The sequence below is a fragment of the Alligator mississippiensis genome, chromosome 5 (genome assembly GCF_030867095.1).
Source record: "Alligator mississippiensis isolate rAllMis1 chromosome 5, rAllMis1, whole genome shotgun sequence".
Taxonomy (NCBI): Eukaryota; Metazoa; Chordata; order Crocodylia; family Alligatoridae; genus Alligator; species Alligator mississippiensis.
Window position 1 is genome coordinate 125,915,141 of NC_081828.1, and position 234,423 is coordinate 126,149,563.

At 42.8% G+C, this 234,423-nt stretch overlaps 2 protein-coding genes, 3 long non-coding RNA genes and 2 gene segments (V, D, J or C); 5 read left to right on the plus strand and 2 right to left on the minus strand.

Moving 5' to 3' along the window:
- The first annotated feature begins 4,227 nt into the window (after positions 1-4,227).
- Positions 4,228-14,704, plus strand: LOC132250872 (uncharacterized). 2 transcript variants are annotated; one of them, XR_009462538.1, is made up of 5 exons: positions 4,228-5,444; positions 7,550-7,635; positions 9,293-9,462; positions 9,582-10,260; positions 14,617-14,704. It is a non-coding gene; the product is annotated as an uncharacterized LOC132250872 (long non-coding RNA). The 2 variants fall into 2 exon arrangements; XR_009462537.1 differs by lacking the exon at positions 9,293-9,462 and having other exon boundaries at positions 4,336-5,444.
- Positions 14,705-14,951: 247 nt separating this feature from the next.
- LOC132250873 (uncharacterized) lies at positions 14,952-23,315 on the plus strand. Its single transcript, XR_009462539.1, has 3 exons — positions 14,952-17,049; positions 17,135-19,973; positions 20,075-23,315. It is a non-coding gene; the product is annotated as an uncharacterized LOC132250873 (long non-coding RNA).
- Positions 23,316-26,633: 3,318 nt separating this feature from the next.
- LOC109282235 (Ig kappa chain V region 3368-like) lies at positions 26,634-28,242 on the plus strand. The segment is given in 3 exon segments: positions 26,634-26,855; positions 27,453-27,722; positions 27,839-28,242. Coding segments are annotated over 2 exon segments (387 nt in total).
- Positions 28,243-36,461: 8,219 nt separating this feature from the next.
- Positions 36,462-74,352, plus strand: LOC102564433 (uncharacterized). The gene is made up of 11 exons (XM_059729351.1): positions 36,462-36,543; positions 39,330-39,454; positions 40,804-40,906; positions 41,563-41,625; positions 41,744-42,061; positions 46,859-47,061; positions 48,663-48,756; positions 54,060-54,227; positions 71,278-71,583; positions 72,469-72,531; positions 72,900-74,352. The coding sequence occupies exons 4-11, from the start codon at positions 41,583-41,585 to the stop codon at positions 73,034-73,036; spliced, it is 1,332 nt and encodes a 443-aa protein (XP_059585334.1). The 5' UTR covers positions 36,462-36,543; positions 39,330-39,454; positions 40,804-40,906; positions 41,563-41,582; the 3' UTR covers positions 73,037-74,352.
- Positions 43,010-46,318, minus strand: LOC132250874 (uncharacterized). Its single transcript, XR_009462540.1, has 2 exons — positions 45,348-46,318; positions 43,010-45,178 (listed from the first exon to the last, which is right to left on the minus strand). It is a non-coding gene; the product is annotated as an uncharacterized LOC132250874 (long non-coding RNA).
- Positions 46,476-47,274, plus strand: LOC109282234 (probable non-functional T cell receptor gamma variable 10). The segment is given in 2 exon segments: positions 46,476-46,750; positions 46,859-47,274. Coding segments are annotated over 2 exon segments (357 nt in total).
- A 7,913-nt stretch (positions 74,353-82,265) lies between the features above and the next one.
- Positions 82,266-132,631, minus strand: STARD3NL (STARD3 N-terminal like). 6 transcript variants are annotated; one of them, XM_014602590.3, is made up of 11 exons: positions 132,303-132,631; positions 129,411-129,504; positions 126,599-126,651; positions 101,837-102,131; positions 98,268-98,345; positions 96,145-96,222; positions 94,087-94,140; positions 93,886-94,003; positions 90,665-90,763; positions 85,061-85,130; positions 82,266-84,016 (listed from the first exon to the last, which is right to left on the minus strand). In XM_014602590.3, the coding sequence occupies exons 4-10, from the start codon at positions 102,059-102,061 to the stop codon at positions 85,078-85,080; spliced, it is 705 nt and encodes a 234-aa protein (XP_014458076.1). In that variant the 5' UTR covers positions 102,062-102,131; positions 126,599-126,651; positions 129,411-129,504; positions 132,303-132,631; the 3' UTR covers positions 82,266-84,016; positions 85,061-85,077. The 6 variants fall into 6 exon arrangements, with proteins under 6 accessions (XP_014458076.1, XP_019338942.1, XP_019338943.1 ...); XM_019483397.2 differs by having other exon boundaries at positions 82,266-85,130; positions 132,303-132,630; XM_019483398.2 differs by lacking the exon at positions 129,411-129,504 and having other exon boundaries at positions 82,266-85,130; positions 132,303-132,630.
- Positions 132,632-234,423: the final 101,792 nt, after the last annotated feature.

Here is a 234,423-nt window from a genome sequence, read left to right on the forward strand (position 1 = left end):
CCTTCGATCAATTCTTTCTGCGAGGGCCTGAGTTTTGGTATGGGTGCACATTCACTGGTTTGCTAAGGGGAGAAGAGTGCCTAGAACTAACATTAAGATCTTCTTATTTTGGGATTATTTGCTTTTAGGAAAGAAAGAAAATAATTTGGACTGTATCAAAAAAGAAAAATCTCTCTCTTGCACTATAGACTCCTACAATTTTCAGGCAGTTAGTTTTCTAGCACTGAAACTAGACTTGGAATTTCACAGCACATATTAATGTCTGAGAGAGTAGAAAGTGTCCATTGGTACAATTAGCCTTTGAACAAGAAACTGGTAGGTATATTTGCATGTCAGACTTTCCATACCTAATAGCAGCTCCCTCAGACACACCATGCAGCTCAACATGTGATGACTCTCAAACCCACCACAGTGCTACATTCATGCTGACTAAATACACTTTTTTATACTGCTTTGGGTTTGGAAGGTAGCCTGAATAGAGCTGCAACACATTTGAGTGTGGCATGGCTAGGCATGGTAGTTTTGCCATTTACATGTGTCTTTAGTCTAAGGGATGCCAGCTCAGAAAATACTGCAGTTCTGTCCTAAAGAATTATGTCATATTTATCCCATGATACCAGTTTGGTAAATACTATGCAATATAAAAGTAGGTCACACTTTCTTTGATTACTATTCCGGAGAATCCTATAAAGGATCTATAAATTAACAAATGATCAAGTCTGTGGTCCAAGCTTAGACTTAAGACGAGTTGTTGGAGTAATCTGTACAAATTCTGGATGGATAGGGAAGAAAGGAAATCAAGGGTTGCAATGATGTGACAATATATTTCCAAGCTGGTTTCTTTTTTTAATTAAATTCTATCCTCCTTTCTTTCCTGTTTTTCACCAAACTGTGAGGCATCTCTATAAAAATATGAATTGAGAATTATTTTTGAAGGCTTTGTGAAAAAAATGTGTTTTGATAGAGATTTCAAACATGGCAACTGTATATAGATGTGTTCTTTGTAGTGGATTAGTTTTCACCGGAAGGCAATCAAATCTAATAATGAAATATGAAGCTTACAAATGAATTCTTCAAATGACCTTCATGTTGGTCTTTTTCTCCAAAATATTCAGTGTTTGAGGCTATTGTTAGTACTGAAATCTCCTTTAGTCAGACCAAACAGCTGTAACACGATGCCACCTTGAAATACTGTATTTTACTTGTGTCTAAGCTGCTCTCCCAATAATTAGATTATATATATGGAAAATATATAAATTTGTTCTAGTTATCTAGGTGTAGAATCTAATTATCAGAAGTTTGTCTTGAATTTGTTCCCCTCCTACTGCTACAGCAGGGAAAATAGTGGCTGAGGCAGGGTTAGGTGGCTTTGTCCCCTCCTTGAGCACATGGAAGTGATGAGAAAAATTGCAAGGACCAAAACCCACAGATTTGAAATAAACACACTTGTAGCAACTTGCATATAAGCAAATGACTATGGGTGTCTATAGACTTAGTTCATCCATAATTGATGCATTTTACCTTTTTGCAAAGTGCTGCAAGTTTCAGCACAGGTATTTCATAAGCACATTTTTGTCCCTACTTATACATAGTAGAAACTTGGCACTTTTACACAATGCTCTACATTGCCATCTGGCACGCTATGGAGACAGTGATCACATGGGTCTACACATGATTGCCAGCTATGTTGCTGTAGTGGCATACTCCCCTCTTATAGCGTGCAGCTATAAGCTATGTAGCAGGGAAATGTAAGTGCGCACTGCCCGTATGACAAAGTATGGGCAGTTACTGCACTGTGTTTGGATACTTCCAAAAGGAAGTACTAAAACACAGCGCAGTAACAACATCACTGTACGGCAATGTGCTGACATGCCTACTATGCATGATGTTAGTCGAAAGCCAAAAGGCTAATGATTAATCATATAGTTCATTGGGGTGGGCCTCACCAGAGTCAACAGAATCTCAAGTCATAGTGCAGTGACCCCACAGCCCAGCACTGCACAGTATGTGCAGGTACTCCAGCTACCCCTCACAAAGGATACACATGCTAATTAGCTCACCATTCATGCCTGGAACCAGGTGCTCTTGTCACATGGTATTCTTGTGATACTCCAAAATTGTATATGCAGATGAGGGACAGGGTCACCTAATCCATCTCCGTCTCATGGAGGGCAGGGCCACACCAATCAGGGTGAGAGAGGGCGTGACAGTGCTTTTAATCTACACCAAACATTGATGTTTGGTGATATTTGCCAGACATTTAAGGCTGGTAAAAGAACACAAATTGTTAGACATGGGAAAGAAAGGTGCTGCTCAGCTGTAGAAGTGAAGTGAAAGTCAAAATGTATTAATGTAGTGGTTCACTATGACTGGAAAAAGAGTCAGCACTGAGAGGGACGGAGTGTAAGGGGCACTATATCTTATTCAGATAGGCTGCAATAACCCAGCTTTGTGGCAGGTACCTACTCTTGGATGCTTTTCAGCCCAGTGGGCTAAGATTGAGTGGGGAGATCCCTGGAGTGGTGATGATGGAGGAGGAGGAAAATTCAAAGCTGGAATGAACAGACACCATGGCAACTGACCCATACAACTAGGGACAAACATCAGTGGCAGAAGATGGACAGGCAGCAGACAATGGATGGACAACCGTGGAGAGGCAGCAGAGGAAGATAACAAGGGCAGCAGCAGATAGAGGATACAATCACAGGCGGAAGCCAGGGGAGAAAGGAGAGCAAAGTGCAGCAGGGATTAGGAGAGGAGCAGGACAGTGGGCAATGCTGCAGAAGGAAAGAGCAGGCAACAAGAAGTTTTAGAGACAATCACAGACTATTGATAAAGGCAATCTTGGTGGGTAAAGGGACAGAGGCAGTGCTGGAAATCAGCAGGTATAAATTCCTGGAAGAAGTGCTATTTGGGGTAATGGAGGTGAATACAGAGGCTTTAAATAGCTTAAGATCATTCCCCAACAAAGTATGGGAGTCTAAATTTCAGAATAGGATGGGATTTCTGGAAGAAATATGCAGAGAAAAGGGGCAGGGTGGGATTAAAAGAGCTGAGATGCATAGCAGCTAAAACAGCAAGAGAAAAAGTAATTATTGTACAGATGTCCTCAGACTTAATAATGGGGGAGGACATTAAAATCTTGATGGAGATGCACTGCAAGAAGGTGATGTGGGTGGAAAAATTGAAAGATAGATATGGCATTTGGATGGGGGCCTGGTGAGCATAGGTGGTTTTAAACACAGATGCAAGGAGCCTGGGTGGCATACAGCACCTGCCACCCATAACAACTTTGAGAGCCCACAGAGGCTTTATTATATCCCATGGCCAGCTGATGAAAGGCAGTAAATGTGGGGATGAGGGGCAGCTACCTATGAACTGCCTACACACAGCGTGCTTCACATTCCAATGCAAAGGGGCCCAGAAATGCAACTTATGTAGAGAGGAGGGACATGTATTTAGAGTGTGCCTTAAGTCTTTCGTGAAAAAGGTCCAGACTCCCCAGCAAGAAAAGGAAGAGGAGAGGGAGAAGGAATGGGGATGGTGGAAGAGACCCCACAAGAGGGACAGATGAAGATGTGTTGGTGACCGACACAGTGCAGGGGAAAGGAGTTACAAATGAGAATAGGATGGAGGGAATCTCTAAGAGTTCTGAGATGGAGCAGGATGAAAGGAACAAGGAAGAAACCATAGTGGGGCAGGAGAGGGAGAGATGGAGGAGGAGCGGAGTCCAGAAAAGCAATTAGGGAAAAGGAAAAAGTCTTAGAAGAAAAAGGCAAAAAAACCCCCAAACACACCAAGGAAAGTGATAGAGGAGAAAAGGGGACAGCTTTTCACCCATCTCATCATTAGAATCAAGTCTGGAGTGGCTGGTGAGAGAGTGACAGCAGCAAGACAGCTGCAGGGTGGGAAGGCTTCCTAAATGCAAAAGAGATAAAGCAGCTGGCAGAAACAACAGGAATGCTGGCATGTGGAAGGATTTTGACATGGTACCAGTGAAGATGTATAGATGGAGAACTTCCCCTTTAAGCAAGTTTCTAGTGGTGCTTGTAGTTGGCTTAGTCAATGTAAGAAGTGTTTTAACAAGAAGCAGGTGGAAAAGGGTGAAGCCAGTATTGAAGCAGGTGCAAGAAGATATAATCTGTCTGCAAGAGTGCAGATTACCAGGGGAAACAGATTATAGGAGGTTTGAGAGGAGATGGAGATGGGGGCCATCCTGGTGGTTGAGAGCAAATGATAACAAGACAACAGGCATTGCAATACTGTCAAAAAACCCTGAACTGAAAGTAAAACAAGTGGAGAAAATATGTGGAAGAATGCAAAGGGGTGGGGGGCAGAGACAGAAGATGGAAATCCTTAATGTATATGCATCCTTAATGTATAAGCAGTGTGTATAGCAGGGGGGAGATCCTGCATTATAGTAGGAGACTTTAATCGCATAATTGAAGTAGGGGACAGGACGGGTGAGGGAGGAACTGGTGAATTAGACAGCTCTTCTAAGCTGTTGAGAAAGCTTAGGAGGGTTTAACAGACACATGGACAGGACAGAAAGCTTTTACAAGAACAGACCAGAGTGGAAGGAAACAGTCAAAAATTGGTTTTGTCTTTGTAGCAGCCTCTAAAAATGGACCCACCTGAGCAGAAGGGGAAGAACTGCCTGGCAGCGAGACAGTTTGTCCCAGAGGGGATACTGTAGGCTCTGAGGGCAAGTGAAGCTCTTTGGGAGCAGCCCTGTTGGAAGTGGGAGGGGTGATGTAACCCCAGACAGTTTTGAAAGAGAGACCTTAGCAAAAGCCCGGGAAGGGCCCTGAGCTGGGATTGGCTGAGAGGCTCAGATAAAAAGGGGAGCAAGTTTTCCTGCGGGGGGGACAAGAGAGAGGGGCTGAGGGACAGGCTGGAGACCGGATTGAGTGTCTCAGTGCAGTGGTCCCTCGGAGAGCCCCTGAGAGAGGCCTGCTGGAGCAGAGGGAGAAGCTGCGGGGGCAGGAGCCGGCGGGGACTGCTGGTGTGGAGAACCCAAGTCGGAGAGAGACCTGACTGCAGCCGGTGAGGCTGGGTGAGCACAGCAGAGCCGGGGTGGGGATTGCTGGAGTCTGCCCTAGTTTCCCTGAGGGGTGAGGGGCCCCAGGGGCAGGCAAAGCCCAGGGAGGGGCTGCAGTTGCTGGGGCTGTGAGGCTGTGTGAGGCAGTAGGAGGGTTGCTATAGCCTGCAGCCCAGACACTGCTCACAGCAGAACCAGGGAAGGGGGGCAAAGGCAGGGGAAGGCTGTTTTGCAGGGACTGCAGAGGAGCTGCCGCTTGCTGCCCAGAGACCCCAGGAGCACGGAGACGGACACCAGTGCCTGAGAGCTCCCAAAGACCACGTGGAGGGACACAGACAGTCCCGCTCCCTGGGATATCCCGCCAGGGGTCGTGCACACGGGATCCGCAGTACACTGCATGCAAGTGAGAGACTGTAAATAAGTTCTTGTTTATTATACAGATACCCATGTGTTTATTTCATGATTATTTATTATGCTGTAAATAATTAAATCTTGTAAATGGCTTGAGAACTGTCTGCAAGGGTGCTTGATTGTACGGGAGGCTCTTCGCTCGGGGCACTGCAGCAGCTCCCCAGAGGGGCTGGGCAGGGCTACTGGCTACCAGGTACCCCAGGATCCCATCATTCAGGTAAGGGTGCATGTAGTGTCACGCCCAGGGTTACATCTTTATATCAAGAGAATGGGATAGAGCGAACAAAAAAAGTTTTAAGTGTGATTTTTGGTAACCCCAAAATGCTGAAGGTGGGGATGAGGATAGGCAAAGGGCTAGCAAAGGAAAAGGGATATGGAAGTTAAATATGAGGCTGTTAGATGAGGAAGAGAGATGCCAGGCATACAAGAGCATCTGAGGTATTGAGGACACTGAAGAAGCATTTTAAGAGCAAGCAGGAAGTGGTGGAAAATAATCAAGAGAAGGATGGGGGAGTTTTTTAGACACAAAGGCCAACAGAGAGACAGGAGAAGAACAGGAGAGTTTAAAAAACTGCAAGGAAGACTACAGAAACTTTTAAAGGAAGCAATAGGCAGACAGCAACTATGGGAAGAGATAGAACAAGCAAAACAAGCACCAGAAGAATGGCTTACAAGACAACACAGGAAAAGAAGTTTCCAGCATGGATGCTATGGACAGAAGAAAGTGAAAGCTGGTCCTGGTATTTTTCAGCAGGAGTAAAATCAGCAAAGGGAGAGCTGAAGGCAGTGCAAGAAGAAGGAGGGTGGCCTGGGGGAGGCACACAAAGAAGTCCTTGAAGCAGAGAGAAAGTTTTATGAAAAGCTATATCAAAAGAAGATGGTGAATAAAAGGAAAATGGAAGAGTTCCTGAGAGAGGTGGTGAAGAAAGTGGAAGAAAAGAAAGGAAAGAGGATGGAGGCAGAGATATCTGTAAAGGAGGCAGAGGACTACCTTAAAATGTTAAAGAAAGGGAAATCATCCTAAGTAGATGGACTGCCAATAGAATTGTATGCAAAGTTCTGGGACTGAGTCAGCCAGATGTAGTGAGGGTTTCAAAAGAAATTTTAGAGGGAGGAATAGTGGGAAGAGAGTTTACAAAAGGAATAGTGGTCTGAAGGTTTAAGAAAGGTGAGAAGGAACTACTGAAAACCTGGAGACTGATTATACTGTTAAACACAGATTACAAAATGTTGGCAAAGATGTTGGCACAGATAATATGGAACTCCCTGCGAAAGATAATAAATAAAGACCAAACGTGCAGTGCTGAGGAGAAGAACTGTAGAAATTGAGGCTGATCAGGGACACGTTAATATACTGCAATGACGGGAAACTAGCAGTGGCAGTAACAGACCTCAATGTGGAAAAAGCATACAACAGAGTAGCACATGAGTTTTTATTTGGTGTTTTAAGTAGAATGGGGATGCTAGAGCCTTTTATAGGGTGGGTAAAGCTTTATATAATAACACAGCATGTCAACTCTTAATTCATAGACATCTGAGTATAGCTTTTAGGTTCTCAGCAGGAATGACACTGGGATGTCCACTGGCACCAGCACTGTTCATTTGTGCCATGGAGTCACTAGCACAAAAAAGGTGGGACAGAGGAATAAGTGGAATACAGATACTTGGAGGAGATAGAAAAGAAGTGATGATATAAATGTAATGATGAGAGAGAAATCATCAACAGAAAGGGTGGTGAAACAGAGCAGAATATGGGGAAGCAACAGGGGCCAAGCTAAATAGAGCAAAAAGTATGGTAATGGTAGTGGGAAATTGGGGGACATGAGTTAGCTCAGTACAAATAACAGAAACAGAAATTAAGGTTTTGGGGATCCCAATGGATGTGGCAACAAAAGGAGCCAGGGCATGGGAAAAGGTGACAGCTCAGGTGAGACAGATGCTAGGGCTGTTGGCTGGAAGAATGCTGTCCTGCACAGGTCAAGTCAAGGCAGTCAGTGTAGTGCTGCTGCCAGTCATTCGATACACAGGGATAGTGTTTCCCTTGTCATGGAGACAGGTAACGAAAATCCTGAGAGAGATTTGTGTATTTTCTTGGAGGTCAAAAAGAAGAAGACTGGCACAGATGGAACTGTTCAGAAAGAGGGAGGCAGGAAGATGGGGTGTGCCAGATGTATGCCAACTATGTGAGTACCATGTGCAGGGGGTATGAGAGGGGGAAGGAAAAGCAGGATGCTTTAGTCAGTTCCTAGCAAGTGCAATCTGAGGGAGGTGGGGATTGTATAGAGATATTCTGATGAAGCCACAGGCATGGCAACCATCAGTCCACTAGGCAGGAATGGAGGGCTTTTCAAAGTTTTACAACGTGGGGGAGGTGGGACTAGAGGTGCTGAAAGACCATAAACGATCGTAGAGATAATACGGAATTTAAGACATGATAATACTGGTATGAAATTTCACAGAAACACAAATGTGAGAGGGGTAGAAGAGGGTACTAGATAAGCACCTGAAAGGAGAACACGCAGACATGGCCAGGTTGGCAAACAAGGGGTATCCTGCCAGTAAGGGGTGCACAACAGAGATGGCAACTGGCAAGAGCACCACGGTGTCTGAGGGAGCAGTGTGGGGAGGAGGAGGCAGTTGGACACCTGTTCTGGGACCTCAGTTTTTTATGGATTACAAATACCACCCAAAAAACTGATGTGGAAGACGGTGCTGTACAAGGCTTGCCCCCAAGAGACTGGAGGAAGCAGTGCAAAGCAAATTGTAGAGAGTTTCAAATGGAGTATTTTGAAAGTGCAGAATTTACTGCTGTTTAAAGGGTTAGCTTGCACAGTAAGAGACTGCCTGAAATTGGGACTGTATGAACTGAGATTTTATACCCACTGGCCATATCTACACGTGCATTTAGGTGTGCCTAATTTTAATGCATATTAGCTTAATGCGCATTATGGTGATTTAGGTTCACGTCTATATGTGCACATGTTAAAGCATATTAATGCCATGTGTGTGGACTGATGTGGAACTAAAGTTAGTCCCAAGGCAATCCATACACAGTGTTAATGTGCCTTAATGTATCTAAACATGCATTGATGTGCTTTAGCTATTCGTGCTAAATTTGATACCTGCTTTTGCCTAAGATTGGACATCAGGGAAGAAAAAGATGAGACACAGAAGTGTAGGAAGGAGGAATGGAGTCATATATTTGTAACCAAGGTTAGGCACTGAGTTGTTTTAACTCTTTTAAAATCACTGCAATATGGGGATGTACAAATGATTTCTAAAATGTTTAAAGGCAGGATAAAACTTTTTTTTACATTTAAGATGCTTTAGCCAAAGCTTTAAGATGCAAGTGATGGAAATGAGGTTTTAACACATAAGGTTTCAGGTAGTAATTATGTACAGGTAGTAAGTGTTAAACATGAAGAAAAGAAAGTTGGTAATGAAAAGAGTGGCTTACTTGGAGTAGAAACAGTGTTAAAAGGGGTAAACTGGGAATTCAGATAGAAAGAAAAGAGGTTGAATAGGGGAAAGAAGCATAATTGCTATACATAATTTAATAAAAATATTTCCATTGGTATGTTTGGCCAATATGAACCATGAGTTTTACAGGCATGCTTAGTGTTGGCTGCATTCAATCCACTTCATAACTGGTTTCCATTACTGAGCACGCGTGCCATTTTTGGCAGCTGTTTAATGATAGACGATGTATTTAGTGAGGTTTTATTGTATGCAAATATAAGGTGAGGAGCTTTATCCCCCATGCTGATCGGAGGAAAAACCTGGTCTTATATTAGAGTAAATACAGTACTAGTAGTACTGTATTTACTTGCCTTTATACAGTACCGCTTTATTGGACGTTACCCAAATAAGTCGCATCCTCTTTCTACATACACATCTCCCTCCACGAAACAAGAAAAAATACCATCTCTCATGTTTTCTTGAAAAAGTCAGGACAGGAGTAAGAAGAATGTTGCTGCTCAAAGCTTTTACTTTGGCTATGGTGTGTTCATGTGAGTATATTGTTCATCTTGCTATCCATAAGGATATATGGATTACTTAATATCAAAGGAAGAACTTCTGCCTTAGTTCTGTTTCACCTTTCTATTTTTCCATTCTTCTTTCTTTACAGATGGCTCTGGTCAAGTCCTAAAACAAACTGAACCATCCATCACCAAGGCAGAAAGTAGAACTATACGAATTAATTGCTACGTGGATTCATCAGTCTTTGGCAGAGCTTTTATACACTGGTATCGACAGAGGCCTGGTGCAGCTGCAGAATAGATACTGTACTTCTCATCACAACTCTACCTTGACCAGGACTCTGATAAGAGAAAGTTCAGTGCAGAAAAGGACTTTGATCTGTCCCGCTGCGTCCTGACAATAAACAGCATAACCTCCAGTGACACTGCTACCTATTACTGTGCCACTTGGACAGGCACAGCATAAGAAAACCATTGACAACATCTACAATAAATCCTCTCTACTTTCTGAAATACCACAGTCTTTTGAATGTGTGAGAGAGACCTGCCCAAGTTCTGCCACTCAGCCTGGAACCAGCTGCAGAAACTCTGCTGGTTTCTGGAGTAGATGACAAAAGACAACCGCTAATGAAATATATATTTTTCTGAAAATTACTTAAACTATCTTAAGAGGTGACCACCCTGAAAGTGAGTTCAGTGGTCTTATGATTATTCACCTCACTTCTCCCTCTCCCTTTGAAGATCTCACATCCACCACTCTAAAACTTAAGTGAAGTAAAACATCAGCAGTTGTCCAAAGAGGCTGCCATGGGCCGCTGTGGTATATAGGTAAGATATAAATATCTGCTACTATCGGGTGAAAATTAGTCATTGCATTAGGCCCCCATTAGAAACACAGAGGCCTCTTTCTCTAGCTCCAAATCCAGTCTACACTGTCACTTGCAGTAACAATACAGATCCAGGTCACAGTAAAATTATGTCTACTCTTTAATCCTGATTCTGCTCAGATATTCTGACCTATCCACTTCCACAGGCAGGCATTTGAAGCAATATAAGATGCAAGTGGCTAGTGAATAAATAGCCTTTTTTTGAAAGGTTGGATAATATGCAGATGCAATGCAGCATTTCAGTAGATGGCAGTACTAACACAGGATGTCCTGGCCACTTGGCAGCAGAATATTTCTGCAACTGAGACAAGAAGTAGATCTCTAGCTGGAGAAGGGGATTTCTTCCATGCTGACAGTTGCCCAATATGACAATGCATATATGGATCTGAGCTCAGATTCAGGCCCCAGGATGAAAGTTTAAGAGTGCTTGTGATGAAATGATGTATTCTTCTAATGTTTCCATGCTTACAGGCAAAAACAAGAGAACCCCTATTAGATAGGTATTAGCTTCATAAATCATATGCAACAGCTGCTGTTGGATTTGCAGAAGGGCTAAGGATCCCTGCAAAGGCAGAGTGGGAAAGTTGCAGAAAGTTGTTTTGCAAGAGCATATGCATGTTTTTGATTGGCTCCTGAGGCAGGAGGGGGGCGGGATCTCAGCCCTGGGGACTCAGTCAGGCTCAAAGAAGGGAAGGAGCCTGGGAACCCCAGAGCTCAGGGAAGAGCCATCCGGCAGCCTGCCTGTGAAGTGAACCTGCCCTTAGTGATGGGGAGAAGATAACTTGGTATTGTTTTCCCCTCTGTGAGTCAAAGGGACTGGTGGAGAGAAAAAGGGTGGTAAGGTAGACTTGCCTAGGAGGGCGGGGTGTTGATCTGGGAAGGCTCTGGGGAGAGTTAACTGAGAACCAGCCTGGGGCCGGGTGGGTGATACACCCAGCGTTGTTTCAGTTATCAGCACAAGGGGCTGTGTCTGGGAATTGGAGAAAGGGGACAGTCTGTGTTTCTTTGCAGATACCAGACAGCTGGATCATGGGGGTTTTTTCCGTAAAGAGTGACATTGAGGTGAACATGTGCTTTGTGGTTGTTGAGATGAAATGCTCAAATGATGGACTTAGTTGCAGCCCCCACTTGCAGAGAAGAGCTTCTCTTCCCCATGCAGGCTGTAGTAGAGAGCAGGACTTTCTGAAGCAGCGGCACCAGCCATGGTTATTGTGTTGAAAGTGTGAAGGAGAGCTGATGTCTTGTTAACCCTGTATGCTCCTGCTGAAATTCACTGGAGTCTCAAGGTTTAAATTGGGGAGTTGTACTGAGGGTGTCTTTGATTCAATGTGTATAGAGTGTTTTAGTTCATTGATACCTGGCCTTGACAATTAGGTTATTGATATCTTGTTCTGCTGTTAACCTCATTCATATGTTGACTGTTCTGTAAATAATAAACTGTGCAAATAGTTAGACTGTATGTACTCCAGAGTGTGGGGAAAGCACTTCACGGAGAGGTGGCCCCAACCTTAGGGGCTGGGAGGTTGACTAAGGCTATTTGACACTCCAGGACCCTAAATTTGGACATGGCCATGGGTAGCACCATGGCTAGGGTTATACATAGAACCATAGAAGAGTAGGACTGGAAGGGACCTCCACAGGTCATCCTATCCAACCTCTGCCTAAACAGAATCATTCTTATCCAAATCTCCTTTACAATCCAAACCATCTATTTTTTCATTCTACCAATATGACTTTTCACAAGTTGTTTCACAAGTGTTAACTGAGAGGCAGAAACAGACACATACAGTAGTATTATGTCCATTATTATGAAAATGTGTTGTCCACCTTTAAAATATTCTGTTCAGTCCCATATTATCCTGAGTCTATGAAAAATGAAAGAGTCCTGATCTAAGTCTGAAACAAGGACATCCACAAAGTCTTCATCTGAAAGGGCCCTTTAAAGCATAACTTGACCATGAGCATGGGCTTTTTAAAACATACCTTGACCTTGACCATGAGCACTGTGTACCAGCATCTCTCTGCAATAATGGTCACCCATTGCACTGTCAAATGGGTCCTGAGCAAAACACTGTTTCCACACCATAGAGGTAACAGCCCTTGTCATTAAGTAAGAGTAGTATTTAGCATATTTTACAACATGACTGAATCTCAAAAGTCAACCAGTATTGTCTATGTAAGACAATCCATAAAATTTCTCCTGGGTTTCTTTTAAATTTTCTGTGGTTGATCTCTTTAGATGGTGTTTCCTGCAATAGATCTGATCCAAAGAAGCATAAAAGACCTGAAGTTGCATATGAACTGCTGCACAAACTTTTTTTGATTCACAGAGTTGTGACACCATACTTTTTGGCAGTGGCTGGCCAGTCTTATAATGTATTGCAAATTGGTTAACTACACACTAGTCATTTGCAAAATACTGCATCAGAATAGAGGGGACTTCTGAAAAATCAGTAGGACATCTGGTCCCAGCAAGATGTTTGTTTTGAGTTCATCCCAACATGGCAAGCATGTCATGTCCTATTTCATGGAAAAGGTTCTCCATCCTGCCTCGAGTTAATGATGTTGGTATTCCTGGTCAAATGGGGCAGACTTGGCAGGAACACCATGACAGAGAGCTGGTACTCTCTAATCCCCATGCAGCCAGCACCTACACAAATTTCCCTGCACTTGCTTCCCACTGGCCTAAGTGACTATGGCTGCAATTTCTTGAGGACACCATTTTAATTTACATATATTTTCCTAATCTACAACACTTAACTGCTTTCCAGTTTACAGATTTTCTCAATTCTCATTGCATGGGACTTCAGAGGACACACATATTGCAGCTTCTAGATACCTGAGTTTATATAGTTTGGCTTTTTGCAAATTTTACTCCATATTTCCACAGCTAGAAGGCCTGCCAGAATTTAAGTGGACATCCACACATTTGGTATGAGTTCTAGCAGCCCAGGCAGGTGCACAATACTCAGCTGTTGAGAAGACCAATGCCATAGCAGACATGACGAATACTCCCACGGTGGCACCCCAGCTCTTTCCAGCAAGTTTTCACACTACATTCACCTGACTCTTCATCTTCACAGCTATTTTTTGAAGATGATTATGAAAGGTTAAAATGTAATCAAGTATCACACCTCAGGAGGATGGATTTGGATCATGTACTTTTTCTCCGTAATGGGTGACATTGAGATGAACATGTGCTTCATGGTTGTTAAGATGAAACGCTGAGAGGATGGACTTAGCTGGAGTTGGTTACAGCCTCTACTTGCAGAAATATAGGTCTAACATCAGCACGTTTTCAATCTCTTTGAAGGTCCTTGCCTCTGTGGGTAGTGCCAGGTCATCGGCATATGACATTTCCTCAAAGAGTTAATTAGCAAGCATATCACTTACATACCATCAACTAATATAAAATTACTTAAAGAAGGTAGGCCATATGTAAAGAGCAAAAGACTGTGAAAGCAGGAATTACTTTTAAAAGGACTGGGGAAAGGGCGCAAAGCTTTTACTTCAACAATGTGGCCAAAAGAGCTAATACAAAATCTGGGCATATAAACAAAGAAATAGGAAGGGATATCCCACTAGTCTGATCTAATTGCTGTTTGTGCACTGCATATGAATATTGATACTAAGAGGGTTCAGACTAGTGCTTCTTGAGAAATGTAAGGATTAGAAAATAGGAAACTGCCCACACTCTGGGAACTGAGCCACTAAAGGAAGTGAAGGATGACTCGATTCCAGCTGAGTAGAAGTTACAAATGAAACAAAACACCGAGGACAAGTTGGAAAAAAACCACAATGTTCAGTGTCTGGAAGCTAGGCAATTTCAAACCTGAAATACAGTACATATTTTTCACTGTGAAAATAATTAGTGATTGGAGCAACTTGCAATGGGATCTCCATTAATGAACATTTTGAAATAAAGTTTGGGTTCTTTAAAAAAAAAAAAAGTATATGCAAGAGTAGAGCAAGGCTAAATCTATGTTGGCTCACAATAGCTCATGGGCAGATCAGAGCTGTATCACTGGATATTTAACATACGAGTCACTTGTTCCCTCCCCCCAAGTGCATCATTCCCCTCCATTTTAGATCAAAATGCTTCTTCTTTTGGTTCTGAGGCAGGGGCACCATAACATAGTCAGCATGCTTCCACTTCAGGTTCTTCTTGTCACTTTAGTAACGTGTACTTGTAAGCTACTGAATTACCCTGGGCTCCTTCAAACAGGCACAATATGAGAGCTGCCAATCCCGTTTATCTGATTCTTCATGGTATCTTTGTCTCTTCTTTTATTTGTAGGTGGAGATAGCCAAGGACTGAGACAGTCTCAAACATCTGTCACAAGAGGAGTAAGGAAAACTGCACGAATTCAGTGCCACGTTTCCACTGAGAGCTTTAGCAGTGTTTATATACACTGGTATCGACAGATGCCTGAGGAGACTCCAGAGAGGATTCTCTACTTTTCATCAGAAAAACCTGTCTTTGACAAGGACGCCGACAAAAGAAAGTTTGAGGCAGAGAAGGAGCTCACGGAGTCCACCTGTACTTTGACCATAAAGACAGTAAACCAGAATGATTCAGCTACATATTATTGTGCCTACTGGGATGACACTATGTTAGCAAAGCATTAAGCAGGTGCGCAAAAACCTTCTCTGTATTCTGAACTACAGCCTTTCTAGTATTTCAGACGATAGTCACCTCCCTAGGCCTGCTTCTCAGCTGTAGAAACTCTTTCTTGGTATGTCTAAAATACTTTCTTGGTATGACCAGAAAAGCAACATATAACAAATTCTTTGGCATATTTTTCACAGAAAGCCAGGGAGATCCTTCTAGACTGTAATGTAAAAAGAAACCAAAGGGTTACATAAGTTTTCAGCAAGGTTTGGTACTTTTACTAGCTTACCTAAGGGAAGAGAACCTCCAGAATTGGTATTCATTTTTCCTATATTCTTTACCCTTTGAAAGGAAGGGAGAATGAATCTAGAGTGTTGAAGCCAATGTGAAAAGCAACCAGAAATCTCCCTGGTACTTAAGAGTTCAGCTCTTCCTCATCCTCCATTTCTCCTCATCCTGCCCTAAGTCTGATTTCTTTAGTGTGGTCACTGATTTGTAACTGCCCTGTAGCTGCCCATAATTTGTGGGAAGTTAGTAACCTAATGGCACCAGAAGCTAAGCTGTCACTTTTACAGAACACATCAATGTTTGACAAAGCAGAGAGAGGATTAAGTTTAATGACATTCTAGTTGTTGAGTTAAAACACAAAAAAATACATTATTATTCTGTAATCTGTAAAGCAATTATATTTTGCTCAGTAGAAACCCCACAAAACATGGTGGAGCTCCACAACAATTACATCTTAAAACAGAAGCAGTACAATTGTCCTCACTCAGTATTTGGGGTTGGACAAACAGGCGCACTAAGGGACACTAGAAACTAGCCCATCCACTAATTAGTATTTCATGCCAACATGTTTCAGGACACACCTCTTATGTCTACTACATTTGCCATGTAGACATAGCAGACATCTGCTCAGAAAACCAGAGTTCTGTTCTATAAAACCATTTCATATTTATTCCAGCCTGCAAAATTGGTTATATTTCATTGTAGATAAAAGTCAATCTGTTACTTCTGGGAAGTTTAAATAAGTATGATCCCCACAGCCAAGCTGCTAATTAAGCCCCTGTTCCTATCAGCTAATAGCCCAAACTAAGGTGCCCAAGCAATTTGTATAGATGTTAGGATGGATAATGAATGAAGGAAGGTATGGTCCGTAGAGCTGTGACAATACATTCAATGAATTCCAATTTAGCTTTCTATGTAATTTATTTCATATCTGCCATCCAATTGTCAAGCACCAGTACATACCCTGATGGAGCATAAGAGGAGAGGAATTAAGCTGGAAACCCTGAGGGAAAAAGTATGTTTTGTTTGTATTTGAAGGAAATGTTCAAAATACTTGATGTTCGACACTGAGTATTTCCCCTACCTGGGTAAGGACTGTGCTAAACTTCACTGTTTCGTTTCAACTTCCGTTTCAACGGGACAATGTTTCATTTTGACATTTAGTTTCAAAGCACTGTTCTGTTTCGTTTTGTCAAAACTGTTTCACTGTTTTGATGCTGTTTCAATGTTTCATCCATAGGTAATAATGGGGAATCATGAAAATGTCTGTAACTTTGTCATTTCCCACCTGATTCAAATGAAAAGAGCAGGGTGGTAGCCCCTGTTGAGGCCACAAAGCCTGTCAAGTTTCAAGGAGATAGGTGCAGGGGTTTCTGGAGAAACTACACCTCAAAGTCTTGAAAGCAAAACTCATGTCACTTGTAAGTGTGAAGGCAAAGGGGGGTGAAAACTGCAGGCATGGTAGCCCCTGCTAAAGCCATGAATCCTGCCAGGTTTCAAGGAGATAGGTGCAGGAGTTTCTGGGAAACTGCAACTGAAGCTGTTGACAAGCAAAACTTGTGTTACACGTGTGTGTTAAGGCACAGCGGAGTGAAAACAGCAGGCATGGTAGCCCCTTATGAGGCCATGAAGCCTGCCAGCTTTCAAGGAGATAGGTGCAGGGGTTTCTGGGAAACTTCACCTCAAGCAAAATTCATGACGTGACTTTGTGTGTGTGTTAAGGTGCACCCTCACTGGCACTGGGGCCTCTACACAACATGGTAGCGTACCCCAGTGAGGCTCCTCCTCCCCTACAACCTCATCCTGGTCCACCACTTTAAATAACAACAGGTAATAACTTAGTAAGCAGCACAGTAGCACCAGCAGCATCTCAGGCAGCCAAACAGTGACAGAGCCTTTCTTTCCTTTTCTGTAGGAGCTTCTTTTCCAGCAGCTGCCAGAGAACTCTCCCCGCCAGCCCCAGCCCTGGGGCTTAGATGTGCCCAGGGACCTGCCTCCTTCCGGTCAGCTGACCAGGGACAGGTGCTAGAGATGTTGGTGTAAGGACATGGCACTTGTAGACAAGGGTTTTGGGGTCAATCTGGTATCTTTTAGTAGACCAACTGAATAATTCAAGAAATATATCTTAGCAAGCTTTCAGGTTGAAAACCCTTTGTCAGGCTGAGGAAGCACCTATAGTTGGCGTGTGTGTGTGCTGTTCCTGGGTGGAAGGAATAGTAAAGAAGTCAGAGGCTGGCATGCAGTGCAGGCAAGAAAGCCAGTCAGTGAAAATGGAAATGGAGGCATCAGGGGATTAGGGACAGGCTGGGGTGGGGGGGGGAGGGAAAGGGGGGTATAGCAGTACAGGTAAAAATGGAGCGGTACCTGGGGAGTCAGATGTCTGGCAGGTTGTAGTGTGCCAGAATTCCACTGTCTATATTGAGTCCATGAGTTTCTGTACCTAGGAGGCTGATGAAGTGCAGTTCATAGGCTTGTCTGTGAAAAGTGGTTTGTAAATTCAAACAAGCACTGAACCTCGCTAACCTCATCATCAGAAGCCAACTTCCTACAGCCCAAAAGGCATACAACAGATCCAGATCATGCCATGACAAGACATGCAAAACCTGCAAACAACATGGAGATATCTTCACAATACAATACATATCTTCCTCAGTGCCGTGATGGAAATTACGTAGAAGACACCGAGCAACAACTGCACACCAGGATGAGTACACACGGAAAGTCTATCAAAGACAAGAACGGAACACCACCTGTCTCCCATCTCAAGCCTGATCCTCAAAGAGAATTTACAAACCATTTTTTATGTGGATTAACTGGAGAGAGTCCAGCAGAGGGAAGTGAAAATGGTTAGGAGCTGGGGCACATGAGGAGAGGCCGAGGGAACTGGGCTTATTTAATCTGAAAAGGATAAAATGGAGGAGGGATTTAATAACAGGCTTCAGCCACCTGAATGGTGGTTCTAAAGAGGATGAAGCTAGACTGTTCTCAGTGGTAACAGATGACAGAATGAGGAGCAATAGTCCAAAGTTGCAGCAACGGAAGTTTAGGTTAGATATTAAGACAAACTTTCTCAGTAGGAGGGTAGTAAAGCACTGCTTCTAGGAATAGGCTAGCCAGAGAGGTTGTAGAATCTTCATCCTTAGAGATTTTTAAAACCTGGATAGACAAAGTCTTGACTGGGATGATAAATTTGGGGGTGGTCCTGCTTTGGGTGGGGGTTGGACTAGATGACCTCCTGAGGTCCCTTCCAACCCTCATTTTCTATGATTCATTTGGTGGCAGCCTATAAGTATATAAGGGGTGTGCATCAGGAACTGGGAGAACGTCTGCTCACCAGGGCACCCCAAGGGAAAACAAGGTCTAACGGTCACAAACTGCTGGAAGACCATTTTAGACAGGGCATCAGGAAAAACTTCTTTACTGTCCGAGTCTCTAGTCTGGAATAGACTCCCCCCTGAAGTGGTGCAAGCACCTACTCTGGATACCTTTAAGAAATGCTTGGATGCTTATCTTGCTGGGGTTATCTGACCTCAGCTGACTTCCTGCCCTTGGGCAGGGGGCTGGACCCAATGATTTCTTGAGGTCCCTGCCAGTCCTAATGTCTATGAAATCTATGAAAAGAAGAGATTCAAGGACACTGTGATGTGAAATCTGAAGAAATGAGATATCAGCCTCAATACACGGGCATTCAAGCACTGAATCGTCCCCAGTGGCATCATGATGTCTGACAAGGTTTCAATCATTTAGAGCAAACTCAACTCATTACAGAGGCAGTTAGATAAGAGAGATAAAGGGAAAGAGTTTGATCCAACATCACCAGGATCGACTCCTTCCAGGATGTACCCTGGAACTACCTGCCACATCTGTAGTCAAACGTGCATCTTGGATCAACTGCCTAAGCTATCTATGGACTCACTGAGGACTTCCCTATTTATTGGAAGAATGTCATTTTTGTATCGAGGATCTGCCAACTATGATCTGATGGAGAAAAATAATGGCAGCACAAACAATTGGGCCGTAGAATAATATCAGCCATATAAACTAATGATATTACAATAAAGACTCCAAAAAGCAAAGGAACATTTTCAATGAAGAGAGGAGAGAAAGTGTTTGCACATGCAGACTCCCCTCTGGTGGTTGGCTCCAGGTTTGCACATCTTTATAAATCTTACCACCAAAGTAAGGTCTTTATAAGGACTCAGCAGCTCTAGGGTGGAAGATTATTGAGTTTTCACCTGGGAAATGCTCCATCTGTTCACATCAAAAAAGTCTTGAAAATCAGCCGATCATTTGTCCTGTGGAGGTTTCACACACCGAATAAAATCTGAACACAGCTTATCTTCTCTACTGTAGTAGAAAGTATCTTTTGGAGTGGGTTGGTTCTCATTAGAAAGCAGCAAAGTTTTAATATTAAAAGTACACACAATTATAAATCAGTTTTACAAAACATGTTTGTATCTTGACCCTTTTAGTTAGCTTCAATAAAAGTCAGTGAAAATACCCAGTGTTTCAGACCATAGCACGCAGCCCAGGTCTTTTGTTCAGACTAAGCAGCAGTAACAGTGCATTGCCTTGATATATCCTCTAAGCAGCCACTGCTACTTCAGTGGATGTTACCTAAATGACTCACTTCCTCTCCACAGCGCTACATTTTTGTCCGTTTTGAGACCATCCCTCACATTCCTTTGATGGAAGCTAACGAGCAGGAAGAATGTCCCTGCTGAAGGCTTTTACTCTGGTTCTGGCATGTTCCTGTAAGCCGTTTGCTCACCCTGTTTTCCACATGCAGATGCAGCAAACGGAGAAATTCTGCATTCATTCTAATTCCTATTTTTTTATTCTGCTTCCTCTACAGATGGCTCCACTGAAGTCCTAAAACAAACTCAGCTGTCCATCAGTCGGGCAGCAAGTAGAACTGCACGAATTGAATGCCATGTGGCTGTATCCGATTTTGGCAGAGCTTATCTACACTGGTATCGACAGAGACCTGGTGCAGCCCCAGAGCGGATTCTGTACTTTTCTTTGCAGGTCCATGTTGACCGTGAGTCTGATAAGGGAAAGTTCAATGTACAAAAGAACCTCAACAAGTCCATCTGTGTCCTGACAATAAACAGAATAAGCTCCAGTGACATTGCTACCTATTATTGTGCCACTTGGGCAGGCACAGCATCAGAAAGCCATTAACAGTCTGTAAGAAAAGCTCACTCTGCATTCTGAACCACAGTCTTTCAAATGTGTGGAAGACACCTCCCCAGTTCTGCCTCTCGTCCTGGGACTAGCTGTAGAAACTCCTTGTTGACTTCTACAAGAGATAACAAAGGAAAGTGCTGATGTCAAGTATATTGTGCAGACAATCTCTAAAACCAGCTGCACAGTAGCTGGTGCAAATGAAGAACAGTAAAATATGAAATCCCTACCTGTAAATAGCTTGGTTCTTTCTTCTACCACATAGGTGACAAACACCTGCTGTATGCTGATCCCTCCTCCTGCAAATCCCTTCTCATGACCATATCTGCTGCAATTCCTACAAAAAATCTGCCTGCAAGTGATGCTATGTAACACAGACCACAGGAGCAAAGTGTTATTTTTTAATATAAGTGACCAAATGCTCTGTAACCTCTAGTAAATGAATGGAGCTGTGCAAGTAGACACCAACAAGGAATTTGGCTTTAAATGCTGTATATACAATATACATGATTCTGTGCTTTTGTCTGCTCAACACTTTGAATATTGCTTCAAATTTAAAACTAAAGCACTTTGGGACAGCTGCTGCGTCCGTTTCCTTGTATGTCAACAAGCACAACAGGGTTCAATCCTGTCTGAAGGGTGCAGTAAACCTTTAACCAAAGACATACCTGGAAATCATAAATCAAGACCATTCCCTCATTTAGCCAATGTCATGGTTGAATAGACTGGTTTCAGAAAGGCACAGAATATACCTTCTGCCACTTGGACATAGTACTCACCCAAAGCACCTTTCAGCTGCGAGCAATAATCCTGCTATAGCTTAAAAAAGGCATCATCAGGAGGTAAAACCTCATTGGATGTGGCTGAAATGAGATATTTCCGCTCTCTAAATGCAAACATTTCTCCTCCCCAGAGCAGCACTCCTATTCTGTTGAGATAGCAGTCCTGGCAAAATCTTCAAGAATGTTTCTGCTCCAGGTTCTTATTCTAGCTTTATTTTGGCCTTGTAAGTTTTTGTTTCACCCTCTTCTACACATATGCATATTACGGAGCAACACATGGATGAGCTATAAACTCCAGCTGATGTTGTATAATTCATTATTTCCTCCTCTTTTTCTTCTCCTAGATGGGCACGCACAGTTGCTTCTCCAACAAATCCAGACATCTGTTACCAAAGAACAATATAAAACAGCACGTATGGACTGTAAGATTTCTGGTCTGCAAAACTTCAAGAGTGCTGTTATACATTGGTATCAACAAATATCCAGTAGAGCTCCAGAGTGGATTCTGTTCATCTCAGAATCGGAACCCAGCATTGATCAGCACTTTGATAAGAACAAGTTTCACTGTGAAAAGGATCCTAACAAGCAAATCTCTACCCTAACTGTAAATGATGTGACCCATAATGACACAGCTACCTACTACTGTGCTGCCTGGGATCATACAGCATTAACAAACAATAGAGAGTTTGTACAAATACCCATTCTGAAAACTGAGCCACAGCCATTTTGACACAAAGAATCAGACATATCCTCCGACTTCTTTGTCAGCCTCAGGCAGAACTAGATAAGCAGCCAACTGGACATCAACCACAACTACATATATTTGGTACTCAGAATTATATTAGAAGAGAGATTTATGTGCAAAATTTGCAGATATAAAGGCATGTGATTAATTATGACATGCAGATACTTTCATTGTCCCTGATATATATAATTCCTCCCACTGGTAAGAAGCACTGGTAATCGTTACAGATGTGGTATCTCTAATGAAATGTGCCATAAGTGATGATGCTACATTAGTAAATGGCCTTTTCTCCTACTGTCAGTACTGAACCAACAACCTGGTCTAAAGTTAAGAGCTGTTATAATGTTACAGCGCTACCTTTTATCCAAGACATCAATTCAGCCTTCACATAAATTGTCAACAAAAGCATGTTGCCACTCTTCCCAGGAATAAGGGCATTGATTCAGAAACCTGGACAGAATCCAGTTGACAGTGGTTTCTGCTACTTACTTCTTTTGCTTTTTGAGTTTGTCAGTGAATTCTCTATCTCCGGCCACTGTTTGAAATTCTGAAGCTAGATCTTCAGAGTACTACAGTCTCTCTAAAAAAGGTCCCATAGCTGGATATTCAGGTCTGTGGAGCATGTGTGGGAGAGAGTATGGCGAGGTGCAATCAAAGATTTGAGGAGCGCTGGTAACTAGTACAGAGCTATCTGGACCACTTGGTACACTAACCACGAGCAAATGTAACATTTTGCAAAGAATGCAGGGTACACATGTAAGACGGAGATTCTAGCTAAGGCAAAAACTACCCTTGAAGGATTGGCAAGTCATAGTGGATGAACAGGTGAGCAGCTGAATGTGAGCTCTCACTTAAACGCTGTAGCAAAAAGAACTAATACATATCTTAGACGTATAAACAAAGGAATCTAGAGCAGGTGGGAGGAGATATCCCATGTGCATGGATTGACTGCTTGGTCAGCAATAGTTTAAGAAGGTTGATAAGCTGGAGAGAGTTCAGAGCAGTGCCACATGAGAGATTAAAGGGTTGGAAAACATGTGTTAGACTGAAACACTCTGGGAGCTCAGGAAGTAACAGATGAACCCGTGCCAGTCTAGAGGATCAGTCAAATGAAACAAAGCTTGGAGGACAAACCCTTATATTGAACAGAAAAAAGTATAACAATTTCCAATGCCGGGAAGGTGAAGTTATGATAACTTCAAACCTCTACTACCTGACAATATTTTCACTGTGAAAATAATTAATGATCTGAACAACTTGCTCTGAGTTCTCCATTGCTGGCCATTTTGAAATCAAGACTGGGTGATTTTTCCTTAAGAATATGTAAGATGACAGCAAGGTTAAATCTACATTTCCTCACAATAAATCATGGGTAAACTGGAGAGTAACCATTGGTTATTTCATCTGAGTCACTCACTTCCTCTCCAAGTGCACCACTCCCTCCATTTTAGATCAAGACACCTCTTCCTATGGTTTTCAGAGGCAAGGGTACTGTAATTTAGCGAACATGTTTCCACTTCAGGTTCTTCTTGTTGCTTTTATTTCGTCTTGTAAGTTTGTGTTTCTCCATTGGATTCTGTGAGCAGGATAAAGCATATTTTGAGATCCTTCAACTTTATTCTGTTGAATAATATGAATTCATGGTATCTTTCTCTCTTAATCTGTTTGTAGGTAGAGATGCCCAAGTGCTGAAACAATCTCAACCCTCCATAGTGAGAGGAGTACATAAAACAGCACTAATTGAATGCCATGTTTCTGGCATAAGCTTTAGCAATGCTTATATACACTGGTATCGACAGAAGCCTAGGGAAGCACCAGAGCAGATTCTCTACTTGTCATCAGGAAGACCAAGCTTTGACAAAGAGTCTGATAAAGGAAAGTTTGAGGCAAAAAAGAACATCGATGACAACACCTGCACACTGACACTAAATCAAATAAGAACAGAGGATGCAGCTACATATTATTGTGCCTACTGGCATGGCACATTGTTAGCAAAGCACTGAGCAGCTGCACAGAAACCTTCTAAAATGTATTTTAAACTGCAGCCTATCAAACATTTAACACCACACCTATCTCCCTAACTCTGCGCCTTAGCCTGCAACCAGAAGCAGAAACTCCTTCCTGATTTGTTCAACCAGACATGAAAAACCAGCAAACAACTATTGGCTTGGCAGATACTTGCCACATAGTTGAATCCCACATAGCTATACTATAAAAGGAGACTATCAGTTAAATATGACAACAAATTTTAAGGGAAATAGCATTTAGTTATTCTCTGTAAGGGACTGAGGTTAGCTATGAGTGGACAATTACCAGCATGCCTAAAGGAGAAGAACCCTGAAGAGCTGATGCTAGCTGACAGTAGCAGATGCCAGGAATTTGCTTATAAATTAATTATACAACACAAATCCATATGTGAGTCCCTTTTCAAGCTGGGATAAAACTTGCTGTAAATATTCAACTTTAAATATATTTTTGACACACATGATCACCTTCATCAGACCCTCACCCAAGATCACCTTCATCAGACCAAACTGAACTCAGTGCCTCCACTCAACTGCATATCTCAAACTCTCCTTTTTTGGAGGCTGAGAAGTGTAGTAGGCAAACTGAGTTATGCTAAGGATCTTAGCCAGAGTCTAGGCCTTCATGGAACTAAGCAATAAAATTGTACAAAGTGCCTGAAAAGGCAGTGGGAAAAGTGAGTGCTGTGATTGGTATGGTGGTGTCAGGAGTGGTGAATGGGGAAGATTGGATGAATCTGCAGCATTATCTATAGCAGAAAGCTGATAACTTAGGGCCTCGAAGCTGCACTCAGCAAGGAACAAAGGCCTCTGGGAGTACAGTCCCCTCTCTGCAAGGCAGAAGTGTAACCAGCTCAGAGACACAGTTAACCATGGATACGTTACAAGCCTTGTCATGCCTTTCATTGTCAGGCAATATAGCTGAGAATTGGAGAAAATGTAGACAAAGGTCTGAGTTGTATTTAGCTGCTATAGGAGCAGAAGAGAAAACTGATGAAGTTAAATCTTCCATTTTCCTGCATGTGTTAGGGGAAGAAGCGCATGAGGTGTACAACAACTCTACATTTGCTCCAGGCCAAAACATGAAGTTAAATGAGATATTGAATGAATTTGAAGACTATTGTGTGCCAAAACACGAGACCTTTGAGAGAGATAATTTTTTTACGTGCATGCAAAAACCAGATGAAAGCATAGAGCACTATATCACAGAGTTAAAAAGGCTCAGCAAGACCTGTGTTTTTGGGGACGTAACAGATTCTCTGATCAGGGGTAGAATAATTTATGGCATTACAGACAATGGATTAAGAGAGAAGCTGCTATGGGAAGGAGACCTATTCCTAGAAAAAAACTATACAGATTTGTAAGCAGCTGAAACTGTGAAGGCTCAGGCCAAAGAGCTAAATGCAGCTGAGGGCGTTGTCCATGCAATACATAGTAAAGACACGCAAAAAGGCCACATCAAATGGAGGTTGCCCCAGCTACCACAACTACTACTAAGGGGCAGATGGAGTACAGGCAACCATGCAGCTGGTGTGGACTGCAGCATGGCTCCAAATGATATGCTGCATTAGGAAAGCTCTATTTTAATTGTGGTAAAAATAATACTTTTGTCAAATGTTGCTAAGTGCAAGCCCATAAGGTCCAGGTGCATACAGCTGAAGATACTCCAGAGGGAGAATATTATACAGATACAAAAGAATCAAGCGGGGCTACTGAGAAGGACTGGATCCTGCCACTGGAAGTGCATGGGATCCAAACTGGATTCAGGGGCTCAGGTGAACATTTTACCAGAGCAAGATTATAAAAAGCTGAAAAGTAAACCAAAACAGGCCTACAAAAGTAACCATAACTGCTTATTCAAGAGCAAAGATACCAGTCAAGAGACAGTGCCTAGCCTGCATCAGACATAAAAATATGATGTACAATCTTGCATTCATTGTAGTACCTAAGGAGGTGACACTTATTTTGGGCCTAGCAGCTTGTGAAAAGCTCAATTTGGTTAAATGGGTGTTTGCATTAAACACTCTGGCTCGGGTTATGAGGACCTTATTTTGGAATATCAAGATTTGTTTTAAGGCCTTGGTTGCTTACCAGGGGAACATACAATTCAGATAAATAAACAGGTTCCCCCAGTTATACACCCACGCAGAAAAGTGCCTTTTGCCCTCCGTGATAAACTAAAGGCAGAACTAAAAAGGATGGAGGAAGTCCAGGTAATACAGACAATTGAGGGGCCAACAGAGTGAGTGAAGTGCTGGTAACCTCTCCTCTGTAGGTTATGGATTGTTTGGTGTGGTGGTGGTTTTGTCTTGCATTGTTGTTGTGTTGTTGTTGTGGAATTTTTGTTGTTATATTGTGATGGTTATTTTTTTTTTTTAAAGGGAAGATGTAGTGATAAGGGTTAGACTTTACAAGGGAATGTCTTATCAGGTGAGGAATTTGAACATGATCCCTGGGGGAGCAAGGGGAAATCAAGATGGAGGCAGCTACATGATCTGCGCTGGAGGAACCGTGTGCTGTGCTATCATTAAAAGTCTGTTCTCTTCCTCATTCATAGTTGTTATTCACTGCAGGACCTAAATCATTATATTGGGTACAACAGTTTCCCTAAAAGGAGATTAATCCAAAAACTGAGTAGGATTGGAGTACTTTATCTAAAAAGGTGAGGTATGGAACTTGAGGATTGAACAATTTGGGATGAGAAAGTTACAAAAGTAATGAACAAACAAAGAAAATGGGTGTGTTCATGTTGTATCTCCAGGGAGGCAGGGGCAACCGTGGACTTTTTGCTTGAATAGCTGGAAAGCCAGAAACAAACATCCCACACATTCATCGGAGGACCTGAGGCCAGTACCACTGAAGATTGCTGTTGTAATATCTAAAGGATCCACTTACCAGGTCATATTATGGGGAGGAAACCTGTAATAGAGTTTAGGGGTCACTTGATACCAAATCAGACGAGGGGCTGTGTCAAACCTTGGGGGTCTCTGGCAAAACGAATCCTGTTGGTAACAACAAGAGCTGAGGCTCTGGCTTTGGTTTGTTCATGTTACTGGCTTTTCATTGTGTTGGGTTTCAAATACAAAATGGTTGTGGGATACAGGGAATTTGTAGATGAGTTCTGCCTCAGGGGTTGAGATAATTGTTACAGATTCTCAGCTTGTGGCTCCTCCTACACTGCCAGTTGCTTAGCTTGACAGTATGTTTGGGCATCTGAGCCCAGTTTCAGGCACCAGTAAGAAAGCTTAAGATGAAAGAACAAATTCTCCTCATTTCCTTATACCTACCAGCAAAGCAAAGAGAAACCCTACTAGATGGATATTACTTTGTATGTTACCCATGTAGCAGGCACCCGTACAAGTTTCACTGCACTTTCTTTCCCCCTGGGCTAAGTGATTGTGGCTGCAATTGTGGGAGGACACAGCTTTCATTTACAAATATTTTTCCAAATCTATAACACTATTTAAAATGCTTCTAATTTATACTTTTTCTCAGTTCTCTCACCAGATTGGACTTCAGAGCACCCACAGATCTTGACTTCTTGCCACCTCAATACAAACAGTTTTATTTTACGAGAAATGTAGCTCCACGTGCCTGCAATAAGAAGAACTGCTATTAAATGATGCATAAATGAGTCACTTCCTGAAACAACTACATCACTCTCTCTCCATCTGAGGGTCTAGTTCACATTCCTCTTGCTCCACTCATCCCAACAGCTCATGATGTTACTGCCACAGGTTGTTTTAGTGACTTCACTTTGGTCTTGTAAGTCATTTTTCCTTTCTGTCCTTTTCAGTATGTGATCATTACTGAGCAAAAAGATTTGTTTCCAAGTCATTCCATTTCATTTTTATGCTGTCATTCTCCCCTCTCTTTTCCAGATGCACATGGAGAAATAACTATCACCCAAACTCCGGAGTTCACCTTGAAAAGGGAAAATGCTACTGTACGTATGTATTGCATTCTTCAGGGCATCTCTGGAAATATTGCCAATGCCATCATTCACTGGTATCATCAGAGCCCTGGTGAAGCTCCAAAGAGAATTCTGTACTTCACATCAGGAAAATCCACTGTTGATGACAGCTCTCAGGAAAAGAGTTTTCAAGTTGCCCTAGATTCTCAAAAATCCCGCTATACTTTCTATGTCAATGGTATAAAGAAAATGGATGCTGGTATTTACTACTGTGCTTACTGGGACACCCACAGTGTTAGAAAACCATGAATAACCTGTACAAAAACTCACTCCTCATTTTCAACCATATTGTTATAACCGTATGAAACCACAGTCACTTCTCTAACTCTTCATTTCAGCGGTGAAACTGCTAAATACCTTCCTGCAACCTGAGAAGTAGGACAATAACACAACTGCTGTTTTGATGCGCATGTTGCTAGAAAAAGAACAGCTGCCAGTTCAAATGGAACAGTTCTATTGGACAGACAAGTACCTTAAATAAATGATTGTCAGAGAAATAAGTATACATTCAGGTTAGAGTAATTGACAACAGAAATAGCTGAGAGTATTTTAAGTCATTCATAGAAGAACCTAATGGGAACAGAAAGAGGAGTCACATATTTGACCTACTAATTCAAAGTGTACATGTGACAAGCTGGATCATAATTTGTTAAGCTTTATGCCCACCTATTGCAAAATATTTAACAGTAGGGCTAGGGACAGACATTCAAAAAGCTGGAGCCTGAATTGAATCAATCTTTGCAGGTTAGTTTAACCTGCCTAGGTTGAATCAATTTGCAAGTGTACAGGCATTCCCTCTGGACTGAGGAAATGCAGGCATATGCCTGCAGTTGCTCAGGCCAGCAGCTGGGGGACACTAGAGCACACCCTTGGCTGCAGGGAAGCTGTGCTACGAGTGAGTGTAGCCAGCCCAGGCAACAGCCTGGAGTAAACTGGCCAGGGAGGGATTTAATTCACTCCTCCCTATCTCACTGGCATAGACCTGAGCCAGGATCCCCCCCCCCCCCCCCCCCCACTGCTGCAGTGGCAAAGCCAAGAGCAGTCAAATGCCAGCCGGCATGGACGGAAGATGGGGTAGGGAGCAGAGTTATTTGGCAGTTGCTAGTTGCAAAGCACTGGAAATCAAAATGGCAATTTTGCAGCATGTTTGTTATACCCGCTGTGGACATAAGAATACAGTAAGTTTGTTTGGCTTACTCTTCAGCTATATCATGATCTCCAGAACAATGAGTGGGCTGTCTTCTGCTTTTAACAACAGGATTCTGATCTGAAAAACCTCTCTCTATCTTTAACCTCTGATACCAGTTCACTGGGAGAAACCTGGTGTGAAAGCAGGTAACACATGCATCAATGAACATTAGGTTACCTCAGAAGAATAACTTAAAAATTCCTGATGCTATTCTGTTAGACTATTATATCTCACCCCACTGCTTGGAGAGTCTTGCCTATGAGATGTTTAATTCTGAAAGCCTAATTTAATTTACCCACATGGCTCTAAAGAACTAGCAGAAAAAGTTGTATGGCTACAAATAATTGAAAGAAGGCAGGAGACAGAGGCATGGCTAATAGAGTAAAGGCAGAAAAATAGGTAAGGAAACATACAATACAAAGGAAAATAATGGGACAGAAGTGGAAGAGTTCTCATCACAAAGAAATAAAAAATAACACTAAAGAAAAAGGAAAAAAAGTAATTTTACAAAGCATCTCATTGAATAATTGGTCCTTTTCAGGACAAAATAGCTTAGGTCTATGCTGTTTCAGCAGAGGGCAACAGGACATAGATTTAGTCCACTGAGGGCCTTGTCATGTTACTTTTAGATTGCACAGAGAGCTCTTAATAATTGCTTATCCACACATTAAAACATGAAAACTAGCTTTAAGCACCCTTTAGTTATCTTAAAGTTATTCAACTCCGGTGTAGGTGTATCTGTGATCTGTGTAACCAGCTCACATTATAGTAACGTGGCCACTCTGCAGAGATAAGGTAAACACATTTCAGTCGTCCAGTAGCTCAGTGTTCCCTCCTCCTGCCTTCCTGTGGACAAATTTTCTCCCCCCTGAACACTACTGCCTAGGGGGTGATACTGGCACCACTCCCACTCCCAGTGATGTGACCTTCCCACCTCCAGGGATGCAACACTATGCAACCAATGCAAGCAGCCTGCAGAGTACACGGTGCTAGTAGGTTGCCAGCTAGCAACAACTTTCCTACCTCCAACCTAAATACCTTTGCCAAAGAAAAGATGTTCCAAAGGATGTCACCCCTGAGCCCCATCTAGTTTCAACTCACAATTGTGGCTCCTAGTCACACTCCTGTTCACCATCCTTCTACTGCCAAATCACACTTGAGCAGGTCAGGGATAGTCAGAGATCAGTTTTAGCCTTAATGCATGTATGACTGCTCTAAACTTGATCTCATACCAATCAATATTGCACACCACTTAGTATAGCCTAAGGTTAATATGTAACAAGGTACTGAGATCCTTCCATTCCTGTGTCAGAACTAAGCCACTGAAGTATACTTGCCAGCTGAGAAACTTGCTAGGTGCTGGTTCTGGTGAAGAGTCAATCTCTTCAGAAGGGTTCTGAATGCCTCTCTGGCATCACGGACTCTCAAGGTAGCACCTTCTACCATAGCTTAAAAGAGCCAGTAACCTGAACCACTTGATTCCACTTGAAAGAGTGTATTCTGCTACTTTTTTTTTTTGCATTTTTCATTTGCTAGAGAGATTTCCTAACTGCCTGCCACTGTTCTAAACCAGAGAGGGCCAAACTTTCCGACAGCATGCAATTGTTAACCCAGTAGAACAGAAATGGAGTAGAAGTGGTGAGAATTAATAGGGCAGCAGTGTAGACTACATCAATAAAGCTAATCTGGCATCACCATGCTACTTGCTCTTGTCATATAAGTCTATGGCAAGAGGAGGGATGTAGATCAGGTACTCTTGTTCCTAATGCTACTTCCACTTGAGACAAGGGATTTCTTTTTTTTATCTCTACCAGGATTTAATGCTCTCTTAGAATCATAGAAAAGCAAGGATTTAATGCTCTCTTAGAATCATAGAAAAGCAAGACTAGAAAGGACCCCAGGAAGTCTAGCCTCTCCCCACCAGCTTAAGGTGGTGGATCATCAAGCTTAAGGCAGGATCATCCCTATCCAAACCATCCTAGACCAGGGCTTCTCTAACCATACTCTCTCAAATGCTTCCAAGGATGGAGATTACACAACCACTCTAGGTACCCTGATCCAGTGCTTTCTCCATCATAGTGAGAAAGTTCTTACTAATCTCCAGCTCACATTTCCCTTGCTGCAATTTGAGACCACTGCCCCTACTTCTTTCTTCTGTGTCCACAGAGATTAGTCTATCACCATTTTCTTAATGGAACTGATGTGCTACATCACTGAACACTTCCATTTTCATCCAGGTTCTATACACAAAGACAGTTTAGCAAAATATTTGTAAATGGCTCTTGGGATCCTTGGGGTGAATACAAGGAAGTAGAAGCCTGTCTCTCCTAATACATGCAAGGTGTGTGATGGCTAACTAGGATGAGTCTGAGAAACAAATATGATTCATTATTTTAAGTCATCTTGTCTCCCTTCACCAGCTTCCAGTCTAGCCTCTCAGCAATCCTTCAGAAGTTCAAAGTCACTAAATGGAATGTTTCCAAAGTGGCTTCACTGATGGGTAGCCAAGCTGAGCATGTTTGAGATGAAGAGGATGGTAGAGTGTAATGGAGTGGATATGAAGGCAGTGAATAGTGGTAGAGGGTAATGCAGTAGATATGAAGGCAGGCTTATATGAATAAGCCTCCAGTACAGAGCAATCTGGATCATTTGGTATGCAGGACACAAGTAAAACAGAACTGTAAGAACTGTAGTGTCATGGATGAACTGTTGAAAGCGATCTCCCAGTTTAATGTTGTGGCCCAAAGGACAAATACAGAAAACTTGGTTGTATAAAAAAGGGAATTTGAAGCAGAAGTAGGGATGTTCCCTCTGTCTTTAGCACTGGAATGACTACCATGGGTGTCAGTTCTCACATCTACAGCACAGGGAGAATGTTGATAACCTAGAGGAAGTTCAGAGATGAAGGAGCATTGGAAAGCATACCATCCACTGACAGATAGAAAGAACTCAATCAAAGACAGACTGAGCAGGGACTTGAGCACAGTCTGAAAGAACATACAAATGACAAAAACTTTGGAAGACCCTTTAGAGAGACTCTAAAGAGACCCTTTAATGTGGTGCAAAAGTATAACAACTTCCAATTGCTAGAAGTTGAAATTAAATAACTTTAGACCTGATATAAGGCATAAGATTTTCACAGTAAGGATAACGAACCACTGGAAAAATGTGCCATATATGGCAGTGCATTCTCCAGAGCTGGCCATTTCCCAATGAATCCAAAGGGTTTCCTTCATTTCCCTCAAGAATTAATTTAGGAAAACCCTATGGTCTGTGTCATGCAGAAGGTCAGACTACTTGTATGTAATGGTACCTTCTGGCATTACAATAATGGAATTGGTTAAGTGCCTCCTCCCCCCAACCCCTTCTGAACTCTTACTGAAAGGAAGAGTTGCCTTGCAATAGCTTGTGTGAGGCCAGGAAAGTTACCATTGGGTATATGTAGCATGAGTCACTTGTTTCCTTTCCTTGAATGCATTGCTTCCTCCATCTTAGATCAAGAGTCCTCTTCCTCTGGTTCTCAGAAGCAGGTGTGCCATACCATAGCCATCATGTTTCCACTGTTCTTTCTTCTTCTTTCAGTTACTTTTTCTTGTAAGTTGGCCTCTGACAAGGGGGAACACTACTGAACAATAATTTGAGATTCTCCAACTTCATTCAGTTTTGCCGGGGCCGAGGGGCTGTGGCCAGCAGCCCGGGCACGTGGGCCGGGGAAGTCGGCACGGCGAACTAGAATTAGGCACTGACGCATGGAGGTTGATTAAAGATTTTTTTACTACACCGTAGATGGTCGCAGTGCAGGCAGGAAAACTTGCTTGAGTTGCAGTTACAGACAAACACAAGTGGAGTTTGCTAGGCTCCACCGAAGACACACGAGCGGAGTTTGCTAGGCTCCGCAAAACAAACACGATGAGAGCTCTCTGAACCGATACGAGAGTCCGAGCTGTGACTCTCAACAAGCGCGCAGGGCAGGGGTACGTCAAGGATCATCCGGTGACGGGGAGAGACTCTTGATGGGTGATCAAACCACCGGTCGGCTCCAAGACACGCGCAGAGTTTGCTAGGCTCTACCACATGGCCCAGAGTTCTCCACGAGATGGATGCAGAGTCCTCCTAAATGAGGTCCTCCCCGGAGATCTCCGACTTGGGCGGAAACTGCTCAAGCCTCTTATATGGCTAGCAAGCCAATCGCTAGCCGCCACGTGGGAATAATTTAGAAACAGCCAATAACGGGGAACAAATTTACATGTGAGCGGCAGAAACTCCTTTGCACCCGGGTTTTCTCTCTGCAGCTGAGAATTGCACCGTGCAAAGAAAGCTCCATGTGGCGGGAAATAATTCTGCAGTGCCGAAGCGCACACACAATCATTGGGTAATAACATCCCCCCTTGCTGAAGGCACAGCTGAATTATACCACATGCTCGTCACGCGGGTCGTCGAAAGCTCTCACAACTGGTTGTTCAACTAAACGGGTAAACACAAAATTAGCTAACATAAAAAGTTCGCTCTTCAGGGATCGAATTAAATAATAGCCGGCACATACACATACACACATAACCAGATTCATAACAAAAAACTGCACGATCAGGGCTTCAGTGGGCGTCATGGCGAAGGCGCGCGCCAAGCCCTCGCTTTTGCCGATGATGTTGTCCCTCTGTTTCTCAGGGCTTCTCTCCACCACGCACTCTGAGTCCTGAACCTGTAAACAAAACTCTCAGAAAATAAGTTAACGTATATCAAAATATTTACAAAAACCCGCACACAATAGGGTGGTTAGTTAAATGCACTACCACTTCCCCAAAACATATAATACAGGTGTTTAAACATGGCTAGAGTGGAGCCAACTCTCTTTTGCATGATCAACTAGATGAAATCATCGAGAAGCCATCGTCTAGCTCTTCCAAATAATGAAAACCCAACTCATAGGCCAGTCGCCATTGGCCTGCGTCTCCCAAAATCCGAAGTTGCTGTTTACTGAGTCCAGAACGCTGTAGGAGGAATCCAAAAATGAATCGCTCCTCTGGCGTTCTGTGTGGCAACGGTGGAAGATCGGATTCGCGATGTTTTGTGCCTTGAGCCTCAGTTGGGTGCCAATGTTCCCGATCGCTGGATATTCTTGGCTCCATCAGGATACGCAATCATGACAACTGACGAAGAAGATTACTCACGGGTTGGTTCACCATTGGGTTAAGCAGAATCTGGAGGACAACGATGTTCTTTCGTCCATAAACCTCAAGACAACTATCTATGCTGTGGATGGTCACTGGAACGGTTCCAGGGTTTCGTAAATGACGGTGAGGCCATGGTCTTATTTGCTGGAGTGGTGTCAGTCCCAATGTACATGTTCTGGGGTTCCAGGCACAGTATGATACTCCGATGATCGCTAACATAAGATGTTCTGTGCCGGTATGTTCTGGCCGTCCGTCATGCCATGCGTGGGCTTTCTGGCTTATCTGTCCTGCAACAAGCGCTGGAAGTGGAATAGGCCAGTGAGCGTTAAACGTCACCATGTCGATGTCAGTGACATGTCCTCTACTCCACGATGCTTGTCTGACCAAGAAGCTTGCTTCTTCCCGGTTCAGCAGGTCGGACCCAAGTTCCACAACCAGACGTCCCAACCATACAGCTAGAGTTTCCTGGGGTTGGATTCTTGATTCTCTGCACAACTCCTGTAGTTCAGTTCTGGTGCGAGCATAATAGGTAGTAGCGACTCGGCTGGTTGTTGCTACAGGTTGAACTGCTGCTGCAGGAGTCATTATTGCTGTTATTGCTTCAGGCAGGAGGGGCGGATTCACTCCTCCGCTCGATTCTCCCTTCCGTCGACAAGAAGGCGTGGTTGCCAGAAGCGACGCTGTGTTGATGGGCGGGGTCGCCGGCCGAACTCTCGCGAGTTCCTCCGAAGCTCCACCCTTCTCTTCCAGTTCTCCCACGCGGTCTCTCTCATGCTCGGCGCCATCTTGGTGTGGCGTCTCAAGATTTTCCTTCGCAGCCGCTTCTTTGACCGCTTGAACAGCCATACGCAGCGGGGCTCTTAAACTTGCATTGTTTTGCATCAAATCAGTTATGGTACAAAATGTTGCAGTTAACATTCTCTCCTTGTCGTACTTCGGGGCCACCCTCTCATCTGCGGTGCGTCCCTCCGTCTCCAGATCTTCGCGGAGCTCGGATGGAAGCTCGCGACCCCTCAATCTAGACACCACCATAAAGGGGGCGAACCGGTCGATCGGCACCGGTTCTTCACTCTCCTGAGCACATCTTAGGCAACGGGCACACTCCTGGGTGAGGGTCGGGTTTACTGCGCCTGCCGGGTTGACTCTGGCGAGGGACACAGTGTCGAGGGGCCTAAACAGGACCTGTTCATTATTCATTATACACCCAAATGCCGCGGGGTGAAGATACACTTCCCTCTCTCTTGGGGCTCCGTCTTTGGAACCTCTCTCTTCTCCCTTCAGCGAAAGACGTCCGCTGATAAACCTTTCACCCGTTCCGCCCGCCTGGTGGTAAGTGATATGCGCCTCCAGTTCCACGATGCTTGCTACGTCACGTTTCCCACTTCGCCAAGGGCAATTCTCAACTAATTCTAGTTCTATCGTGCTTTCCCCGTATCCCATCCTCGTCGCCATGTCGGGGCCGAGGGGCTGTGGCCAGCAGCCCGGGCACGTGGGCCGGGGAAGTCGGCACGGCGAACTAGAATTAGGTACTGACGCGTGGAGGTTGATTAAAGATTATTTTACTTACACCGTAGATGGTCGTGGTGCAGGCAGGAAAACTCGCTTGAGTTGCAGTTACAGACAAACACAAGTGGAGTTTGCTAGGCTCCACCGAAGACACACGAGCAGAGTTTGCTAGGCTCCGCAAAACAAACACGATGAGAGCTCTCTGAACCAATACGAGAGTCCGAGCTGTGACTCTCAACGAGCGCTCAGGGCAGGGGTACTTCAAGGATCGTCCGGTGACGGGGAGAGACTCTTGATGGGTGATCAAACCACCGGTCGGCTCCGAGACACGCGCAGAGTTTGCTAGGCTCTACCACGTGGCCCAGAGTTCTCCACGAGATGGATGCGGAGTCCTCCTAAATGAGGTCCTCCCCGGAGATCTCTGACTTGGGCGGAAACTGCTCAAGCCTCTTATACGGCTAGCAAGCCAATCGCTAGCCGCCACGTGGGAATAATTTAGAAACAGCCAATAATGGGGAACAAATTTACATGCGAACGGCGGGAACTCCTTTGCACCGGTGTTTTCTCTCTGCAGCTGAGAATTGCAGCATGCAAAGAAAGCTCCATGTGGCGGGAAATAATTCTGCAGTGCCGAAGCGCACACACAATCATTGGGTAATGACAAGTTTCATACTCGTATCTTTTTCTCTTCTTCTGTTTCTAGATGGAGATGCTCAAGTACAATCTCAACCATCCATCATGAAGGGAGTAAGTAGAACAGTACAAATTGAATGCCACACTCTTGTTACAGACTCTAGCAATGTTTATATACACTGGTATAGACAGAAGCCTGATATAACACTTCAGAGAGAATTTTCTACTTTTTGTCATCAAGACACCTGTTTTTGACAAAGTGTCTGATAAAGAAACATGGGGGCAAGAAAGGATCTCACTGAATCTAGTTCTTTTCTGACAGCCTGTAAAATAACCAGAGATGACACAGCTATGTATTATTATACCCATTGGCACGGCATAGTGTTAACAAAGCACTGAGCAGCTGCCTTCTGTGTATTCTGAACCACAGCCTGTCAAATATTCAACACTATACTAATGTCTCAAAATGAGCCCTCAGCTTGGAACTAGGTGCACAAGCTCCTTCCCAACTTGTCCAATGTGACACAGAAAAAAAGCAAACAGTTGCTTTGGCAGGTAATTACCACATGCTCGGTGGAATCACACCTGCCTAGACAATAAAAAGAGAGCAGTAATTAAAAAGGACACCAAACTTTAGGGGCAACAATGTTCAGTTACTCTCTGTGAAGACTTAGGCTTGCTATGGGGGCACATTTGCCAGCATGCCTAGAGGAGAAGAACCCTGGAGAGATGACACTACCAGATGCATGCTCAGAAAACTACACAATTCTGTTCTAACAAACTATTCCATGTTCAAGTTGCAGTACTGGTAGAAAAGGCACCTCATCAAAATATGTTATGCTTTCCTTGAGCAGATTATTCTACATCTGTTTCAGGAGAACATTAAATAAAAAAAAGTGCCTTACAGACAGACATACAGACAATTAAGTCTCTGCCCCCAGGCTTCTGATAACCAGGGATCTGTGTTTTCCGTTTCACACAGAAAATGGAGAAAAACACAGATTTTCCCCTTTGCCGGTGGAAATATGGATTTCTCATTTTAATAGAGGAACCCAGAGATTTTGCAGTTTTGCAAAGAGCTCTCTACAGGCTGGCAGAGTTCCAGCCTGAAGGGGGCTGGGAGGGAGAGGAAGTAAGCAGCTCCCATAGGTAAGTGGGGGTGGGGGAAAGGGGGTATTGAGGGAAGGAGTTGGGCAGGGCTGGGGCTGCTGCCCAGCCAGGTGGTGTGTGGGGCTTGGGGCTGGGACTGCAATGCGTGGCCACAGGGCCCCGGTGGGGGGCGGGACAGGGCCATGGGCAGCTTGTCTAGGGGGTGGGGCCAGATAAAAGCAACAGAAATGCTCTACAGTAAAGGAAATCGTGTACGAAGTTGTTATGTACATCCTTGCACAGTTCTCTCTAACGGATAGATCCAGCTTTACTCATGTTTTGGGAATGCACCCTTTTTGCTGCTAAGAACCAAAGTACAGGCAGTCCTCAACTTACGACATTTCAAGTTACAATGTGTCACACTTACAGCTTTTTTAAATTGACACCCTGTTTCAAGTTTCTGACATCAGTTTCAACTTTAAAACGCTTGATCTGATGTGACATCATGCCAGCGAACAAGTTCGCTGTGTCACCCATTTCCCTGGAGAACATCTGTCCAACTTCATTGGACACTTTCTTTAAGAAAACAGACGAGACTCCAGAAAAACCTGCAGCCAAGACTCCTGAGAAGACTCTAGCCAGGAACCCTTCAAAAAGTCCAACCAAGAGCCCTTCAAAAAGTCCAGCAAAGTCACCTCAAATAAGTTCTTCCAAATCAATATGGTTGCTATTTACAATATAAATACATTAATGTAGCTATATTACTCATCTATAATTGATTAAGTACAAAATTCTGGGGTATTTTTGTTGAAAATAGGGTATCGGGCCTTGGTTCAGGAACCAATCCCCCATTTATAACATTGTTTCTTATGAGAAAATTGGTTCTGAATTACAATGTTTCGACTTAAGATGCATTTTTCAGGAACCAATTGTGTCGTAAGTCCAAGGACTGCTTGTAAGGTCTTTGTGTGGCACCAAGCAGTTTTATATTGCAATGTTACTGTGTTTGCAGCAGAAAAATGCATCATTTGCTTACTACCAGAGTATCTTGGAAAATACAGCACATCTCCTGGTTGGAAATGAAAACTTAAAAGAGAATATTCCAGGAGCATCTACATGTGCTATTATGGTACATGACTAAACTGCAGAGCTTATTGCTCCAGAGTTTATTGCTCTCAAGCACACCATTTGAATGTGCTCCCAGGAGCAATTAACTCTGAAGCAATAAGCTCCAGTTTATTCATGCGCAGCAGGTGAAGCTGGGTTGGAGCACCCCAGCTGGCAGAGGGTCCCAGGGGTCAGCCTGCCAGCCAAGGGCTGCTTCCCCTGACTCAATATGCTGCAGACAAGCTGGGCAGGGCATGAGGGTGCTTCAGTGTGGGTCTAACCAGCAGGCAGCCCCTGAACTGAAGTACCCTCGTGCCCCAGTCAGCCCCTTCAGCATCTACACTTGCACAGCTGCAGAGTTTTTCACTCCACAGCAGGATAATACTTGTAAATCAGTAAGTAAGTAAATTAGTTTGCACCAGCCTAAAAGGGGCACATGTGTTGATGCAAGACATTTACTGCACAGCTAATTAGTAACTGTGCAGTAAATGTCTCGTATAGATGTGCCCCCCTGTTGCTCAAGTGAAAGTGTTATCTGCAATGGGATGTTTCTTGTGAAAAGGCAATGAAGTCTAATATTGAAAAACCCACCAAGAAGTTACTTAAAAATATGTTCTACAAAACCCTCCTAGTGTACTCCATATGTACCCTTTTCAGAGCTGGAATATAATTTAATATAATTTTTCAATTTGTTTTTGCATCAGACCTCACCCAAGATCATCTCATAAGACCAAGGTGCACACATTGCCTCTCCCAAACTTCAAATCTCCTTCTATGCAAGACCATTCCTCACATTCTTTCCCTGGAAGCCAACAAGAGAAGAAAGAAGGTCTCTGTTGGGGCTTTTACTTGGTCACTGGTTTGTTCATGTTACTGGTTGGCTATCTAGTTCTGCATTAGTTGGCTTTCTGGTTCCTTAGTCAATTGAAAGTGAAGAATGTCCACTTTTGTTCTGCTTTATATCTCCCATTGTTTTCTCTACAAATGTCATCATACAAATCCTGAAACAAATTTAACTGTCCATCATCAAGGCAGTAAGACTTTTGAGGTTTGATGTGTAAGCAGGGTTGATGTTTTCAAAGGAGGTTCTGGGAGTACAAAAGATGTGGGGTAGACACATCTCCAGTCTGCAAATCCCAGCGGCAAAACGTCTTTCTATTATTCCAAAGAACATTAAAAAGCATTTCAGATGCAGAAGGGTTATGGGACACTGGAAATCTGTACATGAATTCTGGCCACTGCATTAAAATAATTGTGCTTACATCAAAATCCTACACAAATGATAATATACTATAATGATAATACAATATTCCCAACCTCGGGGCATGACCCAAATCAGGGTTGTGGGGGGTCCTCAGTACGGTTGCAAAGGGTCCACACACACACACTCATGCCTGCAGCTTGGGAGCAGCGGGCAGGTGGACAAGGCAGGGCCACCATGCACAAAGGGGGCAATGGTGACTTCCCTGCCCCCAGGCCACTGCCGCTACCGCACTCCACTCCACTCCCAGTAGCCCCCATGGCGCCGGGTGGGGAGGTCCTGTTGGTGGCCAATTTAGGGTTGCAACAAAAAAAGGTTGGGAACCATTGTAATATATGGTACTTTGTGATTTGTCCACAGATGGATATTGTGATCTAGTGACAAGATTCTTCCTGATCCATCAGAGACAATATGGCATTCAAGTAGCTAGTGAATGCACAGCCTGATTTTTGAAAGGCAGAATAAGATTAGTGTGTGCATTGCCCTCAGTACTGCCCTCTTCTGAAATCAGCATTTCAGAAGAGGGCAGTAGTAGTACAGAATGCATCTGTCAACAGGAAGTTGAGTACTTCTACACCTGAGAGAAGACAGCAGACTCATATCTCTAGTCAGAAACTGAGATCCTGCCTACACTGCCAGTTGCTCAATGACAGTGCTTTTGGGGTAGGAAAGTCTAAGAGGGCTTACAATCAAAAGACATATTCTCCTCATTTCTCTACACCTACAACCAAAACCAAGAGATTCCCTACTAGAAAAAATATTAGTTTGCATTCTATCCCCCCAGTAGCAGTCACCTATATAAATTTCACTGCATTTTCTTTCCCCCTAGCTTAAATGTCTGTGGGCAAAATTTGAGAGGTAACAAGTTGGATTTAGAAAAATATTTTTGTAATCTGTTACATTTCCCCTCTATTCAGCACTGGTGAGGCCACATCTGGAGTACTGTGTTCAGTTTTGGGCCCCCCACTACAGAAAGATGTGGACAAATTGGAGAGAGTTCAGCAGAAGGCAACAAAAATGGTGAGGGTGCTGGGGTACATGACTTATGAGGAAAGACTAAGGGAGCTGGACTTATTTAGTTTAGAGAAGAGAAGGCTGAGAGGGGATATAAAAGCACCCTTCAACTACCTGAAGGGGGGTTCGAAAGAGGATGGAGCTAAACTGTTCTCAGTGGTGGCAGATGACAGAACAAGGAGCAATGATCTCAAGTTGCAGCAAGGGATGTTTAGATTACATATTAGGAAGATTTTTTTCACTGGAAGAGGTTACCCAGAGATGTGGTGGAAGCTCCATCCTTGGAGGTATTCAAAACATAGATAAAGCTATGGCTGGGATGATCTAGTTTGGGATGGTCCTGCTTTGAGCAGGGGGGTGGACTAGATGACCTCCTGAGGACCCTTCCAACCCTAACTTTCTATGATTGTATGTTTTCTCAAAAACATTCTAATTCACAATTTTTTCCCAGTTCACTCAGGGGATTAGATTTCAGCACATTCACAGCCTTCAATTTCTAACTACCTAACTCTACAATCTAACGCTTCCAAAAACGTAGCTCCACACATCTACCGTCAGAAGAACTGCCATTGGACGCTGTTTAAATGAGTCACTTCCTCGCTACAACCTCACCACTCTTTCCATTTGACGCTCAGTTTTACATTCATGTTTCTCCCTTACAGATTCAGCTCTATTACTCAGGATGTTACTGCTACAAGTTCTTTTAGTGACTTCAATTTGGTCTTGTAAGTCATTTTTCCTTTCTGTACTTTTTAACAGGAGCTCATTACTGAGCAAAGAAGGCAAGTTTCCAAGTCACTCAGCTTTAGTTTTATGGTGCCGTTTCTTCTCTTTCTTTTCTAGATGGATCTATAGGACTAATTCTCACCCAAAGTCCATTGTCTACCACCAAAAGTGAAGGCAGTACTGCACGTATAAAGTGTGTTTTTACTGACTTTACGGGAGCTTTTGATTCAGCTGCAATTCACTGGTATCAACAGAGCCCTGGTGAAGCTCCAAAGAGAGTTTTGTACTTCATATCAGCAGAAGCTGCTGTTGATGACCAGTCTCAGAAAAGCAGGTTTACAGTCGTGAAAGATTCTTTAAAGCTCAGCTGTACTTTCCAAATAAATCGTGCAAAGAAAACTGATACCGGTGTCTACTACTGTGCTTACTGGGATAGTCACAGTGTTAGAAAACCATGAATAACCTGTACAAAAACTCACTCTGCATTTTCAACCACAGCCCTTTAACTGCATGATACCAGACACTTTTGTAATACTTCCTCTCAGCCAGGAACCTGCTACAGACACTCCTTTCTGACACCTGACAGAAAAGATAACATAACTTCTGCTTTGCTGCATATGTTACTAATAAGACCCCAAAACAGTAAATGCAGCACATCTTGCATAATTATTTGAATCCATGAATACTGCCCAGTAGGAGTTTATATTTAATTACTCCAACTAGCATTATAAAAACCCAAGTGTGATAGACTGAAATATTATAGTTTTGGCAAATATTCAGTCCTGACAGCTTTGCAAGTCAGAACAGGGTACGGAAGATAATGTCATGTTTGTATAACTTTCACACTTACCATTTCTTAGTCACATCAGGGAAACATGTCTGTGTCCTCTAAAGTAATCCAATCTCCATATTTTCTTTCAAATGAGCTATATTCTATGGTATTCCTGTAATCTTCTAACAGCAGTGGTAGCTATGCCAACAGCATTAAAGCAAAGTTGGGGACCCAGATTTTGGCACACATGGGAACATGGATGTTACAACACCTATTTTGCCAGTGCAGATGGGAGAAGGTAATTCTGTAAGACAGACAAGTAATATTGAGGGGATTCAGAGGAAAAAGTATACATTCAAATTAGAAAAACTCACATGAAAAAATAGCCAGAAGCATTGTAATTCAAAGAGGCCTTTAACAAGAACAATTTTTATGAATGAATTTGTACAGGAAAGGAATGAAGAAGCACATAGTTGGCCTATTGAGTATATATGTGTGTGACAACCTAGATGACTATATTTAAAGTATTAAGTATATCTATTGTAAAATATAAATAAGGACAAGGTAACACAGAAGGACAAAATCCTAATAAAAGTGACGCACAAGCTTAATGCTATCCCCATTGATCTTTATTGAGGTAACTGAAAATCCAACATTGTTACTCAAGGATGTAAAAGTGAACAACCATATAATTCTTTGCAAGGTTTAGGGCATTAATATCATTGTCACAATACAGCACACAACATTTTACATAATAATTACGTACAAAAATTACTCCAAAAGGACGTTCAGGTTGTAGCACTAAGTTGTAATTGCCCTGCTGTACGTGCATACAATCTGATGTTGTTCTTAATTATCTGATCACAGACTACTTTCCATAGAACCTCTACCTCATTCAGTGAATGGCTGTTTATTGACTATTTCTTTATACATCCCAAATTCAGCACCTTGCTTGAGCCTTTACTGAACTCTCATCATCCAAACCCAACATTGAATACAATAGGGCATTTTTGTTGTTCTCCTTCTATAGCATCTGAATGCTTCACAAGCAGTAGTAAATTTATCTTAAAGCACCCCTGTGAAATCAGCCACAAATATTATCCTCATTGTGCACGTCCACATGTCACTGTGCTTTAGTACTTCTTTTTGGAAGTACTAAAGCATGGCACTATGTCGCCATAGGGTGCCATGTCGCCATAGGGTGATGTGTAGATGCACCCATTATTAGCATAAACAAACTGAGGCCAAGGAGCAAAATGAAGGACCACATTGTCAAGAATGTCCACAAGTTGCAGCACTTCCAGGACACATATCAACCTTTCTTGTGAACACTCAGCTCTTCCGTAATCTGAACCAGGAGACAACCCCAGGAAAGAGGAATCTCCAATCTGTGGCTGGCTATAAATATTTTAAGTGACTTGCCCAGCTAACAGAGAAACTCTGTGGCAGAGGGAAGGATCTGCTCATACTCCTCATGACATGACTTCCCCAGCTCCTGCCTTCCTGCCGTTCAGCTTCTATTTCCTGGTCCTTTGTCTCCCTCTCCATATCCTCTTGTTCTTTCAGTTCCTCTTGTTTGTACCTTTTGGATCACCCCAACCTACCATTTCCTGCCACACCATTTCCTGTCTACAACTGCTTCCCCTAAATTCCAGAGATTGTCCCCCTTCCCATTCTCCCACCTCTTTCCCTCTGCCTCCCGTAGTACCCCCAGATGAATGACTCACCATTTTGCATTCTAAGTCTGTCTCTTTTCTCTTGCTTCCTGGACCCCAGTGCCTGGAATGAGGCCACTGAGAGCACAGAAGACAGAATGGTTCCCTTCTGTTAAATCTGGTGCCTGGTGCTTCTACACTCCAGCATTTACAAAGTCCTGCTCTACTATCACAACTGTGGATATTGGATACTAGAGCACTATAGACCAGAATACCAACCTGACAACACACTTTTATATGACTGTTAGAGGAAAGATGGGGAACCTAACCATCCCAGCAACCACTGCAGCAGGAGAAATGGGTAGTCGTGGCTGGGTAGGACTCTTGTGTTAACCCTTTACAGACTGCATGTGGCGCATGGGCTGCCAGTTGGACAGCCCTGAACTAGAATATTGAGGATCCTCAGAGAGTCTTACCTATGAGAAGTCTTCAGCACTTAATTGCATTTATCCACATGGCTATAAAGAACTGGCAGAAGATTTGTGTGGCTACACAAGATTTGTAAGAAGGCAGAGTATAGAGACCTGGCTGATGGACTAAAGGCAGAAAAACACATAAAAAAACTAATGACACTGCACTACAGGAAAAAACATGGTAGAGAAAAGGTATTCTCATCACAAAGATATAAAAAATACCAATGAAGAGGAAGGAAAAGAGTAATTTTGCAAAATATCTTGTTGCATAATTGGCCCTTCTCAGCAATAGGACGAAACAGGATATTTATGAGTTGAGTCTACACTCTTTCAGCAGAGGGCACCACAACACAGAATAGTTAGCCCACTGACATCACTCAATTCATAGAATCATAAAGAAGTAGAGTTGGAAGGGACCTTAGGAGGTCATCTAACCCAGCCCCTTTCTCAAGGCAGCACTGTCCCTATCCAAACCCTCCTAGGAAAGGGTTCTCTAATATATTCTCAAAAGCTTCCAAGGGTGGAGATTCCACAACCTCTGGAGGCAACCTATTCTGATGCTTTACCATTCTTGTAGTGAAGAATTTCTTCCCAATATCCAATCTAAAACTTCTTTGCTGTAAGTTGAGGTCATTGCTCTTCATCCTTTCCCCTGTGAACACAGAGAATAAATAGTCTATCACTGTCCTCTTAAAAAGATTAGTATTAAGCCAAACACATTCCTGCTTTCATGCAAGTTCTACACACCAAGCCAGTTTAGCAAAGTATTTGTCAATGGCTCTTGGGATCCTTGGGGTGAATACAAGGAAGAAGAAGCCTACCTCTCCTACCACATGCAGGATGTACAATGGCTAACTAGGATGTTCCTGAAAAACAAAAAAAATATTCATTATTTTAAGCCATCCAGTATTCCTTTACCAGCTTCTAGCCTCTCAACTCCCCTGCAGAAACAACTCTGATATGTCCTCCTCCCTGAATATATTTCAAGCACACCAGAGACACTTCAGAGTCATTGACTGGGATGATCTAAAGTGGCTTCACTGATGAATTGCCAGCTTTGGCATGCATGAGAGGGAATAGAAGGGGCCATGGCCCTCTTCCTTCTATCTCTTGAGCAAATCTTAACAATTCTTGGAGTAGCAGGACATTGGCCACTGTTGTCCCCTTATTTTACCTGTGGCAGATTAGGGCACTATGCTTTATGGTTGTGTGGCATGGCTGATTGTGTAATTTTGATAATAGGTTAGATGACGGATTTGTATAGCATGATTTGGACAGGGGTGATCCTGCCTCAGGCAAGGGGTTGGACTAAATGATCTCTAGAGGTCCCTTCCAGCCCTACTTTTCTATGATTCTGCTGCAAGTGTGTAGAGCGGAGGGGGGATTTCCTCAGCTTCTAACTATTACTCTTTGCAGAACACTTCAGGCATAGCTACTTCTAGATCATCTATGACCAATGCTTATCCAATCTCTTCTTGACAACCTCTAGTGATGGAGAATCTACAAATTCTCTAGGTCTAGGCAATCTAAAACTTACCAGGTATGGCGTGGCGTTCTTTAGTGCTGGCCATTTTCCAATCAAGAATGAATGCTTCTTTCCCCAAAAGTTTTGCTTTTTTTCCATCAAACATTAATTCATGGAAATCTTATGAATCTATGAATCTATGAATTATGGTCATGTAGGAAGTGAGATTAGATGACAAACAACTGTCCCTTGTGGCATTCTAATCATATTTCTTCTTATAAAAAAGAAAGTAAATCTATATATATAGTTATTTGGTTGTACAGTTTGACAGTGACCAAACAGTTCCCAAACATTTCACACATTTCACTGAGTTACATTTACATTCATATTACCACTTGCCACATCCTTTTTTTCCTTTTTCCCCCACACAGTCCCCAAATCCACAGCTGCACCCTAACCTACAGTCAAACCGTCCCCTTTCCCTTCAAAACATAATCATTGAATCAATGAAAAGTCCCACCTTCTAAATTCTTACACAGAGCAAGAATACATCTAAATTGCCTTTCAATAGCTCATACAAGGCCAGGAGAGCTACCATTGGCTACTTAGCACATGAGTCACTCACTTCCTCTCTCCAAGTGCACCACTCTGTTTCAGATTAGAAATCCTCTTCCTCTGGGTCTCAGAACCAGGAGCACCATAATTTAGCTATCATGTTTCCACTGCAGGTTATTTTTCTTGCTTCGCTAATTTGCTCTTGTAAGTTGGCCCTTTACAAGGAGGAACACCAATGGACGATAATTTGAGATCCTTCAACTTCATTCAGTTTCATACTCATGACATCTTTGTCTCTTCCTCTTTTTGTAGATGGAGATGCTCTGGTGCTGACACAATCAGAACCCTCCAAAACCAGGGAAGAAACTAAATCTGCATCTATTAAATGCCATGTTACTGGGACTACCACTGTTATACACTGGTATCGACACAAGCCTGGGGAAGGTCCAGAGCGGATTCTGTACTTGTCAGCAGGAAAAGCTGTCTATGACAAGGAGTCTGAGAAAAAGTTTTCAGCAAGACAGGAGTCTACTAAGGGCATGTATGCTCTGACAATACATGACATAAGTACAGATGATGCAGCTATGTATTATTGTGCCTCTTGGGATGAAGCACATTGTTAGCAAAGCATTGAGCAGCTGTACAAAAACCTTCTTTGTATTCTAAACCACAGGCTGTCAGATATTTGAAACCATGCCTGCATCCCTCACTAAGCTCTTCAGCTTGGAATCAGCTCCATATATTCCTCCCTAGCTTGCCCCATCAGCCAAGAAAAGACAACATACCATATAGCTCCTTTGGCAGACAATTGACAAATAAACAATGGGATCCCACCTGCCTAGACCGTAAAAGGAGACTAATAGTTCAGTTGGGCAGCAATTTTCAGTTACTCTGTCTGGGGAACTGAGGCTTGCTTTGGGTGCACACTTACTAGTGTGTCAACAGACAAGAACCTCTAGGGCTGATAATAGTGGATGTGCGCTCAAAAAACCACAGTCACAGGCAGAAAACTAAAGAAAGTTCTTCCATTTTGCTCAAGTAGAAAAATTCTCTGCAGTGAGTAGTTCTGACTAGAACTCAGTAAAAGATAACCTTGACGTTTCTAATACAAAAGTGTTGTGGGATCCTGTCAATCTACAGATGAATTCTGGACATGGTATTATAATCATTCTTACAAAGACCAATATGTACTTATACCAAACCTTACCTAAGTGATAACAATATATTATATGATGTGTTTGATGGATGGAAACTGCAATCTGGTGACAACATTTTACCTGACCCCATTGAAGCAATATGTTGTGCAATGAGTTAGCAAATAGATGGCCTTTATAGAAAGGCAGAATAAGATCAGTGCATGGCATATCATTAGGGGGCTATACTAGCACAGGGTGCACTAGACACTTGGCAGCAGACCTGTTCTAGATCTGAGACAGGGCAGTGGAATCAGATCTGTCATCTACACACAGTTTAACCTTGCCAGAAATGTAGCCCTACATGCCTGCAGCCAGAACCACCATTGGATGCTACTTAAAGGAGTCACTTCCTCCCTCTTTCTGTCTAAGGCTTTGTTTCATATTCCTGTTTCTCCCTTATATATTCTACCCAATTACTCAAGATGTTACTGCTGCAGGCTTTTTTAGTGACTACAGTTTGGTCTTGTAAGTCATTTTTTCCATTCTGCCCTTTTCAACTAGTGCTCATTACTGAGCAAAGAAGGCCTAGTTGCAGTCCTGAATGAAATCAGTGCTAGACTCCTGCAGCCGGGACTGCAGTGGTAATTGTGATTGAGGGAATATTAGCTTGATGGCCCAGTTTGGCCTGATGGAGCACTGGCCTGGGACTCAGAAACCTGTACTCTGTTCCCTGTTTTGCCCCCGTGGAAGTGGGGGTCACTTGCTTCTCTTTGCACAATGCTTTCCTTTTTGCAGTGCCAGCAATTATTTTCCCTGCTGTAAAAGGGGGAGAAGGATCCTTTTCCTTTATTAAGGGCTTTGGAAACCTCTGCTTGGAAAGCACTGGCTAAGTGCCCCCGTTGTTACACAGGCCATGTATCACAGTGCCTCAGTCGTTCCCTTTCACTTTTGTGGTGTAATCTCTGTTCCCTTTTTTCTAGATGAACATGCAAAAGTTAATCACCCAAACTGCAGAGTTCAGAGGAGAAGGCAGGAGTGCATGTATGAACTGTGATATTACCGGCAACTCTCAAGGTATTGACAATACCATTATACATTGGTATCATTAGAGCCCTAACGGAACTCCAAAAATGTTCTGTACTTCACATTGGGAGAATCTTCTGAGGAGGACCTCTCTCTGCAAAACAGGTTTGCCCTTAGGGAAAGATTCTCAAAAGTCCTGATGTATTTTCCAAACAAACAGTGCAAAGAAAATGGATGCCAGCATTACTGCTGTGCATACTGGGACATTCATACTAACAGAGTGAGAAAATTATAGGCAATCTGCACAAAAAAAAAAAAATCATCACACTGCAGTAAGTGCTTGAAACCACAATCACCTCTCTAATCCTTCCTCAGATGGGAAACTGCCACAGAAACTCTGTGGGTTTTTTTGACACCTGAGAAGAACAATATTTTAAAACTGATGTTCTGACATACACTTTGCTAATAATATCTAAAGTCATGATACCATAAACACTGACTTCAGTATGTGAATGGTCAATCCCCTGAGATCAGTCATGCACCCCTGGAAGTGCCAGCTGTGAAACTGGAAGTGCCACCGGAAGTGCACTCCTGGTTTTGCCAGTTTTGCTGCTGGCTCAGCGATCAGCCACTGAGGGGGATCCCAGGGATGACCACCCCCCCCATCAGCAATCTGGTGCCCCCCCAGACTCGGGAGGCACCAGGCACCCATGGCAACCAGGGTGATCAAGGGAATAGAAAGGCTTCCATACAAGGAGAGATTAAATAGGAGAGAGACATTTTTTAGAGAAAATACAACTGAGAGGGAAGTAGATATAACAGAAGTTTACAAACTAATGAATGGTGAGAAGAATCATAGAATTGAAGGACTGGAAGGGACCTGTGAGATCATCAAGTCCGGCCCATCAATTACCACTCACTGGGATCGGCCGCTGAGCCAGTTGCCAACCTACCACACTGTAGCCTGATCTAGGCCTGTACTCTCCAACTTAACTGAGAGGATTTCATGGGAAACAGTATCAAAGGCCTTGCTGAAATCTAGGTAGAAGACATCCACCTCCTGTCTCATGTCCAGCTGGTTAGATACTTGGTCATAAAAGGACACCAGGTTTGTTAGGCACGACCTCCCCTTGACAAAGTCATGCTGGTTGTTTCTCAGCACTCCACCAGTTGTGAGCTTGTGGTTGATGGCCTCCCTGACAATTTTTTCAAAGATTTTTCCTAGGACCAAAATCAGACTGACTTGGTCTGTAGTTAGCAGGCTTATCCCTCTTTCCTTTCTTAAAGATGGGCACCATGTTAGCCTTCTTCCAGGCATTTGGGACTACTCCTGAATTCCATGACTCTTCGAACAGCCACTCCAGAGGCACTGCTATGAGCTTGGCCATTTCTTTCAGCACTCTTGGATGCAGGTTTTCTGGCCCAGCCGACTTGAAAACACCCAAATGATCTAAGAGTATCATCACCTGTTTGGGCCTGATTGGAATGCTGTCATAGATTCATAGATTCATAGATGTTAGGGTCGGAAGGGACCTCAATAGATCATCAAGTCTGACCCCCTGCATAAGCAGGAAAGAGTGCTGGGTCTAGATGACCCCAGCTAGATACTCGTCTAACCTCCTCTTGAAGACCCCCAGGGTAGGGGAGAGCACCACCTCCCTTGGGAGCCCGTTCCAGACCTTGGCCACTCGAACTGTGAAGAAGTTCTTCCTTATGTCCAGTCTAAATCTGCTCTCTACTAGCTTGTGGCCATTGTTTCTTGTAACCCCCGGGGGCGCCTTGGTGAATAAATCCTCACCAATTCCCTTCTGTGCCCCCATGATGAACTTATAGGCAGCTACAAGGTCGCCTCTCAACCTTCTCTTGCGGAGGCTGAAAAGGTCCAGGTTCTCTAGTCTCTCCTTGTAGGGCTTGGTCTGCAGGCCCTTGACCATACGAGTTGCCCTTCGCTGCACCCTCTCCAGGTTATCCGCATCCTTCTTGAAGTGTGGCGCCCAGAATTGCACGCAGTACTCCAACTGTGGTCTGACCAACGCCCTATAGAGGGGAAGTATCACCTCCCTGGACCTATTTGTCATGCATCTGCTGATGCACGATAAAGTGCCATTGGCTTTTCTCATGGCTTCGTCACACTGCCGGCTCATGTTCATCTTGGAGTCCACTAGGACTCCAAGATCCCTTTCCACCTCTGTGCCACCCAGCAGGTCATTCCCTAGGCTGTAGGTGTGCTGGACATTTTTCCTCCCTAGGTGCAGCACTTTGCATTTCTCCTTGTTGAACTGCATCCTGTTGTTTTCTGCCCACTTGTCCAACCTATCCAGGTCTGCCTGCAGCTGTTCCCTCCCCTCTGGTGTGTCCACTTCTCCCCATAGCTTTGTGTCATCTGCAAACTTGGACAGAGTACATTTCACTCCCACGTCCAAGTCACTGATGAAGACATTAAAGAGTATCGGTCCAAGGACCGAACCCTACGGGACCCCACTGCCCACACCCTTCCAGGTCGAGACCGACCCATCTACCACGACTCTTTGGGTGCAACCCTCTAGCCAATTCGCCACCCACCGGACTGTGCAGTCATCCAAGTCACAGTCTCTTAACTTGTTCACCAGTATGGGGTGGGATACCGTATCGAAGGCCTTCCTGAAGTCTAAGTATACGACATCCACCCCTCCTCCTGTGTCCAGGCGTTTCGTAACCTGGTCATAGAAAGAGACTAGGTTGGTCAGGCACGATCTGCCCGCCACAAACCCATGCTGGTTTCCCCTCAGCATAATTTGCCCTGCTAGGCTCTCACAAATGTGAGCCTTGATAATTTTTTCAAATACTTTACCAAGGATGGAGGTGAGACTGACTTTCAAATACTTTACCAAGGATGGAGGTAAGACTGACTGTCATCACCGTATTCTCTGCACCACTGGATAGGTGACAAGTTCTTGCTTGGTTTCAGGAATACTGATGCAAAGTAAGAATTAAGGGGCTCTGCCTTTTCACGGGGGTCAACTGTGGGCTTCCCCTCCACATTCAGTTGGGGGGGGGGGCCACAGTGGAGCTTGATTTTTTCTTGCTCCCTATGTACCTATAGAAGGATCTCTTGTCTTTAATTTCAGGTGCCAGCTTGACTTCCATGCATGCCTCAGCTTTCTTTGTCTCATGTCTGCAGGGATTTACTATTTACTTTCTCTCACGATACCAGATCTAGGACACATGAGGAAATTATTAAGAAGTGGGTTTCAAACTAAAAGGAAGGGTTTGTTTGTTTTTTGGGGGGGGGAGAGGGAGGATGGAGGGAATTGTTGTTCCCCCCCCCGTGTAAAAAACCTGTGGGACTACTTTCCATAAGACATTGTAGAGGCTGACAGTATAACTGGGTTCAAAAGAGGATTAGATAAATTCATGCAGGATAGGTCCTTCAGCGAGTATTAAACATTATAGTAATAAATGCAAGCTCCAAATTAGGACTTCCTGGGCCTCTAAATGCTGAAAGCTGTAAGGAAAAAGGAGCAGAGGACAGATCAGTTTAGATAAGCCCGACCTAAATATTTTCTCCTGAGCATTCACTTTGTGACATTGTAAGATACAGAATACAGGTCAGATGAACCTGTGATCTGACCCAGGTAGCACCTCTTATGTTCTTATGGTTTATAATCTACGGAGATAAATTGGGTAAATTATGATCTTACAGCTTTTTCACTTCATTTAATCATTTCATTCAACAACTTCTTCTGTAAAAGATCTTCACATAAGTGAGGAGGCCTAATGCATAAAAGAACACTAAGTTTCTGGATGGGAGTGTTAAACACTGATGATTACTATAATAGTAGTATTATAATGAATATATAAACTATATATATGTAGTGGTGAATATATACAGCATGCTTGCTGTTTATTACAGGACAGCATGCAAAGGAAGCAATGTTGTTTCCTTCCCAGCTACCATATGAAAGGATGCCAGTAAATTAGTATTACTTAACCTGGAAAAATCCCAAGACAGCTACTTAGCAAAATATTATTTAAGAGGAGAAAAAAAAAGTTATTTGCTATGCAGCAGCTCTGCAGAAAAGAATCTGGGGCTTACAGTGGACAATAAGGTCAGTATGAGCCAACACTGTGCCCTGGTTGCCATGAAGGCTAACAGCATCCTGGGTTGCATTAGTAGGACTGTTGACAGCAGATCAAGGGAAGTGATTATTCCCATCTATTCAGCCCTTGTGAGGCCACATCTGGAGTCCTGTATCCAGTTTGGGGCTCCCCACTACAGAAAAGATGTAGACAAATTGGAGAGAGACCAGCAGAAGGCAACAAAAATGGTTCAGGGACTGGGGCACATGACTTGCGAGGAGAGGCTGAGGGAACTGGGCTTATTTAGTCTAGAGAAGAGAAGATTGAGGGATGATTTAATAACAGCTTTCAGCTACATGAAGGGTGGTTCCAAAGAGGATGGAGCTAGACTGTTCTCAGTGGTGGCAGATGACAAAACAAGGAGCAATGGTCTGAAGTTGCAGGAAGGAAAGTTTAAGTTTAGATAGTAGGACAAACTTTCTCATTAGGGGGATAGTAAAACACTGGAACAGGTTAGCCAGAGAGGTTGTGAAATCTCCATCCTTGGAAGTTTTTAAGACCCAGCTAGACAAAGTCTTGGCTGGGATGATCTAGTTGGGGATGGTCCTGCTTTGAGCAGGAGGTTGGACTAGATGACCTCTTGAGGTCACTTTCAACCTGGATATCTTCAAGAGGAGACTAGACAGTCACCTTGCTGGGGTCACCTGACCCCCAGTTATCTTTCCTGCTTGGTGCAGGGGCCAGGACTCAGTGATCTTCTGAGGTCCCTTCCAGCCTTACAATCTATGAATCTATGAACCCTAATGTTCTATGATTTTATTATCCTAAGAGACAGCCAAAATATGTTGCCTATAGGACTCTTTGTAGTGGTCTGTACAGAACTGGCTTTTTTCCAGAATGCTGCTTCATTTCCTTCTGCTTAACTGTAGTAAGACAACTAAAACCAAATCATTCTTTTACCATTATTTTCCCATGTAAGCAGTTGCTACAGCTGCAACAGAGAATTTATCTGATTGCTGACTGCAGGAAAGGTGGCCATGCTATTGTGCCTGAAAAGGCTTGTGATCCCCAAGTCAAATTCTCATTTAATAGGTGATCACACGTTGAAAACATGTTAAATCCACCTGACCTACCAGTCTCATAAAAATCCAAAACAGCAGTCCCCGCCTGGTTCCCATTTGAGGAAAATAGGTTGATGGGTTATTTAATGGAAAAGTCACAAAGATCTCAAAATAGACCTGAATGAAGGCATGAAAAATCAGAAGTTAATTTTTAAACACTCAAGGAACCAACAGTATTTCTTGTGAAGTATTCTCCCAGTGATTGGCTGGAGGGCTCAGTTTTTTCAACCATGAACCACCAGCTTCAGTTAAGTATGGTAACTTTTTGTACAAAGAAAAAACACTGTGCTACTACAACATGGATCAAATACTTTGGCACAGGAACCAAACTCGTGGTTTCTAGTAAGTATTTTGATTCTTATTTGGTTTAGTTGGGGGCTTTTTTGGGGGTAAACTGTTGCAAGGGCAATTATTGGAAAGATAGACATAAATCAATTGAAGAAAATGAATTTGCAAGATAAACCCAATATTATCAATGATTAGTGCATGGAGTTCCCATTGCCATTAGAGGATGGACTTAGGGAAATACATTATCCTAATCCTAATAATATAAATCCTAATCTTAAATATATTATCCTAATCTTAATAATATAATTTCTGGGATGTTTATTGAAAACTTAATAAGGACTGAGGAGGTGGGCAATGAAGACATTGAAAATATAGGCTGAGGGGGGACCTTGTGACCATCTATAAACTCACTAGGGGGGACCAGAAGGGTTTGGGGGAGACCTTGTTTCCCCTAGCGCCCCCCGGGATAACAAGGATTAGTGGCTACAAGTTTTTGTAGAGTAGGTTTAGATTAGACTTCCGTAGGAACTACTTCACAGTCAGGGTGGCTAGGATCTGGAACCAACTTCTAAGGGAAGTGGTGCTGGCTCCTACCCTGGGGGTCTTTAAGAAGCAGCTCGATGCCTACCTGGCTGGGGTCACTTGACCCCAGTTTCCCTCCTGCCCAGGCAGGGGGTCGGACTTGAAGATCTGCAAGGTCCCTTCCGACCCTACATCTATGATTCTATGAAAATAGTGGTCCCAATTCATCCCTGGTGCAATGATGTTGATAAGATGAAAACACCTGAATATTTACAGAATAAGTTACAAGTGAAAAAGCAGATGGAAAACAGAAAAGTTTATTATAGGCAGGACGGTACCAGGTCTGCATCCCATAATGTCTCAGATTGAAATTAGCTAGGAGGTGAAATATCCCATGGTTTGTGTTATACTGAAAGGACCATTTCCCTCTTGCATATATAAGTATGTTTACAATATATAAAAATGTTAGAAACAATAATATAGGTTGTAATTTCAAGGTTGATTACTTATAATGATGTTCATATTATATTATCTAGGAAATGTGCACTATTATCAAAATCATATATCATAAGCATATAAAATAAAGTGACACTATGAATTTTTAAGTTGTCACAAGTTGAAGTTAATGAAAGGACTTGATTGAACTTTGGGTGAATTCCTGGTCATTCTTTTGAAACATTCTACACAACTGTATTGCCAAGAAGTCATGTAAGTCAAGGAGCTGAAAGCATTTTAGCAGAAAGAACTAAATTCAAATGTAAAAAGTGCTTGAATTCAGTTGAATATACAATGGCGTTTCTGGTAACTCTTTTCTAGATTGTGTCTTTTTAAAATACTGATCTCAGATTTTCCTTGGTTGAAATTCATACCTTGAAGATTCATTAGTTTTTGTAGACATTACAAAAATGTGCATCAGAAGTAAAGCACTTTGGCAAAAGCACCAAGTTGATGGTTTCAAATAAGTCTCAAAAGATGTTTCTCCTTAAAGCCTGCTCTTGCTGTCTGATAAAAATGTCAGATTCAAGCACTGGGGGCCCTTATTTCATTCACAAGCCAGTTTAGCCCTGTGAGAAGTATTCAAAAAATTTTAAGATACTTTTAAAGATCTATTTCTAAATATTAGTTTGAGATTCTGTAATGAGCTGCTCATTCATTTTACCTTTTAAGAAAGGTAGAGGCAATGTTAGTAAACAAAGGTATTCTGAACCAATAATACTGGATATTAGTAAAAAAAATTCCAAAGGCTAAAAGCTTTAGACCATGTTTATAAAACAAATGTAACACAGTCTTTTTTTTCTCAAACCCCACTGTAGTTAACCACCCATATCTGTTTTCCACAGCAAAATTCAAACTGTACTTAGGCAGCAAAATCCTGATGTCAGTGACAAAATTCCCAGTGATTCTTCTAAAACTCTAGGATTATACTTATAGTAGGATACTATATTAATAAAAGCCTTAGTTCAGGAAGGCCTTTAAGTATGTGTTTAAAAGCTACTTCTATTAAGCAAAATACTTAAGCATGTGCTTAAATGTAAGGTCAGATCAGAACTAAACTTAATAAGATCTTACAGATTCCATACAGCAACGGGGGAAAGTAAGATGGTTATTTAGCTGATAACTTACTCCTGTTAGGGTAACTAATGCCTGAAGGTATTTCTAAGGAAAACATATTTTCTACCTGGAACTTATCTGTTTATATAAAATGAAAGAAATTACCTAAAATTATTTCCAAAATCAATCCCATTGTAGCAGCTATATTTTACTCTTAATCTTTATAACAATCTTCTTTAATTTGTGAGTGGTTATTCGTTATGGAATTAAAGCAGTACACAGACTAATTTTTTAACCATAGCCTAGGGACCCCAATTTAAAAAGCAGCTTATTCCTTTCTATGAATATTTAAAATCAAATATTTATAATATTAACCGTGCTGGGTCCAGATTAGGGAGAGATTTAAAAAGGCGTTGTGACATCTAAACTATGATTGAAATTCAATCATTAGGTACCATTTATATTCTTGAAAATCTCCCCCCACTGGTTTTTCATCTTACAAGTATTCTCTTTACTTAATATTTTTGAAGGTGGGAAAGAAATGTAAATAGTAATTTTTTTTTCTTTTAAAAGTGATCCCTACTATTTATCACCATAAAAAAGATTAGGTCTGTATAGATATTTGTAAAGGATTTACCCACTGTGATACAGCTAGTACTGGCTATTCTTTCAAGGTATTTGGCTCTGGTACAAGGCTTGTTGTATCAGGTAAGTTGCCTGCTAATTACTGTCTTCCACAGATAAAAAAGATTTTTGTGATCATAGAAAAATGTTTTGATCCACAGTCTTTTTAAAAATTTAAATCACAATCTTTTCTGTGGGGATGGGCAAAATCATTTCTTGTTGACTTTAATGGGTACTGAGGGCTAGATCCAATTTTGGATCTGAAACCAGATGTATCAACTTTTTGGTCTGGGGGCAAACCTGAAATATTCTCTGATCGATTTAAAATGTATTTGGTTTCAAGATGATGACTGTCTAAAGATCAACTGTTGGGCAATATTTTTTCATGGCTTTATCTATAGGAAGATACAGGTTTTTGAGAACAGTGTCATATAACTCTGTACTTGCTCTTCAATTAAAACTTATAAATGAGCATACCATTAAGCAGATGTGAAATAAGCGGTGGTAGCAAATATCCTGCTTCTCCATAAAAATAATGGAGTTGAATGTGTCGTGGTGAGTATATTCACAGTTGAATTCTTTCTTTGGTTATGCTAGTATAAAGGAAAAAATCTAGCTCCAAGTATTGCTGGTTGGCACAGGAGTGTGACTGTGGCTCAAGCATTCTTATTATTCTTTACACAATATGCACTCAATTGCCTTAAACCTCCAATTATGTGTCCATTTATACTAATGCAAAGTTGAAGGAAAATGCTTTCACTCCACCACATGCTGGTGTAAAAGAGTGCACAAATACAGGGCACATCAGGTTGTTCCTCTTTAAGAATCACTCTAGGCACATTTATAAAATAAAAAAAGACTAGAACTGTCACAGTCAAGTACTCTAAAACTTATTAATTTCATAGGCAAGATTATCTTAATTCATTACTGACTTCAAGACAAGGTAACATTTTGTAATGCTGCCTGTTAAAAAGAATAAACTATCAATATAATTCATTCTCAATATATCAGATCAGCATGTTGCTTTAAGTCAGTTATCTCTGAGATAAAGTGTAGTATTGTACTGCTAATCTATGTAATTTACAAAAAAAAAAAAAAAATTCTTACATCTTTTTTTATTTTGGAGAAAAACTCCTATAAATTTACCAAGAGCTTTGACTGAGTAAAGAACACAAAATTGGACCCACATTGTCAGTCGACATGACACTGTTTATAAGATTTCCTTGGATATTGAAAATATAGGATACAATAAAACAATTAAGATAAATATCAAATACAGGCTAAAATTGCTCCCCCAGAGAAAAATAGAGAGAACAGTGCAAGCGGGCATAACATGAATTCATTAGGAATTATGTTTGGGCTGAATTTGACTGCAGATCCTATAGATCTTATATAGGAGCTTTCATCTTTTCAGTGTGCATGAAATGAAATCCAGGCTCTGTTGAGGTCAATGCAGAACTCCCATTGAAATCAAGGGGGCCAGGATTGCACCCATGTTGTATAACTTTATATTTCAGTTAGGACAATGTTATCCACATGTGTGCAGAACAAGCAAAAACTGCTTTTGAGGTCAAATGTAGTTAATGAACCTGCTTTTATTCTCAGTTGAGTAATCCTTTTTTTTTAAATTGGCTTTATTCAATTGATTAGCATGAAATGTTTTGAGAAGAAATAGATTACAGGTGTTGCATATATTCATGATAACTAAGGTTGAAAAATAAATTGATATTTTCTTCATGCATTTGGTTGGGTGCACTGGCTCTCCCTTGTTCCTGTTCATACTTTGTGGGTTAAGATCCAAGCCTTTTTAGTAGAAATATCCCATGTGGGTTTTGTAGTAATATGCAACACCGTGGACACTGAAAAAGTCTTCGGTACAGGCACGAAACTTGTTATATCCAGTAAGTTTTTAGAACAATTATTTCAGCATTTTGATAGTGGCTAAATCTACTATATGAAGCTTGATAATTCATTTTATAAGTCAAGAACAGACTGGGAGCAATATTTATCCCCTCATAACCTCATGTGGATGAGATAGGGGTCTGGGACAGACATTGCATAAACCAGTTTCACCCAAATCAGGTAAGTCTGATATTAGATTCAACCAGGTTCATCTCAAACCAATTTCAGCCATTTTGAAACTGGTTTATGTGCACTGAATTTATGTTCTGTTACAGGTTTAAACCAGTTTCTGATCACTTCGACCAGTTTGTATATAATGTCTGTCCCTAGCCTTAAAGATTACTTTTCTAACTCTCTTCTTAAAGGTGCTAACCAGTTTGGTGCTAACCAATAAAGAGTATATACAATTACAATCGACCAGGAGGTAAATTTGCCCAAACTATACTAGAGAATTTTAGAGAGAAAGCTCTTAAAAGAAATAATTTGAAGCTTTATTCTTCTTCCCCTCCTCCTCCCTTCCACCCCCCGCTCCATCCCTTTCCTTTCTATTTAAAACCCTAGCTTTATGCCAGTCCCTTCATAGCATTTGAACCAAGGAGGCTGTTGCCTACAAAAACGTATGCCTCTCTGAACTAGTTAGTTTATAAAGTAACACCTTGCCATACCTTCTGCCTGGCTTCAGGCTGATGTGGCTAACGATCTCTCTAACATGCACATTTTTATGCATGAAAATACAGCCCTACCTGTTTGTGACTAAATACTTTCAATATATGCCTAAAAGGTTCCAAACAGTGAATTTCTCTTTTAAATCAATGCCACCTATTCCTCAAAGAGCAGTAGAATTTACTGACATTAGACCTTAGACTCTTTTCCATCTCTAAGCTCTGCAAGTCTTTCTTGTGACTAATAGTTCTGATTTTCTGGGGAACAGTGATCTGTTGGAAAAAAACAAACCCAGCTCTAGTGTGGGGCAACTTGTGCACAAGTACAAGTGAGCTAAGCCCAGAGCACTTGCAGTAACTTAAAAAAAAATCTACCGAATATTAGCGGTGTACTAGACACAAGCATACAATTGGCAATTATATTTCTTAGTTTGAGAGACTGAGCTCTTAGTATTTCCATACCCTGTGTGAAGACTGATAAGCTAACAGGACAAGATCCACATCTTTGTAGTGTCTTTAAGACATCAAAAACCTGTAAAAGCTATCAAGGTTCTGTTATTTTGCACATTACCCAGAGGATATATTTTCCTGTTAATTAGGTTACAAAACCAGTTTATTAAAAGCATTTCTTGCTGCGCAGGTAAACTGAAGTAAACAAACAAACAAACATTGCCAGTAGTATATGACTAGTTTTAAAGGTTTTACATATTGAGGGACAGCTACAGGCTATGTTCTAACGTTCCCTCTGCTATGCAAGAGTAATTTTCACCAAGAACAAACTAAATATAACCACATCCAGAGTAGGTTTCATCCACTCAAGGCAAGTTAGGGTCTAAAGTCTAAGCATTATTCACAAGGCAACATCTTAGCTACCTTCTTTTCAAAGTAGCTTCCCTATCAGCTATTGAGTAATAAAAAAAAAAAAACTCTTATCATCATTTTACATATAAGCAGTCACTAGAGCTGCCTCAGAGAATTTCTCTGAGTGAAGACTATAGGAAAGGTGGCCCATGCTATTGTGACTGAGAGGGCCTGTGGTCCATAAGACAAATTCTCTTTTAATCAGTGGATCACACAAAGAAAACATTTGAAAGTGTCTGACCAATCAATTTCCTTACTCCATTAAAATAAAAAAGGAGCTCCAACTGGTTCTCATTTTTGGAAAAATAAGTTGATGGGTATTTAATGGAAAAGTTGCAAGGATCTGAAAACAGAATAACATTAAATAGAGGTTCACTAGAATGAAGGCACAAAACTGACATTCATTCAGTTTTTCAAACCCTCAAAGAACCAAGAGTATGTCTTCTGAAGTATTTTTCCAGTGATTGGTTGGAAAGCTCAGGTTTTTTTTAAGCCATGAATGACCAGCTGCTGTAGAGTAAGTTCTTGTACAAAGAGAAAAACTGTGCTACTGCAACACAGACAAAATACTTTGGCACAGGAACTAAACTGGTGATTTCTCGTAAGTATTCTGATTCCCAATTCGTTTTTCTTTTGGTAAATGGTAGCAAGGGCAATTACTAAAAAAAGTACATAAATCAATAGAACAAAAGCATATTATCAATGATCAGTGTATGCCATTCCCATTAATATCAGGGGATAGACTGAGGGAAATATATGAATCCAAAGGACATGGTGGGCACAAAATAATATCTCTGGAATGTTGACTGAACTGAGGAGATGGGTAATGAAGACATTGAAAATACTGGCCCCAATTCATCCTTAGTGAAATGATATTGAAAGAATGAAAACATCTGAAAGTTTAGAGAATAAGCTTCAGGTGCGAAAGCAGATGCAAAACTGAAAAGCTTGTACGGACAGGGCTGCATCAGGTTTGTATCATGTTAAAAATTGGGAAGGAGGTTTGCCAGGAAGTGAAACATCCCTAGCGTCCTTTCCCACCTTGTGTATAATTGTATTTATAATATATAAATGATAAACGCAGTACTATATAGGTTCTAATTTCAAGGTTATGTACATATAATAGTGTTTATATAGTGCTCTCTAAGAAACGCACACTATTACCTAGATATTATAAGCATATTAAAATATCAAATGAAGCAGTGAGACTGTGAATTCCCAAGATGTCACGAGTTATAGTTGACAGAATTTATGGTGAATTCCTGCTCAGCCTAGCAAAACATTCTATGGCAACCACTATGCCATGAAGACGTGAAAGTCAAAGTGCAGAAAGCACTGGCAGAGAAAAAAAATTACAGAAACATTTTTAAAAATGCATAAATTCAGTTTAATGCACAATGTAGTTTCTAGTATGTCTTGTTTAGATTGCACCTTTTTTAAAATGTGGACTTCAGATTTTTAGCTGGTTGACATTCATGCCTTGAAGAATCATTAATTTCTGTAGAGGATTAAAACAGTGTGCATCAGGGGTAAAGCAGTTTGGTACAGGCACCCAGCTGGTGGTTTCAAGTAAGTCTCTCAATCTTTTCTTAAAGCATTTTTGCTGTCTGATACAAATCCAGAAATGTCAGAATCAAGTACTGGCAACCATTACTTTATTTCCCAACCTGTTTAGCCTTGCTAATTATTGGTAGGTAAAAAGTATTTGTTAAAAAACTGTTTTAAAGCCACTCTTAAAGCTCCCTTTGTAAAGAATATAAATCCATACCCTGAGTTTGATTTTGTCAAGAAATAAGCATTCAATTACTTTTTAAGAATAGTAAAGCAGTAGCATGGTGGTGTTTTTAATAATAGCTCATCTGAAATATTAGTATTGGACACTGGTAATAGAAAATCTATTTAAAAGCCTTGGACCATCTATATAAAGTGGCACTACAAAGGATTTCTTTTCTCAGAGCACAATGTATTCAACAAGTGATGTCTGCTATCTATGGCAAAAATTAAATTGTATTTAGACCTCAAAATCCTGATGCCAGTGAAGTAAATAAAAAAAGCCTCAGTGATTACTCTAGACCTTGGATTTCACCTGCGGCAGTCTCCAATTCAAAAATAAGTAGTTACCTCTAACCAGTAAGAATGAGGTAAAGTACCTGGAGATATTGTTAAGCCTTACCACACTGTGGATGATACAAAAATATTTGGAAGTGGCACCAAGCTTGTTGTTACCAGTAAGTATGAACTATTCAATTTATGAAGTGTTATATACCATCCATTTAGTTCCCAGGCATAGGATGAGGTGAGGTTCTACTTCCAGTAACCTCAATGAAAACCGAGGGTGCTGAACCTCTTGTGGCTACTTAGCTGTACAGGATACATTTATAATAATAAAAGCATAACAAAATTGTCTTTTCCTTCCTAATGAATGTCCCAATCCAAGAAGGCTTTTAAGTATGTGTTTAAAAGCCATCTCAACTCGGCAAAATATTTATTGTTATTTTTGCTGGTTTGGGATATTAGGGGATTGAATGAGACTTCTCTGCCTTAAATGAAGCATATACTACTATCTGGATACTGCTAAATTGTCCTTGGTAGGACAACTGTTTCTTAAAAAATAATTAACTGCCTACATCGAGTGGAAGAAATGACCCAAAATTATTCCTAAAATTATTCTCACTGTAAGGGGTATATTTTTCTCTGATCTAAATGAAAGTATATTTTGATTAGCAAGTGGTTTTTCATTATGGAATTAAAGCAGTATACAAACTAATATTTGTTAACCACAGCCTGTGGGCCCTAATTTGAAAAATACATTGTTCCTCTTTTATGGATATTCAAGACCAAATATATAAAATCAAACTCATGTTGTTTAGAGAGAGATTTTAAAAGGCATTTAAATATGACTGAATGTTCAGTCCTTAGTTACCATTTGTATCAGCGAAAATCTCCCCCCACAAGTTTCTTTATTTTACGAGCACATTCTTTATTTGATAATTTATTTGAAGGTAGGAAAGAAAGGTAAATAGTAAACCCGTTTTTCTTTAAAAAGCTGTCTCTACTATTCATCCACCTAAATAGAATAGATTTGTATAAATATTTGTAAAGGACTTATTCACAGTGATACATATAGTGGCTCCTTTATCAAAGTATTTGGCTCTGGTACAAGGCTCATTGTATCGGGTAAGTTGCCTGTTAACTACTGTCACCCGAAGATAAAAATGCTTATTGTTATCTTAGGAAAATTGTGTTATCAAAGGTAAGGCTAAAAATGTATAGCATTATTTTATGAGAAACTAAGCGCTCTCTTTGTGATGACATTTGCTCCCCCAAACAAAAACAAAGTTAATAGTGCAAACTGATAATGTTCTAATGATTTTAAATCATTATGCATTATTTCAGGCTTGAATTTCATGACAGATTTAGTTTTCTCTTAATAGTTGGAACAAAGGGAAATTAAGGTTCTATTGAGATCAGTAGCAGAACTCACATTGTCATCAATGCAGCCAGGATTTCTATATAACTATATTTTTGTGGGGACAGGGTCATGCACAGGTATATAGAACAAACATACACTGCTTTTAAGGTCATATGTAGTAAATTAAACTGATTATATTCTCAAGCAATCACACCTTTTTTAAAAAACTGGCTTTACTCCACTGATTATAAAATAATTGCTTCAGACTTGCAGCAAAGTGAGTGAGAGCTGAGTCAGGGCTTCTTTAGAGTTTTTGATTTGTGAAATAGCTAAGTAAAAAAATAGGAAGTAGAATCAAACTTATTGGTGTCAGCAATTTGACAAAAAAAAAATGTCTTTTCTTGTAACTTTATCCTTTGTGGTACTAGTCATCATCATTAAGTCAACCCAAATTAAAGGGGGTTGATTAAATCAACCCAACTTAAAACTAAAGGCTTCTGAAGGCAACTTTCTAGAAAAACTTCTCAGGGGAGAAGTCAAGGACTAAATTGGAGACTGAATTATCTTTCAGTATCTAGGGAGTTTTTAATTCAGGACAGAAATGTAGTGGTTTAGTGGGATAGCATAAGGAAGCTTTGCCACTACTGTGTCTGTTCTGGGGAAAAGAAAAAAAGACTATAATCTATAATGCAGTCTATCTCATAATGCTGAAGAGCACTTTGCCACTGTTTTCAAACAATAAAAAAACCCCACAAACTATTCACCAAAACCTAATGTCAGTTTTTTCATAGCAGAAATAAAGGTAAATATATTTGGCCTGCTTTTTAAAGCTACACCTCACATTATACTGCAGAGGCAAAGTCACCTGAATTCCATAAAATAAATAGCATTAAGAACACATTGATCAGTACAGATCACTAATTACAAGTATAATGTCCTCACAATTGATAGTTTAAGTCTTCTGTTGTCTAATGTTGATGAAAACTGTTTTTCTGCATTTTCAGATTTGACTCTAGATACTGATTTTCTACATTACTGCAGAAAAACAAAATACATTGTTTCTTGAGAAACATTTAAAGGCCAAATCCACTGCTTATTGGCCACAAAAGAAAAGAAATGCAAGTTAATGGCAGAATGTAACAGGAAATTGCTAGCGAAGTATGTTAGCAAGCAGGACAGGTAGACCCATTAAAAAAAAGAAAATAAAATTCATTACAATTGTTACTACCTCGAATCCTGGCTGACAGCTTTAACAGCAATACCAAGGATTTAACAAACAATTATTTTACCATTTCACCCTTTTGATATCATCTTTGGAAACTGGTTCCAAACTTTATAAAAGTTTTTGCAAAGCATTCAGACACAGTGAGAGTGGTTATACTAAAATCTTTGGCTCCGGCACAAAGCTTGTTGTAACAAGTAAGTATCTGATTTGTGATTATATAAAATCTGCAGATGAGAGCTTGCAGAATGGAAAAGTAGCATAATGAATCTGTTTAGTATGTATATATGACACTTACATAGGGAATTCATGGTAAAACAGGTGATATATCAGACTTCTGTTCTCATAAAGTTTCTTTTATTCATCCTGGGTCAAACCCAATGGTTCTCACCTCAGAACGGGAGACCATTCAGAGGTCTGTCCTCTTTATGGGGGTAGAAGGCTGAGAAAAAGCCACAGACACTGTGCTAATTAATCCCAGGGCACCAAAGGGTAGTGGGGATTTGGAGGCAAGGGACTAGAGTGAGGAAAGGTCATGGTCAGTCAGTTTGTAGAAAGAACATTGAATATTTCCAGTGATTATGCAGATGTCCTGTGCACAACCTGTTTATTCAGGTTTAGTATAACTAGATCAGTATTTGGTCTCATGTGTCACAAGATGATTACAAGGATGTAATGAATACTTGGGGGACATAAGAAATTATGGCCAAAATTCTAGCCCACTGAACTCAAGCAGAGTTTTGCCATTGATTTCAGTGGAGACAGGATTTTACGTTTCCTTTCCATCTTTCTCTTGTGGCAGTGGGCAGCTGGAAGGAGTGGTGGAGCATGTACAAATAAATGAGTAAATGCTACGCAGTTCATGAGCATTTGCGCATTCACTCCAAAATCACCACTACCAGCACTAGAGTACAGGTGGATGGGAATTCCAAGTGTTATCCAACATCCAAGCAAGTTAATATCAAGACTCCCAATGACTGCAATAAAGGTATAATTAAGCTCATAATGTAGCTGTGATCCCAATCCTGAAGCTGCAGATTTAAAATTGACTTCCAATGGGAGTGTAGGCTGCCTAGTGCCATCAGTAGAGATCTCTCACAAGCTCTTCATTCTGTTCAATAGCATGGCAGAGGCAGCATAAAATATTTTTGTCAAAGAAAATTCTAAATTGCAAAGCAGTTAAATGGACACGATAGTTCTCAATGAAATTCCTTATGTTGGTACCACTGAGAACTATCACATTCATAGATATGCATGGCTACTGCATTTAGAAAAAACACTTAAACCCATCCGTACAGAAATTTTAAGGGGTTGGGAAGAAGTAATGTGAACATGAAATAGATCACTTGATGTTATATAATATACTTAGCATTGTAGAAATTATATTTTTGGTTTATCCTGACATTTTAAACATGCAGTCAGTATACAGACAATCATACTAGACAACACATACGAGCTGAATTTAAATGAAATATCCTTCTTTCTCAATGCAATCAGGCCCAAACCAGAAAATACAGGCATCTAACATTATGCCCTAAGCAAAAAATTCTTCCTTGGTTGGATAAATGAAAGATTTGTCTAAAAGAGAATTTAAAAGCTCCAAAATGAATAGTAATAGCATCAAATAAAGGGGTTAAATATATTTGCATTAACTAAGACTAAAAAATACATTGGCAATTTCTACATGTAGTTTGGTTGGATGAACTGACTCTCCTTTCTGCCTATTCACCCCAAGTTGGTTAAGATCTGATCCTTCTTTAGTAGAAAAATCTTCTCCATTTTTTTGTAATGATGTGCAGCGCTGTGGGAGCTGGGAAACTCTTCGGTGCAGGCACAAAATTAGTCGTATCCAGTAAGTTCTTACAATAAATCATTTAAAAGTTTCATAGTGGTACAATCTATTACACAATGGTTGATCATTTACCTTGTAAGTTAAGAGACAGAGAGAGATAAAGCCATATTAGAACTGTACTAGCTTATTAACAATGCTACTATCTTAAGTTGTTGGCCAATGGCACAAGTAGCAATAATACTTTCTTTTAGGGGATTCAGTAATGTAAGATGCTAGGTAACTTGAATTCCTATTGCCTGCAGTATGGATGTAGCAGGAGTACTTTACTTTTTGCCATTTGCATTATGTGCTCAATCCAATTTTCACTTTGAAAAATTAGCGTTTACTTTGTTTTTGAATTCTAAATGCAGAGTGGATTTTGTTCTCAAATGGTAAATCAGTATGATAGCTTACTACAAGGAGAAAAGGCACATTGTAAACCCAAAGATATGAGTTGTAGAGCATTATGTACAACCTAACTGAGCAATTCTAACTCTTGAAAATTGGAAATAGACTACTTAGAAATGAAGGCAGAAGCATAGGGTTCAAATTTCCTCAGAGGTGTATATAAAAATTAACTTATCACTTAAAGCATTTATTAGAAATTTCCACTTCAGCTGAGCAACAAGGCATTTTGAAAAGTTAAGTGGGACCAAAACAACAGATGGTTCAACAGCAAAAATTGCTTCAAAATTAAAGGTCTGTTCTCTATAACGCAACAGAGTCAAACTCAAAGCCAGTAGAAAGAGTCCCATTGACTTCGGTTAATTCTGGATCAGACTAAAACGTTCTATGTATACATTGGCACATCTGTTTTTGTAAACAATTACCGTGTGTATGCATGCAAAATTCAGAATTTATTTTAGATATATACCTGGATGTATGTGCCTACAAGAATCCCCAATTTAGACTCATGCATGCTGTAAAACAAGACACTTGACAGTGACTTTACCCTTGAAAGCTCAGAGTCATAATGTCTAAGAGATACCCAAAAATCGTGAGGTTTTGCAAAGAGCAGTGTCACTAGGCAGGATCCAATGTAAAATGTTTTATGAACCATCCATACAACTTGAGGGAGTATATAATTTTGAATCCTACTGTATGGTCAAGTCCTGTTTTCCTGGGAGTTTTTCAGCACATTTGAAATGTAAAATAGCACCAAACCAAGTATGTAGTGCTGAATAACCATGCTTGTAATCTCAAAGAACAACAAACACAACAACAAATAAATCAATCCACTTTTTTGACAATCCATGAACATGTAGCGAGGACAAATTAATTGAGAAAATTTACAGATTCTTTTGTTGTTGTTGTTAGAAAATCTTGTGCAACAGCCAGCTTAATTTGTTTCTAAACAAAAAATCATCCAAAAATGTGCTTAACACAACCCTAAGTACAAGGTTTATAGTTTGATTCAGTCCAAAACTGTTTCAGGGAACTGTAGAATAACCTGTATAAAAATAAGGTGAATACAGTAAAAGAGGTTTAGTTTTTATCACTTTAGTAAAAGATTTACAAATGTTGACACTACTTAGGCTTTCCATAGTGCATAATATGCAGGTCTATACATTTTTGCAAGATGGATGAGTGCTGTATATTTTTAATTCATTTCTATACAGTTGACCAAACAAAGGCTAGAATGCCAGCCATTTTGTTTGGTGAAGTATAGATACATTTTTAAAATGAACGCTAACTTTTGCTTGCAATTAAGATTAGACACAAACAGAAAATACAAAGGAAATAAGCATTTAGTTTCAAATGAAAATCAGATATTTAATAAAAGCAACCTCTGCTTTGTGGTACATGCATACAGTCAGGATGCTGCTGTTCAGGGGACAGTAGCCTTTAGCAGTTTGCTGAGTTGTGAACCTCATACTCTTTGGGCTTTATCACAGGGAACAAACAAGGGACAGATATATTAGGTGCACTGAAATAGGTTCACTACTTGTCATAATGAGTATGTTAAGTATACTCTTTAGCATTATTTTTTTTAATTGTCAACACTGTAGCAAAGAGCTGACCCTTTGGCTGCACACCTTTTTCTTTTTGTCATGGTTCGCTATAACCAGTTCATATGCTTACGTAAAACTAATTATGACAGTACTTGTATCTCTTCTAGTTCAAAATCTCCATGGGTTTGGCTTGGTTTTTTACCCAGGTCTATAATTTGGCAGGAATTCTGAAATGCCCAAAAGAAAGTGATGTTTTTTGTGTTCGTTTCCAAAGTGACAATTCTATGGCAGAATTATTTGAAAATAATGTGCGAGATAGTGTAGAACTTAATTGATTGCATCTCCCACTCAAATTCATTGTTCAGCATTAAAAACAGCACATCTGAAATTTGGCACACCTAAAATGTAAGACTGAATGGAATAATTAAAGTAGTGCTTCAAAACCATAGTTTAATATTCAAAGAATACCAGATACAGGAACACAACAAGCAAACAAAATCAATCTGCCTCTGCTGGAAATCCCTGAATTTTTGGTTAGAAATCTGATATGATGGCTGTCTTCATTTGCCTCTTAAACAAAAATCAAACAAACAAGGATCTTAAGTACAAGGTTTATAGTTTGATTTAGTCCAAAACTGTTTCAGGAAACTCTAAAATAACCTGTATAAAATAAGGGGAAAGCATTTTAGTAAAAGAAGCTTTAAAAATGACATTGACACTAACCAGGCTTTTCATAGTGAATGACTTTATGTGCAGGTGTAAGTCTTTGCAGGATTAATGCCATACCCTTTTTTAATCTAGCTCATTGTATTTGACCAAACACAAAGTCTAATATTTTTAAAGGGAGCTGGAGAAATTTAAATTTCAGAGGGAGGTGCACACCTAAATCTCTCAGCCACCTTTCAGAATGCCAGCCAACCTGCTTGGTTAAGTACAGACCCTTTTTTAAAGCAGCCTCTAACTTTTCCTTGTATAATTAAGCATTAATTTTGAAATGCCCACTGATGTTTTTTGCCATTTTTTGATTTGTGTTATTTTCCCAAGTGACAATTCTAGGGCAGGATTATTTGAAATTCCATTAGTTTGTATCACATACTCAGGTCCATCATTTGTCCATAAAACAACTAAGATGTGATAGTTTAGTGGCCCATTATTAACAGTGTTTCTTAACTAGGATTGTCTAAATGGTTGCCCCTAGTCTAAATACCTAGAGACCATAAGTATTTATTTGTCTTGATTTTCAGAAGTGTTAAGCATTACATAACATTAAATTACATATGCCAATGGTGTATCTTAAATTATTTTGTCTATCTGGCAGAGGGAATTCAGTGTTATGTAATGCTAATTCCTCAATTAATCAAACTCTTGATAATTCCTCAATTAATATTAACTATTAATAAGACACACCAATATATTTTCTGAAACTGCTGCAAACAGCTTGCAAAAACAATTCCTACTGAAATGGTTGGAACTGATCTGTGTTAAAATGCAGGTTATTTCCTATATTCATCATGTTTTCTGCAGTATTTGTCACCTAGAATAGCAAAGACTTAAAGACTGCTTTTCCAACTTTCTTCTTAAAGTTGCAATCCTGTTTGTCAATAAAGAACAAACACAGTTTTTCAGGAGATAAATTTGTCCTGGACCATTCTAGAGAATTTTGGAGAGAAACCTTTCAGATCTTGCTTTCAAAAACCATTTTTATTCAAGTATTAGTTACATTTTTAAAAGTCTCAAGGGTACATTTATGCCTTCCAAAATGTTCCTTTAAGTTACTGAATTTTCCCTGGCAAAGGCATAAGAATTGAAGATAGTCTGGGATGTTAATGCTATCTTAACTGATTTCCTCAACATTTATTGCCTTATTAGAAAATGCAATTAAGCATCCTGAACTTTCAATTAGTGTTTTGTTTTGGTTTTGTGCAGTAGATAGTATCAAGATGCAATCTGAACACTCTCCAAACTGTCTGCTCGTTCTATAAATCAAAGGCATGCATTTTAAGAAAGTCTGAGCAAACCCTTTTCACAAGTTTGCAAGTGTGACCAAGCCAATGAAAAGTATCTATTATTTTTCATCTTCTCCATGTTCAACTGTTTTAGGCAATCATGCATCTGCTTTGAAATGAAGCAGAAATGACAACTGAATTATCAAAAAGTGTTTAATATACTATGAGTTTCAAAACCAAGTTGAGACGCACAATTTCTTCAGTTCCACAAGAAATTACTTTCAACTCAAACATAGGAATCATTACAATTCACATATCCAAGTCCTTAGTTAGTCATACATGACCAATTTTATTCCTATCGGCAGTGTTGAATAAATGATTATAACATTTATAGACTCCATATAATTAAAATGTATTTTTGACAGATAAAATGAAAGATAGGATAAACCTATTTTGCTGATGCTAAGCATTGAGGGCTATGTGTTTTAAAATAATTTGGGGAAACTAGATGTGAGATGTTGCTTCTCGGTGAATTCTATACTTATTATTTTCAAAAGCAAAGCAGTCTATTTTGAATATGCTTAATTTACAAACAACTTCTCTCTCCCTCCAAAACCAGATAAACAAGCAACACCTACAGCACAAGGCGAGATGCTGCATTACATGGAGAACTCAAAGGAAACATATGTTTGCCTTGTTCATAATTTTTTCCCGAATGTTATTCAGATGTATTGGAAAGATAAAGAGGGAAAGAAAATATCAGATAATGTAGTACAGGGAGAAGTTTGGCCAGCTCGGGAGGATGCAGACTCATACTCAGTCAGCAGCTGGCTGACTGTAAATAAGGAAATCAACAAGGAATATATTTGCTTCTATGAGCGCGAAGGATCTGGAACACAAAAAGTTCAGGCTGAACGCCCACCAGGTATATCCTACATTGCTAAAACTGTCTATATAGTTTAAAGATCTCAATTTTTCTTTACAATAATTTTGTATGTGTGTAATATATTATTGTTCCTAAAAGATAATGGAGTTATGCCAAATTTTACCAATAGGAAAATTGTCTCTAAAGCACTTTACACAACAGAGCAGTTTGGCACATGCAGAAGCAGTTTCTCTAGCAGATTGCTAGTAATCATTTATGTGACTTACAAAGGCCTAAGACATAAGTGAGTACCACATGGGCACAGAGGACTACATTGGTGGATTTGATACAATAGGGTCTAAAAGAACACCTGCTTACTTGTACCCATTTGCGTGTACATTTTCTATGTTTACCTCTGCATGTAAATACTTTCTAGGATAAATATATACACTGGAGAGGAAATTTGGAAGCAGCAGGGGGTGGGAAGAGGTGGGGGCAGAACAGGGAAAGAGTGCAATTTTACCTGTTTATATTGTGGTCACCGTTTTACTTTTTTATTCCATCTCTGAATTCCTATTAAGGAAAATTCCTATTAAAGAAAACTTTAAGGCAGTTTTGTATGTTAAAATTAAAAGTGGCCTGAAGCCAGCAAAGGGGTTGTTACGCATTTTCAAGCAGTAACTTTGCAGCTGGTTGCTTTTTTATAGCTGGATAGTCATTTTTAGGGTGTGATAACTACTTTGCATGTGTGGCTGGTTTAAATTTATTGCATAATTAATCAGTCAGTTGTGTGATAATTACTTTGCACTTGTGGCTAGTATAAATGTATTGAATGATTAACCAGTTAATTGCACGATATATGTAATGTGCAGCAGGGGCCTTAGACAGAACAAGCATTTGAACAGGTAATTCTTCCTTTACATGTTATAACTTTGATTCTTTCAGCAACTGTGACTCAAACAGACAACTGTATTGCCGGGCAAGCAAATGGCACAGTATTTTTCAAAGGTAACTTACAAGTGTCCAGTTCTCAATTTTTAATAGAGTATGTGCAAGAATTAAGCACCACGTTGTATATTCAAAATATATATGAAACCTAATCATTGAAACTAGATGACACACAATTCTTCAAGATGTAGAAAGCTGCTCTCAGTTATGTCATAAAAAGCTTCCAAAACCTAATGCCATCCCTTCAGTTCAGATCAAACACTACCCAAATTCAGCTCAGGTGTTGCATATTCAATGGGGTGGGGGGGGGGGAGTTTAATACCATTACAGCCTTAACTCAATTATATGGAGTTTGATTAGGATGCATAAACTATAGCCATCAACTACTGTATAGGCATTATATTTATATTTTGTTTTTGATATTGCAGAGAATTTCACGCACAGGACTGCATCTTTAATATACATAGTTCTTCTCCTGAAAAGCAGCATGTACTATGTCATCGTACTCTTCTTCATATACAGAATGAAAAGCCCAACCAAGGGTCCCCCCAGAAAGAAACATTAAACTATTCCTTCCAGCTTACAAAGTCAGCATTTGTATCTTAATTTTGCTTAATAAAGCTGCTCACATAACTATAATATACATTGCTTTAAATGTGGAAAAAAAGTGGAAAAATATCAGCTTGAGACCTTTCAACACTTAGGCATGCAACTGATGTCATGAATATTGAAAGCTCTGCTATATTCAGTGAGCTAAATGAGACTACCTGCGTGTGTGAATGCATTTGGTGGCAGTGCTAAGACTTAAAACTAATTTACTGTTTAATTTTTAGTTTCATGGGAAATTTTTTTTTCTTCAATTTCATTTATTTCCTTCATAAAAGAAATGTGTAATTATTGTATCAGAACTGTGAAAAGTTGAGATATTTAAATAAAACGGAGAATTATAATATACTGTTTACTTCATTTTTTTTTGAAGGAAATGTAAATTGAGGTTTTTTTTCTTAAAGTCCTTTAGGACTTTGCCTTAGACAGACACAAAACCCATGTAAGTTTAACAGAATGATGAAGCCAAACATTTTTATTTTATATACATTGCAAAAGTCTATATGGCATCTTTTAACATATAAACCGTAATGAATGAAAATACTACCCCATCCAGTTGTGTCTATACCTTCCAATAGATGCCTAAAAACTTTCCAAGAGTGAAATAATTTGCTAAAAAAAATAATTTAAACTCCAAAGATGGGAAGATGGGATGGAATGCACTCTCAGCAAGTTTGCAGATGACACCGAGCTTCATAAAAACCTTGACAAACTGGAGGATTGGACCACAAGAAATCTCATGGAGTGCGTCCACACATGCAAGCATGTGTGCTTGCAGCAACTCAAATACAAGTGGTGCAAATGTGAGCCACGACTTTTTGCTTCATCGCACGTGCCGGGACATCCACTTTGTTGTGGAGAAAACTGTTCCACTTGGGGCAAAATAACCTTGTCTGGCTGCTCCTGGATCTGCAGCCAGGGGGAGAGAGCCTGGGGCCCGAGTATAAAAAACCTGCCCTGGCCAGCAGCTCAGGGCTACTTGCCCTCAGGAGCTTCTGAGGTATTTATTTGAATGTTATAAATAGATAGGAACTTTTGAGGCCCAGCCACTTGGTATCTGCGGACACTAGTCCCTTGTGTCAGCTAAACTGCTGAGGCAGCATCCCAAATTCACTTTTTAAAATACCCCCAAATCCACGTTCTTCCACATTTTGAACAAAAGAGAGAGGGATTGATCGGATAGGCAACGTTTTATTGCTATATTTACAATGTTAAAGCAATTGGGAAGCCTGTCAGTGACTCTAGCATCATAATAAAATAGATCCTAAATATCTATTATGTTTGCTTTTGGTTTCCTTATCACATGGTGAGTGTGTGATGGGGAGACGCGGGGTTTGCAGGAAGGGAGGTGGGGGGAGGTGTGTTGGTGTGTGGGTGGGTGTGGAGGGAGCTGGGGGGATGCGGGTCAGTGTCTGGATAGGTGTGGGGGGGACTGTGGGTGTGGGGGGCTGCTTAGGAGGGGTGGATCCCCTGCCCCCTACAAGGCAGAACCCCCCCCCCCATCCCCACACAGCACATGGATTGCCCTGCCTCCCCTCCCCACCCGCCATAAGCTACCGCCCCACCCCCAACCCCCTTGCTGGTCTGCAGCCTCCTGCTCATTCCCCTGTTTGTCCCCAGCCTTGGGAAGCCTGAGACCAGCAGGAGGCTGGAGACAGCAGGGGAAGTCTCAAGCTTGTCACCAATGGCTTGTCTCCAATCTCCTGCTTGTTCTTCTACTCGTCTCCAGCCCCCTGCTTGTGCTCCTGCTTATATCCAGCCTCCCAAGCTGGGGAATGAGCAGGAGGCTGGAGACGATTCAGGGGTTCCCCTGGTCAGCTCCAGGCTCCTGTTCATTCCTTCTCTGGCTCCCATCCCCACCATTGCTCCCCTGCTGGACTCCAGCCGCCCACACCTGCTGTTGCTGGTATGTTGCAGGCGAAGTGCCATGCAATTGGGGCCAAGCCCCACTGCCTCCTGTGCAGGGGGGCTCTGCCACAAAGCCCTTAGTGGCCCCAACTGCTGCTGCTACTGCTAGTGAGTATGGGGGGGGGGGAGGAGTTGAGGCCAGGCAGGAGAGTAAGCAGGGGCAGGGGGAAGAAATGGGGGCTGGGCAGCACCCCCCCCCCATGGTCCTCACCCCCTCCCTCCAGATCCCCAACCCTCTACTTACCCGGCACGAAGCCAGGTCCAGGTCCCTGCAGCCTGCACTGCTGCTTGCCCTGCATAGGTAGGCAGCGTGCTTAAGCACCAGGGCAAGGGCCAGCCATAGAGATGCTCTGGCTGGCTACCAGAGCATCTCTGTGGAGGACTGAGCCACCGGTTGCCTCAGGGCATGGTCCCAGACCATGCCAGGCCAACTTTTTTCCCCCAGGGTATTTTTTGACACCTGGATATCCAGAGGTCTAATTTTGCCCCCAGGCTGCAAATTTGCAGGATGAAACAATCCCATGCACTGGTACAGGCTGGGGACCAACTGGCTAAGGAGCAGCTCTGCAGAAAAGAGCCTGGGCAGGTTACAGCGGACGATAAGCTGAATATAAGACAACAGTGTGCCCTTGTTGCCAAAAAGGCAAATGACATACTGGGCTGCATTAGTAAAAGTGTTGCCAGCAGATCAAGGGAAGTGATTATTCCCCTCTATTCCACACTGGTGAGGTCACATCTGGAGTACTGTGTCCAGTTTTGGGAGGCCCATTACAGAAAGGATGTAGGCAAACTGGAGAGAATCTAATGGATGGCAACTCAAATGGTGAGGGAGCTGGGGGACATGACTTCTGAGGACAGGCTAAGGGAACTGGGCTTATTTAGTAGCCTACAGAATGAAAGACAGAGGGGATTTAATAGCAGCCTAATTTTTTGGGGGGCCAAATCCAGCTCACCAGGCCATTCTATCTGGTCCATGGGGCCCCTAAAAAAAATTAGAAAATTAATATTTATCTGCCCATATGCCTGTCAAGGATGACAGGAACCAGGGACAGTAGGACCCAGGGGGAGCCTCTGGCAGAATCAAGCAGCTAGAGAAGCAGGTCTGGCCTGGCCCCGGCTCCCGCTCCACCCCCACCCCGAGCCCTGGCCCGAAGCCTCTGCCTAGCTGGGGCTTCTGGAGGATTCTGACCTGGGACTGTTCCTGCCTCCCCATGCCAAGGGAAATACAGATAAAAAGGAGAGGGGAGGAACGTGGGCGATTGCTCCAGTCCTCAGGGCCAGCCGGGCCAGCTGCTGCTGTCCTGGCACTACAACTGTGAACCCCTAGTGGGCAAGCAGTGTGGGGGATTGGGGAAATGGCTACAGCAGGCGGGAGGAAGGGGAAGCGAGCAGGCGCGCAGAGCACAGTGACAGCCAGATGGAAGCACCAGGGACAGTGCCAGTGGGACCCAGAGCGGGGTGGCAGAAGCGCAGGGCAAGGCTGCCTGGGGCTCTATGGAGCTGGACTCTGCTGCTCAAGCAGGGGGAGGAGGGAGCCAGCCCAGCTCCATAGAGCCCCAAGCAGTCTCCACCCCGTGCTCCTGCTGCCCCACTCTGGGCCCTTTCTGCACTGGCCCTAGTGCACCAGTGCAGACCCTACCGCTCGCTGCCCCTTCCCTCACCTGCTGCAGCCATTTCTCTGCTCCCCCCCAACACTGGCCATTCAGCATGACGTGGTTCCCAGCTACAGCACCAGGACTGCAGGAGCAGTTGGGACAGAGCAGGAGAAGGGAAGCAGTGTCAGACAGGGGACAAGTGGCAGCAAGTAGAAGCACGGGGCCCAGGGCCAGGAGCAACAGGAGCACAGATCCTGGGCTTGCAGGAGCACTGGTAGGGGCTCTGCCAGGCTGTGGACAAACCCTCCCCCTTCACAAGCCACAACCATCCCCAGCCATTCCCCCTACATACTCACAACCCCCAACAAAACCCATACCCACCCACACCCAAAAACATATATCCACCCTCCCACCCACACCCTCCCACAATATACAAGAGTAAGACTTCATTTTAAGCTATTATACCATCACCTCTATGTACACTACACAAATACATTTAAATCAGGAGAAAAAAATATTTTTGAATGAAATTAATGAATATTGTAGTACATGTTTGATTTTTAGAATATAATCTAGTATTTTTCTGGTTCAGAGATGGCAAAACCCCTTACTGAAATGTGTAATTCATGGGGGCAAGGGGAGGGACTTCTGGTGGCAAAGGTCAGGGGTTAAGAGGCAGGACTTCCAGTCCTAAGATGGCGACCAGGAGGCAGGGTACCTGTCAAGGGGCATGGCTACCCATGCGGCCCTTGATGGCTTGCAAAACTCAGTAAGTGGCCCTCCACCCAAAATAATTGCCTGCTCCAATTTAGACTGTTCTCAGTAGTGGCATATGACAGAACAAGGAGCAATGGCCTCAAGTCACAGCAAGTGAAGTTTATATTTGATAGTAGGAAAAACTCTTGTTAGAAGGGTAGTAAAGCACTTGAACAGGTAAGCCACAGAGGTTGTGGAACCTCCATCCTAAGACACAGCTAGACAAGTCCTTGGCTGGGATGATTTAGTTGGGGATGGTCTTGCTTTGCGCAGGCGGTTGGACTGGATGATCTTCCAACCCTAGTTTTCTATGACTCTATTAAAATGTTTTGGTTTAATCCACAATCAGCAGCAGAGTTCTCTGGCACCTTAAACTCTTTTCCAACTCTCAGCTTTATAAATCTTTCATGTACTTAATGTTCCACCTAGAATCAGAACTATTAATCTGTTGTTTTAAGGTAAAAAAGGTGCAGATCTAACTTGGGGCACATTATGCGTATGGGTACAGGCAAGTTGAGCCTAAAGCACTTGTAGGATAGAAAAAAAAAACTGTTAGGAGTACACTTGACACACGGATACAGTTGGTAATTATCTTTCAGAATTTCAGAGACTGAACTCTTAGTATTTCTACACTCTGTGTGAAGACTGATAAGACACGGTTTACATCTTTGTAAGTTCTTCAAGAAGTCAAAAAGTTTTAAAGCTATGAATTCTCTTTTTCTTTGCATATTACCATAGAAGATTGTTTTTCCTGCTGATTAAGTTACAAAACAGGTTTATTGAAAGTGTTTCTTACAGAATAGGTAAACTGGAAAAAATAGTATTGCTAGCATAGGACTGTTTTAAAAGACTTTGGCTAGGTTCCAAAATCTTGTTCATACAAAGTATTTCGCTTCAGGAACAGGCCTTCTGAAACCAAAAGCAATTCAGAATAGCTTCTACTTGCTTTTCAAGATGAATAGGAATTGAGAGCCTAACTGTAATTCAGAAGGCAGAATCTTATAGAAACACACATTTAAACTGGTTCATAGGATCATAGAAAAAGGACTGGAAGGGACCTCACAAGGTCATCTAGTCCAGTCCCCTGCTCAAGGCAAGATCATCCCTGACTAAAACTATCCCAGCAAAGTATCTAACTTCTAAAAATTTCTAAGCATGGAGGTTCCACAACTTATCTAGGTAGCCCGTTTCAATGCCTGACCACTCTCATACTCAAAGTTCTTCCTAACTTCCAGCCTAAATTTCCCCTGATGCTGCTTGAGGCCATTGCACCTAGTCCTGTCCTCCACAGTAACAGAAAAAAGCCCATCTCCATTCTCTCTATAATCAACCTTCAGGTATTTGAAGACTTATCAAGTCCCTCACTTCCCCCGTTGTCTTCTCTTCTGCATAAGCCTTTCCTCTTTCAGCATTCAAGTCTTGCCTCCAAAGCCCTAATCATTTTTGTTGCCCTGCACTGGTCTGCAAACTCTCCACAACCTTCTTGAAGCATGGGGCCCAAAACTGGACATGATACTCCAGAAGAGGCTTCAGCAGTGCTGAACAGAGGAAGAATCACTTCCCTTGATTTGCAAGTAACACGCCTGTTAATACAACCCAGTATACAGTTTGTTTTTTTTGGCAACAAGAGCACACTATTGGCTTATATTCATTTTTAGTCCACTGTAACCCCTATATCCTTCTCTGCAGTACTGGATCCTAGCCAGTTATTCACCAGTCTGTATTTGAACATGCAGTTATTGTCACAAGTGCAGGACTTTGCACTTATCCTTACTGAATCTCATCTCATTGATTGCAGACCATTGTTCTGCACTCTGGTCCCTAGCCCTATCTTTCAGAGTGTCTGCAATTTGGTGTCATCCACAAATTTGCAAAGTGTGCACTCCATCCCATAAATTAGTAATGAATGATGTTGAACAATACCAGACCGAGGACAGACCCCTGGGAAACACTTGATCCCTCCTTTCTAGCTAGACATTGAACCACTGAGGACTAGTTGTTGAGCACAATGATCCAAACAGTTATGTATCCACCTTACAGTACTTTTGTCTGTTTTGCATTTCCTTGCCTGTTAATGAGGATGTCGTAGGAGAGTGTCAACAGCGTTGCTAAAAATCAGCATATACCATAACCACTGCTCTCCCCTCATCCACGGTGCTTGTCATTTTATCATAGGAAATCAGATTGGTCAGGCATAACTTGCTCCTGGTGAATCCATGTGGCTCTTCCTGATCACCATGTTCTTCTCTAGATATTTCACCACAGATTCTCTGAGCACCTGCTCCATGATCTTTCTGGGTATCAGTGTCAGGCTGACTGGTCTGTAGTTCTCTGGATCCTCATTCTTTCCTTTTTTTTTTTTAATATTTGTCTTCTTCCAGTCATCTGGGACCTCACTTGACCTCCAAAAGTTCTCAAAAAGCCAAGTCTGAAATTAATCTCAGCCAATTTCTTCAGTACCCTTGGGTTCATCCTGTCTGGCTCTGCCTACTCAATAGCATCCAGCTTTTGTAAGTAATCCCTAACCTGTCTGCCATTACTCTAGGCTGATCATCTCCTTCCCTACCTCTGCTTCCAACTGCACTTATGAAGTGGTAGCTGTCCCTATTTGTGAAAGCTGAAGTAAAAAAAAAAAAAAAAAATCATTAAATACTTCAGCCTTTTCAGCACCACCTGTGACTAGATTGCCTTCTGCATTCTGTAAGGAACCCCTGCAATCTCCATTCCTCTTCTTGCTCTTGACATACTTTACTTGCAGAATCCCTTTTTATGGTATTTTATGTCCCTTACCAGCTGCATCTCAAAAGTGCTTTGGCCTTCCCAATTTCCTCCCTGAATGCCTGTGCAATAGTCTTATACTCTTCCCTGGTACTATGACCAAGTTTCCACTTTTCATAGGATTCCTTTTCGAGATTCAACTTCTTGAAAAGATCACTGGCTAGCAAGGCTAGTTTCCTGTTGCACTTTCCATTCTTCTGTATCATTGAGATAACTTGTTCCTGTGCCATTAAGAGAGCCTCCTTAAAGTACAGCCAGCTCTCCTGGACTCCTTTTCCCCTAAGATTTTCTCTCTATGGAACCCTGTCCATCAGGCCCCCAAGTTTGCTAAAGTTTCCTTTTCTGAAGTCCGGTGTCCTTATTCTGGTGCTCTCCTTCCCTCTTCACCCCTTGGATTTTGAACTCTTATCATTTCATGGTTACTGTCACCAGGTTACCTTTGACTTTCACAGTCTCAACCAATCCCTCCCTGTTTGTGAGCAGCAAGTCAAGAAGAGCATCCCCCTTGCCTCTCTACCATCTGAATCAAAAAGTTGGTTAGCTTGGTTTTCCAGGAAATGAAAGTAAAATACTTACGAGTAATCTCTGAAATAAAGATACTGCATTCAATTATAATGGCCTTTAATAACATTGACATTTTGGGGAAAAAGTCACAACAGAATCTCCACTGCTGCTGCTGTAGTCTAACCCCTGTGAGAACCAGAACAACCCATTACTACAAAGCTTTCATTAGGCTAGATTAGGGGTTGTAAACTAGTAACTCCACACCATTAAGAATCTGGCCAAAAGTCTTCCCTGCATTTCAGAGAGAAAAAATATATGTTCAATATTGTATGGAAGCATGTGAGCTAATTTGCCTATTCTATATTATGGTATTGATGTTGCCTATTCTATATTATGAATTTGCCTATTCTATATTATGCCTATTTAATCTAATTTGCCTATTCTATATTATGGTATTGAATCCAATTCTGGTATTGATATTGCCTGCAAACTATCCCAAACACTTCAGCAAAAAGAGTGAGAAAGTTTTTAAATAACATTAGATTGCAATATTTGAGATTTAAGTGTGAAATTGTGACCCTCTAGGTATTTTTCATATGGTCTAGAGCAAATATGGCTTAACTTTTCAAGTTTAGCATAAAAAAAGAGCTGCCTATATCCTGTTCTGCACCAGTTACCACATAGCAATGGCTGAGGTTTATCAAGTTTGTGGTAGCAAATTTCACAGTTGCAAGAGCTCATGAGCCCCAGGGTGACCTGTACTTAAACATGCTAAACATGGGGAGCCTGTAGATGTTTGTGTTATTTTGTTGTTGAATAGTGTGGTTACTTAGTGGAAATTTTTATACACTGAACCAGTCACTGCTAGTTCAGAAAAGGCAGGTTGTGGTCAGGATTTGTGATAAAAACAAGGACAGTTAAACCGCAGCCTGCTGCATGTTCCACCACAATATACTTAAAAATGATAGCTAATGGAAATACCAACCAAATAAAAGTGCCTGAATAACATGTACACAGTACAGTAGTACTTTATATTCTACAAACAGTAGCTTAATTTACAGTATGCTGAGGTACGCTATTAAAGAGAATAAATCTTTACTGCAAGGATCAAGGGACTGTCTGAAGCCTATAGGCAGGTATACTCCTGCTTCAACATCCTAATGTTATTACACAAGGTTTACAACCTTTCAGACTTTAGGTAACTTAATTGTGAAGGCAAATATCCTCAAATGAACATTTTACATCCAAACACACACATGTAGTGCTATAGAAAATATGATGTACCCAACCTGTTATGACCTCAGGTCTAACAACAGAAAAACTACTAGCTACACTGAAGTAAAAGGCAAACAGTTATTCAGAAATGATCATGTACATATTTCACCCACTGCATACTCATTATAGAACAGAAATTTTTGATGAAAAATGAGGTCAGACCGTCCGAAGGGAAGCCTGTGGTTTTTCTGATACAATTCTTGATAAACAGCATTAGGATTAATTTTTGCCATTAAAACACAGTGGAGTTGCTCACATAGAAAAGAAACTCTTTGGGACCACAATGTCTTTTTGCTCTGTATTTGTACTGCACCAGGTGCAATGGATCCATTTTTAGGTATTACTATACTATAAACAAACAAGAAAGCCATAATAAATTCAAATTTTATTGTCAAAACATTATTTCAAAGTACATATTATGAGTAACAATCCCCAGAACTCCACCACCCAAAGAAATGCTTTGTGCAAACTGGATGAAAAATATTCTGAAAAAATAAAATATTCTCTGTTGAGAATTGGGGGAAAAGATGCTTTTTTTCACTTCAATTTCTCTTTCTAGCTAGTGACACAAGTCTATTGAAACTACTGCTGCCACCTCGTAGGCCACTTCAGAGTAAAGCAGTGCCATCTACAATCATAGGAGGCTGGCTGTTGTGCACTTGTTAAAATTAACAAACAGGGCAAGATTTAAAGTGAGTAGTGAAGGGTTATTTCAATTTTGGGGTAACCCATTAGAGAGATCTTAAGGGTAGGTATTCCACATTAAGTCCCAGGCTGATCACCTGAAAAAAATCACAGCAATGAGTTTAGTCTTCTTGATTTCTCTAGCTAAGACACAGAAGAAAAGAATAAAAACTGCCATGTTTATAGTGAAGAACAGCACCAGTTCCTCAACTTTTTTTGGAAATCTTGGCTTACTGTAATATCTGATGAACAACTGCAACAGATGCACTTAAAAAGAATGTGATCCATAGTGTTTTGGTATTAATGCCAACATTTTCATCAATGGTGTTGAATTTACACTGGAAAATGATGCAAGGCAACATTAACAGTGATTTATATAAAAAGTTAAAAAAAAACAGCATAGAAAAGATTAAGTGAAAGAGATGACTGAAAATAAAAGGTGTTTTCTGTTCTTTGCACTAGACTGAAAATATTACTTGTGAACGTGAACTTTAACAGTATGTAATGACTGATTTATAAATGTGACCACCAGAAAGCAGGGCTTGGGATCACAAATCTTTCCAATATGTTAGACTTTATTTTTCATTCCCTCCTGCCCATGTAAACCTCATAATTTGTGAATACACCTAGCTTATGCAACCCCCCTTACCAAAACTGAGTCATGTCTATCCTCTGCAATGAAAACAAACCTGAACCAAAGGGTTATCAGACACCTTCTATTTAAACAAACAGGATTCTCCTGTAGCACAGGTTGCTACACGAGGAATTACACTCACCTAACACTAGACTGTATCACAGTGGGCAAAATTAAACCAACTTTTACATCTTTCCTATAAAATCTATGCAAGAACAAAAGTCAGTGTTAACTATTTGTTGCCAAAGAAGTGGGAAGAGCTAGCCTTCATCCAATAAGGGGGCAAACATATTAGAACAGGACATTGTCTTATTAATATTTTGCTTTATTTTAGAAACAGTGCATATATCCATTTAAAAAAAGAAAAATGAATGGAGTTAAAAAAGCAAATGTAAAATTAGTGACAAAACTTTGAACAAAGTAAAATAATTTCATCTAGTGAATTCAATCATTAAATATATTTTCATCATATAGAAGTTTTACTTCAATATATTACAGGTCTACTGATTAGGTACACAAGCACAACACTTTCCATTAACTATCTAGTCATTAGAAGATCAACTTCAATAATCATTTGAATACATTATGGATGAGTACTTTTTCCATATCAGCCAAGAGGCAGCCTAATATACATATGTGAACAAGATACAAGTTTGTGAGGTAACAGTACATGGGAATCACTCCCGTTGCTTTCTAATGAATAAGTTATTTTGTTAGCAGTTCCATCAGTAAGTTAATTACAGACATAGTCATTACAGTTTCAACATAATCACATTCCTGGCAACTTCTTATTTAGATTTTCACTCTGTAACAGATTAAACAAATCAAGATGAACAAATGGAGAATTTGATCCAAGAAGGCATCAGAGAGGGAGAGACTCAAAAGAAAAGAGCAACAGCTACTACTAGTAACATAAGCAGAAATAAGCTATGAAAAGAATTGCAAACTTCTAAGATTCATTCCTCACCAGTTAGAATAATTTTTGGTACAAACAGTGCACAGGGCAGGACAAATCTAAAAACCAGAGAAATAATTCTGTTTCTCCAACAGGCAATTAACAAAAAAGGACCCTTGATATACAAATGAAATAACTTACACTGAATTTTAAAGACAGAATGACAAACACAGATTACAAACTGCAAAAATCAAACCCTCTCCAAACAATATTTTGCCTCTTTATTCTTCTATTAAAAAAACCCCACAACCTTTTGACTCTTCACTTGAGACTCTAAACCCAACTAACGTCTCATCTTCTATCTTACCCCTCCTGTCATAGGGCTCTCTCCCTTTTTTCCCCCAAAAGAGATCTTTTAACTCTGTGCCCATTTCCAACCTTCCAGGTGAGCAGCAGGAATACCAGGGGGTCAACAGGTTTGCACACAGAGCTAATTCACTTCCCTTTACACTGTGCTCCATAAACAGTTCTTAGACCACAATCCAGTTAACAAATATGCTTTGACCTCATGAGTAACTGGCTCCAAGGCAGAAGACTGGGCTAATCAGAGCTAATAGGAAGGTCATAATCGAGACCCTGAATAGCCTAAAAAAATTGCTGAACAGTATTTGCTAGCAGAGAGACAGCACAACAAATAAAAACAGGACAGTTTCAAAATTGTTAACCCAGTGGAATTTTCAAGCTGTTTCTGGTCATCAGGCCAGCTTCCATCAGGCTGAAAGCCTCAATGCTAGCACAAACAACTGACTTCCTGTTGGATATACAACCCCTAGTTTGGGAACTGCCATATTAACTATTCACATAATGGCCAATTCCCAGTGTGCAAAGGGAATTAAATTAAAATGAAAAAATAATGTTACATGCAGGATGCATTTTCCCTAAAGCAGCACTTGCCTGCTATCTCATATTTGCTATACAACTGGTTTTTCACTATCCTGTTTTTCTTCAGATTCTTCATCAGATCCTGAATAGGAAGGAAAAAAGGGAAATTATTTATTTTGTGAAAGTAGTATCCAGGACCTTAAAATAAAGATGCTATTCAAACTGCATAGGCATTTTTTCCAATTTTACTTTAGAATATGTAGCCCATTATTAGCCTTTACATTTGTAATAGTTCATAAAACATTAGCTGATTAATAATCACTACCTCCCTTCCTCACCATGCCATGTTGAACATTAACAGTGTTTTAGACCAGGGGTTGTCAACCGGGGGTACACGTACCCCTGTTTTATACTGTCAGACCAAGCAAAAATGTAGTATGATCAGAACACAGTTGTGACCACTGTTGGGAATTTAACAATTTTTTATACAGAGGTTAAATAATTTAACCAAGGCCAAAGGAGAAGCCAGTATCAAGAGCAAGACTGGAATTCAGGACACAGTCATGTACTCAACTGACTGCACCATACACATCGATAATTACAGCATCTCAATCTACCAGACATTATCAGAAGAAGCATTCCTGAAGAATCTAGCTCCTTGTCTCAATAGTGCAAATTCACTTGGTAGAAGCTTCTTTTGCCAGCACCACATAACTGTGAAGTATGTATCTACAGAAAACTTTTCCAGGGGCTAAGAATTTATTCTGAATCCATTCCAGACTGAGATCAGCAATAGTTCTAAATTTATACATGGTTAAGGAGATTTTTTTGTCACTTCAAATTAATGTTCATTAGTTTTCCCGCAGGATACTTCTTTAATCAGCTTCAAGTTAATTTGAAAAAAAAAATGTTAATAACATGAATGTTGGTGCCCACTGCTGGAAGCAGGAGACACAAGGCAATTTAAATCTCTAACATCTGCTTTCTCTGACATCTAGACTCTGCAGTCTAGTATGCACATCAGACCTTTTACACTTCATTTCAAGAAGTTTAAAATGAGGAAATAAGATCAGTTCTTCAGAAGCTAATTAACTGGAGGTCTTCCTCACAATTAGTCTCATTTCAACATCATCCACATATACTTTTCAATCATTAGTGATCTTCTGCCTCCATTTCTGGATCTCATCTTTTTGACTTTACTGTCAAGACACAGCACACAATTGAGCAATAGTAAGGTAAAGACTCACAATGCATCAGCTGCTCTGTGGCAACTCCTAATGTATATGCTCTTACCCAGCAGCATAACTTAGTATGAGCTGGCTTTTATGGTTATATGAACATACACACAGGCAGCTGCAATACAGCAGCTGACATGCTGTAACTGTGAGCCGTCAGCATTGCTTGCGTGTCCCTGCCCTCAGTATTCTGGCATGTACAAATGAAATGATTCAGCTGGACACAGCACCCGAAGCTGAGGAAGAGATGCCCCTATCTCCAATGCCAATTAGTAAAAGGAAGTGCAGTCTGGGGCAGGGTTTCTCAACCCATGGGTCACAACCCTAAAGTGGGCCACAAAAATATATGAAAGGATCATGAATTACTTTATAAATGGATCAACAAACTTTAAAAATGGATTCTCCTTTAAAGAACAAAAGCATGGGAAATGGTGGTTTTTCCTTGCAGGCTGGAACTGCCAGCCTGCAAGGGGCTGCTTGGGGCTCCCCACACCCCACATCCCTCCCTGCCCCCCACACTGGGGGCAGCAGGTCAGGAGTGAGAGGCACTGGGTCAGGACTGGCCATCAACATTTATAAATGGGTCCTGGTACAAAAAAGGTTGAGAACTACTGACCTAGGGGATTTGAGTACCTCAGTCAATACCATAGTTTCAGGAAAGGCAGATCTATTAGTGAAGTGAAGGTACCATGTAAGTCAGGTAAGGATCGGCACAGGAATCACACATCTAGATGAGGATTTCTTTGCCCCTCCTTCATCCCGACACACCTGGCAGTGCCCGTGGCTAGAAAGAAATTTCTCTCGGCCTCTGAACCAGTCCATGGGAACATATATCTTAGTTTTATTTTTTCCTGTGAGAACCTCACTTGATCGCAGCAACGAAAGAGCTGTTTATGATGAGATGTGCCTGGGAATCTTGCTTTGGTTTTGTGCCAACCAGTTTGAAGCCAGGATGCAAACCTGGGACAAGAGTAGTGCTCCATTTTTTCACATGAAATCTGTGGTAAAAAGTAAAACCCACAGGGTCTGGAGGATTTTGTTTCTTGCCAAACTAGAAAAAAAGCATGAGATTTTCTTGTTGCGTGGTGTGACTTAACTGCCTCCTGAATGTTGAGGTTTAAATTATAAAATAACTGTAAAAAAAAAAAAATCTAACTGTTCTCAGGCTGGTTTTGCACCTGCTACAACTGTAATGGTTATGCAGCAATCTTTAGCCACTTACTGGAGATATAAGTACCGTAAATGAAGCTGGCCCATTCTAGTCAAAACGGACATTTTTTTCTTTTTTAAATACACTAGTTTAAATCAAATTCCATCTTCCAATAAAGCACTTCTAACTAATATTTCCTATTTTTTTAAATGTATTTATAAATGTTTTTCTGATCTCCTCTGGATGTTTAAGTTCATTTTGGCATGGGAGAAATTGACTGCACAGGGAGAGGGTGAAGTGACTACACACAAAGCTGTAAAAAATGCACAGAGCATACGGATAGGAAACCCCCCCCCCCCCCCCACCTCACATACCTCTAGAGAGGTATTTATTCAAAACCTCCCTAGAGTGCTGTTGCTAAATATAAAAACGATGTTTAGCATGACCCTTGAATGGCATTTCTAAACTATACAATACGGCTTCTCTGAATTTACAAAATATATCTAAGGATTTTAATTAAAATTTTTTCTTTTATTTTTATCCACAATCTCCCTTCTCTCTTTGAAGTCTTAAATGCAAATGATCAGAAATATGGTAATCACCTAATGTTAACACCAGTGCTGCCTCTATTATTTCTGGATGCACATCTCTCTTAAATTCATGGCATCACTACAGGATGGATTATCGTCATCATTCATCATGGAACACATTTGAATCCTGGTCTCTGATTCAGTTTTCTTTCTTCACAGCACAGAATTTGACATTACAACCCTAATGTAGTTTCTATTCTCCTTGTGTTTTTTTGCCAAAGATTAGGTTATATCTAGCAAATTACTTCTGCTAATATTCTTCAAAATCTGCTGAAAGCAAGATTAGACAAAAGATCTAAAAATAAAATAAATATCACTTAAAATATTTTCCAGTTTAAATTACCCAGAAAATATATTTTCAATCCATGCTTCTTCCAGTGACCATACTGTTATTTATAGTTTATAGCTACCCACGGGAAATATCACAACTTTATTTCAAAGCCAAGGAAGTTGCAAAGGTACGGTAGCATGAAACTGGTTTGTTCCATGTTTTGAACTGTCATGATGCCTCTTATCACCACTTGAAGGCAGTATAGGCAAACATTTTTATTCTGCTATGACATTTTAGCAGATGCTTTCACTTTACTTATTCTATTCATTACATTTTTACTGTAACAGCATTTCTTCTTAATTATCTCGGCACTCTTGTTCCTCAGTGATAGTGTAAGCTCATCTCCATATGATATGTAAACAGCACTGTCACTAATAGCCACATGGAGAAAAAAAAAGTAATCGCCAATACTGAGTAACAATGAAAACAGATTTGACCCTTTTTTTATGTTGTCGTTTTACAAAAGGACTGCAATTTTGGCATTTACATTGCTGTTCTTTACTATAGGTATTTTCACTGCACAAAAGGTTATTTGGTTTGTGCTGCCTAGCTAATTCTCTGTACATACAGACTTCTCTTAGGAGCTGTGGTATCCAAGAACTTGGAAGCTAAAAGGAACACATATTAACAGCTAGGTGGAGCTGTTGAACCAGAGATGTCTTTTGAAGACAGTTTAGAAAGATGAAACAAAATCTTTTCAGTAAGGAATCCAATCTAATCTGGACTATATACTATTATCTCCAGGGATCCATAGCCATAATTAAGATAGTTCAAAACACCCCACTTCTACCATTTCTAATGGCAGATTTTAAGGTGTCATAAATGTGTGGACCAACTGTCAAAATATTTCTAGAGCTGTAGACTCCTTACCATGCCAAGAGAATGGACCCTTTCATTCAAAGAACAGATGCAGATTTCCTTACTTCAGGAATACACCCACTGTACTACAACCAGATACAAGACCTTCCCCCGCTATTGTTGCTCTACATACAGATATCCTGTCTAATTTAATAGTTTGAAATATACCCAGAGAACCACAAGAGATCCCAAGGGACAAGCATGGAAGAAGAGGACTGGCCATAGAAAGGACCAGGAGGTAGCAAAAAGCAGGGCTGAGACGTTGCTAGCAAGTCTTAACTATTTGCATGTCTTAACTAACTATTTGCACTATTTGTTAAAAGTGATCCTAATCCCTGGCTGACGAGCTCCTTGCAAGAAGCTAAGTGAGATAATTCTGGGTTTTTTCCTTCTGTAAGTGAACACCCCTAAGGACAAAGCTATGAAGGGTCCCTAAACTAACTGTAAGGTCAGGAGCTGAATTAGTCTATAAAAAGTACTGCCAACATGAGTCTTTAAAAGACAACCTAACAAGACATGACCTTATCTCTAGTATTCTGCATATTATGTCAGCACTTTACCTGCCATCCTCTACATCCCTTTTTAAAATATGAAAATCTCTGTATTAAGAGCAGTTCTCTTCTCCTAAAGTGACTAATCTGACATGAAGGGTTCAACATCTGTGTCTCAGAACTCCGAATGAAACTGTCTGGGGCAAGTAAGCGCATCTTTGGATATGACTGTATAGCTATTTGTTTCTGGTTTATGTTTTCCTACCTTGACCTGACCATGGTTTACTGAAGATAAAATTGACATAAGCCTCAACAGAACTCAATTTCTTATATGCATCTGCAAAACTTTAAACAGAACTAAGTTTTCTAGTAATTGAAAAGCAAGAAAGGCCTCAGTCTCAAGTTATGATTTATGTTAAACTTGTTGTCCTTAGAACAACTTGTTGACAATAGAAATGATGCCTCATGAGGCTTCATGACACTATGGACACAAGAACCAAGGGCCTCAACTCTACCACTAATTATTTTATATGCTTCTGTTGAGTTTCCTATCTAAATGGTAAGCTTGTGTAATTAAACATATTTAAAGAATCATATCTGTATAAAAGATTTTATTTCAGTCTCTGCACAAGAAGAGGGAATCCCATAATTAATGTCTGACTGACTTGTGAAGTATTTTAAAATGTATTTTCTTATTTTTGTGTGGTGAAAAAATATATTTAAAGATGATTTTTGGGGGCAATGGATAAGTCTCAGATTTCTGCAGTGTTATACTCCTGTACAGCTTTTCACTTGCAAATATCTTTTTAGGTGTCACATAAGTAGGATTAAGAAAGAAGTCTGAGTTACAAATGGGTGAAATGCATCAAAAGACAGATAAAGACTACGTTCTCTGCAGCAAAAGCAAAAAAAAAATCTTTCTTGACATACAAGGTTAAATACCATCTGTGTTAAGAACAAGCCAAAGGAAATTAATACCAGAAGACAGTACTACCAGCATAAAAATTCAGAGCATAATTACCTGCTACAGATTCAGGTGGTGAATAAAACTGCCCATCAGACAGAAGTCCAGGCTGAAGAAGAGCTGCTCGCTCAGAGGCATCTTGGGCCAACAACAGCCCTAAAAAACAAAAACCCAATAAAAATGACTATCACTATTGCCTCTTAGTGTTTTAAATTCAGATTGATATTACCAAGATTTTTCTATATCAATCTCTGTAAACTGGGCTACTATAAAATAGTTAACCCTCTACAAAACACTTCATGATAACTAACACTACAATGGAAGACATCAAGCTAAAAACCAGAACTCTCCAGTTGGCTACTGAGAAGTCATATACAATTACTTGAGCATTTTTCTTTTTTCTACGGTATAAAATGTTCACTCCATTTGGCGATACCATAACTCTCCTAAGCAATGCCTAGTTTGGGGAACAAATTCAAGTCTTAGTGTAGGAAGTACCAATGGGCTTGTTACTGAAGCAGCACTGCTACTTGTTTCACATACACTTACACAAGTCTCAAATCACAAGCTCTAGAAAAGATATTAGGATTTTAAATCCATTACTGTAGCAAAGCAGGGATGCTCTGTATGGTTGTATTTGACACTTAGATGCTCATGTCCATACTTTATCCTCTGTCCCAAAGAAACTGTCCCAGATTTCTCTCTCTCTCTTTTTTTAAAATTTTGCTGTCACTGAAACTATACAACATATGGAAGTGACAAACAGACAGACTGTAATAATGGGAAACTGTGTAATCAGAGTTGAATCACCTAATTTTCCATCTCAGCCACCCATTTCCAGACAGCAATTTTGCCTTGCTACTCAGCACTCTAGAAGGCAACAATCAGAAGACACCAAACATTAGTGGTAAGAGGATAAATTGCAACTATAATAATTTTCACAAGGGAAATATATAGGAAAATAAAAACAAAGATGGAGAGGAATTACAAATGAGGCCAGGAATTTTTAAAGCTCGTTCAATGTGTAAGCCTCCAAAATTAAGCAACTCAGCATAGGGAAGGACCTACTACATGGGCTCTGTCTGTACTCAGACATATGACTGATCTGAAAGCCTTGCAAGGAGGTGGCTCGCATTAAATGTTTCAGGATTTTTTTCCAATGGGGTGGAGGGGAGGAGGGGGAACAAGTCTCTGAATAGGATCAAAGCAATTTTATCTAAGTGGTTAGCTCAGTGGTGCATACACATGTATGTACATGTTCCTAAGAAAAAAAAAAAAATGAGAAAAGCTTTGCTTTAAATTAGAAAACGATTTCTCCATGCAACAAGATATAAAAAAAAAAAAAAAAAAATCACATTACTAGATCTGGAATTATGGAGATTTATCTACACAGTCACAAACAGCTGCTATTATAGTTAGCTAATAACAACACTGAGTTATTGTAACTATAAATATTGGAATAAAGACTGGAGGGAGCATCCTTAATTGGATGCCATTACGCATCCAATAAAAGAGCCTGTTGAACTGTCTCAAACTGCAAAACTGTGTGCTATATGACAGCAGGCAGTGTTTTCTCTGAAAAATATCAGTAGCTCAAATAACAGCCCATTGACTTTGAAGCAAAAGAGTCCTTTAGAAACTTATATAAACTTTATTACTGAACAACACGAAAGATTTCTACACCTCCCTGCTATCTGACACCACCAGGGAAGAAATCCTGCATGAGCTACACAACAAAGAGCAAGCTCACAAAGACTCTCATGGACCCAGAGGGACAGTTTGCCAGCTTCTGCTTCCTCTGTGCAAAAATGAAGCTTATTTCCTACATATGGGGACTTTTTACCATCTTGAACTTTCCCTGAGCCTGATGAAGGGCACATGAGCCTGAAACCTTGCAGAAAAAGATTTTTTTTTTTTTTTTTTGCATTTTCCCTGTTGGTCTAATAAAAGGTATCATTTTGGAACCAAGAGTTCTAGATTTTTGCATTTCTTTAGAAATCTAGGCATTAACTATCTGTTTCAACCCACCAATACTGGAAATAAAATCTTTTGTTCTTACAGTAATTTTTAACCACTTGATATGTGAAAGCTACATGGTTTTCAGGTCAAGTTTTTTCTTGACTTATGAATATTCAATGTAAAAATGCACTAAAAAGAATTGGGCTGCTAATGTAAAAGTTTCTGGTTTTGAGTTCAGTGGATTGTTTCCTTGTTTATTTCTGAAGCTGCAAAAAGTATCAGTAACTCATACAAAACTTTCTTTTTATTATAAATTTGTTGTCCCTTCCTCATACAGAATAAAAGGAAAGTTATGAAAAATTGTGTTAAAATTTTTTCTTAAAAAAAGCAAAACAAAAACAAAAAACCAGATCCACTAATTTAATAATAATGTTTTGGATAAGATTTCTACATACAAAAAGGTTGCAGGGAAGAAAAGAAAAAACAAAGAGCCAGATTTGGTGTTCCGGAGTGATGTCGTTTGATAAGCAGTACCCAGGTTCCATTGATGCCATTATTAGGATTTATTGATCTAGCAAGCAAACGTTCCCTTAAGATCTTAAATGTTTTAAACCAAACTTTATCTTGTGATGCAAACATGGAAGATTCAATATAACCTGCCTCAACACATCAAAAATTAAAACCAGAAAGTTCCTTAGCAAAAACATCTACTCACTCCCCACCCTATCTTATGCAATCAATTAGTGTTTTGCTTCATCAAAACAATCAATACTACTCTTCTGCCCGTGAGGATACAAGAGGAAATGAAGTCAACAGTAGTTACGACAGGTTTCCCTCATTTTATGCAGGTTCTATATGTGGAAATTTGCTCTTATGCAATGACCCTTTTTATACCAAAAATTTGTTATATGCAAGTTAAATTCACTCTTATGCGATGGGTGTGGTAGAAGTCTGCAGTCAGCTGCTTTATGCAATGCATTGTGGGAGTGATGCACACCAAAATATAGTCTCCTGTGTGGATCTGTGCTCCTTGCTCGTTGTCTGCGACACATGTTTCTGTAGCCGCCATCCACATTTTCTGGTAACATTCACCACCATCCTGTGCTTGTGTGTACTGTTGACTGTTGTTGAGTACCAAAACTGTCTTGTAAAAGTGGTAGAAATGGGTCTAGGGGTCAGTACAGTTGAGGTCTTGGAATATCCCTATTTGTTACATTATAAAGTCGGTTCCCTTTATGCGAATTCGAATTATGTGCTGTTTTCCAGGAACACATGTACAGCATAAACCAAGAGAAACCTGTATTAGAAATTAAACTTACTGTTTTCTTCTTCTGCTTCTTGTGGCAATACTTTAAAATCCAGGAACCACGTTTCTATCCAGGCAAGTATGAAGGATATGATGGGCAGCACATAGCCAAAAGCACCTTGAGAGAACAGCTTGGGAATAAACAAACACAATTTTACAGAATCCCATTATAAAAAAAATAGAATGTCTCAACAATTTAGATCTGAATATATACCTTTGAGAGAATTACTTTTGCTAGTAAAAAGGCACTGGTCACTGCTGTTGTAAACTGAAAGAAAAAAAGACAGAACATTAAAACTGCAATATCAACTAGAGATTTACTTTTTCAGCTATGACATGGTATAATTATTTATTGATCAATAGAGGTACAGAATCCAAATCTCATTAAAATTTGCCCAACACTTAGGAAAATCTTAGTTTCTCTCTTCATCCCAGCCTTACTAATGGTACTAACTCAAATTTGATTGTCTAGAGAGGACAATTCCCCTGAATTTGGATACCTTCAAACCTGGGGGTACTTGCTTGCTTTCAAAGAGTAGAGAACAAAATTTAGAAACCGCACATATAGTGATTGCTTATATGTTCAGATATAATTCCCTATTTGTCATGAAATTACACACACACACACACACACACACACACACACACACTTCAGAACAAAAACACAATCCTTTCACTGACTTCCCAAAACCCATTTTAGCGAGATACTACTATGTACTATGTTTAAAATTAAAAGCTTTATTTTAGAAGGTGAGAGGGCTGATAGTTTAAATTGGAAGAGAAAACATTTTTGTATAAAATTAATGATTATGAAAGTGATATGTTAACAGCATTCACTTGAGCTGGGCATATTGCAAAGAGATGCTCTGCCTGCAGATGACCAAGTATTTCTTTCCTGCAGATGACCAAGTGATATTAAATTGTATAAACCTGTGGTTTTCTGAAACATAAGTGGGATATAAGATGCAATTAACACTTATTTTGGAAAAGGTCCCAAATGATTTTTTTTTGTCCCCAAAAGGAGGGATCAAGTGAGGGATACACCAATGAGGAACGAAACCTTGGTACCACATAGCCCCATAAATAAAGTTAGGTACATTTCATTTGCTTGACATATTCTAATGCTACACAAAATTATAAGCAGCAAGAGGATTTTGAGATGCACTCATTTTAGGACAGGGGGAGTGGTTGGGGGGGAGGGGGGGTTGGCAGGGAGGGAAAGCAACCAGCCTCTCAAATGTAGCTGCATTTGCTATTGGGTTTATGGGGTAAGCTGGCAATACACCTTTACTGAACCAAGGTACTGGATAGGGCTCAGAGTCAGCTTATTGTAAAACACTGCATATTTCTGCTTTGAAAACATTTTATGTAGAAAAGCCACATTTGCTTCACTCTACTCCTAGCACAATGCAAGGGAAAAATCATTTCTTGGATACGCAGCACAGTGAGCCAGCAGTATGTGCATTATTATATTATAGCCTGCAGTATCAACTGTAATCCACCATGTGGGTGGAAGAATGAGTCAGAGCAATTAAACAGTGTTAAACTTCCCCTCTCCTATTCAGCTACAGAAATAGTTACAGTAGAGATACTGCTCCAAACCACTGGGAAAAAAATCACTGTCTTATGACTGTCAAGCATAAAGCAAGATGGGTACAGCTGCAGATATCTAAAAATCTGAGTAAGGCAGTAGTGAATACAATAGATGATCTCTGGAGTTTACTACTGCCGTTTGTAATTTGCAGGTATAAGTACTAACTTTCGTCCTGATAAACTGTTTCCTTTCCTCCTTCATACTTCCTATTTTCAACTGCTGATTTGGGGAGCAGGGTTTTCAAAAGCTTGTTTTAAAGGAAACTAAGCTGGTGTAATAAGGGGCTATGAAGTGACAGGGTAAGCACAACAGCAACTGGTGACAGCAATACAAGGGGGAAAAAAAGTCAACCTATTCCTTTCGTTTTTATATCAAAAAGGAATTTGGAGTTAGGATTCTGCAAAAAGCATAAATGGTTCTTCTGAAACGATCACTGTACTCCTACTAGTGTGCGTTCAACAAGAACAATACCCTACTGGCCCCATAACACTTGTCTGCGTACTGGAAAAATCTTCCAGACTCAGACACCTTTGTTTGGCAAGTGACCGTTGTGTATTGACTTAATTATAGTATAGCATCCAGCTGATTCATAACAAGCAAACATTTGTAGGCATCTAGAATTTGTCTACATTTGACCCATTTCTGGTTAAAACTCAGTTATGCTCGTCTACTACTCACAGCTATTGCCCACCAATGGCGTAGTCTGCACATTGCATATGCAAGTATTAACACTTTAAATCGAAAGACTGCCAGTAGCTATAGAGAAAGGAAAAAAAATATTGGTTGGTTAATTCAGAACATATAGAAAACACACAAGATTCAGCTGACTAAATATACTGAATAGACTACAACCAACGGTAAGTTAATTTTTAGGAAAAATATTGAACAATCTGGCTTCTCAAATAGCAAAACATAGCACTGAATGGATCTATTCATATGCTTGAATGCTTATGTAAGTATATGAAACATCGTTCATATAAATTAAATCAGAGCACTATACAGGTAGACTTACACTTACATATGTCTCTGCAAGGTGGGGACCACAATGGTTATAGCTGTATGTAATTAACTTACTCAACATCTAACATTACTGAGTAAGTACAATTTAAAATTGCTAATAGTACAGATGGCAAAGGAAGGAAGAAACATATTTATATAAATATTTCTGCACTTATAAAGAACGTAAGAAGTTTGTTGAAATATTCATGTCTTATAAATATGCATATACTGCACTGTCATTGATTACCCCTTTATGAGTATATGTGCAAATTTGATTCAATATATTCTTGCTGTCAGAAAGAGTATTGTACCCATTTGAAGAATGATAAGTAATTCTTCCAGCACCCCTTGAAGGTAGATAGTTATGCACAGTTCATGACTAAAATTTGAGGCAGAGAGTCTACAGAACTTGCTCATGGCCAAAGAATGAGCCAGTGGCAAAGGAATGGTTAGAATTCTAAATTAAGAGAGTCAATGCATTTAGTTCTGTACTCATTCCCCAGAACAACTGTGCTAGGTCTGGCATCTTCTGTTAAAATGAGTTCACAAAAGAAAATTCACAAAATGTGAAATAAGTAAATAGCTAAGTTTAAGAGAAATATCTTTCATTTGACCAACAGTCAAGAATCATCAAGAATGAAAATAGCTCTGAAAATACAACACTAACCTATTTTAAAATATGTATTTGCATAAGATTGTTGACGTTCATGCTAGAAGCAGAAATGTTAATTATAAGCTAATTCCTGGACTTCAATAACTTTATTAGCATCCAAAGTTTCCCAATCTATACACATATATATTTCTACATCAGCAAATCTAACTAGAAGGTAGACTAATTTAAGCTGAACAAAGAGGTCTTTTAGTTTTCTGGAACTAAAGATATTGCAAAGAGTTGTTGAAAGAAGTACGATAGAACAATGTGGCTTTCTCGTACAGACTTGTCAACCCTCCCTGAAGGCATAGAAATCAGTTACAGTGTGGAAAAGGTGGCAAATTTCTATACCAGTTCCTCATCGGGCAATTCAATCTGCATCAAAGGATTGCTGCATCAGCAATTTCTCTCCCCAGGCTAGCAAGACATAAAAGCTCCGTAAAAGGATTAGGGGCCAGGGAAAAGGAAGAGCACATCCTGCAGAGCACAGGACCCAAACCACGAAACAACACATTCACATACTGAGATCTGCAAAATTCTTGCAATGATGAATGTCATCTCCATTGTCCCCCCCTAACATGGCCACAAAGCTACAATCTTATGAAAAATCAGAGAAAAATAAGTTTCCCCACTTAATACATGCACCCCAATTTTAGAATAGCAATTTTGCTGGGAAAAGATGCATGTGGTATAAGAAAACATGTTAAGTATCAGAACTGCTGTTCTACCTTCCACTCTGTTCAATGGTCCTGTATGTAAGTATGTAGGTGGAAGCAGGATCATTATACTTAAAGCAACCCATATTTTAATGCATCATAAATTTATTTTTTTAGGAAAGTTTAGAGAGATCCATTTCAGCTGAAATGGGTAAACCTACAACAAACTTTACCCCTGCAGATATACATTATTCTGCACGCAACCTATCCCTCACTATCAACCATCTGTTTCACTGGCATGTACCAATATGAGAATATAAAACCTAAAAGAAATTAGTGGAGCACATGTTCCTCTGGCTTAAATTCTAAGAGAATCTAACCCTTACACAGTACCCAGATTAGGGTATAATAAAAGCTAAAATGTCTTGGGGGGGGGGGGATATCCACACTGTTTTGTTATTTTTCAATAAACTGTGAAACAACAAAACACTTACAAATATATCAAAATATGAAGAATAGTAGTCATATTGCAAGACTTCCTTCTCTAAAGTAGTCTCAATGCCCCCATTTACCTAGAAGGAAAAAAAAATACATCATTTATAACTTTAAATTGGAAAATTATTGATATCCAAATGCTTGCATAGAGTTACTGACAGGATTAGACTCCTCAGAATAGATTCAAAACAGCCAACTGGCTGAGCAGGAAGCAGCCTAACATCAGTATGTAACGACCAAGAGCTAGGTCAACAGGAAACAAGGGGGCAGGGATGAGTCTGAAATTCTACCTCTCCTGGGACCTCAGTGATCTTTTATTCAGGACTTCAAAACAAATATCCCCATGCATTCAGGACGCATAGCATGAGCAGTATTCAATTTTTTCTTTTAAAAGATAGAGGAGATGATGGCTGTGGTTGTCTGCCTCTTTATGAAAAAACCTACTGGTTAGAGCACTCACCTGGGATATGGAACATCAAGCTGACAGTCTCTTTTCTGCTTAAGGAGAAACCCACATTTTACAATTCCCAGGAGAGTGCCTTAACCGCCAGACTTATAAGATATTCTGGTTATGGGCACTATCCACTCCTAATGAAGCAGTATTACCCTGAAGAAAATAATCTGAGATTCACTGGGTAAGGAATAACTAGTACTGTATTTGTAGCTAAGCAGCTAAGGCATTCACTAGGAGTAGGAGTCTTGTTTTCCATACCCTGCTTCCAGGATTATTTCTCGATTTTGACTTTGAACTGTGTAAAAAAAGCCAACATACTGCACTAAGAAACTATGGGAACAAGTGTGATAAATAAAATGAGCGTTTCTGAATGGTTTGTTTTTGCCAATTGAATACAAAATATCAGTTATTTAATATACCTGCTCACTGATGGCACAAAACAAATTCAAAGACATTTTTGTAGAATCTGTAAAAGCATTTACATGGTACTAGAAGCAATGAAACCATGCAAGCCCCCTTCGTTAGCAGCTTGTCCCACATCTTCTATACTGCTATATAACTATCAAGTGCAAAACTTGTAAAATGGTGGATAAAACATCACTTTAAAAACTGAAATACAGAACCTAGGTTTCTATATTCTAATCATTTCACACTATGCCCTGAATGGCACAATAGCTACAAAGAAAGATGCTTCAAATTGTATTTCTGATGGAATGTTTTCCTTTAAAAACCATGGTAGGATTAATCATGCAGTTGTTGCATTTCCAACATGAGCACTGGAACAGAATTAAATAAAAAAAACAAACAAACAAGCACACAATCCTGAAGAAAGACTAAAAGCCTGCACTATTTATCTTTCTCCAATTGGAACAGTACTTTAGTTCCATGAACTGAGTGGCTTCCTTGCCCTGGTCTGATTATATTTCCATCCAAAATCCAGTCTAAGCCTTCTTAGTTGATGGTTTCTTTCTCCAAAAACTCATCCTAGAAGAGTGTCACTTCTCTTTAGAGATTTACTCCTACAAAACCTCTACAAGTGATGCATACGCCCAGGTGTAATGTGAGTAAAAAAAGACTCTTCTTATCCTGTTCAGTGATTCAACTTGTTTCAGATGTTTAGACAGTCACAGCCAGTTTATCACTGCTACTGTTGTATCAAAAATTTTAGTTGTTGCAGAACTTATACAGTGCATACTTTGTCTTTTGTAAGTAAGAATTAAAAGCAGTAATATTTGCAAAGGGAAGAACAACTTGACAGGAATTAAACTATGTGATTTTAGCATACACCCTTACTTTGGTTTCCAATGAAGTTCTGTAACAAATGAAGATTTAAACTTGCTCTGATTCCAATATAAATATTTAGAACGTTTAGCTTCAGTCTGATGGGCAAGAGAAAGAAAACCTGTATTTGTGCAATATCAATCACACAATCCCTATTAGAATTAATATGAGATTTAGTCCATTTAAAGAAAAGAACATGCACCAGAACTGTAAAGTTTGGATAGACCTGCAAAAATGTGCTGCATGTATTCAAGAATCCACTACAAGCTTACAAATAGCCATTATTTGTTGTTAAAAATCTGAATTAGCTGTCATGTTGAGATATACCTGTGTAACTTGCATAATTACTTTAGTGCCATGCCAAATAGAAATAGGCAACATGGCTTTAAAAATTGGACTAGGTTTCACATTCTCCATAGTGGAAAATACCAATTTCTGATCATCTAAATGGACCCTTTGATGGCCTTTTGGGGAACAAGAGTCTTTCATAAGACCAAAATGACATGGCTGCTGAATCCTGGATACTTGATGACTGGAAACTGACCTCTTTGGATTCTTACCTGAACTATTCAGCAGCCACAGTAATGTTGTCACAAAGCCAAAGTGAAGTTCAATGAAAAGGCATTTCTGTTATAACTCCTTAACTCTTAAGTGGTACAGTCTGAATCACAAAGGTGGTGGCAGATTGCTATGAACAGGGGACACCGGCACAGAATCAGAATTAAGGTGGGAAGAGTATACAGAAAATGAGCAGCGGAGGAAGGTGAAGGCCAGAACTAAGAACAGAGGACGTTTTAAACAGTCCCTGATAATGTATCAAGAACAAACCCTCCTAAGGCATATACAATCATTTCCATGTCAAGGACTAACTCTGCACTGACACAGTATACTTTGGCATCTCTGCTTCTTTCTCTCAACTCTAGCTTCAAAATACTCCGCTAACCTCAAAAGTAAACTGAAAAATCCTTCTGCCCTCTCCTTTTACCTACCTGCTAAAATAGCTTTTAAAGTGCCACCCCACCCTAGTTTCTGCCTGACTGCTAACACAGCAAATCACTTTTACCAAAGCATGCTGATATACCATGTCAACTCATGGTCAATACTTGAGACTTCACATCTATGATCAACTCCATATCTTTAAAAAGCTGTCCTGAAAACGTAACTCTAATTTTTTTTTTTTAAATAATCATAATTTTAATGTACTTTCAGGCTGTAATTTAACATCTCGGTCTGTGGATACCTACAAATCCCAGATTAGCCAAAACTTCAATTACATCATAACATTACTTTTGATTATGCTTTCTCTTAGATATTTCTGAAAGATCTCATTTTTCCAAATTACAAAAAGCCAGACCCCCAAAATGTGAGAAACATATGGCAATTTTATAACTACAAGCTGTTGCTTAATTCAACCCACCAGACTGTATATTAATATATCTATTCAAAAGCATTCTTAAGTTTACAGAATAAAACTTGGAACAAGGCAAAAAAATACTACCTGAAAAGCAAAAAACTAACAGGAAGACAACCTTCACAAGATGCTATTCCCATTAGAGAAACAAAGTAAGTATTGGGCTTTCTTAGCCATATGGTAACAAAATCGACATATTGTTAGAAACGAGCTAACAGTATAAACAAAATGTTCACTCTTGCAACTAAGCACAGTAGTCGCTGCTAAACTAAATAGATAGCAATTTTCACAAAAAACTAAGACAAGATGATGCTTATGGTTTAAGCACACATCGGAGGTAGATTGGGAGTAAGGCTAATATTGGTTCTGACTCTAAATTTTATCTGCTGAGTAATCTTGAAAAGTTTGAAAGCCAGACTCACGTTTAATTCTATTATCCACAGTAAGGTTACGAACAAGAGGTCAAATGTAACAAACAAACAGAAAGTCCTTCTGACATCAGATATGCCTTTCTTCTCTCTGCCATCGTACGACTCGATCCTTGCCATCAGCTGCGTTGGGTTGATAGTATGCACATCTCGCAAAGAAGGACAAGAGCCCAGACTGCTACTATGGGCATTTTCTGCATCACCAGGCAGTTGATTCATCCTGGGTTTGGTTAGAGTAGCCTTCTTCCAGCTTCACCATCACTAGAAGGCTGATCCATATAGAAGGGCTCTTTAAAAAGAAGAAAGTCACAAAATGTTAGGTCACAGCAAACTCAATGCTACTATGCAACCTTCATTTAGTCCAATTTGAATTATTTTTTATAATCCAACAGTTGAGTGCCTTTGGAAGATGGATGTTGAAACATGCATCTAAGGTATTGCATACACACTCCCTCTTGTTGTTCTCCTAAAACTTCACTATAAAACAGAACATCAATAAATAACTAGCCTCAGCTGTATCTCAAGGAATATGACCTAGAGTCTGTAGGTTCCCAATTCAAAGCCACTGGGTAAGTCACTGCACCATCTTGGCATCCCCGATTGCAAAACTGGACTTACCACCTGCTGTTTCAAGAACACTCCATAGATTGCTTAACTTATATCTGTATAGTACTTACAACACAGAAAGCACTCCAGTGATGAAGAGTAGATTTTACTTGCTGACTTTCATCACTTTCATTGTTGTTACAGAAATAATTATTTGATTTTCAGCAAATACCAGGAAAAAAAAAAGTATTACATGGTAAGTCAAAGAGCTCAGGATGCTAGGAAACAAAAGATGGACTCACTTGGCAATCTGGTCTGCACAGGAAAACTTCCAATGAAACTCACTGGTTCAAATTAAGGTGTGATATATTGAACTGAACTAGCTATACAAGCATAGACATGCACACAAGGTTAGATAAACTGCACCAAAATCAAAGTTTAATTTAAATCAGTGCAACAAGTCCTAAAAGAGAAGAGGTCCCCTTGGTTCAGCGTTTTAAAGGTGGCAGGGTATGTGGGTCCGCTCCCCAGGAATTGCATTGATAGGAGCTGCCTCAGTTGGGACTGGAATAAGAATCAGCTGAAAAGTCACAAAACTACTGAATAGCGCACTAATAAGTAATCTGTTCTACAGAGTGAGTATATTAATAAGATAAACAAGACCTGTAGTGTATGCCAGCTCATGTTGCTATCAAGGGGCACATCCAGTTAAGCATGCATATGTGGTATGCGACACCACAGACTGCAACCTGCACGTACCGCACATGCAGACGTTCACCACGCTGCTAATTTGCAGCATGGCAAAGGTTTTTTGTTACCAGGAGATCTCAGTGTAAAAAACCCAAACAAACCTGTGCCTAAAACACACATGTGCGCTTGTCCAGACACACCCACGGCATCTTTGTGAAAATACAATACACAGGACTCAGGGATAAAGTGCAACTGCCTACAGTGGCCCAAATGCAAGGCTCTTAGCTGTTACGTTTGAGTACTGAGTGATCTCAAGTGACAGTACTTCCCATTCTCAACCCCTGCCATTTTCTTCTTCCCTACTTGCTACGGCTCAACCACCTCTTTCCAGTAAAGCTCCCACAAGTGCAGAAAGTCATACAGGTGTCAGATGAGTTGTAAAATTATTTTAATTTTGTCCCATTACATTTATACAAATGTGTTATATTTATACTCAAACAACTTTTGCAACTGAACATTCACAGATTCATAGACGTTAGGGGCTGGAAGGGACCATACAAGATCGGTCAAGCCCCCCTGCACTCAGGCAGGAAAGACTGCTGGGGTCAGATGACCCCAGCAACATGGGCATCAAGATGTTTTTTAACCTAACTTTAAAATAAAATACTTGTAGCAAATTTGCCCAATACTAAGCATATACTCTTTAACAAACCTTGGTAATTTTTTTTTTTTTTTTTTTTTTTTTTTACTGTCAAGACCAACTTCTAGCGAGTCTTACTTTCACAGAGCCAAATCTTTGCACACCTCAGGTCTAAGACAACTGCAACATTTCAATCCCAACAAAGTAAAAAATAAAAAAAAATAACAGGTCAAGGAAAAAAGTGGGTGATGGGGTGGGAGTACTCCACAATCCCCATGAGAATTTCTCACCAGCTACACAAATGCAAAGCAAACTGGGAATTATAACATGTTATTATACAAACTTTTAAATATAAGGGTGGGGAGAAAGAAGGGCAGCTATTAACAATATCTAAGAGCTCATAAGACACCTAGACTCTCACTGCATTTAGGAAGATTTCTAAAACATGTGCTGAGGTCTAGGATAGAAGGAGTTTAAAAAACAAACAAAATGGAGAATCAGGGGAGGAAAGAGAGCTTAATTCAGTCAGTTTCATCTCCAGAAAAGATGAGACAAATCCAATACATTCTCCTTCCTATTAATGTTTATAGGAATTTAAAAATCAATGTTTATTCACTACCTCCTCCATTCACCCACCTATTCATGTAACTTTCTGGGGTCAGAATTCATACATCACTATCTTCCCAATTAAGTACAACTCTTTCAGTACAATAATATTTGCTCCTTACCCTTCCTCATCCAATTCATGCTCAAATTATTAGAGAGTTTATAAGTTCTTCAACCTAAGTAGTCAGGATCAAAGACTTAATACAAGTAAAGAAAATCTATACCAGGCTTCTTTATCAGCATTTTAAAGTATTTTCTAGAGCAGGGCTGTCCAGCTGGCAGCCCATGAAGGGTTAACATGTGACCTCCTGGGCTCCCACGCAGTCATCACTGCCACTTCTTCTGCAAGAGCAGCCAGAAGTTCAGGGCTCTCCCTTCCTCCTTAGGCACCTGCCACATGCCCCTGCCCAGGCATAGCACATGGACAAGGAACTGAAAGTGAGGCTCAAGGGGATGGGGGGCACATGCACGTGAGAGGCAGTTTGCACACTTGTGTGTGCAAGCTTGCAGACTGGCAGGCCCCCAGGACCCTGCTGGTCCAGTCCCTGGTTGCTCAAAAGTTGGACTGCCCTGTTCTGGAGAAACAATGAAATTTCCTGACACTTATTTATTTCATTTTGAGTTATGGGTTTAAACATCCAGCTCATGAATTGCTACATTTAAACATTTTTTAAAAATAACCAGGCCCTCATTCATATACAGCAGTTACAGAAAACGAAAACTACAAAGATTCACATTTCAATTGAGAAAAATAAAATTCACATATCAATGCACATTTCCTACCCATCTACCAGAAGGTCCCATACATCTGTCACCACACTATTTCTAGCATAAAACACAAAACCTCCTTTTGCATTCAGTTCAGTCAAATTTAAGTACCACTTCCTTTGCATTTCACCCCAATACCTCACATTCTCCACAACACCTGGGCACTCAGGACAAACCATATCGCTTCATCTGTTATTTCTGTTCATCGTCAGAAGCATGCTTAGTAAAAGGTAGAGGTTAGGAGGCATGTTTCTCTCTTCACTCCTATCCCAGTCCACCTCATGCAGACCTTTTAGTCCCAAGAGCCAAATGAGTGATGCTGGGCCAGGCCGCAAGCCAAATCAGACCCCAAGACCCAGGATCAGGCCCACATGTCCACAGCCAGACTGCACCACCTTCCACATCACCCTGCATGCCAGAACTAGTTGTGCAGGGCCACATCCCACGGGGGAGCCGTGCAGGCCAGATGATAAGGTGGTAGAGGCCAGGAAAGGAGATTGAGCACCTCTGATTTAGTAGATATGTGATTTATTGATTTAACAGGGAGTCACACCACTCTTGCACAAGGTGTAGCTTTTAAATTCAATAAAACAACATGCACAAAGCAGCCTACAGAAAGGGGGAAGAGAGGGGAGAAGAGGATATAAATAAAAATAATATTGCCAGTAACATCTTTGTATACATTTCCACTCTTTTAAGTTTATATGGATACCATTTCCTAATTTGCAAAACAAAAACCCTGATGCTGTAAACAGTTAAAAGAGAAAGGATAAGAGCAGTTAAAAAGCTTAATTTATTATTGAGATGGCAGCTTGATATTTCTAGCACCCCAAAATGTTTAGAAATATTTCATGTTAAAAGGTAGGTTTACTATATTGATTCTGCCATCTCTATTTCCTTACAGCAATAAAAAAAAAATACTGCTTTAAATATAAATAAAAATGGAAAAACTGAATGCCCTGAAAGGGTTAAAGATCATGTTCCTCAAATACTACAAGCCAACCAACAGATAATGAAAAGTTAGCAGTCAGGATTGCAATGTTTTTTCACAAGTCAAATACATGGTTGTCAAATGATTTGTAATATACACTTTATTAATCTTCATTCAAATGTTTTCAGTAAATCAAATTGTATACTTTCTTCAAACTCTTCTTAACGACTTGCATTCAGATACCCAGTAAAATCCATGCAACAAATCACAGTTAGGCAAATCAATCAAAAAACTAAAAGGCCAATCAACAGACTAATCAAAGAGAAAGAAAATACTTGGGGCAATAACTACCTACCTCCTTTCCTACTAGTTACAGCAATTCCCTTTCTACTCCCTTATTTCACCAGTTTTAAGTCTTATTTGCTGTACATGAGCTTTCTCCCAACTGGGATCCTAATTATAACCAATCATTTTTTAAAAAATTTCTATGCCTTATACAACGTGAAGGACAAAATATGGAACAAAACAAAACAAAAATCAGAAACCCCCCCCTGCCTAAATAGGTTTATTTCAGAGAGTGAAAAACTTCTGTATTTTAGAAAAAGTAGACAGGAAACGTACCAGCAGTTCAGCTAACTGGAAGTAAAACAAAATAAAAATGCTATTTTGCAAAAAGAAGGATCTTGTTTAAGAACAACATTAACAATGAGGTTTAAGTTAAAAATATAAAAAGGAAGCAAAAGTGCCTAAAAACAGCACATAAACAAAGTATCTAGTCTTACTTACATTATGAAAACTGGACCATGCAGGTTCTTATATCCAAATCCCTGTAGCATTTCATGTCATAGAAACAAACTTCAGGATACTGTCAAAGAATAACGGTGCTCCCAAGGAAGTCCACAAGGTATTTTTAAATCAAAATTCCATGACCAAAAAGGAAACTGCAACGATGTCTAAGTCTCTGATGAATTCACCTCCTCTCTAAGCACTGCCCAATCATCACCGTCAGAAATGGCTTATTTTGGTGGGGCTCAGAACAAACAAAAATATTTCAAGAGCAATTTTTATCTTTTTAATGCACAAAATCACAGTCCATTTCCAGCAGGTTAAAATAAGAAAAACTGCTCTACAAGATTTTTTTATATTAAACCCCAATTTCCAAATGAGAGACGTCAAATGCTGCAGTATAATGCTCATTCACAAATTTGAACAAGAACATGCTTCCAACTGGACTTACTTAGGTGCTTGTCAAGAGATGCAATCCCTGGTTATGAGAAAACGAGGAAGGGAGAATGAAACACACAAACACAGATTAATGCAGTGCTTCACCCTTTTTTGGCCCCCAACCATGCAAGTCAGCACCCAGGATAGTTGCCCTTATCCCACTTAGTTATGTCACTACATACAAGTTTTGTTGGTACCAATGTGCTTGTGAGAATGATGCTATTAAGCTGTCTGTTTAGTTTGCTATAGGAAGTGTTTAAATAAACTAGAGTAGGGTAATCCCCAATTTAGCAGCAGAGTGAGCCCTAAACTACATCACATTAGGTCAGTCGCTCCACAGGCAGTCCAGCAGTTTCCGACTTGACCATCTGGGCAACTTTAGCAAGACAGTATTGTATATAATGGCACAATCTAATGTGGCACAACTACTGATTTTTTTTAAGTCAGCTCAGAACAGAGAAAGGGAGCACGTTTCATTTCCATCTCCATTGCTTTCAGCTGTCACTGATGGCACTCATATCATTGCTCAGGTTTTCAAACTCTCAAATTCTGCTAACAGTTACTTGGTGAAAATATCAAATGAAGTTGGTAACAACACCAAGTATTGATAGAATCCAGTCTTCCGAAATCTTTTTGTTTTGTGGCCCAGAGTTCTGGGAAAACGTCTTACATTGGCAGATCCAATCCATGTATGAAGAACTCTTGACATCCCGTATAGCAATTAGTGAGCTAGATTGGCTACCATGAGTTCAAGGAGGGCAACTTTATTCTCCCCTACTCTTGAATCCATTTTCAATGTACATAGTGATGGCTACATGAGTGCTTTGGTCAAAAACCTGCCAGATCACCACCCCAAAGATGTTCTATCACCATTTTAAATGTGTTGAATTAGCCAATCCAATAGTTACAGCTCAGAAGTGATACTGGCTTCGCTCTATCTACTGCTTAACCACATTGCAAAAAAGTTATTAGGCACTTCTGCATAAAAAATGAGAGATGAAGATGGGCAGCCAGTATTGTTTTTTCTTTCAAGGATATACAAGAATTAGTGATGATACACTGCCAACCTGACCCTTCCCTATTTTCACTTCACAGAACAGTTGGAAGATTGAGCGGTATGGATTTACTGAATAGGTCCTACTCTTCTTTGACTGAGTCCTCAAAACTGTTACCTTTGCAGTGTTCACCAAGAAAGTAGCAACAGTACTCAGACAGACTTCTGTTGCCATAGACTGGTAGGTTTTGTAGCACACCAAGTTTCCTGATGAGCAGGGATCCTGGTTTTCTCTGTTTAAAAATCCAAAATGTTCTGATAAAAACTCCCCAAATCCACACATTTTCCATGATTAAAATGAAACACCACTATATACATAATTATCAATTAAACACGTTTTATAGATATAAGAACAATTTGAAAGCCTACCAGTGCCTCAAGCATTATAATAAAACTAGCCAATTGCCCATCAAAAACGATGGCAGGGGAAGCGGGCAGGGATGGAGCCCTGTGCCCCTCCCCCCCTGCGGGGCCACTCTCCCTTACCTGCCGCAGTGACAAGGGGAGGGGAGGACTAGGTCCAGGCCCAATGCAGGGGATGTAGGGGAGAACTGGGCCTGAGGGTGGGGAGAAGTGTGTGTGGGGGTGGAGCGGGCCCGGGACAATGCAGTGGTGGCAAGGGGAGTGCCTCGGGGCTGACATGGGGAAGAAGTGGGCCTAGGCCTGAGGGGGGAGGCCCACTCCTCCCCACCCCCTGCTGCTGCTGAGTCAGGTCAGGCCCACTGTGCCCCCACTGCCCCCCCCCACCCGGCCATGGTGAGCCAGTTTTTCCCCCCCCACTCTTCCCCTTCCCCCACCGCTGCTGCTGCATCAGCCCAGATCCATTTTCCCCACCCCCAATGCCATGGAACACCCGCTCCTCCACCCCCCCACACTGCCGCATTTGCCCTGCAGGCGGTGACAGTGGAAAGGGGTGGGCCGAGGCCAGCGCCAGTGGCCTCGCCCCCACTTCCCCAATGGCATCACAACCCCACTCCCCTCCCCCACCACCTCCAAGGAGCAACGAGCTGGCCTCACCAACACCCCCCGCCGCTCCACTGTTGCCACCTGTAGGGAGCTGGGCAGGGGAGCGCTGCTGGCCTCATCCCCCACCCTGTGCCATCCACTCCATTGCCACCACTTCCAACACTCCATCCCATGTCCCTGCCATCAAGGTGGTACTCCACCATGCAACCACCTCCTGTCCCAACACTATTTGTACTTTGATTGGTTGTTTCCATAAGCCATATCAGACTGTGAATAAAGCAGACAGACAGTGACAGATGGATAAATTAAGGCTTTTAGGCAATATTAGAATAAAATTGAAATACTTATATATTTTGGTATTTTATTTTAGTTTTTTTATTACAGAAAATCAGAGTATCCCTCGCCTCCTTCACCAGGATACGGGTTCAGCTGCAGCTGTCCTCCCTGCTGTTTTGTGGTGCTGAGCATCCCTGATATTCCAGTGTACTCATTTCCAGGCCACAGCCCCCTCCCCCCCCGCTGATGCCCCTCACTCCCAACTAGCTGCCCCTGAGCCCAGGTCCCAGCCCAGCAGTGCGTGGGGCGGGACGGTGCCCAACCATAGGTGACATATCGGGACATATGGGGGTGGGATGTGACTCCCCACCAGATGTGTGTGCCCACAGTGGGGCACAGGGCTGCAGGCTGGCTGGACTTGCACTGGGCAGAAGCCACTTCCATGTCCCAGTAGACAAGACCTGGCACGGGACAGCAGAGAGGGGCATCAAGACTTGTTGTTACCGCCAATGCCAGGACCCCTGTGCTAGTTGCGCAACCAGCAGTGTGAGGAATAATGGATGAGGAGAGAAGGGAAGGCGGGGGGAGAGCCAGTGTTGACCTCAACTCCTCCTGCCATCAGACATTTGCACACTGGGCTGTGTCTCTACCCCAGAAAGGGGGTGGGGGGCAGCACAGGTGACATGAGGGGAGTGGCAGCAGCCAGGCCATGCCAGCAGGGTAGACCACAGACCAGTGTGTGAGCAGCTGGCAGCAGGAGGAGGCAAGGGCAGCACAGCTCCCTCACCCATCCTGTATGTTACTCTTGGCAGTGTGGTGATCCCAGTGACTGCACTGAGTTTTGCCATCCCACTCCACCCTCCTATGCTGGGTCCCACCCACTGAGCTACAGAGGCAGCTACTGCCCATGCTGGTTTGGCCAGGCTGCAGCCCCCTGCCCCACTGAGGGCATACAAATCCGGAGGGGAGGGGAAAAAGAAACACCACCCAGCTCCCCCAGCACATTTTGTTTTGAAGGGATGGGAGCCCAAGAAGGGTGGCTGTGCCTTAAGGAAACAATCCTTCGGGCACAAAGCAAGACAATCTCCAAGCGAGGCAAAAGAGGGAAAGGGGCCAGGAGGCTTCCCTGGCTGACCACAAAAATCCAGGGCAGCCTAAGGGCCAAAAGGGGAGCACATAAAAAGTGGAAACAGGGAGAGATCACCAAAGACAAATATACCTCCTCTGCTCGTGCTTGTAGGGAGGCAGTTAGACGGGCCAAAGCTACCATGGAGCTGAGGATGGCAACCCAAGTAAAAGGCAACAAGAAATTGTTTTTTAGATATACAGGGAGTAAAAGGAAGACCCAGGGAGGAACAGGACCGCTGCTAAATGGGCAGAAACAATTGGTGACGGACGGGGGGACAAGGCTGAACTCCTCAACGAGTTCTTTGCCTCAGTGTTCCTAAGCGAGGGACACGACAAGTCTCTCACTGGGGTTGTAGAGAGGCAGCAGCAAGGCGCCAGACTGCCATGCGTAGACCCTGAGATGGTGCAGAGTCACTTGGAAGAACTGGATGCCTTTAAGTCGGCAGGCCCGGATGGGCTCCATCCGAGGGTGCTGAAGGCACTGGCCGACATCACTGCAGAGCCACTGGCGGGAATATTCAAATGCTCGTGGCGCACGGGCCAAGTCCCGGAGGACTGGAAAAGGGCCAACGCGGTCCCCATTTTCAAAAAGGGGAGGAAGGAGGACCCAGGCAACTATAGGCCAGTCAGTCTCACCTCCATCCTTGGCAAAGTCTTTGAAAAAATTATCAAGGCTCACATTTGTGAGAGCCTGGCAGGACAAATTATGCTGAGGGGAAACCAGCACGGGTTCGTGGCAGGCAGATCGTGCCTGACCAATCTACTCTCTTTTTATGACCAGGTTACGAAATGCCTGGACACAGGAGGAGGGGTGGATGTCGTATACTTAGACTTCAGGAAGGCCTTCAATACGGTATCCCACCCCATACTGGTGAACAAGTTAAGAGGCTGTGACTTGGATGACTACACAGTCCGGTGGGTGGCGAATTGGCTGGAGGGTCGCACCCAGAGAGTCGTGGTAGATGGGTCGGTTTCGACCTGGAAGGGTGTGGGCAGTGGGGTCCCACAGGGCTCGGTCCTTGGACTGATACTCTTTAATGTCTTCATCAGCAACTTGGACGAGGGAGTGAAATGTACTCTGCCCAAGTTTGCAAATGACACAAAGCTATGGGGAGATGTGGACACGCCGGAGGGCAGGAAACAGCTGCAGGCAGACCTGGACAGGTTGGACAAGTGGGTAGAAAACAACAGGATGCAGTTCAACAAGGAGAAATGCAAAGTGCTGCACCTAGGGAGGAAAAATGTCCAGCACACCTACAGCCTAGGAAATGACCTGCTGGGTGGCACGGAAGTGGAAAGGGATCTTGGAGTCCTAGTGGACTCCAAGATGAACATGAGTCGGCAGTGTGACGAAGCCATGAGAAAAGCCAATGGCACTTTATCGTGCATGAGCAGATGCATGACGAATAGGTCCAAGGAGGTGATTCTGCCCCTCTATCGGGCGCTGGTTAGACCACAGTTGGAGTACTACGTGCAATTCTGGGCGCCACACTTCAAGAAGGATGCGGATAACCTGGAGAGGGTCCAGAGAAGGGCCACTCATATGGTTAAGGGTCTGCAGACCAAGCCCTACGAGGAGAGACTAGAGAAACTGGACCTTTTCAGCCTCCGCAAGAGAAGGTTGAGAGGCGACCTTATGGCTGCCTTTAAGTTCATCATGGGGGCACAGAAGGGAATTGGTGAGTATTTATTCACCAAGGCGCCCCCGGGGGTTACAAGAAACAATGGCCACAAGCTAGCAGAGAGCAGATTTAGATTGGACATTAGGAAGAACTTCTTCACAATTAGAGTGGCCAAGGTCTGGAACGGGCTCCCAAGGGAGGTGGTGCTCTCCCCTACCCTGGGGGTCTTCAAGAGGAAGTTAGATGAGTATCTAGCTGGGGTCATCTAGACCCAGCACTCTTTCCTGCTTATGCAGGGGGTCGGACTCGATGATCTATTGAGGTCCCTTCTGACCCTAACATCTATGAATCTATGAATTGGCCACGATACCTGGCCTCTTGCTGGGAGTGTGTACAGCAGTGGGGAGCCAACCCCCCACCAGGTCCCTCTACGCTTTAAAGAAGAAAAACTGTGTTTTTCTGCAGCAAACGGAAAACCCAGATCCCGGCTGATGGGCATCAATAGCTTCTCGGTAGATTTTGACATATCCATTCCTGAGGTTCCTTTTTCCTTGCATACTCTTGATTGCATTCAGGCTCCCTAGAAGGTGGCTGATTATTTCTCCAGGATCATGGAGAACTCCTTAAATATTCTTCATCTAGAAGAATATATGCATACATTTTTTATTTTTTTTTTGGCAACCACGTAGGATGGAGTAGGAGGTAGCCTTAAAGACTGTTCTCTGGCAAACTCTTAAGCATGCTTAATTTATTGGGAAGCTGTGTAGGATACAGATTTTATACTAGTCAGGGATCTTAGATTAATTAACCTAGTCTACTTTTTTATAGTTCCAACATAGCCTTGGGCTTGTGGTCACCATAGGTATGTTAATCCAAATTTAGATGAAATGGGGACTAAAGATCTTGGAGCAGTCTGGTAGAGAGTGGTCGCCAACAGAGATGACTCAATTTTCAAGGAAGTAACCATAGTTCCAGCAGACAGAGTGAAAAACTGCTGGTTACTTGGAGTTAAGTAGATTTAGGGGTTAGTGGACAAGAAGCTGAATGAGCCAACCGTGTGCACTTGTTGCAAAGAAACCTAATGGCATCCTGGGCTGTATTAGTAGGAGCATTGCCAGCAGATCAAGGGAAGTAATATGCCTCTATTCAACACTGGTGAGGCCACATCTGGAGTACTGTGTCCAGTTTGGGGCTCCCCACTACAGAAAAGATATATACACATTGGAAAGAGTCCAGTGGAGGGCAATGAAAATGGTTAGGGGACTGAGGTCCACAATTTCCGAGGAGACGTTAAGGGAACTGGGCTTATTTAGTCTGGAGAAGAGAAGACTGAGGCGGGATTTAATACTAGCCTTCAACTACCTAAAGTGGGGTTTCAAAGAGGATGAAGCTAAACTGTTCTCAGTTATGGCAGATGACGGAACAAGGAGCAATGATCTCAAGTTGCAGCGAGGGAAGTTTAGGTTAGCTACTAGGACAAACTTTCTCACTACGAGGGTAGTAAAACACTGGAACAGGTTACCCGGACAGGTGGTGGAGTCTCCATCTTTGAAGATTTTTAAGACCTGGCTAAACAAAGCCTTGGCTGGGATGATATAGTTGGAGCTGGTCCTGCTTTGAGTAGGCGGGTGGGACCAGATGACCTCCTGAGATCCCTTTTAACCCTAGTTTTCTATGATTCCAGGATTCTATATTTCACGGAGAAGCAAAGTTTGTAAGTTTTATCCCACTGTGATGAAATTCTCTACAGCCCCAAGTAGTGTGCTGGCACAGCAGTGGGTGACTACAAACCATGAGAAGGCTTGCAAATTTTATCCCACTTAACTTGACTGATACTTATATCATCACAGGAGTCAGTAGGAAGAAACTATCAATATTAGTTAACTTAGACATTACATAAGTTATTTGGCCACATTTTTCATGAAGATTACAGTTAGAAGCTGAAACCAGAGACTATGACAACTGGCAATAAGGGAACAGCTACGGGTTTCCTGAAGCCAGTTGATATTAATGTAGCACTGGGAGGCAATGTCTTCAAAAACAGACTGTTTACAGCAATTAAAACTGTAACATCATGAGAGGAGAGCCAATATTTATAGCATTTCCATGTCCTTACCCAGATCCACTATATCTAGGACCCAGTGGATCTGGTTCATTGGTTGCAGCTTTGATTTCTCTAGCATGTTAATCATTGGGTATATGAAATCAGAGCAGGTGAGTAATGTTAACTTAGCCATGCATTTATGATGTTCAGATACTACTCTATATTAAGTTACTGAATATAAGGGGAATGTAGAAAGACATTACAATCAAAAGCCATAAATATCATTTACATCTCAATAATAAGATAGCATTTTGCAATAAACAGCTAGTACCTTACTGATGACAATGTAGCCACGTCTATAGAACAGTTTAAACAAGCAGTTAAATTCACGCAAAGTTAACCTAATATGCAATTAGTTCCCAAAAGTGAAAGTGAAAATATGGAACTACATAAAGGAATCTGCCAAATCATTTCTCAACCTCAACAAATGTTCTCCCCCAACCTTATTCCATCCATCACAATATTAAATCCCTTGATTTCATAATCCTTGCTTTTTTTCACCCTTGAGCTCAATCCTCAATAGCTCAAACTAAATCTTGACCCAACTAAATTGTGCTTCTCTGAACTGCTGCAATATTATTAATAGAAAAATATGAAGTAGCCAGAAACAAAAATAATATGAGTTATTCCATTATTTGTTCTGAAACGGTATATATTTACCAGCTGATGCCATGATGCCAAAAATACAGGGGAGGTAAAATAAGACAAGTTCCAGCACGCTAAAGATTCAGTCTCACAAATCATAAAAAGGTACTACCTTTGTTTCTCCGTGACATGTCCAAGACTATATAATCCAGTAACATTAGCTTATTTTGCTGTTATACCTGTTTTTATTCCATTAGCACCTCTGAAGGTTGAATAGCATTACTGTTATTTCTGTCACTAAATCTGTATTCCATCCTATTTTCCCTATGCAAATTAGGCTGCATTGTTTCAATTTGAATTTCATTTGGGTTGTTTCATTCCCATATTTACACCTCTAACTTCTTCTTTATCTTCTCTTCCTTATCATTTCACAACTCCTTTCATTTCAGTACTGAACAGTAACATTTATTATTAATTTGCTGCTCTGTACCTTCAATTTCATAACTTACTGGAGCTGTCAAGACTGAGTATCTCCAAATGCAACAATTGCAAACTTACTTCCCAGAAGACCTGAAGAACAGAACTGTGCGTCAGAAGTTTGTTTAACATCTCTCCCAACTATACTGTTGGTTCAGTAAAAGGTAACCAGACAGAGACCATAAAAAGTGTAAGAATGGCTTGCTTTTCATGCAATAATTATGTTTGCATGCATCAGCAGGGACTGATAGGGAAAACTTAAAACACTGATGCGAACCAGAAATTAATAAGTCACAGTTTTAATATATTTACTCTGTTCACCAGAGTACTACCCAAGACACACTGCTTGAAATTTATAAGAAAAAGTTTTAAACATAATTTTATTGTCTAGACTGTTTAGTAATATGAACAGGATTCAAAACTTCCACACAGGCCCCACTGCCTGGGAGATTTACAGCAATGAATATGGGTAGTCAATAACTAAATACACCTTTTGTGTCCAGGGGTTTAGGTTGTAGCTGTGCTGGTCTAAGGACATAAGCAGACAAGCTTCCTTGGGTGAATTTGATATCTTTTATTAGACCAACCCAAATAGTTGGAGAATAGTAATTAAGCAAGCTTTCAGGTTCAAAAACCCTTCATCAGGCTAAGGAGGTTTCAGCAGTTGGTGTGTGCTCTTCCTGGATAGAGTGATGGAATGACCTTTTGTGCCCACACACTTATTACATATGTAGCTACTTAGGAAAAAAAATAAGGAAAAATATTCTAACTGCCAATGCCCAAAAACACTCTATGCACTTAAAAGAAAACAAATATGCATGTGCACACACAAGTAAGATTAGATCTTACTAAAATGACTGAAAGCAGAGGCAGAAACAATGGATTAAATACATGAAGCAATGCAGGATACTACATTACATACATCACTGTACAATGAAAATATTATTTCAATCCTTTACAACTGTTCATTTAAGAGAAAACACAAGGAAAATTGCACACAAGAAAGACAGCACATTTTAACAAGGCGTTTTGAAGATTCATAGATGCTAGGGTTGGAAGGGACTTCAACAGATCATTGAGTCCAACCCCCTGCCTAGCCAGGAAAGAGTGCTGGGGTCAGATGACCCCAGCCAGCTGCCTATCCAGCTTTCTCTTAAAGACCCCCAATATAGGGGAGAGCACTACCTCCCTCCAAAGCCCATTCCAAATGGTGGCCAACCTTACCGTGAAGTTTTTCCTGATATCTAGCCTAAATCTGCTCTGTTAGTTTGTGACCATTGTTCCTTGTTACCCCAAGAGGCACCCTGGTGAACAGAGCATCTCTGATCCCTTGCTGCACCCCCCTAATGAATTTGTAGGCAGCCACAAGATCACCTCTCAGCCTTCTCTTGCGGAGGCTGAAGAGGTCCAGGTCCCTCAGTCTCTCCTCATAGGGCTTGTCCTGCAAGTCCCTAACCATAAAAGTGGCCCTCCTCTGGATCCTCTCGAGTCTATCAACATCCTACTTGAAGTACAGCACCCAAAACTGGATGCAGTACTCCAACTGTAGTCTGACCAATGCTGCATACAGGGGAAGTATCACCTCCTTGGATCTATTTGTCATGCATCTGCTGATGCACGATAAAGTGCGGTTAGCTTTGCTGATGATTTCGTCACACTGACGACTCATGTTCATCTTGGAGTCCACTAGGACTCCGAGATCCCTTTCAGCTTTTGTGCTGCTGAGGGGGTCACTTCCCAGTCAGTAGGTGTGCTGAATATTTTTGCACCCTAGGTGCAGCACTTGTCCTTGTTGTACTGCATCCTACTGTGTAGTGCCCACTTTTCTAACCTGTCCAGGTCTGCCTGCAATTGTTCCGTACCCTGTCTGTGGACCTTTTAAAGTCTGTGGATTATTTCTTGTTTTGCTATTTCCTGTTCTAATCAGTTTTTAAAAGTTTGCTGTTGTGAACAACCACCCTAAGGTCAGTGATGAAGTGCCCACGCAAATTAAAGTGCTCTGTCACAGGCTTGCATATCTTTCTGCAGCAGATGTCAGAGCAGTGTTCATTCATTCTGTCATATAGGGGTCACCCAGTCTATCCAAAGCAGACAGTAGAGGGGCACTGTAAACAGGAGATGGCATATCTGACATTGGCAGAGTCGCAACTGAATGAACCTCAGATGTTATAATGGGTGTTGCTCAGCCCAGTGATGATGTATTAATGTTAGGGCACAGAACAGAGAGCAGCTTATTCTGACCGTTTTATTCTGCTAGTGTTCCATACAAAATATTCTTTCGTTTGGCAGGAAGTGTGACTTATATCTTTTCCATCCTTAATATCCCATGATTCAAAGAACTTCTCTTACCCAACATAAAAGATCAGTACACAACATACTATGCAAATAGTGTGTATGAATATGCACATTTTAAAGTGTTAAATTTGTATGTCAACGGATTTCACCCCAATAAGCTTTTCAGTAACTTCCTGACCATAACTTCATCCATGTGGGAACCAATGATGTGGCCAGGAGTAGGCCTGACCATGTCATGGATGACTACAGGGCTCTGGGGTCCAGGCTTAGGAAGACAGCAGCACAGGTGGTCTTCTCATCCATCATCCCAGTCAGAGGGCGCAATAGGCATCACAGCGCCTGCATCAAAGAGGTCAACCTGCAGCTCCGGAGTTGGTGCCATTGTGCAGGATTTGGTTTCCTGGACCACGACCCACACTTCCTGGCAAGGAACTTCCTGGGGCACGATGGACTTAACCTCTCAGCGAAAGGTAAAAGTCTTTTCTCCAAAAGGTTGGCTGATCTCCTACGTCGGGCTTTAAACTAGCTTAGACGGGGGACAGGGAGGCAGAAGGAGAACATCAGGAACCTGCAATCCATGGGACGTCCAGCAGTACAGCACGGGTAAGCAATAAGCAGGTAAGCAATAAGGGGCCCATTGGGCATCAGAGCCAGGGGGCAACAAAGGCACCAGTCACAGGGCTCAAGTGCCTATACATTAATGCTAGGAGCATGGGGAACAAGCAGGATGAACTAGCACTCCTGCTTGCAGAAAACACTTACAACTTAGTGGGGTTAAAAAGAAACCTGGTGGGACTCTACCCACAACTGGGCAATACACACTGAGGGCTATAAACTGTACAGAAAGTACAGAGTGGGGAAGAGAGCGGGAGGGGTTGCACTCTATGTCAAGGAGTGTTATACATCAACCCTTATCAAAATGGAATCGGAGGAGGAGAAAGTAGAAGGATTGTGGGTTAGGATACATGAAGGTCAAGGGGAAAGGGATTTGGTGGTAGGGGTCTGCTACAGACCCCCACACCAAGGTGAAGAACTAGATTTAGAACTCCTGAGGCAGCTCTCAGAAACCATAAAGACTAGGGAAGCGGTAGTCATGGGGGACCTAAACTACCCTGGCATTTGCTGAGAGACGCAGACAGCAAATTCCCATCATTCACGCAGGTTCCTATCCTGTGTACAGGACCTCCACCTGACATAGGAGGTACATGGTCCCACTAGGGAGAATGCCTTACTGGACCTGGTACTGGCAACGGGGGATGACATGGTAGGGGACCTACAGATCAGGGGTCACTTGGGGGACAGTGACCACCAAATAATAGAATTCACCATAAGGCGTAGAGTGGGTAAGGTAACTAGTAGGGTGGAAGTGCTAGACATTAGGAAGGGTGACTTCAGCAAGCTCAGGTGTTTAGTCAATGACACACTGCAGAGTAAGAGATTTGGCGAGATGGGAGCCCAGGAAGGGTGGCTGTGCCTTAAGGAAGTGATCCTTTGGGCACAGAGAGAGACCATCCCGATGCGGGGGAAAAGGGGGAAAGGGGCCAAGAGGCTTCCTTGGCTGACCAGAGAAATCCAGGGCAGCCTAAGGGCAAAAAGGGAAGCATATAAGCAGTGGAAACAGGGAGAGATTACTAAAGAGGAGTATAACTCCTCAGCTCACAGCTGTAGGGAGGCAGTTAGACAGGCCAAAGCTATCATGGAGCTGAGGATGGCATCCCAAGTTAAGGATAACAAAAAATTGTTTTTCAGATATATAGGGAGAAAAAGGAAGGCCCAGGGCAGTATAGGACCACTACTGAATGGGCAAAAACAATTGGTGACAGACAGGGGGGACGAGGCTGAACTCCTCATTGAGTTCTTTGCCTCAGTGTTCCTAAATGAGGGGCAAGACAAGTCTCACAATGGGACTGTAGAGAGGCAACAGCAGAGCACCAGACTACCAAGCGTTGACCCTGAGATGGTGCAGAGTCACTTGGAGGAACTGGATGCGTTTAAGTCGGCAGGCCCGGATGAGCTCCATCCGAGGGTACTGAAGGCACTGGCTGATGTCACTGCACAGCCACTGGCAAGAATATCTGACCGCTCGTAGCACATGGGCCAGGTCCCGGAGGACTTGAAAAGGGCCAACGTGGTCCCCATTTTCAAGAAGGGGAGGAAGGAGGAACCAGGCAACTATAGGCCAGTCAGTCTCACCTCCATCCTTGGCAAAGTCTTTGAAAAGATTATTAAGGCTCATATATGTGAGAGCCCAGCAGGACAAATTATGCTGAGGGGAAACCAGCATGGGTTCGTAGCAGGTAGATCATGCCTGACTAATCTAGTCTCTTTTTATGACCAGGTTACAAAACACCTGGATGCAGGAGCAGGGGTAGACATCATTTACTTAGACTTCAGGAAGGCCTTCGATACAGTATCCCACCCCATACTGGCGAACAGATTAAGAGGCTGTGACTTGGATGATTACACAGTCCGGTGGGTGGCGAATTGGCTAGAGGGTTGAACCCAGAGAGTGATGGTGGATGGGTCAGTATCGACCTGGAAGGGCGTGGGCAGTGGGGTCCCACAGGGCTCGGTCCTTGGACCAACACTCTTCAATGTCTTCATAAGTGACTTGGACTAGGGAGTGAAATGTACTCTGTCCAAGTTTGCAGATGATACAAAACTGTGGGGAGAAGTAGACACACCGGAGAGTAGGGAACAACTACAGGCAGACCTGGACAGATTGGACAAATGGGCAGAAAACACTAGAACGCAATTTAACAAGAAGAAATGCAAAGTGCTGCACCTAGGGAGGACAAATGTCCAGCACACCTACTGCCTAGGAAATGATCTGCTCGGTAGCACAGAAGCGGAAAGGGATCTCGGAGTCCTAGTGGACTCCAAGATGAACACGAGTCGTCAGTGTGACGAAGTCATCAGCAAAGCTAACTGCACCGTATCATGCATCAGCAGATGCATGACAAACAGAACCAAGGAGGTGATACTTCCCCTCTATTGGGCACTGGTCAGACCGCAGTTGGAATACTACATCCAGTTTTGGGCACCACGCTTCAAGAGGGATGTGGATAAACTGGAGAGGGTCCAGAGAAGGGCCACTCATATGGATAAGGGCTTGCAGACCAAGCCCTATGAGGAGAGACTAGGGCACCTGGACCTCTTCAGCCTCCGCAAGAGAAGGTTGAGAGGCGATCTTGTGGCTGCCTATAAATTCATCATGGGGGCGCAGAAGGGAATTGGTGAGGTTCTACTCACCAAGGCACCCCTGGGGTCACAAGAAATAATGGCCGTAAGCTAGCAGAGAGCAGATTTAGAATGGACATTAGGAAGAACTTCTTCACAATTAGAGTGGCCAAGGTCTGGAATGGGCTCCCAAGGGAGGTGGTGCTCTCCCCTACTCTGGGGGTCTTCAAGAGGAGGTTAGATAGGCATCTGGCTGGGGTCATCTGACCCCAGCACTCTTCCCTGCCTATGCAGGGGGTTGGACTCGATGATCTGTTGAGGTCCCTTCCGGCCGTAACATCTATGAATCTATGAAAATAAGCTGTCCAATCAATAGCCCACTTCCAACAGTCATCAACTCATTTGCAAGAAAAACTAAAAAGTCTGTTTTTAGTTATAGAAGATTAAATTCTGACTTAAAAGACAGGCAGGCAAGATTCTTTGGGTAGATGTGGTATCTTTTATTAGACCAACTAAATAGTTGGAAAAAATGTTCTTTGTAAGCTTTGGGGCACAAACACCCTTCTTCAGGCATAGGAAGACTCTGCTGGTGTTGTGTGTTCTCCAAGGTAAAAAAGAGCTATTTTATTTTCATTTTGCAAATGAATGAATGCTGAGCAGCTGTTTTTGTTGTGCCAGTGCTTTCCTTAGTAGTTATTTTATGGGGGGTTTATGTTGAATTTTGCAGAAACCGGTGACACAAAACTTCTTAAAAACATGCCAGCTTCATCAAAAATGTGCATATGCATCTGCAACTTTGGTAAACTGGGAGTCATGCACAGACTTTTAGATATAAAAACACACCATTTTAAAAAAATTACCAGCTTAAGCAACTAATACTCATGAGTGTTGACCTAATTTAAACTTGACTGGACTGTTACGGGGCTCTACAGTCTTGCACCAGATTGATCTGAAGAGCTCGGATAGAGGTGCTGCCTGGGGGAACAAATGAAATTTGTAGTCAGATACTACTGAGAAGTGCACCTTTTGGGGTCATTAAGTTATCTGAGAGAAGGCTGACGTTCCAGAGTCTCCAAAACTTACCACTCCGGGGAGTGGAAGTCAGATCAAACAACCATGCTGCTCTAGCTTTCAGTTAGTCTCTCTCTGCCCCCAAAGGAGGCCTGTTAGCAACAAGTATTCTGCCAACAGAACATCGTTGCCTGGCTCCTCTGAGAGTGCGAACGGGAACTACAAACAGAAGCAACATGAGGTGAAGAGCTGCAAACCAAATATCTTGAATAGCATATCTTTCCATCTTTTCTATTTGTTTTATTAAAGTTGGAGATATCGAAGTCTTTGTTTTAGCATTTGAAACCAAGACTTTTGCACATGTGCGTGAGCACATTCACACAGGGAAGGGCCTGCAAGAATCCCCAAGATTTAAACCCGGGGTGTCAAGGCCCACGGTGCTGCTTATGGATCTCACACCAGCCCCAACACCACCACATGCAGCACACGCAGGCCCCAGCCCCACACACCTCATGTGGTGGGGCCCAGACTGTCATATGCAGTATAGGGCACCCTCACCAGATCAGTCCTACACACTGAATCCAGAGCCAGTCCAGAGACCAGTCCAGCCAGTCCACAGACCAGACCTATGTGCCAGAGCCAATGTACAAAGCCAGGCCAGCATGGGTGCTGCATGCAGTACATGCCCTGAACCAGTCCTGCACACCCCATGTAACACATAGGGGCAGGACCAGCACATGCTGCATACAGCACTCAAGGATAGAGCCAGTACATATGCTGGGGTTGGTCCAGGGTGCTTGCTGCATATGAAAACTGAAAGCTTGGACACCGTCTCTTGCACAGTAATGCAAGATAATGGCTGGGGCAAGACTGGATTGCAGTAACTAGACTGCCACAAGAAAATCAAACTCTGCTAATGGCTTGCAACCCATTACGTGTCGAGACAGCAGAGTACTTGCAGTATCCAATACCAGACCCATGCTGTAAAATAATAAAACTGGTTGTTGGCAGAGACCCAACACACTTATCACATGTATTTCCAAGCTAAGAAAGCCAAAGGAAAGGCTGAGCCAGTGAAGGCAAGGTAACTGCATATGCATTTCAATTGAACTAGCAACAAAAGACAACAAAAGACTAAATATACATTTCAAGCAAAACCTGTAAAAGGTACATTGAATACTGGAAAAATGTCCTGTACGTGACATGCTAACATTTATCCATACAGGCATCCAACGTCTAATGTGTTACAAATGTCTCAACCATTCAGTCTATGTCTGGAGTCCAGTAAACAGACCATCATTGGTACAAGCTACTGCAGATCTGCCCCATTGATATACAAGTACCCCAAAGCAGATCTAGTAACTCCTCTAAGCATCCTGTTTAACCTCTCAGGCCCATATCCTGTAATTAACCTAATTGCAGGGGCTGCAGAGAAACACAAGTCTTTACACCTAAACAAATCCAAAACAGGAGCCAGGCAATTTAACAGTTGTGATATGATGGTCACCCTTTTTCTCCCAGTTTTGTTCGGACTTTAATCAGTCAACTATCAAGGAAAAATGTCTTAAAGCTATACAGTTAAACAGTATAAAGCAAGACAGAATTACCAGCAAGGTGTGTGCAGTCCAGGGAAGACCAAGAAACCATCCTGCCACCCAGCTGATATGCGAAAGATCCACACTGTGAGGCTGTACAAGAACTGCTTCATGCCTGCATTGGGTAAAGATCTCTTTTGCAGCTAAGATAATACAAGGACTAATAGTTCTTTTTATATTGGGAAAGTCTTTTTCTGTCATTTGGTTTTGTAGCTTTTTGGTAGTTATTAAAGCAAGCCTTTCTGCTATTCATCAACTGAGTGTTATATCAATTCTTGGGGCACTAGGTTTAAAAACCCGCTTCCTAAGTGCAGTACAGGGCGCATGCTGCACACAGCACATAGGGTAGTTTATGGGCTCAATTCAGTCTTACGCATCCCTTGATACCCTTGGTTTAAACAAACCTAAATATAGTTTTCTAGAAAACTGTATTTAAGTGTGTTCTGTTCTTAGACATCAAAAGGCACTTAAGGTCATTTGTAATTTCAGGTAAATAAGAAACTATTAACAAGAACACTTGCAAACACAAGTTTGAGTCTATTCTCTGTGGGCGCATCTACATGAGACATTTACTGTGGAGCTGCCTAATTAGTTCTGCAGTAAAGACTGAACCTCTAATTAACTCTGCCACAGGTTAGTTCTTACAAATACAAGTACTATCCTATGGCAGAGTTTTTTTAGTGTGCAGAACGCACGTGTAGATGCTGAGGGGGCTGGTTGGAGCATGAGGGTGCTACAGTGCGGGGGCTGCCTGCCAGCTAGCTCCGCACTGAAGTACCCTTGTGCCCCAGCCAGCCCTTCCACAGTACACTGAGCTGGGTTGGAGCAGCCCGGGTCCCGACAGCTGGAGCTGCTGCAACCTGGCTCAATATGCTGCAGTCCCGGGGACATATTCAAATGTGGCACCTGGGAGCAATAAACTCAGAGCAACATGCAATACGCGCTAGAGTTTATTCCTCTGTGCTAATTAGCAGGTGTAGATACACCCTGTTGGAGGAAAGACTTAGTTATTACATAAAACTGAAGTAAAACAAAGAATGTTCTATAACTGACTTTGAAGATGCAATTCAGACTTCAGATAATATATTTTCAGTATTAACCAGCTATATAAACTATGACTGTAAAGACTACTAAAAATTTTTATCAGACACTTCTAGCTTCACAGCACATTATTGGTTATGATAGCAATTTGATGATACAACTCTAGTCTATTATTATGGAGAGTATTTCTTTGAGTTGATACTGTTTTATTTCTGTTTAGTTTAGTATCTGTAACAGTTTAGCTTTGGTAAATTACAGATCAAGAAATCATGATGAGTGTAATTTGACTCAAAATTGCATATCACATTTCCTCTAGTTAACATAGTCCAAGACCTTTGAAAGCCAAAGGATACCACAAATTTACTCTTAATAAAAGTAAAATCCTAGGTTCTCCACAGGCCCCGTCTCCTGCTCCTTTCAAAAGCTACTTCACGGTCCATCAGATCTCAGCTGACATACAGTTGGTACCTTTGGGAAAAATGGTCCTCTAATGCTTTACAATATTAGATAATAAGTAGTAAGATCTTGAAATGTACTTCCTGAATTTGCAGAAATTAAGATAGCCTTAATCACAGAGAAGAAAAGTTACAACTATCATTACCATCTACTGATTAGAGAGATTGTGTTCCTCAAAATACAGGTCACCCCTAATGAGCTAAATAAATGCAGTCTCCCTTTCAGACGTGCCTTACACTTAAATCATATTTTTTTAATACCACACAATCTGACATTTCTGACTTCCTTATCCTTTTGATATGCATCCCACGATGGATGTGTTTTATGGAGGTGATGGGTGAAAGCTAATGAAAACTAAATTACCATTTAACTTTATATTTAAAACAGACTGGCAATCTCTTGCCATTTTTTATTTATTTTTGACAGGAAAAATTGCCTGATCTTTCAATGCAATATACTTCTACACTACCAGCATATCCCCAAATAACAAAACTGGCTATTTTTCCACTGCTCACTGAAAAAAATCATTCTTGACCTCTGCAATCACCAGCTAATACCTGGTAGTATAACACTGTAGAATTTGGTATTATGATTTAAAAATAAATAAATAAACAAATACAATTTTTTAAAAGATAACAAAAATTGATCATAAAATAATCCTCTATAAAATGAGCTGGAACATTTCTTACAGTGTTTTCCAAATCCAGTGTTTTCATTTTTATTACTAGCTAAATTTAATATATTCAAGGCAGAAAAGGTCCTTAAGCTACCAGTGAATAAAAAGTGAGGGGTTTTTTTAAAGAAAAATTTTAAGTTAACCAACCAAACCTAATTTAAAACTTAAATTAATAAAACCTAAAGTTATCATCATATATGGAAAACTATATTCAAATAAATATTTACTGCCAGGGCTTTAGAGAAAGTGAAATCACTGAATGGTGACAATGATCAGCTAGAGCCATTTTAAGTACTAGATATGCTTCTGAAAACCATGGTCTCTTCTGCAGATGCAGAAACAACATCCTCTTCCTTTTTAGTTCCTTCACCTACTTCAGTTCAATGACCAACTGGAAAGCAAAAATGCAAGCAAGTTTTTTCCTTTTCTAATCTAAGTGTGAGAGCTTATAAGGATGAGATCTAGAAGTACTTAGGAGGATGAGATCTAGAAGTGCTAACACTGGTTACAGTGATCAGAAACAAATCACTTTATCTAGTAATTACTGATAATTCTCCTAAGTAACTAATCAACTTTAAATGCAAAACACATTTAGATAAACTTACATTAGATAAACTTTAAAAACAGTATCCAACTGACAACATAAAAATGTTTTTGTGCATTTTAACAGAATTCAAATTTCCATCCATATGCAGCTTGACAGCAATGACAACTAAAAATCACCTTCATCATCTAGCACAGCAGTTCCCAAACTGACAGATTGCACCCACCAATTTAAAACAACACAACCTTCAGTACCACCAGCAAATTTTTCAGTTCAACATTAAGTACCTCCAGGAAATTTTTGTCATATAAATTAATTATAATAAATGTGTTAACACGTACCGCTGACAGATTATCTGCGTATCACTGGTGATACATGTACCACAGATTGGGATCTAGTGCAAAAAAAAAACAAACACATCATTCACCGTTTAGTAACAAATACAGGTTTTCTTCACTTTATGCTGTACATGCGTTTCTGGAAAATGGCGCATAACTTGAATTTGCATAAAGGAAAAATACTTTACAACATAACAAATAGGGATACATTCCAAGACCTCAACTGCACTGACTCCCAGACCCATTTCTACCACTTTTACAAGACAATTTTGATACTTGCCTATAGCAGACAGTACACACAAGCACAGGGCACTATCATAATGGGGGTGGCAACTACAGAAACACGTGTCACAGACAACAAGCGAGGAGCACAGATCCACACAGGAGGCTATATTTTGGTGCGTGTCACTGCCACAATGCACTGCACAAAGCAGCTGACTGTAGGCTTCCACCACATCAATCACATAATAGTGAATTTACCTCACATATAAGAATTTTTGGTATAAAAAGGGTCATCAAATAAGAGCAAATTAACACAAAGAACCTGCAAAAAGCGAGGGAAATGGTAAAAGGTGAAAAGTATTAAACTGAACATTTGTGTATACTAAGCTATGTCAAACTTTAAAGTAATATACACAGGCATGACGCACCTTCCGATTGGCAAGACCGAAATAATAGCAACCAGTGTAAATCAACCTTTCTTTAGGAAAATCAAAAGCACACTGCAAAATAAATAAGTAAATAACTAGTAGTATCTAATGCTTGACCTAAGGTTTCTTGTTTCCTAATTTAAAATCATACTCATTATCAGTTATAGCCAGCTGAGCAGAACATTACAAGGAAGCTATTAATGTATGTCCCAATCATCATGAGAGACCACCATTACAATTTAACCAGGAAAAATTAAACCTAAAAATAATGCATCACATATGAGCTCATGGCACCAGATAACAGCATAAATTGGATTCCAGAAAACTACAGAAGAGCACTTTTGTGAGAATTTAGTCAAACAGGATCAGTGTGCTCCACTTACATGCATACTAGGTAAATGCATAATTTGCTTAACTGCATTATACAAATGCCAGTCCCAATTTGTTTCCTACTGTTTACATTGTAACAAACTCAGTTTATCTGCATTTCAGTTAAGTGCCTAGCACCTTTCAGCCCTACTGTCTATTTGGTAACTTAATTATACTTAGGTTAACTGCATGCCTGTACCTGTAATTGCCTACTTTGTAACTGTACTCCCATTAACCACACCAGACAAAACCAAGAGGAAAGAACTACAAAAGGGCTTAAAATGACAGGAACTAGTTAGCATTACAGTTTCTACCTCCCCTCATTTTCAAATCTTCTACTAGCAGGCTCAAAACAGAAACCCTAAAAAAAGGGGGAATTAGTTAATTTTGGGGCTGACAGCACAATAGCAATGGGAGCACTAGGTACTGAAAGAGAACTGATAGTTTACAATCAGTATGGATAACTACATACTCCAGGCAAGTAACAGCCTTTTTTCAATCCTGAATCTTTGTGCTTGCATGCAATACACTGTACATCTAAGCCAAGGAAATAACATTCCAACTCCAAAGCACCAAAATTAAATCTATGTCTATCTAAACCTACAGAAAACAACCACAGTTCACACTTAAATATTTTTTACAAGTCAACATGGGCACAATTTTCCAAGCTATTATTCCATGAGGAAAAAAACCCCAACTAATAAATTGGATCAAATGATATGGAAGATGTTACAAACTCGACCGCTAACACTTTAACCTATCAGAAAGTTAAGGAGCTGAAATACCAAAATCTCATCATTGGTCCTGCTTCAACATTCATTCTATTTTTTGCATTACCTGAACATACTGCAACACATACCTTCTGGTCAAGTTCATGCTGACCTGGGAGAGGTGATCAATTTCTGCTACAAAGAATGAGGACTGACATCCTTAAACCAGAGATAAGGACACAAAATACACACCCTTCCTCTTAAAACATCAGGGTAGTAATCTAAATAAACCAAGTTACTTAATTTTGTTTTAGGAAAAGCAATGCAGCTTTCACTATGATTAAGCTTTTATCACCCCTGATCCTCACCACCACAGTGAAGAAGTTAATTATCTAGCACGATTTATGACAGAAAGAAACAAATTAATACATATAAATAATAAAACTAACGGTTATTCAAATACTTAAATGATTGTTCAATGTGCAGAAATACTGCATTATTACAGGCTTCTGGTTTAGCAATACAAACTTGTTTGCTTTTTCTTGAGGTTAAATGCTATCAGTCAGTGCATTCACCCAGGCCTGGCTATCACAAAACTAGAAGTTGATTAGACATTCCCAGCAGAGAAATCAACCGTACAGGTTCTCTTTCCTGTATGTGTTTGGCTAAAATATCTGCAGCATTTATCTTGCAAAAAAGCAGCCTCACCAATAGACATCTTGCTTTGGAATCAGTTAAAACTTTGCTGATATACAGATGAGAAAACACCTCTCAGCAATTCATGAAAATATTATTTACTTATTCAATGTATATGCTGCCCTTCCCAACAAAGCTCAGAGAAGCTTACAATAACAGAACACAAAAACTTATAAAACAGAAGAATGAACATGAGAATAAAACAACCTAAAAAGGAACAAAAATATCAGCATAAAAACAAAACCTCCCAAGAGTATCCCAGCTTAGCTTTGTCAATGCCTGCCCAAATAGGAAGTTCTTACTATTACATGCATATAGTCTGATATGAGAATGAATCTCTACAGATATTGTATCTCTTTCAAGCTATAATGAAGATCCAAAATTCCCCACCTTAATTTGTCTGGATGTTACCAGTAAGAAACAAAATATCTCAGTACATTGTCTATGAAGCTTACTGGCCAGGTCATTTGTTTAAACTGACAACCTGTTGGGGGGGAGAAAAAAGAAAATCTTAAGTTTTGTAAACAGCAACAAAATAAACATTAACTGATCTGTATACCTAAAGAAAGCAGCACAAAATGCAGGCTACAGAGCTTACACTAGAGCTTTCCAGACCAACTGCTGCACTTAGAATCACAGAAAAATAGGGTTGGAAGGGATTTCAGGAGGTGCACGTAGTCCAAGCCCAGGGAATGATCATCTATTTCTAAACCAGCGTTTCCCAACCTTTTCACCCTGTGACACACTTACATGGCCTCCCCCACCCCACAGCACACTGGCTGAGCAGGGCTGGGAGGAAAGTAGTGTGTGGCCAAACGCTGCACCGGGGGGGGGGGGCAGCAGCCAAACACTGTGGATCAGGGGGGAGAGGGTGGCAAGCGGCTGAATGCTGCAGACAGGGGGGGGGGGGCGGGGCACGGCACAGCGAGCAATGGGAAGCAGGTGACATGGTGTTTGAATCACTGGCTGAAGCCATGCCCCATGTCTGTCTGGCTGCCCAGAGCAGCAGCAGGCGGGGGGGGGGTGGCTCCAGCCCAAAATGGCACGGCACAGCTGGACATACCGATTGGGAAACACTGTTCTAAACCATCCCCCTCAACCTGCTCTTAAAAAACCTCCCAATAATAAAGATCCCACATCCTCTCTAGATGACTTGCTCCAATACTCAGCCTACCTTCACAGTTCCTCCTAATATCTGGTCTAAGTTTCACTGACTGCAATTTAAGATCATTTTGTCTTGTCCTGCCTCCTGCAGTCACAGAAAACAGACAAATGCCATCCCCCTTAGAAGCCACCCTTTATATATTTGAACACTGTTATCATATTGTCCCTCAATCTTCTCTTCTCCAGGCCAAATAATCCCAGTTCTTTCAACCTTTGCTCATAAGCCCTATTTGTTACACCTCTAATCAGTCTTGTTGTTCACTCCCTGGACTCTTTCGAATCTGCCTACCTCTTTCTTGATGGAGTTATGGATAACTAACTCCTCCTTCAGTTTTAACTCAAACCTTAACAGCTCTTCCCTAGAGAAACTGGCTGGCAAATAACACTTTCTTACTGCTCTTGCCCGTCCGCCATCATGGTTTTGAACAGAAACATACATAGGAAAATTAGGCTGAAAAACCCTACAGAAGGCCAGCTAGGGCAACTCCTCCTCAAGGCAGGATCAGCTGTATCTAAAACAGTGGCCCTCAACCATTTTAGACTCAAACACTCCTCCTTAGGCTTGAGGCACCTCTTGGGAAATGCCAGCTCTTAGCATTCACTCATTTTTTGACTGCAGAAAAACACTAGAGCCATTCTTCTGTTGCAAAGAGCTCAGAAAGCCTACAACAGGGCAGCGTGTTTTAACACTGTGGATCCCTACTTGAAAACTTTGGGCACATCCAGATGAGCGCAGACGTGTGGGATGTGGTGCCGCAGATCCGTCTGCAGTGCCGCACATCTCACATGTAAGCATTCCCTGTGCTGCTACTTCGCAGCATGGTGGGGTTTCTTGACCCCAGGGGATCCTGTGGACAAAAAAATTCTACATCAAAAAGAGCAGGGAAGCGCATGTGGTAGTAACGCGTGCTACCAAAAATCAGAGCCTGGCCAGCCAGAACCACAGTCTGGCGGCCACCCAGCCTTCCTGCCACAGCTGCAGCCCAGGAGGCCCCCAGGACCCCAAGTAAGGCTGCTGGGGCCAGCATAGTTTCTGGCCCAAGCCTCCCCTATCCTACCCAGGATAACCTGGTGTGTGCCATAGCACACTTGACACAGGCATTCCCCCAGGGAAAAGTAGCAGTGGCATAAGGCATGCAGCTACTATTTGTCCCCAGGGAAATGCACATTGCTGCTGCTGGGGATGCACCCTTCGGGTCTCTCTCTCAGCAGTAACACTGCATGTCCTCCTGTAGCAAACGCGAAAGGATCTCAAGGCATCCCAGGTTTCCCAGAACCTTGGTTGAAAATCGGTGGTCTGAAACCATCCTACACAAAGATTCATCTAAGCTGCCCGTAAAAGCTTCTAGCCACAGAGATTTGGTCCGTTTCAAGCCCCTCTGGAGCTAGGAAGGGCTTCCCACTACCTAACACAGCGTCTCTCAACTGTTTCAGACCCGAGGCACCCCTGGACAAGCACAGAAAATGCCAGCTCTTTCACATTTTTTTTTCCTGAACACTGAAAGATATGGGAGCAGCTGCCCTGCTGCAGAGAACGCAAGAAGGCCATGACCACGGGCTCCTGTTCCAGACCTTGGGGTTTCTCTTGCTAACTGCGGGTGCTGAGTGGCACCTGGAGCGGCTCCCAGGGCATGCCTGGGGGGGGCGGGGCATGGGAGGACGGTGCAGCAGGCTGGTGGAAAATCAGGCATCAAACGCGACCAGAATTTGAACCCTCGGTGCTGATCTCGTCAACCCCATCTGCACCCCGCTTCTCACCTGCCCTGTAGGCACTTGCCCTGCTACCTGCTCCCCCTCCGCCCCGATACCCCCCTCAGCTAAGCCCCACCCCCACCCCGTGCCCACTTCGAGGTCTGGGGCGGAGCCAAGACGCATGCGCAGCCGGACCCCCAGCCCACTGCGGAGCCGTCGGCCACGCTTAATCCCTCCCGCACCGCACCCCCATGCGCAGGCGGCAGCCAACTGGTGGCGCCCAGCCTCGTTCTGGCCCTGCGGGGGGTGACGCACCAGCCAGCCCGGAGACACCGGCGCCTACGGGGAGGGGGGAGGAGAGGGGCGGTGACGCAGCGCTTAAGAACCCCCCCCCCTCAACGCGCGCTCTGGTGCGGTGGCGCTTACCCAAGACGTGTGGCTCCGGGAAGGGCCGGGCGAGGCGGCGGCTGCAGCAGGCAGCGCAGCAGCCGCACACAGCGCTGCAGGACCCGCGAACAGCCGGGACTGCGCTGGGGCGGGCAGAGGGCGGGGCTACGGCGCAACCCGCCCCGGGCGCTCTGCGCTGCGGCGCTGTTCGGGCTGCGGGGGGCGGGGTCTGGCGGGGGTGTGGTCCCGCCCCCAGGGTCTCCTGCGCCGCAGTGTGCTGGGGCAGAGGCGGAGGCCAGGCAGACGGTGCTCCGCATACCGGGACACGTGACCTCCTCTTGTCAACCACTTCTCTCCTGCCCCCTCCCGCGCGGGGTTGCGATACCTCAGATCTGCCTCGCGCGCTGAGGCACAGCGCATGCGCAAATGGGAGGGGCCTAACTGAATGCAGGGGGCTGGGCCTTACTGCTGCCCGAGGCTGCGGTGATTGGTGGGGGTACAGGCACGTGGCTGCCCTCAGTAATGCATTTCCTCCAGTCCCTCAGAATTTCCTGCCTGAGTATTGTTCCGTTCTCACCCCGGGGGTGTAGGTTGCAGACCTGTTGGTCTAAGGACATAGGCAGACAAAGTTCTTTGGGTAAATCTGATATCTTTTATTAGACCAACTTAAATAGTTGGAAAACAATTATTAAGCAAGCTTTCAGGTTCAAAAACACTTCATCAGGCTAAGGAAGTTTCAGCAGTTGGTGTGTGCTCTTCCTGGATGGAGTGAAAAGTAAAGAAGCCAGCGGCTGGGCTGGTATGCATACAAGACAGGTAGTCAGTGAAAATGTAGATTGAGGAGTCAATCGGTGAGAGACGGGTGGGGCAGGGAGGGGGGGGAAGAGAGAGAGAAGGGGGATGAATTAGTGGAGAGATACCTAGGGAGTCAGCTGTCAGGCAGGTTATAATGTGTCATAAATCCAATGTCTATATTTAGTCCAAGATTTTTAGTGTCCAGGAGGTTGATGAAGTGGAGTTCATAGGCTTGTCTCTGGGAAGTGTTTTGTAAGTTTCCTTTGAGGTTCAGGACTGAGAGACAATCACTACACCCCACAACAGAGGCATCAGCATTCCGGGATCTTACAGCTGCACCTCCAGACATGTAATATATCTCATCCAATGCACCAAATGCCCTGATGGAAAATATGTAGGAGAGACCAAACAACAACTGTGCACCAGAATGAACACACACTGGAAATCTATCAAAGACAGAAATACCCAATTACCGGTGGGGGCACATTTCTCACAAGAAAACCACTCTCCCTCCAATCTCCCAGTCCTGAACTGTAGGTCTGTCCTGCTTAGGGTCCTGTCACCTCCCTGTTTGCTCTCTACTTGATGATGTGTCCCCCAAGTTCTTTACCTGCCCCCCCAAGTTGCCTACTGAGGGAGCCTTATAGTTCTTCCCTGATGGGCCCAAGCCCATGATCCATGACACCGGGGTGGGCAGGTGTGTGCAGGCAGTGCATCCCAGGTCTGCACTGGCTCTAGACCACACTAGCACCACCACAAGATCCCAGCCCGGGCCCACTGGCCCCGGAAACCCTGGCCCCACGCTGTCACAGCCCTGCCACTGCCAGGGTCTCATGGAAACCAGCCACAGCAACACTGGGAAATGGAGCTGGGCCACCAGCTGATCCATTCTGCCCACCCCTGTACTAGGCCAACCTTTTTGTCCTACAGCCAGATGGGCAGTACCTCATCCCTCCATGGGCCAGATCCAGACTGCAGACACAGTCCTGCACCTGGGGTGAGCACGCACAGGAGGGTAGCTGGGCCCCAGCCCCGATGCACCCACTTGGGGGAAAGGGGCTTGGCCCAGCCCTGACCCAGCTGCACAGCAGCTTGGCCTGGCCCTGTTTTTTGGGGTAAAAATGCCCCACAAGTATTGGGGTGTGCCAGGGAGGATTGCACCATGACACACCTGTCTAATTAAAAGATCAAGCAAAGCTTGATTTTAGCCAATGTTAACCATGGCTAATCTCAATATTCAAATGAGGCCAATTAAGACGCTAATCTGTTAAATGTTCAAAACCAAATATGGAAAAACAGATACATTTGATTTAAGGCGGGCCCCAATTAATAATGTCTCTGTGAGATTAGGAAAGGGGTGGCTGGATAACTTAAAGGTTTGGCCGGCTAATTTTGCTAAATGAATGACAAAGGTGTGGTGCCCGGTGAGCCTTACAGAGGTGTTTTTGCGTAAAACAAATGACTCAAGAGGCAAGCACAACAAATATATTGTAAAGAACTAAGTATCAAACATTCATAACAACACAGAACAGTATATAAAGGGTTAAGCTATTATTATTATTATTTTACACCGATAGTTGACTTTATATACAAATATATACAACAAACAGATCCAGCAAGTTGCTTCACAGGCACTTCACAAACTAGGAGACTTGAGAGCTGACTGGCTCCCTGGGCCTTACAGAGCAGCAGCTGGCTGGTTGCTTAGCAATTGCACAGCTTACAGACTGTCTCTCAGGTTTGCTTTCTCATTAACCCTTTCAAACCCACAAATAGCAATGACAAGAGAAACAAAAAAACCAAGTGAGAATACCACTAACACCCAAACACCAAGCAACACACACATACAAAAATGAAACAAGGACCACTCATTCACTGTCTCAAAACTGTCAGCGTTCACTCCACTCACTTACTAACAATACCACACTCTCAACTCTCCTCCCAACACGTACACAAGAGACCTCTTGGTCTACTGCTCCCAGGACTCCTGCACCTAGTAGCAGCCAAGTTCATCCCTCACGTACACAAGGGAGGATGATACTTTACCCAGTTCCTTAGCACTTCTCTGCCTTAGGAAGATGTGTTCTTCAATTACTCCAGCCATATTCAGGCTAGTAACCCACTCAGGAACTAGGGTCAGATGCCCTCTGGTCAGCTTATTAGATGACCACGATCACCCACAATGGACAATGAGAGATGAAAGGCCAAATGCCCATGATAACCTGATTGAGTTCTGGTACCAAGTGGCCGCAGACTCCTCTACTCTACACCTAATGTTGCAGCATCAGTGGAATGATGACATGAGGCAGTGCTGTCCAGTGGTCCAGTTTTACACTCATCAAGTTTTAACCTCCACATTTTTTAAAGTCAATCTGATAATAATTCAATGAACAACCCATCATACTCATTCTGGCATACATTCTCTTCCATGCACACCACACCTCAATCATACAAACAATCATAATCAACCGAATCACCATTAAAATTACAACTTGTTGATGTTCACGGTTCCATATACTGGAAGCTGTAGAAGGACATCCAAAAAATCTCTCCACTTTGAATGAGTCCCTGTTTGAGCACCAGTGTCCAAAATCTTGATACTCTGTTGATTATCATTTTCTTCCAGTAGTCGCTTGAAGTCTTCATGAAACATGGTCAGACAGTTACTGTTAAAGTCCATGCCAATGTGTATTGGCTTTAGATGATCATACAGCACAAAGTTCTTAATTTACAACAATATAATTCTCGGAACCTTATATTCACATCCTTTCAATATCAATACATTGCATAAACAAAAAGTGCTGTTATGCCATTCAACTGAGAATCTGAATTAACAACAATAACTTCCTTACCCAAAGTGTTAATACAAATGCAATGATAACCTATATTACGAACTATAGATGAGTTAAGCAAGTCATTTCTCCTTATCATGTGGTTGCATCTGGCAAGATTTTGATTCAAACACATGTCCTCTAGGTCAAGGGTGTGGTTTTCACAAACCATTCCTAAGCGGCTCTCAGAAACACATGCAAAAATATTAATCGACTTCCAGAAGAGCATTATTTACACACATTCCCAAGGTGATAATAGGAAAGATATGCTTAATTTGAGCAGACACTTTTGGTAGAGCTAAAGCATTTGTGGTGCTTTACTCTGCATTATTAACCAGTATCCACCAATCTGCACATTCTTTCTCCATATCCGTTGCCTCACTTAGTATCAATTGTCTTAATTCTAGGGGAAGGATCCTGGCATATCCTTGTCTCAGTATGCCTATAATAATATTTTGAATCCATGCTTGAGCCTGAATACAGAACAAAGCAATAGAGGTATCATTGTCTAATTGATGATTAATTACCTTTTGGACTCATGCTCCACACATCAGTGTTAATTCCAGTTGAATCTTCTGACAAATCAAATTCACATTTAACACTAACATTGTTACCTCAGTCTCTACATATCGTTAGGATACCTTCTTTGGTGATGTTGGCTCCTACCATGTGAATCGGTGACCACGGGTTCAATCTCCACTCAACTCTGGTCATGATACTTGGTCCCTCTGGGATGCTTTTCTGGCTCACCAGAAGGATGGCTGTAGTCACATATCTTTCAATATCAGTGACAAGCTCCTATAGCTCAGGCTCTTGAGGTGTCTATACATGTGTTTCAGAGGTGAGGCTTTAATTAGAGTGGCTCTGAGAGCCACTGCATTGAACTCCTCTGGATGCATACACTCCCTTAGCAACCCTGACAGGTCTGTAGCACTATATCCTGGAACTGATTCCAAGGCAGTCAGCCAAGCCACCAACTGGAAACTTTTCATATGCATCCTGGCATACAAATGCCTTAGAGTCCTAAGGACCATTTCCATACTCTGGGTAAAGGCTGAACCTTTTTAATGTGTTAATCACCAGAGGGTATTCAGTTAGATTGTCATTCATAATTTCCCACACTCCATTCAGAAATAATGGTGCCTCGATAACAATCTTGTAATAGGAATAATAAACACCCATTTCAGTACGAAAAGTCTTTTTATTTTTTTTGGGGGGGGGGGGGGGGCTGTTGCTCTAGCATAGCTGCTACTGTTACTATTTTGCAGCCTGAGTAGAATGTGACTCACATTTGCCCATTACTTCTTCATCTTTCTTACATTCACCACAACAAACCTTGATTTTGGGGTTCCTTTCTTATAGTAACTAGGACTGCTTACCAATGTGAAAAACACACAAAAAACCAATGCTTTACTTTCAGCTTGGTGTGCCCCCATGCTGAATGCAGCACGTGCCCAAAAGAGGCATCGCCTGAGTTTGACCCGGCTTGCCAAATGTCTGTATAGATCGCACACTTCAATGGGGCTTTTTGGCACTTTTATCTAACAGATGTTTGAATTAGCTGTCAGCACCCTAGATCTATTAACAAACCACATACTATCTTTTGGGAACTCTGTCAGTCTTAAAAAGGACTTCAAAGTCACAATGTCTGTGGAAGCAGCCAATTTATTGATAAGACCCATTCTCTTTTGGTCAGGACCTCTCCTTTTGTTTAAAATAATTTCTAAGAAAAAAAAATCACCCTTTCTTTATACCACTCTACTCTGAGTTTCTGTAAGCACCTTTTATATCAACATTTAGTTAATTGATATTACTAAATTCTGCTCTAGTTTCGAGGATATCCACACTATTCTTGGAGATGGTGGGGGTGGGGGAGGAGACCAGGTCACAATATATTAACACAAGCATTAATTCAGGCACTAATTAAACCACAATCTTGTTTACTTTTAGCAAAGACATCCCTCACCTTTATTACCAATGAAAAAAGCACATTTTCTTCCAACAGTAGCATTTACAAAGAAAACTGGGAGTGGTTCCAATTATGGTAGCCTCTTTGCCTTGTAGACGTATTCCAATTCACAAACACGTTAGCACAATGAACCAAAACTTACAATTTTTTCAGGGTCTGTGGCCTCAAAATGCCACAATGGTCAGCTAACAACATCTTTCCAAACTTAGCTGAACAATGAGTAAACTCAGAAGAATTTACTATTCAACTCCTTAAATAAAATAAAACCCAACAAAACGCTTTCTCAAACCACATTCTTTTCTTCTGCTTCTTAACTGTAGAAGGGTTCCTTGCAATTGTTTATCTCAGTACTTCTCATTAAATTTTTTAACTGCACACAGATAATTTAGCTGTTATGGAATGACAAGAGACAGAACTGAGGTGCTAGGCAGTTCTACTTTTTCCACAGAAGATCCAAGGATTTGCCCTGAATTCCCTTGGAGTTATTTTACTCTTCATGCTTTGCCAGCCTCCTCAACAATTCTACTTTGGGAAACCATCTATGGTTTCCCGCTTCTCATACTATGTTATTCTACACCAGACTTCCACCTTGTAGTTATCGACTGGCTTTTTCTTTTTTCCCATCTTTTCATTTTATTATTTGCGATGCTTTTTGCAATTCTTGCTCCATTTCAGTTATCTTACAAGCATTCTTCAAAGACATTTTCTGCAATACTGCCATTTGTGTCTTTATATTCTCTATGTCCTGAGCCTGTTTCTCCCCTTTCTCTATCTTTCACTGACGGAATTTATCCTGCCAACTCTACACTTTTCCCTTATCTTGTGCCAGTTCCTTGGTCAGTCTCTAAAGGTGCAGACAGAAGTGTAGCTCCCATATCTAACATATGGAGCTTCACAGAAAGAGCTATGAGTTAGACTGATCCTCCCAACTCAATAGTTAGCTTTGGGTTGGGAGGGTGGGAGATCAAACTCCAATTTAGAGCCCATCCAGGGAGAAAGGCGGTGTGTCTGCAGCCTCTTCCCCTAGCTCCTCCCCTTCTCTCCCAGCTGCCATGCTGACTCAGGATGGGAGGGGAAGAAGACAGGGAAGGGAGGTCAGTTCTGGGGTTTCCCCAGCTGCCTAGAGTGGGGAGGAGGGAGGGATTTGGGGAGGGCTCCTATCCACCTGGCCCTGCTGGAGGCAGCTTGGGCTGGAAAACCCCGAGAACAAGCTCCCTTGCCTTCTGTCCTCCCCTGCCATTCTGAAAACAGCTCCAGGAGCAGTGCTGGGATGCGTCACCTGAGCCCTGCTCCTAGCAAGTGCAGACAGAAGTTAATAAGGCACTTCACTTGGGAGCACCTTTATCCAAACCCTTATGTAATGAGGGTTCAGATTTTTGCAAGACGAGGTCATTTTAAAGCACTGTGCAGGCATGCACTTGTGTTTGGTCTGTAGAGTGCTTTCAGAGGCCAGATTGAGTGAAAAGTGTCATTTCTGTCTGTGCCTTCAGCTACCATGAACAGACCCTATGAGGCTGCTTGCTTTTAGGTCTTTTATCTGGCTGTGGATTGTTCCCAGAGGCCACCCATGAGGATAACTGCTTACAAAAAACCCTCCAAAGCATTCCCCTTATTCTCAAATGCCCCTTTGTCCCAAAAGAGGGGTGCATTAGCCTCTATCACGCATTTCTCAAACTCTTCTACTTCTGTTGCCATGGTATTCATTTTGGAAGGAGGAAGATCCCTAATTGGATATTCCCAGTTTTTCCTAACAATACATATTTAACCAGAGTGTGAGTAATCTTTAGTACTAAGGGGCTAATCCTTACACCAATAGCATGCCCCCACAATCACTCCTGCCTCTGCTCCATCTTCCACGTTACACATCTTTACTTCTGAGTTGGCCAGATCCACTAACCCTTCTATTACCTTGAGAGCATCACCCCCTAAAATTCCTACACCTCCCAAATGATATCTGACCCTCCTTTACACATCTCTATATCCAACCTTAGACAATTGATAAACACAACCTGAGTAGTCCATTGAGCCCCTCTAATACCCTAGTTAATTTCCTTTCAAATTTAACTTTTCATTTCTAAGCAATTAAAAGGATGCACTGGTGTCCAATAGCATTATTTGTTTTCCCTGTGTCCTGTCCTGGTTCTCTCAACACACTAGGATGATCAGACACCACCAAAGGTCAAATTTGAATGGCACTGTCTGTTTGCAGAGGTACACCGGTGTCACGGGGCACCCCTATTTCATATTCCCCATCCCCAGTCTCAGGGTCAGGCTGGATCCTTCATTTCATCCTTTAGCTGTGTCTGAGCTCTCTGGGGCTACATCGCCTGGTTAATATTCTGACTTGCACCTGTAACTTCCTGCGCCTGTGACTTCCAATTTTCAGTTTCAACACATGACTGCTCCTGACACTGCACAACCTGCTGCTGCATCTGTGCCACCTCTGTGGACAATGCCTTACATATCATTAACAATCCCTGCAAAGTTTTCTTACCTACCTCAGGCTCTACTCCTGTCACCAGCACAGTCCACTGCTGTTTTAACTTTTCATATGCATCCTTTTCTACAAACACCTCAGGGTCCCAAGGACCCTTTCCGTGTTCTTCACAAGGTCCTCCATCATGAACATCAATTTTTCCTGTTCCTGGCTTCCTATCATACCCATGATAGGAGGTTTCTTTACTTAACCCAAGTGGGATTCAACCTGTACCACTGCCCAAAACATGGACCTTAGGTAATCTCCGAGACCAGGTTGTGACACTGTCTACCTCAGACTTGCTGCTCCTATGCACTACTTCGCTTGATCTGGTCAATCAGCTGTCCCCTTTGAGTCCCATGTTGGGCACCAAATCATTGGGGTTAAAATTAATGCCCCATAAGTATTGGAGTGGGCCAGGCAGGTTATACAGATTGTACCACTGTCTGATTAAAAGATCAAGGAAAGATTTATTGACTACACGCACTCAACTAGAGCAGCAATGTTACATGCATTCAAGTGAACCTCACTATGCTGCAACAATCTTGGGTGGATGTAATGAGAATCCTCAATCAGTCAGCCATTCTGGGGTGAGGTTCCCAGGTCACTATGTTTGTGCTGGTCATGTGATGTTCTTTGGATGCAGTCCAAGTGGAGAGACAACTTGCTGTTTCTTCGTTGTCTTCTTTTATTCCCTGGTATGATGTCAGTGTTGCTAGGTGGTTGCTACTCTATTTTATCTTACTAAGCTGCTTCTACTCTCTGTACCAACTTAGACAAAACAAACCTGTTTGCTCTTTGGGTATTTATAGACATGCTCTGGGAAGTGGGGCACTTTAATTAGCACAGCTCTGACAGCCACGCTAATTAGAGCAGCTGGAGGATCATGTGTATCAGCATCCCTGCACTAAAAACTAAAGTGGGACACTTTAACTAAAGTTAATTGAATAAGCTTTAATTTAAAGTGCCCTGCCACCATTTTTCAGCATGGACACATTGATACATGTGATGCTGGAGTCTGTTGGAGTTCATTAATTACAGTGCATCGGAGCAGCCTCCCTGCACATATATAGGACCCCTTTATTTCCCATGGTTGGTTGGTTTCTTATTTTTTACTGGGCCTTCCTGATCTGGCTGTTTACTATCTGTTGTTGTTCTGCTAAGTCTCCAAGTCTAAGTGCAAAACTGCACATCAGCTATGTGAACCAATCTCAAATTCTTATTTGTCCAGAGGATCTTGGGAGTCTTGCCACTTATGTCAAGTAGCTACAATGAGCCTTTGTTTTCCTCTCTACACTGTGGGGTGAAGGGGGGATGACCCAGCTATTATCCAGCCCTGTGGGGGAAGGAGGCATGGCCCAATCCCATGGGGGGGGGGGCATGCCCCAGCCCCAACTTGGTCAGGTGGAATGAAGGGGCCATGAGCTGGCCCTGAACCAGGTGCCCCAAAGGAGGGGGCATGGTCCAGCCCTGCAGTGAGAAGGGGGTGCAACCCAGTAGATCTGGCCATGTGGAGGGGAGTTGTGGCCCAGTTACTACCCACCCTATGGGAATTAGGATTTTGGCAGCAGGAAGGGATGGCAGTACTACCACTGTTCCACCACTGCCAAATTTCCTTACTTGTGGGGAGCCCTGTGGGCCAGATTCCCAGACTGCATGGGCCTTATTTGATCTGAGGGCCAGAGGTTAAGCATCCCTGCAGTAGGCACATCAAAAAGGCCTGGGTCACACAGTGGCAAAATTCAGGAAGATCAGTCTGGAAAGAACCTCTTGAAGTGTTTGAGTCTAGATTGCTGCTATACCTACAACCTAGAACTACTCTAGATCACAGGCTATACCTACAACCAGCCTAGATCACAGGCTATACCTACAACCATGAACTACTCTAGTAGAAGGCTGTTCCAGAGCCTCGCTCCTATTTCAATTAGAAATTGTCTCATTTCCTGCCTAAGGCATTTTTAATCTGTTTACACCCATTTATTTTTGTGCCATCATTCTCCTGCTGGCACAAGAGAACTGATTAAGATTGTGTGTGTTTGGGATGCTATTTGAACTTCATCAATATCAAGTGGTTTTAGTTTAAATAGTTTTTTGCCTTCCCTGGCATCTAATGTATTCATAAAGAGCAGAAGGCAGGGTAAATATGCACCTTATAGACTAAGTAAATAAGATATACCGTATGTACTTGAATCCAAGACAACTTTGAATTTAAGATGACCCCCCAATAATTAGATTCTAGATATGGAAAATTTATAAATTTTCCATCTATAGAATTAATTATTGGAGGGTTGTCTTATATTCAAAGTTGGTCTTCTCTCACAAGATGAGACCTCCGTTCCCTTGATACATCCAGGATCATCTTTCTTCATTTGTTCAAATTTCAATTTATCTCTCTTGAAAATGTATAAGCAAAATTTTTGCGGGCTTGCAGACAAGGTCTCAGCAGTGCTTTGTAAAATGACACAAATATTTTCCTATCTCTATCAAGAATACCTCACTCAATACATCCTAGAATCATATTTGCCCCTTTTTCACGGCTGTATCATATGGGTGACTCAGAGTCATCTTGTGATCAACCAGCACACCTAGATCTTTCTTCGCTTCTGTCACTTCCAACTGATGAGCTCTCAATTTAGAACAGAAATTCCTGTTGCTAGGGCCTAAGTGCAAAAGCGTTATGTGTTACAATATGCAATTTTTAGATAGCTCAATCCCAGTATACAATGACAGAGTTGACAGAGGGTTGCTGTATAACTGAAAGAGGAGGTTAACCCCTAAGTTCATCCACCAGAAATGGGTAGTCCAGCACCGTGGGTTCTAATCCTGACCTGGTGCTTTAGAAATAATCGTATCATTATAAATATCTACTACTGCTGTCAAACCCAGTTTCACTAAATGGGCACATCGTTATAGCAACATAGCTGCTAGTCACATGTAGATGCCCATGGACACTACGTCACTGTGCTGTGTTGCTGTGGTGATATAGCATCACATGTAGATGTGCCCAGAAACTCTTAAATATTGTCTACAACTCTTGACACATAAAAATGTATTCCAATAGGGAAAGGTGGTTCCTAGACTATTCTCTTTTTATAATATTTTGTTTTTGACGTTTACTAGAATTTGATTTCTTGGCTGCAGGTTTCTCACTGCAAGTTTTTCAGGACTTAATACATTTATTAATCTTTATATTCCCCAAAGACTCATTGAGTAACAGTGAGTTGGCATTTACAGTTGGTAAGTAAATTCTGAAAAGACCCCTCTTAATGTTAGAACAATTTCACCATCCTTTCTTTCTGCATTTCTGATGTTCTCCTAGAAAACCTAATTTTCATTGCAACTCTGCTCATAGAACTATTCAAAATCATTTCCAGCAATACAAATTGAGCTTTATGCCTGTAAAGAATATTTAAAAATAAAGTATGACAACATAAAGATGTTTTTATAATTTATAATGAATGAATTTTATTCCAACTATGGAAAGCAAAGTATATGTGTAATCATTATCTATTTGTAATTTTTCCAATTTATTTAAAATTAAGAATTATTTTGCTACAGCATCATTGAGATGATATTTCCCAGTCAAATTACTACTATTACAACAACTAAAATCAGTCCCTTTTCCATTAGGGTGAGACCAAGAACAACATTAGATACTCTTGGGTCTACTTTTCCAGCCTTCTATTTTTCAGTCAAGGACTTTTACCTGTCTGCTACTTCTTCAATGTCAACTTTGCTCTGATTAATAGTAAACATACTCTTCCACTGCTTAATGTAGAACGTGTAAGTCAGGTCTGTCTCTGTACTGTACAGAGCTGAAAGTGTTACCGACCACCAACCAAATAGTGGCACTGACTATATGCATTGTGCAAAAGCCCTATTGACAATCTTCACCCCAGGGTACTCAAGGAGCTGGCGAGCATCATAGCCCAGCCTCTAGCACAGAACTTTGAAAACTCTTGGTGCTCTGGTGTAGTGCCCGAAGACTGGAAGAAGGCCAATGTGGTGCCTATCTTCAAGAAAGGGAGGAAAGTGGATCCGGCAAACTATAGGCCCATTAGCCTGACGTCTATCCCGGGGAAGATCTTAGAAAAGTTTATTAAAGAGGCCATCCTTAATGGACTGGCTGACGCCAACATCTTAAGGGATAGCCAGCACGGGTTTGTTGCGGGTAGGTCTTGCTTGACCAATCCCATTTCCTTCTACGCCCAGGTGACCTATCACCTGGACAAGGGAGAAGAGATTGATGTCATATATCTTGACTTCAAAAAAGCCTTCGATCTGGTTTCCCATGATCACCTCTTGAAGAAACTGGCCAATTGTTGCCTTGGGTCCTCCACGATCCACTGGCTGGAAAATTGGCTCCGTGGTCTGACCCAGAGGGTAGTAATTGATGGAAGTCACTCATCATGGTGTCCTGTGACCAGTGGGGTCCCCCAAGGCTCTGTCCTTGGACCCATACTGTTCAACATCTTCATTAATGATGTGGACACTGGAGTCAGAAGCGGACTGGCCAAGTTCACTGATGACACCAAACTTTGGGGCAAAGCATCCACACCTGAAGACAGGCGGGTGATCCAGGCTGACCTGGACAGGCTCAGCAAGTGGGCGGATGAGAATCTGATGGTGTTCAACGCTGATAAATGCAAGGTTCTCCACCTTGGGAAGAAAAACCTGCAGCATCCTTATAGGCTCGGCAGTGCTATGTTGGCTAGCACTATGGAAGAAAGAGACTTGGGGGTCATCATTGACCACAAGATGAACATGAGCCTGCAGTGCGATGCTGTGGCTAGTAAAGTGACCAAAACGCTGGCTTGCATCCATAGATGCTTCTCAAGCAAATCCCAGGACGTCATTCTCCCCTTGTACTCGGCCTTAGTGAGGCCGCAGCTGGAGTACTGCATCCAGTTTTGGGCTCCACAATTCAAAAATGATGTGGAGAAGCTTGAGAGAGTCCAGAGAAGAGCCATGTGCATGATCAGAGGTCAGGGAAGCAGACCCTACGATGACAGGCTGAGACCCCTGGGGCTCTTTAGCCTGGAAAAGCGCAGGCTTAGGGGTGATCTGATGGCCACCTATAAGTTTATCAGGGGTGACCACCAGTATCTGGGGGAACGTTTGTTCACCAGAGCGCCCCAAGGGATGATGACTAGGTCGAATAGTCATAAACTACTACAAGACCGTTTCAGGCTGGACATAAGGAAGAATTTCTTTACTGTCTGAGCCCCCAAGGTCTGGAACAGCCTGCCACTGGAGGTGGTTCAAGCGCCTACACTGAACACCTTCAAGAGCAAACTGGATGCTTATCTTGCTGGGATCCTATAACCCCAGCTGACTTCCTGCCCTTTGAGCAGGGGGCTGGACTCGATGATCTTCCGAGGTCCCTTCCAGCCCTAATGTCTATGAAATCTATGAAATCTATGAAGTCAAAGGGTACTTTGCCACTGATTCCAACAGACCCTGAATTTTACCCTGAGTGACACTGAATGTATGAAGTGAACTGAAAAAAGTAGAAGTTGTTTTTCTTTATTTTCTTTCAATGGTAATCATTTTAGAGTTTGTTTGTAACAATGCTAAGTGTAAAGTTTTGAAATGATAGTGTGTTCTCTCAATTATTACTTCTAAATGGAAAGGAACTGGGGCTGCAATAGTTGAAAGGCTTTTGACAGCTGGGGTGGGAAGACATTTCTGTAGTTAGGAAACTAAGTTGTTTGAAAGGGACTTTTGTCTAAGAGTTCAACATTTTAAAATAACAAAAATGTATTTTCTGGGTTTTTTTATTCCCTATTTACTTGCTGACACAGTATACTGAAGCACAACTTACTTACAACAAGATCTAGCACAGTTATTTCCTCTGGTTCTGAAGTTGCAGAACAAGAACCACAAAGGGTCAGATTTCAGAGATGAATATAAGCAGTAGGCTCAATCTTGTATGAAGTACATAGGAAAATTCAGCCTTGGGAATGAGCAGCTTACAATGTACTAATGAGCTACACTACCAATAAAGGCATGAGTTGATGCTGAATATTCAAAATCTTCATTATCCATAGCCTTTTATAAATTTGGAAAATTACTGTGTTTTCAGTTTCTTACCCTGTGATGTGTTATTGCTAGAAAAAAAGAGATACAAGTACACAAGTAACATGATTAGCTAGAGTACAGTCTGGTGCAGAATTACAGACTCTATCCTTTCTGCAAAAAACATGATATTACATCATTGACATTTCTATTGGTTAGCAGCCAAGACTGAATATAGTTGGAAAGTTATTTGATCCTTATCTATATCAAAGAATTTCCATGCTCACAAATACAGGTTTCCCTCACTTTATGCTGTACATGAATTCCTGGAAAATGGCGTATAACTCGAATTTGCATAAAGTGAACCCATTTTACAGTGTAATAAATAGGGGTACATTCCAAGACCTTGACTGTACTGACCCCCAGACTAGGGTGGCCATTCGTCTGGTTTTATATAGGACAGTCCGGTGTTCTGCTACTCTGTCCTCTGTCCTATTAATATGAAACCGAATGCCTTTATGTCCTCTATTTTCCTCCGCAGACTTCCACCAGTTTGACATAAAAGTGTCTGGTTTTGTATCAATGCGACAGAGAAGCAGAAAACCGGGCTATCCTCTATAAAACCAGAAGAATGGCTACCCTACCCCAGAGCCATTTTTACCACTTTTACAAGACAATTTTGGTACTCACCAACAGCAGACAGAACACACAAGCACAGGGCACTATTGTAATGGGGATGGCAACTACGGAAACACATGTCGCAGACAACGAGCAAGGAGCACAGATCCACACAGGAGACTATATTTTGGTGTGCATCACTCCCACAATGCACAGCACAAAGCAGCTGACTGTGGGCTTCCACCACACTGATTGTATAAGACTGAATTTACCTTGCATATAATGAATGTATGGTATAAAAAGGGTCATTGCATAAGAGCGAATTCGCACAATCAGAACCTGCATAAAGCAAGGGAAACCTGTATGCAGAATTAATACTGAGTTTAGAATCCAGTAGTAGTAAAAAATCAATATATAATAGATTTTCAAGTCATGAATAAGCTTGAAAAACATATTATAATGGTGAGAGAGCATGACAAAATAGACATTATGATGTACTCATTTTGTAAGCTGTTAACACATAATAGTCTTCACACTCACTCAGTTGCAATGCCCTTCAGTAATTCCTAGCCATGTTTTTTCTAATTAATTGTTTATCTAATTATTATCTCTTTAATTAGTTGTTATTCTACCAGTTATGAATGTAGAAGAAAATGGTGATAAACCTGCTAGTTCATCTTCCTTCCTTTTTTGTGTGCTTGTGACAAGGTATTTAGCAGAATTCACAGATGCGTTGGAATTTGCCAGTGCTACACCATGAACACTTCTGCCATTGCCTCCAAATTGTGACCTCTGGGCTGCAAACCATGCACCTTGTGTCTGTGCCATCCTAGCCCCTGTTAGTTCATCTGAACCAGATTATGAGAATTTTCACCCCCTAAACTTTAGAAGCTTCTCTAGGCAAAGCAAATTCTTTGACATGCTCCTTGTGCTTTGTGGAAACTGATGCCTGCTATAAATTTAAGTTTAGTTTCATTATTTTAATGTTTAAAAAAAAAACAAATTTTGCAGCAATATTGCAAATTCAGGTGCATACACTTCCTCCCATATAAACCTCTTCTGTTGATGCTATCTGGGGAAGGTCTCTGCATTTCCTTTATTCTCAATAGCTGCATCCTTAAATAAAGTTAGGTATGTGGCAGAAGGCCACCTTTGTTTCTCCCCAAAAACTCTGCTCTGTGACAATTTGATTAGGATGGGCCCAACAGAGGGGGCACACCTTTACCCTATCTCTTTAGGTAACCTGAGCTGGATACATTCCTGAGGGAGGGGGGAAACCTGCTCCCTCTGCCTACGTGACTGGTATCACATACCTGGGTGAGGGGCTTGCTCCCTGGTGGGCTAGAGACTGCCAGTCTGTCCAGCAGTGATGCATTTCAAATTGGTTGGCTGGTAGCCAACAGATGCTGGCCTCCATTGGACCAGGTAAATGAGGTCACAAGGGCTATGTAAGTTAAGGACTGTCCAGGAGGGCAGGGCAGCAGCCATGAGGGAGACTCAGAGACAGAGAAGAGCTGGACCATCTGAAACTTGCTCTCTCTCTCAAAACTCATGATCAAGGAACTGCCTGCCTCCAGAGGGAATCTCCAACTGCCTCTGGATGATACTCATGAGTAAGCTACCTGAGATCTAACTAGATACTTAGCTTGCAGTAACTCAGATGCATGATCAAAGGCTACCCAGCCAGGGGAGTTTGCTCTGTGAGATTTCTCTGATATTGCTCTACCCTGTACCCTATTCTAACCCTACCCTCCGTAACCAATGAAGTTCTCCTTTGTACCTAGTGTGGGAGACTTATTGGGAGTGGGTCTAGATTATGCCTTGGGGTCCCCTTGGTTTGGCTGACTAAGGGAGACTACTGCTTGTGCTTCTGACTGAGGGAAGCACCCCAACTTCTTGAAGTGAATCAAGTACCCTTGAGGGCTACTAGGCCTGTGTTTCCCAGGGTGCACAGAGCCAGAATCAGTCCAGAGCCCTGGGTGGTGGCAGTGGAACCCCAGGCTAGCGGGTGTGCTCCAGGAAGGGATCGGCCAGACATGAGGCACCCCCAGGGAGGCACTTGGAGCCTGGAAGGTGGTCGGGCACTGTGAGGTGGGTGGCTCAATGCAGGAGCGCCCCCTACTGGCCCACCACAAGGTACAAAAAAGTATTTGTTTTTAAAGGACACAGCTTCTGTTTTATGCCCGATTCACCACTGAACTGTTTTAATTTTATCCTCGTGCATGTGTATTTAAAGCAATGCAGTTTTACTAATATAAAGGTGGAGCAGTACAGTGGTAAATCAGGTCCATTACTCAATTCTTGTTTGTGTTTGGTTATCAAGGGTGTATGTTTTAGGGAATGCTATTTGTTTCCTTTCAGTATAGCTGACTTGTCCCAAAGAGAATAGAATAGATAGTTTCTCTACCTGTTCTTTAGAAGTCTGAATTACTTACCCACGATACTTCACTTTACAAAGCCGTTATAGTTCATCCTCACGACACCCCTGTGAGGATCTGGATGTATATATTATTACTCCACTTTACTGATGACAAGAATGAGTCAGGGAATTCAAGTGATTTACCCAGGCAACTCAGCAAATCCATTTCAGAAACAGTTAGAATTCAGAAATAACCATTTGTTAGCTGAAGTCATTCAAGTATGCAAACATGACTTGCTTTTTACTAGCTCAAAATGGTTGTTTATTCCAGCTGTTCCCTGGATTAAAATGGTACAGAACACTATCTTTCCAAAGTCTGCATCCTTTCTGGACACTTCAGAATTATATGTTTCAAGGAATATTCACAGCATCTTGTTTCTGGCTATATGTTACTTCTTTATTTATTTAGACTGAAATTATAAAAAAGATCCATACACAAATGGCATTAGGCACCTAAACACATATTTACTCGTACAATAATAGGACCACTAAAATAATCATTCCAACAGAAATTTAGGCAACTAACCATCTATAAAAACCCATCATTGTGGAAAGCACAGCCTCAGATCTTTCCCAAACCCTAACAAATAGATGTCCTTTGCAGCTTGTCTGCAAGGTCAATGAATTCAGGTTAATTCTACAGTCCTGGAGTTCTCACAGAGAATGCCCAGGCAGGCACTCCCTCTCTGTTATGAGGGGGCAGAATTAATCTAACAAAGAGGAAAAAGCCATCCAAACTGAAATTACTGGAATTCTTTGATTTTTCTGAAAATGGTCGGATACGCTGTGCATTTGCCATGCCCTATGCTGTTGACAAAATGTTATAATGTTGGCACTCTGCATCACTTACCTTCCTTACCCCCAGCTAAAAATGCACAAGCATGAATCATATTTCATCAGTGTAAAATATGCCTGCACAACATCCTTAATACAAAAACCAATAGGATTATAACTTTTTCCATGATTGGCTCCCATATGAATTAAGGTTAAATTAGCAGAGGAAAAGCTGAAAGAGAAAAGTGGAATGGGAAGTCCCTTTCTCCCCTGGCAGAGGGGCTAATTAGTTTGCAGCCTCTCAAACTGGGTTAATTTCTCCCACATCCTAGCCCAAATTCAATCAGGCACTCCAGAAAGCATATGCCCAATCTGAAAAGTATGAATAGTTCCACTGACTTTAAATGGATCAGCGTGGTGCTTATTCCGGAAGAGTTCCCACTCTTGTCCCTGCCCCACCCAAATTGCAATTTCCCTTTTCCCCCATACATTTCCTCCTCTGTCCTTTTGTTTGACCCCCATTCTGTTGCAAGCTTACCTTCCCAGAATTTAACTCTCTATCTACCCTAGCATTTCACATTTTTTCTGCTGTACACCCTAGTTCCCCCACTCTACAATGTCATTGAAATGCTTTTTTCTCCATCCCATCAACAAACTAATTCCACTCCAGAATTTTTCAAGCCTCAGAGCCTCACAATTCTCACCTCTTTTGCAGGAATTAATCATTAACCTAAATACACAGCCTACGCTCCCATGTAGTCTAGGTACAGACATTTCAAAAGCCCAAGGTGGAATTGATTTCAGTTATGCAATTTTCTGTAAGTGGCATAGTTTAGATCAATAGGAACAGAACATACATTCACCCTTTGGTGAGGAGGGACAAATCTTAGACTGGGTTCCACCAGTCCATGTGCACCAAACTTCTGTTCTGTTATGGGAATAGACTGGTTTCCAATCACTTATACCAATAAAAATGTAACATCTGTACCTGGCCATAATGATTAGTTTCTCTCACAGCTACCCTTACTTTGAGAAATCTCTTGATTGCACTTCCTACAGGTTCAAGAAGTTTTCTTTTTGGGTAGGGCTCCATATTTTCACCCCACATTCTATGCCTAGTGTGTACGAGTTGTGCGTGTGATTTGCAGTTTCACTCGAGTACTCCCTTGATGGTAATCATATTTCTGCCTCTTTTCCCCATTATTGGGGTCACTGAATTGGCTGATAACTACTCTACCTTGGCTAAGATTTAAGGACGTTTATCACTGGGGTCAGATATTCAAACTGACATTCAAATTGCCAAATATTTGCATCCTAAAATGCCAGAATAAAGGCTGCCAAAGAACAGCATTATGTGCAGAAACTTTGTACCGCAACAACCAGCAATGTGCTGGTTCCATTGCATCATTTTCTAAGGATGCCCTTGGTGTATTTCTTGGGGTGACTCAAACTTTATTTTGTCATGGAGACATGCTTGAAATCCTCCCTTCTAAATATGCTTCCCCCCAAGAGGACTCACTGTTATCACTGCGAACAATGATAACTCTTTAATCATGAAGCTGAGCAGTGTTGCTCAGCATGTTTTATAATAATGCAATGTTTCAACAGACAGATAACAGGCTATTTGTGGAAGATATTAGGATTTTATCTTGGTGCCACAAAATCAGGCACCTTCTTTGTCAAAAAATGAAGTTAACTTCTGGCATCTTGATCAGTGACAAACTGAGTAGAACAAGCCTAATGCAGGATTTTTCAAGAATTGATTAACATTAACACTTTTCTCATTGAGTGCTTTTTGGAGCCATGCTTTCTGCGAAGCCCACATGTATACAGTGATTTGTCCAGGCAGCTGGAGATGTGCTGGGTTGATCCTGGGCAAGAAATGGTTCAATAATATCCTTCCTTGCATGGATCATCCATCAGGAACACTGTGTGACATAAACACGCCAGTAGTCACAAGCCTCAAACTGCTGCTCCCTAAGTGCAGAATGTATCTTATTTTCACAGATGCATGTGGTATCTACTATAAATAGGCTACATACATCATGCTCTTTTGCCACATATGTCACATTATTTTGAATTAGTGTTTTAAGTGCATGTTAGAAGATATTAGATAAAGAAACGGAATGTGTAACTCAAAACAGAAGCTCCTGAGTAACTAAACTAAAGGGTAATTTATTTTTTTTCCAGAAGGGGTTTCTATTAAAGCTCTTTTGTTGAACAATGCTTTTGACTACGGTACCTTGAGAACACAGTGGGTGCATCTACACGAGATGCTACTGCATATTGGTAAACTACCAGTTATATACAAGCCTTGATAATACTTGATTATACAAGTACTGAATAAATGCTCAGTAACCAGAGTTACTAAGCAGTGGTGCTAGTGAATGTCTTTTAAAAATGATGCTATTGCTCAATAGCTCAATAATACTGCGCAATAGCATATTAGCACTGTCAGTGCTGTGACACACTACTGCTCAGTATTATTAGGCTACTGCAGTCAGCATCTTGTGTAGATGCACCCAATAAATAGTATATAAGAGCACTTCAAAGGCACAAATAACACTTAGATGCCTGAAGAATGGTAAGATAAACATCTGACTGGAAGTCACTGCATTTCCCCATTAACTCAGTGTAAGTTATCTGTTTTAACATCTTCCACTACAATTCTACAAACTCCACATTGGGAAGGGGTCCTCATTCTCCACATCTTGAGGGCCCCAGCTAGAGCAGATGCATTTCCTCAGAAGAGGTTTATCTAATATCTAATCTTTTTACTTAAAATGTTAATTCAAAATAATATGGTGCATGTAGCAAAAGCTTCTAAATTTATGGCAGAAGAAAGTGAAACTGTACAGAGTTGGTTAAAACTCTTTACAACTTAAAAAAATATTTAAGACAGTGTCTCATAATCTGGTAGAGTTTTCAATTCTATTGGTCCCTCATTTGCCTTCCCCCATGTAACTGGTAGTGTTACTCATCCCTTCTACCTACACATCCAAAACTATTTCTCAGAATTCACAGTCTTCATCAGAAGACCTTTCCTTTGTATCTATTTCTAATTTAAGGGTCATTGCCTTGGTAACTTTTCATTTCATTGGAATATGTCACCCACTCATAATAAAATTGTTACTTCCTTTTAAATGATTTAGAGAAATGTTATTCACCATGAGAAGCAAGAGGAATAAAAAGCTTAAAATCTTGTATTTCTTTGCAGGTCACTTTTTCTTTTCTCTCTCTGAGACTGTCCAAGTAGGTAGATGGAGTGCCTGAAGTGGCCAAGTCAGACATAGCAGACTATGGGGGTTGGACCTGAAGATTTGTTTAGGTCCCTTCCGACCCTAAGCATTATGATATTATTATGAAATAATGTTGATACAATACTGCTGCCTCTTTGGTAAGAGCTAGCATATTTAGGGCACCCTTATAGGTCAACTTCAGATTTAGAAAAGAAGCATGAAAGAGTTGGGTATTTTTACTTTATTTTTTTAAATGTATAACTATGTGTATATCTGTGCTCTTAGCTTCAACAGTGTGGAGTAATGGTCTGCCCAAGCAAACTCAGGTCAAATACCAACACCCTACCTTGATCTCTCTCCAGGATCTTATTGCATTGTCCAGCTCCTGAAATTTAGTTCTGGAAAACCCTTAGTTCTGGGTTCCTCTAAACTGCAGGTTCTGGGTAGGTAGCTTCGCTATTAACCCTTTTTTTTTTTTGCAGTTGCTTTGGAATGCAAAGGAAATGCAGAACTATTTATTTGTTCAGACAAAAAAGACTGCTTTATCTTTTATCACACTTTGTATGTCAGCCATGATAACTTCAGTTTTTTCTAGGAGGAGTTTCTTCCTATTTAGAGCTACTTGGAAATTTGTGGGCAAAATTATCTCCTTTCAAAAAATGACATTTTCTATGAACCAAAAATGGTCAAGAAAAATGACAGGTTGGACAAACATTTTATTCAGAAGGCTTTCTCAAGTCCACAATGAAACTCCTGGACAAACAGAGAAACCTACTCTGACCAAGCAGTCAATAGGTTGATATGTTTGGCACTCATGTGACTTGTAGAAGATCCATATTCAACATATCACTGCACTGCCTTGTTTGGAACTGAACCCATCCCCCAGGCATGTATCCTGATGTCTGAGCTGTAGTCCTTAGTGGGACAGGTCCAACAGGAGAGACTGAGAAACAAACAGATTGACTCTACAGCCTGTTAATTTTTGTCAGGAAACTTTAGAAGGTCTCAGGTTCATCCTAATGTGGAATGGAAAACTCAAAAATATTTTGAAAATCTCAAAAATATTCAAAAGTCTGGAAGAGTGCCCAGCCCTATGCCCGGTGTGTTTATACTTTGTGTTCTAATGTGCAAGCCATCGCACCTTTCATCATATCTGTCATAAAAGGTATTATGGGCACTGCTAAGCAAGAAGTACATCAGATGACAAGAAGTACATTCTAATGCTTATTACAATCTCAGATAAAACATGTACTAAGAGCCCTGTGTGACGAGGCCTTTAGCAAGGGACTCGAGGGAAGCATGTGATATGGAGCTTGTTTTTAGTTTCAGTTCTGATTTAAGCTTGAAGCAAAGGGGTTGATTTGGGTCTCTCTAGGAGTTGTTTTTATTCTTACTTTTTTAGTCTTTATGTGTTAAGAGAGGTTGCTCTGGATTCTAAGAAAATAAAGCACTGTTCTGTGCTGCTTCTTCAGAAAAAACTATTAGTATTTTTGTTGTACCTTCTCTGTCAATGGCAAAAACCTTTCAGTTATAATCTTAGAAGCAGCTTGACAGGCTATGAACTATTGGAGATGAAAGCAGCCTTGATTCTTAGGGCTGAGTACAGACATTCAAAAAGCCTGTGCCTAAATTGATTCAATCTTTGCAGGTTAGTCTAAGCTGCATAGATTGAACCCTCTTCCTTGTAATCAATAGTGACTCAAAACTCTGATTTTGTTGGCAAGGAGGTGGGAAGGTTAATGCCAGTGGTTTGCAGGCTGTATGTTTTACATATTTTCTCTAAGGCAATGGGTTGTTGATCTTACAGCCAAAAACCAGATCCCTTGAGCAGCCTTATAGGACAACTGTTCTTCCAGCGTGCCCCACATTGTCACCCCACAGACTATTTCATTCCTGCTTCTGTGCTGGGAAAATCCTAGTAAGGTTTAGTAATCACCTGCTAGATGACACAGGTCACATTTCACACAGTGGGGTGCTTGTCATGATTCAGTGGTCCTACTGGAATTCAAATACATTTTGCATGTACCAAGCAAATGAATAGACATTCACTTTTGATTCTGGAAATGCAGCCACATGCCTGTGGTGGCTCAGGCTAGAAGCAGAGGGGGCCTAGAGGGAGCCCTCCCTTCCCTTCAGGCTGAAGAGAAGCTGAGCTCAGGGGTGGTGTGGCCAGGCCCCAGCAGGCTGAGTCTGACTAGGGAGGGGTTTAAACCCCCATCCTGGCCTGCAAGGACCCTAGCTGGGGTGTGCCTGGCTTTTTCCCTCTGCTTGTGGCTCAGCAGAGTCCAGGACCCCCAGAGCCCCCATCCTAGCCAGGGGGTGAACCCATGCCATGCATGCTGCTGCAGGGGCCGGGGCTGGCCTGGGTGCCGCTCTCCAGTGGATAGAAGGGGCTGCCGGGCAGGATCTGCTCCCCCAGGTGAATGCTTGGTTCAGAACAGTTCTGTCCCAGGCTAGTGCAGACATACTCGAGGCCCTTCCTGCACTGCCCTCACAGCCTGGGTCTCTCTGCTTGGTGGGGCTCACATACAGGATGGAGCTGCCACCACTGTGATCCCTCTGGGTGTGTCCCCACCTGGGCTTGCAGCTGTTTTGCTCCCCTACTTCCTCCATGATCCAGCCTTTGCTCCTGGGCTGCCCCAAGCAAAACCCCAGCCCTGGCAGCTGGGAAGACATAGCAGGATCACCTCCTAGCTGGAAGGGGGTCTCTGGGGGTCCTGGGCCATGCTGAGCTAGGAGAAGGGGAGAAACCTGGGCAGAACCCAGCTGGGGTCCCTGCCGGTGGGAGAGGGGAGGCAGGAGGGTGAGACTCCTGTCCCACACCTCTGCCCCCTCCACTCCAGTGAGGAAAATTTATGGCAGGAGTTGCTGTGCCCCAGACAGACAGACTGGGCTGCATCTGCAGCAAACCCACTGCCTTCTCAGCCAGCTGTCACTGCTCCAGCTAGAGAACAGAGGGGTGGGGTCAGCCCTGCTCTGCTCCAGCAGACTGCCTAGCCCAGGCCAGGCCAGGCCTGCAAAGCATGCTGGGATGTGGGGGACTGTGATTTAACTTGAACCAGGAAAGGGTCTGGGACAGAAGTTTCATAAACCAGTTTGACCTAAATCAGTTAAGTCTGATACTACACTAAACCAGGTTTATCCTAAACTAGTTTCGCCCATTTTGAAATTGGTTTATGTGCACTGAACTAATGTTGTGTTACAGGGTTAAACCAGCTTCTGATCACTTAAACTGATTTATGTGTAACTTCTGTCCTTAGCCTAGATATCTAAAGTGTCAATAAGCAACTAGGTTTTTCCTAATACCTTACTGAGTGGTCATAGCATCTTCATACTGTAAGATGCACTTAAAATGATAAGACAGTGGTTTGTAACCACTTTTTGGACCCAAGGCACCCCTTTATAACTTGTGTGCATTGAGTGGCACCCAATTTCAAAAAGTAATAAATATATTACTGTGCTTACCTCCTTGCAGAGGGGCCAGGCAGTAGAGGTGAGCGACTGACCAGGCAGGGACAATCCTGAGCCAGAGTTTATCTGCCTATATCCTCACACCTCATAGCACCTTTCAAAAGACCTGGCAGCACTTCAGGGTGTCACAGCACTCTGATTGAGTATCACTGCTGTAGGATGTCCCTGCCTTCCTATTTCAGGAGTCATAATTGCACATTTTACTGGATGTAAGTGAGCCAAATTTCTCAGCCCTTTGTCAGAAAACTCCCCTCTTTGAAGTCAGTGGGAGCATTGCTTGACTAAAGTTCATAAAATTTGACCAAAAACTCAGTAATAGAAATGTCATCCTCTGAACACACTTGCTCCTCACAACAATGAAATGAACATCATCTTTAGGCAAGCGTTTACTCAGTGAGGATGAGAAGGAAAAGGAGAGGAATACTTTCATTTTGTCCCATATCACCCTATCCTTCTGGGAGTTTTGGGTTCCAACATTCCTCCCCTTGTCCTGGTAAATGGGTCATTAGTCACAATTGGAGGTGGTTGGAAATTTTGGGCCAAAATAATTTTAAAGAATAATTTCAAGTATTTTATTAAATGTTTGCCATTTCAGTTCCAAGAATTAGAGTCAGGAATCTGATGGAAAAGGAAATAAACTTCTGTTTCTGCCAAGTTTTCTTAACTGCTCTACTCAAGTCTCTACCTCCTACCTGGAGAAATTATTTCATACTTACCACACTTGTAGCTAGATTTAGATCTGTACTTAATTTTTATTGAAACTGGTTCATATTTGATTGCATGATAGTCTGCAAATATTTTGTTCTGAGCATTAAGTATGTTTGGTGTTAGTTGTATATCAACTGCTCTCTGAAAGAAAGCCTTTTTTTCCCCCACAGCACAGAAAGTTCCCCTATTAATGCTAATGTCAGTCATACAGACATGCATGCTTAGGACAAAAAAAGCAACTTAATTTGCAGTTGCATGACATTTCAAATGAAATTGTTTTTGTCATATTTGAGAATGATTCAAATTCAAACTCAAACATTTACTGGAACATTGTTTTTGTCATATTTGAGACTAATTAAAATACGAATGATTCAAATTCAAACTCAAATATTTACAAGAAAATGGTAACACACAATGAGAGCAAGAGAGAGAAACAAGACTTAAAGATGGTTTAAACAAGGCTTTAAGCCACGTTTAAGGATGACAGTTCAGTATATTTTGTTTTGCTAAAAGGGGAAAGAATCACAGACTACTGCACAGAAACTGCTCTTTAAGCACTCTGAGGGGGTTTTCATCCAAGCGGATGTTACACAAGAAGCATCTATAATACTGACTCTGCAAAGACTGAGACAGCAGAACAACAGGGTTCATCAGCAATACAGCTGCAGCCCTGTGTAAACAACCTCACAGATGTGGAATAATCAGGATGGGTTTGATCCCCTCAAAATGTTGCGTGCCTTTAATAAGCACAGAGAACTCAAGACCTCATTAGAGGCATATAGCTTGGACTTTAGCTGACTGCCAATGTACTACACAGTAGTAATTAATTCTGATTAATTACACCCAAATATTCTGAGACTTTGTGTAGGCTTTTATCTTTGTTTTATTTTTTTAACTTTAATATTAGTTACATTTGCTCAGGAAACAAACAAACAAGCTTGCTAAGATATTTCCTTTTTTTCAGGAACATTCAGGAAGAAGGAAAGTTACTTCCACATTATTCTTACTGTACAAATGTTTTTAATAACCACCATTTAGGTTTTGTTTGAAGCATTCGAGGTCCATTTGTAGTTTTTAAATGTTGGGGTTTTTTAAATAAAAAGTATTGAACACGTGAAATGGTATTGAAATATGAAATGAAGTTTTCCCATTTACCAAAAACAGGGGGGTTGGGTAAACAGAATGAAGACGGATTTTAATAACATTTTAGCTGATATATCACCTACTCCCTATATATGTACACAAATGTATGTACATGCATGTGTGCATGCAAGTGCGTGTGAATCTATTTTAAAGAACATCAGGACATTCTTATGAAAAGGAAACATATCAACAGCCGTGGCAATTTGTTTTTAAAATGATAGGGAATTTTGGCAAAAAACATTTTATTCGATACAGTTCAAGATATGTAAATTTATCTAGTGCATTTGCATCATTCCAAATGTCCTACACAGCACATTCCTCTAAACTTCTGCAACCTATTTTTATAAGACTGTTCTCATCGGACTTTTGACCTGAAAGTTTTCTAAGTTCCTTAATTCATTCTGAGTAGCTTAGTTGGTTAACAAACACTGATTGCCTTTTCTACTCTGTATGCTCCCTAGTCATAGTTGTCCAGGAATTTATTGTGGAAATAAATTTCAACCTATGGTTTGTTCATCTGATGCTCTCTGGGAGCATTTTGAGTGAATTTGATGCTGACTGTGTGTGATTAGTCATTTATGTCGGAGTTCTTTTCTGTTCCCTGATTGAATGATATCCTACACTTGAACAAATTGTTGGTGTTTGATTCTCTCAATAAGGGACAGAGAAGCACTGTCATATGTGAATGAGAGAAAGCGAGAGAGAGCAAACTTTTGAGCAGGCCTAGGGCATTTACAACCTTCTTAGTCTTTCTTTTTCTCTTTTCCTGGGGTTAGAACAATTGGCAATATAAACAGAACTCATGTTTTAAAATAGCTGTGCTTGATCCTAACTGAGAAACAAATAGACATAAATATCCATTGGAGCATAGGAAGAGTTTATATTTAACTCTCTTCTTTCAAATTCACTCGGTTTGTGTGTGTATATAGTGTTATCTGTGAGGTGTGTGATCAATTTCCTTTGTTCCTCTGTTTGTTAAAAGGAGTAGTCATATTGCTCTTCTCCATCCAGTCTCAATTGTGAGTTATAAAACCAGTGGGCACATCCACACATGCAAGCATGTGCGCTTACAGCAGCTCAAATAGAAGCGGTGCAAATTTGAGCAGGGGCTTTTTGCCTCAGTGTACATGCTCGGACATGCACTTTTTTGTGGAGCAAATTGTGCCACTTGGGACAAAGTAACCCTGCTTGGCTCCTCCTGGATCTGCAGTCAGGGGGAGCTAGAGCCTGGGGCCAGCACCTATGCTGTCCTCAGCAGTATAAAAAGCTGCTCTGTCCTGGCCCCATCCATACAAAAAGCTTTCCTGGCAAGCAGCTCAGGGCTGCTCGCTCTCTGGAGCTTCTGGGAGGATGTTGGCCATGCCCCTTCCTGTCCCAGACTGCTGCTGCTGTGGCTGGTTGCTGCAAGCTTGGTCTCAGGAGCTTCTGGGGAGAAGATGGCCAGGCCCTTTCCTGCCTCTGGCTACTATTAGCTGCTGGCTTGGTCTCAGAGCTTTTGGAATAAGTTGGCTATACCACTTCCTGCCTTGGGCAGCTGTTGCTGTTGCTGCCTCCCCCCTGAGGGGGGTGGTCCTCTGCTGCACGCCACTACCCCCCTCAGGGAGGGGCCCACTGCACTGCACCGCACCCCAGCTTCTACACCCCTGTTCTGGTCTGCTGCCCAGCCTGCCGTCAAGCCGCATTCAGGGGATAGCCTGGGGAGGAAGCCTGCGCTGCCTGTGGGCCCCTCCTCCACCATCACTGCTGGAGTCTAAAAGAAACTTGCCTGCCCCAGCTGCCTTGGTAGACCACCCCCATCTTCACCTCCACTTTCACCAGAAGCACACCCTGAGTGGCTGAACTGGACAGGTCCTACCATTATTGCTGCTGTTGCTGCTGCTGCCCCCTCAAGAAAGAGGGAGATTCCCTGCTATACCCCTGACACCACACCTGCACTGGATCACTTCCTGAGTGATTGCTTCTACCCTCCCCCACAGCTACCTCACTGCATCTGATCCTGATTTGTCTTCCTGCCTCCTGCTCTGCTGCTGAGTGACTAGTTGGCTGTACAAACAAAGCCCCTCCACTGCTCCAGCCATCTTTTACACTTGCCTCACCAGCCTTCCCTGTGTGTTTTTTTGCCCTTGTGTGGTAAGTTCTGTGGTCCACTGCCCCGACCTGGTGTTTTTTCTGTGGCCGAGTAAGCTAGCTCAAGTTTCCCCAGGGCTTGTGTGTGTGTTTTCCCCCTCCCCCCCTGCATATTCTCAAAACATAGGCCTCCTTGTTCTTTTTTTCCTGTGGGGCTGTGCCTCAGTGAGCTTCAGCCCTCTTCCTCCCTATCCCCTTTCTGCCCCACAACCCCGGCCTGCCTCTACTAGATTTACCAGCCTTGTGGGATATTTTATTTTTCTTTATTGTCTTCCCTGCCCTCGTGTGAAACAATGGCAGGACAGGAAACTTCGGGGGGGGGGCAGATGCCCCCATAGAGCTTCCTGCAGCCCCCACTATGGGGGTGGATCCCAGCCAAGCCCCCAAAGGGATGCATACCCCTGCAGCCTCCACCCCAGAGGCAGAGTCCAACCAACCTCCTCCAGGGGTGGAGAAGCCTGCAACCTCCACTGCAGGGGCAGGTGGGACTCCAGTAGGGAGCCAACAGGGCCAAGGTGTCACCCCTGGCCAGGCCTCCCCTGGAGGGGTTCCCAAGCCTTCTCTCCCATCATCAGGGACCAAGGGCAAGGCAGTGGGAAGGGCTCCTCTTCAGCCTCCTTCACAGCTGTGGGTGGGAAAGGCAAGGGCCCTGCCCCAAAGCCTAGACTACCTGTACCTGAGGGGACCAGGTGCACTACATCAGCCAGCACACCCACTCAGCCTGTCCCTGGCCCTAGCTCAGGCTCCACCAACACGGCCCCCCGGGGGGGGGAACTGCAGCTATGCACAGGCAGCTGTGGGGAGACCCAAAGCCGGGGGCCCTGGATCCTCGACCGCTGGCCCTTCCAGCTAGGGCAGCAGGGTCCCCTTTCCGGCACTCGCCCCAGGAATGGGGTGAAGCGCCAACTGTCCAGGTGGGAGAACTTGTACTTTGAGACCTGGGTGCAGGCCCTGGCTTGGGTAGTGGGGGCCCCCAAGATCATGGCAGCCTCCTGCTTTCATGGCCAAGGGGTCTTTTTCCTTACCTTGGAGGCTGCTGCACAAAAGGCGGTGGAGAGGGGGCTTGTGGTGAAAGGTGAGTACGTTCCCCTCAAGCCTCTAGAAGAGCTGGGGACCAGGGTTGTCCTCAGCTCCATTCCTCCCTATATCCCCAATTAGGCCCTGCTCTCCCAGCTCCAAACCCTGGGGAGAGTTATCTCCCTGGTGGTAGCCCTCTCACTGGGATGCTGAGACCCTGGCCTCTGCCACATGTGCTCCTTCCATCAATAGGTCATGATCCAGCTGGTGGTGGGAGCACAGCTGGAGTCTGACGGGTGCCTGGTAATTCCTTATTGGGGGCCCTGGTGAGGATTTTCTATATAATGGGGGACCTGCGGTGCTTCTGGTGCCATGCCTTGGGGCACTCACCTCATGAGTGTCCCATGGGCCAGGGGGGGAGGGCATCCACGGGTCCCACTGGAAAAGGTTGTGCCCCTACCACTGGTGCCCAGGCTCCCCTGGTATCCCAGTCACAACTATGAGCCCACCCATGAGCTCAAGGGACCCCACCCCCCCAACCAAGTCTAGTGGAGTTCCAGGGAGGGCACCAGCAACCAGGGGGACAGAGGGAGCAGGGCCCCCCTGCCCCTAGTCATACCTAGTCATGGCTGAGTGGGTGCAGGTCCCCTCAGGACGTAAAGACAAGAGGAAGGCCTGGGCACAGCTGGAGCCCTCTGACATGGAGGACTCCTCTCCCCCTCCCAAGACCACCACACCGGGGGGGGGGGAGAGCAGCCCAGTCTCCAGGGGCCTTCCCAGCTGTGCCTGACATCCCATCCCTGGGAAAGATCAAATGGGTGATCCCCACGGAGGAGATTTCAGGGCTGCTAGATAGTCTCAAACAGGAGCCCATGGGGGAAGCCCTTCATTCTGCTGACCAAGGCCGGGTCATTCTGCTGACCAAGGCCGGCCCCTGAAACCACGGGTGCTGAGGTTGAGGCCTGCCCAAAGGCAGGCCTGGTGGCAGAGCCTCTCCCTCTGATCTAGGGGATACAGAGGCTTTGAAACTCACCCCAGTGAGTTCTGAGGGAGGAGGTTCCCTTTCCCTGGACACTGAGGCAGACACCAGAGCTACCCTGGTGCCTGGTGGGTCTGTTCTCTCCCCCTCCCAGGAAAACCTCACCTGCAGCCTGCCCCATAGTCCTGCACCAGAGGGGGTCACGGTAAGGTCCCCTAATCAACAGGCTGATTTCTGTCAGGGACCCTGCACATACCCCCCAGGGCTCCAGCTCTACCCCAGCATTTTATGAAGGAGACCCACCCCCACCCCTGTCCCAGGGGGCTGCAGAGCTCTCCCAAACCCAACCAGAGTCCGGGGTCTTAGCAGACCAGGGGATTCAGATGGTGCCGGAAGAGCCCTCTGAGATCCAGGACCAGTAGAAGGACGCCAGAGAACCTGCAGTCTTCATGGAGCCTGCTGCCTTCTCAGTCCCAGTGGTCCCCAGGGATGAGCTCCATACATTTCTTGAATGTGACTACACCTGCTGGTCCACCAGCAAGGTACAGCTAGCTTTGGACCGCTGGGGAGATTTTGACAGTGTCCTCGCCACTGCAAGGGTGCTGGTGGGGAAAGGCAAGGGGCCCAAAAGCTGCAACACCCGGATCTATAGGCAGACCCGCAGTTTCATAGATGCCCTCTATGCATATGGGAGGGTGCTACGCAAAACCAGTGGGCCCCACACAGAGCATTGAGATGCATGAGGCCCCTGCTGAACCATCTACTCCACCCCTCCAACCCCACCAGCCACAAGGTCCTTTAAGGGCACCAGTCTGCCTACGGTTAGTTCTGAAATAGTTAAGGAGCTCCTGGAGGAGCTGGATGGGTACAAGTCAGCAGGCTGAGATGACCTCCATCCACGGCTGCTGAAAGAATTGGCCAGTGTAATAGCTGAGCCACTGGCACAGCTGTTCGAGCACTCGTGGTGCTCTGGCCAGGTCCCTGAGGACTGGAGAAGGGCCAATGTGGTGCCCATTTTCAAGAAAGGGAGAAGGGATGAGCCGGGTAACTTTAGACCAGTCAGTCTTACCTCTATTCCTGGGAAAATGCTAGAGAAAATAATCAAAGAACACATTTGTGCTGGCCCAGCAGGGGAAACGATGCTGAGGGGAAACCAGCATGGGTTTGTCACAGGTAGATCCTGCCTGACAAACCTTGTAGTCTTCTATGACCAGGTCACACACTGCCTGGATGAGGGAGCCGAGGCTGAAGTCCTCTTCCTGGACTTTAGGAAGGCCTTCAACACAGTTTCACACCCTATCCTCATTGGGAAGCTAGCAGACTGTGGAGTGGACACCTACACGGTCAGGTGGGTGGCCAACTGGCTTAGGAACTGCACCCAGAGGGTGGTAGTGGATGGTTCCTTCTCCGCCTGGAGGGAGGTGGGCAGTGGGGTCCCGCAGGTTTCGGTCCTCGGACCGATATTATTTAATATCTTCATCAGCAATTTGGATGAGGGCATGGAGAGCACCCTCTCCAAGTTCGCTGATGATACCAAGTTATGGGGCAAAGTTAGTACACCGGAGGGCAGGGAGCAGATTCAGGCTGACCTGGACAGGTTGGATCAATGGGCAGAGAGAAATAGGATGCAATTTAATAAAGATAAATATAAGGTACTCCACCTGGGAAGGAGGAACCCCTAGCACAGCTATAGGTTGGGGAGTGTCCTTCTCAGCAGCTCAGAGGCAGAGAGGGATCTTGGAGTCAGAATTGACTCCAAGATGAACATGAGCCAACATTGTAACAAGGCCTTCAACAAGGCCAATCGCACCTTGTCGTGCATTAGCAGGTGCATGACTAATAGATCAAAGGAGGTGATGCTCCCCCTCTATGCAGCACTGGTCAGGCCGCAGTTGGAGTACTGTGTCCAGTTTTGGGCGCCACACTTCAAGAGGGATGCGGGGAATCTGGAGAGGGTCCAGAGGAGGGCCACTCGCATGATTAGTGGCCTTCGTGATAGACCCTACAGGGGGAGGTTGAAAGAACTGAATCTCTTCAGCCTTCACAAGAGACGGCTGAGGGGAGATCTCGTGGCCACCTATAAATTTACTAGGGGTGGTCAACGGGGATTAGGGGATGCACTGTTTACTAAGGCGCCCCAGGGAGTGACTAGGAATAATGGGTGTAAACTAGTTGAGAGTGGATTTAGGTTAGATATTAGGAAGAAATTTTTCACAGTCAGGGTGGCCAGGATCTGGAATGGGCTTCCAAGAGAGGTGGTGCTTTCACCTAGCTTGGAGGTCTTCAAGAGGAGGCTAGATAGTCACCTGACTGGGGTCATTTGACCTCGGTCCTCTTTCCTGCCAGGGACAGGGGGTCAGACACGATGATCCATTGAGGTCCCTTCTGACTCTACAATCTATGAATCTATGAATAAAATTGCGACCCTCAATGTCCATGGCTGCAGGAAGGGTCTCTGGAGGTGCTGGATGCTCTCCTTCCTTCAGGAGGAGGGGTACCCCATGGTATTCTTGCAGGAGACCCTGACGACTCCAGCCAACAAACCAAATTGGCAGCTGGAGTGGGGAGGCAGGGTCTTTTTCAGTCACCTCTCAGCCACCTCATCTGGGGTGGACACCCTGTTCTCCCTGGGCCTGCAGCTAGAGCTTCTCCAGGATGTTGAGGTAGTGCCGGGCTGCCTGCTGCACCTCCGGGTCCAGGTGTGGGGGCTGGTCCTGAACCTTCTGAATGTGTACACCCCTGCAAAGGACCCAGAGTTGGCAGATTTCTTCCACCAGGTGGCCACATACATTGGCACCCTCAACCCTCACTAGTGCCTGGTCCTTGGTGGGGACTTTAACGTCACACTAGATGCATTAGACCAGTTGGTCAAAGAGCAGAACCAGGCTGCCATGGGCATCCTTGGGGAGATCCAAATGAACTACTCCCTGGTGGACATCTGGCATGCCTGTCACCCCATTGAACCCTCTGCCTTCAGTTATGTGAGGGTGGGGGAGGAGCAGTCATGACACTCCCAATTAGACCGGGTTTATATCTGTTTGCTGCGCTTCACCTGGGCCCACTCCTCTGGCATCCGGCCGACCCCTTTCAGTGATCACCACCTTGTCTGGGCCCAGGCCACACTAGGGCCTGAGTGTCCAGGGTCGGCCAGCCTGCTGGAGGACATGGGCTTCAGGGAGGCTTTCTGGGAGTTCTGGCTGGCCTGGAGGGAACAATGGGCAGCTCCCCTTGGCTCAGAGATACTGGGATGTGGGGAAGGTGTGCATCTGGCTTTTTTGCCGTGACTACACTCGGAGGCACACCCAGAAGAGGGAGGCAGTCCAGGAGCAGCTCGAGTGGGAAGTGCTAGAGCTGGAGAGGCACCTGGCCACTGACCCAACCAACCCGTCCCTCTGCAGAGAGTGTCAGGAGAAGCGGGAAGAGCTTCATGCTCTGGACAACCACCGCACCCGCAGTGCATTTGTTTGCTCGTGCATCCAGCTTCTTTGGGAGATGGACCACAGCTCCTGCTTCTTCTATGCCCTGGAGAGGTGGGGGGGGGCAAGAAGTACATCATCTGCCTTCTGGTGGGTGACGGCACCCAACTCATGGATCCAGGCGAGATGCACCAGTGTGCGTGGGCCTTCTATGAAGCCCTTTTCTCCCTGGATCTGACCGATGCCTAGGCCTGTCAGACCCTGTGGGAGGGACTCCCACAGGTCAACGTGGGTGACCAGGACCGGCTGGAAGCTGCTCTCACTTTGGCTAAGTTTTCAGCCACCCCCTGCTTGATGCCTGGCAACAATGCTCCAGGCATCAATGAGCTGACCTTGGAGTTCTACGGGGCTTTCTGGGACATCCTCAGCCCGGACCTTGCTGTGGTCTTGGCTGAATCCAAGGGAAGTGTGGAGCTCCCCCTGTTATGCCGGAGGGCCGTGTAGACCCTCCTGCCGAAGAAGGGAGATCCCCATGACCTAAGGAATCAGTGTCCCGTGTCCCTCCTCTGCACAGACTACAAGGTGGTAGAGAAGGCCATCTCACTGAGTCTGTGGTCGATGCTGATGGACATGATCCATCCTGACCAGACGTACACGGTGCCCGGACTTTCCACCTTCGACAACCTGTACCTGGCTTGGGACCTCTTGGAGCTAGCGTGCTGGGAGGGCCTGTCTTTTGCCCTCCTATCCCTGGACGAGGAGAAGGCGTTTGACAGAGTGGATCACGGGTACCTCACAGGCATGCTGCGGGCCTTTGGCTTTGGGCCCCACTTCATGCGGGCTCTCCAGGTGCTGTACGCCTCTGCAGAATGTTTGTTCAAGCTCAACTGGACCCTGATGGAGCCCATCCCATTCAGGAGAGAGGTATGTCAAGGCTACCCACTGTCAGGCCAGCTGTACACCTTGGCCCTGGAGCCCTTTCTTGTTCTCCTGCGGAAGCAGGTGGCAGAGTTGATGCTCCGGGAGCCAGCGGTGCGGCTGGTCCTGTCGGTGTATGCTAACAACGTACTCCTCACGGTCCAGGACTCAGGTGACCTGGCACAGATGGAGGCCTCCCAGGCATTGTATTCGGCGGCTTCCTCTGCCCGGGTCAACTGGGTCAAGAGCTTTGGCTTGGCAGTGGGTGATGGGTGGCAGGTAGGCTCACTCCCACCCATGCTCTGTGGGATCTGCTGAGGCGTGGGCTCACTGCTGTACTTGGGGGTCTACCTACCCCCTACAGAACCTTCCCTGCCAGAGAACTGGCACCAGCTGGAGGCAAGGGTGATGGAGTGGCTCTGGGCATGGGCAGGGCTCCTGCAATGTCTCTCCCTGTGTGGGAGAGTGCTGGTGTTGAACCAGCCGGTCCTCTCCATGCTTTGGCACCATTTACACTACATGTGCCCCCTGAGGTCCTGGCGAGACTCCAGAGATGGGCGCTGGAGTTTTTCTGGCCGGGACGGCACTGGGTCGCTGCAGAGGTCCTGATCCTCCCCTTGCAGGAGGGGAGCCAGGGCCTGGTTTGCCTGCACACCCAGGTCTTGGCATTCCACCTTCAAGCCCTGCAGCGACTGCTATATGGTGTCGGCAGCCATGCAGCATGGGTCCACTTCAGGTGCTCAGCTCCCACTTCTGGGAGCTCTGATATGTCTGGCAGCTCCTCAGCCTGTGGGACTTCTCCCTGCAGGACCTGCAAGGGCTGCCAGATTTCTACCAGGACCTCTTCTGGGCCTGGAGGCTGGTCTCCACCTCCAGATCCCCTGCAACAGTTGCCCAGGGTGCCAACCTGCTTGTCAAGCCACTCCTCTGGAACCCCCAGCTGGAGGTGCCAACTGCAGAGGCACCCCGGTTGCGACAGAGGTTGATCTTGGCTGGTGTCACCCATATTGGAGACCTCCTGGACTACAATAACGCAGGATTGGGTGGACCCCTCTGTGCTGGCCCGGCACATGGGTGTACCCATGACATGTGCAACCTGCCTTCTGGTCCAGGAGGTGAAATCTGCCCTACCTCCTGATGCCCTTGCCTTCATTGACCAAGTCCTGCGCGGCGGTGGTCCCTGCACCCTCCCCCCCTGTGTCCTCCAGCCCACTGGAATTTATCATGGGGCTGGTGCCTCCCTCGGCTTCATGGCGTTCCCCACTCCACTACTTGAGCTGGCTGGATGACGCCAGACCGGTCCGCTTTTCCACCATCCACTGCCATCACCTCTACATGCTCGTGCACTGCACTGTCCATCAGGCCACCCTTGCGTCCCACCCAGACAAGTGGCAGGACCTGCTTGGTGAGGGTGCGGCTGGGGCACCCCAGTGGCTGAGTCTGTACTCCACCCTCATCCCATGACCCACTGGGAACCTCAGCTGGCAGCTCCTCCATGGAGGCATCGCCATGGGAGTGTATGTGGTAAGCTTCACGGACACCCCATTTTCTTGCCCCTTCTGTGGGCAGAGGGAAACCCTGGTGCACATGACCCTTGAGTGCGCCAGGCTGCAGTCCCTCCACCTCCACCTCCAAAGCCTCTTCTTGAGGTTCTGGTTGAATTTCACCCCCTACCTTTTTGTTTTTGGTCACCCCATCCGCAGCTCCACCAAGTCCCGGGACCTCCTGGTCAACCTCCTTCTAGTCCTGGCCAAGTGGGCCCTGTATTTGACCAGGAAGGAGGCTCTGTCCAAGAAGGTGCCCGGAGACTGCAGGGCCGCTTTCCTCTCACTTGTCCGTGCACGTCTCTGGGCGGAGCACCAGTGGGCGGAGTCCACCAGCTCCTTGGATGCCTTTGAGGACCAGTGGGTATGGCCCGGGGGCCTCTGCTCGGTGTCCCCCTTGGGTACACTTATTTTCATGTTGTGACCCTTTGATGCACACAACAGTCCTATCCTGTGTTTTGCCTTTTTTGTCCCAAGAATTTGTTGCATTTTTCACCCATTGGCCCCACACAGTAGGGGCAATTAGTTAGCCAGTTGGGCCTTAGACCCCATGATACTTGAAGGATACAAATGACTGGAGCTTCTGGGGCCCAGCTAATTGGTACCTGATGACAGTACCCCTTGTGCCAGCTGGACTGCTACAGCAGCATCCCAAATCCATTTTAAAAAATACCCCCAAATCCATGTTCTTCCACAGTTAAAACAAAAAACCACACTGACACCAACACCGATAAGTTAAGCAATGCTTTATTGGTATATTTACAATGGTAAAGCAATTTGGAAGCTTACCAGTGTCTCTATCATCACGCTAAAATACATCCTAAATACCTATATGTGTTGATGTGTGCTTTTGGTTTTCTTCACACATGATGGGGGGATGTGGTGTTTGCAGGAAGGGGGTGAGAGGGGTGTGGGGGAAAGCAGGTGGGTGTGTGGGGAGGGATGTGGGTTGTTGTGTGGGGCAATTGCTGGGGGGACTGTGGGTGTGGGGGACCTTGTAGGGGGGGCTGCTCAGGAGGGGTGGGTCCCCTGGCCCCCCCAAGGTACACCCCCGCAGCACATGGAATGCCCCCCCACCCACAGGGCCCCAGCTCCCTGCTGGAAGGCCACAATCCCTATTTCCCATAGGGCCACAGCCCTCCCCCCCCCCGCCCAGGGTCCCAGGCATCCTGAAGGGCCACATCCCCCACCACCCAGGGTCCCAGGCATCCTGCAGGGCCACATTCCTCCCCGCCCAAGGTCCCAGGTACCCTGCAGGGCCACAGCCACCCTGTACAGGGCCCATAACTTACCTTCTGCAGCAGCAGTGCTGTGGGACCAGGCCACAGAGCAAGGACGAGTGGCCCTAGGGCTGGCAGGACCTGGCTGGGCTCAGTGTGTGGTCCCTGCATGCCGCACCAAGTCCTGCCTCCGCCCCACTGTGCCCACAGGCCGGTGGCATGAGGCAGGACCTGGCCCAGCCCTCTGCAGCTTGCTAGTCTGGCTTTGCACTGGAGTGGGTCACACAGCTCCAGGAGGCTTGGCTCCTGTGTGCACCTCCTGGAGCCGTGCAACCCACTGTGGTGCAAAGCTGAACTTGCGAACCGCACTAGTCTGGACCAGGTCCCTCCACATGCCACCAGCTTCACCACAGCTGCTCCAGCCACTCACCCCCTGTAGCCACGGGGACATCCCCCCTGCCACTGCCCAACCCCCCCCGACATCTCCCTGCCACCCCTCACATCCACCTACACTCATAAACCCCCCACTCCCATTCTCTAACTCACCTTGGACAGTGCTGGGGGCAGCAGGAGCACCAAAGAGATGCTCTGGCCAAAACCAGAGCATCTATTCTGGAGGACAGACTCCCACGCTAGCTCCAGGCATGGTCTGGGACCATGCCTTGCTCTGCTGTTCTCCGGAGTGTTTTTTTTTTTACCCCTGGATATCCAAGTTTGCAGTGCAGGGAACATTGTTTTGTTCCTGCATGTGCCTCTTGCCCCATGTCAAAGAGGTTTGAGATGGGGAAAGAGGCACATGTGCGCTCGTCTGGACACGCCCAGTGTTTTCTAAAATCCTTTGTGCTCACTTGCTCCTGCTCTCTCTCTTACTTTCTTTTTCTTTTTTGAAGTAATGTATTAAAACCTTAGTTTTAAATCTGTCATGAATTGTTCCCATATTAATAGTTTTCTTCAGACAGTTCCCTAGCAAAAATCTAGTAGCTGGACCCAGAAATCAATCCATTACAGCAACATAAAATGCATATAGCTAGGATCTCCCATGATAAGTAAAAAAGACATGGCCACTATCCCTGGGCCAAAATAAGCATAAGAATATTGATCTAATATGCCAGCACACCAAGGACAATTCTACCAATCAACTGAAGCCTGAGACGCAACCTTCTATGAATGACTTCTTGCCAGATGCTGGATTTTGTTCTTATATCTGATAGTGATGCACCAATGTATTGGTAGCATATCAGATAAAGGAAAATAGGCACTGATAAAGGAAAATTAATATTATTGGTAACTGGCTTTTTTTGGTCAGTATAGTCAATAATGTCACCAGTAAATGCCAGGTGCACATGTGCAGAGCGTGAATGCAATACCAAGAGTGGGATGGAGCTGCGGGCTGCTTGTCCATGGGGGTGGAGGGGAGGGTGGCTCTCCACTGCTGTGTGTACCCCCAGGGGAGGCATGGGAAGCATGTGCCCCCTGGATTTGTGTGTAGGGTGACGGTGGCGTGCACACTGAAGGCTCAGGGGCAGGGGCAGGTGGTGGCAGTGCTAGGTGGAGAGGCTACGGGGAATTTTGGCGTGGTTATAGCCCACCCCACAGCCACCCCTCCCAGCACCACTGCTACTTGCACCACCCCTGCCCCCACCAACCCCGAGAACAGCAAATGACCAGCCTCCCTGCCAGGAAGAGGCCGGTGAAGCTTCTGCCCCTGAGCCTGCAACAGGCAATGCACCCTCACCTTGAGCACAAATCTGGGGGCCAGATGCCCACTCTGCCTCCTGATATGGCTGGTTAATAATTGGCCTTTGGTTTCAGCCACGAAAATCTTTATCAGTGCACCCCTAATATCTGTAGACTTATACCAAGAGGCCAAATCTTTGAAATGGAACATATTAGGTCTAGAAAACCATAACCAAAAAGATGATCTTTTAGGACATGGCAGCTACCAGCTGCAATTTAGGATAAGCAGTTCCTCAGCTCACCTTGTCTCATTTTGTCTTCCTTAAAATCTACTCTCTTTCTTCATTTCAATATGTCATGCCAATAAAAAGTAACAAAAGTCTTTTCCAGGCTGCTTCTGTTTTGCAATTTAAGGTCAGCAGGTTATAGTACTGTGGATTTAAAGAGAGGTATTTAACTCTATTGAACATTTCTAGCAGTGACTATTTGAAGAAGGAAGATGACTCCCTCTTCTGGCCATTTCATATTTTACACACACTATTTCCCTGTGCTGTCTAGGGACACAAGGTCTACTTCCTGAAGAAAAACAAGTTGCTTACAGACTTTTAGGTGACTCAAGTAATAGGATAATAGTATGAAAATACACCTAAGTATATGTCATAAAATAGTTTTCCTCTTATTATAATAAAATACTTTGGATTATGGTTAAATTTCCCCAATAATTTGAAGAGGCCAGAAAAGTCATTTGGGGTCCAGTCTGAAAATAACCTTTACTCTCAGGAAAATCTAACCTCTCTAAAATCTATTCATATATAAAAACAAGTTTGAGAAGAAAGACTTCAGAATTTCTGGATGATGAGACCTGCTAGAGGGGGCAAATACTACAAAGGACACAATGGCTGCTGACAAACATAAAAAAATACCCCCCACTTTACCAGAAGAAGCAGTACATTAAATCAATCTGGCTCTGCAGTGCCTGTATAGATTGTATGCTTCAGCAGGGCTTTTGGCACTTTTATCTTAAAGCAATCTATTCAGACATGGGGCAAGCCGGGTCAAATTAATGCAATGCCTCTTCTGGGCATGCACTAGGCTTGGCAAGGGGCATGCCAAGTTTAAAATAAAGCACCAATTTGGGGGAGGGAGGGTTTGTAAACATCCACTAATACTTAGAAAGCTGCATGGGCTGAAAAGTTGCCTTCAGCCCAAGGAGAATTTCTCTTCTTTGCACCCCTGTGACTCCTAGTAAAACAAATATATTTCTGGTCTGTATTTTTCCTTCATGTTCTACACAGGCAGGAGAGGGAGCTCAGTTTAACATATCCCTTTGATATGCACAGTTATCATAAAAGCGTGTGTTTTCATTGGTGCTATTTGATTGTGACATTTATTACATCCCTTGATAATTTCAACTAAAATAGTTTACTTAAGCTGTATTCCCTCATCTGATGGACATTGAATGCATTATCTTTCTTACCCTGCATATGGATTAAAGGAGGATAAATACGGTTCTGCTCCAAAAGACAAAAGGCTTGATTTTCACTTCCTTTTCTGAGTCATGATCTGCTGTAATTTCATTTAAGTCAATAGTTTTTTTATCTTTATTAACAGTCAGGATGAGCAAAGGAGAATTTCACTGGGAGCAGAGCTAGGGCAAGGCTGAGCAGCTGTGAAAGTCTGTCCTTAGTTTGCAAGGTTTTTTTTAAAGAAGTGATTAGTTTATAGTTTGAGCAACTTAGAGATTATTAGTTCAACTTTACATTAAATATCTGAAATAAGGAGTCCTTGTCACTAATGGTTAAGGCTCCTATAAAACTTTCCAATGTTTGAGGTCACTGCCTCTATAAACATAAAGCTGTAAGTGCTGAAACAATTCTTGTGTTAAATATTGGAGTTTCAGTTTCCAAATTCTTTGTCAGGCACAGGTGCTTAAAGAGTGGGGGATAAGCCGTCCTCCTTATGCCAACCTTTCATTACTGAACTGGAGAAGGAAACATGTTTTCAAACCACAAAAGGGACGTTTGATATAAAAATCTTTTATTATCTTGAGAAATGCCTTCCAATCATGTGCAGAGAATGCCAGTACTCGGGGCTTGTAACCAAGTCCTTTGAAACCCAGGAGCTTGTGGATGCTTTGGGTTTTTTTGATGGACTGCTTGGTTGAGCAATATAATTAGTATTTCTCCTGTCACTCAGGAGAGACTGTAACAGTGGTTACTTCAGAACAATAAGCTCACAACACTGCATGTTCCTGTAGGTTTTGAGATGGCTTTTGAATGGTCTCTACTGGCACTACTGTTGTGATAATAACTTAATTAATACAGAAAGTAGGGTAAATATGCACCTCTTAAAACTAATTAAATAAGGTATGTATAAAGCACACAAGCTTTTCTTAACTCAAGTTCACTTCATCAGATGCTGTGAACACTAGCCTTAGCTCCTTACAGAACCTTTCCTTGAAACATTTATTGCGTTGTACAATGTTACATCTCGCTGCGCCCAGAAAGCAGGTAAGGAACTGACCCCTGGACTGCTCCAGGAAAAAAAGCCAGTGAAAAAGATCCCTCTGCCCATTTCTTTGCTACTGTTTGCAGCAGGGCTGTACAGTTCTGCTAATGAGTTTCCCAGGTGCTTTTAACAATTATATGTTGTTGCTTCCTTACTGGGAAGTATTTTTCCTTTGTTCCCATTCCCTCACTGCGTACATGAGAGTGACTCTGCACTCATTTAATTAAGCATAACTCTATTAGGAGCTAGCATCTGCTCCAGCCACTCACCCCCAATGGCGTTTCTAGCTTAAGTCTTTCCCACACTGTGCAACCACTCTACCAAAATCTAATATCTGATCTCAACCAGCAGCAGATGCTGTCTGAAACATCTGGGCGCTCACTCTCTGTTATAACCAAGTCCTTTGAGATCCTACACAAGTACTGGCCAGTGAAGTAACATGGAGTGGAATTAACTTCATGTTAACATTTAGTCTTGGCCATGTTACTCTAGTAGTTCTCCATACGAGTCAGGAACACTTCAGTGGTGCTGGATATGGATATAGGAACGTCAGGCTGAGAGGCTACCCTAGGATAATGTTGAAGAGTAAATTATTGCTAGCTGAGGATGGTAGCTGGATTTCAAAAGGGTTGAAACATTTGTGTTCAAAGAAGTTGGGGTCTGAAACGAAGATGGTCATGCTTAAATGACCAAATGTAGGCAGAAAGCTTAAGCAGAAATTTAGAACTTATTATTTCTGTTACTAGCAGTGTCTAGTCCTAAGAAAAGGGGAAAGTTTCTAGAGTTGTAGAGACTTTTCAGAGGGTGTGGGATGTTACCTGCTTGCCCTACTTCCCCTTATCCAGAGATTACAATCCTGAAATCTGACTTTTGGACTATGGACAATTAAACCGGATTCCCCCTCATTCTGCAGTATGAACAGATATCCCTTCTTGTCCTCTGGCTGTGTTCAGCCTTTCAACAGAACATCAGGATTTATCTCGGATCCATCCTTAAGCTCTGTTGATATTGTGGACCTGGCAGTCAGTTGGGGAGAGGGAGGAGAGCTTCCTATTCATATCAGTGCCTATGGGGCAGTGACAGAACCACAAATGTGTGTGTGGTTTTAACATGGCAGCTGCTTGCTGAAACTCAGAGTGAATAAGACACACTTCCTCCATGCATCAATTCTCTTCTTTTCCCTCAATTAACACTGCTCAGTGGATAAACAAGGTATGTGCAAACTGCCATGGCACAACAGATGTACAACAGTGAACCTGGATAAGTAAGAGCAGCATTGTGTGTGAAACTGAACCTTCCCAGGAACAGCTGGTTATAGAAGGAAATCAACTCCCTCTCCTGCATTTTTTGCACTTTTTGCATGTAGATATAGCTCAATACATCAGCAGTCGCAGTCCTTGCCAGTTCTCTCTAATTTTATAAATCTAATTCTCAGTCTTTCCTTTATTTGAAGGAATGTCAGTACCATTGGCAGAGGAGATAAAACATGAAAAGGGAACATGTTGTCCTCCTCTAGTTATGTTGATAGCCACTGGTGTAAAGGAAGTTTAGGGCCACATTTATGAGGGGACATAGGCAGCTACTTTCTACCTACCCCAGTAGTGAAAAATTCTGCTGGCCAATAACTCACTTAGGGCATTGAGCAACCCAGTACAAAGCAAGGCAGCACCCATTTGCCCTATCATCACATGGAGACTGGGGAAAGCACTTATTGACTGGATTTCGAGTTTCTCTGTCTAAATAGACATTTTCTTCCCATCCGACGTGGTCCATGGAATGCACCGGGCATTAAGCTTAATATGAATATGCCTGCAGTGAACTAGAGGTGCCCCACCTCATTTTAAAAGGTCATGTAGGAGCTTAGGAAATTCTGTGTGAACAAGATGGGTAGGAAGTGATGGACATATTGCTGGATGAGTCACAGTGTTCCTAAGTAGGAGTCCCAGTTCCCATGGCCATAGGGTAGCAGCATGGCTCACAACACCGATTTTTGGCACAAATGAATGGGAAAGCAAGTCCTTGTGGGTTAGGTGGTAGACGGAAAAATGTCTGGCCCTGGGCAGGTAAAAAAAAGCATATAAGCAGATAATTGCCTTAAATAACTGGCCCTTAGTCTAACATGGCATTAGGTTTTATAGTTATATTTTTTAACAATTGAGCCCATTAACCCCCCCCCCCCCCAAAAAAAAACTAACTAACTGATAAATGTAAAAAAATAACTGTATAGTAAATCATCTTTTAGGAGAGTTTTTGTCCTTGCCCAGCCCTCTGGGGTCCCTGAACCTTTCTGGGCCCTATGCTGGGTGCCCCTCAGGCACCGCTATGGCTTCCATATCACTCCCATAGCCACAAGCTGGTCCACCAGTCTCAAACTTAAACACAACATAAATACAAGCAAACTGCTTCCCAAGTAAGATTCACCTCACCCTGGGCCAATGCCATACCACAAGCCATATTTGCCCCTTAGCTATCTCTCAGGTAGCTTGGGTACCTGTGGACCTCTCTTCCCAGAAGCGACTCTTCTTACAGCATGCAGAGCCAGACTGCCCAGTTTGCTTTAGGCACTTTGTTTATATGCCTGAAAACACCACCCCATCTAGTCATGTGCCTTTCCAGCCTCACACAGGGGTTTCTCCTTTTGCCAAAGTTAAGCTTGCTTCCTCTGTTACAGCCTAACCAGGATACCTGCATCCTTTCTTTCCTGGCTGCCTGGAGATCCTCCTCTTGGATGCTTATTGCAGTGCAACTAGTTTTTGCACAGCTGCCTGCCCTCACTACAAGGTTGGCTACTGCACTTCCCCTTAAAGCCTCCGGATTCCTGTTACATCCTGGTCTCCACTGTATGCTCTCTAACTGCATCTGAATAGAGATAGAAGTAGAGGCCATTAACTCAGGAAGGCCATTAGCATCCAAGAACTTTGGTCAGGTCATTCTGTCAGTCTGGTGGGACATTAGGATATGGTCCCAAAGAGGTTGATGTATTTTTTGCATTCATTATAGAATGTGAAAAATACAGAAAGTAACACTTTAGACAAGAATACAGTTAAATTCACCAGAAAAGGGGAGGAGTTTCACGAAAAACCAGCACTCAGAAAACTCAGAAAAAGAGATTTAACACACAAATTAGTCAAAGACACAAGATCCAAGATGTTAAATATCCAAATTATGGACCCAATTCAGCCAGCTTGATGTAATTATGCCATTTAAATTCTGCATAATTTAAACTTCCATTTAATCTTTTTTTAACCCTGGCTCTCAGAAGCATGCAAGACAACCTTTTGGATGCAAAAGAGGTGAAGTCTTTTCTTCCTGAGTTTCCAAACATCCAGAAACTGGAAAGTGTACCTTCGCCACCCCCAAGTATGAGCTTCATTTGTTGGTAATGCTAAACTCCAAAGACAGCATTTCAGCATGGACTTTAGTTGCTGATCATGTTAGAAGTCTTTGCTCTGGAAGAATAAATGGAAGGAAGAAGAACAAGGAGTTAAGGAAAGGAGGGCACAAAATGTTATGGTCCTAAAAGAAAGTATATACAGAGGCGGATCCAGGGGAGTGCAGTAGAGCAATTGCACCCCTTTGATTCCTGCTTCACCCAAACTTTAACCTTTGACTGCCTTAAAGAATTCAGGCAGTTCTGAGAGAGTCAATTGAGTTTACAGCTCATTGTCAACTCCCTGATTCAGATGAATCTCTCTACACACAACAGTGTAGACAGTTAATAAGCTTCTATCCTTTTGAATGGTCTCGATGTTCCATTATTTAAATTATCCTTTCTTCTGCAATTTTCCTGTCTGTTAGTCATTCCTAGTAATGTCTTTCTTCTATTTCACAGTTCTGCAGACTATTTGTAGCTCTAGCTAAAATACTTAACTCAGATATGATCATATTAATTAGGTGTAGAAATGACTGACAGTGAAGGCACTGTCAAGACACTCAAGGCTAGATTTTGTTGCATGAATCTGAATAAGGTGTACATTTACCTATAATGACTACAGGACTAATGACTAATCTTTTGACTATTTTGACTATTTTTTGCCTAGTTTATTGTGCCTCTTGAAGGCTGAGATCAAGTGTAACCTAGAAAATTAGTGTACGTTCCACTAACTATATTTGTTTTTGCTTTGCTCCTAAACTGAATAATATAGTACTTGCCCCTAGCATTAACTAGAGAAGAATATGTGTTGTGTTATATGTAATGATGTGCCACCCTTCTCTTCAAAATCCTGGACCCACTCAGAAGTATATATACTTCACCAAAGGAATGTACAGTGAAGCAGAAGGCAAATTGAGGAGGGGGAAAAGACAGCATGCCTCAATAGAAATTTTTTTTAAAATTGAACCCAATAGGTATCCTCAGCAAAGCCAATGTAAATAAAATAAAATAAAATAAAATAATGTAGGCTAAAATATAAGATTAGGGAGGCTAAGCATACAACCAAGTAAGAAATTGTACATATGTAAGGTTATACCAATAGATCAGGATCAAGCACTAGGATAACCAAAGAAAGATAATGCCAGATATTCATTGTTGAGAAAGACCAGTTATGTTGCTAGAGTTGTAACATTTTTATATGAACTGTTCTTCTTGGTACTAAAATGAAGTCTATGTAAATCAGCCTAATAATGGTGACAGAAAGGCAAAAAATAATTGTTTATACCAAAAGCATTCTCCATATTGGACAGTAGTTCTTAGTTACAGTAAGCCTGAACTTTTCACATCTCATGCACAAGTGATGGGAGAGAATAGTGCTAATGTTTCACTTGTGGCTTGGGTCTACTCTATTGTATTTTATTATAATTGCTTTGGTTAGAGAGCAAAGTTACTGATGAAGTGGCACATGATTCCCATGTCAACATAAAACCTCTACAAACAGGGGTTTGGTCTCTTAAATACACACATCACAGCATAGTATCCTATCATTTACATCTGACAAGACATATCCACTATTTTCATTGGCCATTGACTACAAAAGAGTAGCCAAGTTTCCAATATCTTCACTTTCCGAACTCCAGATGAGACTTCAAAAACTGTAGAAATGCAATACAGGAGTACAGAATCCTATACATGCAATAGCAAATCTTTATAGAAAGAACAACTGTGGGAGCAATTATTGCTAAGCTATCTTTGACATATGTTTTGGAAATTACTTAGTATTTCTTTGGAGGCACTGAAATTTTTTCCATCTGTTCTTGTTGTCTATTATTTTGAGGTGCATGCATGGCACATCATCACGTAGGGAGAGTGTGGCAATACTTTACGGGAAGCCTTTTAAAGGTTGCTATTTTCTCAGTGTTGCATATGTATATATTTGGCACTTCCAGATGAGCGTGCATGTGCCTTTTGCCCCATCTCCAACCCCTTTGAGACAGGGCAAGAGACACATGTGGGAACGAAAAAATGTTCCCTGTGCTGCAAGTTCGCAGCGCAGGGAGAAAATTAGATTGAAGGTAGAGGGTAAAGGGTGCAGAGAACTCTCAGGGTTGCTTCAGCAGTCCAGCTGGCACAAGGGGTAGTGTCCCCAGGTACCAATTGGCTGGGCCCCAGAAGCTCCCGAGAGCTAGTAGCCCTGAGCTACTTGCCAAGGCGGCTTTTTATACTGCTGGAGCCAGGACAGGGCAGTTTTTTATATTGCTAGGGACAGCACAGGTGCTAGCCCTGGGCTCTAGCTCCCCCTGGCTGCAGATCCGGGAGGAGGCAGGCAGGGTTATTTTGCCCCAAGTGGCACAATTTGCTCCACAACAAAGTGCATGTCCAAGCACATGCGCAGAGGCAAAAAGCCCCGGCTCTAATTTGCACTGCTTCTACTTGAGCTGCTGCAAGCGCACGTGCTTGCATGTGTGGACATGCCCATTGAGCTCTGATAAATTCATGTGACAATGTATCTCCCCCTAAAGCAAGTCCAAAAAAAATGCTAGGACCTGGGTTGGTTGAAGTACCCCATAGTAAGAGCTCCAACTTGGAAGTTCTTGTCTACTGCCTCAGTCTTGGAATGGAAAAATTCTCTTCAGCATTGGTTGTACCAAAGTGAAATCTGTCTGCCTTTCTGTTCATTACTTATCTTATGCCCCCAAAAGAGTTGAGCCCCTCCACTTGACATCTTCACATGGGCAGGCTCCAGTAAAACGGAATCCAATCCATGGCACTTCCATCCTGTGAAGAAATATGAATAAATAGGACAAACATTTTACTTTAATAATAGAGACAAGCTACCTCAGCCAATGCGCAGTGCCACAAACGTTCTCACTATATTAGCATTTAACAGTAGACCAATTACAGACATCCTTCAGTACATGCTTTGCTCATACTGAGTTGTTTAAATGAGAGGCTTGGCACATCTGACATTTTTCTCAGTTGCTTTTCCTAACTCTAGTTGCTTATATATAATGGAGAGTTACTAGAGAGTTACTAGAGTTAAAGTATAAGGACCAGTTATATAATAATTAACTACTAGAGCTAAGACCTGAGAAAATTTTGTTAGAACAGATATGGCAAGTATCATGTGGCATTTTTACCCATGACATCTGCTTGCTGAATCCTTCAGTGGTTTTCTGGCTGCACAATGATCACATCTCACAGCATATTTTATACCAGTGACTATGGTTTAGCACATGCTCAAGAATCCTCTAATGAGGTGCATGCCAAGTTTATTGATTGGTGAGCAGTGCTCAAACAAAAACTTCGAGCAGGTGATTTACTCTGGATTATGCCACTGAGAGAGGGCAGTTTATACAAATACAGTATGTTCCTACTTTAAATTTGGCAGAACCAAGCAGCTGAAAGCCCAAAGGACCAGTTCCAATGAGGAGTGGTCCTAACAAGGAGAACTGCCTGAGGGAGTGGTAAGGGAGACTCAGAAATCATCAGAGATGATGTTCCAAGGGAAAGTCTGCTTAGTGTTTGGCATATGTACAATAATAAAGGAGCATTGAGAAGTCACACTGCTATCTATACAAAAATGGTTCATCCAAAGGATTTTGTCAGATTTTCTAGGAGCAAGATGGCTGGGCTGTCACATGAAAATGCATCATCATCTCACCAGGGTCAGTGGAACACAATCCATCTTTTGCCAACATGGACAGTGTACAAGGAAATAAAATGAAACATCTATGGTATTAATCTATTTATGCTTGAACTTGCTCCTGACCTTACCACCAACAAACAGAAACACATCTTTACTCCTGAGTATGACAAGCAAAAAGAGGAGTTGTGCTTTAGGATGAAGGTGGCATACAACCACAGAGGAGGAACAGAGGATGTTAATAAAGAAAGGGAAGGTTATCCACAACATAGCAAAGATGCTGACTAGAATGGCTCTACCTCTATGACTAGCAGGTGATGGATACCTATCTGAGAAAGCTAGCATGTGGGTGGGGGCCCTAGACACCTTAGAGGTGTAAGAGGAAATGAAAATAGTTAGTTTCTCTTTGTCTCCCCTCATGCATAGATCACAATGAATATCTGTAATCCAAGCCAATAGCTTTGATCCAGTGACCTTTGACAGTACAGCCCTGTAGTTTACAAGCAGTGGAGGAAACAGTTGATTCACAAACCAAGGCTAAGCACGGATACTAAGCAATCCACTAGCACCTAATACAGCTGGGCAGTCTGCCCATCTTGCCCAGGTACCAGCCGCCAAAGGACATAGTCCATCCACCCCTATTCCACCTACTTCCCCAAAGTTAACAATTTGAAAATCCACAGCTCAAATTGTAAAAGAAATAATCTTCCTAAGGAGTAGAGCTATGGGAGTCTACTCTGATGGCTAGATTATGGGACACCTAAGCTAAAACCAAGCGGATCATCTATATATGTAAAACCAAAGGGTTTCTTTCTGCAACATTTTACCCATGGAGATGAGATACTAAGTAGCCAGGCATTGCTAAACCAAGGATTAATTAGGGAACAAATAACTCAAAAAGCCATCGTGCTCTCCTTATCAGGCAGAAGGCCAGGAAGTTTTTAACTGGTAAAGGAGTAGAAGTAGACCCCCAGTTGGAAACTCTGATCCTCCTGTTTTCCACATAGGGCTGCTGTCAGTGAGCCCTCACGGGCTTCTCACCTAAAAGAAGTTAATATTGAGACACCTGGAAAAAGTGACAGATTTCAGATTTGAAATAGATTCTGGGCTGCTACAGAGAAAGATTATTTCTGGACATACAGAGACTAGTGGCCTCAGACATGTTTACCAAGACTCCCACAGATTGTAGTGTCCAGCCAAACATAGGACAATACCTATACTTTGTCTAGAAAACAAGATAATCTAGTTTATATATTATCTGGACTTTATGAAAATATAAATCCATTCATTATCTTGTGTGTTTATGGAAGCAAATGACTTGTTTCTTAGCCACATTGTTATTGAAAGAAGGTCAGTCAATAGAGAGCACCTGTATTATTGTCCAACACTTTTCTGGCTTGCATTTATAGAAAGGAAATGGAAGCCCTTTCTGTACCTTATAAGGTCAGCCATCATTCCTGCTCTTGGCTCCACACCTGGCAAACTCTGTGAGGCATTTCTGATTGTATGGTCAGCTCTTTGAGAGCCCACCAAAAAAATATGGAAATAAGAAGATTTGGGACAGTGGAGGCTCATGCCAGTCAGACCAGAGAAAAATGAAGTACGGCCTGCTTCAGTATGTGTTACTCAGTGAAAATCTCCTCTGGGCAAGGATCAGAAAACAAAGCTTCCACAGCAGTTGAAGACCTGCCTCTGCCCTCTTGCCTTAGCCAGCACCTTTGATCCAGTGGCTGAATTGTGAGCCAGTGATTCTCTTAACAAGATGTAATTGCCAGCTGGCTCCTGGAGATAGGTCATTAATCATCTAAGAGACACTATTACATCAGGTCTTATCTTACTAGGCAGACACTTTTCAAACAATTTCCTCTAGCCTGTTTGGCATTTTTCAAAAATTTTCATTTGGCCCAAACGCTCAAGCTTTCCAGAAGTTTAAAGCAATGATTCACTCCATTAACACATTATCTAAACTACGGGGGGGATCATTGTAAATGCTTTAAATATTGACCTATCACTTTGGCTAGTGTTGTAACCCATCTTGTATTTAATTCAACTTACCAATCATGAATTCACTTACTAGCAGATCTAACTCGGAATGAGGTCACCTGTTTAAAAATGCAACCCCTTGAAAAGAATTAAATATCAATACAATAGATTTGTTACTCCCCTGTTAGAATACTCACTGTTACTAATTTGAGTTTGGTGGCCAAATAAAAATCCTGATTTATAAAGGACAATAATTTAAAGACTTGAAGAAAAACAGGTAAATCTGGAGCATTACAAATGAAGTTAATAAGTGAAATGTCTGGACACTGACATAGCCAAGACTAGCTTAAAATAAAAATAATTTATTTTTGACTCTCCCATGAAAATTATCAACTATCTACACACTCCTTCCAAAAACATGTTTTCAGGATGCCATATTAAATAAGCAGTATTCAGTATAATTAAATGTCCTGGAATACAGCAAGACAAAATTATATGGAACCAAATTTAAGTTGGTTGAAGGGAAATACGGGGGTCTTATTTTTCAAGTATATTATACTTCTCTATTTTAAGAAAAGCTACAAGCTTCAGAATTCAAAAGTTACCTCTTCACAGTCTGTCCTTGGCTGCCCCCTTCATCTGAAGATTGCCAAGTGCTTTACAAAGAAGAATGAACTAAGCCTTCAGGTATCTGCTATGAGGGAGGCATTTTCTCTATCTGCAAAATGGGATGATAAGTGGTTACCAAAGCAGATATTTCATTATCTTGCCAGAGATGGCAATGGCATGGCAAGGAATAGACCTAAAGCTTCCTGGTTCCCAGTCCTGCGTGTTAATCTCCAAATCATAACTCAAAGAGTTAAGGTATAGCTAGGATACTCCTCTTACTTTTATGATACTGAACAATTGTGGTCCAGGGTTTTGCTTAAGAGGACTTTGGCTTGCTTTTGCCAATCCAGCCACACCACAGATATCCTGTCCAACTTTTTTGTATAGTTAAAAGGAAAAGAGCAAACCAGATAACAGAACACTTGAATCCAAAAGTTACTTTGTTGTCAGTTCTGGGAAACTTGCCTTTTCTTTCTTCCACTTATCTTCAGTCAGGTCCTTCCAAAGGATTTTTTTGTCTGAACAAGGCTTTCACAATTTGGCAGAGGGTCAACTATAGATAAAGGTACTTAAGTGACATCACATGTAAGGAGTTCTCCATGTGGCACTATGTAGGCCAAGGGGGGATAAACTACGGTTCAAATAGCAGATCTGGCCCGCTAACTGATTGGAACCAGCCCATGAGAGGGTGCCCAAAAATTGATGGATCCAGCCCATGGCTGCCCCTGCAGCATTTTGCACGGGGCATGCCACAGCCCTGCCTGGGGCAGCCAGCACTGTGCTCCAGCCTGTGCCCACTGGCCTGGCCTCAGCCAACACGCACAGCTTACCCAGCAGGGCTGCTCCGGGTGTGGCTGCTGATCAGCTCCCCTTACCTCCAGCAGCAGCTCCTCCTCCTGCTACACCACTCCAGGCTGGGAGGAAGCTTCAGCTGGGTGGTTCCAGCTCCAACTCCAGCTCCCAGCTGCCTTCCACCCGCTCCGCCTACCCAGCATGGGTGACCAAGTGGGTGGAAAGCAGCTGGGTGTGTGCAGGGCTTCCACTCCAGCTCCCAGCTGCCTTCCACCACTTGGCTGCCCATGCTGGGTGGGCAGAGAGGTGAAGCCATCTCAGAGCTGGAGCCGGATCCACCTAACTGAAGCTTCCTCCCAGCCCAGAGTGGCACAACAGGAGCAGGAGGAAGAGCTGCCACTAGACATCAGGAGAGTCAAACAGCAGCTGCACCTGGACTAGCCCTGCTGGTAAGCTGTGTGCACTGGCTGGTGCTGGGCTGGCGGGTGCAGGCTGGAGCATGGTGCTGGCTGCTCTGGGCAGAGCTCAGTCCCATGTAGAGTGCCATGGGGGCAGGTGTAGACTGCATCGACTAGGCATGCACTCCCTGCCTCCTCCTTCACTGCCAGCTGGCTAGCAGTGACCTAGCACCCAGGCAGTCCTCCCAATACACGCACTGCACACACGCTCCTCCACACCCCCTCATCCCCACACCCATCCAACACCCATTCCCCCTCTACAGGGCAAAGGTGATGGGACTGTACCCCCCTGTTCCCGGCCTTTCCTGCCATCTCACTCCTGAACACTGCTCCCTGCCCACACAAGGCCCCATCCCACACAGGGAGTTTTGGCGACTTGTTGCAGTGGGGTGGGAGGAGGGAAGGGGGTGCTTCCCAGCCCATGACAATTCATCAAAATTACCTATGTGGCCCCTGGGCCCAAATAATTCTCTATCTCTGATGTAGGCCATCACCTATTGTAGGGGTTGGCAAGCTATGGCCCTTATGCCAGATCTGGCTCACAAAGGTCCAATCCAGCATGGGGAAACAGTGGCACAGAGCTGTGTCATCCTTTCTATCCCCTCTGCAGTCTCCCCTCTACTGTGGAGTTTCTCTCTACAGAGCGGCTGGGAATCTCTAGCAAGAATGAGTGTAGCCAGCTTGCCACTCTGTTGGGTGGAGACTTCCAGCCCACAGGTACAGCCAGGTCACAAGTTCTGGCCTGCACCCACAAAAGACCCCTGACTTAGCAAAATTTTCAGAACCTGAGTAGAAGGCTTTCAGAACAAGATAGTGAATAACGGTAGCTTCTACCCCTTTAGCTATGTCTATGTCTTCTGATATTCTTCCAAGTGTTAGCAGAGCTACCACCACCAAGCCACCAGAGGATATACATGTCCAAGGCAATTCTGGTGGGTCTGCACTGCTCCATTCAACACCTGTGCTGCCAAAGCACAAAGTGCATGCTCATGCACTTTCATGAATAAACATGCATCCCCACTTCATGTTTACGCATACAACAGGTGCTATATGAACCGTAGTAGCAAGATGGAGGTGTGGGAGTATGTATACCAGTGGTTCTGAACTTTTTTTAGATATGAGGCACCCCTAATTTGACTCAAGGCACCCCCCATAACTTTCGTGACTTGAGTGGCACCCCAGTTTAAAAAATAAATCTATTTATTACAGTGTTTACTTCCTTGCTGAGGGACTGGGCACTGGGGCCTGCACTTATCTCCTTACACCTGCTTATCTCCTAGCACCTCATGGCTCCTTTCAAAAGATGTCATGGCACTGCAGGATGCCCCAGCACCCTGGTTGAGAACTATTGATTTATATACAACTTCAGCCAGTTGACAAGTATCAGCAGAAGCCTTACTCCACTTGCCAGAGGTTATGCCATTGCAGAGGTGCTTTCAGATTCAAGTGGATTTAAAAGCTGAAGTTCTGATGGCAGAACACTGGGGAGGATTTTTTAAAATCATTATAAAATTAAAGTGCCTTCAAGTATGTAAGGTCAAAGTATCATCAGGGTAGATGACAGCATCACCTCACTAACATATGGAGTGAACTCTCTCAATGCAGCCAGTCATGCCAACTAGACCCATGGCACCCCACCAGGGTGGCAGGAATAAGGCCAAACAGTGCTACATCAACTATTGGTTTGAACTCACATAGGTCAGGAAAGAGTTAGCAAGCTGCTGTGTGATCAGCCAACCTCTGCAGTAAGTGTTAGGCTTGGAGAGAGGATTAAAAAAGAAAGCATGGTAGATTTGGGTGCTGAAAGAGGAAGCAAGGCACCTAAATATCTGTTCTGAATCAAGTCATATTTTTATTATTGGGTTTGTGCAAGAGTTGTTTTGAGAATACACATAAATGGTTCCTTCCACCCCTTTCACTCCACCTTACCATATGCCATACTGCTTCACTGTTCTAATGCGAGACTAAAAACAAGTTGTCTGCCATACTCAATGAGTGGTTGGAATAGTGTACAATTCTGGCTCCTACCATTTATGATCCTGCTCTGGAAGAGGATGACTGATGCTGATATGTCAAATGAGTGCAACAGGGTACAAGCAATTATCAAAAAGTGTCCCCTAACACTTGTACACTGCATAAATGTTGTGGCCCAAAAGTGGCTGTAAACTTATGACTGATTTACCATGTGGTTGGATTGGCCAATGAAAACAAAGTGCATTTTGAGGGCAGCAATCTGTACTAGTTAACATTTTGTCAGCAACATCTTTATAAAGTTCTGCTACCCATCTATTTGACTCTAGCTTAAAAAACAAACTTGCTGAACATGACCCAAATCAAACTAACAAAGCTGGAACATAGTGAAACGACTGACCAAAATTCCAGTAAAAGAAATGAACGAGCCATTAGGGAATAATATTTAACTAAAAAGTGTGCTGGTGAGCATGTGTGATTGGTTTTCAAATGCCATAAGAGAAGATGGTCATCCTTTAAAGTCTGAATTAAGGTGTTCTGCTTAATTTTAGGTATGACAGCCTCCATATTCACATAGCAAAGTGCTCTAATATGTTAACTAATGAAAAACTTGATCCTTACAGCACAGCTGCGACATGAAGCTGATTTTCCTCGAGAAACAGACTGAACCATATCTGCTTTATAAATGCAAAACACCATGTTGTCTACACACTTAGAAGCTACAACTCATAATTAGGCATACATTTATGAATTGCTAGAGTATGCAGTATATGCATTATTTATTTTTACTTGCGCTAACAAAATAAGTTCAAAATTGGTACTTGATGTACAGTAGAATGCAGGGTAAATTTGTACCTTGTAAGCTAACCAAAATGTGTGTCTATGTGTGTGTGTGTGCGTGTGTGTGTGCACGCACGTGCATGCACATGTGTGCACGTAGCACAAGCTTTCATGAAGCTCATACAGCAGCTGATGAAGTAAATTTCAGACCACAAAAGCTTACATTTGGCACATCTGTACACAATATAAATGCGCCTGAATAAACTCCAGCACAGGTCACACTAAATTGCTGTGCTCCCAACCCACACTGGTTGGGAGCACAGCAATTTGCTCCCAACCAGAGCAGTTGAGACCAAGGATGTTCCTGCCCCCCAGCCCTGCTCTGTCCCACTGCAGCAGCCAGTGGGAGCTCCAGGCTCCCCCAGGTGTCAGCCCAGGACTGGCAGGAGGCTGGTCCCAATCCCCATGTCAGGGGAAGAGCTGCCCCAGCAGCCAGGACTGCTGTGTCCCAGCCACCTGGGGATCAGACCCAATCCCCACATGGCCAGGAGAGATGTCCCGCTTGGCGGAGGTAGCCACAAGGGGATTGGGAGGGTCCTGATCCCCACATCCCTGTCTGGTGGGGATACTGCCTGGCAGCCATGTGGGGATCGGGACCAATCAGGAGGGTCCCAATCCTCACGTGGCTTTCCCTGCCAGGCAGGGACATGTCTCCCTACCATGTAGGGATTGGATCCCAACCTGATCCCCACCTGGCTGGGATGCAACAGTACCAGCTGCTGGGACAGCTCTCCCAACCATGTAGGGATGAGGACGGTCCCAACCCCATGTGGTAGGGAATCAGCTGCCCCTGTAGCCAGCATAGCTCCCCGCCACATGGGGCTTAGCTAGGCAGTAGGGGCCCCCTGCTGCCTGGGCTGACCAGAAACAAATTGCTCCCAGCCAGCATCTACACATGCACTAATGCGCAGTAGCTAATGTGCAGGGGGCCGACTGATGCCTGGCCAAGCCCCAAACAGTCTCTAAAAATAGCCTAATGTTGGCCTTCTGAATGTCGCGCAATGGCTCACCTATCCAGACATTGTCACGGCACCAAGGGTTGCAGTTTTGATCAGCATGGTCTCTTCTTGCTTGGTGACTGCTCCCCAAATTTAAGTTTTTTTCTTAGATTTTTATACCCTTTTACGGTCCTCTTCTGTATATTCCATATATGGTGATGCTATAGTTTCTCACCGATTACCTTTTACAGTAATTATTTCCTTATCAATCTGTCACCCTCAGCCTATTTCTTTTAAACTTACTTCTCACCTGCTGAGCGATCTTTGTTTTACTTCTCTATTCTATCTCATTTTTCGACATTTTATAGCTATCTGCATTTAATTTTGCCTACAACTATTGTTTACATTGCCTCTGTACTCATTTTACTTGCAACTCATTGTGCTCATTTGAAAAAAAAATGACTTCAGTTATCTCAAGGCAGCTTACAGACCTGCAGTGCTCAGTGTGCTTCAGCTTGTGCTTCTCCAATTCCAGGCCCACAGCAAATAAGTAGAAATCAGAATTAGAAGGCAGAACTCTAACCAAACCCTCAAACTTGTATTTACTCTACTAGACCAATGGTTCAAAACTATGGTCCGCAGACCCCCCCGGGGGCCACAAGGCGATGGTAAGTGGTCTGCAGATCCCACTAGATCCCCCTTCACATACCCCTGCACACTTTTCAATTACAATATTTGATGATAAGGGTACATAGTGGGCCAGGAGGAATGTGGAGTAGTCCACTGGCTCCAAAGACCACAGCTGCTCATTAAACTGCCTCTTTTGGTAGGAGGATAGGGTGAAGTTGGCACAAGTAGTGGTGGAAGGAAAAAATATCTGACATTTGCATTTTTAGAAACAAAGCTGAGACCAGTTTTCCATATTAAAATATTCAAAGTACTCACTGGAATCAGATATACTTGAAAGAACCTCAATCTATTGTATTTGGGAAAATGTTATTCAGTAATTTAAGACAACATTTGATGAAGTCAGTGACTGAAAACATGAGAAATGTTGTGGTCACAGCAACAGGTTACTTTCTTTTGAGTTCTAAGTGAGGAATTTGGGGGATTAAATGATACACCTGTAATTTCCATTGAGTCTATTAGCCAGTCAAATATAAATGTTAACCCTTTCTCCATAAACTTTACTTTAGCCCAGCATGTGCAGGGGAGAAAACCAGAACAAAATGTCATGGTACGGACACAGGGGTCTTGTTACAGTGATTATGCATAAAATAAATACATTTGTTTTCCGGCGGTTGAAGTGGGTTTTGAAATGCTATAATTACTTGGGGCTAAGAAGTATTTTCAACAGAAACTTCTGGTCACAAAAAGGCAGACAGCATACGTACACACAGCATGTGTATGCCATAGGCTGCAAGAATAGCTTTTGCATATTAACAATGATGTCTGAGGATCTGTGGAGTACAGTATTAAGAATATTTATATTTTTTTAACTTTGGGAATACATTTCAACATTTTGGGAATGGTTTAGACATTTAAACTAAGCCACATCCAATTATAATGGCTTAGTATTCTGTCTAAGAAGTTGTGTGACTTTAGGACACAGCACAACGGATGTAATAATAATAATAATAACAGATTGTTTCACTTTAACTGGTTAAAAATGTAAAGCTATGCAATGAATTCATCAGTTAGAATGTGTCCTACATTTGCTTAATGGACAGCAGTAGCTTAAGCTCTCATTACTATAAATTAGCTGCTAAATGAGACAACTTCTTGTATACCCTTAAGTGTATTTCTGAGCTTATTCACTTTTTTTTTAATCAGGAAGGAAAGGACTTTATGGTAGATTTTCTGCAGCTGACACATAAGGCCAACAAACTACTAAGCCTATTGTACATCTTCTTTCAAAACAGTGGAGACTTCGAGAAGAAATAATTGCTATCCAAGATAATAATTGAAAAGACTAGAGAATTTTTTAGTCAGAGTGCTGCTCCATTTTTTTCTTGGATTCTCCAGGTAATTTTTGTCCGAGGGAAGGGGGGGCTATTTTGACCTTTGAAAGGACAACTTATTTGATTCACAAGGCAAATTCTGAGAGGATCATGTGATTTACTATTGAGTTCCATGATCTCTGTTTTTGCTCCACCAGCTGCTAACAAGGAAATGGTGCAGATCCAATCAGGGTAGCTGTAAAAAAGCCAGTTGCTCAGCAAAATCTTGTGAAACAAATGAATTTACTAAAAGAAAATTTCAAGAGGAATCTCTTATATTGAGTACCATGATGTGCAATAGACCAGTTATTTTGTCTTGCCAGATATGTGTCCACTTTCTTTCCTGCCTGAAGGCAGAAGACATTTCCTAATTGTAAAGGTCTCTCAGGCTGACACTGACCCCAATTAAAGTGATAGGAAGAAGTCATGGAAAAGAAATCTGAAGCCTTGAGATGCAGCTGAAGATGGGGGAGTTCAGATAAGGATTTGAAGAGGTGATAGAAGAAACAGGTGGATTCACCCCAAAAGACTGGAATATAATATATTGTGCTTCATTCCTAATTAACCAATGAATTAATGGGAACTAGTATGTTGCTGGGTTTTTGGTTGTGGCTGTGTTGGTCTAAAGACATAGGCAAGCAAGGTTCTTTGGGTAGATGTGTTACCTTTTATTACTCCAACTGAGTAGTCAGAATGGAGTCTCAGAGCAGCAGAGACTTCTATGCCTGAAGAAGGGTGACTGCGCCCAAAAGCTTGCCAACAACTTTTCCCCAACTACTCAGTCTAATAGAAGATATCAGAGCTATCCAAAGAAACTTGCCTGAGAATAAGTAGGCAGATAAGCAAATCTGAAAAAAGCCTAGCTCCCTGAAGGAAGGTTCATGTACTGAATTGTTCTGTTTCAAGAAGCTGGAGGAACAAAGAAGGTAAGGAATAAAAAGAGATGCCTGAGACCATAAGTGGATGACCACGCTCACTTGATCAATCAGTTAATATGAGGCTGTGATACAGATATAGATACCAAACACAAGATCATATTCTACCTGCTACATACGCAAGTGGATTTAGCCTCCTAAGTGTGATCCAATTCTACTTTTCTCAGGTCTCTGAAAAACCATGGACTCTTCTATTTTAGTAATAAATTGTCAACTTAGCCTTACAACAAATTCACAAAAATGCACTGAGGAGAAGAACCTACTCACCTTTTGTGTTAGCAGTTTTTTGGATTCTAAGATAGCTATCTAATAGGAACGGTGCAAAAACACTAATTGGTTCTCTATAATAGTAAGGGGTTGGATTCAGAGATCTAACATGTCCCTTCCAATTCCATCTACTCTTTATTTCTAATTGGGCCAGGGTCCTACAGGAGTCCTTTCTGTCCTTGTTTCATTTAGTTTTGATTGGAGTCAGTCAACAGGCTAACTTGCACTTGTGGAAGCCTACCCTCTCAGTTCTTCTGCAAGTCCCTCATCACCTTCTTGGACTTTATGTTTTTAAAGCCCTGCTCTGGAAAGGCAAAAGCTGTACAGTACCAGAGGCAATAACATTGGGACTATTAGCTGAAATAAACAAGTACAGTGTTCAACAGACAAAACTATTACCTTAAATTTTCCTGAGACAGGAGAAATAAAGAAAGGGAATTGGTTGTTTTTAATGGACTTGATACATGAGACATTTGAAATGTCTACTGTAGATTTTATCAGCATTGGAAAAGAACCCAGGGCAGATGTAACGTGATGTTTGACCCAGACAACTATTTTATTCCAAGTCAGTAATTCATTCAGCCATCCTTAATCTATCGTCATGAAGAGTGAATATTGGAACTCTGATTGCCATTAGAAAGGCAGAACTCAATTTACACAAAAGATAGATAAAGAGAAGTGTAACAATATCACTGGGCAGCTGGGACAGCTGCCACATGTAGAAGCTTCTGAAAAAAATAGATGTGTATTACATGAAGGGACTTGTTGCATACTGGAAAATATGGTACATTCAGCTCTGTAATTTTCTACTTAGCTCCTGGATGACAGTTTAAAATAGGATCAAGTTGACTTTGTGGTAAGAACAGAGTGCTAATGGGAGACCAAGCCATGTCCTGGACAAGGATGTAAGTTATAAACACAGTAAAGAATAGAATCAAGCCAGTGATTTCTTAGAGGATGAAGAAAGCAGATTTCAGAATACAACATAAATCCTGATTTAATTTGCATGATCAAGGCAGAATATGGGAGATTAAATTCATAGATCTCCCTACTGAATCAAGGACAGCACAAGATATCCAAATGGGTTACTTCACAAAACCTACCTCAACACTATAGGATGAACAGAGAAAGAGGTTTGGCCCTCTAGTATGAATCTTTGTTTTATGGGTTTTAGGCACAGACACAGACATCCTAATGGTTAGTTGGATATTGGGGGTGGTTAGTTTATTTAGAGAATTTTGAGTCTAATTTTAGAAGTGATTATTGTTTCAGCAAACAGAATGAGCAGGGTTATGGGGGGTGGTTGCAATGTTTTTTATTTTTGTAATAGCTAAAAATAATTTGACTGGTTTGTGTTAACAAGAAATACTTGACTTTAAGTCTGGGATGCCATATGGCACAGTCTGGGTTGTGGGTTTTTAATGACACACGGAGTTTGTCCTCTGTCCCACACTATCAGCCCCACCATATGCTCCATTGTATCCTTGTGTTTGTACAAGAAAATGAAACCTCTGGGATCTTCAGTCTTTCCTTTTAACAAAACTTCCACCTGTCATGGCAAAATCTAAGCCAGACCACAACGTTTCTAGAGTTCTAACTGCTCAAATAATTATAATTATATTCTAAAATAAGCATAGGATCAAGACCAACCAGCACATACTTCACACTCTTACCCAGTAATCAAAAATATACTTTGTAGGATGATGTGCGGCTATTAAAATAGGTAAGCCATACAAGCCCCTACTGACCAAGGTAGATATTTGTGAAGAATGTATTTGATGCATGGAAGGATAAGGTTACAAAAGACTTTCAGGGCACAAATCTTAAAGATTCCTTACAGTGGACATTGAAGTTACCACCCTGGAATATTAAAAAAAGAAAGAATGAAAGAAAGAAGTTCAGGCGGAGAACAAGGCTCCTGATGTCTCAGTCTGGAGAGATTTATAGAGAAAAGGAGATGCATGGCCTTGGTGCTGAGTGACTGTTCATTGAAAATAATGAGACCAAGGAATTGAGTAAGTGTTGCTGCCTCACCACCGCTGGTTATAAATCTTTTAACTTATTGTATCAGCAGTTGAAATAATATACTCAACACTACAGGTCTCCAATCAGCTCACCTCCTAGATTCAGGAGGCGAATGAAGAAGGGGTTGGGGAAAAAAGAAAGATCACTTATAGAATAATCATCTATTACCTGGTATTTTTATTCCAGTTAGTATGAGTCATCCTGCAAACACAATATCAAAGTCACAAGGTTAAGGCACACGTCTTAACCCAGAATATATGAAGCAGTCTTGCAGCCTTTTCTGTTGTGACACTTGCTGCTAACTGATATCAGTTTCTTTCATCCAATCTATCTTGTATTTTCATGTTTTAGCTTGTAAAATTTCAGCTTCCCGCAAGTTTCCACTTCCTGCACCTAACTTATTAAATTGAGGACTTTGGTAGATGACACAGAAAAGGAAGGAAAAAGAGCCACATGATAGAGGATAGTCACGTTACTAGTAGGGCTGTGCAAAATTTCACCAAGTGTTCTGTTTCGAAGCTGTTTGGATGCGTTTTGAGCTCGAAACAGTGACATCAAAATAAAACAAAAAGATGGAAACACCTTCAAAATGAAATGAGGGCACTCGAAACTTTCAAAATGTTTCGGGTTTTGAAACATCTCCGTGGTGGGAAGCAGGGGCTACGCCAGGGCTGCAACTCCACAGTCCCATGTAGCTCAGCCCAGAGGGGAGTGCAGCCCTGGTTCTCTCCGCCTCCCGCTGTCGGGCTGTGGTCTGTGGGGCTGGCAGAGCCGATCAGCGTGCAGTGCTGGCTCTGCCCACCTCCTGCCACCGGGCTGTGCTCCAATTGGCTCTGCCAGCCCCATGGAGCTCAGCCCAATGGCGGTAGATGGACAGAGCTGGTGCTGTGCTCCACCTCCTGTTGCTGGGCTGAGCCCCATGGGGCTGGTGGAGCCAACTGGAGCGCAACCCAGTGGTGGGAGGTGGGCAGAGCTCGCACTGCCCTCCAATCAGCTCCATCAGCCCCACAGAGTGCAGCCCAGTGGTGGGAGGCAGGGAGAGCCAGGGCTGTGCTCCCTGCCAGGCTGAGCTACATGGGGCTGCAGAGCCACTCGGAGTACAGCCTTGGCTCTTCCCTGCCTCTCACTACCAGGCTGCTTTGAAACTCAAAACATTTTGAAACTTTCAAAACATTTTGAGTGCCTTCATTTTGTTTTGAAGCTATTTCCATGCTTTTTTGTTTCATTTTGATTTTGCTGTTTCAAGCTCGAAATACGTTGAAACAGCTTTGAAACAAAACACTTGGCAAAATTTTGCACAGCCCTACGAGTTAGTCTCAAAGGGTGTTTGTATGCGTGCTCCAGGAATGGACACTGATAAACATGATGCTGGAGTCTGTTGGACTGTGGTAATTACCATGCTCCAGCAGACTCAATTAATTACCGTGCTTCCTCACTGCAGGTGTATAGGAGCCCAAAGGGCTATAAACAGGGCTTCCTCGCTGCAGGTGTATAGGAACCCAAAGGCTATAAACAGATGCCATCAAGTGAACCAGATCAGCTTTGCTGGGATGTGTCCTGGCACAACTGCTCCACTTCATTGGGGGAAACAGCATCTCCTATTGTCCCACAAAATCAGGCCCCTGCTGCTCCCAGGGGTTTGGGGACCCAATCCTGTGGGGCCCAATCCTGTTGTTCAACACTTGGGGCATGCATCTGCAAGAGAGCAAATCCCAAGTTTCCCTGTTTGCAAAGGTATGTCCTGGATCACACTCCCTGGAGGCACTCCTGTAAGTAGGAAGACCAGGCAGGTGCTTCCTGGGCTTCAGGGACCCAGTCATACATGCCCTGGGAGTTTTCTATACAGGCTAATTCTCAGGGCCCACAGTGCAATGCCACTGAAGCCCTGGGAACCCCTGCCTGTGGCAAATGGAGAGTGTGGGCAGTTCTGGGCTGCCTTCATTCTCCTGCCTTCAAAGAAATATACATTTGTGGCAAATTAGCAACACAAATTGATGCTACCTTTTGTCACGGCCACAAATGTTGGCATTTGTGGTGTGGCAAATGGCATGGACATCTGTTTGCTTTCACTTTTAGTTATCAATTTTTTTTTTATGGTGGCACAAAGATGATGTGTGTTTGCAACCTAAGTTGCCAACCTGCCCTGTGGCTTCTACCTGAAATAAGGATGTGAAGAAGAAACAGGTTAGGAACTATCTCAGCCAGCATTCCAGTAAAAATATTCTTTGTTTTATCATTCTTGTCTCCCACTTCCAGCTATATTTGCCCAATCACAGCTGTAATCCATGGGAATTAATCTAATGATGTCTTTAATCCACTGAATCGTGAACTGGATATTTGGTAGGCAGAAAATCTACCATGCTTAGTGCTTGCTCTATGCTATCTTAAACTTTGGTGCAACTCTTGTGCCTATAGAAGCTGTCACCAGATCTGGAACTGGAGTGGGATTTAGCCATACAGTGACTGGAGGGAACATTAGTCTACCAAGATAGAACATGGTTCCCCGCAGGAACCATATTTATGAGTGAACATTAGTCTGTGGCTATGAACTGGCGCATGGAAGCCACCATAACCAACAAGTTAATATTACTGAAGGATGAAAACCATGAAAATTACAAGTTAGTATTTGCCTTTACAGCAATAGGAAATTTGTGGTGAAATACAAACTGAAAAGCCAGTACAAAAATGCCAACCATATATCCGGATGGTTGCCTCATTTTGACAAGCATGTAAAGAGGTAGTTTTTGAGCTGACTTGTATCTGCAGGCTTCAGCATTAAAGAAGTGAGGTTGGCAAAAACCTACCTGATAAGATTAGATAAAAAGAAATGGGATCCATTGGCAGTCCCTGACAGATTCCTTAACCAAGTCACAGTCCATGGCATGTTGTGATTCCTAAGAATGAGAATCAATTGATCTAGACCTGTGGGCTTAACTGCTAAATAAAGGTATCCAATGTTAGGCTGGGTGATATTGTGAATTATTTTGCATAGTAAAATCTTTGTATTATTAATTATCCTTTTGTTTTCTACCATACCTGTAAAGTGGGCAATTTTAATAAAATATCAAAAAATGGGGGAAATTTTGCCTATTTTTTCTCAAACCCTAAAACACTATGAAAAATCTAATTTCTTTGAAGTACTTGGAAAATGGCAGTCAAAGTAGAAGGAAGGACAAACAGGCATTTTCTCCCTGATGCGTGCCCTTGGGGCACTGACCCAAAAGGGGTGGTTTTGGTAAGAGTTTCTGCTAATCTATTTTATCTGATGCTGTAATTAAGGAGCCAAAGAGCATTCAGGATTTAGATGAATGGACTTATCTATTATTGTGGACCTCTATTAAATACCTGAGATATATACATTTTTTCTTGAATATAGGCCTCAACTTCTTTCTCCCCTTATCTTCCCCAGCCAGGCTCCAAGGCCATTCATGTGATAACCTTGTGATCAGAAAATATTTTTTTTTTAGTCTGCTTCTCCAATTGTTTTGCTTTGTTACCATGGGTTGAAAGCTCAGGGAGTGAGGACTGTGACCCGACACTCTAGGGATTACTGTGGGGTACAGCCACACCAGTGAGAGTTTGTTTTCTTTCCAAGCCCATGAGGACCTAGAAGCAGGGGTGACTGGTGCCTCCTGAGTCTGGGGGGGGCACATGCCGCTGCCCTGCATGGCAAAAAAACTGTGGCAAAAAACTGCCCAACTTTCATTGGCCAACCTCAGGCGGGGCATATGACCCCCCCCCCCCTCCAAAATGTCCCCAGGACATGCCGTAGAAGGCAGGCTCAAGTCCATCAGTTTACTACAAGCTAAAAGCTACAAGCCCTTCTTACTAGCTCAAATATCTCCAACTAGAATAATAAAATTTGGGACCCTTCTTCCTCCTTTACCAATTGTTCCCCTGAATTTCAAAAAGTAATCCATCATTTCCTGTATAAGAAGGAAGACAGGGCTATTGGTTCCACCTCTGTTCTTATGTGATAGGTTAGATTCAGCAGCACCACATTGAGGACAACATGGACATATTAGTACAATCTTTTTCCACCGTGCCAGCATATCCCAAATAAAATGCATATTCCCTACACCCCTGAATGAGGAATTCTTGCCCCAAGTTTATGTTCCCAAGGTGGGACTATGAGAATAGGTAAGACCAGCTGTGATCCTTCATCTGAGGGGTATCCTTCTGGTGAGAGCCACTTCAATACAAATAGATTCTCCTGTGGCCATAGGTGGGTTCAGCACTAATGAAACCCTTTAGAAAGACTAACCTACAGCAAAATTCATGTGCCCCGCTAGAACAAGATAAGGGTTAGGGCTGTGTGAAATTTCAATGGCCGTTTTGTTTCGACACTGTTTTGACTCATTTCGAGGTCAAAGCAGCAAAATCAAAATTAAACAAAGGCCACTGAAATAGCCTTGAAACTAAACAAAGCTAGCTGAAACATTTTAAAAGTTGAAACATTTCAACCATAGCGCTGGGGATGGGAAGTCAGTCCAGCTGGGCTGACTTCCCACCCCCGGTGCAATCTAGCATGGGGGATGGCAAGGCAGCCCAGCTGGACTGCCTCCCTGCCCCCAGCATGATCTAGCTCAGGGGATGGCGAGGCAGCCCACCTGGGCTGCCTCTCCACTTTTGGTGCAATCTGGGAAGTCAGCTCTGCTGGGCTGACTCTGCACCCCCAGCTGGGATTGGGAACTCAGCTGGGCTGAGTTCCTTTCCCCAGTCCCATGGTCTGGAGAAATGGTTGAAACAGCATCAAAACAGCCTCACTGTTTCAACGAAGCAAAACAGCGAGGCTGTTTCGACTCAAAATTATATTCGATACAAAACACTGGTCAATCCAGACCTCGAAACTGAAGTTGGAATGGAACAGTGCCATTTTGCACAGCCCTAATAAGGGTGGCCTGTCCACCACTGTATGCTAGAAACATCACCCAGTAGTTCCTACACCCACTGTGTCCACAGGAAGATGAACCCAACAGCCCAAAAAATCAGAGCCTTAAAATTCATAGGAACAACGTTGAACCTGACCAATACCAAGGCACAGGAAATTCCAAAGTCTAGAAAGGAGTATGCATGAAAGTTCAGAGGTGTGCTGGGACACCAGTAATGCTCCCACAGAGTGCGCTGTGTGAGTGAAACAGACACTCACAGACAGTCACACTTATGCTCACCCTGCACCAGTTATCATGCATTTTTCCTAAAGGAGCCCCATCCAGCACCAAGTTTGCTTTGGCCTAACTACCCCCTGACTATAGTCCAGTATATGCTCATCCTTTCACCACTAGCTATTTCACCACTCCTCATTCCAGAGCCAACCCTTCTGCCCTGGGAATTGAACCCAGAACACAAAATCATTCCCTTGCTGCTTTGGGTCTCAGGCCATTCCACAATAATCAATCATTTTTGTCCTCCCAGTCTTGACCCATTATTCAGCCACTCATATATACCCAGTTCTTGTCTCTATAGACTCAATACTGTGCACTGTAGCTGCCTGTCTGTGCACCCTGTAAACCTACTCACAAGCCTACTTCCAGCATGTCCCTGGTGATGCAATTCCACTTTGACCACAGGCTGTCATATGCTCAAGGCAAAACACAGAGGTGAGTGAATTTAGTCCCAACATATCATAGCCATATGCCCAGGATATAACACAATATTGTATTACAAATGACAGAAGTAATTTAACAATGTCTTATCATGCTGAAGAGGAGGACCACCACAATTACCAGGATGTTATTGTGGATGAAATGACATCCTAGTATGCAAGTATACTGTAGAATTACAATCCATATTGTATCAGGACAGTGCCCCTTTATATGGTAACTGTATTTTGTTATATTATTGCCTGTATCTTAAACATTGCCTGCTTTCTAGGGTAAATATGTATTGAAAAACTATAGGCCTAGTACTAAGGTGTAGTATCTGAAGCACATTTATGCTAAACCAGGGGCTGAATATCAAAGGCAGAAGCCTTAAACAAGTCATCTTTAAACATATATTAAAAAATTAAAGTTGATCCTATTTCAATACAAATTTTGAGATGTATAAAAAACCCCCAAAAACCTCACAACCCCTGACTCATTACAAAATATAAAAGTGAAAACCCCTCCCTTTCCCCACCCCCCAAACCCAATTCTGGTAATTCTACACAGAAATCAAACACTGCTAAAAACAAAAACTGAAAAATAGAATTAATAAGTACTGATTGATTTCTACAAAGCCCAACACTTGCTTTTGAGTGTGGCTGAGTTTCCTGGAATGTCCATCTTTCAGACAGGATGTCTCATCTGGCTGCCTTGCTACTAGGTGGTTTCCCCTTCCCTCCCCCTGCAACACAATCCTTCAGTCCAGGATTCTGCACAGCAACTACTCCATATATTCTTAGCCAATCCTCACAATGCAAAACATGCATAATGCAGTGTGTCAGGTCCACCAGCTTCATGTATGCTCCATACAGGAGATGGTGAATACCCACTCTGATCATGGCTCATGAAGCCAATCATCAAACCCCAGTGGCTAAAGCTATAGTAGTCACGCCCCAAATACCCATTCTGCTGATAATGGAAACCAGTCTCTCCAAGAGCAGTAGCAGTGCCTCCATCCAACCAGCATCACACTGCAGTATCCACAGCATATCCATAGCATATGCAAAATCCAGCATTCAGGCTAAGTACAGACATTAAAAAAGTCCAAGCCTGAATTGATTCAATCTTTGCAGGTTAGTCGAACCTGCGTAGATTGAACCAATTTGCAAGTGAAAAGACATTCACTTTTGATTCTGAAATGTAGGCACATGCCTGCAGTGGCTCTGGATAGAAGCTGGGGGATACTAGAGTGAGCCTGCAGTTTCAGGGAAGCTGTGCTGGGGGGTGGCCAGGCCAGGCAGCCCTGAAAATGATTGGAGAAGGGTTTAAACCCCCACCTTGGCCTGGAGGGACTCCAGCTGGGGTGTGCCTGGAGGAGCAAGGCGAAAGCAGCCCTGCCAGGCATTTCCCACCTCCACCCTAACTGCTTCAGCAGGAAGAGCATGGTTAGTCCCCATGGCAGTATGAAGCAAATGGAGATGAGGTTTAATTCTCCCCTCTGTCCGTGTTTCAGAGGCTGCCTGGATGGGGTGCAGCTGTCTGTCAGGGTCCCCCCACCGTTCCTGCAGGGGCAGGATGCAGCCAGGCACAAGGTAGCATGGCTCCCTGAGGTGAAGTGGGACAGGGAGGGGGTTTATTCCCCACCTCCTCCCGGGACCCCAGCTAGGGTCTGCCTAGATAGGGCAGAGCAATCCCTGTCAGGCATTTCCCTCCTTCATTGCCACTGGAGCAGGACGGAGCATGGCTAGCCCTGGCAGTAGCCTCAAGTGAACTGGCCAGGGAGGGGGTTAAATTCTTCTTTCCCTGTCCCATTGGCACAGACCCAAGTCAGCGTCTCCCTAGCACTCCACCCTCACTGCTGCAGGGATGGGAGTGTGGCCACAGGCCAGCTGGAATGGCCCACTAAGGCCAAGGGGCACAGGGGGGGTTTATTCCCCCCTCTGGGCCCTCTGCCCCCAGGGGACCACAGCTGGGGTGTGCTAGCCCTGACCATCACCTTGGCTGACTGCTTCCTGTGCGGGGTGAGTGGCAGAATAATATCCCTCCTTTCCCCTTTACCAGACAATGGAGGGAGGGGGAATAAACCCTGTCCCTGACCCTTCACCTAAGGGGGCCATGCTGGACAGCCTCTGGCCACACACCTGCCCCTGCCAGTGGAGTGGCAAAGAGGGAGGGATGTTGATGGGGCAGCAGCCTCTGTGATGGTGTCACAGCTGCCATACCAGCTTGTGCCTGGCCATACCCCCACTCCTGCAGCAGTTGGGGGGGGGGGGGGATCCTAACACAGGCTGCTGCACCCCAGCCAGGCAGACCCCAGCTAAGGTCTGTGTTGTTGGGACAGGGGATGGAGGGGAAATTAAACCCCAGCTCCATTCACTTTATGCTGCTGCCAGGGCTGGCCACGCCCCTGCCACTGGATTAGCAAGCAGAGAAATGCCTGGCAGGGGCTGCTGCACCTTTGCTGGGGTCTGCACTGGTGGGACATGAGACAGAGGGGGGAATAATTCTCTTCTCTGCCCCCTTCATCTTAGGGGGCTTGTGTTTGGCCATGACCCCACCCCTGCTTCAGCTAGGGAGCGGGGGGGCGGGGCCAGCCCTGCTCTGTTGCAGCAAAGAGCACAGCCCAGCCCAGGGCTGCAGGGGATGCTGGGGGACTCTGGTTTAACTTAAAGCAGGAAGGCGTCTGGGCATGGAGGACTAGTGCCTCCTGAGTCTGGGGGAGCACCAGATAGCTGACAGCGGGTGGGTCCCCCAGCCACCAGAAGTGCACTTCTGCCAGCACTTCCAGTTTCACAGCTGGTGCTTTTAGGGGGTGCATGGCTGATCTCAGGAGGTGCACGTGCACCCGCATGAACCCCCTACGTGTCACCAATGGGTCTGGGACAGAAGTTCCATAAATGGTTTGACTTCAATCAGTTAAGTATTATACTACATTCAACCAGGTTTATCTCAAACAGGTTTTAGCCATTTTGAAACTGGTTTATGTACACTGAACTTATGTTCTGTTACTGGTTTAAACCAGTTTCCGTTCACTTAAACCAGTCTATGTATAACTTCTGTCCCTAGCCTCAAGGAATAATAGTATAGCACAAGGAAGAATGTTTCTCTCTGAAGTTCTAGACATGTTGAAGGATGAGGAGGGAAGGCCAAGGACAGCCCAGGCATACAAGACAATTGGGTAGTCCTTCAAATCTCTTTGGGGATATGCATGGCAGTAAAATGTGGGATTGTTTGTAGAAAAATTCCTTTATTGTAAGTGTTGATATACAAAATTTTTAGTAATCCTGTGCTTAAATTGGTGTTTCATTAGCCTTTCTGTTTTAGCAAACTTTATTTAAAAAATCTTTTTTGATATGTCAGGTGGAGTAGTCTGAGAAAGTACCAGGCCTTCAAGAATGATTTAGTGTTAGCTGAGGCAGCAAAGAGATTCTTGGGATATGACATTGTTGCAATTTTCTGGGAATATCTGAGGACAGAGATCCTGCCATGATTACATCATTCAGAGGAAATGGGGCAATATCCTGCATGAGCTCAAAATCAGCTACTTTGCCTATTTTAGACAGTAAGTTTTACCTATTTCTTTCCAACTATTGTGGTGGGCTCGCTGCTTTTGCCTGGCAAGCTCAGCTTGGAGAAGGACACTTCAGATTGGTGGAACATTTCCACCAATCAGGTAACAGCTGGGAGGGGCTTGCCCCACCCCTGCTTGGCGGGGTGGGGGGGGGGATGCGAGGAGCCCCTAGACCTAACATTCCATTCCATTTACAATAAATAATGGCCACAAGCTAGCAGAGAGCAGATTTAGATTGGACATTAGGAGGAACTTCTTCACAGTTCAAGTGGCCAAGGTCTGGAACGGGCTCCCAAGGGAGGTGGTGCTCTCCCCTACCCTGGGGGTCTTCAAGAGGAGGTTGGATATGCATCTAGCTGGGGTCATCTAGACCCAGCACTCTTTCCTGCCTATGCAGGGGGTCGGACTCGATGATCTATTGAGGTCCCTTCCAACCCTAACATCTATGAATCTATGAATCTAACTGAAGACTGCGCTTTGCAGGTCCAGCAGAATTCAGGGGCAGGGCCTCCAGTGTAAATAAAAGCCCAGCATGCTCAGCACACTGGGCAGATGCCTGTGAGGAACTCAAGAAGAGTGGAGCCAAGAAAAGCTGGGGACCTCTCCCCTAGCAGACAATAGGTCCAAGGCTCCTGAAGTCGCCACTGGAGGAGCAGCCCTGGGAGCAGTGCGGGAGCACTTGGGTTGTTGACAGCGCATGGGGATGGTGGTGTGAGACCACTTGGGCCCATCATGGTGCATGGTTCAGTACACAGAGCTCAGACTTTGGGAGCTGCAAGCAGTGGCTCAAGCCTGCAACCCTGGCAGGGCCAGCAGGCCACATGGTGCGCAGGGCAGCGCATGGGGCAAAGGCCTTGTGGCTGCAGTGAGGAGGCTCAGGTCCCATCCCGGCAAGCTACCAGGTCCCACGGTATGCAGGGTGGCACATGGGCCTGAGCCTTGGGAGCCAGGGAGCAGCGGAGGCTGCTTGGGTTAGCCGCCTGGCATGAGGATGGCTGGCCAGAGCCTGAAGGGCCTGGCCTGTGCTGAAAGAGCCCTCAGTGCTGAAGCCAGGGCAGGGGGAAATAGTAGTGCTACAATGTGAGGCTCAGCACCCAGAAACCAGCAGCAGTTGTGCAGCAGCTGAGAGAAGCTGAGCCCTCGGTGCCCAGAGTGGGGCACAGGGTGGGGAGAAACCCAGCAGTGTGGGAGAGGCCTGGAGAAGTGCTCCAGCAAAGGAGACTCCATTGAGCTGCACCCTGACCACCACCACCTGAGGGAGCGTGAGTCATTGGGCCCTTGGGTCCCACAGGGGAAAGATGTTTGGAGCGGGCAAACCCAGAAACAGGGCTGGGTGAGCAGCCCCCTCACCTAGTCAAGGCCCTAAGGGGAGGGGCCCCTGGTGCTTCCTGGACAGCCCCCACAAGGGACCCCATTGGAAGGAAGACTCTCTCTTGCCATGGGTCAGGGACTATATTAAGGAATAGATATCATTAAGATTGTTCATGTTTGCACTTATATTTTGTAATTGTTGCATTGTGATGTTGTAAATAGTGTTATTTAGGGTCTGACCTTGGTTACTGGTTAATGTTCACTGTGTAAATATATGTATATGATATTTGGTTTTATGTTTATGTATATTATAACTCAATAAATTGTATATAGTTAAGAGCTTTGGGTTTGGGCTTACTCTATAGAGGAAAGCGGGATCCGCTCAAAATTCTGGCATCCCTCTCACAGCACCCCCCTCCTGCCTACTCATCCCATCCGATTAAGAATAGGGCACACCCTTGGGTGTACCCGGGTTACACTATAAAGACACTGGTTAAAATGAGATGATTCATGTTGATTCACTACAGGTTTGTTTTTTTAAAAAAAACCCCTCTGACCAAGTCCTTTAGTGGGCAGAAGAGCCTTCTTTGTTAAAAAAATGAAAAGAGAAAAAAGGAAAGAAAAAAACCCCAACATATTCAAAAGTTCCTGTTTTTCCCCTGGAAAATGTGGTTTCTCTAATTGAGGGTTGTAAAAAAGAAAAAGCCTTTTCAAACATCCCACTCGATTAGTCATTTCAGGGTGGGTCAGTCTTATCATCTCACGTGATGTCCAGTAATGCTGATACAATATAACAGATGCAACCCAAATTTCATGCTGTGCCACAAGCTGTCAGCTGGAAAAATTATTCAAATCAAAACTCAGTCCAAAAGACACATCTTTCCTTTGCAACTCACAAGTATTGCACAAGTCTAGAGGGCTATATGTGCCATTGCCAAAACAGGCTACTGGGGTAGATGTAACATTGGTCTGATCCAGTATGGCTCTTACTAGTTTCTCTATCACCTCACGTATTCCAAGGAGGCAAATGCATGCCCACCTTTCAGCTAGAGAGGCAACCAAAGAGAGCCTTACTATACAGGAACCCAACAAAGTTTAATACTTTGCTCTTACAAGATGATCATTCCACTTTTTGGTGGAAAAGCATAGGAAAAATAAGCACTCTCATGCTCTCTTGCTGCAACAGCCATAAGTATTCTAATATAATAAAGGGCTTAGTCTGTGTGTCTGTGTGCCTGTCTGTGTGTGTCTGTCTGTAATGCTTTTGGGCAAATGTGCATGTGCCGTTGAGAGGGTTGGCGGTGATTGGCTTCAAGGGCTACACCTCCTCAGGCAGGCAGGGAGGTGGGAGCCCTGCTGCTCTGTGGGAAGAGGCAGAGGTGGGCAGGGGGGAGGGAGGAGCCACTGCCACCACCTCCTCAGGTGGAGGGAAGCCCCGCTGCTCTACAGGTGAAGGCAGAGGTGGGGGTGGGGAGGGAGCCACTGCTGCTGCTGCCTCAGGCAGAGGGAAGCCCTGCTGCTCTGTGGGGGGAGGCAGAAGTAGGCAGGTGGGGGGAGGGAGGAGCCACCAGCACCACCACCTCCTCAGATGGAGGAAAGCCCCACTGCTCCATGGGAGAAGGTAGAGATGGGTGGGCTAGGGGGAGGGAGCCACCACTGCCATTGCTGTTGCCACTTCCTCAGGTGAAAGGAAGTTCCATGGGAGGAGGTGGAGGTGGAGGTGGAGGTGGAGGCAGGCAGGCAGGGGGGGAGGGAGGAGCTGCCACCACCTTCTGAGGTGGAGGGAAGCCCTGCTGCTCCGTGGGAGGAGGTGGAGGTGGAGGTGGGTGGGCTGTTGCCGCTGCCGCTTCCTCAGACAGAGGGAAACCCTGCTGCTCTGCAGGAAAAGGCAGAGGCGGGCGGCGGGGAGGGGGCCAATGTGCCGGAGGCTGGAGCAGGAGGCGGCAGTGGCAGAGGGCTGTTTACATGACTGGCCCTGAAGAGTGAGTGGGAGGAAGGAGATATGTAAACACTCCCTTAAACAGTCATTCATAGATTTCATAGACATTAGGGCTGGAAGGGACCTCGGAAGATCATCAAGTCCAGCCCCCTGCCCCAGGTGCAGGAAGTCAGCTGCGGTCATAGGATCCCAGCAAGATAAGCATCCAAATTTCTCTTGATGGCGTTCAACGTTGGTACTCGAACAACCTCCAGTGGCAGTCTATTCTAGACCTTGGGGGCTCGGACAGTAAAGAAGTTCTTCCTTATGTCCCGCCTGAAATGGTCTTGCAGGATTTTATAACTGTTTGACCTTGTCATCCCTTGGGACACTCTGGTGAAAAATCATTTCCCCAGATCCTGGTGAACACCCCTGATAAATTTATAGGTGGCCATCAGATCACCCCTGAGCCTGCGTTTTTCCAGGCTAAAGAGCCCCACAGCTCTCAGCCTGTCATCGTAAGGTCTGTTTTCCTGACCTCTGATCATGCGTGTGGCTCTTCTCTGGACTCTCTCAAGCTTCTAGCTTCTCCACATCCTTTTTGAATTGTGGATCCTAAAACTGGATGCAGTACTTCAGGTACAGCCTCACCAAGGCTGAGTAAAATGGGAGAATGATGTCCTGGGATTTGCTTGAGAATCATCTATGGATGCAAGCCAGCATTTTGCTTGCTTTGGTAGCTGCAGCATCACATTGAAGGCTCATATTCATCTTGTGGTCAATCGTGACCCCCAAGTCCCTTTCATCCGTAGAGCTAGCCAGCGTAACACTGCCAAGCCTATAAGGATACTGCCGGTTTTTCCTCCCAAGGTGGAGAACCTTGCATTTTTCCACGTTAAACACCATCAGGTTCTTGTCCTCCCTTTTCCTGAGCCTGTCAAGATCAGCCTGGATCACCCTCCTGTCCGCAGGTGTGGATGCTTTACCTCAGAGTTTGGTGTCATCGGTGAACTTGGCCAGTCTGCTTCTGATTCCAATGTCCGCATCATTAATGAAGATGTTGAACAATATAGGACCAAGGACAGAGCCTTGGGGGACCTCACTGGTGACAGGGCACCATGACGATTCATGATGGGCAATTGGCTAGTGCTTTTATAATCATCACCTGAGGTGTTACAAAGTTGCCTCTGCTCTCTGCCATGTTACCAAGTTGCTTCAGTCCCTCTGAGACATTAGAAATCTATCCTTGAAAAAAACGGGAAGCAACTGTGGAGGTGCTTTCTATACACAAGTGAAAAGTTGACTATGTCATGCTATTTAATTTTGGTTCCTTTCCTGTCTATTTGTCCAGCTATTGGACACCCACATACCTAATAAAAACAATGTTCTGTAATTCACTTGATTGTCAAAGTTAAAAATTAACATATTTAAATATATCTTTAAGGGAAAAAATCCCTCTAGGGATGCATACTGTATCTGCCAACTACTAATACACAACTGATTTGACCCCAGCAGTCCTTAATAAATGAAACACCGCCAGATAAAAAATGTAACTCCCCATTATTATTATTTTTTGGCCACACAGCAAAATATGATGGTGGATTATGGAAATGAATTGAGGCTCTAATCAGACTGAGGAATGGCAGACAAAACTGTCTCTGTAAATCAGGCTTTATGAATAAGTGATGAGACTTGATTCTTACACTGAATCTGGTTTTACTTGAAAAAGTGACAGTCTTTCTCCTAGAATGTAAAGCCTTGCAGTTATTTATGACGGAAACTTTTCTTCATTCCATAGCTGCCAACAACAAATCTACAGCAACATTATCTTGTGCTGTTAAGCTAGCACTTTCTTGAACTACATTTTCTGCTAAGTTCCAAATAGATTTTCAATCTTACAAGTAAAGGTCACAAAACACCACTTTCCAATTGCCTTGGCTGCATAGTGCAGCCTACGTGAGGTTAATCAACAGAAATATTGCTATGTTTTTAACAGTCAGTTGATGGCCGTGTATAAAAAGGGCAAGTAGCATATCAAACAGGGAGACAGATTTAACTTTCTACATCTGGGTAATATATGCGGGGGGGGGGGGGGAACAATTGTCTACTGTCTCTTTGAAATAATTTTATTGTGGTGAATATCAGTAGCCTTAGTTAGGCTAATAACTAATGCCAGTTCTTCTCAACTGTGGAGATAGCTCCCAAATTGAATCCTGAAAAAGCTAAAAAAGTAAATACAAAGCCAAGAGGACAGGAATTCCTCCAAATGTATCTATTACTGCAGGTTTGGAGACCACCAAGAAAGCTTGCCGCCACCTGTACATTAGTTACACCTACTTTCTGTACTAAAGTAGAAAAAACTTTTCCAACCAAAGCCCTTCCCCTCCCCAACACTACTGATGCAAAGTTAGGTTTAAGTGTATAGGTGTAGAGGGGTTGGGATTACTGTGCTAAAAATATTTGGCGGTAAAATGCTCCAGGCACTATAACTGCTGAAAGAAATACAGCCAGACCTTGGTTAGGTCCCTGCTCAGTTACAAACAGGAGTTCATGCACAGAAAGGAAATAGAAAAAACCATACGTCCTCTCTCCTGTGACCTGTTAGCTCACTCTGCTAGAATGGTGCTAGAATGTGTCATTTTATAGTTTGCACTAAAGAAGGAACCATCAGAAATATTGGTGTGGGGGTAAACAGCACGTGTGTGTGTGTGTGTGTGTGTGTGTGTGTGTGTGTGTGTGAGATGGAGAAGGAGGGCTACATTTTGTAGTTCTCCAGAGGAAAGTTCCTGAAGCTTGTTTCATTTGACAAATTCCAGCAGACACCAACACAATATAATTTGTTTTGGCTGTTAACATTTTATGCAAAGTCTTTTAGCAGACCAATTTAAAAATTCTTGCATGATGGAAGCAAGCTGAAGTGAGTCAACAAGACTTCAGAGCCCCCTCATTACAGGTAAGATTGTGCATCGAAAGTATTGCCCAATGAACTCATCATAAGTTCACTGCAGGGAACCCTTTTCCTGCCCTGTGTGGGAACTAAGCTGTCATGAGGCAAACCTGTTAGCCTAGGCTTGCTGATGAGCTTGTCAAAGTCAGGGAAAATGGATCACTTGAGGAACAAAAGCAGAGTGAAAAAGCCACTGGGGTCCCTGCCTGATGCTGAACTTAGGAATAAACTGGGAACTGGCACAAAAACATTAGTTTTACTCCTAGCATCTGCCCAGTCCTGCCTGCAGGGCTATGTGTGTGAGCTGCTAGAGGCCGTAAAGTTTGAAGAAGACTAAGGAGCTCAAAGGGCTAACTAAAGAGGCAGCTTTATGCTTACAGCTAGGTGTGTGTGCTCCAGAGAAACTTTGATCAAATTGCATCCCATAAAAATCCTAAAAAGATAGCACCACATGAGTGTATAAGCAGTGGTACCTGATCACCACCTGGTTTACAGGTGAAATAAACCAGGCAGTAGACCCAAAAGAAGAGGGAGCTATCCTCAATTTTGTCCCTGCAGGGCATTAAAGGATCTGCTGAACTGCCTAGAAAAAGCCCCAGTTGTGGAATGCACCAAGCATAAAATCCCAGACAGGACAAAGAAAGACTGGGCTCATACAGTACATAATCACTGGCCAGAACAGCCGTGAGCAAAGTTATGTCTCACTTCCAGCTGCAAGGCATCTCTTTAGCTATGAAGGTATTTTACACACACACACATACACACACGTGTGTATGTGCGCATGTATATACCGCTATACCTTACTTAACATCTTAGTTACATTCTTGAAAAATGTGGCTTTAAACAAAACAATTTTAAGCAAATCCAATTACACCACAGTAGCTACCTACTAGCAGACAGTGGCCAAACAGTGTTATAACTAAACATTGTGTGATTTTAAACAAGTATGTTCTCTAATAGATCAGCGATGTAATAATGAAACAATGTTAACTGGAACAACATTAAGTGAGGAGTACCTAATATATAAGACCTTAGTGACTAAAGAGATGCCTTGCATTGCACCTGGAAGCGGGGTGTGTGTGTGTGTGTGTGCTGGATTCCATAATCAGATGTATAATCTGTGCAGTTTACCCCTTTAGTAGAAGGCCACTTACCTAAGGTTGCTTAGAGTGTGGCTGGTCTTAAATATTCTAAAATCATGAGTCAAACACCTCCACCCCTAGTAGACCCATTTTTTAAATTACAGCTTTTAAGGCCGAATAAATTCAGAACTCTAAATTCAGAGGCTATACCATGCAGAGCTGGAACTAAAACAATTCAAATAGCCTTTGTGTTGGGGTAGTATAGCAGGACCTGAGACTGAGGTAAAGACATCTTAGGGAGATAGGAAAATAAAATATTGTTCCCTCCAAGAAAGAGAATTTTGCAGCAAGTACTTAAGCACCCTTTCAACTCATACATGACACTGAAGCATAAATAAGTATTGCCATTAGAGGCTAACAGCCACAACTCAAAAGCTATACTTCCAAGTGAGATGATGAAGTTTACAATTAAAGTAGCTGGATGTTCTAGAGCGTTAGCTATAAACATACAAAAGATTCAATGGTGTGATAGTTAATAGGGCTGTGCGAAGCTTTAGTCCCTGATTTGATTCGGCGGAGATTTGGCCCGATTTGATGACCAAATCTCCCAATCTGAATCAAATCAAAGGACCCTTTAATCTCTCTGAATTGATTCAGAAAGATTCAGAGATTCAGACATAGAGACAGCTTTAAATGTTTTTTCTACAAAACTCTAGGTAGCAGGCGGCTTGTGAATGCTGCGATGCTGAAGCACATGGAGTGTCCCACAGAAGTGCAGGGGGCTCCCCAGCATACTCGGCAGCAGACCTGGAAGTGGAGCAGAAGCACTTCCGGTTCACTTCTGGGTCCACCAGGGAGCACACTGGGGGCCCCCTCCTGCACCCTGGCAGCTCAGCAACTGGTGCCTCCTGGGTCTGGGAGGGCACCCAGGATCCCCCTGTGGCTGATCGCTGAGCCAGGGAGTTGCAGAGGAGACCCCCAGTGCTCTCCCCAGCAGACCTGGAAGTGGACCGGAAGTACTTATGGTCCACTTCTGGGTTCACCACTGAACACGTGGAGGACCCCCCTGCACTCCTGTGGGATGCTCCATGCGCCCCAGCATTGCAGCTTTTACAAGCCACATCTGGTACCTTGAGTTATGTAGAAAAAACTTTTAAAGCTGTGTCTATGTCCGAATCGCTGATTCTCTGAATCAGTATTGAATCTTCACATTTGGATTCAGCTGAATCGAAACGGGGACAGTGATCTGAATCAACAAATCGAATCACTGTCCCTGATTCGGACTGAATCTGAATTGAATAGGTACCACTTTGTGCAGCCCTGAAAATTTAGTATTATCCGGGGCGACAGTATTTTGGAACTCTCTTTATTTTTAAACTTTTTTTTAGATAAATTGTTCATCCTTAGACATTTACATCTCCTGTAGAATCTGACAGGACATAGAATTGTCTAGTTGGAAGAGACAATTAACATGAACTTTTTGTGGCTGGGAATACTGCTTAGCCACAGAACACTTGAGCAGCTTTATATACATATACTGTTATAATGAAGTTCATTGCAATAGGCCATGCGTGATGTGTATCAAACCTGAGCACTTGGCTTCAGATCTGATAGACAATATGTTACAAGAGGATGATTTGTCTCCTCATTCTTCTTAATGAGTGTTACCGCACCATATTAAAACAATGCACTTCTGAGTCCCAGAGCCATTTGCAATTAAAGGAGAGCTATCAAAATGTGTGGGTTACTTGCTGGTCTGTGATATCCAATACTTTTTGGATGTTCCTGTCTGCAACACCATAAATATAAAGAATTTGTTTGAAATCATTCAAATCTAGAACATTCCATGAGGTAGTCTGCCAGCATACAGTAATAACGTTAGGGGAAAAAAATCGTTTCCAGGCTTACAAATATCCAATAGTAAAAGTCCTCTATTTTGCACAGAGCTGTCACTCAAGCAAATGAGTGCTAAATACTTACATCTTGAAGTTCCAATTTCTTCATAATTTAAATCTAGTGCCAAGCACATGGAAACTTGAATTACGAAGATTCACTGATATTATGTCACAAAGGCTTCAATCAGTTTCAAATAGATGACTGTCCATAAGCAGAGTTTGCCAGAATCTCAGTGGGAGGCTCTGAAGTTTGTGGTTTTTTTAACAGAAAGGAGCGTCAAACCTGTTCTTCACAATTCTGTAGCATGATTAAGGCATGTTTCCTAAGGCTCGGTATCGGCCTTGAAACAGCCTCATGTCATAGCAAAAAATTGTGTCTCCTTTTGCTCGCTTTATTATGCTGGTTCTGGGTTACCCATTAACGTTCAGCTCAAATTCTTATTTAACTGAGTAGCTATATGGGAATATGGTGATTGTTGGTCAACTAGCTAGCCATGGATTAACCTACCTATACCTGAATCCTACTGATCATCTCAGGTAGGACTCTTGTGCTCAGCGTGATTACATTATTATTTTTTAGAATGGGAAGGAGGGGGAATGACCCAGATCCAATACATTTCTCCTGCACAGTTTGCAAGTGCATCTCTGGAAAAAGTATCTCTAACATATACAATAAGATTCCTGAAAGCCTTGTGGCATTATTAGTTGCAGAAGACACATGCCAATGAGGATATATTCCAGCCAGAGACTTGATCTTTGGGGTAGCACACTGAATACCAAGCTCAGTTTTTTAAGTCCCTCTTTGGTGCCCACAGAACATCTGTATAAGCTCATACTGAACTATTTGCGGAATTATTTCCTTTCTCCTTAGGGACCACATTGTGAACTTCCCAGGAACTCCAGACTACTAGTAAATATAATAATGTTCTGTCAGTGTATCCAACACTTAAAAAGTCTTTAGCAGAGACCCTCACAGTTGCACCAATAGATCAAAGGATTTTATTAGGATAGCAACCTAAAAGAATAATCTGAAAGGTGCTGGACCGTGAAACCAGAAGCTAGAGCATGTTAGCCATGATACTGTCATAGTAGGTGTGAGTCATGTGTGGGAGAATAAAACATTTTCACAAAGCCAGGACTAAGCAAGAACTGTATTGTCCATCTGCTAAAAGTGATTTCTACTTATATTTTCCACTCCTACAGCCATGGGCTTGGAAAGAATAAAGAGAAAACCTGCCCTTCCCAGAAATTTTAACCAAGCTCAATGAATTTCTGGGATAGACTTAAGTGGCTGACACTGATGGGAAAGTGCTAGGGTGAATGTCTTTGCTTCCCTGACTCAGACATTGCTCAGTTACTGTTATACTGAGCATTTGTGAGAGCCCAGCATAGCTTTTGTGGCTTTCCCAATTGGTTTACTTCCATGAATATCAGTGCCTGGGCAAGGACAGAGATGGAGGAGAGGGACACATAGCTAGGAGCAGCAACCAGCAGCATGGGGCCCAGAGCCCAAGCTGGAGCTGTAGACAGTCAAGTGGTCAGACAGGCTTTGTGTGTAGGCCTTCTGTGTTGTGAGAATAAAAACAAAACCCCCCAGAAATTGCCATAAACTGGCCACGTAGACTGGAAATGTCAAACTCTCTAACCATTAGAGGAGTGAGTTTCTGGAGCAATCTTCCAATATGAGCAGGGAAAACCAAAAAAACCAACCCCCCTCTGCCCCCACAAAAACCAACAACAAACCATTAAGTATTGGGGTTTATGATTTTAAGTTTTAGTGTTTAAGACTGAGCATGTTAAGTACAGGAAAGGAATATGTTGTGCCTGTCTGTGAGAGCAAGGGATAGCTTAGTGATCAAAAAGGTGTCATCCAGTCATCTGTCTCTAGGTAAAATGTTGCATACTTAAGTAGTTTTAAAAGATCTTTTATATATAAAGTAGGCTATGTTCTAGCAATACAGAAAACAATGGGGACTTTAATGTGAATGAGTAGGACATCACAACTAAAGGGACAGGTAGAACTCCTGAAAGCTCACTATCCAAACAGAGTGCTGAGTGTTAGTTGAAGTGAGTTCAGAAATGTTTCTGGATGGCAATTTTCTTTGATTGCGTAAATAGGAATTGTGGGAAATGGATGTTGGGAACTGAATTTTCCTTTCCCCGCTAGGCATTGATCATGGCAAGATGTTGCCAGAGAACAACTGTGAAAACTGTTTCCCACAGAAGATGTACTGTCCACGTTTACAGTTGGCTAAATCAGTTCTTACTGGCAGATTTTTTACCCTTAGTCTTAGTTAGTGCACTGACTACTTTTAACTATGCTTGATTGTAAAGAATTTTTTTTACATTTTTTAATCATACCACAACAACCACTGGCATGTCAGGCACATCTGGTCCATTAATCTTAGCTCATGTATGCAGTTTACATTTACACATTTAAAGGTTAAAGTGAATATCAGAACCATTGTCAGCACTCCTATGATATTTAGGATTGTGGCACTTCAAAACTGTATATAAAAAGGTATAAACTCTTTCTTTATTTCAGTGCAAGGAAACAGGTTTCTTGCCACTTTTCTGACTATCTAGTGAGAATTATTTGGCTTCATAAATGAAGTAACCCTGGATCTGATTACAACAGAAATATTCAGAAATATGCCCAGACTTCTTACGCCAAGTCCTGCTCAGGCATCTTTTTCTCAAAGCACCTCCTCTCTCTGCATTTGGGATGGACCTCTGCTTACTTATGGATTCATCTCCTTTCCAGTCTAAGCCACAGTGCAAGGAGTCCCCCCAGTGCTCACCATTTTCTGTTCTCTGGTTAATCTGGAAGTTAATCTACCATTTCTAAAAGCACTGGAAACAGTATAGGGATCTCATTTGTGAGCCACTGCATATAAAGAATACACATCTTTTCAGAGAATTCAGAGCTGCACTGCTATCCATCATTTCTGCTTGCAGTTGTTTCCAGCTATAGGTAATCATTGTGCTTCCCTCTGGTCTAGTCCATCTGTTCTTACTGGCTGTAAAGTAGCCAGGAAAGGGCATATTCCACATACTGTTGACTGCAGTGTTTGACTTTGGGCTTGTCTACAGTACCAGCCTTGTGCCAGCAAAAACAGCCTCCACCAGAAAGCCACCAGAGCATGTCCCTAACTGGGCAGCTCCACTACAACAGCTGTGCTAGCAGAACATGGAGTGAACCCTGAGAGGCCTTAGCTATTAAAAAACCATAGCATCCAGGAGAAAGACATTTTCCAGAGGTTTCCCTATAGTGGCAAAAGCTTTCCATCTCTCTGCTGGCAGAATAAAGGGGCTTTGTTGTCACAAAGGAGTATAGATGCACTTCTGCTGGCAGAACCTATATGGGGTATAGACCAGCCCTTGGTTTGACCAAAGAAGAGAAGAGAAGCCATGAGGAGGAAACATGGATTTTTAGTACTCTGTTAGGCACATGTGAAGAGCAAAGCATGTTTTCTCAAAGGGCCCAGAAATATAAAAAAGATGAGATGTGGCCATTTTTCTTGAGCATTTAGAAGAGTCCAGATGATACCCACTATATATTACAAAGTGGGGTTCATTATCTTTAAACAAAAATCAAAAGGGAACATGTTTGGGTGAGCTAAAATATGGAAGCTTTCTAATTTTTTGCATAAAAGCAACAGAGGAGGAGAAGCCTGTATGAGAACTGGCACATTTTCTGTCTAGTGTTTCTTGTTTAAGAGTTACCCACAGTACTACAATTATGTACTATATTTGATACCATCCACAACAGTTCCAGGTTCACTAACTATTTTACTAAGAAATGTATCGTACTCTTTGAAAATTGCCTGGAAACCTTAACATTTTCTGAATCAGTATTTTTACATACAATAGCTCTGATGTTTAACGCTGTGAAAGACATGGCTTGAAAATACAGGGTGCTGACTTGTGCATCAACAAATAATTAAGTTGAAATGCAGACAAAATGGGGACATAATAGATATACGTATAATACTGCCTTTTCACACTGTTACAGAGGCATCAAATTGGACAAATACTTCATCAGTCTGATCTGCATGGAGAGATGAGTAAGACTTTCCTGCCTACATTCCTAGGGCATACACAGCTTCAGGCTGGGCAGATTCAAGATCAAGAGAAACATCCCTAGGCCAGGCAGCACTGAAGGAAGATGCAGAGACAGGAGGTGCTTCAAGTAAAAGGAACATACCCATGGGCCTCCCAGACTCACACTGTGTAGACTTCTGTCCTCCCCCCCGACTGCACCATGGATCTGCAGACTGCACACTGCACTGCACATACGTCCACCGCCAATGCTGCACCACATCACTCTACACATCTTACTGTCTCATGCTCAGACTCCACTCCCTTTCAATCTTATTTCATAACTGATTGTGACCACAGATTCCTTCTCTAGAGCCGAGCAGGATTTGGTACAAGAAGTATGGGTTTATTTCTAAATGTTTCTGTTGCAGTCGGACTGGACATTCCCCTGCTTTGTGTCTTATCAGAAAAGTTAAAAAAAAAAAAGGGGGGAATTTGAGTACTCCTAAAGAGGAGTGCAATCCCAGACTAGTCCTTAGCTAATAATACCTGGATGTTTAATGTGCATAAATGAAAGGAAAGTAAGAGGCCTTCTATCAGACACTGTCTAATCCTCTGCTGAAAGCAAGAAAACTCCAAGTTGCCACTTGTAAGTTAAATACCACTGCATATATTATGCAAAAACGTTCTTGCTTCTCATATTAGAAAAGCAAGCCTGACCTGTCAATCATGGTAAGAGTTTTCATACTGATTGGACAGCTTTTAGATGTGCTTGTTGTAATTTAATGCCTGTTTAAAGGTCATTAGAAAGGTAAGACTGACATAAATTTGAGGAATTCCAAGTCCCATACAGCAAGGTATGGTGTATACCTTACAGGGTCCTTTGTCTTTTTTCATTTTCTTCTGGAGCACTAAACCGAGAACAAACTTCCCTCATAGTTTTAGTTATTTCAGTACACAGAGCTCATAAGCATGCTATGGTACATAAAGTTCTGATTCTCCATTAGCTATTTAATTAAGGGGAGATTCAGTTGAGACTCTTCATAGAGTTTTTCCTTTGAAGCTGTGGAAACTGATAATCTGAAGTCATCCCATAGGCCTAATTATTTTTTCCCCCATTCTGGTCACACATTCCTCCTATGAATCAAACATGTAACATCTCAAAAGATGAGCACACAGCCTTAGCTTACTGAGCTGTAATAGATATTAAAATCCAAAGAATGAATAAAAGTTTCTTCTCTGGAAATAGAAGCAGGACTTCACATGGAGTCCTGAAAGTTAACTATAAACATATGTAAAAATCTAATGTTTAATAATTAATGTATTGTTAATTATTTGTGTTTTAATTGAACAATAGTGGGTCAGGAAACCATTGTGCTGATATATTTCTTATACATTTACTCCTCTTGAAAGTATTCCCATGAATTTGCTACCTCATGTTAAGAATGAGAAACTGGGATGGACAAGCTTACTGAACAGAAACTCAAACTTGCCATTGTTAGTAACTCATTAAGCAAGTCATTTATATTATCATTTTTTAAAATGTACAAAACAAGGCAAGGGTACTAGAAAGTGAATCTCTGAAATATAAGAGCAAATGAACAGAAAGTGACAAGCGATAAGATTCTAGGCAACTGGCGAGCAAAGGGTCAAAGAAGGAAACACGTAATTGTGTTGAAGTGGGTTTGAAGCATTTTTTTAAATGTTCTATACTTTAATAATACAGCTGGGGGAGGGGAGAGTTTAACCTAGAATAAAACTGGAAGAATGATTCACCACACGTCTGCAATTGTTCCTTGATCCCACTTAAGTTTGACACCACTAACTTGGTATGAGTCAGTGAAGTTTCCTTGAGGCTCCTTGCCTGCCCAGTTTACGGTCTGCTACAGTAGGATCTTTACTCACTGCTTGGAGACTGGCTTCTGGCACTCCTGTGTGTTAGTTTTTCCTCTCTACTATCTCTACTATCAGATATCGCCAGTCTCCAGATTGAGCAGAACTCTATCACTGTACTTCATGATCTTTCTGGGCACTGACAGATGTGAGGCTACCCATTGTAACTCATGGCACTTCACAGAAAGTGCCATGAGTTACAACAATGCCTCCAACCCAACAAACATGCACTGTTGGGTTGGGAAGAGTGGGGGAATTGAGCTCCACTTTGGAGCTGATCCAGGGGGTGCTGCATTTCTGCAGCCTCTTTCCCCTAGCCCTGCACCCCCTCCCATCTCCAGTGCCATCTGCAGGATGAGAGGAGGGAGAAGGGAGGGAAGAGAACTTAGGCTGGGGTTTGCCCAGCCTGAACAGGGGGGAGGGGAGGAGGGTCATGGATTTCCTAGCCCAAGCTTCCTGACCTCCCTTCTCTCTGCTCCCATCTTGCAGACAGCACTGGGGGCAGGACTGGGCTGTATCAGCCCAGCCCCAATCAGACAGAAGTTAATGAAGGCACTCTGCTTTGGACTGCCTTCATCAGAATCCCCCTTACATAAGGGTAAACCTGTCATGTAATTGGACACTTTTAAAGTGCTCTGCAGCCATGCACTTCTGTCAGGGAATGGCTGTAGAGTGCTTTCAAGGGGCTGATTGCATGACAAATGTTACTTCTGTCAGCACCCTCTGTTACAGCTACCTTGCTTAGCTTTCAAGGAATAACAGCCATAAGTTGATTGGGAGTAGGTTCAGCTTAGACATCAGGAGGCACTACTTCACAGTCAGGGCGGCAGGATCTGGAACCAGCTTCCAAGGGAAGTGGTGCTGGCTCCTACCTTGGGGGTCTTTAAAAGGAGGCTTGATAATTACCTAGCTGGGGTCATATGAGCTTAAACTTACCAGGGGTCATATAAGCCCAGTATTCATTCCTGCCCAGGGCAGGGGGTTGGACTTGATGATCTGCTCAGGTCCCTTCTGACCCTACATCTATGAACGTATGAACCTACGATCTCAGTAGTGTCTGCCCTCTCCAACCAAGACAATGGAAATTCCTATTGCAAACTTTATCTTATGGTAAGGCTGAATAACTAGACTGGTCAACATGCCTAAGACACTGATAGCTCTCCCAAACAGCTGTGAGTTAATCAGGCTATGGATTCTGTACTTTTTTTGATGCTGTATTGTGAACCCTGTTCTTTCAGCAGTGATCTTGATAATTTATGAGGAATATCTGAAGGCCTCTTGCACTGTTTGTGTTTAAATATCTATTGAGCTGAAGGTTAAAGAGAAAACTCTGCCTCAAAATCACTTGATTACAGACTAGGGGAGATGCTAACTAGAAGTGCCCTTCCATGTACAGCTATATGCTCTTTTTTTTCTTTAAGCCCTACAGTATGGAGATATCAGTATTTTGTGGTTCCAAGATACTTCAGGTCCCTAACTTAAAATAGACGGCTGAACAATTTGGCCTAAAACTATAATTTGGTTATACTATGTAATCCTACAGCTACTGGACCAGGCGTCCATCTTTATTACCATTTTCAAAGAGGTGCAATGACCACGTAGTATTGGGCCCTCACAGAAGCACATTTGATAGACTTTTTTGGTAAGTTCATCCTGGTTTGGAATATTTTCCAAAACACTTTTTAGCCTCATATCTCAAGTTTTGCTTCATAGTTCACTCTTATTAGACCAGTGGTTCCCAACCTTTTTTGCCATGACCCACTGCTGGGAAAAGAGTGCGGCGGCCCGAGGGTGGGGGCAGGGGAGCTCCTGGCATGCAGCATGGCTCATCCTTTCTGTGTGGCACCGCTAGCATTGCCCCTGTGACCCTCATTTTGGTTGCACCACAAGATTGGGAACTGCTGGATTAGATTTCATAGACATTAGGGCTGGAAGGGACACCTGAAGATCATGAAGTCCAGGCCACTACCCCAGGGGCAGGAAGTCAGCTAGGGTCAAAGGATCCCAGCAAGATAAATGTCCAATTTTTTTCTTAAAAGAGTCCAGAGCAGGTGCTTGCACCACCTCTGGAGGCAGTCTATTCCAGGCCTTGGGGGCTCGGACAGTGAAGAAGTTTTTCCTTATGTCCAGCCTGAAACAGTCTTAAAGAAGATTGTGATTGTTTGACCTTGTCATTCCTTGGGGTGCTCTGGTGAACAGGCGTTCCCCCAGATCCTGATGTATACCCCATATATACTAATAGGCAACCACCAGGTCCCCCCTGGGTCTGTGCTTTTCCAGGCTGAAGAGTCCCATGGCTCTCAGCCTCTCATCATAGGGCCTGTTCTCCTGCCCTCTGATCATATGTGTGGCTCTCCTCTGGACTCTCTCAAGCTTTTCTATGTCCTTTTTAAATTGCGGAGCCCAGAACTGGATGCAGTACTCCAGCTGCGGCATCACCAAGGCTGAGTACAGTGGGAGGATGACATCCTGGGATTTGCTTAAGAAGCATCTATGGATGCAAGCCAGAGTTTTGCTTGCTTTACCAGCTGTAACATACATTGGTAGCTCATATTCATCTTGTGGTCAATCATGACCCCCAAGTCCCTTTTGGCCATGGTGCTAGCAAGCATAGCACTGCCAAGCCTATAAGCGTACCGCAGGTTCCCTCCCCCCCCCCCCCATCCCTCACAAGGTGGAGTACCTTGCATTTTTCAGTGTTGAACACCATCAGGTTTTTGTCCAGCCATTTTCTGAGCCTGTCTAGGTTGGCCTAGATCACCAGCCTATCCTCAGGTGTGGACGCTTTACCTCAAAGTTTGGTGTCATCAGCAAATTTGGCTAGTCCACTTCTGATACCAATGTCTACATCCTTAACAAAGATGTTAAAGAGTATAGGCTCAAGGAGAGAGACTTGGGGAATCCCACTGTTCATGGTGCACCACGGTGATTTACTTCCATCCATTACCACTCTCTGGGTTCGACCTCAGAGCCAATTCCCCAGCCATTGGACTGTGATGTAGCTGAGGCCACAGTTGGCCAATTTTTCCATGAGGAGATCATGGGACAACAGATCGAAGGCTTTTTTAAAGTCAAGATATATGACGTCAATCTCTTCTCCCTTTTCCAGGTGATATGTCACCTGGTCATAGAAGGAGATGAGATTGGTCATGCAAAACCTACCCGCAACAAGCCATGCTGGCTCTCTCTCAGTATCTCAGTTTCTCAGCCAGTATCTCAGCCAGTTTATCAAGGATGGTCTCTTTGATAATTTTTTCCAAGATCTTCCCCAGGATAGAGGTCAGGCAGGTAGGCCTGTAGTTCCCCAGATCTACTTTCCTCCCTTTCTTGAAAATAGGCACCACATTGACCTTCTTTCAATCATCATGCACTTCACCTGAACACCACGAGTTCTCAAAGATCCGTGCTAGTGGCTGAGCTATAATGCCTGCCAGCTCCTTAAGTACCCTGGGGTGTAAACTGTCTAGGCCAGCTGACTTGAAGGCATCCAGCCTCTCATGGTGTTCCTTCACATGGTCTACATTGATGTAGGGTAACAATTCTCCCTGACCCTAGCTGTCTTTTACCATATTGAGCAGGGCCGTCCCTTGGGGCTGGTGAAAAACCAATGCAAAATACCCATTAAGCAGGTTGGCTTTTCCCTGGGTGTTGGTTGTCAGTTGTCCCATTTGGTTTAGCATGGGTCCAATGTCACCCTTGCTTTTCCTCCATCTCCCCATATGGCTAAAAAAGGACTTTTTATTGTCTTTGATACGTGTAGCCAGTTGGAGTTGGGTTGCAGCCTTGGCTTTCCTGTTTCATTCCCTACAGGTCTGGACCAGTGCAGAATACTCCTCCTTTGAGGTGATTCCAGTCTTCCATCCTTTATAGGTCTTTCTTTTTAGACATAGGAGGTCCACAAGTTCCCTGCAGAGCCAAAAGGGCTGCTGTGCCCTTTTGCTACCTTTTCTCTGAGATGAGATAGACATTGCTTGTGCTTCCAGGATCACTCCCTTGAGGAGCAACCACTCATCCTGAACTCCCCTCCCCTTTGAATCATGGTCCCCGAGGGCCTTGCCAACAAGCCTCCTGAGCTTGTCAAAGTCAGCTTTCCTGAAGTCAAGGAGTTCTGCACTGCTTACTGACTTGCCAGCTTTATGGTGGATAGTGAAAGTGACCAGCTCATGGTCACTATCTCCCAGCTTACCTTCGATCATTAGGTTGCTGACTAGATCATCCCCCTTAGCCAGTACTGTCCAGGTTGAGCAGCGCTTTGCCTCTTGTCAGTTCATAGACTTCTTGAGTCAGATAGAGCTCATCCATGAGCATGAGGAAGCTTTGCGACTGTTCAGATTTGGTCAAGTGCTCTTCCCACAAGATGTCTTGGTTCATCTCTAAGTTCAAATATGGACCCTGAATGACCACCAGCTTCCATTAAATAAGGCAAAATTCTAATGCCTCAAGCTTTTGGTGAATATTTTATTGAAGCAGAAGTTCAAAAGATTAACATAAACTATGAGGATTTTTTTGGTTTTGTTTTAAACACAATCTACAGGCTGTAGATTCATGGTTGTCTTTGTAATAAAAATGTGATAGAAACAACCATGGGAAATATCTACTAATTAGCCTTTTAGATTTGGTCTGAAAAACCGATTTAAGGTATCTTCCCAGGAGGTACCTATTAAAAGACTATGTCAAGAGCTGCAGCATGTTTGCAGAGGAAGCAGTATTGCCAACTCTCATGATTTTTAGGGTTGTTCTTAAAGTCTACATTTTGGGAATGTGAAAAACTTAGCTCTTTCTTTTATATATATTTTTCACGTTCCCAAAGTGTAGACTTTAAGAACAACCCTAAAAATCATGTAAAACAGCTCTTTTAAACACACACACACACACACACACACACACACACACACACACACACACACACACACGTGCATATAAGAGCTAAGTTTTTCACATTCCCAAAGTGTAGACTTTAAGAACAATGCCAAAAATCATGGCAATACTAAGGAAGTTAGCTTTAGGAATGGTTGTTCTGCTATAGATAGTTGTTTTAAGTTTGCAACTGTTTGATAAATATTATTTCCTCAAGGTGTGGGGATTTAATGGGACTTTCCTAAATTTCTAACCTGCTTTTGATTCTCTTGACAAAAGTAATCTTTGAGGGAGGAAGGAGCCTTGAGGGCTGGAGGAAACTTTTTTTTTTTAATCCAGTCTGTCCAGAAGGATAATCAGGGTTAGAAAAAGGCAGAAGGGCAAGCTAACAATACAGGACTGTACTGTCATTACAAATCACATGCAGTTGGGTTATTTCCAAATAGCCCTCCTTTTCATTGTATTGATGAGATGTGATCTCCTCTGACCACATGTCCTTTAGTACTCAGGTGTGGTTTTGTTGCCCCATACTACTTTAATGGATATCACAGGCTCAAAAGAGTCTTTGTCAGGAGGAATGTGACTAAATTATTAGAAAGCTAAAATAACTGTCTCCAGATAGGCCAAAGTTGCATAAACTGATGACTGCTATAATGAACAGACTTAAGTCCTTTTCTTATCTTCTTATTTATTTTACATCCAGGATTAAGTGTTTGTCCCATTCACAGGAAGCTAAAGGGTGAGTTCATGTTGTGTGGTGTGCATAAAGGTACCTGAATTACACTAGCTTTTAAAGAATTTAGGGCTAATGTTTGTGCTCAGGTATTGATTGTATGGTATGGAAAATTGAGCCTGAAAAGATTTTAGATAGAAATAGTGAAAAAAAAGTTTGAGAATTCCTCGTCTCCCTAATTCTAGCCTAGGCACTTGACTTACTGCAGAGGTAGGTGAAAGTCTGACCTAATGTACAATTCTTCTATTTTAAATTATTAGTTACACATTCAGAATGTTTGAAGAACTAGCTTAAATCTAAAACTAAAGTTTTCCTGGATTTTTTCCTAACTGATCTCTCCACTTTGAATGATTTTGCAGTATGAGGATCAATCAGACCTGTGCATGATAGCTTTAATTCAGGACAGAGCCGAAGGGCTAAGTACAGAGAGTCAAAAAGCCTGAGGATGAATCAATTAAATCTTCACAGGTTAATCTAAGCTGTGTAGAGTGAACCAATCAGCAAGTAAACAGACATTCACTTTTGATTCCAGAAATGCAGCCGCATGCTTGCAGTGGCCCAAGCCAGAAACCAGAGGATGCTAGAGCATGCCTCACTGCTCAGCTGGAGCAGACACTTGGGCCAAGGATAGCCTGCCCACCCTGCAAGGGCTGGAGGGGCTTTCAGGGGAGGTGCAAAGCACCCTGGGAGCCTGGGGGACTGTGTGTTAACTTGAAACCGAAGAGGATCTGGGACAAAAGTTCAATAAACCTATTTAACCTAAATCAGCTAAGTCTGGTACTACATCCATCCAGATTTATCTTAAGATGGCTATAGACCAGCAACCAGAAACATGCCAGAGCCACAAGCCAGAACAACCCAGGTTGGGCCTGAGATGTACTAGGGGCCATGTTGCCAACTCCTGCTGTAGACCAGAGGTTTTCAACCTTTTTTGGTTGGTATACCCTGGTGGCCGGTTGAGAAGCAGGGAGTCCCCCGGCCAGACAACAAACTGTGCGGGGTGGTCCCCTGGCAGCTGATTGATGAGTGGAAGAGGGGAGTCCCCTGCGCGCAGTGGGAAAACTGCAAAGTACCATTGGCAAAACTGAAAGCACCAGCGGCAAAACCAGAAGTGCTGCCTGCGAAACCGGAAGTGCCCCTGCTTCTCCGCACTGCTGCCATGTACCCCCTGGGGCCTTCCCGAGTACCCCCAGGGGTATGTGTACCCCTGATTGACAACTCCTGCTGTAGACAATTGGATCCTGCAGCTGCTAAACGTAACAGATGTCCTACCATGTCCCTAATTCATGCACCTCTGATTTAGTTAGTCTATAAAATACAAAACTACCCTGCCTTTTGCCTAATTTCATGGATTAGAGAAATGTGGGAAATTGCAATAATAAACTAACAAGTATTTTTATAGGTCAAGCCTCAAACAATTGCAGTCATTTTCTTAAGTATATTAATGTATTAAGCACTCAGATATCGCTGTATATGTATACGCTCATGAATTCAGGCAGCCTGTAGTCTCATATCAGACCTCCAATTTGTTCCTTTGTGAGAGTCACTAGCAGAGCACCTCACTGATTACCTCCAATTCATTATCATATAGCCCAGCAGTTTCTTACACTGAGGAAATGATTAGCAAAACACATTTAATCTGTTTTCAGCTGGGGGGTTTTTATAACTGTTAAATAGTTTTAAAAGGGAGGAACCAACCCTGTGCAGTCAGCCAGCTCTCTGCAGATCAGTTTAAGAGCTCCAGTCTTCTGTCTGCAGTAGCTCTATTCCCTTTTACATCCCCTAAGGATCTTTTCTTTCAAGTGATCACGTGAACTGCATCCACAGATCACCCCCACTAGGGGTCAGAGCTTTACGTTGTTCATGGAGTACTTAGCACCTCAGAGTATAGTGCTAAAATAACATGCCTTCAGACTGGTGGTGTTCTCTTACAAAAGCAGCTTCTATAAATAATTCTTATGAAGGAACTATAATAATTGTCCATACTGTGCAAGAGAGAAAAAAAAAGCAAACTACACCAGTCTGTGCCTTATGCTGACAGGCTGTCCTGTAGCAGTTCTCTGCTATACCAATCCAATACCTAAATATTGAATAGATAAAAAGGCCTACAAAGTATACTCAGACCTCCCATACACCGCAGAAAAAATAATGTGGAAGGAAAGGAGTGGCCCAAATAAAGGCCTGAACACAAATTCAATTCGGATTATGAAGCTGCATGCCAACATGTTGCAAAATTCTCTCTCAACTGCATTTCCCCTGTGTACAGTGAAAAATTAGGGTTTGAATTAAATCCTGCTGTGGAAGACTAACGACAGCATCAGGCTTGGCGCTGTTTAGTTAAAAAGTTGAACAGGGTTGCTACCCAGGGATTTCAGCAACACCACATTGCTTATCCATTCTCATGGTGGGGTTTTTCTCTTGATTGTGTTTCTGTTTAATTGCATAATTGGAAAGTAAGCACTGGTTCTACAGGCTGACTCCTAGCTCAGTTGTTTATGGTGCTGTGGCTTTGTATATCATTTAAGATTGCGTATTTACCAAATGACACTCACTGTAGCTTTAACAATGGTAATTATAACAAACTCAAGGGATGTTGTTTTTTTAATCTTAAAAAAAATATATTTTTTCTTAAATAATCTTCCCCCTCTCCTGTTGCCCACACACTTTTGTATTTCTATATTTTGTTTACAAAAAGTACCTCTTGACATCCTTACATTTTCTTTCCACAGAATAATACTTGGAATAATATAGGAAAGCTGCACATAAAGTTAACTGATATACTACTGAAAATGTACCTAGGTCCCTTAAGGCTGTGGGACCCAAGAGATTAACCTTGTTCACTGGTTTGCAACCTTCTTAGGCTTGAGGCACCCCTCAGAAAATGCCATCTCTTAGTTTTCACTTCTTTTTTTTTGACTACAGAAAAATAGTAGAGCAATTCTGTTGTGAAGAACTGAGCCCAAAACATATTTTTTAACAAGGTCAAAATATTTTTAACACTATGGATTCCTATTTGAAATCTCTGGGTTTATCTTGTGAACTTAACTGCTAACATTCCCTAACTGCTAACATTGTGCGTTAGACCACAGCACCCTTGAAAGGATTTCAAAGTACTCCAGGGTGCTGTGGCATCCTGGTTGAGAATCACTGCTCTAAGTATTAAACTTAGAGCTGCAGTTCCTTAAGGAAATGTCTACTCAGCACAAGGCAACAGCATACATAGCTACTTGAGTTAGCACTTGGCATGCTAGCTTCTGAAATAGAAACAGGAGTGTGGCTTTCAGAACATGCATCCCTCCATTCAAAAGATGACCACAACTCTTTAATTAACATGGGTATTTTGCTACACTAATGCAGCCATACTGGTTGGTTTTGGGGAGATGAGTACACACAGACATAGCTTAGACGTCTCTGTGGGGCACTGTAGATGTGACTCAAGGTTTTTATTAATATCAACTTTAAAGTTCCCTAGTCACCCAGATAGGGTGGCCAGGACACCGTAGAGGACATTCCGGTTTTCTGCTGCACTGTCCTCTATTGATATGAAACCAGATGCCTTTATGTCCTCTACTTCTCTCTTCAAGAGAAAAATAGAGGACATAAAGGCATCGGGTTTCATATCAATAGAGGACAGCCAGACTCTTCTCTATGATGGCCACCCTACACCCAGAGCTGTGCCTTTGTGCATGCCCATACCTGTTCCAGTCTTGACAGAACTGAGCTGGTACCTAGCTCATAGTTATGCCTGATCAGAATCTAGAAAATAGGTATCTTATCCAGTGTCTAATGTAAATATATTTATGACAGAGGCCTAGGAGCACAGGCCTGAGACTCCTATTTCCCAAGTGAGTTACCTAATCTGTAGGCTAGAGTTGTGCACTTAGCTGTGCTTCCTGCTCCAATGAATCTTGAATTCCTTTTTTCACAATAGCTTATCTTTAATATGAAGGGTAGGGAATGAATCAGCCCATAGCCTGCTGATATTTTAGAGATATAGGAGTGATTCCCTTTGCAGAGGGAAGGAAAGTGAACCTGGGTCTCCCATTTCTTGGATGAATGTTATGGTCGCTAGTTTAGCATATAAAAGGAAAGGGAGGGTGCGGAAAAGAGTAGAAGTAACACTACTGGGTGTTGTTGTTGGTTTTAAAGGGTAAGCTCTGCTCAGTCTTCAGAAGATGTAGGTACTTACCTTTAAGAAATGATTCAGGTGTGTGAGTGATCAAAGGTACTTTCATGCAGCCCTAGATAAGGTACCTAAGGGTAAAATGTTACATTTGCCCCTGTGCTCAGCATTTCTTATTGACTAGTTCTAGGCAGCTACATGCTAATTTCAAGGAGCTCCTGCTTTGTTCTGAAGTGCTTGACTACTCATATGCACTGTTTAGGGAGCCTAGGTAGGTACATAATACATGGTTCTGGATTTCATTCCAGGTTCTAGGAACCTAAAAATTAGGTGCTTGTTGCATGTTGCAACATCTAAGTCCTTTATTAGATCCAGCTTCTACGTCCTGATGCAAAGCTCTCCTGAAGTCAGCTGGAATTTTTCCTTGGGATCTTCACTGATTTCATTGTGCATTGCATTAAGTCTTACAGCCTAATGTTGAAGCTGACAGAGCTTTACTATTGACTTTAATATGTCTAAAGCTTCTTTACTTGCAAGGATGCTGGGTTAAAGAGGAAGCAGGATGAACTCAAAGTGGGCACATCTGGGGAGACATGGGCGTAAGCAGAATCCTCATCTTACTAATTAGTAACTCACTATACATTTGCCATAGTAAAATTTATTCCTGAAATCAGGCAGTTGTTTTGTGGGAGCAACAAAGCAGGTTGGGCAATATAGGGTTAGATTTCTTTGCATTCTTTTTCCTGCTTGCTGCTTTTTACCTTCCACTTCTGTGAGCAATATTCTGTATTTGCATTGATTAGAGTCAAGGTATCCACTCCATGAAGGGGGTACTGGGTATTCTCATAAAACTAGTTGAGCAGAATTTACAAGCTCTGCTGCTAATGATTCCATCATCTCTCGTATTTGAGGTCCATTTAGTTTAGTTTAGTTTTTTACTCAAAATGAAATGTTGGAAAATCTCTCTCCTGTAACTCTTCAAAAATGTCATGTTAAAGCTGTGTTCTCTTGTGTGTGTCCCTGACTAACAATGCAGAGATTATTTAATAATGACAGTGTTTCAAAACAGGGTGCCTGGGACTTAGATCTAGTTCATTGGCAAGCTTGGCTATTAATGTTCTTACGTATCTGAATAATTGATGTCAATGGCTACTTGAAAGAAATTAACTATGCACCAAAACACATTAATTAATCTTTCACATTTCATTAGAAACACCTGCACAAGGGAGGGCTAAGCCCTCATTGCAGTATGTGTTGCACTAATTACAGTTTGTTTTGCATGACAATTTTTTTCCCCTTTCTTAATCCAAAACTGTTGACTTGGCTTATTTTTCTTTGTTTGGCTCTCTAGCTGTAACCGAGGACTGAACACAATCAAATCTAGGTCTGCAGCTATGTGCATATACAAAGCTACATGCTACATATTGATATGGCAGGTCTAATCTGCACAAGGAATCTCTAAATATAAAATGTGATTCTTGACTTGGCTCATTTTGAGGTTTTACATTTGTTACCATAATTAAGATTTCCATGGGAAGGTTGTGTTCAGCTGCTATGTGGTTAACCCTTCTTCCCTCCCTACCACCAGAAAAACCCAAAGTTAAATCTGCAAGAAAATCTAGATGAAAAGTGCAGATAAGCTCATAATTACATAGGAAAAGTACATTTTCACACTATGAAACTATGTCAAATGTATTAAAAAGAATGCATCAAAAATAAGTCACTGCCAATACTACCACTTTTCCATACTGAGGTAAGGGGGCAGTGCCCAGTGCGGTCACTTTTCCCTGTTGTGGAACAGAAGCCCCCTGCAACCAAAGTCCCACATGCATAGGCTGGAGATTGCTAGCCCCCAGACAAATATACACTGACTCCAAATCTAGTTGATAGTTTCCATAAAAAATGGCCTCTTCCTAACAGAATTCTTTGTCCAGAAATTGTAAACATCATGGATTTTTTCTATTTTTTGGTAAACTTTTTGTGGCATTTTTTTTTAATTTTGTTTAATCCAACTTTATTGACGTCATTAGTGATATCTTTCATTAACCAGAAACTTAGCTCTGAATAGGAAAACACTCTTTTGTCAATTAAATATTGAAATAACCATATCAAAGTCTAATTTCTTTAAAATGTCACCTAATATGTCAAAAAATGGAAAATGTTTGCATTTTGCAGGGTTAGGCCCAAATATTGACGTTTTCCATGAAATCTTCTCTTTTTTTCTGATTTATTTTTATATCGCCGGGGGTTTTTCCAGAGGCTAGATCCCCTGACTTCTACCCACCTTATGAGACACTTTCTCTGCCACTAATGACTAGTTATTAGCCTCCTAATAGGCAGCTCTTATGAGGCAAGACTAAAAAAAAGCCATGGTTGCTCTCTGCCAATTATTTTAAACAACTAGGCTAGAGAGCAAGTGATCCCTCTGCTTTTAATGGGATGAAGCAAAATTCATTCTCTGTTGCACTTCAATGGGTGTGCACCTTGGGAGGCTAGTCATCAAAGTCAGCTCCTTATTAAAATACTCAGTGCTCATCCTAGTATTCTCTCTGCCACAGACTTTCAAGGAAGACCTAATGCACCAGTGAAAGTCCTAAAGTAACCAGTACTAGACGGTTTATTAGAATGTATAAACCCTGAGTAATATTAATCCCCAAATTAAACCATTATGCTGTTATGAAGCATTATGCAGCAATTCCATGGAAGTCGTCAAAGCCAAGTAAGCTTGTCTATGAATTAGGTGGAAAATGTCATGCAGTGAGCAATGCTTGGATCTGTGAACAAGTGAAAAGAATCTGGATTCACCCTCCAAAACAGTTCAAGTAGGCACTTAACTCATAAAAGAAAGGGGAGTGGAGGGGAGGATCTTATATTACCACTGAAATCATGGTGAAAGAATGTACAAACTGTGCACAACATCAGTGGGATTTGGACTGAAGTTTCTACCATTAGCATCCCTCTCTTTATCTCATCTCTTAAGTAGGATAGTTACCATTATGGTAAGATGATGTGTGAACCAGGGCATGCTAAGGCACTATTGTGTCAATGTTCAAGAACATAAGCCTCCAGAAAGAGTGGTTCAGTCCCTGAAAAGCAACTTGTTTGCAGAAAGGGCTTAATTTTTAAACTCAAAGATACAGAGGAAAAGGAGTGTGAACCAATTAAGCTCTTCAGTAAAAGAGTGGGTGTCTAGAGGGAGATATCAGGAGACTTCCTCTAGGAAATGGTTCCATAGCAAGTGCCTCAGATTGAACAAATACTAATTTTCTACTTTCTTCCCAAATTCATGACACCATGGACTGAAGGCTCCGTATATCTAAAATCAATCCCACCCTCAGGTCGATCCGTCCCCAGTCCCTATTAATCTACTTTCTGTGCCACTGCTCTGGCCACAGAATGGGACTCACATGCAAGAGTACATTGAGACCCTCAGAGCAGGAGGCAAAGGTCTCTGTCATCCTCTCCCAAGTCCCAGTCCAGATGGTGTGGGGAAAGCCAAGTCCTTTCAAAAAAATGTTACCTTCCTTTTCCAGGACCAAATTAACAGGGATGTCCAGCAGCACCCCTGGCAGGAGACCAATGGTTGCAGGCCAGCTGGCCTTCAGTGGAGCTGTCAAGTTCACGTGCCTTATTTGAGGCCTGTTAAGCCACCCTTGCAATGTTTGGGGAGCCTCTGTCATGAATCCTTTATGCTTGGAGGTGGTTAAACTATATGAATGATGATATTTGGCACTTGTCTAACATTTTTCCTATGAGGTAAGCCAATGAGTCTGAAGCAGCTGGGTTTGGCCTCCTCCTCCTCTCTGCTACATTAACATATTAGGTGTCAAGGAAGACCCGGGGGAGCTTCAAGAAGAGCAGGGTGGGAAGGAGTAAACTTTGGCCGTCTGCTTCACAGATCTAAGCATAGCTTCTAAGAGCCAGGAGGAGGAACTGCAAATGCAGCCTTGATCAGCATCTGCAGCCCCATTTACACACACCACTGCAGCAAAGCTGAATGAAAGAGACACTCCAGGCAGATGCATGATTATCCTGTAGCTGGGGGACACTTAATAAATATCCAGCTGTGGCTATTGTCTCTACCACTGGTGGTGAAGGTTGTTGGCAACTCAGTTCCTGATCCCGAGAAAGTTCCTGCTCCTCCCTTTAGTTTCCTTCCACCGCTGCATCCTCCAGAACTGCCTAAAGTAGTGATGTCTTTGGCTCCCCCTGCTGTTTATGGTCCAAAGGCATCTGATGCTGTCCCCACCTTCTGGAGGTGGTTGGCAGTTGCTGCTGATGTCTTTGGCTGCACTGTTTGTCTGATGATCAGGGCCATGTAGATAATTCTTTCCTCCACCAAGTTTTTTTTTTTAAATAGACATGCATTTTAAAGAACAGTTTGGAAAATATGTTGCTTTAAATCAGTTCCATTTTTAAAATCAGTTCAAGATGTTCACTCCTGAAGCCATCAGAGACTGGTAGCACAGTACAGCCAGCCTACTCAGCTCTAGCAGCTCCCTTTAGAGAAATGGTTTGTCACTTTAATGCAGAAACCACATGGGAAAAGAAGAAGTGTGTGGATTGCAAAATATCTAGTGATGCTTAAAAAGTGTACAGTCCATCCTTTATCCAGGGCTCTATGCAGCACTGTCTTGAGAATTTAACATAGTATTCTAATAGGTTTCTAATAGGTCTTCTCCAATTCTAACCTTATGAACCTGCCATTTTCTGACAAATTAGCTGAGGTAGCCTGTACCAATAAAAAAACTCATGCTGCGGTAGGAACCCACCTTTTCGGCAAACACTGTTTCTGTCATGTTATCAGCAGAACAAGACTAGTGTGGCCTGCCACACCACCTACCTTCAGATTACTCAGGCTCTAAGTCAATCATTACTGTTACACTGGATATTAACATTCTTCACAACACAGTCACCTGTTCTTTTTTGACAAAGTGGTGTTCCAAAAGCATTCCTGACCCAGCTTGGCATTTGAGCCTATTATCAGTGTCAAAGGGCATAGGTGGGGGAGAATGACTAGAAAGGCGTCTGAGAAAATGAAAGATGCAATGAAAGGAACAAATCAAAGGGTCTTCTTCATTTTGTGTCTTTGCCATAAACTAGATGGGTTTTTTTCCCCAGAATTGTGCACAAGTGATGGCTCTTTCCATTGTCGCAGTGAGGTCCTCCTTCATACAGGTCCCAGCAAGGAGTCAGCAAACAAACATGTGCTCCATAGCCTGCACTTCACCATACTCACATATATTAGTGTAATTAGAGTAGCCACATTTGATCGTGTTTGTTTTTGATATTCCAGTTTGCATGCACAGGAATCACCATGTTGGACAATCTAGATCCATCCCTTGGAAGGTCCTCCTGGGGTTCCAGGTCCATTTCAGAGCACCTGATTGCGCATAATTTTTCCTTTCATAACCTCAGCCATGCTCTGTCAACCACTGTGGACAAAGCAACACTGATCACAAACTCTTTTGTGTTTTAAGCCGTTTAGTTACTTCTGTGTGACCATCGAGTGGATACCTGGGGTCTTCTATCGGCCATGATCTTTCTTTTGGCTCACTAGCTTTCTTCTGATATCAGCTGGTGCAATGCCAGCCGGTAAGTACAGTCCTATCCTTTAGTGTTGGCTTTATATATCAAGTTATTTCACAACAGCTGTCGTTTAGAACTGGGTCCATTTTCTTGGTATAAACTGATCATTCCCATAGTGGACTCTGCAGTGGAGTAACACAAGGCAATATCAGTGCTTTGTAATGTAGCTGGGTAATCAAAGAGTAGGACTGCCAGGTATGGATGTCAGATGAACATTAATACTAATGGGACAGTATAAAGAACCAAAATAAATGTAGAAGGAATTAGGTCTTTGAATTAAGCAATAAGTTATGACCATGTTTGTATTTGTTAGTCAATATACAACAAGCACATATTGACCGTGCTCCAGCATGAGAAATTCTTATGGCAGGTCTTGCAGTTCTTGTGGTACACAAAACATACATTTTTAAGGTACAACCATTATGATTTTCTCATGTGGGATCTGACTGAAATCCCACTCAAGTCAATGGGAGTCTTCATTGATTTCATTAAACATCAGCTCATGTCCTTATTGCAGTGGATTGAACTGGCTGTATTATATAAGCAGAGAAATCCATTCTTTCCAGTGGATAACAACAGTTTTCAGTGCAGGAAAGCCACAGCTGCCATTGAAGAGTTGGCATATTATTTAAAATAATCTGGCCACATTCGGAGACATGTACTCTTGGAAGAATATCTGGAAACAGAGAAAGTTCTAACTGAGGGAGAAACTTAAACTGGTGTCCATAATGTCTGAGGAGTGAGTTCCAGCCTTCTATTCATTCGCTTCCAATATGTCTCTTTCTTCTTCATGTTTCCCCTATCTTATTAATTGCCTTTCCCATTCTAAAGTTTCATTTCATGAGTGCAGAACAGTACACAGTGTGTAATGTGGATTACAAGATGTCCATTGGCTTCTTTGTGTAGCTTTA

Coding starts and splice junctions, on each gene's coding strand:
- LOC102564433 (XM_059729351.1), top strand. CDS start 41,583: ATGTTACTGCTACAAGTTCTTTTAGTGACTTCAATTTGGTCTT. Junction 41,626..41,743: donor AGTGACTTCAATTTGGTCTT/GTAAGTCATTTT, acceptor TTTCTTTTCTAG/ATGGATCTATAGGACTAATT. Junction 72,532..72,899: donor TGGCACAGTATTTTTCAAAG/GTAACTTACAAG, acceptor TTGATATTGCAG/AGAATTTCACGCACAGGACT.
- STARD3NL (XM_014602590.3), bottom strand. CDS start 102,061: ATGAATCAACTGCCTGGTGATGCAGAAAATGCCCATAGTAGCAGTCTG. Junction 98,346..101,836: donor TGTGGATAATAGAATTAAAC/GTGAGTCTGGCT, acceptor TTTTCCTTCTAG/GTAAATGGGGGCATTGAGAC. Junction 85,131..90,664: donor ACCACCTGAATCTGTAGCAG/GTAATTATGCTC, acceptor CTTCCTATTCAG/GATCTGATGAAGAATCTGAA.